The sequence below is a fragment of the Miniopterus schreibersii genome, assembly GCF_964146895.1.
Source record: "Miniopterus schreibersii genome assembly, chromosome: X".
Classification (NCBI taxonomy): Eukaryota; Metazoa; Chordata; class Mammalia; order Chiroptera; family Miniopteridae; genus Miniopterus; species Miniopterus schreibersii.
Genome location: NC_138104.1, coordinates 75741697 through 76014666, shown reverse-complemented (window position 1 = coordinate 76014666; position 272970 = coordinate 75741697). Strand labels below are relative to the sequence as shown.

Genomic DNA, 272970 nt, shown 5'->3' with positions numbered 1-272970 from the left:
CTTTTGATAGCCCAGGAAGTGTTTGGATGATTCTTAGGACCAGGCCCACCTCTGGAAAAAAATATTAAGTGGACTCTGGGGGATAAAATCTCTTGGAACAAATTCTCGGGAACTAGAATTTTCAATCCACCTTGTTCTTCTGGTCAAGGAAGAAAACAGAGACCAACTTATTAATCACTGAATTCCCAGTGCCTAGCACTGTACTCATAAAGTGTTTATTGAACTACTCTGAAATCCCTACCAACTGCCCAGATTTCTCTCAGAGGCATTTGCACTTTTAAGAGAATTCGTTGAAGAAAGCAATGCTTACCTAAAGGGAGTAATAATAGGGTAGAGATGGCATTAGGTAGGAAAGATATTTGGAGTATTTCAGCCTTCCTGGTTCCCCTCCAGGTGAACACTCTGACAAGCCTGCTTAGGACCTTCTCTAAGCAGGAGAATCTCTTGATCTAGATTTTATCTAGTCTTTCCTATTCCTCCAGACTGTCACCCAGCCCCTGCATATACCTTGAAGTTCCATGCAGGTTCCCAATGTAATTGCAAACACTAAAAATCTGGATGGTCACAAAGAAAGCTACACAACAAAGGGAAAACTTGATCTAATTTCTAGAGACTCGTTAAAATCCATGTTTGCTGAAAACTGGCCATATTGATCATGATATTTAATATTACACCATGCTTGAGTCGCCAAAATTCGAAAACAGAACTTCCCTCTATAGCTCTCTATAGTATTCTCCAAAAATGCCCACAACCATATTTCCAATCCCACATGCTCTTGCAGAACCATGCCACTCGCCCATCAATAAGTGGCATCTATGTTCCTACCCCTTGAACTTCAGTGGACCCTTTGATTGCCTCAAAGAATAGAATGTGGTAATGGAGACTGCATAACTTGTGAAGCTAAGTCATAAAATGCAACCTAGTTTCTACCCGGCTCACTCTCATGCTCTTGCTCTCCACTCACTTTGGAACCCTGAGCGTCCATGTAAGAAATCTAGACTATAATGAGATATCACCTCACACCTGTTAGAATGGCTATCATAAACAAGACAAGAGCTAACAAATGTTTATGAGAATGTGGAGAAAAAGGAACCCTTGTGCACTGGTCGTGGGAATGTAAATTGGTACAGCTCTTCATTCTTTACTCTATCTCCAAAAACCAAAATCCCTCCTTACTCAATTTCAAAATATAATCTCAGTTAAGATTCTCTAGAACAAAAGCTTTGTCATTTCTAGGCACTCATAGTTTTGTTTTATGCTTCTCATTATACACATTGAGATTTCTCTAAATGTGAGTCACTTAAGCAAAGCCTTGGGAAATCTCCAGATTCTTTTTTAATTATCTTAAAGTAATATAAAAATATTTAAGCAAATGCTGGAGAGAATGTCCTTATTAGCAAGACGTTTTAAAATCAAAAAGAGCTTATTATGAGCTCAAGATACTCCTTAAAGCTTTTATTAACAATTCAGGTTTGGCCCTTCTCTGTGCCTGCTCCTATCTCACTACATTAAGCAGAGTGTAGGTATTACATGTTTTAGCTCCTTTTGGCATCCTCCAAATTTGGGCTTTCATCCAGGTCTTCCACTGCAGTGCACCACTCTGTGAGTTGATGACAGCTAAGGTCAAAAGGCCCCTGGGGAACCTTTGTGGATGTGTTGACTACCACAGGTATAAATAAATGATCCTTTTCTTAATGCAAGAGGGGCAGAAAGACAAAGGAAGATCCAGGTACTGTTGCCTTCGTGCCTATACAAACCCACAAAGACTTACATGTTTATAATTCAGTAACCATGTTAGGAAGGTGCTGCCTTAGACTCTACTCAAAGGTTAGCCACAATATACCTTAGGAGTCCCTTCTGCAGATATTCTTTCTTTGCATAGCAGCTGTAAACCGCTGCCTCTGACATGTATGAGAAAACCAATCAGTTGTTTATTAGAAATACTTTTGCTATAAGTAGCAGAATACTGGTCTCTCAATGGCTTGAAACAAATAGGAGTTTATCTTGTTCATATAACAAGAGTTCTCCACGTAGGAAGTGTTAGTGCAGGTTCAATGCCTCAAGGATGTAAGGCCTGCATCTCCACGGAGCCAAGTCTTTATGATTGAGAGACAAGTACTGCAGCTCCAACCATCAAATCTAGGTTTAGAGCAGAAAGATGGGAGAAAGGCCCCTGAGACCTCTATCATCCCCCCCTTTTATTACTTTGTTAACACTTTAATTTATAATTGTTTTCTTTTGCCGTCTCCACTTTTACCAAGAAAGCAAAAGCTTTTCTAGACGTAACTCCCTGAGGCCCAGCACACTTCTGCTTGGGTCTCATTGCCTAGAGCTTAAGTGGCCATATCTGGCTGAAGAATGACTGGGAAAACAAGGAACAGGTTTTTATGGTGTTTTCGTGCAGTTGTGAGCCTACTGCTTCAAAAAAAAATCAATGGTCGATTAGCTATGAAGAGGGTACTTATACCAAAATCTTGGTACTTACACCAACCTCTGCCTCGGCAAGACTGTTCAGGAACATTATATCCAATTGTAAGGCACCGATTTTTGCTGGTCTTTGTTTAGAATGTGGCATGGAGAGCTGGTACTGCACTTGCTAAGAGGATTCTCCTCCTGTATTCAGTCACACAAAAAAGGAATAAAGTTCTGTCACAAGCCACTTAAGGATGGGGATATGTTCTCAGAAATGTGTCGTTAGAACAAAATAGGAACAGTATGGATACATGGAAAACACTGACAGCTTTTGGAGGGGAGGAGATTTGGGGGCTATATGAAAGAAGGTGAAGGGATTAAGCAAACACACACACACACACACACACACACATATCACATAGACACAGGTAATAGTATGGTGCTAGCCAGAGGGAAAGAGGGTAGGGACTAGGTGGAGGTTGGCAAAGGATGTGTGTGGGGAGGTGGAATGGGGATAGAAGGAGACTACTTGGGGCAGTGGGCGCATGATGCAGTATGCAGGCGATGTTTTGTTGAGTTGTACACTTATAACCTGTATGATTTTGTGAGCCAATGTCACCCCAATAAATTCAATTTAAAAAAAGAAATGCATGCCCAGCCGTGCATGGCTCAGCGTTTGAGCATCAACTTAGGATCCAGGAGATCTGGGTTCGATTCCCAGTCAGGGCACATGCCCGGGTTGCGGGCTGCAGCTGATCAATGACTCTTTCATCATTGATGTTTCTATCTCTCTCTCTCCCTCTCCCTTCCTCTCTCTGAAATCAATAAAGATTAGAAAGAAAGAAAAAGAAAGAAAGAAAGAAAGAAAGAAAGAAAGAAAGAAAGAAAGAAAGAAAGAAGAAAAAGAAAGAAAGAAAGAAAGAAAGAAAGAAAGAAAGAAAGAAAGAAAGAAAGAAAGAAAGAAAGAAAGAAGAAAGAAAGAGAAAGAAAGAAAGAAAGAAAGAAAGAAAGAAAGAAAGAAAGAAAGAAAGAAAGAAAGAAAGAAAGAAAGAAGAAAAAGAAATGCGCCATGAGGCAACTCCATGGTTGTTCGAACAGCATAGAGTGCACTTACACAAACCTAGATGATATAGCCTATTACACACCTAGGCTATATGGTATAGCCTATTGCTCCTAGACTACAAGCCTGTACAGCATTTTGCTATACAAAATAATATGAGATTAAATCAAGCACAAGAGAAAATGATGCAATCAAGATGTATGAGGCTGCTACCAGGATAACATGTCATACTATTTTACAGCAAACTCTTTTATATAAATAGAAAGAATACACTCTATTTATAAAAGAGTAAAACAATTGTTCAAAGTACAGTATAGTAAATACATAAACCCATAACATAGTCATTATCATTATCAAGCATTATATACTGTGCATAATGATATGTGCTATACTTTTATTCAACTGGCAGCACAGTAGGTTTGTTTACACTAGCATCATCACAAACAAGTGAGTAATGAGTTGCACTATGACATCACAACAGCTATGACATCACTAGGTAATAGGAATTTTTCCACTCTACTGTAATCCTATGGGACCACTGGTGTATATGCAGTCAGTCATTAACTGAAATGTCATTATACAGCTCATGACTGTACTGATGCACGCTACAATGTGGATGAACTTTGTAAACTTTAGCTAAGTGAAAGAAGCCAGACACAAAAATCACCTATTATATGATTCCATTCATATGAATTATGCAGAATAGGTTAAACTGTAGGGACAGAACACAGATTGATGGTTACCAGGGTCTGGGGGAAAGGGACAATTGGGAGCAACTGCTTAATGAATTTGGGGTTTCCTTTTAGGGTGATGAAAATATTTTGGAATTAAATAGAGATGACAGTTGCACAACACTGTAAATGTACTAAATGCCACTGAATTTCTCCCTTTAAAATGGTTAATTTTTCCCTGGCCAATGTGGTTCAGTTGGTTGTAGCATCATCTCGTGCACCAAAGTGTCAAGGGTTTGATTCCCAGTCAGAGCACATAGCTGGGTTTTGGGTTTGATCGCCAGGTGGGACACGTACAATGTTTCTCCCTCTTCCTTCCTCTCCCTAGAATCAATAAAAAATGTATCCTCAAATAAGGATTTTTTTAAAAGGTTCATTTTAATTTTATGTTATGTGAATTTTCCTTGCCTTCTGAAACAATTAAGACCAGCCTTATGCAAATAATTTTGTACAGCATTTATTCTTCAGGTCCTATAAGCCCATCTTGGCAGTAATAGTTTGATAAGTGCCACTTATTTGCAACCGAAGCAGAGATAACTAGTCATCCTTTAATACTGCCTTCTGCTATCTTTTTTTTCTTTAGTAGCTGAAACCTGGTCAATGTACCCAGCTAAAAAGCAAAACCAAAAACTATGCTTCCCAGCCTCCCTTGAAGCAAGGTATAGCCATGGGACTAAGTTCTGTTCAATGAAATGTAAGTGAAAGCATTGAGTGTGTCTTCCCAGTATGATTCTTAACTGTATGACCTTTTGTCTTTCCCCTTTTATTCTTCCTTCCAGCCTGAAGAACAGACTTGATGACCAGCCAACTTGGACCTTGATGTGACCTTGAAGATGGAAGCCATGCACTCAGTACGGTAGGGTGATAAGACAAGAGACTGAGTCCTCATTGACAACCCAAAGATACTATACCATTGGTGACAGCCTATCTCCAGATTTCTTTCAGCTGAGAGAAATAGGAGAGAAAATTCTCTCTTGTTATTTGTTAGGGGGAGGAGGCTGTTGTTTATAACCAAACTTAATTATAACTGATACAGCAGCACAACCACCTTCAGATAATTCTTCATTCTTTAACTTATTTAAGATAATTCAGCCCAGAACACGAGTAACATATTCCACTCCAAAGTAAGAATGGACCTAATACAGGGCTATAACCTGGTCCATAACAGGTGCTTCTTGCCCCTTACCCGGACTGTCTGATGGGTGCACCAAGTGCACATTTCTATCAACAGACCTCAGAAGTCACAGATTGGCCAAACCCATAACATAAGCATGTTTTGTTTGGCCAGCACATTTGTTTATTTTATTATTAATACTGTTGTCATTATTATTTATTATTAATTTATTATACTTGATTACACTTAGGGGGCATGCACTCTCCTTTTCCCATGATCCCCTTACTCTGTATTTTCTCACACTGAATGCTTCAAGTGTGTACAGAATCTACTGGACTCCTGAATGAGAACTACCCCTGGAAGTGATTCTTTCAACTTGGGCCTTCATAAATAAAGCAAGTAGAGAGAATTAGTCCAGAATATCTCAGCTTGCACTATGAAATTATTCACTAACAATGAATCGAAATATGAATGTATTGATAACAGACAATAAACAACATAACCAGTGGCTCAAATGTTAATTTCTAATTTCTCTCCAATAAGACAAAGCCGAAGGATGTGATTAAGGAAGTGTTTCTGTCATAATCCTATTGGACTTCAGTTACAACAGTGTCAGAGTCAGTGTTTTCTTATATCTGGACTTCAAGTGTTTTCAGTTGTCTCTATCAACTGTAGACAGCTCATATATCAACTGTGTCCATATTTCTAAATGCTGTTATTCCTAGTTGTTGCTGAATAGATCATTCATCTCTGAAATATAAGTTGGCCCCACTTGAATGTAAGATCTTTAAGGTCAAAAATCACGTCTGCTTTTCTCACTGTAGTCTCACCAGCACCTAACACACAGGGCCTGGTGCATAACAGTCATCTAGCAGTCATGTCTGGTTATGCAGATGGTTTTCAAGAAAGCATGCAAATAGGATAGCAGGTTAGCCAGGACTAACATCCAGCCCTTCCTGCTCACCAACCCTGCACCCTGATGGGGGCTGCTTCCATTTGGGAAAGGGGGATTTTTTTTCTAATTTGCACAAAGGCCCTCTGGGTTCCTCACGCTGAGTGAGAAGATCTACACCTACCCAGAGGGTGAGCATTTTTGTAATTCACACTGAGGTTCCTTGCAGAGTGACAGCAGCTCTGGGGACTCTCAGAAATAATTATGAAACAAATAAATGCTCTTCTTCTATGAACACTCTCTAATTCTGGCCACAACCTCAGGCTGCCCCAGGAAGAACAGCATTGTGTCCTCTCAGCATTGTGTTTCTGCCCATTCCTATGTATTCTGCTTAATGGTGGGGCAATTTTTAGACATTATGTGGATCTGCAGTTGATAAATTTGTAAGATGAAAAAGAAAACTTTTAAATAACCATGTCCCAACAACAACAACAACAACAATAATAATAATAAATAATAATAATAATAATAAATTTCAATATCAAATAAAAAGCCATGTCCCAAGGGAACTTTCTGGGGTGATAATAATGTTCTGTATTTTGTGCAGAGTTTGGGTTACACAGGTATAAGCATTTGTCAAAACTCAAAAAAAGCACCTCATGGAGTGATCCACTTAAGATTTGTACATCCTTTCTATATAAACATTACCTCAAAGGAAAAAAATTAACCATAAACAATATTAAACTCTATTTAATTTATGTATGCTTATGTATTTAAGAGAAAATGTCACTGATGTATGCAAGTTATGGTGAAATGCATGAAAAATAATATTGACTGATGAAATGGATTAAAAAGATAGATAGATAATGTGATAAATCAAGTGTAATAAAATATTAATTATGGAATCTAGGTGAATATATGGGTGATCACTAAAATTCTTTCAAATTTTCTATGTTTGAAAATTTTTCATAATCAAACACTGGGGAGAAAAAAGCTGTTCCCCATTGTAGCAGATTGGATTATTGTCCCCACTCTTTACTTCCTCCCCTTATTAAAATTATATCTCCACACACTTTGCTATGTGACTTTGAAATACTCACAGTAAAGTAGATAGAGTAGATTTCCTTGCTCCATGGGTTTCAGCCTTGGTCATGAGACTTGCTTTTTGGTCAATGGGACAATAGTGGACATGACATGAGCAGAGGCTCTAAATGTGCTTGCTTGGTTTAGATTGACATCCTGTGCCTCTGCCATTACCATTTAAAGAACATGACCTGTGAAGCTATTGTTATCAGAATTAGAGAGCAGATCTGAATTTGACCTGCAGCCTGAGGCAGAACTGCCTAAACCAACCCTTAGTCCTGTGAGTGAGAAATAAATACTTGTGTAAGCCACTGAACTCTGGGATTGTTTGTTACACAACATTATCACAGCAGAAACCTAATTACCCATTATATCAATTCTGTCACAGAGGTTAATTGTTTTGATTGGAGCAATGGTTGTACTTATAAAGATTCAGTGTCCTAATTCAGTGTCTGAGAGATCTACAGCTGTACTATCATGGCGAGAAACTAGGGGAGAAAATTAAGGCTGATTTGAAGGGTTCTGGCCAGCACTGAGGCAATGGGCACACCTGGAACAGGAGGGCAAACCAGAACAAATTCCTTCAGTATATGTTATCTTGTCTCTTTGGTTACACTTTTGAGACAAACTTAACTTTCAGTGAAACAAGGGTAACCACTCTGAAACTGTGTATGGTGGAGCTAGTTTGAAGAGACCTTAGGGAAGATCTGTATTTACCTAATTTTACAGGCAAGAACACTGAGGGATAAAGGTAATTTACCTATGCTTGCACAGGTAATTGGTGGTAAAGTCAGAATCAGAACCCAGATCTCACTGTGATCCAAGACCCAAACTATTCAAGAAAAGCACTCAGTTAAACAATAGAAACCTCTTAAGAAAACCATAGGTTCTTGCTGAAAACTTGGTTACTGTTTCTTTGCTCACTGCTTGAGCCTGATTTGATATTTTGATCTTTTTATTGGGGGGGGGGGTGGCAAGAGCTTCCTTTTACAAGCCTTATTACTTATTACACACACACTCACCAAGGCAATGAGGACTGGATTCTGAGTGGTGCGGGACAGTCAGAGAAACACAGCTAGCCAGCTTGAGTTTTATCCTCTTACACGCTTGCTATTCAAAGTGTGGTTCAAGGATCAGCAACATTGGTGTCCCCATATAGAATCTTTGCTCCATCCAGACCTGAATCCAAATGTGAATTTCAACAGGAACCCCAGGGGATTCAAATGCACATTAAAGTTTGAGAACCACTGCTCTGTAACAGTCTGCAGTGGTTTTAAAACATGCCCACAAATTATTTTACTTTCTTCCCATTAAGACTTGGGAGGTGCGATGGTCTGAATGTTTTGTTGCCCCAAAGTTTATATGTTGAAACCCTAATCCCCCAAAACAATGGTATTAGGAGGATCTAATGTATAGCATGGTGACTATAGTTAACAATACTGTACCATATACTTAAAAGTTGCTGAGAGAATAGATCTTAAATGTTCTCACCACACACATACAAATGATAATTATGCGAGGTGGTGGAGACAACTAACCGTATTATGGTAACCATTTTGCAATACGTAGATGTATCAAATCATCACATTGTACACTTTAAACTTAAACAATGTTAAATATCACTTTAAACAATGTTAAATATCAATTATAACTCAATAAAGCTGAGGAGAAATGATTCCTAATCAAGATGCTATTATGCAATCCAGTTATTTATTTTTTAAAGGTATTTTTTATTGATTTTTTAGAGAAAGGAAAGGGAGAGAAACATTGATGAGAGAGAATATCAATTGGCTGCCTCCTGCACACCCCTCACTGGGGATGGAGCCCACAACCCAAGCATGTGTCCTGACTGGGAATTGAACCCGTGACCTTTTGGTGCATGGCTCAACCACTGAGCCACACTGACTGTGTGCAATCCAATTATTTTTTTAAAGAAATATACTGCAAACCATCAAAATAAGCTGATTTTCTTAATTTTCCTATTAGCCCACCCTTTAAATGAATAAAGAAAAATGTTTATTCTTTTTGATAAATAAACCTTGTCAGATGGGCCTGTATCAGTTATCTGTTGAGATGAAACAAACCATCCCAAAACAGTGTGGCTTAAAATAATTATTTATTCAACAATAAATACTTGCTGACTTTATGCTATGTGAAATAAACCAGTCACAAAAGACAAACACTATATGATTCCATTTATATGTGGTATCTGGAGTAGTCAAATTCATAGAAACAGAACATAAAATGGCGATTTTGAGATCTGGGTAGGAGGGGGAAAGTGTAGATGCTGTTTAATGGGTACAGAGTTTCAGTTTTGCAAAATGAAAAAGTCCTGGAGATCGTTTCACAACAATTTGAATATACTTAACAATGCTGAACTGTATAGTTTAAGATGCTAAATTGTATGTTCTTGTTTCTTCCCACAATTAAAAATAAAATTATTATTATTTTATTTATTTATTTATTTCTCACAATTCTGTGGATGGCTGGAATCAACTAGGCAGTTCTGCTGGTCTTACTTGTGATCTCTTATGCAACTTTGCTCAGCTGGGACCTTTAATCTCTTAAGGGCAGCTGGGGCTGCAACCTCTAAGATAGTCTCTCAGCCTCCAGGCCTCTAATATATTCAGTAGTCTAGCCTAGACTTATTTATCGCATGGCAGCTCCAAGAGGAAGAAAGCAGAAGCTGCCATTCTCTTTTAAGGCCTTGACTCAAAAATTCCATAATATCACTTTCACTTTAGTCTATGTCACAAGGCCAGTCCAGTTTCAAGGGGTAGGAGAACTGGCAAAGAATTTGTGGTCATCTTTGATATACTGCACTGCCCAACCATAAGATTGTCTGGGTCCTTGAAAAAGTCATTGTTTCATTCCTTAGTTATATGGAAGATATAGACTCCATTCCAAATAATCAAGAATATTGACAGAGGGCTCAACTTTCGACATTCTGAAGCCAGGTGTGGCCATAGAAGCATAAGAGGATGCATTGGGACCAGTTAAGCAAGAGCAATTTCATCAATTTCTAAATCCTAATGCCAGGTCAAGCTTCAGTGCTTATGTCTGCCCAACATCTCAAACCAAGATACTAAAATCCAAGTACTGTCTGGGTCTGAGAAAATTGACTGTCAAATCACAGTAAGGTTTTAGATATCAAAATAATCACTTTATTAATTTGAACTCTTTTGGTTGCAAGTGGCAGAAAATTCAGCTCAAACTAGTTTAGCATAAAATAATAATAATAACAATAATAATGCTTATAACTTGCTAGACACAGAGATGCGCCCCCCCCCCCGCCCCCATTTCTCCCTTAAAGGATTTGCTGGGCAGTTGCAGGGAACACAGTCACCAGATAGTTTCCAGTTGTCAACTCCTTCTAGGACTGCCTGAGGTGCAAAGAGCCACTTTCCCAAAGGTCACACCTTTCTGAGCCTACATCCAATGGCAGAGCAAGACAGAAGTATAAAAGCTCCCCCCCCACACCCCGAGACATGAACTCTGACAGGAAATACTTGTTCCAGAGATCACTGCTAGATTGGCTGAGCCTTTGTCAGACCTGTTTCACTGTCACTCCGCACAATCCTGCCTCCTCCTCCTTTCACAGGTGTTGATCCCTTGTAAACATCTTACATCCCAAACTGCATCTCAGTGTCTGCTTCTGGAGAACCCAACCTGCAACGGTAACTTAACTGACCAGTGGTAGATTTGACTTCAGGCATGGCCACACACAGGAATGCAGAGGCTCAAAGATGTAATCAAACCCTGCTTTCTATCCCTCAGTACAGCTCTGCTCACCTCCATACACGTACCCACTTATAAAAGGCAACCTCATAAATGGAAGATGGCTGCCAGGAACTCCTGGGGTGATATCCTTCCAATTTCACACCCAGCAAAAAGAAGTTATCATCTTTATTTATCCCAGCATTCCCAGAAGTCTTAAAGTTCACACTAACTAGGTCTAGCTGGGTCATGTGCCCAACTCTTAACCAATCGCTATGGCTGGGAGAAGATGATGCTGATTGGTTTAGGCCTAGGTCACGTGCTTCATGAGGGTGGGAGAGGAATAATTTGCCATATGAAAGCCAGGGGATATGACCAGAGATAGAAAAAAAGGATACTTAAATATGTCCCCCACAATCATTCCTTGAGTCACTCTTAATCTTAATTTACATTAAAACTTGGTAAAATCTAAACTTTGGTAAAGATAAAACATATAAGTCTAGATTGAAAGTAGGAATAGCTCAATTGAATTATCTTCACCAAAAGGATTTTGGAGTGCCTACTGTGTGTGGAGAGTAATATAAGGTATTGTTAGAAGACAATCCCTAACCTCAAGATGATTAAAATCTAATTGGACATATACTCAGTCAATGAAAAGAGGCACACCTTTTTTGTTGTTGTTGTTAATTCTCACCTGAGGACATTTTTTCCATTGTTGTTTTGTTGTTGTTGTTGTTGTTTTGTTTGTTTGTTTTTTAGAGAGTGTGGAAGGCAGAGAGGGAGGGAGAGAAACATCAATCTGAGAGAGATACATCCATTGCTTGCCTCCAGCACATGCCCTGACCAAGGCCGGAGATTGAACTTGCAAACCAAGTACACGCCCTTGACCTGGAATCGAACCCCCAACCCTTCGGTTCATGGGCCAACACATTAACCACTGAGCAACACCAGCCAGGACTAATATCAACACCTTTAAGGTAAGAGTAGACTTTCTGGAAATATCTGGAATGGAGCAGGAAAACCAGAATTCTGCTGATAAGCTTGGGTAGCCATCTCAAAGCCCACATATCTGACTCATGATATGAACTGCAGGCTTTCCTAAAGACCGCATTCATCACCTTTACCTACAATTCTAATAATCATGGTAAACTTGTTCCCCAGCTCACAATTTAGAAGTCACTAATTATGGAAGGGAGAAGAGAGTGGGCAGTGTGACCTTAGAGGCAGTGAGAAGGGATGACTAACAGGGGGTAAGAGACTTCAACTAAGTTGAATAAATAAGCTATACATAGAAAAATGTCCCAAGGGCCCTGGCCAGTGTGTTTAGTGGTTAGAGCATCAGCTCACGGTGAGGGAGGCAACCAATGGATGTGTCTCTCTCACATCGATGTTTCTCTCTGCATTTCTTTCTCTCCTGCCTCCCTCCTTTCCACTCTCTCTAAAAATCAATGGAAAAAATATCCTTGGGTGAGGATTAACTACAAAAATTTCCCAAGGAAGTTGAAAAAAAAAAAAAGACTGGAAGAAAACACACCTCAATGTTTCTAGATCTGGAAGAGTAATTTTCTTTCTTTTTTCTATTTTTCAAATTTTCTATAATTAAGAGGTAATACTTTTATATAAGGGAAAAAGCAAATGTTACTTTAAAACCCCAGTTGGCAGAATTATAAAAGCACACTAGTGTGGACCATAGGGCAAACAGTTCTACACATCTTGGTAGCCATGGGACAGCAAGGAAAGGTCAAATTATATTTAAATGCACATTTGAAAGAAAGCAGATAATTCTATAATTTATTTTAAGAAGTTTTCTATTTTTGAAAAATTTGCACTAAAAGGGGAGTAAGTTGAGTTATAAGGGAAATTCTCTTATGCAGAACAGCTCCCTCCCTGGGTAGCCCTTTTACTTGGGTAAAGGAGACATTACTAGAGCACATGGGAAGACCATGGTGAAGGAACAATTCTCATTAGATGCCATCTACCCTTTATCTTGAGACTTAGCATTGGCATGGAATTGGGGCTAACAGAGGCCAGGACATACAGAGGACTCTAAGAAGGACCTAGAAGCACAAAGTGGTGTTAGGGTGGGGTTGGTAATATCTGCAGGCAACAGCTGCAGCCAAACCCACAACAATCAGACCTTCATTTCTGATCTGTCACCTTGCATCCCCAACACATATGCACTCTCAAGCTCTCAAACCCAGGAAAGGCACAGTTCTGAGGGAAAAGGATGAGTCCAGACCTGGCCTGAAAGAGTTGACTACAGTGTCTGAATGAATAGTTTTTTTTTTTTTTAATGTATCTTTATTGATTTCAGAGAGAGGGAAGAAGAGCGAGAGAGAGAGAGAGAGAGAGAGAGAAACATCAATGATGAGAGAGTCATTGATCGAGCCCGCAACCCGGGCATGTGCCCTGACAGGGAATCAAACCCCGATCGCCTGGATCCTAGGTCGATGCTCAACCGCTGAGTCACGCCCAGCCAGGCTGAATGAATAGTCTTATCAGTGATCTAAAAATGGTGGTTGAGATAATAATGCTCAGCAAGCTTGCTCATTGCATTAAAATGTTTGCATCGTTAGCACATTTAAGAGGAGAAAGGGGACTAAGAACGCTTGCAAAGGGAAGTACATTTAAGGAAATACTTGATGATGCACAATAAGGCCTTTGTGCCATAATGGAGTCCTATCTTTATAACAAGAGGAAATATATTGTTCACAGAAATGTTATGTGAACACGCCTATATTCGATACATTTTGCTTTGGCCAGGCCCCTTGATTTAAACAATACCCAAATTTTTTTTGAGGGAGATGAATTTAATTATAACATTAGATGTGAGCCATCAGGAGGGGCATGACCTCGGGCAAGGTGGCTCTGCAACTGAAGCAATCTCTGAGAGGGCTAACAGCTGAAAGCTGCCTACCACTTTGCAACTGGGCGTACTGGTTCTTCCCTAGGGGGAGATCTGGGAAACGCATGACAGTGCCCACCACAGATAGTGACTCATAGACCCCACATTCCTTTAAGAGGGATTTACCCAAGTCAATCTTAAACACAGAGCCTCCAAGCCCAGTATCTTATTGCAGTTCTACTGTGCTCCTTTTATTCATCTCTGGGATTAGAGTTTGTTTTTGTTATTTTTATTCAGTCTAATGTATTGTTTGAAAATCATGATGTAGTTATTCAGCAATAAACATATAGAGCTTAACATATTGTGGCAATTTTATTTATTTGTTTGTTTGTTTGTTTGTTTATTTTAATCCTCACCCGATGATATTTTTTCCATTGCTTTCCAGAGAGAGTGGAAGGGAGGGAGAGAGAGAAACATTGATGTGAGAGTGACACATCAATTGGTTGCCTCCTGCACAGGCCCGGACTGGGGCCAGGGATCAAGCCTGCAACCCAGGTATGTGCCCTTGGCCAAAATCGAACCCGGGACCTTTCAGTCCGGAGGCTGACGTTCTAACCACTGAGCCAAACCAGCTAGGGCTATTGTGGACTTTTTAATTAATACATGTTGTATTAATCAGAATTCTCTACAGAAACAGAACCAATAGGATATTAGATAGATAGATGATAGATGATGATAGATAGATGATGATAAATTAGATAGATAAATAGATGATAGATAGATGATAGATAGATAGATAGATAGATAGATGATAGATAGATGATAGATAGATAGATAGATAGATAGATAGATAGATAGATGATAGATAGATAGATGATAGATAGATAGAAATAGGTAGATAGATGATAGATAGAAATAGGTAGATAGATGATAGATAGATAGATAGATGATAGATAGATAGATAGATAGATAGATAGATAGATAGAGATAGATAGATAGATAGATAGATAGATAGATAGATAGATAGATAGATAGATAGATAGATAGATGATAGATAGATAGATGATAGATAGATAGATGATAGATGATAGATAGATGATAGATAGATGATAGATGATAGATAGATAGATAGATAGGTAGATAGATAGATAGATGATAGATAGATGATAGATGATAGATAAATGATAGATAATAGATGTAAATTTCTTCATATAAATATATAAAGACATTTATTATAAGGAATTGATTCACACAATTCTAAGTCCCACAATTTGCTATCTGCAAGCTAGAAACCCAGGAAAGCCAATGGTGTGATTCAGTCTGACTCCGAAGGCCTGAGAACCAAGAGCATTGAGGGAAAAGAGGGTTGACTTTACAGCTCAATCAGGCAGGACCGGTCTAATTCTTTTTTCCTCCACCCTTTTGTCTTACACAGGCCCTCAAAGGATTAGGTGATGCCTATCCACAGTGGAGAAGGCAAACCACTTTACTGAGTTCACCCACCGATTCAAATGCTAATTTCATAGGGAAACATCCTCACAGACACACCCAGAAATAATGTTTAGCCAAATATCTGCGCACCCCGTGATCCAGTCAAGTTGAAACATAAAATTAACCATCAGTTTCAGTGGGAGGTATGGCCTAGGTCCCCTTTCTTTGAATTAGGTAAGCTTGTGATTGACTTGTAACCAATAGAATGAGGCAAAAGCGATGCTGCTTGTTTCTGAAGCTAGGTTAGGAAAAAGTGATGCAGCTTCTGCCTTGCTCCCTAGGACACTAACCTTAAGGCCCAGGCTCGCCATGCAAAAATACCTACTGTCCTGAGGCCACCATATTGTGAAGCAGCCCAGGCTGCATGGAGAGGCCACATAGCAGAGTTCTGGTCAACACCTTCGGCTGAGTTCCCAGTCAACTGGCATAAACAGGCAGACATGTGAATGAAGGTGCTTCCCTATGATTCCAGCCCCAGCTTTTCAGTCACCCCAGTGATTGAGTCTTCTTAGCTGAAGCCCAAGACATGGTGGAGCAGAGACAAATGACTCCCACTGCGCTGCATCAACAACAGAGGTTTAGTCCGCGATCCTAAACACTGTGTGAATGTTTTGCAATTTAATCTGGTTTGTATTAGGTTTGTGTTTATTTTTGCATCAACCAAATATGAAATACAGGTATACCTCAGAGATATTGTGGGTTTGGTTCCAGATCACTGCAGTAAAGTGAATATTGCAATAAAGCAAGTCTTAATCTTTTTCCTGGTGGAGGGACTTGCCTTCAATTTGTAAAAAAAAAAATTAAAAAATTAAATTTAAATTTAAAAAACACAACAATAACAACATCAACCCTGTAAAGCACTATAAAGCAAAGTACAATAAGACGAGGTATACCTGTGCAAGTTGGTCCAGTTGTGTAGTCATAAAAATATATCAAGTCATCTTAGCTAAACAGTTTTAAAGCTAAGAATTTTCTCTCTGTGTAAGATAGCCTCCTTTAGTTAATGTTTCCAGATAACCTCAAATGAGCAGTGTATATCAGTATTTGAGAAATACAAATGAAAGTTCTTTCCTTTTCATAGCAGCTAAGATAATTTATATTGTTAACAAACAGAAAAGTAATTCCACTTTAGGTTTTAATTAGAATGTGAAAATTCATTCAGTAGAAGGAACTGAAAACCACCGTTACCCACAAGTCAGAATGTATCCAGTATAACAAGCAAAGCCTCTTGAAGTTTCAGAGCCAAATTCTCCTGTTGTTGGATCTGGCTAAAATTCTATGGGCTGGACTAATAAAAATATCTGGTATTACTCAGAATGTCATCTCAGCTATTTTAATCAGATACTTTAGAAAAATTATTGGCAATCAATTACCAGAAACAACCCTCAAGGTTTCCACCAACCTCTGAAAAGCTTTGTGGACCAGCCAACTCCACACTCAGGTCAACTGTTTTTTTTTTCTAAACCCTTGAAGTCATCAAGTTTTACTAAACATGCAACTTATATATTGCAAATACTTCCTTTTCCTACCTGATGATATTGGAGTTCTTCTCAAGAATATTGTGGCAAGAAAATGGAAAGAAGAAAAATCTCAAAGGGGTATTCCCTATCACTTCAATCAGTGGTAGTGTTTCCTCCTGAGGTCACAGGACTGAAAAAAATAGAAAATATGTACCGAAGGCTTAGAGGTGACAGGAACTATTATTATCAGAGAAAAAAGCTAAAGTCAAGAGAGATAAGATCACATAATGAGGTAGGACCAGGTCTAAACTTTGAACACAGGCACCTTTAATTATGAAGTGGTACTGCTGCTTGGAACACAGTTTATGAAAAATGGAGCTAGAAAGCATTTAAATACACAAGACTAGGGTTACCACCTATTGGCATCTGAGGATAAACAGAGGAATCAAGAAGATCATGGGCTTGTTCTCTGCCTCTTTCTCTTCCATCTTTTCCACCTGTTTCCACCCACCAATGCTAGCATTTGTCCCTCTACTCTTAACCCATTCACTCCCTGCTTTTCTACTCACCCTTCATGGAACCCACAGACTTACTTTTAAAAAAAAATGTTTTTATTGATTTCAGAGAGAGGAAGGGAGAGCAAAAGAGAGACATAGAAATAGCAATGATGAGAGTCATTGATTTGCTGCCTCCTGCATGCCCGCTAATGGGAATTGAGCCTGAAACCTAGGCATGGCCCTTGACTGGGAACCGAACCATGACCTCCTGGTTCATGGGTCTGCGCTCAACCACTGAGCCACACCGGTCTGGCACCCAACCACTTACCTTTAACATAGAGACCCACTCCACCCCATACTTGTTGCTGGGAAGATTTGACAAGGTAATGAACATATTTTCACATTACAACTGTGTAAATTACAATGTGCCATTTAAGTGTGAGGTATTATTATATTTATACTAACTTAATGTCACATCCTATACTACCACCATGCCTGGAATGGCCTATGACTCCTTAAAGATCAGAAGAAATGGAACCTTGTTCGCCATCTTAACCATTTTTAAGTGTACAGTAAGGAGTGTACAACCCTTGTTGTGCAACCCATTTCCAGAACTTTATCTTGCAAAACCAAAATGCTCTAACCATTAAACAACTCCCTATTCTCCCTTCCCCCTGCTCGTGGCAACCACCATTCTACTTCTTGTCTCTATGAATTTGACTACTCTAGATACTTTATGTAAGTGGAACCATACAATATTTGTCACTTTGTGACTGGCCTGTTTCACTTAGCGTTATGTTCTTATATTTCGTTGCATGTATATACCACATTTTGTTGATCCATTCATCCATTGATGAACATTTGAGTTGATTCTACATATCTTTAGAGCTTTTAAAATCAGTGCCACCACCAGACACAGAAAAAAAAAAGACCCCTTCCCTTTCTGACCTGCTTCCTATTCTGCACTGTCATCTGTGTATCAGAAGCTGACCCTTCTCTCTCTCTCCTATGCTCTCCTCCTTGCCTTGGGGATGGTTTCACTCCTGTGCACCTTTCTCCTGTTAATCTTGTATATGTCCCTGCTCCCTGTCAAACACCCAAATTTCTGGGCCCTTCATTTTATTATTTTTTAATTTTTAATTTTTGTTGACATATAACTGACATATAACATTGTGTAAGTTTAAGGTATACAATGTATTGATTCAATAAATTTATATATTGCAATATGATTACCACCATGACAGTAGCCACACCTCTATTATGCCACATAATTATTATTTTTTGTGTGGTGAGAAATATTAAGATCTAGTGTCTTAGCAACTTTGAAATTTATAGTACAGTATTATTGGTTATAATCCCTATGTTGTGTGGGCCCCTCATTTTACACACTAGATTATAACCCTAGGGCTTTTGGAAGACCTTGTCACCATTTCCTTCTTTCCTGGAAATACATCATACCCTCTACCAACTCCTCAATAGAAGCTAGTTCTTAGGCCCAAAGATCCATCCAGGGCCTTTCCAATCCAGTAAATTCTCCTGACGTGGTCCCCTGCTGCCCCCTTCTGGCTCTTGTCATCAATGCTTCTATGGGCCCATCTCCTTTTTAAAAAATTGATTTTTATTTTTCAACTGCAGTTGACATACAATATTATATTAGTTTCAGGTTTACAATCCAGCAATCCGACATTTATATAACTTATGAAGTGATCACCCTGAAAAATCTAGTACCCATCTGACACCATACATAACTATTAAAATATTACTGATTATATTCCCTATGCTATACTTTACATCCCCAGGACTATTTTGTAACCACCAATTTGTGCTTCTTAATCCCTTTACCTTTTAACTGAAGCCCCATAATCACCCTTCCCCTCTGGCAACTATCAGTTTGTTCTCTGTATCTATGAGTCTGTTTCTGTTTTGCCTGCTCATTTATTTTGTTCTTTAGATTCCACATATAAGTGAAATCATATGGTATTTTTCTTTGTCTGACTTATTTCACTCAGTACTATACCCTCTATGTTTATCCATGTTGTTGAAAATGGCAAAATTTTATTCTTTTTTATGCCCAAGTAATACTCCATTTATATATACTATGAACCACTTCTTCTCTATCCATTCTTCTAGTGATGGGCACTTTGGTTGCTTCTATATCTTGGCTATTGAAAATAGTGCTGCAATGGACATATGGATGCACATGTCTTTTTGAATTAGTGTTTTGGGTTTTTTCAGATAAATACCCAGGAGTGGAATTGCTGGGTCCTTCTTTGTCTCTTATTAGAACTTTTGTTTTAAAGTCTGTATTGTCTGATATAAGTATTGCTACCTCAGTTTTTTTTTTTTTTTTCATTTTCATGAAATATTTTTCCATTCCTATACTTTCAATGTGTGTGTGCCTTTCAATCTAAGGTGAGTCTCTTGTAGACAACATATGTAAGGGCCTTGCTTTCTTATCCATTCAGCTACCCTATGTCTTTTGATTGGAGCATTTAATCCATTTGCATTTAAGGTTATTATTGATAGATATGTATTTATTGCCATTTTATTATTCATATTGTTTATCTTTTTTCTTCTTCTTCTTGAAGAAGACCCTTTAACATTTCATGTAATACTGGTTTGGTAGTGATGAACTCCTTTAGCTTTTTATTGTCTGGAAAGCTCTTTATCTGTCCTTCAATTCTAAATGATAGCTTTGCTGGGTAGAGCAATCTTGGTTGGAGATCCTTGCTTTTCATCACTTTGAATATTTTGTGCCAAACTCTTCTGGCCTGTGAAGTTTCTGTTGAGACATCAGCTGACAGTCTAATGGGAGTTCCCTTGTAGGTAACTTATTGCTTTTCTCTTGTTGTTTTTAAGATTCTCTCTGTCTTGAATGAAATCTTACCATTTGCAACAGCATGGATGGACCTAGAGGATATTATGTTAAGTGAAATAAGTCAGTTAGAGAAAGACAAATACCATATTGATTTCACTTATATGTGGAATCTAAAGAACAGAGTAAACAAACAAAATTGAAACAGAATCATAGGTAGAGGGAACAGACTGATGGTAGCCATGAAGGGAGGGGGATTGAGGGACTTTGTGAAAAAGGCAAAGGGATTTATAAGTACAAAATGGTAGTTACAAAAGAGTCACAGACAAGTGGGCTGCAGCATTGGGAATATAGTTAATAGTATTGTAGTGGCTACATGTGGTGGCAGGTGGACACTTGAGATATCAGGGGAAACACTTTGTGAGGTGTATGATTATCTAGTCACTGTGATATACGCCTGAAACTAATACAAAATAATATTGAATGTAAACCATGAGTGAAAAAAGTTTTGATTAAAACAAAAGATCTCCTCTTTGTCTTTAACCTTTGACATTTTAATTATGATGTGTCTTGTTTGGGCCTCTCTGGGTTCATCTTGTTTGTGACTCCCTAAGCTTCCTGGACTTGTGTGTTTATTTCTTTCACCAAGTTGGGGAAATTTTCTGTCATTATTTTTTCAAATAGATTTTCAACTCCTTGCTCTCTCTCCTCTCTTTCTGTCACCCCCATGATGCAAATATTGGTACCCTTGATGTTGTCCCAGGGGCCCCTTAAACTATCCTCATTTTTCCTTTCTGCTATTTGATTAGGTGCTTTCTGCTACCTTATCTTCCAAATCACTGATTGGCAATTCTTGTATCCCCAGTGCCAATAAATAATTGTTAGATGTATGAGTGAATGAATGAATCAACAAGAGAGTAAATAAACAAATTTATTCTTGATATGATACAAATAAAACTTCTAAGCATGTGTGGATTGGTGTTGTCCTCTTTTTCCTCAGGGACAGAACTTCAGGTGTTAGCTAATGTTAAGTGGTAATCATTTTGTAATAAATAAGTGTATCAAATTAATACATTTTCCACCTTAAAAATACACAATGTTCTATGTCAACATACCTTGATAAAGCTGGAAAAAGGAAAAGAAAAGAAAGAACAGAGCCTTAGGCATTTGTAAGCTGCACTTATAAAAATGTGGTGAAGTTACCTTAAGATCTTGATTGGATATGATTATAGAGTGTTGAACCTGAATATTTGATTATGTTTTTTTTTTTTTGTTTTGACTTTTTACTTTCAACATAGATGTTATATTTGGGATCTCAGTTGTTTTCCTCTAAAAGGGCCACATAAATCTCTTAATTTTATTTGTAAGGGCTTTGTTTTTAACACATATCATTTATCTGTTGACAATAAATTGTATTGTTGTGATTGGAGAAAGGCATTTTAGTGGGTTTTTTTGTTTGTTTTTTGCAGAGGAAAGGCAATTTTCTGTTTACCATTTCCACTTTAAGCTTCTGCAAAGTTCTTCATTTTTGTTTTTTATGACAAGCATGAACAACTGCTGGTAGTCAAGGAGATGGGATCATTACTGCAGTCTGAGAGCTGAAAACATTCAGATGTGTCACATTATTAATTAATCTGCTGCATTATTTTTCCATCCTCTCTTCATGGGCAGTCCCTTGCTACCCTGGTTATTAACAAGTAGTATAATTTATCCCCCAGGGGCACTCAGAGTGACACAATTGTATTTTCAAAAACAGAATTACAAAACAAGGCAGGAAAATGTCATACTTTATAACACCAGAGCCTACTGATAAAGTTAAATAATCAGGTGTTCTATGACAAGTTAATGGTGACTTACAACCTATTATTAAAAAAAAAAAAAAAAAAACTTATGAGAGAGAAATTATTGAATTCATTTTTTTTACTAAAAGAATCTTAACTTTTCCCCCACTGTACTCATTGTTCCCACTTCCTCTCCCTCCAGTCTCTCTTGAACACTCTCCAGTCAGGCTTTTGTGCCTACTTCTATAGGAAAACTGCTCTTAAGTCCCTAGCAACTTCTGTATAACCAAATCCTGAAGTCACTTCATTCTACATGAAAGAATTTCTCCTTTTGGCCTCTGGACTCTTCTCCCACCTCACTGGTTATTCTTTATTAGTTTTCTTAATTTTTTAAAATTTTGAAATAATTTAGGATTCACAAGAAGTTGGAAAAATACTCCAGAAAGGTCCCCTGTACACTTCACCCCACTTTCCCCAAAGATGGCATCTGACATAACCATAGTATATAATCAAAACCAGGAGACTGACATTGGTATACAATGAAACTACAGGCCTTATTTGGATTTCACCAGTTTTATATGTGCTTATGGGGGGGGGGGGGTATATAGTAGAGATTCATGTAGCCACCACCAAAATCAGACACAGAACTGTTCCATTGCCACAAATAAATTCCCTCCCTCTGGTCATAGTTTATTCCTAGCCCCCGGCAGCCATTAATCTGTTCTCATCACTAAAATTTTGCCATTTCAAGAGTATTATATAAATAAAATCTTTTGAGATTTTTTTTCACTCAACATAATACCCTTATAACATGAGAGAAAGAAAAACAATTCAAGTTTTGTATATCAAGAGTACGCTCCTGCCAAGCCAGTGTGGCTCAGTGGTCGAGCATCGACCCATGCACCAAGAGGTCAGGGCACATGCCTGGGTTGGGGTCTCTATCCAAAGTGGGGGATGTGCAGGAGGCAGCTCATTGATGTTGATGTTTCTCTCTCATATATGCTTCTATCACTCTCTCTTTTCCTCTCTAAAATTAAATACACACATATACATATACATATATATATATATAATAAAAACAACATTGTGAGGGGAAAAAAGAGTGCACTCCTTCTTTTGGCTGAGTAGTATTCCATTGTATGGATGTACTATTTTGTTTATCTATTCACTCATTAAAAGATATTTGGCCTGTTTAGAGCTTTGAGCAATTACAAATAAATCTGCTGTGAACACTACCTATAGGTAATGCATCGTATCTCTCTGGCTGCTTTCAATATTGTTTTTTGTCTTATAGTTTTTAGAAATGTGATTATGATGTGTCTGATTGTGGATTTCTTTGGGTTTCTCCTGTTAGGATTTGCTCTGCATCTTGAATTTTTGAATGTATGTGTTTTAGTAAATGTTGTTATGGTCCTACAAGTCCTCAAGGCTCTGTTCATTATTTTTCAATCTATGTTCTCTCTCTTTTGTTCATATTGGATAATTTCCTTTGAACTGTCTTTCAATTCACTGGTTCATTTCTCTGGCATATCCATTCTATTTTGCCCATCAAGGGAGTTTTTTTTTTTAATTCAGTTATTGTACTTTACAGTTCTAAACTTTCCACTAGGTTCATTTTTATAGTTTTTTTTCTTTGTTGAGACTTTCTATTTTTTTATTTGTTTCAAAGTGTTCATGATTGTTTGTTAGAGTACTTTTATCATAACTGTTTTCAAATGATTCTAACATCTGTATTATCTCAATGTCAGCAACTGTTGATTGTGTTTTCTCATTCAAGTTGAGATTTCTGTAGTTCTTGGTATGATGAGTAATTTTTATTTATTGTATCCTAGACATTTTGAGTATTATATTATGAGATTCTGGTTCCTATTCAAATCTTCTATTGTAGCAAGCAGTAAACTTGTTTAGGTTAAGAACACACATTTGGCCCACTTTTGTGGGCTGTGATACAAATATTCATTTAGTTTCAAAGCCTTTGCAGCACTGTTTTGATCTGCTCATGTGGATGTGTGTGTTACCCAAAGGTTAATCTGAATCCTGGGTGGTATTCCAGATCTGTGTTTAGTTCTGAAACATCTTCTTGTACTGTTTCCATTCGGTTTCATGCATGGTGTTGTGAGCAAGGCACCATTCCCGAAAGGAGCCATTCACACACATTTGTGTCTTTCCACCACAGGGCCAGATTTATTAAGGGAGCCCTCCCCAATAAGCCAATAGAGTTACATGCAGGTTTCACACAGAGAGGGAAGTTTAGGGATAAAAGCGAGCAGAGCAAGTGTCTGGTGCAAAGTCTCGGTCGCCAGCAGTGTAGAGGCGTGGGTCAGTCTCAGGCCAGGAGGCATGTATCCAGTGGTGTGGAAGTCCTATTGGGCTCTGTACAGCCAAGCTCCAGCATCAAATGGTCAGAGCTCTGAGTTCTTATAGCCTGCAATGGGCAGCAGTCCCACTTATATCAGTGTCCAGATGGAGTTCTTATCCAAGTGTCCAGATTTGTGGTTTGAGAGTTTCTGGGCCCCTCCCAAGGGCATTCCATTACACCCCATTACCTCAGTCTTGGTCATATTGCCACTTAACATAACTGTCATGGCTGACGCAGACTCCGTATTGGATTGTCAAACAGTGTCCAAAAGGTCCACTCTGCTCTTGCTCTGTATACATGGACTACTCAGAGGTCTGCCCAGGGTTTTATAATTTTAAAAATCATTTTCTTTAGCTTCCTTCTCTTAGTAATTATCTTTCCATTTTCTAGTTGGGAGGGGATGGGGTGTGGCTTTATTTATGGTATTCACCTGGAATTGAGCAGGTATTACAGTCACCAAAATGTTTCTGTCCTTCTGAGTCATCCCTTTCCTGGTCCTTTGGCAAGAGAGAGGGAGCTTTCTTCAGGGCATTTTTGTCTGTGCCCATTGATATTTCTGGATTTTGGGACTCTCTAGTGCCCAGGCCATGATATATAAAAGACCAAAACAAACAAACAATAAAATACATAGAACACACCACTGGTTGCTCCTTAAGTCTTCAGGTCCTCAACCAGTCCACCTTTTTTTCTCCACCTTCCAGAGTCTTCTAATTGTTGCTTTATCAATTTTGTCCAGAGTTTTTTTTAATTAATAGGTTTCATAGGGTGGAACACGCTTACTCCATCTTGTCTGGAACCGAAAGATCATTACCAGTTTTTATTGCTGGTTCTTCTTCATGTTCCCAAGGCTCCCTCGTCAAATCTTTTCATGTTCCCTCTTCAAATCTCTAGTCTTCTCTGGCTACAATCATGCTTAGCTGATATCATCAAATGCAGTGATTTTAAGTACCATCACAAGTAGCCCTCAATAAATACCTTCAGCCATGAGCACTTTCCTGAACCCCAGACTCACATATTCAGCCACCTTAGATGTCTAACAGACACTTCAAACTAGATACTTCCAGAACCAAATTCATGATTTTTCTGTCTGAACTAGCTCCTTCCTCATCCTTCCCCATCTCAGTAAATGGTAACTTTATTCTATCAGGTGCTTAAGATCACCTTTGATTCCTCTCTTTTTCTCTACCCCAGTCTAATCTATTAGTGCATCTTGTTGGCCTTACCTTCAAAATAAAACCAAAATCCAACTCGTCATTTCCACAGCTATCTTCCTGGTTCAACCCCATACCATCTTTTACCTGGATTATTGGAATAGGCCTCTAAATGGTTGCCCTGCTTCCATTCTTGCCTTCCCTACATTCTGTTCTCCACTTCAAAGTGCCCTTTTTTTACGTGTAAATCAGATCGTGTCAAACTCAGAGTCCTTATCCTATCCCTACCTGACCTGGTGCTGCTTTCTTTCTCCCTAGATTTCCTGTCAATCTCCTTCTTGCTCACCGTGCTCTACTCATACTGGCCTTTGTGCTGTTCTTAGAACATGCCAAGCATTTCCTGCCTTTTGGTGCCAGCATTTGCTGTTTCCTCTGCCTGGAATGCACTTGTCTTAGATAACCAAATGGTCTGATCCGTCACTGCCTTCAGCTTTCTGCTCAAATGACTCCTTATCAGAGTCTTTCCTTGATGACCTTCTCTAACATAATACCCCTGCATCTCCCCTTCTCTTTGCCCTGGTTTATTTTTCTTCTGAGTATTTGACCCAGTAATCTACTGCTATGTAACAAACCATCCCCAAAACATACTGACTTAAAACAACAACCATTTTATTTACTCACAATTCTGAAAGATGGAAATTCAGGTATTCTGGAGTCTCAGCTAGGGTGGATTTAATGGCTGGAGCTGACCTCATATGTACTGGGTCTCACTTCTTACTGTTACCTGTGTTCTTCAGCTCTCCTCCCAGATGGATTTGCCATGTGGCCAGCTTTGGATTTCTCACAGCCAAGTAGTTGGATTCTCAGGGTAGTTGGATTTCTTACATGGTGGCTGGCTTTTCCCTTAGGTGAAGTGGAAATTGTCAGGCTTTTTAAAAGCTAGACTCAGAACTCATGTGGCAACACTTTTGCAACAAACTCTTGGTCAGGGAAAGAACAAGTCTAGCCCAGACAGAAAGAGAGAGAAAATAAATTCCACCACTTGGTGGGAAGAACAGCATGCAGGTACAGGGAGGGAAGGAATGGATGATGGCCACGGCTATCTTTGAAGATAATTTACCACAGCACTTATCACCACCTGACATTCTTATTTGTTTACACCACTAGGCTGTAAGCTCCATGAGATCAAGAGGTTCTCTGTTTAGTTCACTATTATATCTCCAGTGCCTAGAACAGTACTTGGAACATAATAGATACTCAATAATTTTTTTATTAAATTCTGTTCAAAAGCTAAAATTAGATGACTACTTAAAAAATAACCTGAATTACCATCACTATCATTGTTAAGCTCTGTTGATACCTGGTCCAACATTTTACTACCTATCTTTAATTACAAACTCACAACTCAAAAGTAAGTATAGAGATGGAATCCTCAGAAGTCCTTGAAACTGGAAAGAAGCACACTGTTGATCATGCCAAAGCTTTAGGATATTACATGGTTGTTATATAAGCCTTCTCTTCAGCAAAGTCACATCCAGAGTCAATGGGACTTTTCACCCAGCCTAGCAAATAAACCAGTTACAGTCCCTACCTCTTCTTAACCTTTCAAGAGCTCCCAAAATTTCTGACACTTACTTGAAGCCAAGAAAAAAAGATATATATACTATTTGTATGGCAATAGGTAAACAATAATTGAGTCAGCCAGTTCATTGAGTGAGCAGAGGCATGGGATTTTGTATCCATGTGCCAAGTGTACTTGGTCCCACCCACAGCTCCCACACAAGGGGAAGCCTTGGGTATGCACTATTCAGCCCTATGATGTCCCTCTAGTCACAGATATGTAGACTAAAGGTCAGGTATTCATCTGACCCAAAAGCAACAAATCCATATACAAGCCAGCAATCTAGGAATTAGCTTAGATTAGCTCAATCATACTCCACCAGGAAATATCAAAATAATTAGAAAATTAGTGGCCCTTGTGTAATGAGAAATCATGAGAGAACACAAACTATGAATAAAATAAGCTATGAAGCACTGAAAAGATATAGAGTGAGAAGATAAACTGGGAGTCAGAAACAAGCAAACATATGGAGAATAGCTTAAGCATAATAAGAGCAGAGCACTAGGATAAAGGGCTACAAACTCCTGCTGTTCCTCCTACCATCTTAGATTCCTCCCCTCTAACACCCAATAGAAGCCCAAGGCAAATGTTTCAATATTGTGCATGGAAGGAGCTTTTTCTATGTTCGTAAGCAATGCATGAAGGAACTTTTTTGTTATTATGGCTGTAATATTTAATCTAGTGATCTTTTCTGCTGATTGTCTAACCCTATTAAGAAGGGAAGGAAAAAACTTGTCCCCTTGGTACAGTTCCCAGGAATAAGGAAAGGAAGTGCAAATCAGATTGGATCTCCTAAACTTCAAGCCAACAAGGACAAATATGGGATGAAAATAAATTTAGATTATTTTGATTATAAGCAATTGCATATACTTGACTCAGTTCTTCCTCTTTACTGACTCTTACAGTGACAATACCCCCACAGAGCTACAAAGGGAGAAAATACACCCTTTCCCTAGATTTTATGAGTGGAGCTTTCCTGGGCACCTCATGGTAGAACTCTGGCTACCATCATATCTGCTTTGACAACTTCCTAGAGGCCAAGCAGAGTCACTTTTGTGTGATTCACAGAAGAGCTGGCTCTGGGCTGGGTTGTGCTGACTCGGCTCCTCTTCCCTCAAACCTTCCTCCTGCAAGCACTTCAGAGATGTTGGAACAGGCGTGACTATTAATCAGTGATGAATCTTGAGCTGGTCCACCCAAGCCTTCTGGGTCTTGCCACTCTGAATAACAACATATTCTACCCCTTGACAATGTTCAAAATAAATTTACTAAGATTCATATGTTCAATGTCATTTTCAGAGCTCAGTTTAGAAAACTGAGCAGGACAAATTCTGTATTTTGTATCTACTAGAGAGTGCTGCAATAGTGTGAAATAGAAATAGCTAATGGATCAATAACACCAGAAATTTAGGATTCTCTAATCTTGGCAAGGCAGAGGTAGAGACAAGACAGGACTGTCAACAAATACACACACACACACACACACACAGCCTATGAAACCACTGTGGGAGAAAGGCATCTGTGGGGTAATTCAAGTCTATGCTGTTGTCACAGGCCTCCCATTGCCTCCTCCCACCTCTGAGATCTAGGACAGGAAAGAGGGAAGTTGGGAGAAAGGAAGCTTCTGAGGCAACACAGGCGTGGGCTACCCAACTCCAGCGCTCTCTCCCTACTTCTTTTCATACCGCCCCTCAGGAGTGTATGCCATCTGCTTATAGTACCATCATCTATTCTTTTCTCTTGGATATTAGTTTGCTCGAGCTGCCGTAACAGAATACTACACACTGGGTGGCTTAAACTACAGAAATTTATTTTCTCACAGTTCTGGGGACTGGAAGTCCAAGAGCAAGGTTTTGGGTTTCTTCTGAGGTCTCTCTTCTTGGTTTGCAGATTGCAACCTTCTCACTGTGCCCTCACATGGTCTTTCCTCTGTGCAGAACATGTCTGTTTCCTAATCTCCTCTTATTACATGGACACCAGTTATATTGGGTTAGGTCCCACTCATATAACCTCATTTTACCTTAATTACATCTTTAAAAGCTCTATCTTCAAATACAGTCAAATTCTGAGGTACTAGGAGATAGGAGTTTAATATGTGAATTTGGGAGGGGGGAAAATTCAACCCATAACACCTTGCCAGAGAACATATTTTATGTAAGAGGATGTCAGAAACCTCCTGTTACCTCCTTCTTGACTCGAGACCAGCAGCCTCCCAAAATTATGCCATTGTTGAGGTCATACCAGCTGCCAAATACCCTAAGACAAGGGTGTGAGGGACCTCTTTGTGGCTTGTCAAAATTTGAGCCCTATTAATTCTTCTTGGTGTGTGGATTAAGGTCTGCTTTGGCTCCCTGACAATGATGGTTAGAGAATCTTGCCACTCTGGATGTGGGTGACTACAATAAAGAACTACTTGTGGGGGCCCAGCTGGAGTGAAACATTGGTTGAGAGTTGACCCATGAGTCAAGGGGTCCCTGGTTCGATTTCTGGTCAGGGCACATGCCCAGGTTGTGGGCTCAATCCCCAGTAGGAGGTGTGCAGGAGTCTCTCTTTCGTCGATGTTTCTATCTCTCTATCCCTCTCCCTTCGTCTCTCTCTAAAATCAATAAAAACATACTTTAAAAAAAATTTTTTAGCCAGGCCAGGCGTGGCTCAGCGGTTGAGCGTCAACCTAGGATCCAGGCAATTGGGGTTTGATTCCCGCTCAGGGCACATGCCCGGGTTGTGGGCTCGATCCCCAGGAGGCAACCGATCGATGACTCATCACTGATGTTTCTCTCTCTCTCTCCCTCTCCTTTCCTCTCTCTGAAATCAATAAAGATATATATATAATCATTGTCTTTAAAAAAATTTTTTTAAATAACTGCTAGTGGGAAAAGACACCAATAATCCCAAGAAGAAACTCACTAGAAAGAAAGGAGAAATTGGGATGAAACCTGGGCTCCACACTATAGGGTAAGGGTTGGTGAGGTTGAAGCTGGAGACCTCCCAGGAAAAAGCCATCTGACGTGCTGTTCCACTGCACAGTAGAGTTGTTCAGCATGTGAATGTGAACCATAGAGCCATAACCTTTGAGCCTGTTTAAGGAACATTACTGAGGCCATGCCCATCCAAAACATGAGCATCCTTGCAGAGAGGATGAATGTCCACGTGACCAGGCAGGACCAGATTTCAAAAGCCACTCTGGGAGACTTTGGAAACAAGAGCAACATGAAACAGACCTCGCTTTCCAATTCTTTCTGGAGGCATCCTATGTAGTGGTTTAGAGTAAGATCAGAGCCATCCTGCCAGGGTTCAAAGTTCAGCTGAGCCACTTACTATGTAACCTTGGGCAAGTTCTTCTCTGTGCTTCAATGACTTTATCTGCAAAACATGGATAAGAGCCTCTATTCATAGAATCTTGAGGAAGATTTAATAAGTTGGAATTGTGTTTGGCACATTATGAGTTCAATAAATTACAGTTCTTATTATTTCTATACCTAGTTTCAAAGGATTGCTTACCCTTTGGGACAGTGTGAATGGACCTGGAGAGTATTATGCTGAGTGAAATAGGCCAGTCAGAGAGAGACAAACATCACATGATCTCACTTATAAGTGGAATCTAATGAACAAAATAAACTGACAAATAACATATGTCCAGAGACATGGAGGCATGGAACAGACTGACATATCTCAGAGGGAAGGGTGGGGAAAAGGAAAGAGATTAATCAAAGAGCTCATATACATATATGCATAACCAATGGACACAGACAATAGTGTGGTGAAGGCCTGGGGTGGGACAGGGGCTGGGAGGAGGAAGGTTAAGGAGGAGAAAACTGGGGGACATCTGTAATACTGTCAACAATAAAATAAAATAAAACAATTTTTTTAAAAAAATTGTTATTTTACCTAGGTTTTTGCACACAAGACTGATGCACTTTGACCTGAGTAAACCTGAGAATTCTTGAAAGGGTGAGAGCTGGAGTAGGAAGACCTATGGGGGAAGATATTGGATTTCGTGCTTATAAAGACAGAGAAAAGTTTGAGAGAATAGCTGGAAATTCTTTAAAAGGTGTGTTCTTTTTTAAACTTAATTTGGTGAAATAGGTTATATCTATAATATATGCCCATTTTGATTTGGACAATAGAAATAATAAAATAATAATTACTATATTCCCATCATCCACAACCAATTAATATTTTGATATAGTTCCTTGCAAATTTTTCAATGTTTATATAAATTTTACATTGATTTTTTCACATCAATATGCAATTTATGTTCTATTTTTCACCATATCATATATGATGAGTATTATCACATATTTTTAAAATTTTGTCAGCATAATTTTAAATGTCTATATAATATTTCATCAAATGGCTCTGTGCTAATTTCCCAATGATAGCAAGGTAATGAATATTTAGTGTATTCATTTTCAATTATTATTTAAAATATCACAATAAGAATCTCTATTCATAATCTTTATCCTCATTTCTGGTTATTTCCTCAAGTCAGATTCCTATAAATGAAGTTACTAGATTAAAGGGAATAGACATTTTTGTTTATTTTTATTTATTTTATTTTTTGGTGGCCAAGAGACACAAAGGAAAAAATAAGCAAATGAGACTACAGCAAACTAAAAAGCTTCTACACAGCAAAGGAAACCAGCATCAAAATGAAAAGGGAACCCACATATGGGAAGACATATTTGCCAACGATACATCTGAGAAGGGGTTCATTTCCAAAATATATAAAGTACTCATATAACTCAACAAAAGGAAGGAAATCCAATTTAAAAATGGGCAGAAGACCTGAATAGACACTTCTCAAATTTACTATCTTTTAAAAAATGTGTTTTTACTGATTTTAGAGAGAGTGGAAAGAAGAAGGATAGAGATAGAAACATCAATGAGAGAGAGAGAAACATTGATTGGCTACCTCTTGCTCACCCCTTACTGAGGATCAAGCCTGAAACTTGAGCATGTGCCCTAACTGGGAATTGATCAGGTGACCTTTTGGTTCATGGGTTGACCCACAACCACTGAGTCACACCAGCCAGGCCATATAATTTACTATTGATTAGGACTCAGATCTTTTATGAATCTGTAAAGTTAGAGGTCAACTTATAGAAAACTGGTAAAGTGCGATGATTTTCTTTTTTGCCCGGTAGAAAAGGTCCCAAAGCTTATGGTTTTGTTGTCTTTTGGACATTAACCAGTTTTGTATCCATGGTTGCAATCTTATTTCAACATCCCTTTTTCTTTACTGACCTTATAAAGTCTCACTTCTCATATCCTCTTTGAAATAGCTTGTAGACCTTTTGACTTCCTCATTAATGAATTAAATAAATTTTTGATACTGGTTCAGTGTCAATGTGTATATGAATTTTTCTTTTAGTATTTTGAAAATTTTACTTTGGTAGCACCCTTTTGAAGCAAAGATTATCAATTAGGACCTAATAGGGTGAGTAACTACAAAATAGAGTGTTATCATTGTTGAAATAAAAGGCTGGACAAGAAATGTAGGAACTGAGTTTATTTCTGCTAGCAAGGAAGAGCAAACTAATGGGTTCAATAAGAACTTACACTGTCTCAACAGGAAATATAACCATCAGTTTTATAAACAGCTTGAGAAAAAGAAAAATTTGTAGTCATATTAATTCAAAATTGAAATACAGGACCCGGATATAAATTTCAAGATTCTAACTTATCTTTCTCATTGGAACATTTTTAAGAGTTTGACCAAATTTGTACTAGAGTCAATATCTAGATTGTATTTCCTATAGAGTCATATCTAGCAGTTTATTTTTTATTGGTTTTCATCAGCCTGCATCTATGGGTTTCTCTGTTCTCATAGAGGTTTTCCATAAATTGTCGCATATTTGCAACATGGTCAGAAAAATATGGTCTTCTTAGTCCTTTGTCTATATAATGTGCTGTCATGTATACATTCTGAAGCCAATTAGTATATAAAAACATGTAGTATGTGTAAATTTAGATCCTGACTCCCTAAGAAATAATCCCTAATACCTTTGAACAAGCTATAATATAGCTAATGAAACATAAACCATAGGGCCCCTCATTTGCACAGGTCCTGTACACACCCCAGGAGGAGCCCTAACAATTTTGTATTTGTAATTTAGATTATTTTTCTTAAAAAGGAGCCAACGCAAATTGTATTAACTGCAATCCCTACACATCTCATATTTCTCCCTTAGAGTGAATTGTCGATTATTAGATGCCATTCTTAGCACCTTGAGAATTAGTGAATGCAGGAAAGAAGCGCCAAAGAGATGTTTTCCTTTCTGATTCATTTTCTTGTGCACTGTGCATCTGGGTGTTTGTGGTGGGAGGTAAGGAGGTGGAATCAGACAAAATCTAGCAGAGCAGCTCTTAGGGAAGATTTGGTCTAGAATGAGCCCTGACTTTTGTTTACTTTTGTCAGGAATAGGAGGATGGCGAGAGGGAAGAATAGGGAAGAAATCCTACTCTTAAAATTCCCAGGGACTGTCAGGCCTGCCTAGGTGTTTGCCATCTCTATGATATTAACCATTTTTTTGTGTACGATTTAGGAAATGTTATTAAATATCATTTTACTAAAACTTTGGCTTGTGGATCAGTATCTTACCCAAACCTTTCTTCTTTACTATTTTGGAATTTTGTACCATGCAAATGTTGACGAATAACAATAACGCTGGTTGGGATCTGCTCAATGTCAGATTGAGAGCTTATCTGTGGTCTGTATGTATAAAGGAAACTAAGAAATACAATCTCTCATTTAGCTTGGGTGAAATGGGAGTAGCTGTCTTTTATTAATAAACTTTCAAGGATAAAAACAAATTTTATGAACAAACACACTCCAATTAGCTCTGTGGTTTTAATCAGTTTGTCTCATTCCTGAAAAGTCTTGAAATGAATATTTAGAAGGTGGAAATTCCACTAGGAAAATATTTTTTTGTCCAGAGACTAATAGTTTCCATTGGAACTGCTTTACTGTAAAAAAGTTACTAGAATTCCTTTTTAATTTATGCTGCTAAAACCATTCACTTCTGAGAAGCCTTTCCTGACTCTTCTACTCTCTCCACCTCCATCCGAGTTAGAAGTCTGTTTCCCTTGGTACCCCTCTTCTGCAGCAACTTCCAAATATTTTTACTTGGCTTACATTAAGAATTTTACCAACAAAGAGTAAGATATTTTATGCTAAAAGCAGTTGGGAAAATGTACAGTGTTATAACCTGATTACATACAATTTTTGATGCTTTTTAAAATAATTGGAATTGGTCAATAAGATGGTAAAATAAATTTGGTAAGAGCTACTTAAGCTAGAGTATGAGAAAAGATGTTGCCTCAAAAATCTGTTAAAAGAAAAAGTTTATCTGCCTGTATAATGTTTTTAACCTTCCAATCCTTTTCTTCAATATATATGTTAGTGCTATTGGCAGAATTGACTCCTGCTGTGGCAACCAGCCTCTGAGATGACACCCCAAAGTTCTGCGCCTTCCAGTATTCATTTCCTAATTTAGTCCCCTCCCTTAGTGAATCGGGGCCAACCCTTTGTGACCAATGGAATCCAGTGGAAGTGATATTGTGTGACTTCTGAGGCTACATCAGAGGCCTTGCAGCTTCTGACTTGGTCACTTGGAACATTCATTCTTGAAGCCCTCAGCACAATATGTGAAGCCCTACTACCCTAAGACCACCTTGCTGGAGAGATCACATGGAGAGACCTTGAGATTTCATATAGAATGAATTCTGGCCAGTTCCCCAACCATTTGAGACATCCCAGCTGAGGCTCTGGACATAGCATGAAACAGAGTTGTCCCCACTGAGCCCTGCCTAAATTGCAGTTTCATGAGCAAAATGAATAAACATCATTTTAAACCATTAAGTTTTGAGTGGTTTCTTATGCAACAATAGATAATGGAAACGCTCTTCTCCTCCCTTTCCTTCACTTGTAAAGTGCTTCCTTAGGTGAGTGCAGAATGAGCAAGTATGTGTCAGGTCAACTCAAGAATAGGGACTTTTCCACCTGTTGTTGCTGGGCAGTTGACTTATTTATGCTGCGGAGACATGCCTCTTGAAGACTGCTTTCTAAGAGGTAACTATGTCACTTTTGTAGTCAAGACACACAGGGGACCCAGTCCATCTCCGGAGCCTATGGCCAGGTGCAAACCCACAGCAGAACTGTTTAACATACATAAATATTTCTGTTAAGCTGAACATGAAGGGTAGCTTTCTAAAGAAAAAGAAGTCACACCCTAGCTGGTTTGGCTCAGTGGTTAGAGCCTCAGCTGGAGGACTGAAGGGTCCCAGGTTCAATTCCGGCCAAGGGTACATACCTCGGTTGCAGGCTCAATCCCTGGCCGAGGTTGGGGCGCGTGCGGGAGGCAACCAATTGATGTGTCCCTCTCACATGGTTGCTTCTCTCTCTCTCTCTCTCTGCCCCCCCTCCCCCTTCCACTCTCTTTGAAAAAGCAATGGGAAAAATATCCTCTGGTGAAGATAAAAACATATTTTTTAAAAAGTCACAGAAGTATAAGTAGCAAGAGAGGTACAAGCAGAAGGAGTAACCAACTTCTGTCTGGACTCTGCAGAGCTAGAGCTGCCAGTACATGTTCCCTTTTCAGCACCTCTCTATCCGTGTCTGTAATATGAAACTCATCCTGCAGCTGCAGGAGTATATACTTGACTGATAGGTAACCATTCTATTATTGATTAGCCAGTAATTTATCTGGTTATCTCCCTTGAAAATCTGGATTAAGATATAAAGAGATTGTAGCAAGCACTTGGACAGAAAGGCTATAAAAATCAGGGTGACATGGCTATTAGCCAAGTATATGCCAATGAGTAAATAAAGAGAGCTAGTCTGCAAAAAAATAGTGGTGGTGAGAATCCATCAGAGAGAAGGGTGGAGAAAAGAAGGAAAGAGTAAGAAAGAGAGAAAGAAAGAGCATGAGAGATCTCTAGCACTAGCTCTGTTCATTGGCTTTCTAGTTCCCAGTTTTTAATACAGGGTGGCCCAAAAAATGCATACACACAATGTCTATAGATTCTTTTACATTTTGAAAATGAAATGTATTTTAATAAATACTGCTTTTATAATTATTCACAGTGTGTATACATTTTTTGGGACCCCTTGTATTTAGTAACTTAATTTTCCTTTATTTTAGTTTTGGTAAGGCAGGGGTGATGGTAGGATGGCATTTAACACAAAGGAGATTTTTATGTTCACTTTTGTTGAAAGGTCCCTGAAGAGATCACTGTTGGAACCTCCCTTTCCTCCACTGTACTACGTGGTGGTCAAAATTTTTACATTCTGTGGATATAAAATATCTAAGGATCTTAACCAAAACATCCTCACATAGACCTCTCATCTCATTCTGAAGGAGAAAATGTATGCATTGGGTAAAGACCCTATTGCCTAAGATCTGGAACTTAAATTTGCTGTAATTTCTAATACTTGAGCACATGCACTTTTCTTCCTGATTGTGCAATAAAGGACAGGAAGTGAAAAAGGGAACATTCTTAATGCTCAAGTTAAGTCAGAGACTCTTTTAGTATATATACCAGATACAAATAAGTGTGGGAAAGTAAAATGATCACCAAATTTGAACCTGAACTGATCCGTATTAGATGTCCTACCAAGATGTCAAAATATTGTCCTCAGAAAATTAAACCAACAACTCACCTTTTCTATTACATAAACAATACATGTGTATTGTAGTAAATTCGGCCCAAGTGTAACTAATGTTAATATTTAGTGTATATAGATTTAATATCTTCAGACAAACCCTATACCACTCAGAAGAGATCTGACTGTTTATATGGCAGTGCTTATGTCCTCAATTAGGCTATAAACTCCATGAGGAAAACCCCTTTACCATAACTCTACCTCCCCCACTTCAGTCAGTTTCTTTGGGAGGGAATATGGGAAAGGTTATAAATGCTTCCTTCATTAGCATGTATTCATTCATACATTCATTTGACAAACGTTTTATTGCACTCCTAGTATGGAGCTGGGTAAGGCCTAGGGAATTCAAAGGTACATGCCCTTAAGACAGGTCTTTTTCTTCTCAAGAAATTCACAGATCTGATACACGAATAATTATTTTACTAAGTACTTGTGCAATTTTAGAGTGATACGTGGAAGTATTAAGAGAGCACAGAAGAGAGGGCAAAGAGAGTCAGGAGGTTGTTGAGGGAAGTTTCCTGAGGGAGGTGACACTGGTCGGACCGTGCATGGGCAGAGGACAAGGGGAGAAGAGGAGTGAGGAATACGAATTTCAGGGTCCCTTCCTGTGTCAGCAGCAATTTCTGTTCCCTCACCACTCGCATGATAAAACTGAAGTTCAACGTTAGACTAGGGATCCCTCCCGTACCTCAAACTCGGAAACTGAGAACCAAGGGCAAAAAGACTGGGCTAAGGAGCCAAGGCTCCCAGCCCCTAGAGAGCCTCACTGAGTCCTAGGAGGGCGGGGCAGAGCTGGAGGCGGGGCGGACAATGGGTGCACTAGAGCGGGCTGGGCCCCGCCCGCCACTGGGGGCTGGCCCAGGAGTACGGCGTTGGTTGGTTGTGCGCGTGAATCGACCTCTTATGATAGGCCGCGTAGGGCTGATCGCAGGGCTTTGATTGGCTCACTGGGCGCTGAGCGGACATAGCCTGTGGCGGGTCGTCGGGGAGACAGAGAGGAAAAAGAGAGTAGTGGTGTTAGGCCTAGCGGGCGAACTGAGGCTCCTGGCTGCTGGGCGGTGTCCAGAGATCCGCGGGGACCAGGCGCCTGGGGTTCACGCCACACTCCAGGAGGTGCCTGAACGAGCAGGCTGGCCAAGAGTAGCGGCCGGGAGACCCACGGGCCGGGACCATGGGCTGCTTCTTCTCCAAGAGGCGGAATTCTGAAAAAGAGTCGCAGCCCAAGGGCGAGGAGGAGCCACCGAAGCAGTACAGCTGGGACCAGCGCGAGAAGGTAACCAGAGTCCTGTAGCCTCTGGTCTCAGTCCTCCAGAGCCACTCCGCAAGGGGTCCCTTGTGGCCCGGGAGGGATGAGGGGATCGGCCCAACAGCTGGCTCTCTCTCTCCCCCCCTCTCGCCTTCTCTCTCTCCCTCCCTCTCTGCCTCCGTTTCTCCCCCTCTTCCCACTCCCTCCCTCTCGTATTTGAAGTCAAGATGAATGACTTTTGGAGGAACCACGAAATAAAGCGCTAGAGAGGGCGCTACGGAAGCGCTGAAAGGAGGCTTAGACTTTGTACAGGTAGATGCCCAAGTTAAACCCCTGGAGGCTTTGCCGCGGCTCCACACCCTGACCTGCGGTCCCAGGATGGCCTCCAGAGAGGGAAGGAGAGCCGGCAATGCCGGAATCTCAAATCTGCTCATTTCTCCCGCAGCGCTGAGCGGGGTTTTGTCCAGTCCTCGAGTTACACATGGGACTGATTCTCATCTCTTTCGCGGCTTATGTTCTTTCTGGGGCTGTTTTCTCTTTTGTCTACCCTAGCCAGTAAATCTCTTTGGTACCTAATGGTATATTCCACTGCTGAATTTTCTTACACAAGTGGACTGTTCAGCTTACAGCTCTGCTTCCCCCACTCTTCCAGTTATCCTAAAGGAATAATGAAAATATAATCAGTCTTGGAATGTGTGTTAAGACTGAATGGTGAAAATAACCAGCAGAAACCAGGCAGTATTTACTGTTGCTTTAAATGAATGAATAAACTCTAATTTTTACTTTAACATATAGCCAGAAATTAAAAAGATTTGAAAATGTCCACTACGCTTGCACAAAACACACTTAGTCATAAATTTCATAATGCTTCCTATTTCTACATAGTTCTCCATTGGTGTTTAGTAAAATACTTTGAATACATTTATCAATTTTTTTCTTCCAAACAAAATGAGACATTTTTTAAATGGGTATTGTGAAGTTAACTCCTTGGTTAATGTTACATATCTTTTTTTAAATTTTATTTATCTTTATTGTTGAAAGTATTACACATGTCCCCCTTTCCCCCCCCCCATTGACCCCCTCCACCCTATACCCCTCCCCCAGGCCTTCACCGTACTATTGTCTGTGGCCATGAGTTATGCATATATGCATATAAGTTCTTAGGTGAATCTCTCCCCACCCACTCCTGCCTTCCCTCTGAGATTCGTCAGTCTGTTCCATGCTTCTGTATCTCTGGATCTATTTTGTTCATCGGTTTATTTTGTTCATTAGATTCCACATATTAAGATCATGTGCTACTTCTTTCTCTGACTGGCTTATTTCACTTAGCATAATACTCTCCAGGTCCCACCATGTTGTCTCATAGGGTGAGGGATCCTTTTTTACAGCTGCATAGTATTCCATGGCACAAATGTCTGAAAAGATGCTTGATATGATTTCAGTCTTCTTAAACTTTTATAGACTTGTTTTGTGAATGTGATGTATCTTTATCCATGAATGCTTTATGGTACTTTTCTTGTTAATGTTTTGATTTCACAGACCTGCCTGTGTGGTTTCCAATCCCCAGAAGAATTTATTCATGTGAACTTGGTTCTCCAAGTGTCAGATTTAAGAAAGTGGATGCTTTTTGCAGACTGCTCAGCCCCATATTTCTGCCCCTGTTTCTCAGATCATTCCTGGTGTATTTATTCTCTCTTATCCCTACTTGTAGCAGGGTTTATAATGTAGGAATGGAAAGTATTGTGCTTTCTGTCATACAAGAAGATTGTACTTATGGTTTAAAATTACTTGGTGGACACTTTTTAAAAATATATATATATCTTTATTGATTTCAGAGAGAGGAAAGAAGAGGGAGAGAGAGAGACTGAAACATCAATGATGAGAGAGTCATTGATCGGCTGCCTAGCCCGCAACCCGGGCATGTGCCCTGACTGGGAATCGAACCCCAATTGCCTGGATCCCAGGTTGATGCTCAACCGATGAGCCACACCCGGCCGGGCATGGTGGGTACTTTTTAAAAGACTCATTTCCTCAGCCTTAGTATTTCTAACAATGCTGTTTAAGCTTCAACTGTCTGCCATAGAGAAGGCTGTGTATTTATTTTTATTTTAGCTTTTTGTTTTGAAATCATAGGCCAAAACTAAAGTGCTTTTGTTTTTTATTTAGAGTAATCTTGGTTGCCCTCTAAGTCATTACTTTATAATAAATTGTTTTATAATTAATCATAATTAATATGATGTTTGGGTTTCTTGGAATCTCATGTTAGTTAATCTTGCTCCTTTTAGGTAAATGGGTGTGTTCTGTGATTTTTTTTTTTTTCCTTTTGATTTTTGGCTAAGAAAGTAAATTCGTTGAAAAATAGAAGAAGGGACGCCAACATCTAAGCTTTCCCCCCAAATGAGCTTATAGTAAACTTTCAATTGTCGACATTATTTTGAGTTTACAGGGAACATTCTTTGGGAACACTACTAGGTACTTTAGTTGTAGAGATGTAAGAGATGTTCCTGGGTATGTTAAATAAGCTCATGTTTCTGGGTATGTGTATAATAAAAGTTAAAATCTTGATCAACTCAACTAATCAAAATTTTTCTAAATGAGCATTAGATTCTGAAACACAGCCCAATTTTTAAATCTTTTGGACTATTAGAGAAAGAGAATTACCAGCTTACATTTCAAGATAATGGAGACACCACATTTCTCATCATTGCTTTTTCTTTTTGGAGTTTTCTTTCTTTTGGAATTACTAGGAATTCACTCTGGGGTACCTCATTTATGATAACCTGCTACATTTTATATGATTTAAAGATTTTTTTTTCTAGTTTCTTACCTCTCATGAGGCCTATTTGGGCTAGTATGCAAATGTTCTGTATTAGTCTAATTATGCTTTTACCGAGGTTAACATGGTCTTTCTTGCTCTCAGAAGATTGTAACTGTATCTTAAAAGCAATAGAATGCAAATACAGAGCACAAAACATAAATGAGATATGTTGCATATATATTAACAGAATCGTTTGTATTAAAAGGCTTCTATAACATGATCATGGAGTATATAGCATATACAGTTTTAAAATTATATCAGACAATTACTATTCAGCTTGTAAGACTTTAGGTGTAAAAACAAAATGTGTTGCCTGAAAAGTTTCCTCACAACTTGGAAAAATCATGTTTAAATTTTTCCTTAGGTTGTGTAATCAGAGTATCTTTATTGAGAGGCATCCTCTGGGTTTTGGGTTTTGAGCTGTGTAATTGGGTCAGTCTTAGGGGACAGGAGCTAGGAGAAATTGTCTCAATTAGAAAGAATGCTTGGCGACTAAGTGTTGTCATGGTGACTGATACTGTAATCAAGAGTGTAAGTTCATTTTCTGTTGCTGTTGACTTTAAAAAAAGAAAAAAAAATAGCTTACTGTACAATTACTACATTTACATGATGAGAAATATTTTTGGATTGTAAGATCTGTGTTTAAATCATTTAGAAATGCTTTTATCCTTGTTATCTATATGCTGCCTCTCATAGCTAGGCGAATTATTCAATATGTATATGTACTAAAACACCAAGGAAGAATCAAAATGATAAGAATTATCCCTGCCCTTGAAGAGCTGACTGGCTTTTTTTTTAGTTGAAATCTTTAAGTACAGAGGGAAGATGAGTGGAGTGGTACAGAAAAGTAGATTTCATTTTCCTGTTAGTCATACCAGTACTCCTCCTAGATGGTAGAAATAAATGATAGAATAAATATGAAAATTATGATTTTTGAGTATAGACAGCACATCCTGTATCTGTTACATCTGCCTCATATTCTAAAGGAATCATACTAAACAAAAACCTTATACCAGAGATTCAAGTAACTGCATTTTATTCAGTGTCTGTTGTGGAACTTTGGATAAAGCAGCCAATTTGTGCATTTCAGTTTCCTCGGCTATAACATGGGACAGTGCTAAAGATTTCTCCACTGTTTAACAAGGTAAAGGCCTGTCTGAGGAAGAGGGGTTAGATAGTAATGGTCACCTCAGAGGATAGAAATAGACCAGAGGTTAGGAAGGACAGAATTGATCTTAACATAAGACAGGTCATAATTCCCCTAGTTGTTCATCAGTGGAAGTGTGGCTTTGTGAGAAACTGATCTCCATGTGAGTGAAAACGTTCAGAAGTGAAAGAAGTGTCTGCATTGATTGGGGGCTAGATGCTGTTTTAGCCTTTTAAGTACATAAGGTATTCTGGTTATCCATTGCTGCCTACCAAACCACCTCGAAACTTAATGGCTTAGAATAATGGCAAGTACTTATTTTTTTCACAACTCTGCAATTTGTGTAGGGCTTATTAGGTTTGGACCTATGCTATATGTGGCATCAGCTGGGTCAGCTTGACTAGGGGCTGGAGGATCTGCTTTCAATATGACTTAATCACAGAGCTAGCTGGCAAGTTGATTCTGGCTTTCATCTGGGAGATCAGCTGGGGCTGAAGGCCAGAGATCTCTTCAGGTACCCTGGGCTTCTACACAGCATGATGGCTGGGTTTCTTTCTTTTTCTTTTTCTTTTTTTAATATATCTTTTATTGATTTCAGAGAGAGGAAGGGAGAAGGAGAGAGATAGAAACATCAATGATGAAAGAGTCATTGATCGGCTGCCTCCTGCACGCCCCCAACTGGGGGGTATTGAACCCACAGCCTAGGCGTATGCCCTGACCGGGAACCAAACCACAATCTCTGGGATCCTAGGTCCACGCTCAACCGCTGAGCCACGCCCGGCCAGGCTGATAGCTGGGTTTCAAGAGTAAGTGTCCTAAGAGAAACTGATAGAAGCTGCATGGCTTTTTCTAACTAGCCTTTTAAGTGATGTAGCATTAATTCTGCCACATTCTGTTGGTTGAGGCAATCTCAAATGTCCACCCACATCCAAGGGGAGGAGACTTCTTGATCGGAAGAGTGTCAGAGAATTTGTCAACATATTTTAAATCCTTTACATAAAGTTGTTCTTTTAAAGGAAATCGATAATTCTTTGTTTATTCATTTAAAAAATAGTTTTATTGAGAGAGAGAGATAATTCATATACCATACAATTCACTCATTTAAAGTGTACAATTCAATAGTTTTAATAAGTTCACAGGGTTATGTTAGCATCACTATGCTCTAATTTTAGAACATTTTTATCCCCCACCAAAGAAACCCATACCCACTTCCCTTCTCTCCTGCCCCTGAAAACCAGGCTTTTACTTTCTAACTCTATAGCTTTGCCTATTTTGAACATTTATCAATGGAATAATACAATATATGGTCTTTTGTTACTGGCTTTTTTCACTTAGCATGTTTTTTGAGACTCATCATAGTGTAAGCACGTATCAGCACTTTATTCCTTTTCATTGCTGATTATCATTCTATAGAATAGATATTCACTTATCCATTGACCAGTTGATAGGCATTCAGGTTATTTCTACTTTGTTATCATTATTATTATTATTATTATTAATCCTAAGCTGAGGGTATTTTTTCCACTGATTTTTAGAGAGAGAGAGAGGGAGGGAGGGAGGGAGAGAAGGAGGGAGAGAGAAAGAGAGAGAGGGGAGGGAGAGAGAGAGAGAAAGAGAGAGAGACAGAGGCAGGCACACAGACATCATGAGAAAGACACATCAATAGGTTGCCTCCTGCACATGCACTGACTGGGGGCGGGGATTGAACCTACAGCCCAGGTACATGCCCTTGACCTGGAATCAAACACGCAACCCTTGGTGTGAGGGCCAATGCTCTAACTACTGACCCATGCCGGCCAGGGCTGTTTCTACTTTTTAACCATTATAAATAATGCTGCTATGAATATTTGTTTACAAGTTTTTGTGTAGACATGTTTTAATTTCTCTTGGGTATATACCTAAGAGTGGAATTCTTGGGTCATACAGTAACACTATGTTTAACTTTTTGAGGATCTGCCAAACTGTTTTTTTTTTCCTTTTTAAAAAAAGTATTCATTTTAGGGTAGGGGGAGGGAGAGGAGAGAGAAACATCAATTGATTGCTCTCTGTATGTGCCTGACTGGGGATCAAACCTGCAACCTTCGGTGCACAGGATGACACCTATACAACTGAGCTAAATGGGCCTGGCCAAACTGTTTTTCAGAGTGTCTGCACGATTTTGCATTTCCACCAGCAGTGTATGAGGGCTCCAGTTTCTTCACTCATAAAGTTTTGACAAAGGGGAAAAGCACGGGGAGTAGAAAGTGTGTGGGACTAGGTTTTAATTTGTATTCTACACTCCACTACACCTCACTGATAAAGTAATTTAGCTTTTCTAGCCCCCAGTTTCCTAAGATTCCTTCCAGCTCTCATTCTTTGAGCATTTCATGAGGGGAGGTAAGCATTGCTAGAAGCATTCAGGCAAATTTTGGTGGAAAAGGGAATGTGATAAGATGTAAAATTAAATTAAGGTTAGATAAGATGATAGTGGAGAATCCTTTCCAATTCTAAAATTTTATAATTCTATGTGTTTATGTATTTAGTAACATGGTGAGCTAATATAAATATAATACTTCACCTTCTCTCATCATCAGTGTATAAAGGACAAGGTACTGGTATTTATTATTTCTGTAATTACATGGCACTGCCATTTTCATTTGTGAAATAACCTTTTAGCTACATAGCTATGTGACCCTGAAACTGACTTAATGTTTAAATTTTAAATAATTTATTTTAATTAAAGCATAATTTACGTACTGTAAAATTTATCCTTTTAATTGCACAGTTCTTTGAATTTTGATAAATGAATACAGTCAGTAATTACCACCACAATCAAGATATAGAACAGCCTGGCCGGGCATGGCTCAGCGGTTGAGTGTCGACCTAGGATTCAGACAATCAGGGTTCGATTCCCGGTCAGGGCACATGCCCGGGTTGCGGGCTCGATCCCCAGTCGGGGGTGTGCAGGAAGCAGCCTATCAATGACTCTCTCATCATTGATGTTTCTCTCTCTCTCTCTCTCCCTTCCTCTCTCTGAAATCAATAAAGATATATATATATTTTTAAAAAGATATAGAACATTTCCATCATCCCCCCCAGATTTCCTCATGCTCCTTTGTAGTCAACCCTGCCTCCAGCCTTTGATCAGTCTTTTTATCCCTATAAGTTTTGTCTTTTTTAGAATGTCATATAAATGGAATCATATAATATATAACCTTTTCACTTAGCATGATGCTTTTAAGATTCATGCATGTCATGAATCTTACTTTTTTTTCTAAATATGTTTTTATTAATTTCAGAGAGAGGAAGGGAGGAGGAGAGAGAGAGATAGAAACATCAGTGATGAGAGTCATGGATCAGCTGCCTCCTGCATGCCCCCCCCCCAAGGATGGAGCCCACAACCCAGGCATGTGCCCTGACCGGGAATCGAAATGTGATCATCTGAATCATAGATCAACACTCAACTGCTGAGCCACACTAGCTGGGCAGGAGTTCCTTTTTATTGCTGAGTAGTATTCCATTATGTGAATGGTACCACATTTGTTTATCCATCACCAGTTGAAGGACATTTCAGCTATTTCCAATTTTAGTAATTATAAATAAAGTTGCCATAAACCTTTGCATACAGGCTTTTGAGTGAACATAAGTTTTCATTTCACTTGGGTGAATACCTAGAATTGGGATTGCTGAGTCATATGGAAATTGTATATTAAACCTTTATAAGAAACTGCCAAACTATTGTCCAAACTAATGGTGCCATTTTGCATCCCCACCAGCAATGGATGAGAGATTCAGTTGCTCTTTATCCTCATCTGCATTTGGTATGGCCAGTTTTTCAAAAACTTTTAGCCATTCTAATAGGAGTGTAGTTTAATTTGCATTCTGTGGTTTAATTTGCATTTCCCAGTGACTAGTGATTTTGAGCATTTTTTCCATGTACTTATTTTCTATCCATATATTTTCTTTGGTGAAGTGTTTATTAAAATCTTTTACCATTTTTACTGGGTTATTTGTTCTCTTGTTGTTGAGTTTTGAGAGTTCTTGATGTATCCTAGATACAAGTCCCTTGTCATATATGTGTTTTGCAAAAAAAAATATTTTCCAATTAATGACTTGTATTCTCTTAACAGTATCTTTCAAAGAACATAAGTTTTTAATTTTGAAAAAAGCACAATTTTCAATTTTTTCCTTTTTGGATTGTGTTTTTGGTTTCACATCTAGGAAATCTTTGCCTAAGATTACAAAGATTTTTTTCTCCTGTTTTCTTCTAGAAGTTTTACAGTTCTTGGTTTTATATGTATGTCCTGTGATCCATTTTGAGTTCATTGTTCTATATGGTGCAAGGTATGGGAGATACGTTTTAGTTTTTACATATAGATGTTCAATTGTTCCAGCACCATTTGTTGAAAAGATTATCCTTTCTCTATTGAATTGCCTTTGCACCTTTGTCAACTCTCTATTCTGTTCCATTGATTTATGTACCTAGTAAACATTGGTTTCTGTTTGAATATGATTGTGTACTTAGGAGCCAGACTGCCTAGGTCTGAGACTGAGCTCAAACACTTACCCCGTGACCTTGGGCAAGTTATTTAGCCTCTGGGGACCTCAATTTTCTCATCTATAAAACAGAGATAATTATAGTACACAACCCTCATAGGGGTTTTATGAGGACTGAGTGAATAATTATAAAGCATATAGAATGGTGGCTGGAACATATATAGTGCTTCTTATATTCCATCTTATTTTGAACTTCTATCCAGACTGGATTTCCATTGAAATTAACAAATCCCATTATTTCATCTCAGGTTATCATTATGGAAGTTTAACTGTGGAGATGAATTTTTTGTTGTTGCTGTTAATCCTCACCCAAGGATATTTTTTCCATTGCTTTTTAGAGAGAGTGGAAGAGAGGGGGGAGGGAAAGAGAGGGAAGAGAGAAACATCGATGTGAGAGAAACACATTGATTGGTTGCCTCCCGCACACACCCCAGACTGGGGCCAGGGATCGAACCTACAACCCAGGTACTTGCCCTTGACCAGGAATCAAACCCGAATCCCTTCAGTGTGCGGCAGACTGATGCTCTAACCACTGAGCAATGCCATCCAGGGCTGTGGAGATAAATTTTAATGAAAATTTTACATCCCTGCTCAGTAAAAGACTAAGATGTCCACTTTTGTTTTCTGTTAGGAAAATAATGTTTAACTTAGTTTATTAGGTGTATCAGGTGAATTCTAACTTCTGAAACATTTCTTTGATTTTGAAAGTATATCCATCACCTTTTACATGTTGTAGTAAGAAATACAGCCCAAACTAAGCTCACTTCATAAGTGACTCTCATGAAAAAGGTAATTTAAAACGTGACCTTTCCATGTTTATGATTTTAGGCACTTCATTTGAGAACTAGTAACTTATGCAAAATTATTATGGTACGAAGCTTAAGATTGTTTATTATTTTTGTTTTAAAGAACTTTGAGGAATTGTTCAGAAAGTACAGCAACATAAGTCCTAAGTTTCTTCTTTGTAGACCATATTGACAGTCCAGATAATTTTATACTATAGAATTCTTTAGCTATAGGATCTTCAGCTATAGGATTAATTTCTGTCCATGAACTAAGAGAACTGAGGTGTCCAGAGGAAATACTTAGAAGAATAGTAAATTACATTGAACTCCTCAGCATTGGTAGCTGTTACAGACTGACTGTTTGTGCCCCACCCCCAAATTCATATTTAGAAACCCTAACTCCCAATGTGGCTGTATTTGTAGATGAGGAAATAATTAAGGTTAAATGAGGTCCGAAGGGTAGAGTCCTAATCTGACAGGATTAGTATCCTTATAAGAAGAGGAATTAGAAAACTTGCCCTGTACCCACCAAGGAAAGGCCGTGTGAGGATATAGAAGGAAGGCAGTCATCTCCAAGCCAGGAAAAGAGTCCTTACCAGAAACCAACCCTGATGGTACCTTGACCTTGGACTTCCAGCCTCCAAAAATGTGAGAAATAAATTTCTGTCATCTCAACTACCCAGTCTGTGTTATTTTGCTGTGGCAACCAGTCTTAGTCTGCTTGGGCTGCTAAAACAAAATACCATAGACTGGGTGGCTTAAACAACAGAAATTTATTTCTCACAGTTCTAGAGGCTGTGAAGTCCAGGATCAAGATGCCAATAGATCAAGTGTCTGGAGTCAAAGATTAAACACATCCGGACATTAGGTAAAGAGGTGAAAACATTTTATTCAGTAACTACTGACAGTGGGGGAAAGAGCTGAGCTCTGTTCTGATTGGGGCGATTTAAAGGAACAATAATGGGGAGGGGGAAACAGGCTTAGTAGAGTCAGAGAAGTGAAAATTACACGGTTGGTCAGTGTAAGCGCTAGTAGGCCAGCTGCCTGTGTTAACTGGCCACTACCAAAGTTAGGGTTCTACCCTCCCACAGAGACTGGCAGACAGAGGCCCTGTCCTTCCAGATAATGAATTTCAAAGGAATGGCTCTTAGATCCTTGAAAAAGATATTTCTGAGTTGTAAGAGATACATATTCACAATTGTAAGTCCTTTTTAGTAAATGCTCTAAGAAAGGAAGGTCAGGGGCCTATCTTCAGGTGTTGGCTACAACAAATAGTAAATTTTCCTGGCGGAGTTGAGCTTTCTCAGGCAGGCATTTTAATGAGGGGCTGGGGTCATCCTAGGGACATGGTTTTGTGCTGCTAGAAGCTATGCTAGAGTTTGGTCAAGTCTCTTAGTGCAGGGCTTTGTACGGAGTTGCCATGTGCCAAGAGTTCTGCAGTCCTCACTGGTGAAGGCCTACTTCCTGTAGTTAGCCGCCTTCTTGCTGTGTGCTCACTGGCCTTTCCTGGGTGCTTGCCGAGAAAGAGAAAATCTCCTTTCTCCTCATGAGGCCCCCATCCTCATGATCTCATATAAACCTAATTAGCTCCAAAAGACCCCACCTCCAAATACTACCACTGTGGGGTTAAGCCTTCAACATGCGAATTTTGAGAGGACACAAATATTCAGTCCATAACACAGCCCAAGCAGACTAAGACAGCAGCTACAACTACTGATATAGTACTAACTATAATATATTATAATTAATATAGTTGAAATTTCTGTTAAATACTATAAATCTTATAATATTCAAAAATCATTTCCCATGCAAAAAATATTAGCTAAGTTCCTTTAAATAACAGGTTTTAACTGTTTTATTTTTAAATTTTTATCCAAACATTGGTTTGTTACCTAGTTCATTTTCATAAATATGCTTACAAATGTTTGAACTTGTTATCTGTGTCTTAGACAAGGATGATTTGGCCAGAATCTTGAACCCCAAATTAATTTCCCAGGAAAATCCACGCAAAACTTTACCTACAAGTTTTAAGGAGTTTCTGATACAATGAGATAAACCATAAACTGAAGCTTAAAGACTCCTCTTGCCCATGGAGTTTGAGGCCTTGGTAGAAATGGGCCAACTCCTGGACTACTTTTCCTTACACCTATTGGTGGCACTTTTGATCTTCTCACCCCTACTGTGGAAGGTGGATTGATGCCAAGAAAATAAGCTGAAGAAGACCAGAGAATGTTTTTACCTTACTTAAGGCTTAAATCAGGGCTGACTTAAGCCACTTTTGCATGTTCCCTTTTCCCACCTTAAGACCTGGACTAGATAAAAATCCCATTAGCCTGCTCCATGTCCACACTCCCATCCCCTTCAACTGGCTCTTCTATGCCTCACCTTCCTTTTACTATCCAAATGTAAACAGGAAAGACCCAGGATTGGCATTAAAAGGAGTGCCTCTGCTTGGCTTTGTGTATAATTATCTTCTCTTCCTACTCAGAAGTTGGCCAGCTTGAACAGTAAACTAAGTGAATGTCCTGAGGAATCCCATGTTGTTGTTGATTAATATGAGAGTCTTTTTTGGGGAATGGAATGGAAATGGGATGCGAAGAAGTGTGTGATCATCAGACTCAGTTATCTTTCACTTTTGTTTATTCAAGAGACACCTGGAGACCACTTTCCTTAGGTTATACTCTAAAGTAATGAAGATTAAGTCATTAAAATGGATTCAACAAGGATGTGTGGTACCAGGCACTGTTCTAGGTGTGAGGGGGAAACGGGTGAGCAAACCAGATAATCCCTTCCCTCATGGAGCTTATGTTCTAATGGAGGGAAGGGGGATGACAAACAATAAATATAACTCATATATGTATGTTAAAGGAAGCTGTGTTTTGGAGAAAAATAAAGATGGGTGAAAAGGTAGTTTTGGAGGAGGTGTTTCAGTTTTAAATAGATTGGTTACAGGATTCCGGCCCAGGGCTTACATACAATGTAGTAGGGGACATGGGCTGGTATTTAATATAATGTAGGTACTCAGAAAAGGAGAGCAGGCTCCTGGTTGAGGGAACTGGAAAGCTTCACAGAAAAGTTGGACAGGTAGGCAAGTAGAACTAGAAGAGAGCCTTCTGGACAAAAGAGAACCAGAGGGCACAGACAAACCACAGCAAGGGCTTCAGATCTACTGAAGAATCAAGTTTCCATAGGCGGGTGACAGGAGTTAGGACTAAAATGTAATTTGATATTATATAGTGGTGACTTACAATGAAAGATTTTCTAATACTGAATCATTTTCACACATCCTGGGATAAATCCAACTTGGTTGAAGTGCTTTCTCTTTTTATAAGATTGGTTTAATTTGCAATTTTTTTACATCTATAGGCATGCATGAAATGGACCTATACTTTTCTTCTATTGTTATGTCTGATTTTCTTACTAGGGTCTTGCTGGGCAGGTTAGTAATGAGTTAGGACTGTTCCTTCTTTTTCTGTTGTCTTTAAGAGTCTGCATAAAACTGGGATGAACAAAATTGGAATCTGCTTATAAAACCATCAGGGCCTGATGTATTCTTTGTGGAAACACTTTACCCACTACTTCTATTTCTTTAGTAGTAACAGCTTTTTTAAAAAATTCCTCACCCAAGAACATTTTCATTGATTTTTTGAGAGGGGAAAGAGAGGGGGGGGGGAGAGAGAGAGAGAGAGAGAGAGAGAGAGAGAGAGAGATGTGAAAGAGAAACATCAATCGGTTACCTCCAGTCCAACTGAACCCTAAACCTAGGTATGTGCCCTGACCAGGAATCTACCCGAGACCTTACTGCATATGGGAGGATGCTCTAACCAACTGAGCCACACCGGCCAAGGCAGTAGTAATAGCTTTTTATTTAAGCTTTTAACTTCTTGAATTAGTTGTAGTAAGTTGTTTTTAAGAGAGTTCATTTCATGAACAAAATCTTTTTTAAATTGTTGGTATATAGCTGGTGATATTATTCTTTTTAACTTCTACTTTATTCATAGTTATATTAGTCTACTGTTTCTGTTTTCATTCTTTTCTTGATCATTTTTGCCAGAAGTTTGCCTACTTTTTAGTTTTTTTCTCCACAAAAACTATTTTTGGCTTTGCTGATGTTTTCTCTTATATATTCTATTTCTAAACCATTAATCTCTGATTATTTTCATCTTTTTTTCTTCTACTTTTTTTTTTTAATATACCTTTATTGATTTCAGAGAGAGGAAAGGAGAGGGATATAGAGAGAGAAACATCAATGATGAGAGAGTCACTGACCGGCTGCCTCCTGCACACCCCCGACTGGGATCAAACCTGCAACCTGGGCATGTGCCCTGACTGGGAATTGAACCCCGATCGCCTGGATCCTAGGTCCAAGCTCAACCGCTGAGCCACGCCCAGCTGGGTGTTCTCCTTCTACTTTCTCTAGATTTATTCTGTTGTTATTTTTTAATTTCTTAGATTTATTCTGTTGTTATTTTCTAATTTCTTAAGATGGACATTTAACTCATTAATTTTGAGTCTTTATTGTGGCTATTTATGATTATAGATCTCCCTCAAAGCATCATTTTTGCTGCATCCTGTATGTGGTGTCTTAACATTTAATTCTAAATATTTTAAGATTTTGATTCATCCCATCTTGCTCTTCTCTACCACTGCTCTAGTTCCAGCCCTTTCTGGATTACTGCAACGGCCTCTGAGATCCATGGTCCACTTTACCTTATTCTTACCAGAATAATCTTCCTGAAATATAAATGTTGCTTACGTAAATCCTTTTGTGGTACCCTAATGTCCGTGAATAACTTCTAAGATTTATAATATGGACCCTGCCTACCTCTCTAACTTTATCCACTCCCATTCCAGTATCACTGGTAACTCTAAACCACTTTCAGTTTTCCTCATACTGCCTATGAGTTTTATTTTGTTCATTCTTTCACTTTTACCTGGTGTGGAGAAAGGATCCTTTACTCCCACCCCTTTTACCTGGTGAACTCCAGCTTATTCATTCTCTCTTTGTACAGGGAGTCTTACACCCCTACATCCCCTGCCCCAGGTGTCTCTCCTCTGTGTTTCCAGAATATTCTGGGCATTTCTCATTATACAGTCAGGTAGGTTTTTAAAAATCTGTTTAGGTTAGTGTTTACTTCTCTTATGGAAAGAGCTGGTCATATTCATTTTAGTGTCTAAAACAATGTTTGGCGCATATTAGGTGTTCAAATGGTTGAATGACTAAAGATCTAGAAAATTAAAGTGACTTTTTCAAGATCATGTTGCTCATTGGTGACAAAATTGAGACTGGAAAATAAGTAACTCTTTTGTTGCATCATGCTAGAGACCAGTGCTCCTTCTAATGCATTATGTAAAACTGGATAAGTACCATATTTATTGTGCAATATTGAGTAAATCACTTTAAGCTAGTTTGATAATGATTAAGGTGATTAAAGTATTGAATTTTTTACAGACTGTATCTATGGGAACCTGTTTCTGGTACACTAATAGTTTTGCATAAAATTTATATACCCACAAAGAGGTAAAACAGTGCAAGTACATTCAAGTAATTTGGAAAAATCAAAATGGCCTTTTAGTGACTGTATTTTGATAGGTCAAAATTTTTAAATTTACTGTTAAAAAGTAATCTAAAAGATTCCAGGCATACTGTTTACAAAATTATGTGAGCTTCAGGTTAGAATATGTAAGGGTGGAAATGCTGTAATTTAAAAAATTACATAGTAGGGAATAGCTCAATAAATGTTTGACTCAAACTTGTACATGAAAGTTCTGACATACCGTGATTCTTATACCTTCAGGTTCTTCCATTTTCTGGAGCATATTGCAGAACTCAGTCAGGGTTTAGAAACTAAGACCCATTCATCAATTTATGGAAGGATAAATATATTTCAATTTGAGTATATTTCCAATTTCAGAAGTGTTTAAAGAAGCAGAAGTTTTAAAAGTGAAGCATCAGAAAAAGGATCAGAGCTGAAATATTCCTTAATATCATCCAGTATTCTGTGTGTATGTGTGAGAATTTCCCTGTTTCAAAAAAGTGTTTTTACAGTTGGTATGTTGAAATAGGATCCAAACAATGTCCACACAACAATGTTGATATGTCCTTGAGTCTTCCTTTATCTATAACAGTTTCCTCTCCTGTTTTTCCCTCATGCTTTTTACTTATTGGAAAAAAAAATTGTCCTATTCATTTTCTAACTATGCTGCAAAGTCAGAGAGAGTAGGAAGTATTAAGAATTTCAGCACTAAGAATTGTGCCTGGCACCCAATAGACAATTAATATTTGTTGAATAATGTTAATAATACTCAAGGTCTGTCTTTGTCCCTGCAGGTTGATCCAAAAGACTACATGTTCAGTGGACTGAAGAATGAAACAGCGGGTCGCTTACCTGGGAAGGTGGCAGGCCAACAATTTCTCATTCAAGACTGTGAGAACTGTAACATCTATATTTTTGATCACTCTGCTACAATTACTATTGATGACTGTACTAACTGCATCATTTTCCTGGGACCCGTGAAAGGCAGCGTCTTTTTCCGCAACTGCAGAGATTGCAAGTGCGCACTAGCCTGCCAACAGTTTCGTGTGCGAGACTGTAGAAAGCTGGAAGTCTTTTTGTGCTGTGCCACTCAACCCATTATTGAGTCCTCCACAAATATCAAGTTTGGCTGTTTTCAATGGTACTACCCTGAATTAGCTTTCCAGTTCAAAGATGCAGGGCTAAGTATCTTCAATAATAACTGGAGTAATATCCATGACTTTACACCTGTATCAGGAGAACTCAACTGGAGCCTTCTTCCGGAAGATGCTACTATTCAGAGCCATGTTCCTCTGCCTACTACCAAAGAGCTCAGCGCTGTCCGCATTTCCACAGAAGCCAATAGAAGTATCGTTCCCGTAACCCAGGGTCAGAGACAGAAGAACAGTGATGAATCATGCTTAGTGGTATTATTTGCTGGTGATTATACTATTGCAAATGCCATGAAACTAATTGATGAGGTAAGGAGAGAGAGAAGAGAAACAGAAATACACCTGGATAAAAACACTCTGCTTTCCAGAGAACTTTCATTCTTTTCAAATTGGCTATTAGAAATACAGATAATCCTTAAGTTATAGGATTGTCTGTAAACTGGTTGTTTAGGCCTCAAAACACTTTCCCAAAGAAAAATTTTAAAAATATTATTTGATTCAGTAAGCACTTATTACGTGCAAGTTACTCTGCTACTGTATTTCGTTGATTATAGTATGCCCATTTGTTTTTGTACACTTTTGTTACCTGATACACATCTTACAATTGATAGCAATTTAGAGCTGTTGAAATGTAGTATATGCTGGGTTTGGAGATACATTGACAAAATTCTCTGCCCTCAAAGAACTTCCATTCTTTGTAATAAATAATTTCCATGGAAGCTCATGAAAGTGTAGTACTGCATAGTAAAGCATGTCCTTTTATAATTATTTAGTGGGGAAATTTATTTGGTGTTTTAATTGGTTAGGAGACAGGGAAGTCATTTAGGAATGCAACTTTTGGACCCTGTTGTGACCGTGAGAGCAACCTTCACATAACTCTCCTTATTGTCCTTTGCCCTCTTGCAGAAGAATGAGGTGGGAGCTGGGATAGCAGAGGTCATGGGCTCATGAAGAGGGGCTTTGGGTGAGTTTGTGAATAGAGAAAAGTTCTTTGGGTAGCAGCTTCCACTTGAAAAATAACTGGGGGTGTAGAGGTTAGGGGCTCCAGAAGCAGCAGTTCCTGTTTGGTGGGTGCTCCGGTGGGGAGGCAACGGTAGGATATCTGATTATCCATTAATCAGATGTTCTTCAGGAGGAGCCTGTTTGAATTTAAAAAATCAAACTTACAGAAATGGAGAAGTAAATGGAAAACTCAGCAAGTCTCTTTTGAATGGACTTTTAAAGAGTTGTAACAGTTATGTCAAGAGGAACAATCTTAAGGGGGGGGGGGATACTAAAATGACTACCTCTTGTAGATATGCAGACAATGTAGAAAACCCATGTCTGAAATCTGCAAAGTATATCTGAGTTCTAGTTTTCTTTTTCTTTTTTTTAAAAATATATCTTTATTGATTTCAGAGAGAGGAAAGGGGGGAGAGAGAGAGAGAGAGAGAGAGAGAGAGAGAGAGAGAGAGAAACATCAATGATGAGAGAGTCATTGATCGAGCCCGCAACCTGGGCATGTGCCCTGACCAGGAATCGAACCCTGATCGCCTGGATCCCAGGTCAACCGCTGAGCCACGCCCGGCCGGGCCTGAGTTCTAGTTTTCAAAACAGAAGAAGCCAAAATATAATTTTAAGACTGATATTTTATTGTTTTATTATACCAATCTGATGAAAACATGCTATGAATCTGGTAAGATATGGAAAAAAGTGTTTCTAGCCTTTGAGCTAGTAATATGTTAATTTAACACCTGAAAGGAAAATATTTTCATTATATTGTATGGAGATTTAAAAAATGCTTCATACAGTTTTCTAAAGATGTAATTATTCAGGTTAAACTCCTTTTTGGTAGGTAATGAGGAGCAGACATAAAGAATATATAGTATGTTTAAATAAAAAAGCCATTAAAACAAACATTGTCTTCATAAGTCATCAGGTGTTCTTAACCTCTGTATCTGATGTATAAAATGACAGTGTTGTGTGCCCTTGCAAGAAATATGACCAGGAAGAGTAAGGTTGTTTAGATGCCTTTCTGGAATACAAAATAATTAAAACAAACAGAAATCTAATAATAATGATAATAGCTAACATTTATATAGTGTTTACTATATACCAGGCACTGTCGTAAGGAATTTAACTCACTTAATTCAGAATAACCTATGAAATAGGTGTCATTGTTCCTCTTTTTACAGATAAGGGAAATGAGCCACAGGGAGGGTAAGTAACTTGCAAAAGGTCACTCAGCTGGTAAATGCAGAGCCATGACTTAAATTCAGGTAATGTGGCTTTGTAGGCTGCATCTTAACCTATGCTGCCTCAGTGGTAAAGGAAAGTTGCTAAATCCCTGGTGGAGCAGGAATGTGACCAAAAGTGCATGGAGTCAAGACAGATACTGTCATCCAGCCTAGAAGGAAAAGCCCTGGGACTTTTTGGCTAGTTGTCCTACCTAATTCTGAAATCACAAAATTAAGAAATGAAAGGAGAACAAAAAGAAGAAAATGTCAAGTACATGTGAAGAGGGTATCAAAAAGTGCTGAAAACCAGTGACCTAAGAGATTGCTTTTTTTTTTTTTAAGGAAGCTTGAGTTCTTAGGAAAGTATATGTAGAAGCTAGTTAATTCTGAGATGGAAAATAATAAAACTTGAGTCTTTCTTGAATTATAACACAAATATCTTAGAACAATCTTAGACTGGAACTGTGATTACTAACTCTTGTGATACTCTAGGAGTATCACAGAATTTTGTTTAACTTATTTCTACAAATTAAACATATTACAATGTGGGTTTTTTTTGAGATAGGAAGTATAAAACTTGAGAGGGTAGAAAGTCCAGAAAAGCTGGGTAAAGCAAAAAGCACATTCCATACGGAGTCAAGAGAAGTTCCTGGGCCTAGTTACCTAAAAATCAGATTTATTGCTTGATGTTACTTAGATCACAGATATGTACCAGATAAATTAGGAAAAAAGTAGTTTGAATTTTTAGAAGTGTTACATAATTCAAGTTGGGCAGTTACCACTACTTTAAAGTCTTTAAAAGTAGAAGAATTTTCATGAAAAAGAGTCTTTTCAAATATCTACAGTGAAATATCAAAATAAAGTTTCATAGTTCATTATTTGTTTTTAGGTAATGGTATTGTGAATTAGTCATCTTACTTTTGTCAATTTATGTGTCTGACTATAAAATGAGAGGTGACGAGCAGCCTGGAAATTAGAAACAGATGTAGGATTGTTTCTAATATTTTAAGTAACTTTGCAGTCATCATCTGGCAGTGATGTCCCTGTAATTTTCTGCTACTTTTTAATTTGTTTCTTTTTTTCTGAGTTGCATTGAGGGCTGTGAAAAAAAATTTGAGTTTGAATCCAAGTTGATGGAATGGTCTGGAATAATGTAGTCATAGGATGAAATACTATTAACCATTAAAACTGACTTTATAGTAGAATAACTGGAAAATGTTCACAGTTAAGTATGTGAACATTTGTAGATTATATAAGTATCTGATCTTTTTTAAGTAGATAAGTCTGGAAAGTTATATATACTAAAATGTTAACAGTTGTGGTTATTCTTAGGAAGTGACTTAAGAGAAAGGTATTCTTTTTTGTAGTTCTATGGATTTTACAATGAACATGTATTATTTCTATAATGAGTGGAAAAGTAAACTGGGAGGGTAAAAGGAAGTATACCTATATGGCAGTGACACCTTTGAGTGTGCACCTTGGTTGATATTTCTTTTTCTATTTTTTTGTTTTTCAAATGTTCTGTATTGTGCATATTATGTTACTTTCATATTAAAAACCCAGTAGACTTTGCTAAAAAATTAAGTGCTTGAATGACTGCATTTTTAAAAACTAATATTTTAAAAATTAATATGTACTCATTGTAGGAAACTATAGAAATAAAGAAGAGTAGAAATAAGTTTAAAAATCATAATGTACTGTACTTTGAATAATCTTTTTTTTTTTTAATCCTCATCTGAGGATATTTTTTCCATTGCTTTTCAGAGAGAGTGGAAAGGAGGGGGGGGAGAGAGAGAGACATCGATGTGAGAGAGACACATCGACTGGTTGCCTCCCACACGTGCCCCGGCCAGGGCTGGGGAATAAGCCTGCAACCAAGGTACATGCCCGTGGCCAGAATCAAACCTGTGACCCTTCATTCGGCTGGCCGACACTTAGCCACTGAGCCAAACCGGCTAGGGCTGAATGATCTTTTTAGGAATAATTTTTTATTTATTTAGTCTGTAATCAGATTGTATTTTTTTAAATAAATGTTTTTATTATTGACAATACTATAGATGTCTCCCATTCCCGCCCCCTCCCCTTTACCTAACCCCTACACCCCACCCCAGGCCTTCACCACACTATTGTCTGTGTCAATGGGCTATGCATACAAGCATATAAGTTCTTTGGTTAACCTCTCCCCCCACTACCACCCCCGGAGATATGTCAGTCTGTTCCACGCCCCCATGTCTCGGGACTTATTTTGTTGGTCAGTTTTGTTCATTAGATTCCACAAATAAGTGAGATCGTGTGATATTTGTCTTTCTCTGATTGGCTTATTTCACTTTGCATAATAATCTCCAGGCCCATCCATGCTGTTGCAAAGGGTAAGAGATCCTTCTTTTATACAGCTGCGTAGTATTTGATTAATTGGATTTTAATCACAACTCTGTTACTTAATAGTTGTGTAACCTTGGGCAGGTTTCTTAACCACTATGTGCCTTAGTTTTCTTATCTGTAAAATGAGGATAATAATAGTACCTACTTCGTGAGAGGGTTAAGTGTATTATACACCTAAAGTGCATAAAACTGCCTGGTACAAAGTAAGTACTCCATAAATGTAATCTATCATTATTGTGCTATACTCTATAAGTTTGTATCATGCTTTTAAAAATTATCATTGTTACGTAAGCTTTTCTCCATTTTATTATTTATGTTTAATGACAATGTAACATAATTTACTTAACCATTCTCCTTTCATTGGACATTTTGTTGTATCACCAAACTAAGGTTTCCATCTGTTAGTTTCAGTCAAAAAATTTTTAATTATGTTTAAAATTTCGAGGGATCATTAACATTTGTTTGACTCTTTATCTTAGCATAGGCATTGTAGTACTAGTTCTTAACCAGAACCACCCATCTGGAAGAAAGAATGTTATATATGTGAAAACATGTTACAGCAAACACTCTGAATTAGAGTTATAACTAAAACAAAAATCAGTGTGCTGTGTCACATTTTATACAGAAAAATACTAGGAAATATTGTTTTAATCTCAGAAGGTCTTTTAAAAATCTAAGTGAAATTCTATTTTCCACAGATGGTTCGTTCAGGCTTTTTCCTGATTCAGACAAAGGAAGTATCAATGAAAGCTGAGGATGCTCAAAGGGTTTTTCAGGAAAGAGCACCTGAATTCCTTCATCTTCTGAACAAAGGTACCTTCTGGATGACTGGTATATTTCTGTGGTTGTCCTCTTGACGTGCTGATTTGATTTACTCTGGCCTTTAGCTTTTCTCTTACATTGCCTTCTCTTTCTCATTTGTTTTATGTTTTCTTCCTACTACTATTCAGAAATGTTCGAAATCAGACATTACATTTTTTTCCTATTGTCTTTCCTTTATTCTATTGTCTTAGTACTGAAAAGTCACATTTATGCGCTTTATTATTATTATTTTTAATTATTTTATTATTGTTGTATTGTTGTACTATACTGAGTGGCCATTTCATCCTCCCTGCCCAGGATTACAAAGCACTTGATAAGGATTATTTCTGTCTTTGGTGTGCTTTGAACATACATGAAAAGTAAGAACTATAAATAAAATGCTATCATATTTATGTATTTGATATGATTGATTAACTTGCCATGCATAATTAGGATTGTTTTTCCCAGTGGGCAAATGCTACCAATAAATTTCAGATACTGGAAATATGTCTCCAAACAGAGGAACTAGAGTTGGTGTGCCCTTCTGTATTGAAGGTGGACAGAGTACTGCTTTTCTTTGAGTGGGAACATTGTTTGCTTAAGGCCCTTCAGACTTCTTGAGTGGGCTGAGCAAATATGTAGAATAATATGCAATACTGATTGGGTATACCCTATAAAGACAGCACACCTGCATTAATATGTTCTTTATGTATAAATAAGTTTAATAAACTACAAAACCTTGTATGAAAATGTTGGAGGATTGTTAAGATAATTTTAATAACTAATGCTGGGTGTGACTCAGCCCTTAAGTGTTAATACAGTATTTCATATACTTTTGTGGTTACTGTAATAGTATCAAGAACTTGCTCCAAGCCAGAGCATGAATATCTACTAGATTATATGTACGAAATTAAGACCTAGCTCCTTTGATGCAACCCTTTTGACATGGGAGCATTCTGATTGAACCTTGAAAATGAACCTTTAAACTTGCAGCAGCTTTCAGAAATTTAATCAAGTAATAAGTGTAATGGGTTTCCTAAAATGTGAGTATCAGGGATGAATTGAGCATATGAGTAGGTCTACATTAATGATTTATATACTCACGTAAATGTTAGTGAAGTGGTTTCATCAAATTGCCCTAACCCAAATACAATGTCTGCGTTTAAGTAACACAACATTCCAGATGGAAAAACTACAATGTTCTGTACCCGCAAAAGGTAGAACTAGCCCGGCCGGTATGGCTCAGTGGTTGAGCATTGAACTGTGAACCAGGAAGTCATGGTTAGATTCCTGGTCAGGGCACATGCCTGGGTTGCAGGCTCAGTTCCCAGTGAGGGGTGTGCAGGAGGCAGCCAATCAATAACTCTCTCATCATTGATATCTCTATCTCTTTCCCTTCTTCTATCTGAAATCAATGAAAACATTAAAAACAAAGTACAACTAAAACCAGTAGGCAGATGTTATAGGAATTTCAGCAAATAAGTATCCTACAAACAGCTCTTAAAACCAGAGATGCCCATAGGAAGTACTCAAACACTAATGAAGTCATGTCTAAAGGTCATAGGAGCCAGCTTGAAGGAGTTTCCACTGGCCAAATTTGGGACAATTTGAGCATCAGAAAGAATAGTGAAGGGAACTGATTTAACAACAGAAACCCATACATCCATAGTGATAATAAAAAGGGGGGGTTGCCAGTGTGACTCGGTTGAGCGTTGTCCCATGCACCAGGAAGTCGCAGGTTCAATTCTTGGTCAGGGCACACGCCTGGGTGGGTTTTGGGCTCAGTCCCCAATAGGGGCGTGCAGAAGGCAGCTGATTAATGTTTCTCTCTCATGGATGTTTCTATCTCTCTCTCCCTCTCCTTCTGAAATCAATAAAAACATATTTTTTAAAAAGGAGGGAGGGAATACAGGAAAGCTCTTCTGCTCTTTACAGAATACTGTGAGCTAATAAAAGTAGAAGAAATGATAGACTTTGGAAATCACCATTTTCCAACCCCCAGTATAATGATTAATTCAGACAAAGATTATCAGTAGATGTTAAAATTATGGGGGTAAAAGGTGATAAGAAATAGGACATTTATATATTCTAATTCAAAGGGGAAGTATACCTTTACAGCAGAGATTTGGGGATCACCACATTAACCCAGTGATCAAACTTGGCATTACTGATGGTAGGGCAGCCTGACATTGTATTTCTTGTGATGTGACACAGTAAAAAATATATAACATTACCCATGAAGTATTCTTGCCAAAAATATTTAACCTGAATCTTATCGAGCCAAGACTTAACTTACAGTTTATAGGAAAGAAAGGAAATCTAGGGAAATGTTAAATGACACCATGAAGAAACAATGAGACAAATCCAAAATAGAAGACATTCTACAAGACAACTGGCTAGGCCTCTTCAGACAACATCCTGGAAAGCAAACAAAAATAAGAGGTGAATTCTGTAATAAAAGAAATATAACAACCAAATGCAAGGAATGAAACTTGATTGATCTTGGATTGGAGTAGGGTGAGCTGTAAAGCTGTAAAATACATTTTTGGGAAAACTGAGGAAGTTTGAAGATGATATCATGGAATTATTATCAGTATCCTTAAGTATGATAATGGTGGTGTGGTTATATAGGAGATGCATGCTGAAGAGTAAGGTCTGCTGTTTTCCAATGGCTCAGCAAAAGCTAAACGAAGTGTGCATATGCGCACATGTAGCATATGATAAAGCAAATCAGTATATAACCTTGTCCTATGTGTGTCTATTTAAAGCAGGGGTGGGGAACCTTTATTCTGCCAAGGGCCACTTGGATATTTATAACATCATTCAAGGGCCACATAAAATTATCAACTTAAAAATTAGCTGTGAAAAAGCTCCTAGATTTATTGACGTTCAAGTCCCGTCTGCGGTTGCCTTGGCAGGGACAGACCAAATGATTTCGCCAGACGTTCCCCATCCCTGATTGAAAGACACCTTTTTAGTGTATATAATGGATTCATTAACATTGAATTTAGAGCCAGTAGCACTATAATTCAGGCATAAATGAAGCTTACCTAACAGATATTTTCTCGGTAAGGCATATCACAGCCTTCCTAAGCTTAGGAACATTATACAGCACTTCAGCACTACATTTGTGGGCCATTTTAAATGGCAAAATCACTGTGAAAAGGACACTTGTTTACAGAATGAATGCTGAAACAAAAAGGCAGAACATCACTTTGTTCATCTTCACCTGGGAACATGCATGTCAGGCAACTCAGATTTTTTTGCCATTCTGTGTGTGTCCACAAATGACCATGAAAAAACTGCAAGTATCAATTTGAGGGTTACAAGTAAATTTTGCCAAGTAGGCAGATTCGCAAATAAAGAATCCACAAATAATGAGGATCAACTGTATATGTATTTCATGTTAAAATTTTTCCTTTAAGCATCCTGCAAGTTTTGATATGATGCATTTTCATTTAATTCAGGGTTTGGCAAATATGGCCTACTGTATGTTTTATAAATGAAGTTTTATTTGGAGCACAGCCACAATCATTATCGTATCAATTGTTCTGCAGATTTCCTATCTGGCCCTTTACAGAAAACATATGTTGTTGACCCCCCGATGTAGTTCAGAATATTTTTTTAGTTTCCCTTAAGACTTTTCACTTGATCCATGGATTATCTAGAAATATATTGTTTAATTTCCAAACATTTGGAGATTGTCCAGATGTGTTTCTGTAATAGATTTATAGATTAATGCTATTATGGTCCGAAAATATACATTGTATAATTTCTATTTTCTTTATTCAAAGTTTGTTTTGTGGCACAGAATATAGTGTATCTTGGTGAATATTCTATATACATGTAAAAATATATAATCTGGTTTTGTTTGGTATAATGTTCTATAGATGTCCACTAGGTCAATTTGGTTGATAGTTCTATTCAGGTCATCTATATCCTTACTCATTTTCTGCCTACTTGTTCTATGAATTAGAGAGAGAGGAGTGTCAAAATCTCCAACTATAGCCCTGGCCAGTGTAGCTCAGTGGTTGAAGCATTGGCCCATCCACCAAAGGGTCGCAGGTTCAATTCCTGATCAAGGGCACATACCTGGGTTGCCAGTTTGATCCCTGGCCCCGGTAAGGGTGCATGCGGGAGGCAACCAATGGATGTGTCTTTCTCACATCGATGTTTCTCTCTCTCTCTCCGCCTCCCTCCCTGCCTTCCACTTACTCTAAAAAACAACAACAATGGAAACAATAGCCTCAGGTGAGGATTTACAAAATATATATCTAACTATAATTGTGGATTTGTCTGTTTCTCTTTTCAGATCCTATCAGGTTTTGCTTTGTTATTTTGAAACTTGGTTGTTAGATGCATACACATTTAGGATTGTTATGTCTTCTTGGAGAGTCCTTAATGATTATGTAATGTCCTTTTTTGTCTCTCATAATCTTCCTTGTTCTGAAATCTACTTTGTCTGATATATAGCTACTCCAACTTTTGTTTGGTTGTTAGTGTTTCATCATATATCTTTATCTCTTTTCTTTTAACTTATCGAACTCTATATACCTAAAGTGAATTTTTTGTAAACAGCATATAGTTGGTTCTTGCTTTTCAATTCTATCTGCCAATCTCTGTCTTTTAACTGGTGTGTTTAGACCATTCACATTGAAAGGTATTGATATAGTTGGGTCAACATCTACCATCTTGCTAGCTGCTTTCTGTTCCATTTGTTCTTTGTTTCTTGTTGCCTCTTTTTGTTTAGTTGGCTGCTTTTTTAATAATTCCATCTTCTCTATTGACCTTTTATGTGATGGTTGCCTTAGGTCTTACAGTATATATATTTAAATCATTTGAGTCTACCTTATAGTAATATTATACCACTTCATTTATAGTATATAGGGTCCTAATAACATTATATACTCAAATCTTTCCTCTCATTCCTGTCATTATTATATACAGGGTGTCCCAAAAACATGTATACTCACTTTAACAGCTGATAGCTCAGTTGATATTTCTTTCTTTTCAGTCAGACTAAGCTTTGAACAAAGGAAATTCATCCTAAAATGCTACTGGAAGTTTGAAAACACAGTTGAAGTACAAACCCTGCTTTTATAATTATTCAAAGTGTGTATACATTTTTGGGGGGGATGCTTAATTTTCACTCCTTTTCAGGTTTGACTGATTTGAAATAATGGGTGAAGTCAGACTAAGCTTTAAACAAAGAAAATTTATCCACTAGACTTTTTTTAAATGGGGATACATAAAAGATAAAGTTTACTGTACAAAACCAGCAACAGTTGACAAATTGAGGGCACGCAAATACCGAACAAAATGATTCTTGATGTTTGCAATTCCGTTGCTTCACATTATCAGCAGTGCCTGGACCAGAACGGTCATCAGTCTGAAAATGAACTGTATGTTAATTAACATTGACTTCATAATCATTCAAACCGTGTATACATTTTTGGGGGACACCCTATATTTTACTGTTGCATATGCTATAAATATTTAATATGTTGTCAATGTTATTACTTTAAAAATAATAAAAATATAGATAATATTTTACTGGAGGCTTTAGAGCAGAAGAATGTCATGATCCCTTTAAAATGTAACTTTTATCATTCTGGTTGCTCTAAGGGGGAAGCAGAGAACCATCTGGGAGGCTTTTTCTGTAATCTAATTGAGACATGATAGAGGCTTGTTCCAAGGCCATGTTAGATTACACAGAAGAGTTTATTAGATAGGACACTCAGGAATCTTTTTTACTTCAAAGTCTCACAATCTTTTATGACAGTTCAAATATTTAGATTTAAAGCTCCTGCGAACTATTTGATAAGACGTTCACATTAAAACACTAAAAACATGACTAATGATCCTTGTTGACCTCATAGCTCAGTTTGAAATAATCACAGTAATTGTAGTCATTATTATTAGATAGAAAGACAAATAGGTCTGCTTAAAAAGTACAGTCAGCATTGTAGTTTTTTTAATTTAGGATTATCCATACATGTTAATCAAAATTGATGCATGTATCTACCTTTTTTGTTAGTGATTGTTTTTTGGCAAATTATTAGGTCACTTATCAGAAGTTCATAATATTCTATTAAAAAAATATCAACCAAGTTACATACTTGGGTAATTCTACCAAAATTGGATTTCTGAATTCTGAATTCTGTTGTCTTTGTAGAATACAGGAACTTTCAGTAATAAATGTCTAACTTAAAAAAATATGTCTACTGTATATCCTTGTACTGATCCCGACTAAAAGCATACCAAATTCTACCTTAATTCGAATTTTCCACTTTCTGCAAAGCTGGAAACCCTACATTTATTATCAACGTTTTCTTTTTAGTTCAGTATTTATCTGGTTTAAAGTGCTTTTTAAACTCTTTTGCAAATTTCCAAATGTACTATCTCTATTCAAAAGTATAGAGTACAATGACCCCATGTGTATCCATCCCCATTTTATCAACTTTTGCCCTGCTTTAAAAGTTTTGTACTCTCCTTTTGCTGAAATATTTTAATCAAATTTTAACATGTCTTGTCATTTCACCCCTAAATATTACAATGAGTGTCTTCTTAATGAAACAAAATTAAAAATAGATGTTTTAAGTAACCACAATATATTATCACATCTATCATGATTAACAATTCCTTAATCTCATACCCAGTCCATATTCAAATTTCCCTGTCTAAAAACATTCTTTATATATGTTTACAGTTAATTTGATCCAGATCTAAAATTGTCCCACTCATTGTTTTGTATCTTGTATTTCTCTTAACCAGAAACAGGTGTTCCTCTACCCCTTTTTGTTTCATGCCCTTGTCTTGTAAAAAAAAAACAAAAACAAAAAAAAACCTGGTCAGTTGTCCTGTAGTGTGCATGGGTTTGTTTAATTTGTTCCTCTACCTTTCTCGTAAACTACAACTTAGATCAAAGCCTTGTTTACACTCACTCTTAGGGGTTTTTTTGGCAAGAATATTTCACAGGTGGTACTATTTCCTATATCATTACATGAGAGGGCACATAACGTTTGATTATTGCGCTTTTAGTGATACTAAAATTGATTAAGTTCCAATGGTGACAATCTTCTTGTTGAAATTTCCTGTCAGTGTTCCCTGTGGGATGCTAAAAACATTGATGATTGTTGCCTGAGCCAATTATTTTATTGGGAGTTGCAAACTGATCATTTTCTAATGGTGTCACTACCTCTGTATTTATTAATGGATGTTAGAACTTCTTGTGCACCAGAACTGTTTGGCTAATTTGAAATATGCTTCATATCAGAAAAGAAAAATAAATAAAGGGAAATGATTAAGCATCAATTTTCAGAGTAATGATTTGGTGCCCTAGCAACCTACATTGGTATCCAGTGAATTTTGTTTGTTACTCTCTTTTCTAAATACCCTTATGAGCTCATGACTTTTTATATATTCAGTATGTTTTAATAAATTTTAGCTGTCACTATTCTGATCTCATTGAGTCTCATCTTTGGCCATTGGGAGCTCCTTGAAGCTGGCTCCTGTGTCCTTTTGATACAACCCCATTGGCCTTTGGCAGCCTCATTGCTTTTTGTTTCAACAAGGTATTCCACGTTGATCTTACCCATTTCTTGCCTTAGACACAGAATCATTCATTTTTCTGAGAAAAGGTTCCCCAGTTACCTTCTTTTCTTTATTCAGCACCTGTCTTGATTTACACACTGTGATGCTGAAACTCACACTTTATTTTGTTCTCTGTATCTAATTGTATAGTCGACTGTTGATATATCCTATCTTTTCTGTATTTGTTGCCTGTACTAAATCACAGACCCTCAGTTATTTTGGTGCCCAGTGTAGTGTGATCTTTTCTCTCATTCTTGTACCTTGCCCTGTGGCACATGACTACATTCACCTTAGTATTTCATTACTTAGTACTTCATCATTCTCTGTTGTTCTGTATTTGTTTAATGGGTTTATGTCTTTTTTCAAGAAATTTGTAATTTCATGGAGGTCAGGACTTCTCCATTACTGTAGGAGACAAAAAGCAAATCTATTAAGAATACAGTGATAGCTGAATAAATATTAATTGAATTGAAGGGCATATTTTGCCTGGCTGACTTATGTTTGTCACCAATTTGACATTGGTAGTGTCAGTGCTACATTTAAATCCAGAACTTAAAGTGCAGGTGGTTTAAAAGTATACAAATTAATGTATGGGAAAGGAAGCATAAATATTCTATTCAGAGAATGAAAACAAATAAAACATTTGGTCATTGGATCTAGAATATAGTTTTAAGGCACACTCGAGAAAAATACTTCACATAGTCATTACTTTTGGTGCCTGGCCTCAATTCCTACTTGGCTTAGCTTCATTATTGGTAGCCCAGAACTTGGCTGGTAAGTAGGAGAGTTGGAAGTAAGGCTGGCTGCCTGGCAAAATCTACTTATGTTGACTTGAATTGCTTTTGACCTTTTTTATCATTTTGTCAACTGTTTTTTGTAATGCTAAATGGGCGGGCTTTTTATGGTTTTTATAGATGAATGAAAACCAGAAAAGCCAGACTATTTATAACACTTAAAAATGTGATAGTCACCCTGGTTGGTATGGCTCAGTTGGTTGGAGCATTGTCCCATGCACCAAAAGCTTGCAGGTTGGATTCCCAGTCAGGGAACATACCCAGGTTACAGGGTTGATCCCCAGTCGGGGCTCATTCAGAAGGCAACCAATCTATGTGTCTCTCTCATCTCTCTCTCTCTCTCTCCCTCTCCCTCTCCCTCCCTCTCATAGCTGAAATGCTGTGTCCCGTCTATCTACTTCCTTCATCCTTTTCTTTTACTTCCAAAGAGGCTAGAGATTCTTCAGAGAAAAACAAAAAGATTAATTTCAGAATAGATTTGTATTCTTGATAAGACCACTTCTTCGGTTTGCTTATAGGTCCTGTTATTGCCTTGGAGTTTAATGGAGATGGTGTTGTAGAAGAATGTCAAATTGTTGTCAACGAGATATTCAAGAGTACCAAGGTACAAGATTTCATTGACTGTATTTCTTCTTTTTTAGCCCCTTTTTGAACTGAGTTCAGCATGGCTCAGCACTGCTGCTCTCCTGGCCACTGGCCCAGACATTCCTTGAAGACCCCAGGTATTCTCCTGGGACCGCATTCTCCTGGTGAGAGGGCACCCTGCCTGGGCTGCTTGGAGTAGCTCTACTGCAAAGCAGGCCCTGACCTCTCCCCTGACACTCCAACCTGCTGGCAGCCTCTATTCGGGCACTTACATAGGGTCAAGGTCCTGTCCTTTGCTCCCCACAATAACAGGGTTCTCCTTGAAGACTGCCCTGGTTTGAGCCAGCTCCACCTCCCAAACCCCAGCCTGGGCGTGGCACTCTTTAAAAAATGTGCTTTGGTCGAAAACAGACACCCTATCCACAGGTCCCCAGAATCCAGGGCTTCTTTTCGTGACCTAGAAGGAGCACATGTCAGGCAAGGCAGGGACAACTTCGGATAGACTGCTTCAGAGCCAGAGAGAATTTCCAGCATCTCTGGCTACCTTCAAATCAGTCTCCAGGAAATTCAGCCTCATAGACCCCCTAAAGCTCATGTGTGTCATCTCACATCTCCCAATATCATCTCTGAGAAAAGCACCGGGCCCCTGAATAACCCCAAGGTATTCCAAGGATCCCAGACTCTTTCTCAAGGGCTCTCCAAGACCCTCTACCTCTGTGAAAAGCTCCTAGTAGGCTTCTGGAAACATCCCTCTCCCCCATTCCTAGGGGTGAACCCCAAGACTCTAGAACAACTCTCCTTTTAATCTTACAAATCACCCCAAGGACCTAAAGACCTCCCTCAGGAAGTTTCCAGAAAAATAGGGACTTGTACTGTGAACAGTAAGGCTATAAAAATGCCCCCACCTTTGAGCAAATGCCAGGGCTCCCCTCCAACCCATTTTCCAGAGAGATCCCCAAGGTTCCAGAAATATCTGTCTTCCAAACTTCCCAATGATCTGGGGACACCTCATTTCCCAAAGCAAACCCCAGTAATCTAGAGGCCTCTTCACCTCTGAGGAAACCCCAGGGGTCCATAAAAGTCCATGCTCTCAGGGACAACCTCAGAATCCAACCTACTCCTGAGATACCTCCAGGACCCTAGGATCATCATTTTGTAGGACTCCCAGCATCCCCATTAATCTTCCACCTTCCAGAGAGAACCCCCAGAATCCCTTAAGTACCCCAAATCAGCTCCAGACCCTTGCATCCCTCAAAACCCCCACCCCTGAATTCCCCATTTCACAACTGCCTGGAGCTACAGACCAGGCGAGCTGCACGTGACTTCCCCACGTCCTGGGCAGGGTTCTGGGACCAACTAGTATTTATATTTCAATCAAAACTTTTCATTTCCTTTTCCTTACAATCAAATGGTACTTTTTAGCCCTAGTGTTGCATGGAATTTTTTTAAAAAGGCAGATCATGACTTTTAGAACCTACGATAAATAATTGGAAGCTAAGCTTTGTTTTTTCCTCGCCAAACTAAAATATTAATGGCTTACAAATTTATAAAATAAGAATGTACAGTGGTACCTCAGTTTTCAAATGTGATCCGTTCCGGAAGACCGTTTAAGTTCTGAAACGTTCAAAAACCAAAGGATCAACAGCTGACAGCTAGGCCTCAGGATCTTGCCCTCAGCGGAAGCCGTGTGGCATGTTCGACTTCCGAGGCGTGTTGGAAACCGAAGCATTTACTTCCAGGTTTACAACATTTGTAACCCTAAATGTTTGTCAAAGGAGACCTTCAAAAACCGAGGTACCACTGTACTTCTTAAAAACTTTCAATAATACTTAAGTTTCTAAAGTAAAAAGTCTCACCAAATGTTTCGTCAAGTACTTTTTTAAAAATAGTGAATGATATATTAAAAATGTTATATGGATGGTTTGACTTAATGATTTTTCGACTTTAAGTGACAGGCATTCAGTAGGAACCATACTTCTAGCGATATGCTTTACCTTACTCTCTCATAAGCTGGACAGCTGCAGGGAGCCACAGCCCCAGTCAGCCCAGCCATTAAGAGGGTGAACAACCAATACTCTACAGGGTGTATTCACTGTGTTAGGTGATTTTGCCCAACTGTAGGCTAATGTAAGTGTTCTGAGCATGTTTAAGGTAGGCTAGGCTAAGCTATGATGTTCAGTAGGTTAGGTGTATAAAATGCATTTTCAACTTATATTTTTAACTTATGATGGGTTTATCTGTATTTCTAAGATTATATACTTTAGACAGAGGATCCCATTGCCATGTTTGCTTTTATTTGTTTCAGTAATGCTTCCTCAAAAATTGAACTGGAGCTTTATCTATAAATCATTACATATAGGTATTTTCTACATATGTTGATGAGGTTGCATATTTGAGAATTTCAGACTTAATATAACTCAAAAACCAAACATATAAGAAGATTAAATGTGTGTGTGTATGTGTGTGTATATATATATATATATATATGTATATATATATATATATATATATATATGATTTTTCATAAATAAATGAGAGGAAATTTTTGTTTTTTTATAGTCTAATTTGGCTTATGGTTCCTTGAATTTGCATAATTTAAAGTATTTTGTCTTTTATCTCATTTTATCATCACATACTATTAAGGTTGAGGGAAAATATAATCAGATTGAATAGAAAAGGAAACAGAGAGAAAATGGTTATATGTTATGTTTTTAGGTCTGAATGAGTTAAAGATTATCTAATCCATCTTTCTCATTTTACAGATGTGGAAACTGAGCCTAGGAGAGGTTTATTTAATTTTCTGCATCATACAGCTAGTTTATTATAAAGCTAGAATGGAACTCAGATCTCCTCTGTTTCCTATTTGTAAATGCTATTTTTGAATGGTCCTATTGAGTACTGCTTTATTGCTGTTCAGAAAATAGTTCATTTTAAATTAGTAATATATCTTTAGCAGCTTTTTAAAAAGATAATCTCAAGTTTTACTTCTCAGCCTACTGAAATTGTTTCTAGAAAACAGAAGAAACTAAGAGTTTTTTAAATACAACTCTTTATTCAGTAGCTTTCATAATATTGAGTGTTGTATATTTAAAAACAGTAAAATTCCAGGTGTAATAAAATACAAATGAAGTATTATGAAAGCAAAGACCTTAATTAAATCATAAGTAAGTACTTTTAAAGGAGCTCAATTTACATTATACCTATTGAAACTATATTGCATGGATTCTACAGAAAATCTACACATTAAATATTATAAACGATGTATTTGTATTTCTTTTAAATAGCAAGCTTGTGACTTTGTTCTGTGGAGAACTTGGGCTTTGGAATTTGGGGATTACTAGTATTTATTTTTGTTTCTTTTATATTTAAAATAGACATTTGTATCACAAAACAAGGAGACAGCGTCTAAAGATATAGACGGCTTCTACAACTTTGCCGATATACAGATGGGAATATGAAGTGCATCATGGAACCAGGGACTTGGTATTAAAGCCCTTCTCAATTTGTGTATTAGCAATGGCTTTTACTAAGGCTAATATTGTTAAAGCTAATTCTTCAATAAATTCTTAAATATTGCATCATTTACTTGAGAGAAAAAAATAGTCCATTTTAAATTAAGTAGTTTTAATCAGCTTAAAAACTATTTAACCCACTTCGATAAACTTGCATTTTGATTCTCTGCATATGATACTGTTATTAGAAAATAGAAGTGGCTAACAGTTCATGATTTTAATCCTAATTAAATGTTCTTTCAAATGTCTAATAATTTAAACTTTCCTCAGTGCTCCATAATATTTGTTTGAGAATATATTCCATTGCTTATTTTCTTTTTTAACTTAGAGGGATTTGTTACTAGTTGATTAATTGGAATGAACCTATATGCATTCTTTCATGTACACACATCCAATCAAAGAATTGCTTCCTAGTTGCATACTATGGCAAATGAGATTTTGTACACATACTTGACATAATACTTTGTAAATTGAATTTTTAAGTTAATAGGTATTTGATAACTGGTTTTGCAAGTAGCTCTACTAACTGATGTTTGTATAGCTGTTTAAAGACTACTTTTTGAGTAGTATGATTATTTGAATAATTTCTACCCTCTTTAGTTTTTTAATACAACTGCTAGATGACTCTTCTGCTTCCTGGTAAGAAAAAGTATATGTAACACTAAAACTATAGAGGCCCAATCACCAGCAGTTTTCAAAAAGGTGATTACTGTTTTATCAACTCTTGTGGGATACTAGGAGAATCAGAATAAAACCTTGTGATGTTTAGGTAAGAAATACTTAGGCATGATGATAAACTATGCAGATTAAAAAGCTAGATAAATTTTATTTTCATTAGATATGCCATTCATATCAAGTAATTTTCAAGCATGATAAAAATTATTTTGGTTACTTTAAAGCATTATTTTCCAAATCAGCCTACCATAATAATTTACCAGGAGGCAAGGGACAGCTACTTGTTTAAAAGTCCAATAAGGGACCCAGTTCCCAGATGCACCAATTCAGCCTCCAGGGAAAACTCTGTTTTAAGGGGTTTATTGTAATCTGAAGTAATCAGTTCAGAAGACATTGAGAGGCTGAGCTTGTGTAAAGTAACTGTACCTACCATCTACTTCTCATATAGCAGCTAATAGGAAATAAGCTTTTATAGGTCTATTTTTTAAAAGAACCTTAAATTTAATTCTATTTTGATAAAACTAAGACTGAAAATAGCCACTTGTAAAAATTCCTCTTATGATTGTTACTAAAAATGTATTTTCATGTTTAAACTGTTTTTTGGATATTTTCATATTAATTTATAACTACTACACTGAATTGTGTTGATGTCCAGAAGTAATACATTAAAAGACTTTTCGCCTGGCCAGCATGGCTCAGCGGTTGAGCATCGACCTAGGATCCAGAAGATCGAGGTTCGATCCCCAGTCGGGGCACATGCCCAGGTTGCGGGCTCAATCCCCCGAAGGTGGGTTGCAGGAGGTAGTCTATCAATGACTCTCATCATTGATGTTTCTCTCTCTCTCTCTCCCTCTTCCTTCCTCTCTCTGAAATCAATAATTTATAATATATATATAATACATATATATATGTATATATACTTTTCACTTGAAATTAGTAATATTGAGCACTTATCCTGTGCCTGGCCTTATGCTAACCATTAGCATTGCATTATTTCAATCTTTTTTTAAAATTTATCTTTATTGTTGAAAGTACTTACAGATGTCCCTTTTTTCCCTCATTGATCTCCACCCCCCAGGCCTACTGCACTATTGCCTGTGTCCATGGGTTATGCACATATGCATATAAATTCTTTGGTTAATCTCTCCCCACACCCCCTCCCCCTTCCCTCTGAGATTCATCAGTCTGTTCCATGCTTCCATGTCTCTAGATCTGTTTTGTTCATCAGATTATTTTGTTCATTAGGTTCCACATGTAAGTTAGATCATGTGATACTTGCCTCTCTCTGATTGGCTTATTTCACTTAGCATAATGCTCTCCAGATCCATCATCCATGCTGTCTCAAAGGGCAAGAGATCCTTCTGTACCACAGTTTTTTTATCCACTCATCTACTGATGGGCACTTGTTAAGATCTGTTTCCAAATCTTAATTATTGTAAATAGTGCTGCTGTGAACATAGGGGTGCATATATTCTTTCTGATTAGTGTTTCGGGATTCTTAGGATATATTCCTAGAAGTGGGATCACTGGGTCAAATGGCAGTTCCATTTTTAGTTTTTTGAGGAATCTTCATATAGTTTTCCATAGTGGCTGCACCAGTCTTCATTCTCACCAGCAGTGAACTAGGGTTCCCTTTTCTCCGCATCCTCACTAACACTTATTTGATTTGTTGATGGTGGCCATTCTGACAGGTGTGAGGTGATACCCCATTGTCATTTTAATTTGCATCTCTCTGATGATTATTGACTGAGCATTTTTCCATATATCTCTTGGCCATCTGTATGTCCTCTTTGGAGAAGAGTCTATTTTGGTCCTTTGCCCATTTTTTAATTGGATTGTTTGTCTTCCTTTTGTTAAGTTGTATGAGTTCCTTATATATTTTGGATAGTAACCTCTTATCAGATGTATCATTGGCAAATATGATCTCCCATACAATGGGATTCCTTTCCATTTTGTTGATGGTTTCTTTTGTTGTGCCGCAGCTTTTTATTCTGATGTAGTCCCATTTGTTTAATTTTCTCCTTTGTTTCCCTTGCCCTAGGAGATATATTGGCAAACATTGCTATGAGAGATGCCTGAGATTTTGCTGCCTATGGTTTCTTCTAGGATTTTTATGGTTTCATGACTTACATTTAAGTCTTTTATCTATTTTGAATTTATTCTTGTGAATGGTGTAAGTTGGTGGTTTAGTTTCATTTTTTTGCATGTACCTGTCCATTTTCCCAGCACCATTTATTGAAGAGACTGTCTTTACTCCATTGTGTGCTCTTGCCTCCTTTGTCAAATATTAATTGAACGTAAAGGCTTGGGTTGATTTCTGGGTTCTCTGTTCTGTTCCATTGGTCTAAATGCCTGTACTTGTGCCAGTACCAGGCTGTTTTGATTACAGTGGCTTTGTAATATAATTTGATATCCGCAATTGTGATCCCTCCAACTTTGTTCTTCTTTCTCAAGATTGCTGTGGCTATTCGGGGTCTTTTTTGGTTCCATGTACATTTTTGGAGTATTTGTTCTAGATGTGTGAAATACATTATTGGTATTTTAATAAGGGATTGTGTTGAATCTATAGATTGCTTTGGGTAGTACAGACATTTTAATGATGTTAATTCTTCCAATCCATAAACAGTATATTCTTCCACTTGTTTGTATCTTCCTTTATTTCTTTTTTCAACATCCTGTAGTTTTCCAAGTACAGGCCTTTTACCTCTTTGGTTAAGTTTTATTCCAAGGTTTCTTTTGTTGTTGTTGAAATTGTAAATGGGATTGTTTTCGGTTATTTTTAGTTTCTCTTTCTTAGAGTTCTTCATTATTGGTGTATAAAAATGTCATCAATATCTGCATGTTAATTTTGTATCCTGCTACTTTGCTGAATTCATTTTTTAAATCTAGTAGTTTTTTGGTGGGGTCTTTAGGGTTTTCTATATATAATATCATGTTATCTGTGAATAATGACAGTTTCAATTCCTCCTTTCAATCTTCTTTAAGAGCACTCTACATTTACTACATAATCAACCTCTCCTTTAAATCAAAGTGACTTCATAAGATGCAAAAACAAAGGGGCAACAGGTTTAATATAATTTTGATCATAATTTACAAATGAGCTTTGCAGGTAGTGGTCAAAGGGCATTAATTTTTCCCATAGTTAAGCTAAATTAAACACGTTCCTTCTAGTCATGATTACATTATTAAAAACTCAGGAATATAACATATAAGGGAGATGTTAATTTAAAATTTCCACTAAATTTAGTATTTTTAACCAAAGCCCAAATTTTTATCTTCTTCAGTTAGATAAGAGATACTACCCAAGTCTAATTTGTCTTTAAGGACAGTCATTTGGCTTCTGAATGTTTGAAAAGATTTTTAAAAATTAGTATTATGGTCGTTGATTCTATAATTCTAAACTTTGCTAACAATTATGGTATACTACATTTCCTTTCTGAATAGCTTTTGAATTCATGAAAAATTAGTAATTTTTAAGTTATATGTGTGTAAGCATTATATTAGCTTATTTCTCGTGTTGATAGTACTGCTTATGGTTTAGTACTGTTTTTGCTTCTGTATATTTATGTGTAACTTTTATATGTAATTTATCTAGTGTTTTTAAAATGTGATTTGTAATAAATGTTGTTAAAATGAAAATGGCTTAACACTAATTTTTGAAGAGCATTTCTATAACATACATTTACTCATACATGTGCCAAAATTTGATCATGACACAATTTTTTAATGATAAAAGTAAAATAAAATGTTCTAATCTCTGTCTCAATGGAATGAGAAGTGAGCTGTATGCCGTGTGTGTGTGTGTGTGTGTGTGTGTGTACACAAAGCACTTTGGAGAAATGCAAAGTAGAAAACCTGTTTTAATCTAAGGTCTTTTCAATATAAGTCTTCCTTTGTTAAAAGATACATTTTATTATGATTGAATACTTACTAAGATTAGACAACTTTCTCTTTTATATTTAAGAAAATAATGAATTGTTTCTAATATACTTTTTTTTTTTTACGTATTGTGCGTTCACCACCCCAAGTCAAGTCTCCTTCCACCATTTATCCCTTTACCCCCTTCTACCTCCTCTGTGATAAACTTTTTTCGGGTTTATACAAATGGATCTTATTTTTAAATCACTACCAAATTTACCAGCCTATTGTACATACCTTCTTCCTCTCCTAGCCCATAAATCAGAAGTACTGAAACTGCAGATTGGTTAGTTTTAAAATAACATTTCTTATCATTATTTCTGTGTCTAAAGCTTCTACATGTACATTTAGAGCATTTGGGGGAAAAAAAAGTGCACAAGACAATAACTAAAATTACTTTGTATTTATTGGATAATTCTTGCTTTGCTGATTTTAAAATTTGCTATTCTCACTTTAAAGAGGTACATTTAACTTTGTTCGCTATGAGAAGATACTGTAATTAGGGTGTGATTAGTGCTTTGAAGTCCATTCTAGAAAAGACTTTATCCTTTAAAAGTATAATGCTAAATGAGCCAAACTTCATTTGAATTTTAATAATGGAAACATTTTTTTGCGAAAATGGAATCATTCACTGTTGAATTGGTTTTCCTTTTTGGTAAATACAGGCATACCTGGGGGATATTGTGGGACTGGGTTCCAGACCACGATAATAAAGTGAGTATCACAATAAAGTGAGTCATAATCTTTTTGCTGGTGGGGAGTCTTGCCTTCATTTTGTAAAAAACAACACGTGTGGAGCACTATAAAACGAAACACAATAAATGAGGTCTGCCTGAAGAGTGTTGGGGGAGGTGGCAATCAGTCTTAGGTGGGAAGACAAGAAGCCTTTAAATAACTTCATCTCTCTCCTTTGATATTTTGGCTTTTAGTGTCAAATTCCAGCAAGATTTTCAGAAATAACAGTTTCTTCCTCTTCTAGTGTTTTGGTGTTTTCCTGGTGAGGGTGGACTCTCACCTATAAATAGACAGCGAGAGAACAGGAGCACAGGTAGCTGAGAGCCTTGGCCTTCTCACCTCTGCTCTCATCCTCCCTCTGGGGCCTGCCCTCCCCATTTCATTTTAATCTGGTCCATTTGTAATGGGACTAATGAAAAGTCACTTGCAAGTGTTGTGACAAGTAATTAACTGATGTTTGTAAATTGCCTTGAAGATGAAAGGTACTTTATGAATGTTAAGTATTATTGTGAACAGTCAAGTAAGTGTGGTGTTCTTTTGAAGTAATTCAGCTGTGCAGCCATACACCACCTACAAATAGGCAACTGAATAGGAGAAAAGAAGTATAAGTTGTTAAGTGCTGTTTTCTTATTGCTTGGTGTACTTTCATTTGTCAAATGTAGATCAGTTTCTTAGGCTCACTGATAAAATCTATTTCACCCAAACTTCTAAACAAGTCATATGTTTAGTGATTTTAAATTGTATCTCATTAGAGTTCATCTAGTTTTAGGGCTTCGAAGGGTCTGGACCTTTTCAATCCTTCATTTTACAGATGTGAACATTGAGGGTCAGAAAGTATAGATGGGCTGTCCAACTCACACCATAATCACCGCACTACAGTGAGACCTTTTGACTTTCCCCCTGCAGTCACCAGGAGAACAAGACTTATCTCATCCTGCCCCTCATATATAAAGCCTTTTCTAACACTCTCAGGTAGAACGATGCATTCCCTCCTTGGTGCTCACACAGTACTCTGTAGATTTCCAAGTATCTGTAATGCTTTATTCCATTTCTTTATACATGCTGCCCTTTAGACTCAAAGTATGGTCTGTGGACCAGCAGCAGCAGCAGCACCTAGATCTCATTAGAATCTCAGGCCTCACTCCGGATCTGTTAAAAAATCTACATTTTAACAAGGTAGGGGATTCATATGCATATTAAAGTTGTTGAACCTAGACCATTAGTTCCTCAAATGCTAGAATTAAGGTTTAGAAATCTTAATCCTAGAGAGTAGTTTAGGGGCCAGCAATGTGATCTATATTTAAATATTTTTGATTGAATGACACAATTTAGTGCTTCATTCTACTCTAGCTGATTTTGGTCTTTTCTGTAATTCCTTTCTTAATGTACTCTCCTTGATTGGCTTTGGAATAAAACACATTCTACAATATTTACTGCCCACCCCCACCCCATTTTGTGTTGAAATAATAACAGCAGTCTCCACCCACCGAGGCTCTCCTAGGAAGCTTTAAGAACATCAGCAGTATTCAATGAAAACAAATAAGAGCAGGGCAGTTTCCGACTTAAATTTCCTTCTGGTGTGTTTTTGTATTCAAGTATTTTTTTATTCAATTAGGAAACATTGCATAAATCCCAAGTGCTGATTTGTTGATGCTTGGGCTGAGTTAAAGTTCAAGAGCAGTCAGCTACTTGTTTTGGGCTTGTGGGGAAAGTTAGTCACTCTCACATCTGTTAGCCTCCCTCTTTTTAAAAGAAATTATTGAATTTATTGGGGTGACATTGGTTAATAAAATTATATAGGTTTCAGGTGTACAATTCTATAATATGTCATCTGTATATTGTGTTGTGTGTTCACCACCCACAGTCAAGTCTTCTTCCATCAACATTAATCCCCCTTTACCTAAACTCTTCTACTTCTCTCCATCCCCCTTTCCCTGTGGTAATCACCATACTGTTCTCTGTGTCTATGAGAGTTTTTATTTCTTTGCTTATCCACCCTCTTTATAAGGACTCTTGACAACTTCCCACTTCTAATGTTCAGGGGTGAGCTTGGCCGTCATCAATAAAACATGTACAGGATTGTCCAGGGAAGTGTTCAGTGTTGCTCCAAATTTGGGGGGAAATATGGTAACAATGGCTTTTATTTTTTTACTGGAACAAAGACTTAATTGTAAATCTAAAATTTGGAAGAAAAGTAATATCCTAAATGCACACTATACCCTTTATTTATTTTAAATGGTTTTTCTTTTGGTTTCCTCTGTATAAATATATTGATGTCTTCATATGAGACTTCATTGTAATTTCTTATTTAGAAGGTACTTCTTTGCCTTCTAAATAGTAATAATGGTAGCACTAAACCAAGATTCAGGTGGCATATGATCATTCCCTTTCCATTACTATTTTAAAGAAAACATAACAGGAAAAAAGAGAGAGAGAGAGAGAAATGTGCATAAATGCGGTGCTTAGGTTTTAAGAGTAAGACATTTCTGACTTGAACCCGGGCTCGGCTTCTTGAAATTAAAAAAATGCTGACCTCCTTTACAGATCTTCATTCAAGTATATAGCATTGCAGACCCTTTAGTGCTAACACCTACTTGTAAAACAAAGGAAATGACCAAAGGCTATGGCAATAGGGCAGCATTTGAGACCTATAGTGTATTCTTCATCTACCCTGTTAAATTTTAAATGAGTGCATTTTTATGGGAAAATGTTCCATTCCTCCCCCCACACCTCAGAGGAAGTACCTCCCAACTCATCTGAAGTGGCAGAAAGCATTTAAGTGTAGTTGGGCTTGGGTTTTTAAATGCTGTTAAATAGGGCAGCTACTTATTATATGTCAGGCTCTGTGTTAAGCACTTTACATATAAAATCTCATTTAAGCAGCTACTGATATCTCAGGTCTTTGTTAAGCACCTTACATATACAATCTCATTTGATCCTCTCAGCAACCCTAAGAAAAAGTTACTACTACTGTCCCTATTTTTATGATTGAGGAAATTGAAGCTTACAGAGTTTAGCCAATTTGCCTATGGTTAAACAGATGCTGAATGCAGAGTCTGGACCCAAGGCCAGAAAGAGCAGTTTAACTCCAAAATCCATACTCTTAACCACTACACTATACTGCTCAGCAGTAATAACACTAGTAAAAATAATAGCAACTGTTTATTGAGCACGGGCTATAATAGCCAGGCACTTTATTAAATACTTTGCATACTTTAGGCCATTTAACCTTCACATCAAATGTATGAAGATCGTCTCATTGTTCCCATTTTGACAATGAAGAAATTGAAACTTACATCTAGTACCTCATTTGTTTAGGGTTACATGTTTGAGATTGGTAAGTGGGAATCTATCAAAGGATAAGATCAATATGGCTAAGGATGTATTTTGCCAAGGTAGAGCAGAATCTGAGTCCTGCCCAAATTACTTGGTTCCAGGAAGTCTCTGAGGGAAACCTCTATCTGGAGTATAAAATGAAGCAAAGTGACTCTTATATTAGCAGGGGCTTTGGCCCCAAATTCCAGTGTACCACTGCAAGGAGTGGGGCTGGCTCACGGCAATTTTGCTATGCTAGGTAGGCCTGAGGGCCCCAAAGCCCACATTTCTAGTCGTGGCTCTTCACCAATGTGACAAAGCCCCCTACCTAGGGGTGCTAGAGGGAAAGAAATACCATTTGTCTTGATGCCTGGGAGCCTCTGCCCCTAGAACATGGCTGTTGCAAAGGGAGGGTGAGCAAAAAGGCACTAACAAAAGATGGGACTCCTTTTCCAAAGACAGCCTGCAAGAACCACTTACCTCTTTAAAGACTCCTCTGAAAGTGCCACCAACTGTGACTGGTTCAGCCTACTGCCCTGGAATCTTCCCAATCCAGATCAGCACTCCTTTTGAGGGGCTGAGGTGGGAGTGGAGGAGGAAAAGACTAACCCTGAGCTTCCTTTCACCTAAAGACCAGCATTACCATAGCAAGTAAGTGGTAGAGCTTGGGCTTAAACTGGTATCTGTCTTAACCACTATTCCAGAGGGAGGGGCATATCAAAATTCATTATAGGTATTTTTCAAAATACATACAACTCTCCAGGCAATTAGAAAGCCTAAACAAGGTAACTGTACAAAACACTAAAGGTAAGGGGGGGTGGGGCAGAGATCAAATTTGGGCAGAGAAACATTCAAATAGCATGAAGTAGAAACAAAACACCAAAGATCTATGTCTGTGTACTGATAAGGAGAAATGTTACTTTGAGGTTACAAAACCAAGGTCTAGAACAGTGTACCCACTATGTTATCTTATGTATAAAGGACCATTGACAGGACAAATAAGAAACCAATAAAAGCTACTCACAGGAGGCAAGAGGAAATGAGGGGGGTGGGGTCAGAAGTGGGAATGAGACTTCTAAACGTATACCTTTTTACAGTTTTGATTTCTCAACTCTGTAAACATCTGTTTTTAAATAAAAGTTGGTAAAAAAACAGCAGGAAAAAAATGGGGTAAAGAGAGTTTAAAAAAAAAAATGACAAAGAATAAGAACAAGTAGGAAAAAATCATGGGACTCCTTTTCCAGACTCATTGGTGATTTTTTTTTTTCTACTTGGGATGGGATTCAGGGAAAGCAAAAAGTTAATGTGCAGAGATGGCTGGAAAGTCTAGATTGTGGAGGGATTAGAGCCCTCACAATCATGTTTATATTTGTATTCATTCAACCAGTATTTATTTGCTTTAGGCAGTATTTGGTTCCCTGAGACCAAGAGAGGGCAGGTACAAAAGTCCCCATGCAGGAGGCAACCAATTGATGTTTCTCTCTCCCTCCCTTCCACTCTCTCTGAAAAGCAATGGAAAAAATATCCTTGGGTGAGGATTTAAAAAAAGAAGCAGCAGCAGAAGAAAAAGGAACAAGAACAATGCTGGGTCTCATGTAACAAAGTCTTTTTTTCTTTAATCCTCACCCAAGGATATTTTTTCCATTGTTTTTTGCAGAAAGAGAGGGAGGGAGGGAGGGAGGGAGGGAGGGAGGGAGGGAGGGAGGGAGGGAGGGAGGGAGGGAGGGAGGGAGGGAGGGAGGGAGGGAGGGGGGAGAGAGAGAAACATGGATGTGAGAGAGACACATCAATTGGTTGCCTCCTGCATAATCCCCTACCTGGGCCAGGGATCGAGCCTGCAACCATGGTACATGTCCTTGGCCGGAATTGAACTGAACCCTTCAGTCCTCGGGCCGATGCTCTAACCACAGAGCCAAACTGGCCAGGGCTATAACAAAGTCTTGAGGTAGGAAGCTAGGCAACATAGCAACTCCACAATGTCTTTAAGGTCCTATGTTCTTTCCATCTTCCTGATCTGCCATCCTAAACATGTAGCTTTCTCTTTGCACCAGTAAGATGGCTCTCATACCTATAAGTATTATGACTGCATTGTATGTAGAAAGAATGGGGAACATGAATGGCAAAGGGCCAGCTAAGTCCCTTTTTGTCAGGAAAACAATAACTTTCCAGCAGCCTCACTCAGTAGACTTCTACTTATATTTCATTTGCCAGAGTTGTATCACATGGCCATCCTACCTTCTAGTCTAGGGAGATAAGTATTCTTACTGGTCACATTGTCTCCCTGAAAAATTGAGGTTCTAACAGTAAAGATGAAAATAATGGATATTAGGTAAGCAGTGATCAGTATTTGCCACGTGAAGTTTACAATCTGTTTGGTTTAGAATACACCATAAATGGATGGGAAGGGAAAAGTTTAAGAACATATGGAACCCAAAAGTTTCTTCAGAGTGGTAAGATCCTTTGGGTAAAGTCTCCCAGAAAAGTTAAAAATTCCCAAGAAATCTGTGTAGAACATCAGGAACAAAATTGTTGCTATTGTGATTAAAACACGCAAACAACTGGTTCTTGCATCCTATCACATGTGCAGGATTTATGGATGGGCTTGGATAGAGACTTGAAGGCCTGGAACACTTTTCATAGGCTTCTGTCCCACAAGGTCATGGTGCTTCTAACTTCAGAAAGCTGAACACAGAGATTTCTGAGAACTCACTTAGATGACGGTTCCCAAGAGGAACCATTCTCTCCTAAGTCACACATGGTACAGTCTCAGAAAATGGTGATTAGTCTCTAAAGCTGAGCATTCTCTGGACTTAGACACTTTCTTAATGCCTTTTGAAATTTTAGATTTAGAAAAATTTAATGTAGAAAGAATAAAAAGTTCAAGGAAATTTAATTTTTTTCTTAAGTGCATATAGACTCTGGATTTATATATAAAAGTAAGCCTGGCCAGCGTAGCTCAGTGGTTGAGCATCAACCCATGAAACAGGAGGCCGGGGTTCAACTCCTGCTCAGGGCATATGCCCAGGTTGTGGGCTCAATCCCCAGTAGGGGGCGTGCAGGAGGCAGCCGAACAATGACTCTCATCATTGATGTTTCTTTCTATCTCTCTCTCCCTCTCTCTTTCTCTCTCTAAAATCTATCTATCTATCTATCTATCTATCTATCTATCTATCTATCTATCTATCTATCTATCTATCATCTATCTATCTATCATCTATCTATCTATCTATCTAATTTTTAAAAATAATAATAAATAAAAAGTAAAGACAGGGATAGTATTCAGGATTCCACCAGAGAAACAGAATCATTAGGAGATACACATACACACACACACACAGGTGGGCAAATGTAGATTTACCGTTGTAATACAAATAATACAATAATTAATAAATAATAATACAAGAATAAACTCTGTTTTGCATACTCACCACTGTAAACCTACTTTTGCCCACTCCATATATATGAATTTTATTGCAATGAATTGTTTTAGGAGATTGTGGTAGCTGGCTAGACAATTCCAAAATCTGAAATCTATAGAGAGGAGAATCAGGATGGGCAGGCTGGAATTCTTAGACACAAGCTGATGGTGCCATCCACAGGTAGAATTTCTTCTTCAGGGAAGCCTCACTTCTGCTCTTAAGGCCTTCAACTGATTAAACCAGGCCCACCCAGATTATCTAGGATAATCTTTCTTACTTAAAGTCAACTGATTATAGACTTGAATCATATCTACAAAAGACCCCAACTGAAATTAGTGTTTGATTACATAACTGGGGACTATAGCCTAGCCATGCTGACACATAAAACTGATCATTACAGTAATGGTTGGTGTTTTGTTTTGTTTTTAATTTCCATCAGTGAATACTTTGTTCCTTGTGAAAATAAATCACAAGCCCAGACAGGCTTCCAAGAAGAGAGAGAGTCAATATTATCAAACTGTTTCATCAGCATTAATACATACTGGGTGGTACAAAAGTAGACTTACAGTTGTGAGTACAGAAACACAGTGTATTCTTAATTATTATTTTTAATTCTTATATTATTTTTCCACACAAACAACTATAAACCTACTGTCACCCCACCCTGTATTTGATTTATGGTCATTAACCATCTGATAAAAAGAAGTTTCATTGCTTACAACTCATCACTGAGTGTAAGCTATTGCCTGATTCCACTAAATGTTTTGAGTTTATTGGTAAGAAAATTAGTTCTCCAGTTCAATTTTAGTTAACACTTTAAAAGGAAGGAAGCACTTAAAGAAACAGATGTTTATTACTTCATTTGTAAATTATTGCCTTGTGCCACCAATATTTAATGAGTACTGGGCTTGGTTAGTTGGCTATTTGTACTCCCCCTTGGGATAAAAATGGTGGTTACTTTAAATACTGAAACCTACAAAACAAAGAAGAAACCATTTTGTTTTGAAAGCGTACCTACTATCTACCAATGATATGGAGAAAGATATTTTCTCTCTGAGCCTCAGTTTGTTTACTTGTAAAATGGGAATGATTACTATCTTGAGGATTTGGGGGAGGGTTACATGAGAAAATTTAAGTTAAACACTTGGAACACCGCTCTACAAATATTGATTTTCTGTCCCCTTCCATGAATATAGTTTTCATAAGTGAAGTCTTGTGAATTAAAAGTTCTCTCCAATGTGTTCATGGATAGGAAGAACTAACATCATTAAAATGTCCATACTACCCAAAGCAATCTATAGATTCAATGCAATTCCTATTAAAACACCAAAGGTGTATTTCACAGAATTAGTACGAATAATCCAAAAACTTATATGAAACCACAAAAGACCCCAAAAAGCCTCAGCAATCTTGTGAAAGAAGAACAAAGTTGGAGGACTCACACTACCTGATATCAAACTATACTACAAGGCCATAGTAATCATAGCAGCATGGTACAGGCATAAAAACAGACACAGAGATCAACGGAAGAGAATAGAGAGCTTGGAAATAAACCCATGACTATATGGTAAATTAATATTTGATCCAGGAGGCAAGAATATACAATGGGGTAAAGACAAGTATATTCAATAAATGATGCAAAAAATGAAACTGGACCATCTTCTTACACAATATACAAGAATAAACTCAAAATGGATTAAGGACTTAAATGTAAGACTTTAAACTATAAAACTCCTAGAAGAAAACATAGCAGTAAAATCTCTGACATTTCCCTTAGCAATGTTGTTTTCTAATTTATCTTCTTGGATAAGGGAAACAAAAGATAACATAAACAAACTAAATATCAAACTAAAAAGATTTTGCACAGCAAAGGAAACCATCAACAAAATGAAAAGACAACCTACTGAATTCGAGAAGATATTTGCCAATGATACATCTGATAAGGGATTAACCAAAATTTATTTTAAAAAATTCATACTACTGCCCGGCCAGCATGGCTCAGTGGTTGAGCATCGACCTATGATCTAGGATATCGAGGTTCGATTCCTGGTCAGGGCACATGCCCGGGTTGCAGGCTCAATCTCCAGAGGGGGGTGTGCAGGAGGCAGCCGATCAATGACTCAACACTGATGTTTCTCTCTCTCTCTCTCTCTCTCTCTCCCTCTCTGAAATCAATAAAGACATATTTTTTAAAAAATACTACTCAACACACACACAAAATACACCCCAAAAAAAATCCAGTTTAAAAAATGGGCAGAGGAAAGGACACTTCTCCAAAGCAGACATACAGATGGTCAATAGACATATGAAAAGATGCTCAACAGTCACTAATCATCAGAGAAATGCAAATTAAAACCACAATGAGATATCACCTCACACCTGTCAGAATGGCTACCATCAATAAATCCACAAAGGACAAATGTTGGCAAAGGTATGAAGAAGAGGGAACCCTCATGTACTCTTGGTGGGAGTGCAGACTGGTGCAGCCACTATGGAAAACAATATGGAGGTTCCTCAAAAAATTAAAAATGCAGCTGCCTTATGACCCGGCGATTCCACTTCTGGGTATTTATCCAAAGAAATCCAAATCACTAATTCAAAAATATATATACACCCCTATGTTCATTGCAATGCTATTTACAATATCCAAGATATGGAAGCAACCCAAGTGCTCATCAATAGAAGAGTGGATTAAAAAGTGGTGGTACATATATACAATGGAATATTACTCAGCGATTAAAAAGAATGAAAATTTTGCCCTAGCTGGCTTGGCTCGGTGGTTAGAGCTTTGGACTGTGGACTGAAGGGTCCTGGGTTCGATTCCAGCCAAGGGCAAGTACCTCGTTGGTTGCAGGCTCAATCCAGGGCACATGCGGGAGGCAAGCAATTGATGTGTCTCTCTCCCTTCCATTCTCTCTGAAAAGCAATGGAAAAAATATCCTCAGGTGAGGATTAAAAAAAATAAAATAGAATGAAAATTTACTGTTTGCAATAGCATGGATAGACCTAGAACATATTATGCTAAGTGAAATAAGTCAGAGAAAGACAAATAACATACGATTTCATTTATATGTGAAATCTAAAGAACAAAATAAACAAAATTGAAACAGACTCATAGACACAGAGAGCAGACTGGTGGTTACCAGAGTGGAGGGAGGTTGTGGGACTGGATGAAAGAAATGAAGGGATAAAGAAGTACAAATTGGTCTTTACAAAATAGTCATGGGGCCTGGCCGGGTGTGGCTCAGCGGTTGAGCGTCGACCTAGGATCCAGGTGACTGGGGTTTGATTCCCGGTCAGGGCACATGCCCGGGTTGCGGGCTCAACCAATGACTCTCTCATCACTGATGTTTCTCTCTCTCTCTCTCCCTCTCCCTTCCTCTCTCTGAAATCAATAAAGATATATTAAAAAAAAAAAAAAAAGTCATGGGGATGTAAAGTACAGCATAGGGAATATAGTCAATAATACTGCAATAACTATGTATGGTGCCCCATGGGTACTAGAAATATCCGGGGGAAGGGGGAACATTTGATAAAGTATATAACTGTCTAACCACTACGCTGTACACCTGAAATCAATACAAAATAGAGTATAAACTGTAATTAAAAAAATAAAGAAAAGTAATAAATATTTTTAAAATAAAACAGTGAAAATAATTTTTTAGAGTTCTCTGCAGGCTTTTTTTTTTGGCAAATTGTCTCTATTTGATAGCATTATTTTGGATCTAAATATGTAGCAAAGAACCAACTGAGTTTACCAGTGCTCATGAACTTAACTACACTGACTTACTCCCTCACTGTAGTTTCCTTTGTATTTGCTTATGTGCCTTTTTACATGTTATCGTTTCAACTATGAGTGCAGATAAAATTGCCACGTGTTTACAATTGCTCTTTTGTTTGAAAAGTCAGCAATTTTCCAAATTTTATGTGAAAATGTTCCTGTGAGTCAGTGGTGAACAGTTAGGTATCGCCAGATTTCACAAGTTTGAAACAACTTTGATGAAAAAGCGAGCATATCTTAAATTCTCTTCAGCATCAAACTCTCATGGCTTGGCAGATGCACTGGTTGTTTTTCATTATTATTGTTAATTGCACAAATAATACTATGTTATTTCCCCTGAAAAAATTAGAGATAAATCTAAAATCCTCTTTGATCCTTACTCTGCATTGGTAACTACCATTATCAATTTGGTCTGTATTCTTACAGACCATTTGTCTATGGATTTACATATATATTACAGTGCACAGACAGATGAACTTTCGTGGAAAGTAGCTATTTTACTTATCTATGGAAAATGGGGCCCATTATGTTTAATCATGTGAAATTTGATGTGATGAGTGAGAGATTGGAAAGAAAAGAGAAGAAAGAAGGGAGGTCTTGCCAAGAGAGATCACTTGTTTCTCTATATTTCTTTGGCCTTTTCACTTTTGGTCCCCTGAGCCCTTTGCTGCCAAGTTATACCACCGTAGTGTCTGCACAATAGCACAAGCAGTTCAAAGATCTTGCATCCAGTTTCATCAATGGGTGGTTCAACAAATAGAGATACACAGTCCCCAATAATGAGAGATATTGATAAGCTGCCTCCTGCACGCCCCCTACTGGGGTTTGAGCCCGCAACCCGGGCATGTGCCCTGACTGGGAATCAAACCTCAATCTCCTAGATCATAGGTCGATGCTCAACCACTGAGCCACGCCAGCTGGACTATTTCATTAATTTCTTTTAAAATATGAGGTGACTTCAAGTTCCACAAAAGATGGCGTAGACTCATTTCTCCTTGCTCTTTGTTTACTTGCTAAGTAAAACTAAAATCCCTGGAAATAATACCAAAATCTATCATAAAGAGATTCGGGTGGTATAAAGAGGAATGTGGGTGGGCTGGAGCCCTCAGGACTTGAGGAAACATGGCAGTGAACTCCCTGGTTTTTCAATATCCCAGACTGGGTGCTAGAGAAGCCTACAACCTAGAATCTTCAATCAGAGCAGACAAAAAATAATAAAACAAAAGAAAAACCAGTTGTTTCTGGCCAAAGGACCTGGAAGGGAGAAAAGCCCAGTCCAGTAGGAGAGAAACCTTTTGAGGAAACCCACCCTACTGAAACCATGGGTCCTTATTGACTTTGATTAACTTTAGCTTTAAATCCTAGCTCTAGAAATCATCTCTCTCTATGTGTGTGTGTGTAGTATAGTATATAGTATATCCCTCAGAGACCTAGCCTTTCCCCCTGATCATTAGCAACCCCGGAGGCAGCAGAAGACAATAGCCCAGACCTGACTAATGATCATAAGATCTGGACCTCTGGCAAGCTAAAGATAACATCTTGACCTAAGTTATGATTCAGCTCCTGAGCCCTAAGGTGGACTAACCCCCTGGCTACTTTCCCATGAAACCTCATAGAGGGACACAGGAACAGACCTCAGAACAAACAGGAACAGTCCTCAGGACCTGAAGAAATGATTTATTACCCTTACCTTGCCTCCAACCAATCAGCTCCCAACTCAACCCTGAACCCCTAAGCCATGGTGTCTTATGATATTGCCCTATACAATCTGTAACCTACACACCACAGGGGCATCCAGGCTTTTAAGCACTAGCTTCCCATTCTCCTGGGGGGCACTATTCATAACAATAAAATAGTCGACATTTCTCCACTGCAATTCTCAGTGCTTAGTGTCTGGCTCTGCTAGAGTCAGGTGGACAAACTCTTTCTGTTCCATAATACTATCCCTGCCCGTGGTATCAGAAGAGACTGAGCAGGGACTAGATAGTCTTGGGTCCCCCATTCAGTAGCCTCAGGCAGCTGGGGGCCTGCTTTCCTCTGCCTCCTGGAGCACAAGCCAAGATTGAGTGGGAGTTCCAGCAGCACCAGACAGCCTGGGGAAGGATTTTCCTCCCCCGCTGCAGAGAGCTTGCTAAAGCCCAACCACACCAGGCAGCCAGGGGTGGCATGCTCTGCCCCCACTGGCAGAATCAGTGGATACCCAGCACCATACCTAGCACCATGCCCCACCTAGCAGCAGCAGCTACCCAGGGCTAGAACGTTCAGCCTCAGCAGGCCTGGCATCATTCAAACCCCACCTGGTGACACCGGATGGCCCAGGGAGGCACAGGATCTCTTGACCCCCCACCAAGTAGCCGGTGTCGAGGGAGGCACTTTCCTCTCCTGCCAGTGGTGGCAGCTGAGAGCTCCTGTGGGAGTTTAAACATCTGTCACTCTCCTGCCACGGGGCATCAGCAAAGGATCCAAAGAGATGCTCCCCTACCCAGTGTTGCCATGTCAGTGGAGACAGAATGAGGAGCCTGGACTTTCACGCTGGTCTGCCAGTGGCAGCTGGTGCCCCTCACTCTTCCAATTAGAGAGTGAAGGAAGTATCTAAGAGAGGAAGAAGCTAGAGAAAGAGATTGTTGTTGTTTTTTACAGTTTATTTTCTTTTCCTTTTTTTTTTTTTAGATAGAGTGGAAGGGAGAGGGGAGGGGGAGAGAGAGAAAGACACATCAATTGGTTGCCTCCTGCACTCGCCCCGACGGGGCGGGGAGAGCCTGCAGCCCAGGTACGTGCCCTTGACCAGGAATTGAACCTGCGACCCTTTGGTCCATGGGCCAATGCTCTAACCACTGAGCAAAACCGGCCAGGGCACATAGTTTACTTTCAATTATGTTTTGTATTGGTTTCAATTATGTTTTGTATTTGTACAGCATAGTGGTTAGTACACCCCTATGTTCACTGCAGCATTATTTACAATAGCCAAAATATGGAAACAACCCAAATGCCCATCAATAGATGAGTGGATAAAAAAGCTGTGGTACATATATACAATGGAATATTACTCAGCCATAAAAAAGAATGAAATCTTAGCATTTGCAACAGCATGGATAGGCCTAGAGGGTATTATGCGAAGCGAAACAAGTCAGAGAAAGACAAATACCATATGATCTCACTTTTTTGTGGAATCTAAAGAACAAAATAAATGGACAAACAAAACTGAAACAGACTCACAGACATAGAAAGCAGACTGGTGGTTGCGAGAGGGGGGTGGGTTGTGGGACTGGGTGAAAGAGGTGAAGGGATTAAGAAGTACAAATTGTTAGTTACAAAACAGTCATGGGGATATAAAGTACAGCTCAGGGAATATAGTCAATAATATTGCAATAACTATGTATGGTGCTAGGTAGGTACTGGAAATATCTAGGGGAACACTTTGTAAAATATATCAGGAAGTGATTCTTTAAATCTGCATGTGAAGTCCTGGGCAAGACACCTAACTGATCCAAAGGTAAAACTGACTACATCAACATGCCTGAAGGTATGAGAACTGAAGTACAGTGTGGAATACCACCTAAGTTTTCAAGGTGGCTTCAAGTAGAACACAAAGAGCAGAATAGCACCACAAGGGTTCTAAAAACTAAATTGTCATTACAACCACAGACCACAAAAGTAGGCCAGGACCTGTCTGTGCACTAAACCTAAATAACTGTCAGCTAAAACAGAAAAGTGTATGTAGGATCCGGTCTCCTAACATCCAAAATGTCCAGGAGACAATGGAAAAGTGCTCATCATATCCCGAGCTAGTAAGATCACAACTTGAATGCTGACCGGTCACGAGTATACACGTGTTTCTGTGTCGAAACGCTGCTGACCAGTCACGAGTTAACCCGTGTTTCCATTCCCAAATGTCATTGACTGGTCACAAAATAACTTGTGTCTGTACTTCAATGCTCGGCACTTATTTCAGCCATTCCTAGTTTTCCTCTTCATTATGCATGCCAAATAAAGATTTGCCATTCAGATTATAAGGAAAATTAAAAGATCATGTTTTACCAAAAACAGTAACCAGCGGTAAAAAAAAATCCCACTAAAGTATATAAAGTATGTTCTTCTAAGGGAAAGTGTGGTGAAACACAATATGTATGTAAAACTTGTTTAGTACCATTGCATGTAGATACATGTTATACAATATTTCACAGTCAAAAAATATTTTAAAAATAAAATATAAAAAAATAAAATATTTAAAAATATTAAAATGTATGCAATATGTTTAATTTTGACATATGGTAATATAAATGTAAGATATGACAAAATAAAGTACATTTAAATTTATTCAGATGCTTTCGTTTAACATTCAAGTGCGGAAAAGTAGCCTGCCACACAGGCAAGTTCTGACTCAAAATAGTTGGTCAGCAAGATGTTTAACAGACATACCACTGAGATAAGTCACATGTTGGAATTGTCTTACAAGGAATTTAGAGCAGCCATCATAAAAAATGTTTCAATGAGCAATTATAAATTCTACTGAAACAAATGGAGAAAAATATGGAATTTCAGTAAAGAAATAGAAGTTACAAAAAAGGACCAAATGGAAATTGCAGACATGAAAAATGCAATAATCAGAGTTAAACACTAATTGGATGGGCTCAAAAGTATGAAGATGACAGAGGATAGAATCAGTGAACTTGAGGATAGAACAGAATTTCTTCAATCTGAATAAAAGAGAAAATAGATGAGGAAAAACTATCCCAGAGTCTCAGGGACCTGTTTAACAATAACAAGTGCTAATATTCATTCATATCATTGAAGTCCTTAAAGTAAAGGAGAGAATGGGACTGAAAATGAATTCAAGAAATAATGGCTGAAAATGGCCCAAATTTGGCAAAATACATAAACCTACAGATTCAAGAAGCTCAGTGAGACCCAAACAAAAAACCCAAAAATATCCACACCAATACACACTATAAATGACTTATGAAAACTAAAGATAAAGAAAAAAATCCTGAAAGCAGCTAGAGAGAAAAAAATGCATTACACGAAAAGGAACATTTGACTCAGATGATAGCAAATTTCTCATCTGAAATCATAAAGGCTGGAAGGAAATGGTACATTTTTCAAATGATGAAAGAAAAGGATTGCCAACTTTGAATTCCATGTTCAGCAAAAATGTCCTTCAGGAATGACGGGGAAATAAAGACATTCTCAGATGACAGAAAACTTACAAATTTTCACTAGCGGACTTACCATTAATGAATGGCTAAAGGAAGTTCTTCAAACAGAATGGAAATGACAATAGAAGGAATCTTAGAACTTCAGAAAGGAAGGAAAATAATGAAATGTATAAAAATAGGGATAAATATAATAGATTATCCTTTTCTTCATGGATTGTTGAAGCAAAAAGTATAACTCCATATGATATTGGGTTCAATGTATGTAGAGGAAATAGGTAAGAAAATTATATTTTAGAATGGTCTAAGTACATGAATTAAAATACAGAGAGTCACAGATGGCTTTTTTAAATAACCCAACTGTATGCTGTCTACCAGAAACTCACTTCAAATATAACAACATAGGTTGGTAGAAAGTAAAAGGGTGGAAAACAATATACTACTCAAACATTAATTTATAAAAGCAGGAGTGGTTATATTAGTATCAGATATCAAAATTACCAGGGACAAAGAGGGACATTACATAATGATAAAAGGATCAATCCACCACAAGACAGAGCGATCCAAAGTGTGAATACACCAAACAACAGAGCTTCAGAATACATGAAGCAAAATCTGATAGAACTGAAAGGAGAAACAGACACATCCACAGTTATAGTTGGAAACTTCAATACCACCTCTCAGCAACAGAACTGCTAGACATAAAATCAGCAAGATTATACAATTTAACAACATCATAAAGCAACAGGATCTAATTTAAAGGACACTCCACCCAACAATAGCATAACTCACATTCTTTTCAAATACCCATGGAATATTCACCAAGATAGCTCATATTCTGGGTCATAGGACAAACTTCAACAAATGTAAAAGAACTGAAATTATACACAGTATATTCTCTGACCATAATAGAATCAAACTAGAAAATAATACCAAAGTCAACAGGAAAATATCCAAACCTTGGAAGCTAAACAATACATTTCTCATTAATCCATAGTTCAAAAAGGAACTCTCAAGGGAAATTTTAAAAAATATAATGAACTAAATGAAAATACAACATATCAAAATTTGTGGAATGTAGCTAAAGCAGTGCTAACATGGGAATTTAGAATTCTAAATGCCTCCATTAGAAAAGAGGCAAGGTCTCAAGTCAATCATGTAAGCTCTCACCTCAAGAGACTAGAAAAAGAGGAGCAAAGTAAAACTAACTCAGAGTAAGCAGAAGGAAGAAAATAATAAAGAGTAGAAGTCAATGAAATTGAAAATAGAAAAATAATACAGAAAATCAATTAAACAAAAAGCTGCTACTTCAAACAGCTTTTATATTGACTAATATAACAAGAGAGAAGACACAAATCACTAATATCACAAATGATCTTACTACAGATCCTGCAGCCATTGACTGGAAAATAAAATTCTCAACCCAGTACCCACATTCATTGGAATAAAGATGCTATGTGAATGCCTGTTCATAGCAAATATATAGTCAATCCATGAAAAAAATGTTCATAAAAATCTGTCACTATTTGGAAAAGTAACTTGCAAATTATTAAATTTCTTTGATATTAGGAATGCCCCCACCAAAAAAAGAACTACCATATGATTCAGCAATCCTGCTTCTGGGTATATAGCCAAAGGAAACAACTTATTTCAAAAAGCTATCTGGCCCTGACCAGTGCTGCTCACTCAGGTTAGAGTGTCACCTGTGAACCAAAGGGTCATGGGTTCGAGTCCTGGTCAAGGGCATGTACCTGGGTTGCAAGTTTGATCCTCCACCTGGTAGGGGCCCATTCGGGAGGCAACCAACTGATGTGTCTCTCTCACATATCTCTCTCTCTCTCTCTCTCTCCATGCCCCTCTCTCCCTTCCGCTTTCTCTAAAAATCAATAGAACAAATATCCTCAGGTGAAGATTAACAAAAAAAGAGCTATCTGCACTCCCAGGTTTACTGCAGCATTATTCACAATAGCCGAGGTCTGGAAACAGCCTAAGTGTTGTCAACAAATCAAGTAATTGTGAGATATAGATGAACCTGGAGGGCATTATGCTAAGTGAAGCAAGTCAGGAGGAGAAAGACACATACTGCATGGTATCACTTATATGTGGAATCTAAAAAATAAATAAAGTTGAACTCATAGAAACAAAGTAGAATAGTGGTCGCCAGGGGCTGAGAGGTGGGGGAAATAGAGAGGTTGGTGAAAGGGTACAAACTTTTAGCTACAAGATAAATAAGGTCTGAGAATCTAGTGTATATAACATGATGACTATAGTTGATAACACTATACTGTATAATAGAAATTTCCTAAGAGTGTAGAACTTAAATGTTCTCACCAAAAAGGTAAGTGTGTGTAAATACATGAGGTGAAGCATGTGTTTAATAAAATGGAATACTATGAAGATCCCTATACACATAAATTCAACAACTTAGATAAAATGGACCAATTCCTTGAAAACAACACATTACCAAAACTCAACCAATATAGAATTTATAATCTGAATAGATCAATAACTATTTAAAAAATTTGTATTTTTTTCTTTTTTAAAAAAAATGTATCTTTATTGATTTCAGAGAGAGGACGGGAGAGGGAGAGAGAGAGAGAAACATCAATATGAGAGAGTCATTGATCGGCTGCCTCCTGCATGCCCCCTACTGGGGATCAAGCTGGAACCTGGGCACGTGCCCTGACTGGGAATCTAACCGCAATCTCCTGGATCTTAGGTTGATACTCAACCGCTGAGCCACGCCCAGCCCAGTTGGGTGATTTCTAATTTTTTAAAATTTATTTTATTGTTGCGAGTATTACAGATGTCCCCCATTTCTTAAAAAAAGAAAGCACCAGGTCCACATGGTTTCACTGGAGAATTCAACCAAACATTTAAAAAATTAACACCAATTTTACAGTCTTCCAGAATACCAAACAGGAGGGAACATTTCTGTGTCAGGGGTCCCTGGGACCATTCCCAAGCTCAGTGATTCACTAGGAACTCAGCGTACAGTCAGACTCGTGGCTATGATTTATTACAGCAAGAGAATACAGATAAAAATCAGCAAAGGGAAAAGGCAAATGGTTGAAGTCTAGAGAAAGCCAGGTACAATCTTGCAAGAATACTCTCCCAGTGGAGTCACACAGGATGTACTTAAGTCCTCCAGCAAAGAGTTATGACAACACATGTGAAATGTGTTCTATCAGGGAAGCTCATTAGAAACTCAGTTCCCAGGGCATTTATTGGGGGTTGGTCATGTAGGCACCCTCTCCCTAACACTTACCAAAATTCCAGACTCCCAGAAAGAAAGCAGATGCTCAACACAAACCACAGTTTGTACAAACAGCTTAAGCACTGTGAGCCACTCTTATCAGTCCTGGGAATGGTGGGAACTCACCCTAAATCCAAGTTTCCAGATGCCATCCAAGAGCCTGTTATGTTAACTCTTTTCTGCACAACTTCCCAACTCATTTTTTGGAGCTAGTATTATACCAAAACCAAACAAAGACAGTATGAAAGAAAACCCTCAAAAATTATCTCATGAACTTTGACACAAAAATCTGCAACAAAATATTAGTGATATAGAATCTAGAAAGATATAAAAAGAATTATACCATGGCCAAGTGGGGCTTATTCTAACTATGTAAGGTTAGTTCAAAAATCAATATTCAATGAGTGTAATCTACCATATCCACAGGCTAAAGAAGAAAAGTTATATGATCATGTCAATTGATGCAAAAAAAATCATTTGAGAAAATTCAGCATTCATTCATGATAAAAACTCTCAGAAACTAGGAATAGAAGGGTACTTTTTCCAACTTGGTAAAGAGCATCTGAAAAAACCCCAAACAGTATTCTTTCTTTCTTTTTTTTTTTTTTTAATATATCTTTATTGATTTCAGAGAGAGGAAAGGTGAGGGAGAGAGATAGAAACATCAATGATGAGAGAGTCACTGATGGGCTGCCTCCTGCACGCCCCTAACTGGGGATTCAGCCCACAACCCAGGCATATGCCCCAACCGGGAATCGAACCCTGATTGCCTGGATCCTAGGTCAACGCTCAACTGCTGAGCCACGCCCGGCGAGGCAAACAGTTTTCTTAATTGTGAAAAATGGAATGTTTCCCATCTAGAAAGGGAACAGGGAAGGATATCCACTCACACTACTCTTATCTGACATAATACTGAAAGTTCTAGCCCTAGCCGGTTTGGCTAAGTAGTTAGAACATCTTCCCATAAACTGAAGGGTCCTGGGTTAGATTCCGGACAACGGTACATACCTCAGTTGCAGGCTCAATCCCAGGCTCAATCCCCCGCCTCTGGGGTATGTGCGGGAGGCAACCAGTTGATATGTCTCCCTCACATCGATGTTTCTCTCTCTCTCTCTCTCCCCCCTCTCCCTTTCCACTCTCTCTGAAAAGCAATGGAAAAAATATCCTCAGGTCAGGATTAAAAAAAAAAAGTTCTAGCCTGAACAATAAGGCAAGAAAAGGAAATAAAAGGCATACAGATTGAAAAGGAAGAAATAAAACTGTCCATATTCATAGACGACATGACTGTCTATATAGAAAATTCCAAAGAACCTACCACAAAACTCCTAGAAATAATAATTGGGTTCAGCAAAGTCAAAGGATACCAGATCAACACACACAAAAATAATTGCATTTCTATATACTAATAATGAATAATGAATGAGGAAGCTGAAATTTAAAACACAATACTATTTATGATCACTCCAAAGAAAATGAAATATGGTATACACTTAACAAAATATGTACAGGATCTGTATGTTGAAAATTCCAAAATACTGATTAAAGAGATCAAAGAAGATAAAAATAAATGGACAGACACATATGTTGTGTTCATGGATTGGAATGCTCAATATAGTAAAGATGTCAATTTTCCTAAAATTGATTTATAGGTTTAACACAATTCCTATAAAAATCCCAGCAAGGTATCTGTAGATATAGACAAGCTCATTCCAAAATTTATATGGAAAGGCAAAGGACCCTGAATAGCTAAAAACAATTTTAAAGAAGAATGAAGTGGGAGGAATTACTCCACCCAATGTTAAGGTTTACTATATAGCTCTAGAAATCAAGACTGGTATTCACAAAAGGATAGACACATAGAACAACAGAACAAAATAGAAACCCAGAAATAGCCCCATACAAATAGCCAACACAAATATGCCCAATTGATTTTGACAAAGATACAAAAGCAATCAATGGAAGAAAGAGAGTCATTTTTAACAAATTATGTTTAAGTCATCAAACCTTAAGTTCACATTTTATGCAAAAATTAATTCAAAGCAAATCATGGATTTAAATGTAAAATATAAAACTTTTAGAAGAAAATATAAGAGAAAGTTTGCAGGACTTAAGGCTAGGTGACACCAAAGGGATGCTACATAACTGCAGACATTGATAAGTTGGAGTTCACCAAAATTAAAAATTTTGGTTTGCAAAATCTCTTAAGAGGATGAAAAGATCAGCTACAGGCTGGGAAAAATATTTGCAGACCATGTATCTGACAGAGAACTTGTATCTAGAATATATAAAAAATTCTCAAAGTTTAACAGTAAGAAGCAAACAATACAGTTAGAAAATGGGCAAAAGACATGAACAGACATTTCACCAAAAAAGACATACAGATAGCAAATAAGCACATGAAAAAATGTTAAACATCATTAACTATTAGGGAAATGCAATTTAAAACATTTATCATTACACACCTATTAGAATGTCTAAAATAAAAATACAGTGACAATACCTAATGCTAGCAAAAATGTGGAGAAACTGGATGTCTGTCATACATTGCTGGTGGGAATGTAAAGTGGTACAGACAGTCTGGAAAATTTTGGCAGTTTCTTATAACATTAAATTTACACTTACTATCTAATCCAGCCATTAGACTCTTGGGCATTTGTCACAGAGAAATGAAAACATGTGTATACACCAAAAAACTCTACATAAATGTTCATAGCAGTTTTATTCTTAATAGGCAAAAATTGGAAACAACCCAAATGTCCTTCAATGGGTGAATAAACTGTAGTACATCCATACTATGGCAATATTACTGCTAAGCAATAAAAAGGAATGAACTATTATTTACATGTGCAACAACTTGGGTAGATCTCAAGGAAATTCTGCTGAGTGTAGAAAAGCCAATTTCAAAAGGTGTGATTCCATTTACATAATATTCTTGAAATAACAAAATTATAGAAATGAAGAATATGTTAGGGGTTGCCAGGGGGTGGGTTAGAGTAGGGGAAGGAGATGATAGTGACTATAGTGGGTAGCAGGAAGAATCTTTGTTGTGGAGGAACAGTTGATTGTGGTGGTTACCCAAATCTACACGTGGTGAAATTGCATAGCACTATATACACAGACATAGAAACACAGACACAGAAATGAGTGCATGTAAAACTGGTGAAATCTGAATAAGGTCCGTGGATTGTACCAAAGTCAATATCTTGGTTATGTAAGATATTACCATTGGGGGAAACTGGGTAAAGAGTATATGGGACTGCTCTGCAATATTTTTATAAAGCCTGTGAATCTATAATTATTTCAAAGAAAGTATAATAAAATGAGGTAAGTCTGAATGACTATGAAAATTTTAGAACTCACACATTTGCATATTATAAAATAGAACTACATGTTAAATGTGGAAAACATACAAAATATAAAAGAGACTATGTTTGTGTTTAGCCTAGAAATGTAAATGAAAATGACAATATGAGTTCATGGTAATTGCACATGGTACATAGCCAAATCCAGATAGGTAAATCAAAAAGGGTTTTTTGCTTAAGCATCTTTATGAGTCAGGATTCCACCAGAGAAGCAGACTTATAGGACATTTTATCTATATCTACCTATCTATATAATTTATTCATTCATTCATTGGAAGATATTGGCTTACATAACTGTGAGGCTGGCTAAGCAAATCCAAAATCTTTAGGGCACACAGTCAGAAAGGAATGATGGGGCCCATCCAGATTATCTAGGATAATCTCCCTTACTTTAAATCAATTGATCTGGAGCTTTAATTACATCAAAATATCTTCACAGCAACACGTAAATTAATGTTTGATTGAATAACTGGGATGTAGCCTAACCAAGTCGACACATCAAAAAGTCACACAACATCATAAACCATTTGTGCTTGCAAATGAATAAGTGTATTCTGTTAATAGCCACCTTGGCTATATCATTATAGGTAATCCAAGCGCAAACGATTTAAATCAATAGTTGCCAAGTTTTCTACATGAGAGTCCACTTACAGAACTTTGGAGTTGAAAGGGGTCATGAAAAGCTTAGTTTGTTTTTGAACACAGCCAAAGCACCTTCCCATGACCGTCCCAGACACTCTGCGGAACCGAGGCTCCCCGCAGCAGCAGAAGCAGAGGAACCCACCTGGAGCGAGGAGCGGCGAGTGCGGGAGCACGGAGTGGGCGGAGCCTCGAGGCGCGCTGGTGGTGCAGACGGCGCCCAGCCCGCCAGAAGTGCGCGCGGCTGGCGGACGGCGGGGAGTCAGTCGGGTAAGGCGAGCGCGGCCGGCGGTGGGAGTGGGGGGGTGCAGAAGAGGGAGGAAGGAAGGGGAAGAGGCGGAGCGTGGGAGCGCACAGTGTCAGGAATACAATAGTGATCCGCGCTGCTTCAGCCGCCACCGCGCTGCCGCCGCCCAACCGCCTGCCCGGCGCTGAGGCCTGACCGGCCAGGCGGACGAAGGCCGAGGGCGGGAGCTGAGGCGCAGGGGGCGGCCCCAGCGGAACAAGCGGCTGGGCGGGGGGCGGGGGAGGGGAGGAGATTAGGGGCAGGTGCGAGGGAGGGGAGAGAAGAAAGCGAGCAGTTCGGGGGGCGGTTACCACTCCTACTGGACTCGCCCGGCACTCCGCCGGGAATGAGCGTGGAGCCGGTAGGGAACCGCGACTGGCTGCGCGAAGGTAGGCGCCACTGTGGCCAGACGCGGCGCGAGCGGGTTGGGGGGCGGCGCGCCGGGTGGGCACAGGAGGGGCGGCCTCAGGGAGCTGAAGCGGGCGGTGTGGAGCGCAGCGTCCCGGCCCAGCCTCGCGGCGCTCCGGGACGCTCCGGAGTCCCTCGCGCTAGAGGACTGAGAGCGAGTGTTCGCTGAGGTAAAGTGGCCGGCGGTGGCCGGCGCAGGGGGCGGGGGCCGGCGCCTGAGCTCCGCTGCAGCCACATTCGGGCAGGCGTGGAGCGCCATAACTGTTGCGGCGGTTCCCTCCGCTGCCTCCTGCCGACGCCCCCTCGTTCCCTGTCCTCTTGCCTGATCTCTGGGCTCTCGGGGTCAGACCCGCGGCGGGAGGACCTGCTCTGTGGGCTGCCTGGGGCCGGATGCTCCAGGGAGCGAGGGCGCGCCCTGGCTATTTCCATGTTGGGGCGCTGGAAGAACCGAGTGCCCAAAGAGGGGCCGGGTGGTGCGGGGAGCGATGAGGTCCCCGGTGAGCCCCGCCGCTCCGCGGGCTGACTAACTTTCCCTCCCCCTCGCGTTATTGTTCGGGCGATGCAGATCTGGGGCCGCGGGCCACTGAGCGCCGGGCGGTCCAGAGGGTGGGAAAAGCGGGAGGGCTTTGCGAGTCTTCTGGGGAAAATTTCCCACCGCTGGGCTTAGCAAAGTTAACTTTTCTCCAGCAATCGAGTTGGTTTTATTCCCTCGCTGTGGGGCAATCGATTGAAAAGAAAAAAGATAGCCTGTTTTTAATCTTTTTCTCTCGCTTTTCAGTGCCTCTACTTCGAAGAAGTCGGGCTTTAAATTGCAGAAGGCAACCTGCGTTTATTATTTGGGAGGAGGGAAGGGGGGCGGGATCTCAAGTGAGTGACCGAAATGGTGGTATGTGAAGGCATGTTTAAAAGTTGGTATCATTGTGTAGCCCTGGGACATATGTACCTTCTAGGTATTTGGCAAGAAACTTGTTTGGCCACTTCTCTGTCTTTCCGAGTTGCAAGGAAACCCATGGCCTCAGATGTGCGCTAGATTTTTTTATGTGAGTTCCATTTAACTGTAAAGCTGAGGAGGAGATCACGGCGCCCTCCGCCCCCCTTCCGCCGTCTGATTGTATGAGAAATCAAAACCGTGTTGATGGTGATTGCAGTGGCCTGGAGGGTAAGACGACCTCATTGCCTGTATTCAACCTGAAAAAGATAACTGTCTGCTTCTCTCTAAACTCTAAAATAATTTAGGTAAAGATTGGTTGTACAACATCTTGGCTTACTTTAAGCAACCTAGAATCCACTTTCCCGGAGTAGTTCTCCTCTTAAATACCTTCCCTGCAGCCACTTCTTTTGGCCTGGAGGGTAGAGGGGGGTGAGAAAGGAGTAGGCCTGAACAAATCATTGTGTTTTTATTTAATTTAATACTTTCATAACATCTATAAACAATGAGAATGTGGATCTGTATCCTTTGAATAGTGTAGTTCTCATACTTTTAGCGTGTTGTATAATTTCTCTCCAGATAAGTAGAAATAAATGTTTTATTCTTTTTTTGTTTATCCTAGGAGTATTTTACCTTCATAACATTTTTTTTCCCATTTAAAGTGAGGTCTGAGCTTAAATACTTGAACTGTAAAAGGGGTGAAGGGATTACATGAGATCTTTGGGAAGTGCTCAGTTAGTGTGACCTACCATCATTTACCCCTTTTCTTTAACTGTGTTATTCTCTACAGTTTTGTTTGCTAGGAAAAAGCTTTTAACCCAGTATTGTTGCTTTAAAATTCCTCATATTCTTTGTTCAGACAATTCTAGAATACTGTGGAACAGGTTTGGTTCTAGAACCCACACTTTCTGTCTCCCTCTTTTCTGAGCCATCTTGGTACGCAGTGGCCTTCTCACCTTTGGGAGCCTGTGAATCTTGGTTAAAGGTAAGGGAAAGTGGATAAGGGCCTCCCACTCCTTCCTGAAGTATTTGTGATCAACTGGGAGCCAAGAGTAACTTAGAAGCAGCTTAGGGGCACCTGTGACCCACCATATGGCCTGTAGAGGAGGCTCTCAGGAGCAGGACAGGTGATGGTACAGGGCGCTCATCAGAGTTGAGACATGTAGGTTGGGTATAAACCTCATCTTTGATAATGCTTGTCTTTTCCCTCCCTTGTATTCCAACAACCATAGAACGCATTTCTCCCCTAAGCTGCACAAAGCCTTCTTTTTTCCCCCACTGCTTAACCGTCTGGCTAGAAGTAGACAACTGTTTGGGGGGAAGTTGGGGAAGCAGGAGTCATTGGGTGTTCCTGAAGACATGGCATTACAGAGGGCTCTTATAAGCCTTGATCAGGGACAGAGGTTGAACATTATCCTAGGACATAATGCACCTACCTCTTCATGGAGCTTACACAAAACGGGAACTGAGGAAGGTAGAGATCATATACTGGCTTACATATGATCTTTTCTTACCTCACCTTATAGGTGAGGGGTAGGTGTTGGGTGACACCCATCTGGCACTCCTAAAATGGCTAATATGGGGACACTTGAAGGATTTACAAGTTTCTACCTGTTGTTCCAGTTACAGTGGCTGGGAAAGAAGCATTCTGGTTTGTGGGGTGGGGAGGATCTAGGATGAGTGGGTAGAAGTGAAGAATAAAAGAATGCTAGCAAGTCGTCATTACAGACCAAGTAACTACTGCTTTGAGTTCTCTGTTTTCTGGATTATTTGTGACTCCCCCATGGTTATTTTTGCCTCCTCTCTATAGGTTTCTCCATAGACAGTAGCAAAGCTCTCACCATCAGAACTGTCTCTGTGCTTCTCCAAGGGAACAGGGAGAAAGAAGGGTCCTGGGCAGAATGCCTGACCCCATAGCTAAGTCTGGGAAAAGGAAAGTAAGGACTCAGAGGACATTTGACTGAAGAAAGTACAGGGGCTAGTGTGGAGAAATAGTACTGGGGCTTTGACCAATAGGAGGTACCAGTGCATTCATTAATATGCTTCAAGCAGTATATAATTTAATCTCTTGTCACAACCCAGAAGCCATGTCTGAACCCTACTACCCAAGGAGCTCCTTGTCCCTTGATATTGACTTATAGGCAAGGAAACAGAAGCCTAGAGTGTGTTTTTGGAATAGCTGATGAGAGAATGTGGTACCAGCATGACCAGTACACTAGACCTTGTGTGTTGGAATCTCCTGGGAAAGTTAATAATCATTGTTTTAAAAATTTTTAAACCTTTTTATTTTGATATAATATAATTACAAAAAAGTTACAAGAATAGTACAAAGAACTCCTGTATTCTCTTTACCCAAGGTCGCCAGTTATTAACAGTTTGTTCCCACTTACTTTATCATTTGCTCTTTCTGTTTCTTTTTATGAACAATTCAAGGGTAACCATTGAGAGACTGATACTTGTCAAGGGCGTCCTATCATGAAGGATGGCTGATGTGCAGCCACGGGGTACAACAGAACACTGGTAGTGATGTAGGGCCCCAGAGATAGAGTGAAATCTACCTATAGCCATAAAACACGTTTGTAAATCACATGGAATCTCTGGTGCTGGATATAGACATCATTATCAACTGTAAAGTGGTTAAGATAAACTCCTTTTTTGTCATCATTAACGTCAAGTTTGTTCCTAACTATGCCAAACTTTAATATTGTTATGAAAATCCACCCCCCTCAACTTTGCAGCTATATATATTCTCCAACATTTAATTAATTCAGTCAGTAAACATGCATTGAGTGCCTCTTATTTGCTATGGGTACAAGAGAGGAAAGATATTAATCCCCCTTATGAGCTCAACATCCGGTGGAAAGGAAATAAGGAAAACTACCATCACAGTCAGAGAAAGAGTATTTTGCTGAAGGCAGAGGTGTTTGCGGGGGGGCAGGCTGGCAGTGGGTTGGAACACCATTCTGGTTAAGGATCTGAAGAGTAGAAACCTGGGAGTTGCTTGGGATGTATGTGAATGTGAAGATCCATCTTCTCTGAGGCTTGATGCTCTTAGATGACAAGGTTCATGAGTTAGGGAAGCCTTTGGTGCCATGCACCCAGCACAGGCTATGGGGTCAGGCCAATTTGGATTTTAATCTACCACTTGATCTTGGCCTCAGTTTTTTTTATCTGCCAAACCGCATCTCCGAGGTAATAATTAATTGAGGTAGCAATTGCTCTGTAAACACTAATTTCATCTTCCCTTCCAAAAGTGCAGTATGTGGGGAAATAGCATGAAAGGTATTAGGTAGTAAGGTGGGATCCAAGGGAGTGTTTCTATTTTTTCTACAAATAAATAATTACTAATTGTACTAAGTGCTATGATGGAAATTACTGTATGTAATAATAACCGTAACAGCAGCAGTGACTTGTTAACTATTTCCTGTGTGCTGAGCATTGTGCTAAATGCTTAACTTAGGACATCTTTCTGAGGTGTGAGGCTCAGGTGAAGGAAAGGTAACTTGCCCAGCCCTGCCCGCTGTGGCTCAGTGGTTAGAGCATCAGCCTGCACACCAAAGGGTCTCAGGTTCGATTCCCGGTCACGGGCAGGTACCTGGGTTGCAGGATCGATCCCCACCCTAGTTGGGGCACTTGCAGGAGGCAACCAATGGGTATTCCTCTCCCTCTCCCTCTCCCTCTCCCTCTCCCCCTCCCCCTCCCCCTCCCCCTCCCCTCCACCCTCCCTCCTCCCTCCCTTCCACTCGCTCTAAAAATCAATGGGAAAAATATCCTCTGGCGAGGATTAACAGAAAAACAAAAAAGGTAACTTGCCCAAGGTCACACAGCAAGTTAGAGGAAGAATTCTTCTGTGAGGGAGAACAGCAGGGTGCCCTGGGGCCTGAAGGATGAGCAGGAATAAGCAAAGTACAAATCAGAGAAAATGGATTGCCAGGAAGAGGGAACAGCAGGTGTTGTGAGGGCACTGAGGTAGGAGAGAGATGTGGAAAGGATCCTCAGAGGTTTGGCTAGGACCTGGGGAAAGGGAGATGAGGTATGAGGTAGGCAGGGAAAGGTTTACAGGGCCTTATGGGACCTTATTAAGGAGCTTGTGTTTTATTCCAAGGACAATGGGAAGCTGCTGGAAGGTGTTTTTCACTTTTTCTTAAAGTGTGTGTGTGTGTGTGTGTTTTTAATCCAGAAAAGTAGTGAGGCCTAAACAAAAGCGGCTTAAGAAAGTCATTTCCCCTTCAGTGCCCCACTTTGTGATGTTTTTAACCCAATGTATAGATATTAAACAGTTTTTACTGCCCACAATTAACATAGTTTTAAAAAGAGTTGCTGTGTTGTTTGAAGAAGCTAGTCCTGCAGACTTTCTAGAAGGAGGTTTAACTAGTCTCATATATCTGAGGCTTTTTAGGCTACATTAAGGGAGCTCTTTCAGCTTTCACCAAGCCTGTCAAATGGGGGGGAAAAGTAGAATTGGGAGAAAAAGTAATTCCTGGAAACCTGAGTTGTTCAGTGTTAGAAATGGAACTGTTGAGTATAAGACTTTGGTTTAAATATATCATGATAAAGATGCTTCAGTGACTGAATGGAAATTTTTTGTGTTTTTTGTTTTTTTGGTATATGCCATCTGTGATGGCAGACAGCACATTTGTGAGAATCTGGGAAGATTTAGGCATTTTTCAATACTTTATATATTTATTTATTCTAATCCAGGTACTGTAGGTTTTTCTGTTTGAAACTATTTCTTATGTGCAAACTGAACTTCATGGGGAAAACCACTGTGCTGTTCCCCCTTTCCATGTGTATTGGACCATAAACATATTTACTTTAAAATAGCCTGTCAGTTAGATTTGGGTGTGGGTAATCTGGTGATTGGCAGGCTGGTTGGTCTAGGAGGCTACCTAAGCTGGGATGGCTCATCTCCACTCCAAATGGTCTCTCCTCCAGCTCAGTAGTCTGGACTTGTTAACATGGTGGTCTCAAAGACACAAAGAGTAGCAAGCAAAAGCAAACATCAGTGCCCAAGCACTTCTAAAGTGTCTTCTGTGTCACATTTGATATCGTCCCATCAGCCAAAGCACAGGCGTGCTTCTGTGGTCAAGCCCAGAGTCATTGTATCCGGACCATCCAAAGGTACGGATACAAGGAGATGTGAAAAATTGGGGAGGAGGTCATTACTGTAGTAATGCATAATAATTATTAATGAATGTAACCTCTTTTCCTATGATAAATCTTGCTAAACACTCATTTCTAAATATAGTGTGTTCTTGAGACTAAGTTAATATGATTGTGCCACCTTCCTTCTTCTCCTTTACTGAGCATCAAGCTGAGTGATGGTTTTTCTAGGCGGAAATCAGAGGGAGAGAGTGTGGCTCGACATAGATATTCTCGTAAGTGGCTTGACTGCTAACAGATCTTGTGTGGCTATTATCAAAGGACACCCCCACCCCCCGGGTTTCTTTAACCCTCCTGTTCAAGCCTTTTTTTCTTTCAATCTATTTTGTATTGGTTTCAGGTGTACAGTTCAGTGGTTAAGCAATCATATACTTTACATAGTGTTCCCCTCCATATTTCCAGTACCCCAAATGGCACCATGCATAGTTATCACAGTATTATTGACTATATTTCCTATGCTTTTCTTACATCCCCATGACTATTTGGTAACTACCATTTTGTGCTGCTTAATCCCTTCACCTCTTTCACCCAGTCCCCCAACTCTCCTCCCTCTGGCAACCTCTAGTTCATGCTCTGTGTTTATGAGTCTCTGTCAATTTTGTTTGTTCATTTATTTTGTTCTTTAGATTGCACATATAAGTGAAATCATATGGTGTTTGTCTTTCTCTGACTGTTCAAGCTTTATCACAAAAACTGTAGTGTACTAGGTAGGCTATACTAGATTTTGTAGTCAAGAAAAAGACAGTTAATTGGGAATCCATCACTACCTGAAACATGAGAGAAACATTTGCAGCTTTTCCTAATAACCTTTATGTGATTTATAGTTTTTTCTAAAAGAAGAAATTCTTATTTGGGCATTGTAAAAAGGACAGAGGATTCTCTATAGATATGTTTTATTTGGTCAAGATTTTAAAATCTCCCTGTGGTTGCGGGGAAGTATCCAGTATTGTGCTGTGAAGTGAGTGTCTAGTGACCAGCAATTTGAGGCATCAGCCTTTGGCCTTGACTGAAAATTTCAGAAGTAACACCTTTCACATAACTGAAATAGGCTTTACAGCCAGCTTGTGGTCTGAAATGTATTACATGAAAATGCAACTGAATCCTAGGAAGCATGTATAGGAAACTGAGTAGAAGGTTCATGTTGTACATCTTAGAGTGTACATTTTTCAAAAAAATGGCCTGGTGATAAAAATCTCAGCTTCCCTTCTTTTCACCTAGGATAAAAATTTAAAAAACTGAAAAATCCTGGACATTTTAAAGTCAGTGAATTGGAAATATATCAGAATAAAATCAAAATTATAAATGTATGTATCATTTGACCCAGCAAACACTTCTAGGAATTCATTCAACAAATATTTGCATATTACTTGGAGTACTGCTTGTAATAGCAAAAGATTGGGAATATCCTAAGTATCAGTCAAGGCTTGATTGTACATTAGAAATTACAATGATATTGTATGATCTCTAACATTTACAAAATGAAAAGAAGCAAGAAACACAACAGTGTGTATTGTATGCTACCATCTGTGTAAAATAGGTAGTGGGGACAATAATAAATTTTTGCTAACATAAACATAAAATGTTTCCAGAAGGATATTCAAGACACTGATAATTTGGGACTATTCATGGCCGAGGTAGAGGGATGGAGGAAGACTTTTCACTGCATAAATTTTATATATACTTTTTAAATTTTAAGCCATGTGAATACCCTATTTTAAAAATTAAATACATTTACTGTTTTTACATTTAAAAATTAAATACGTTAATGGTGATGGTGATGTGAACTTCCATGGACTCCCACCCAAGTCGACCTGGTCAGAGCTATTCCTGTTAAAAAAATATATATATATATATCCTGTCAGTTTTATTTCCTATAAATGCCTCAGAATAGTGTACAGTACTTCTGAATTTTTAACTATAGTCCTGCCTTTTCCAAAATGTCATATGAGTGTACTCATACAATATGTAATCTTTTTGGTCTGGCTTCTTTTACTTGATTCATCCATATTGTGTGAATTAATAGTCTGTTCCTTTCATCATTGAATAATATTCCATTGTATGGGTGTATCACTATTTGTTCAATTCACCTGTTGAAGGACAACTTGGCTGCTTCTATGTTCTTGGTGATTATGAATAAAACTACAGTACACATCAGTATACAGGTTTTTGTGTGAACATCCGTTTTCAGTTCATTTGGGTAAGTACCTAGGAGTGGGATTGCTGAGTTTTTATAAGAAACTGCCAGACTTCCAACTTGGTTCTACCATTTTGCATTCCCAGCAGCCATGAATGTGAAGTGTGTGTCCAGGTTCATTTTCCTACATATGCTTGTCCAGTAGTTTCAGAATCATTTGTTGAAAAGATTTTTCTTTCTCCATTGAATTGCTTTTTCACTGTGGTCAAAAATGCGACTGCACCTGGTCGACGTGGCTCAGTGGTTGAGCGTCAACCAGGAGATCATGGTTCAATTCCCAGTCAGGGCACATGCCCTGGTTTCGGTCTCAATACCCAGCAGGGGGCGTGCAGGAAGCAGCCAGTCGATGACTCTCTCATCATCAATGTTTTTGTCTCTTTCTCCCTTCCTCTCTCTCTAAAATCAATAAAAATATATATTTTTAAAACTGAGTTTGCTTGCGTGGGTCTATTTCTAGGCTCTCTATTCTGTTGCATTGACCTTTGTGTCTATCATTTTACCATTAGCACAAAGTATTGATTACTATAGCTTTATAGTAAGCCTTGAAATCAGGTAATAGGAATACTCTTTTTTTTTTTTTTTCTTTAACAGAATTGTAGTGGTGGGAAAGAACATGCTTAACTTGTTCCAATCTTGGAAAGCATTCCATCTCTAATTAAGTATGATGTTAGCTGTAGGTTTTTAAAAGTATATACTCTATTGTGCTGAAAAGGCTAAAATCATAGCAGGCCTGAGACTGTTTGCTATCTTTACAAGGCCTGCTTGCAAGATTGTCCCTTGGTTAGTGTCTGGGAAATTGGCTTTTCAAACATTTTGAAAATAAAATATTCAACCTCCATTTATTCTTTTTCTAATGCTCTTCATTTCTTTATGCTAATCTAATCTTAATCATAATTCCCACTTTAACCATAATCTTTCTACCTGAAGAATTTTCCTTTAACATTTGTACCAGGTCTGCTGGCAGTAAAGTTTTGGGTTTTGTTTGTATGAGAAAGCCTCCATTTTTTCCTTCACTTTTGAAGGACATTTTCATGGGATATGGAATTTTGAGTTGATGATTTTTTTCCTCTTTCAACATGTGACTCTACTGTTGCCTTGTTTACAGGGTTTCTGATAAGTCTACTGTAATTCTTATCCTTGTTCCTCTATAGTTAATGTGTCTTTTTTCCTCTGGCTGCCTTTAAGGTCCATCTTTGCCTGGGTGTGGCTTTCTTTTAATTTAAAAAAAATTTTAAAGTAAGTTTTTATTGATTTTTTTTTTTAAATGTCTTTATTGATTTCAGAGAGAGGAAGGGAGAGAGATAGAAACACTGAGAGAAACATCAATCAGTTCCCTTCTGCACACCCCTCACTGGGGATCAAGCCTGAAACCCAAGCATGTGCCCTGACCAAGAATCGAACCAGCTACCTTTTGGTACATGGTACAACACTCAGCCAACTGAGCCACACCGGCCAGGGCTAAGTGTGGCTTTTTAAATTTTTTTATGTTTATCCTGCTTGGTATTCTCTGAGCTTCTTGTATTTATGGCTTATTGTCTGTGACTAATTTTGGAAAGTTCTCAGCCATTATTTCTTCCTATAATTCTTATGCCTCATTTTTTCCCTCCTTCTGGGATTCCAATTACAAATATGTTATGCTGTTTGATATTTTCCCACAGTTCTGATAGGCTGTGTTCTTTTTTTTCTCCCCCACTTTTTGTCTCTTTTTGTTTTAATTTTCATTGCCCTGATCAATAAACTTGATCTTTGTGTTCACTGATTCTTTCCTTGGCTGTGTCAAGTCTGCTCTTTAGCATGTTCTCCCCCGCTGTTTTTTTGTGTGTTTTTTTGAGAGAGAGAAACATTGATTGGTTACCTCCTGTATGTATGCATCCCTACCAGGAATCGAACCTGCAACCTAGGTATGTGCCTGCATTTCCATTTGATTCCTTCTTACAGTTTCTGTCTCTATGAAATTGTCCATCTGGTTTTGCATTTGTCTACTTTTTTCATTAGTCTTTAGCATATTAATCGTAATTTTAAATTTCATTTCTAATAGCCCCAACATCTGTGTCATACTGAGCCTGGATCTGATGATTGCTTTGTCACTTGGAATATTTTCTTGCCTTTTATTCTTCAAAAGCATGTTGAAAGCTGAACATGGGCAAGAAATAGAAGTAAATAATTGATATTTTTGGAGAAGAACACAGGTTTCTGCTAGGCCTTTAGTGTGGGGACTTGAGTTAATCTAGGCAGGAATTGGCTTGTGTTTGATGTTTATTTTTGCTAGGGGCACCAGAGATTTCTGATTCCTCTAGTGATACCTTTTTTATGTCTCTCGCTTGGCTTTGGGTTTTTCCTTTGTGCTGCTTCCCAAGAGTTGTCTCTTACAGCACTCCCAGTTGTATTCCACTGTTACTAACCATGTAGCTGATTTTCCAGGTGGTGGTTGGTGGAAGAGTAAGGAGTTTTCTGATGATTTGATTAAGCCTAAGACTTAGGCAGGTACCAGAACCTGGGTCTTGAGTGTGTCCTCTGTAAGATGTCCTGCCCTTCCTCCAGAGGTGAGCTTTTTCCCCCTCTTTTCTTTTCCCCAGCTGCAATGAGGATACCAGTATCCTCAGACCACGGGTTTTAAGCAATTTCCCCTACAGATTAAGCCTTTTGTTCTGTACTGCAGATAAAGGAAAGGGTCTGTTTTCCTCAGCCAACCAGCATAACAGTGAAAGCTTTCTCTGGGGTTTTCCCCATCCTCCCTGTAAGAACCTGGTGGGGTTCCTGTAGGAAAAACTTATAAGAAGATGGAAGTGCTCTCCCTCTCTGTTGTGAAGCCCAGGATCTTCATACTCTCATAACATCCTATACTTTGGCCTTCAGTAATTTATCAGAATTTCTAGTTTAATCTTCCTACCAATTTACATGTTCAGATCATGTGTGCAAGCACCTGGCTCTTCAGTATGGAGATGGTGGTTTGCCCTGTGACCTCAGTTCCCTAATAGGTCCAAGAAGTTTGTCTAGCTTTTATCTTGGAAGAGTGGGAATGATGGCTTCCCAGTGCTTCACATATCAGAGCTGAAACCTGAGTCCTGAAGTAAGTTTTAACCTACATAAATGTCTAATGCAATGCAAGGCCCATAAAAAGTACAGGTTAGTTTTCCCCCCTATTTTTCTTTTCCCCATCCCCTTGAATGTTATGATATTATGGCTGAAAAGCCAGGAATAATTGATTCTGGTTTGGGTCCTGCCTATTTTAGGCTTTAATAACTTCTACACCACTGGCAGTATGTTATGTTTGCCTTGCTTTCTTCCAAAATTCTGTGTATGCCTTTGTAATTATTTACATTGTTAGAGCTCAGTAATAATTTGCCTCATTCAAAATTAGAGTATGAATTAGTTTTTCTAGATTATAGGTTTTGTTAGTGGCCACGTGTTTGTCATTTTTATTCCTCACATTTCCAGATGCAATTCAGTTTAGAAAATACTTGTTGAATGCTCACTATACTATGTGTGAGGCACTAGGTGTTGAGTAGAATACAGACCTGACCTGGTAATGGAGTAACCAAGAGTTTCCCAAGGGCAATGGAAATTCTGTAGATGTAAGGATATTGCAACTTGGGAAATATCTCCATTTCAACTTAGAAGGATTAAAAAAAATTACTATATTTTTAAATATACAAGAGATACAGGAATGTATTCTAGTAAAAATTGAAAAATCATAGAAAGAACCATGGTTTTCCATGTCACTCTTATGACATCCTCATTCCATCACATTCTTCATCCCAGGATTAATTCTGATTACTTATTTTTGGTTTGCAATGCAAATTGCTATGTCAGATATCATGCCATCTAATAGTTTCCTGAAATAGTTTTATTTTTCAGAGGATAAGCACCCAAATTCATTGAACTTGTAAGGATTATTTGTATATTTATTTATTTTCTCATTAAACTTTGTTTAAATGGGTCTCAAATTTCTGTGACAGATTTATTTATTTATTTATTTATTTATTTATTTATTTTGGCTTAAAACAACAGAAATTTATTTTCTCAAAGTTCTGGAGGCCAGAAGTCCAAGATCAAGGTGTTGTGACAGATTTTTTGGTCAAGTTTTTTCCATTAAAAAGTACTGGTTTTAAAAACTAATAACTTAAAAACTGCTACACACACACACAAAAAGAAATGATCCACAAAACATTCTCCTTTCCTTCTGAAGGTTTTACAATTCATTGTGATCATTAAACAGTCTTTTACTGTTAATCTTAAATGGCCAATTGAGACAAACAGAACAGTTCTGAGATACTTGTTCCACCATTGATTAAGATAGGGTGACGGTATTGGGGGGTAATATTCATTTAGCTTTCTGAGCTTTCTGGGAAGACTTGGTGACTTTGCCAGCTCCAGCTGCCTTCTTGTCCACTGCTTTGATGACACCCACAGCAACTGTCTCATGTCACAAACAGCAAAACAGCCCAAAGGAGAATACTCAGAGAAACTCTAAACACACATGGTCTTACCAGGAACCATATGCCAGGGGTGGGGAACCTTGTTTCTGCTAAGGGCCATTTGGATAAAATTATCAACTTAAAAATTAGCTATGAAAAAAGCTCCTAGATTTATTGAATTTCCAGTCCTGCCTGTAGTTGCCTTGGCAGGGCCAGACCAAATGATTTTGTGGGCTGTATATGGCCCCCACCCCTAGTATAGACAATGGCAATATCACCAGATTCAAAAAACCTCGGGTCTTCTTCCAGCTTTTACCCAGAACGATAATCAGTCACCTTCAGCTGAGCAAGTTTACAAGCTATATGAGCTTTATGACAATCCAGCACAGGTGTATATCCGGCACTTGTTTGGCCTGGATGGTTCAGGATAATTACCCGAGTCATGAAGCCAGCTGCTTCCATTGGTGGATCCTTTTTGCTGTCACCAGCCACATTGCCATGATGACCATCTTTAACAGACACATTTTTGACATTGAAGCCCACATTGTCCCCAGGAAGAGCTTCACTCAAAAGTTCATGGTGCATCTCAACAGACTTTACTTCAGTTGTAACACTGGAGCAAAAACCATGCTGAGTTTGCATCTCTAGGGTAAACTAGACACCAGTCTCCATTCAGCCCACAGGAACAGTACCAATACCACCAGTTTTGTAGATGTCCTGGAGGAGCAGACGCAGGGCTTGTCAGTCAGATGAGTTGGTGGCTGTATGAAATAGAGAGCTTCAAGCAGCATGGTTCCAGTGGCATTGCCATCTTTACAGGTAACTTCCCATCCCTGGCACCAAAACATGTTAGTATTGTCACTATTTCAACCAGAAATTGGCACAAATACTACTATCTCAGGGTTGTAGCCAATTTTTTTAATGTAGGTGCTGACTCTTAACAATTATATCTCTTCTGGCTGTAGGGCGGCTCAGTGGAATCCATTTTGTTAACACCAACAATCAGTTTCACACCCATTGTGTAAGCCAGAAGGGTCTGCTCCATTCTTGGAGACACCTACTTCAAATTTAGCAACACCAGCAGCAACAATCAGGACAGCACAGTTGGCCTGAGATGTTCCTGTAATCATGTAATCATGTTTTTGTATTTAGTCTCTGTGTCCTGGGGGCATCAGTGATGGTCCCACAATACTTGCTGGTCTCCAATTTCCACAGGGAGATATCAGTGGTGATACCATGCTCACATTCAGTTTTAAGTTTATCCAAGACCCAGGCATACTTGAAGGAGCCCTTTCCCATCTCAGCAGCCTCCTCAAATTTTTCAGTGATTCTTTTGTCACTCCTACCACATTTGTAGATCAAATGGCCACTAGTGGTGGACTTGCCCAAATCTGTATGTTCAGTGACCATGATGTTAATATGAGTCTTTTCTTCTCGCATTTGGCTTAGATTTAGTGGTGGTTTTCACAACACCTGTATTCTGGAAGCAAACCTGTTGTGAAAAAGCTAAGGAGTGTTTATTTAAGGAGATAAGTGTCATCGTTGAAATATAGCCTGATAATTACTTTTTGCTTCACATTATAGTGTAACTCTTAATTTTTAAATCTGAAAACTATTGTTAGTAGTAGGTAGAACTGTAAAAGTCTACTGCGAGTAAATGGAAAGTACAGCAATGAATTCTGACTAAAAAGATGAACTATTGCCTCTTTTTAAAATTATTATGCAGTAAAATTGACTTTTGGGGGGGTGTATAGTTCTCTGGATTTTGATACATGTATAGATCAGTGTAACCACCACCACAGTTATGATACAGAGCACTTCCATCACTCCACAAAACTCCTTTGTGCTACCTCTAGTCACACTATCTTCCTACCTCAAACCTTGGCAGTCACTGATCTGTGCTCCATCACTATAGTTTTGTCACTCTGAGGACGTCAGATAAATGGAGTCAGGCTATGTGTAATCTTTTTAGTATTGCTTTTTTTCACTCAGCATAATACTTTTGAGAGTCATCCAAGTTGTGTATATCAATATTTTGTTCCTTTTTTATTGTTGAGTTGTATTCCATTATATGAATGTACCACATTTGGGTTGTTACCAGTTTTTGGTAATTATAAACGGCTGCTATAAAAATTCATGTGTGAGTGTACATAAATTTGCTTCTCTAGGGTAAATACCTGAGACTGAGATTGACAGAATTACACTACCGCTTATGGTAAAACTAGTTAGCTAGAGTTTGAATGCTAGAATGGATAGAGTAGCAGAGATCAAAGTTACTTGAATGCTGCTTTTGCTGCTTATTAGCTGTGCAACCCTGAGTAAGTTTAACCTCTTTGTGCCTCAGTTTCCTCATTTGTAGAATGAAGTTAATACTAACCACTGGGATTGTTGTGTTGAATTAATGGCATATTAAGGATGAAATGCTGAGCAATGTCTGGCATACCAATTATTATTATTATTATTATTATTATTATTATGTCATGTTTAATAGAACCTTTTCTTGTCAGGAACATTCATCTTTGATTAATTAAAATGGAGAAATTAAATAATCCATAAGTGTGATGTGTTCGGTAGGCAGGCCTTCAAAGCATGCTGTGTGGGGGAGAAATTTCAGAAATTGTCCTCGGAGGTGAAAAAGTTTAGGGACATAGATGTATGGGAGTCCTATATAACATCTAAAGGTTGGACCAGATTTCCAATTTTGATGGTTTTACTTGCCCTCCCAACATTAAAGAGTCATGTTCACCAAAAGTTAGTATAGTGCTATATTTCATAAAGAAACTGCAAAAAGTAGCTCAGAAACAACTAACACTTTACCAAGTGCCAGGCTTGGCACTCAAGTATATAAACCTGAGCACCTTTCCACAAAATAAGTAATTTGGATAATCACTAAATGTTGTTTTTATACTTTTTAAAAACTAACTGTTATGGACAATTGATGAGGCATGATTTCTTGGAGCCCCCATGATGTGAACCATCTATGGTTTCTCAGATCCTATCTTAAAACACATCTTTTTACAGGAAACCCCAGTTTTGAGGAGCACATTGAAGAGAGAATTGCAGAAGTTCAGCATGCCAAGTCAAGTCTCTCCCTAGAGTACTATGTCATTAGAAAATGCAACAGAGGTCCCTTTCTTGCATAACTGCTGTATATTATGGTCTGGGTCTGTCTGAGCAAGTATCAAGGGATGCATTTTCTCTTGGAGACCATATCCCTATCCTATGAGGTAATGCACAAAGGGCTACCTCTTTGCCTACTAGACAATGTATGAAACCCTTTATGTGGAAAGAGGAACCTAAATATTCGTTCTTTTCTTGTCTGTTAGTTCAGTTGTTTTATAATGTTTTCACATGACACAGTCCATCACCTGAGGACAATCCTTCACCTGGGATTCCAGGGGAAACTGGATGGAACTAGAATTCATGAGCACACAATATGGGATGTCATCTTTGAACTGTTTTCTTACAGCCTCCTCTCCCCCAGTGCCACCAACAATCCAACACTCAGGTTTACCTGAAGCCTTTTCTCACAATTGGAACATCCTTCTTTTGCCCTGCTAACCCTACCTGATTCAGTTCTTGCAAATTCTAGCTCAGTAAAAGACTCCTCTTCTCCCAAACCCCACTCATTTGGACACCATCTCCTACTCATATTACCTCATTAAGTCCTTTCTTTTCTAGTCAACTTTGGCACCTAATGCTGTACTTCCTCACTCTGTGGCCTATTTTGTATATACATGGCCTGAAGGTTTACAACTAGACTGCCACTCCCTGATTGGTAGGACACCCTTAAATTCTCTCCGTCCTATCTCCCACAAATACCTGAAAGAATTGCTGCCTGATATTTAATTAACAAACTAAACATCAGTTCTCATTTTGTGTTCAAAAATTACATGTAACATGTTCTAATGGCCATATAAGTCCCGTGGAAAGCCATAGTTTATAAAAGAAACGTGCATTTCCAAAAGAAAAGTGGTGCTTTGCCATGCTGCTACTGTGAAAATTGTGGCTATACAGTCTGCCTTGGCAGAGCATGGCTTCACAGTGTAGGTTGCAGTCAAAGCTGCAGGCAGCTTTTCCTTGGCTCCATCATGGTTTCTACCCTTCCCCATGATTCCTCGTCCACTTATAATGTTAAAGAGCACTAGGAATTTTTTTTCAGAAAAATTTTTTTCATAAAAAACTTTGACTATAAAGAGTTGTATCCTACTTGTCTCATGAAACTCACATCTTATACAGGAGAAGGATGTGTGTGTGTATGTGTATGTGTGTATTATGAGCCTAAATTAAGCTCTGTAGGATAACCAATTTAAATCCAGAAGAAACATTTTTTATACTTCTAAGTAAACCTACCTGTAAAAGCTCCAATTATGCCCTTTAGGAGAATCCATGTAGTCACTTGCCTTTAGGGAAACTGTCTCTAGGCTGCTGTCTTGTCATGATCTGTATGTCACTACAAGCCAGGTCCAACTCAAGTTCCTTTCAGACTGCTGTCCATAAAGACACAGGTTCTAAAGGCTTCTTCCCTGTACCACCATCTCCACTCCTGTCACTAGGCCACCACTTACCCCTGGAGCTTACTGCATAGTAGGTGGTATCTGTACTCCTGAGAGCCTAGTAGTTAATGTCCTCCACACCCAATCCTAACCTTTCCCACCATTCTTACCTCTTCTCAAATCCTCTTCTCTGCCCACTCCATCCAAGCATACATTCACTGGAGTCTAAACATACCATAAGTCATCCTGCCACTGTCTGTACTGCCTCTGCTTGAAGTTCTCCACATTCCCCTGCGTTTGTTCCATCTGCACGTTCCTCAGGACCCACTGCTGAAAAAGCTCATTTTTATTTTCACCTCAGTGATTCATTCCATCTCTGAAGGCCCACAGATCTAAATGTGCTCAACACTCATTTTTCAAAATGGGATGGTGTGATAGAGTGCTTAATGGCCACAAAGTTCTTTCATCTCTGTGTGTGCACCCCTTTAACTGTGTGATTTTACAGCTCATCCTGTCAAGAGGTAGAGTCTATTTCTCTATTCCTTTAATTTGGGCTGTACTTATAACTTGCTTTGGCCAATAAAATGCAGCAGGAGTAACTCTGGATGATTTCTGAGCCTAGGTCACAAGAAGTCTTGTAGCTTACCTCTTGTACCCTGGGAACCCTGCACCCATGGGAAGATCCCCAGCTAGCCTGCTGGAAGAAGAGAGATTATGTGGAGAGAGAGTCCAGTCAACAGCCAATCAATCATCAGATATATGAGTGAGGCCATCTTAGAATATTCAGCCCCAGTCACATTGCCAGATGACTTTGTGACCATATGAGGGACTGTAGGAAAGACTAGCAGAAGAACGAGCCAACTGATTCTAGCTCAAATTGCTGACCCACAGAATTGTGAGCAAATAAAATGGTTGTTATTTGTAAATAAATATATATTGATTAATTGACATTTAAAAAGCAGTTATGCTTGGAACTGTTCTGTATCTTGTTTGTGGTGGTAATTACATTTGTACACATCTGTCAAAACTTGAACTATACATTAAAGTAAATATACTGTGTATAAATTTTTAAGGTATAAGTCATCAATTTTGCTGATGAAATTCATTTATTTGACAAATGTGGCTAAATGTATAGTTAGTGTGCTACTGTAAGAAAAGAAATTTGACCCTTTGAAAATAAATTTGCACATAATACATACTCAGTAATGTTAATTTCCTTCTTCCTTAAACAAATGCTTCCTGATCACCTGTCAAGGCTGCTGAAGAAAGAATTCCTGCCCTAGGAGATGGCTGGATCTCAGATGATTTCTAAGATCCTATGATTGGTTTGAAATAAATGACTATTTTGGAATGCTTGCATAAAGTAAAATATATAAGTGCTACCACAGTATTCTAAAGGCTGGCCTCCTAGAACCTTTTACTTCCAAATGCTTAGACTTGGGTATAAATTAACCATTAGCCCTCTTGTTAATAGAAATTATTTAAAACTTTAAAAGAATACAAAAGGATGATCAGAGGTCCTTTCTTTGTCATACTGGAGCATTGACTGAGAGGCCCACCCAAGGATTATTTAGTTCTCTAGGGGATTGCATCTTTGCTTGGCTCATTATTTACTAATGATTAGGGTCCAGACTTCTTGAAGTGACGTGTTAAGTTACATGTCTTTGTCTGGTAAAGTTGTAAAACTTTCTGTTTGGTAGATGAAATAATCCCAAGGACTTAGATTAACTGTCCTATAGGGCATTAACCACTTTTCTATCTAATTTAGCTATCCTCGCATTTTACTTTCAGTTCCTATATATACTGAATCTCTCAAATATTATTTTAATCAGCCTTACATTCTGCTTGTTCCCTCGCTAATAAATTAGTCTCTGCCATGTGTTCATTCTGTATGTGTATGTGAGTCATGATTTAATTTTGGAAATTATGTTTTGACACCCCAAACACTCTACAACATTGCCTATGGATCATGCCCCATCCTACACAAAGTCCCTGAAATTCACTATTGATTGCTGGCTTTAATGCTGTATCAGCACCTTGAAATACCTTTGTGATCATACTGGTACCTAAAGACGTCTTCACAGGAAAAAAACTGGATACTTCTGCGGGTGGGTGGGTGCTCAAGAACACTGCAGAAAGATTTTCTAGAGCTACTCTCACAAAATGAGAAACTGATGTTCCTTCTATCATATTATTGTTCTTTCTATAACGATGACATTCAAAACCCTTTAGGAGATTCACAGCAGACAGACTCACACTGGGCCTGTCTTTTCTGATAAACACTGTTTCTGTAATCTGCTTTTGCTAGTAATGGCTATAAAATTAACTATATTAGAGCAACAAACATTGATAGACTACCAACTGCCTCAGAAATTTAATAGCTTTGGCAAAATATACTGCAGCTCATTGTGATAGAGCCTCCTTTTCCCTAACAGGTTTTATTTTAACACTTTCCTTTGTACACTAGTAAACAGCATAATCAAATCAACAAATTCAGCAAATGGGCAGTGTGTTCCAGGCACTAGGCATTTCTCTGCCCTAACTCCTCACTCCATGCTGCCCCAAGCAGGCTGCCCTAGTACTCATTGTCAATCATTGATTTGCAGTTGTACAGAATGAAAATGGAGAATAGAGCTCAAATGGAGGGTTGCACTCTGCCATGTCAGCCACTGCCCAAAGGATTTAAAATGGATTCAAGCAAAAGAGTGGATCTTTTTTACATTAATAAAAACTTAGTTATCTACAAGACCACTGAGTATTAAATACATACAAATTTGAAACACCCTGAGAAACAGGAAGGACAGGTGAAAACATGGTTCACTAACAACTGGTATATATAAATATTCTGAATCAGCTTGAGAACTTGATTGAAAGAGGTATAAAACAAGTATCTTGCAGTAAAAACTCAAACTCAGAAATAATACAAGCGTGGTGCCCATTCATACCAAAAAAACCCAACAACAACAAAAAAACAACCTAAGTGCCAACATAAAGTGTTTTTGAAAAAATAATCAATTGGACCAGCTTCTGCCCTGGAATGTAGGGAGCTGGAAGGAGCATTTCTCCTATCCTTACAATTTAAAAAAAGCCAGGTTAACTTCAAATCCATGGCTTTTATTGAACCCATCAGAGAAGTATTTTGCTCAGGTATTTGTTGAGAGGAGTATTTAAATATTTTGCTCATTTTTAAATTTGGTAGTTTTCTTACTGTTGAGTTTCAAGTTTAAAAAAATATTCTGGATAGAAATCCTTTGCTGATTATATGATTTGTCAATAAATATTTTCTCTGTGGCTTCGCTTTTCATTCTCTTAACAGTGTCATTCACTAAGCTAGATTTTAATTTTGGTGAAATCTAACATCATTTTTTAAAGGATTCATTTCTAAGGGCTCTTTTATTAAACCCTAGGTCATGAAGATTTTCTCCTATCTTCTAAAAGTTTTGCAATTATAGTTTTACATGTAGGTCTATGCCCATTTCGAGGTGCTCTTTATATATGATGTGAGGTTTAGGTGGAGGCTTTTTTTTTTTCCTGCACATGAATGTCTTAACTGTTCAAGGACCATTTGTCTAAAAGACTCTCCTTCCTCCTTTACATTGCTTTTGCACCCTTGTCAAAAATCAGTTACCTATATTTATGTGGGTCAATATCTGGACTCTCCTTTTGTTCCATTGATCTGTTTTTATCACTTCACCAATACCACTGTCTTGATTACGGTAGCTTTAGAGTAAGCCTTAAAATCAATGAGTGTGATTTCCCCAACTTTATTCTTTTTAAAATTTGTTTTAGCTATTCTAGATCTTTTGCTGTTCTTTATAAATTTTAGAATCAAGCTTGTCTATATTTATAGAACCTGCTGGGATTTTTATTGGAATTAGGTTGAATCTAATGGTGAATTTGATCAATTTAGGGGTAATTGACATCTTTAATATGGTGAATCTTCCACTACATGATTATAGTATAGTTCTCCATTTATTTAGATGTTCTTTAACTTCTTCCCATAAGTGTTTTGTAATTTTCAGCATATGGATTCTGTACATGTTTTGTTAGATTTATACTTAAATATTTCATTTCTTTTGAGCTATTGAAATGATACTGTTTTTAAAACTTAAGTTTCCAATTGTTTATTGCCACCATATAGAAATACAATAAACCCTCAATTTTTTGGACCTCAATTTAATGAACTTTGGATTTAACAGACAGAATTTCCAGTCTGTATGCCATATGTGAAAATTAACACCCTGTTAATTTTAAAATGCTTTTAACCAAAATTTGCTTATAGTTAAACAGGTTATTTTTTTGTTATTAATTCACTGTTATTTTTAACAAATTTTAGCAAATAGGCTCTATGCTGGGGGAAAAACACCAGTAATTTTGCTGACGTAAATAGATATTACATATCTACAACTATAGTCTGCATTTTTAAATCCAAGAGTCACCACTCGTAAACAATGTTCTTCAAATGATTAGCACGTGATCACACCACATCGTGCATGGTAATTGGTTCTGTTGTCCCTTGGCATGACTTTATGCAGCATTAGCAGTTTTAACATGTTCCAGCCCATGTTCTGACATATGCTAAGTCACACCCAGCCTTGTTCATTTGTTTACTCGAGGTGACCAGTGAATGCATGCATTTACTAGACCTATTCCGTATAAATTTAAAATTACAGTAATAAATATAGAAAACTTTTCTGTGAAATTAAACTTTTCATACATAATTTTAATTACACAAACATGTCTACATAAGTAAAAACAGGTAAACTAATTTGTCAGTTTTTTAAAATATGCATTCGGAAAACTTAATTTATTATTTAACGGACTTTAACTGACACCCCCTCGCCCAAATTAGTCCGTCATATAGAGGTTTTACTCTATGATTGGTTTTGTACTGCCCTTATATCCTGTTCCCTTCCTAAATCCCTTAGTTATAGGGATTTAAAAAAAAAAAAAAAGATTCCCTGATATGTTCTAAGCAAACAATCATGTTGTTGACGAATAGGGAGAGTTTAATTTCTTTCTATCTGTATGCCTTTTTTTGGTCCCTTATTGCACAGGCTTAGATTTCTAGTATGATGTTTAATAGGAGTGAGAAAAGACATCTTTTTCTTGTTTAACCTTTGTCTTTCAACTTTAAGTTTTTTATTAAGTTAAGGAAGTTCCTTTCTATTTCTAGTTTGTTGAGAGTTTCTGTTGTGAAAGCATGCTGAATTTTGGCAAATGCTTTTGTTGTTATCAGCTGATATAATCATGTGTTTTTTCTTTTTTACACTTAATATTGTCAATTGCATTGTTTGATTTTGAACGTTGAACCAGCCTTGCATTCCTGGGATAAACCCCACTTGGTTGTAGGGTTTTATTTATTTATTATTTTTTTAATTCTCACCCAAGGATATGTTTTCCATTGCTTTTCAGAGAGAATGGAAGGGAGAGAGAAAGAGAGATGGAAACATCAGTGTGAGAGACACACATTAATTGGTTGCCTCCCTCGTGCACCCCGACCCAGGCCAGGGATTGAGCCTGCAGCGGAGTACGTGCCCTTGACCAGAATCGAACCAGAGACCCTTCAGTCCAAGGGGCAATGCTCTAATAAGTACTGAGCCAAACCGGCCAGGGCAGTTGTAGGATTTTATATATTTCTGTTTGATTTGCTAATATTTTGCTGGGAATGTTTGCTTCTATATTCATGAGGGATATTGGTCTGTAGTTTTCTTTTTGTACTATGTTTGTCTGGGTTTGATATCAGGGCATGATAAAATGAGTTGAGAAGTATTCCCTCTTCTCCTGTTTTCTGGAAGAGATCTTGCAGAATTGGTATTATTTTTTCTTTAAATGTTTGTTGGAATTTGCCAGTAAAACCATCTGGGCCTGGGTATTTCTTTAAAAAAAACAAAACACATGTCTAGCTGTGAATTTAACTTATTTGATAGATATGGCATTATTCAGGTTATCTATTTCATCTCCACTGAGTTTTGCTAGTTTGTGGTTTTTGAACAATCTCTCCATTTAAGTTGTCTAATTAATGTGTGTAGAGTTATTCATAGTATCGCCTTATCCTTTTACTGTCTGAGGAGTCTAGAGTGATAATCCCCTTTCATTCCTGGTATTGGTAATTTGAGTGTTCTTTTTTTTTTTTCCTACTCAGTTGTGCTACAGGTTTATCCATTTTATTGATGTTTTCAAAGAGCCAGCTTTTGTTTTCATTGATTTTCTCTTCTTTTTCTGTTTCTCTGCTGTTTTTCAGCTTTATCTTGATTATTTCTTTCTTCTGCTTGCTTTGGATTTATTTTGCTTTTTTCTTCAGTCCATTTAGGTGGAGTATAGATTATTTATTTGAGGCCCTTTTTTCCCCCTACAAGAGCATTTAATGCTATAAATTTCCCTGTAAGCACTGCTTCAGCTGCAGCCCACAAATTGGGTTAGGCTGTATTTTCATTTTTCTTTAATTCAAAATATTTTCTAATTTCCCTTAGAAGTTTGTCTTTGATTTATGGATTATTTAGATGTATGCCACATTATATTAAAGTGTTTGGAGCTTTGCCTTTTATCTCTCTGCTGTTGATTCCTATTTTAATTTCTTTATGGTCAGGGAGCATATTCTTTATTATTTCAGTTCCTTTATATTTGAGGTTTGTTTTTGACCCAGGATATTGTCTGTCTTGCTACTGTCAGGTATAGTGTTCTGTTCATGTCAGCTAATTCTACAAAGTTGATAATGGTGTTCAGTTCTTATATATTGCTGATTTTCTGTCTACTAGTTCTATACATTAATTACAGAGGAGTGTTAAAGCCTCCAGCTATAATTGTGGATTTTTCTATGTCTAAGTTTAGGTCTGACAGTATTTTCTTCACAGATTTTGAAGCGCTTTTAGGTGTTTACACATTTAGGATTTTAAGTCTTTTGAGTGAGCTAATAAACCATTTAGCATTATGTCATATTCCTCTATATCCCACTTTATTCTTATGATTTTCTTTGCTCTGAATTCTTTCTTTTGATCATTGTTTGTATCACATCTTTTTTTATCCTTTCACTTTTCACCTACCAATATTATATTTGGAGTTATTTTCTTTCTATTTTTTAAAAAAAAAATTTTAATGTTTTTATTGATTTCAGAGAGAGAAAGAGAGAGACAGATCAGTGATGAGAGAGAGTCATTGATTGGCTCCCTCCTGCACAGCCCCTACTTTGGATTGATCCAGCAACCCAGGCATGTGCCCTGACCAGAAATCAAACCATGACCTCCTGGTTCATAGGTCAACACTCAACCACTGAGCCGTGCTGGCCAGGCTGAAGTCATTTTCTTATAGATAGTGTGTAGTTGGGTCATGTTTTTAAAATCTGTTCTGACAATTTAGACCACTACACTTAATGTAATTAATGATATGCTCAGTTTAGACCTACTATTTTATGATTTCTTTTCTTTGTGTTACCACTGTTATTATTGCCTCTTTTTTTTTCTTCACTTTCCTGCCTTCTTTTGGGTCAGTTGAACTTTATTTATAGTGTTCCATTTAATTCATCTGCTGTGATTTTATTTTATTTTTTAGTTTATATCTGCATATTTTTTGTGGTTGCTATAGGGATTTTAATATATATATTTAGTTTTGCACAGTCTACTTAGAACCAGTACTTTACCACTTCAAGAGGAATGCAGAAACCTTACCACCCTATAGGTCCCTTTACCCTCCCCTCTTTATGTTATAGCTGTCTTTTATATATATTACATGTACACCTATTGTAAATCCCTTCACACATTGTTATCATATTTGTTGTCAGCTGTCAAATATATTTTAAAAAACTCAAGAGAAGTAGAGTCTATTATATTTACCCAAATATTTACCATTTATGTTGCTGTTTCTTCATTCCTGTGTTCTAATTTTCTTTCTGCTATAATTTCCCAGCTATCTAAAGAACTTCCGGTAGCAATTCTTTTTGAGCAGGTTGTTGGCTATAAATTCTCATCCTCAAAGGATATTTTTGCTGGGTATAAAATTATGTGTTGACAGTTCTTTTTCTCCACACACATACTTCAATTATGTTGTTCCATCTCCTTCTGACTTCCATGGTTTCCAATGAAAAAGCCACAATAATTCAAATTGTTGTACCCCTATGAGGTAATGTGTTGTTTTTCTGTTGGTGCTTTCATGATTTTTTTTCTTTGTGTTTATGTTCAGCAGTTTGATATGTATATACCTGAACATGGAATCTTCGGATTTGCTCTGTTTGGGAATTTTCTTTGCTCAGGCTATTCAAAGTATCATAAGTAGGCTTTAGATTTCAGAATAGGCTGATATAATAATGATAAAAGACTTCTTTTGAAAGTCTCTTTGTTTCATAGGGACCTGCACACAGTAGAAATAGAAATGTTTGCTATATATCCTAGACAGAATTTAACAGTAGTAGTCAATTTTAGTTGTAACTCTGCTCCCTTTCAGTGATCTAGAAGATTATTGCAAATGGACTAGAATGGAGGGAATTGCACCCTAGAGAGAATGAGTGTTTTGCAGCTTTACACACCTAGTAAGTTGCAGGTCTATAAGTTAGTTTTCAAGTGCTGATTTCACTATAATATTGTTGCTATGGACTTATAGAATTTTCCCCTCTCCCCATGCTGAAACTTTTAATATAAGTTTATGGTGAGATGCTGATTTGAAATGTCTACTTTTTTTTATCAGGAAAAGTCTGAAATTTTAATTCTTTCAGGGAAACATCAAGTCTTGGTTTGAGCAGAAATTGGTACACTACAGCCTGCCAGCCAAACCTGGCCCACTACCTGTTTTTGTACAGCCCACAAGCTAAGAATGGACTTTTTGTTTTTAAATGGTTGGAAAAAGTCAAAAGGAGAATAATATATTTCATGGCATGTGAAAATTATATGAAATTCAAATTTAAGTGTCTATGAATGAAATTTTATTGGATCACAGCCATGTCCACTTGTTTACATATTATCTGTGATTTCTTTTATGCTGCTGTGCCAGAGTTGAATAGTTAACACAGAGACCAAGTGGCCTGCAAAGCAAAAAATATTTACTGTCTGTCTAGCCCTTTACAGAAAAAGTTTGCTAACTCCTGGTTTAGAATAATATTCAGTGAATTGAGTTAGAATGCCAATGGTCTGAACTGTGTGAAAAGTGTAGCTAGAATTCAAATTTTGCTCTTAGGTATAAGAGAAGTAGAGATAAGAATTATTAACTGATTACAGTACTAGTCTATTAACATGTTTAAATATTTTAAGTTCTGCAACAATATTCCATATTGTCTCTACTTTTAAAATTAGCCCTTCAAGATATCCTGCCTTTTGTGACAACATGGGTGAACCTGGAGGGCATTATGCTAAATTAAATAAACCAGACAGAGAAAGATAAATACTGCATGGTATCACTTATATGCAGAATCTTTAAAAAAATAAGTCAAACTCATAGAAACAGTATAGAATTGTGGTTATCAGGGACTAGAAGATGAGGAAATAGGGGGAGGTTGGTAAAAGGGTACAAACTTTCAGTTATTAGATGAATAAGTTCTGGGGATCTAATGTATAGCATGGAGACTATAGTTAACAATACTGTATTGTATACTTGAACGTTGCAAAGAGAATAGATCTTAAGTGTTCCCACCACAAAAAGAAAAAGAAGAATGTGAGGTGATGGGATGGATGTGTTATTAACTCAGTGGTGGGAATCCTTTCACAATGTATATGTATATCAAATTCTCACATTGTACACTTTTAAATATATTAAAATTGTATTTGTCAATTATACCTCAATAAAGCTGAGGAAAAATTAAATGAATAAAGGGAAATAAATAAAATTAGCCCTTCAGATCAGGAGAAATTGAGTGGATGAAAAGCCAGAACTGTTACCTAGTTATTTGAAGAAGATTGTTAATTGGGAGCACTTGAAGCCCAAGTGTCAGGAGCTTAGGGAAGTTTTCTTGGCTAGAAGAGATAAAGGCCATCATTTAAATTTTGTTTTCCTGCTTCTGAGTTGGGCTTTTTTATAAGGCTAACTACCTAATTGACTTTCTATCAATAAACTTCTTTTGTGAGTCTGTTTTTCTGTGACTAGTGAGAGGAAATAGTTGGTCACTTTTAAATGAGGAAAGCTCAACTCTGACCAGGAACTGAACCTGCCATTGCCCTAATCCCTAACCCTATAGTGGGCCTTTCCTTGCCCACTAGCATCAGAAATCCATTGAGATGTCCATGAACTCTTTCTCCCAACCTCTTCCCTTCATCTCAAGGACCAAATGAACCACATCTATACTATTCATGCATTTAAGGATGTTTTAAGCCCTAAGTTAATTTCTGTTACTCATTGAAACTTAAGCTTCTTAGATGGGTCACCTATCATAGAGTTCCTAGAAACAACTAATTTTAAATGCACAATACACATTAATTTTTAGGGTAAAAAAAATATTCGCTTGATTTGGAAACTTCCTTTTATATGGCAGGAAAACAAATCTTTTTACTATATATGGATCTGTTACCACCATGAAACACAACTGTCCTAAATGCTCTGGGAAGGAAGGTTAAGTAAGGCCTCCAATAAGAAGTGATGGCTTAGCATAATTGAAAGGTTTCTTTTAATGTTTAAAAGAAATCATAAAGATTAGAAAGGGAAAAAAAAAAAGTGATGGCTGTACTGAGTTTTACATGACTAATAGAGGTTGACCAGGTAAAAGGGAGCACAGAAAGAAAATTTTTGAACATTTTTGAATTTTGAATTTTTGTTTCCTCGTATTTAAAGAGAGATGGGCACCCCGGCCAGGCGTGGCTCAGCCTAGGTTGAGCATCAACCTAGGATCCAGGCGATCGGGGTTCGATTCCCGGTCAGGGCACATGCCTGGGTTGCGGGCTTGATCCCCAGTTGGGGGCGTGCAGGAGGTGGCCGATCAATGACTCTCTCATCATTGATGTTTCTCTCTCTCTCTCCCTCTCCTTTTCTCTCTCTGAAATCGATAAAGGTATATTTTAAATAAATAAATAAGTAAGTAAGTAAATAAATAAAATAAAGAGAGATGGGCAATCCAGTCAAGAAACACCCCCCCCCCCCCAAGCCCAGACACACATATTTAATATTGTTTAATCTAGATGTCTTCAGGCCTTGGTATCCTGTGGGTCTATTTATACCCATATTTCATGGTTCCAAGTTTCACTGGCTCCTGCTAGACTTTCATCCTCCAATAAAATGTTCATGGTTAGGTCTTTAAGTCATCATGGGGTATGTCACATGTATTTATAAATCAGTATCAATTATAGTCACCTTTCTTCTGTGCAAATCATTTATAAAGTAGGTGCTTAGGGTAGGCAGTAGGGAAGGGTGGCGAAAGGGTTCAAAAGACTGTTAAATGTATACTTGATTTTTGTCACATTTCTAATTCCTATATTTACCCTAATGGTGTCTTTTGCATGTGGTAAATTTTATAGTATTTGTTTCCCTCTTCTTCAAACCACGTTTGTATTTATTGATAAGGATAAAATAATTTTTGTAAAGTTTTTTAACCACTTTAATCATTCCTACTCCTTTTTTGAGAATTACTTTTCCACTGTGTACAATTTTTCTAATAATTGAATGAACACATGGTGGTATAGAATACAGGAACTACTGGGTAACCTCCTCATGGTATTCACCAGTGGCCATGCCTTTTAGAAAAGAGTGTCTTGCTTGGGAAAACATGGAGGATGATAAAAAGTTGGAAAGCAAGACTTCAGAATAGCAAGTAAAGAATTATGATCACTAAGTCTGCAAAAGAGAAGATTAAGAAGGGGCACCTTCAGCATATGGGCAATTTTAAACAAAATTTGGTAATGGCCAGTTATAATTATGAGTACTAAAAATAATATAAGGACTTCATTGCTATGAGGGGTTCAGGAAAAGAAGGAAGTACAGTGGTACCTCGGTTTTCAAACATCTCCGTTGATGAACATTTTGGTTTATAAACGCCATAAACCCGGAAGTAAATGCTTCAGTTTCCAACACACCTCGGAAGTCGAACATGCCACATGGCTTCTGCTCAGTGCAAGATCCTGAGGCCTAGCTGTTGGCTGTTGATCCCTTGGTTTTCTAATGTAATCCATTCTTGAAGACCTTTGGAGTTCTGAAACTTTTGAAAACTGAGGTACAGTGTATTTCTAATAACTGTTGAAATGTTGAAGTGGACCCCAAAGGGATATAATAGAATTTTCTAGCTGAGCCTGAAGAAAAAAAGTGTTGTAGTCTTCCTTTTGGGGTTTAGGTAAATGTAAAGGACTTAAGGGGCAGTGAGCAGAATTAGGAAGGAGACGTTCTTATATCATCACCCATGGAAGTAGCATGATGTAGTGGGGGAATATGGCTTCGTGAATCAATCCATGGGTTCAAGACTCAGCTCTCTGATCTCTCATTGAAGCTCTTGTAAAAATGGATAACATTATGTAATAGGTATGATTAAATGAATTAAAATATGTGTAGCATCTATGACAGCAAAGGGTGTCCCATGAGTATAGTCCTCCATACCCCTCTTTACAGTTTTCCCTTGGCTTGGCTCCCCAAACTCACTGCTTATCAGTCTTTCATACCACTCTATAGTCTAATCATACAGAATTACGTACAGGGATTTTATGTCTGTCTGTTTTAAGTATGTTGTTTCTTTTCATGCTGTCATGTTTGTTATGCCCTTCACTTTGGTCCAGGGCTGGCCTTACACTTGGTGGACACTGAAACCCAATCTTGTTCATACTGAGGATGAACCCCTACTTAAAGATGGACTTCAGGTCACCTAGTTTTTGAGATCTGGTTTGTATAAGCCAAGATGGCAATTTTTGATATGTAGTGAAAATTCAACCTGATTGCATTTTCGTGGGATTTAGCCACCTCACACCAGATTGCAAGAGCTGATTGTGCACACGACTTCCAAACTCCACGGTGACTGATACCACCTTAATAGCTTAAAACTGACCATGAACAGAGTCTCTACATCACAGAAATGTGAAAACTGCAAGTCAGAGCTCCCCTTCTACCAAGAGCCTGATGTTAAATATTTATCAGCACACCATTGATACTCTTTCTGTCTCTTTGGGTGAGTTGTGTGGGAGGCCAAGCCATCTTCACAAAATTATATCACATGTGTGGACTTGGATCAGGGACTTTAGTGATATGATTCTCACATTTGATGTTATCAGCATAAGAGCTCCTCTTGGTCCTTTTCTGAAACAGTGGTATTCCTGTCCTTCAGCTAATGTTTGTTTTTACCAAATTGTAGTAATATTCCAATCCTGCTTCCCTGAAATGAGGTCAGACTCACTTTTTTTTGCAACCATGCCACTCCCAGGTTATATATACAGGGTGACCCCCCCAAAAAATGTATATACACTTTAATAGCTGATAGCTCAGTTTTGAAAATAAAATATATTTTAATAAACATTGCCTTTAAAATGTGTGTATACATTCTTGGGACACCCTATATATGCATGTGTGTATATATATAATTAATAAATAATAATACAGCAATAAACTCTGTTTTGTGTACTCATAATTGTAAGCCTACTTTTGCTTCACCCTGTATTTTTTTGTGTCTGGCTTGTTTTTGGTTTATTTTGCTCAACATAATGATTTTAAGATTCATCCATGATGTTGTATGTATCAATAGTCCATCCTCTTTTATTGCTGAGTATTTCATTGTATGACTGTACCAAAATTCATTTATCTGTTCTCCTGTTGATGGACATTTTGGGTGTTTTTTAGAATTCTTATTGTGGTTTTAATTTGTATTTTTCTAGTAACTAAAACTGTTGAACATCTTTTCATAATTTATTGCCATTTGAATACCCCCTTGTGAAGAGCCTGTTCAAGACTTTTGCCATTTTTCTGAAAGAAAAGAAAAGAAAAGAAAAGAAAAGAAAAGAAAAAAAGAAAAAGAAAGAAAGAAAGAAAGAAAGAAAAAAAGAAAGAAAGAAAGAAAGAAAGAAAGAAGAGAAGAGAGGAAGAGAGGAAAAGAGGAAAAGAGGGGAGGGGAGGGAAGGGAAGGGAAGGGAAGGAAAAGGAAAAGGAAGAGGGGAGGGGAGGGGAGGGGAGGGGAGGGGAGGGGAGGGGAGGGGAGGGGAGGGGAGGGGAGGGGAGGGGAGGGGAGGGGAGGGGAGGGGTGGGAAGGGGTGGGAAGGGAAGGGAAGGGGAGGGAAGGGGAGGGAAGGGGAGAGAAGAAAAGATAAGATGTTCGGGAAGCACAGAGAGTCCCAAACAAGATGAACCCAAAGAGGCTCACACCAAGACACATCATAATTAAAATGCCAAAGGTTAAAGAGAAAGAGAGAATCTTAAAAGCAGCATGAGAGAAACAGTTACCTACAAGGGAGCTCCCATGAGACTCTCGACTAATTTCTCTACAGAAATGTTGCAGGCCAGAAGTGATTGGTACAAAATTTTCTAAGTGATGAAAAGCAAGACCTACAACCAACATTACCCTACCCATCAAGGCTGTCATTTAAAAATCGAAGGATAAAGAGCTTCCCAGAGAAGAAAAAGCTAAAGGAGTTCATCACCATCTAACCAGTTAACAAGAAATGTGAAAAGGACTTTAAGAAGAAAAAGAAAAAAAGATCAAAAGTGTGAATAATAAAATGGCAGTAACTACATACCTATCAATAATTACTTTAAATGTAAGTGAAATAAATGCTAATCAAAAGACACAGGGTGGCTGAATGGCTATAACCAGACAAAGGAGGGCCCAGAAATTCCACTTCTGGGTATATATCTATAGAAACCCAAAACACTAATTTGAAAAGACCTATACTTCCCTGTGTTCATTACAGCATTATTTACAATAGCCAAAATATGGAAGCAACCTGTGTCCATCAGTGGATAAATGGATAAAAAAGAAGGATATAGCCCTGGCTGGAATGGCTCAGTTGTTTGGAGCATCATCTATACACTAAAAGGTGTCAGTTTGATTCCCAGTCAGGGCACACATCCAACTTGTGAGTTTGATCCCCATTCGGGGCACGTGTGGGAGGTAACTGATCAATGTCTGTCTGTCTGTGTGTTTCTCTCTCTTCCTCTCTTCCTCTCTCTAACAGTTGATTTTCAAAAGTACATATATACAATGGAATATTACTCAGCCATAAAAAAGAATGAAATCTTGCCATTTGCAACAACATGGATGGACCTAGAGAGTATTATGGTAAGTGAAATAAGTCAGACAAAGACAACTACTGTGTGATTTCACTTATATGTGGAATCTTAAAAACACAAAATAAATAAGACAAAAGCAAACTCATGGGTACAGAGAACAAATTGATGTTTGCCAGATAGAAGAGTGGTCGGAGGGATGGGTGAAAAAGGGAAAGTGATTTATGATGTACAAAATGCCAGTTATAAACAGTCACAGGTATATAAAGTATAGCATAGGGAATATAGTCAGTAATATTGGATAACTATGTATGGTGTCAGATGGGTATTAGACTTATCAGGGTGATCACTTCATAAGTTATATAAATGTCTAGTCATTATGTTGTACACCTGAAACTAATAATATTGTATGTCAACTATAATTGAAAAATTAAAAATATTTTTTAAAAGGTTTTGTCATTTTTCTATTGAGTTGTCTTTCTTATTAACTTATTAGTGTTCTTTATATAGCTTGGATATAAGTTTATTCTAGTCTGAGAGTCCATTTTCACTCCTAAGTGTATCCTTTCATACAAAAACCTGTTCACTAATGTTCATAGCAGCTTTATTTTTTTAAATATTAATTTATTTATTTCAGAGAGAAGGAAGGGAGAGGGGAGAGAAAGATAGAAATATCAATAATGAGAGTCAATGATCGGCTGCTTCCTGCATGCCCCCTACTGGGTATTGAGCCAGCAGCCCAGGCATGTGCCCTGACCAGGAATCGAACCTCGATCTCCTGGATCATATAGGTCAATGCTCAACCTCTGAGCCACGCCAGCCAGGCAGCAGCTTTATTTTTATTTACTTATTTATCTATTTATTTATTTTAAATGTACCTTTATTGGTTCAGGGAGAGGAAGGAAGAGGGAGAGAGAGTTGAAACATCAATGATGAGAGAGTCATCATTGATAGGCTGCCTCCTGCACGCCGCCGACTGGGGAATCGAGCCCGCCGCAACCCAGGCATGTGCCCTGACCAGGTATCGAACCATGATCTCCTGGATCCTAGGTCAATGCTCAACTGGTGAGCCACACCCGGCCGGGCAGCAGCTTTATTTTTAGTAACCATAAGTTAGAAATAGCCCAAATGTCCTCCAGTGGATGAATGGTTAAACTGTGGTACATCCGTATAATAGAATAAAAGCAATGAATTATTTATACATGTAACAACTTGGGTGGATCTTAGGAGCATTATGCTGAATGAAAAAAGGCCAATCTCAAAACTTTATATACTGTATTATTTCATTTATATAACATTCTGAATATGACAACTTTATTGAGGTATAATTTATATACCACAAAGTTCACATTTAAATATACAATTCAGTGCTTTTTAGTAAATTTACCAAGTTATGTAACCATCTCCATAATCCAGTTTTAGAGTATTTCCATCACTCCAATAAAATTCCTTGTGCCCATTTGCTGTCATTCCATCCTCCTCTCCCAGCCCTTGGCAACCACTAATCTACTTTGTGTCTCTATAGATTTGTATTTTGTGGACATTTCATATAAATAGAATCATACATTATATGGTCTTTTGAGGCTCATTTATGGTTGTGCCACATATCAGTAATTCATTTCTTAGTATCACATTATATGTATATACCACATTATGATTATCTGTTTGCTATGGATGAACATTTGGAGTGTTTCAAGTTTTTGGTTCTCATAAATAATGCTGTGAACATTCAAGTATATGTCCTTGTGTAGACTTATGTTTTTATTTCTCTTGGATAGATTCCTAGGAGTAGAATTGCTGGGTTATATGGTAAATTTATGCTTAACTTTTTTTAATAAATTTTTTTATAGATTTCAGAGAGAGGAAAAGAGAGGGAGAGAGAGATTGAAACATCAATGATGAGAGTCATTGATCAGCTACCTCCTGCATGCCCCCTACTGGAGAATCGAGCCTGAAACCCAGGCATGTGCCCTGACCAGGAATTGAACTGGGATCTCCTGGCTCATGGGTCAATGCTCAACCACCAAACCATGCCGGCTGGGCAAAGAAACTGTCCATCGGTTTTCCAAGGTGGCTGAACCATTTTATAGTCCCACCAGCAATTCCTGGAGACTGATCTATATGTACTTGAACAGCATGTGTATGTTGCTAATCTTGTGAGAAATGTTTTATAAATGCCAGCTCGGTCAATTTTGGGGGTGGTGCTTTATAGGTTTTCTATATTCTTGCTGATTTTCTTTCTAGATGTTCCATCTATTGTAAATAGTGGGATGTTGAACTCTTAGTGTTTCTTTGTCTTTAATTTTCAGTGGTTTGATTATGATATGTCTGGATGTGGATTTCTTTGTATTTATTATTTTTGGTGTTCTCAGCTTCTTGACAGTTCTCAGCTATTTTTTTCTTCAAATATTTTTTAGCATTACATTCTTTTTCTTCTCTGTATTGCATTCCAGTTACACAAATATTAGCTTCTTTATTGTTACCCTGCAGGTCCCTGAGGCTTTGTTCTTTTTTCCCCCAACTTTTTTCTTTCTGTTATTTAGATGGGCTAGTTTGCTTATCTGTTTTCAAGTTTACTGCCTCCTCCATTGTGCTATTGCATTCTTTCAGTGGATTTTTAATTTTGGTTATTTTTTATTTTCCAATTCTGAAGTTTCAGTTTGATTATCCTTTATATCTTCTCTTTACTTTGTCAATACTTACTATTTTAACTTACTTTCAAGGGTGTTCAAGTTTGGTGATTGCTCTTTTGAGCATTTTTATAATAGCTTTTTAAACATACTTATTAGATAATTAAAACATTTGTGTTATCTCATTGTTGGTATCTGTTGATTGTCTTTTCCCATGTGAGTTGGCATTTTTGTGCTGCTTTATATACTGAGTAATTTTGGATTTTATCCTGGACATTTTAAATATTATGTTATTAGACTCTGAATCTTGTTTCAATTTAATGGAGAATGTTGATATACAGGGTGTCCCCAAAAAAATGTATACGCACTTTAACAGCTGATAGCTTAATTTTGAAAATGAAATGTATTTTAATAAACACCGCCTTAGCAAGAACATCATTGGTCATGTGTTTCTTACGCTCAGTGATGAGTTTATGGTTGTTCATTTTATGTCCTTTTATGTCTTATATATACACATATTATATGTATATATGAATCTATATGATTGAAATATTTTGTAAAAAAATAAGCACTGCCTTTATGATTATTCAGAGTGTTTGTATACATTTTTTTGGCATACCCGGTATTTGTTTTAACATTCAATTGACCTGGTTAGGTTCAGACTGCAAGTTCCAATTCACTTTCTGTGGGCTATAGTTGCAATGTCAGTTCAGTGTTCAATGCCTTTGCAGTGCTATTCAGATCTGCCCCATGTGACACCCATTGGTCAGTCTGGGACCTGAGAGTCTGTTAGCTCAGTTCTCAAAGTATTTGACATGCTAATTAGGATCAAATCCACACATGCACAGGTGGGGGGGGGTGATCCGAGTTGTTCTTAATCAGCTTCATGAGTTTGCTTTCCTGAGCTCTTCCCTCTTTGTTATTTTCATGGTACTTTCTGGTTTCCTAGAGCTTTCCTTTTCGGTCCTCTAGTCAAAAACCACGCACTTTCATGATGCACTACCTCTGGAGCACAAGGGGCAGGCAGACAGATAGAGAAAGTAAAAAACAAACAAATAATGGGATTTGGCTTTGTCCTTTTGGAGCTATAGCTCCACCGAATAGAATGGAAGGTTCCTCTCCCTCCAGAGTTTTAACTTCTGTAATCTCCCTCTGTCTGTCAATTTCATCGCTCCTGCCACAGCCTCAATCATGGGATTTTCTGGGCATAAGAGAAGAGAGAAAAAGGAGAGAAAAACCCAGGGGATTTCCCCCCCCCCCAATTTCTTTGAGTTTTAGTGGTTCCCGTTTCCAAAAACAGCACCTTGAGCCAGAACATGTGCTCTAACCACAGTGCTCACTTTCAGGTTTTGTTGTGTTGAGTTCAGGCCAGAAAATACAAGAGGAAAAAAAGTAGTGAAGTCACCACCAGTTCAGTCGTACTGGGCCTTTTGGTATTCTTCCCTGACCCGCCTGCTGATAGATACTTTAAACAGTTTTCTAGTAGCTGCTCATACATTTTGTACAGATTTTATAGTTGCATGTGGTGGACAGAAAGGTTGGTGTGTTAGTTGGTGTTTTAGTTCCATCTTACCTGGAACCAGAAGTCTTAACTGATATTTTAAGTGATGTTTTGGATTTTCCCCCTACCCAAAGTTTTTATATCTTGGAAATAATAGTTTCAAAGATGCACTGTTTGGCATAGTTAAGTGGACATAAGTTTCTAAGAGTAAGCAGAGGAGCTACATTATTGGCAGAATACATAATGACCGCCTGAAAAACAAAGCCACTTTTCTGAAGGCCTGGGTGGTAATCCGGTCTGGAAGCACAGCTCTTTGTCCTCATGCAGCATATCATTGACCTTGTTGTTTTCCTTGGCCCTGTCTCTTACTTCTCTTACTTCTATCCTGCTGTCACATTTTCTTCTATCCTGCTGTTTTCCAGTAACCTTTGCCCTCCAGGACTTCATTCATCAACCCTTTTCTCCTCCTCCCTTCTCTGTCTCTGGTTTCCTCTACACGCTCTCCTTCCTAACATTACAGTCTTGAATTTTATCACCAGACTGTCTTCCAAGGATAAATACACTGCCCTGTGACCTCTTAGGATGTAGATGCTTGCTTGCAGTTAGGCTGGAGAGGTGGGGGCGAGTAATCAGCTTTTGCTCATAGATTAGGGCCAGGCCTGAGCCTCTGCAAGGCATTGTGGTGGTCTAGCTGGTTGCTTTTCCAGGATATTAGAGCTTTTTCTCTCTTACAGTATTTCTGGTGATTGTGGGGCCAGGCCACATGAAGCTCCAGCACAGCCAGGAATATGGGTCTAGAAAGAAAGAAAGTATTCAAGCCACATTAACCTCATTAACTTGGGGATATATCAGAGCCTTCTAAGCTGTTTTTTGGTTTGGTTTTATTGTTAATCTTGAAATTTAATTGGAGGAAACTACTAAATAACAGTTGCTTTTATGCAAATATTTCCTATTGTTAGTTACGTGGTGCAGAATCACTGCCGGAAGGAAGTCCTAAATGGGCAAAAACACCTGGGCAAAGCACATGTTTTTATGTTGCAGCGTGCTTTCACTATTTTTATGGTGGAAACATACATTCCTTAAAACCCACAGTGGGTTTCCCAGGGTGTCTGTTGAGATACATCAGGTTTCAGGTACATAAAGGCTGCTCAACTCATAATTGTCTGGGCATATAACTATGTACAGATAAAAACTTGTTGGTACAAAAGATATGGTACCTTGGGAAAGAAAAACCTCAGGTACAGCATGTTGTCTCATTTACTACCACTAAAATCTGTTATCTTCTTGGCTGGAGCATGGCAGCAGCAAGGAGCTGCTTGAGTTCTGACCCTACTGTTTCTATGCCAGACTGGCCCTCCTTGCACAAGGACAGGTTAATGATATTCATTTTCCACTGCTAAGACTTTTATTTTTTCTTTTGGCAGTAGCAAAGTGACTAGTTAAAAAGAAAACACACTCATTATTCTTACTCTTTATTTTACAAAGTAATCTTCATTTCAGTGGAATGTTTCTGTGGAGATCTCTTTAGCTATGGGAGCAATTTGACTTTGGTATCAGGAGAATAACTTAACAAGTCACAGAAATAGTGATTAAATTGGCAACAGTTTTACAAATAATACTGATTTAATTATGCGCATAAGGTTGACCAACGCCTGAGGATTAAAGCAACTTTATTCAAGGCCAGTATAATGCTTGTAACCCTCTGACTATAATAATTTTCAGACCCAATTAAATGAATTGTTCCTTACTGTGAAATATTCCCAGGTAACACCACTAAAGGCTGTATTGAATTCATATTTTTGCATTATTTTTTAAAATTTGTCCTGAGATAACTTGCATTTCTCAGAACCTGTGAGCTCTAAACTTAGAGGTTCTAGTCCAGTGTTGATGGAACCTGAGAATTGGACCTTGGAGATCACAAAATTCAGGTACCTTCCCAGTGCCGGAATCCTCATCACAGTATTTTGTCAGACTCTTGTTGTCAGATTCTTGACCACTTTTCCCCCCAAAGAATTTTTTTTCCTCCACACATTTTTAAGGCTGCTCACTTTCCATGCCGAGATCTGCCTTCCTGGAACTCTCACCATTGTTCCCAGCTCTCCCCTCCATAGTCTCACATAGCAAGTCTCCTTTGTCCCAAGTAGTTAAAGCTATCTGTTTTTGTACTTTCCATTCCCTGTTCTCCCACCTGTAGTCTTCTCAAGCTAAAAAATCTCTATTTTTTTCAACAGCTTCTTCTTTCAGTGATTTTAATAGAGTGGAAAAATTCAAAGAATAATATAATGAATACTCAGATTCTTCACTAGCCAGGATTATCAACAATTAAGATTTTGTCATATTTTTCTTAAATAAAGGAATTAAAACTTTACAGAAATAGTTATTCCCCCTTGATCACCTCTTCTAGTGTCATCTTCCTTCCTCCTCAGTTTTATGCTTTATAGGTATGTATAAACAACATATAAATTTGTTTTGGATCTCTGCTTTAATTTACATAAATGATGGTATTATAAATATGTGTATGTGTTTTGTCCACACAGCAAAATGTCTTAGATCTTTGCATATGTTTCATATTAATCTTTCTATACTATATATTGTGTTAGTCATGACATATAACTAATGTTGTTGGCTGTTTGCTGTCTGGGTCTATGGTTGGATTGTACCTAGTCGTTTCCCCTTTTGAAGTTAGGTGTGGCCATGTGACTTGCTTTGGTCAATGAAATGTCAGCAAAAGTAATGAGTGTACTTCCAATGGAAGGTGTTTGTTTGTTTTTTAATCCTTACCCGAGGACATTCTTAGAGGAAGGCAGAGAAAGAGAGAAACATCAAAGTGAGAGAAACATCTATTGGTTGCCTGCCATACATGCCCCAACCAGGGATTGAGCCCAAAACCCAGGTATGTGCCCTGACCAGGAATCGAACCAGTAACCTTTCGGTGCACAAGAAAACTGGGCCACTCCAGCCAGGCCAAATGGAAGTTTTAAGAGCCAGTCTGAGATTTACCTCATTTCATTCCCCTAGCAAATAGAGATGGGGCCTTTGTCAGCCTGGGTCTAAGAATAGGTACATTGAGCTTTTGTGCCAACTCGCTTTAAATATGTAACATAAGGAATAAATAGACTTTGGTTGCATTAAGCCACTCAGATTTTAGGTTCCTTTTGTTACTTTGGCAAACTTAACCCATCCTGATTGATAAGTAGGCCTACAACATTGTTTTTAGCTGCTGCAAAGTATCCCAGAGTGTGAATAGATCTTATTCTGCCTTGCCATTCTCCTATTTACAGAAGCCTAAATACTTCCTGAATTTTTATTTTATAAACAATTCTTTTTTGGTAATTATGTAAATTTGTGAGAATTTCTCCAGAATATCTAGAAATAGAATTGCTGGGTCACAGGATATGGTTATTTTCAGTTTTATAGGATTCTGTCTTTATTATCCAAAGTGGCTCTACGAGTTTACATTCCCACCCTTTCAACTGTCATTTGTGTGAAATGATTCCCAAACCTTTTTCTAATCTTGGTTCCCCTTCCCGAATTCCCTTTTGTTTCTCAGTGATACTCCGAATGGAACTTAGTTTTCCAGTAGTTATCCAACTGAGGTACATATGTTTCCAAATTCAGCCCAGGTTGAGTAGCTATATCATGCTGTGGTGTTTGCTGGCATCAAAAACTGAACTGCTATCATCCTTTATTTAGGAAACAGGGTTTTGAAAATTGCAGTGGCTTTACATATGTTCTAGTTAAATTTCCTCCTGTTTTTGCTTATCATATTAACTTTTGAATTCTCCCCCTTTCCTCTGATGAATGTTATTCCTAGGTAATAACCCTAAGTTTATGTTATTCATCAAAGTTTTGATCAGCACAGGGCCAAGGGCATAGAGCTCCATGTCCCACCACAAGACACCTTTCAGGTTTACCTTTCTGAAGCCTGAATTCTTCATCTTATCAACTGGAAAATCCTGATAGCCTTTGTCATCTGCCTCCACATATACTGTACCTATAAAGAATTATCTCAATAAATGATTCAAATGACTATAACAGAAAGGAGTCTAGGATAAGTTGGGTGTGATTTTAGAGAGCCTGTACTGGCTGCTGGTGACTATTTTTTTTCTTTTTCTTTTATTTATTGTTGACAGTATTACAGATGTTCCTCATTTCCCCCTCCCTTTGCTCCCCTCCACCCAGTCGCCACCCCACCCCAGGCTTTCCCCACATTATTGTCTGTGTACATGGGTTATGCATATATGCATATATGTTCTTTGGTTAATCTCTTTTTTTCTTTTTCGAGTACTTATCCGACCAATGCTTTATTAATCTGGTCTACAATTTAGTTTGGAGTGAGAGCCAAGCTTTTTATTTGTAATGATTTTAATTCGCTCCTTTGAAAATAAGGGAGATTTTTGCCTCTTTCCAGTCTTATGGGGAGGTCTAGTTTCTATGAGTTTTCATAGATGAGACATAGTGATTCTGCTGTCATAGATGCAGATAGTCTTTTAGTCCTGAGGAGAGGAACAGGATGGTTTTTAGAATTATGACCAGCCATGACGCCTGTGCTCTCCTCCCCAACCAGGGTATCTTTTCTCATTGCACCGTACCAAACCTGTTCATACTTTCAGGAACTGTAAGGACTCCCTAGGCCAGGATCTCGAGTCATTACAAGTTAGGCTTGCTGGTGGTCTTTCTCTTGTTCTTTGAGACCAACTACATGTCTAATTTTAGTTACTATTTTTGTATTTGGATTCTTAATTACATGTGTCAGAATTCCAACTCAAATTATCCTGAAAAACAAAAAGAAAGTTTACTGGTAAATCAGTATCCCATGGACTGCTACCTTTAGGAATGGCTGCATCCTCACATACATTGCAGCCCTAAATCTCCTCTCATCTCTGCTTTCCTTTGAGTTAGTTTCGTTCTCAGTTGGGATATATGCAGCAGATGCAATGCCTCTTTTTCAATACTTCTGTCAAAATCCTTGGATGACTTGTTGATCTAGCCTGGGTCATGTGCCTTAGAGCCAGGAGGTGTGTAAGTGTTGGGGAGGCAGAGATTGCCCTCACCCAGACCACATGGACTGAGAGTGAGCCCTCATTCATTCCTCTTCTATATATTTGCTGAGTGCTTGCTATGTGATAGGTACCGTGTTAGGCTCATGGGCTATCTCGTGAACAGGCATAGTTGCTGCCTTCTTAAAATGTATAAGTTTGAAAAAATGGACTTGAAGGTGCTCACAGTGATAAAGGAGAAGTTACGGATGCTGAAAAGCAAATGACAGGGGTTCTGACCTACTCTGGGGCAGATGAGGGAAGGCTACCCTGAGGAGGTATTGTTTGGATTGAAATCTGACGTAAGTAGTTAGCTATGTGAAGTAGGAAGAGTGATGATGAGCAATCGGGAGCCAGGGTGGGGTTGGAATAATACATACAGAGCCTTGGAGGTAGGTAGAGAGGAGCATATTCCAGGCACTGAAAGGAGACCAGGATGGTTGGATCACAGAGACTGAAGGGGCAGAGAGGCACAGGTGGGGATGGAGAAGTAGATTGGCACCACCTCTAGCAAGGCCACATGGTTTGTCAGAGGCTTGGGAGCCACACAAAGTTTAAGCAGGAAATCAAAGTGATGAACAGCCCTGGTCCATGTGGGTAACTCATTTCCTGAGATACAGCTTAGTCTAGTTAATTATGTAGCCAAAACCACCCACCTAGTTGGAATTTAAATCTAGGCACCACAATATCTGTCATGTGTCCAGACCTGGCTCAGGCATTGCCTCTCTCCCAAGAAACAGGCTTCATTGCCCCTTTCTTCCTGCCACTGGGAGGGGGTCGGGGGGTTTCCTCCATTCCTGCTCCCTTACTACCCTGCTCAGAGAATGCTCATGGTTTTGTTTACCCCATCCAGGTCTGGGCAGGACTTGTTGGTGCCTAGCCAAGCTAATGATTGGCATCTGTGCAAAAAAGTGTTATCATAGCAGGCCTGACTTTGCAAGGTCTGCTTACAAGGTTGTCCCTTGGCTGGAATCTGGGAACTTGGTTTTCAGGAGGGTTCCCACCATTCCAAGAACTGATAAGGGTAGCTCACTGTGCCTGAACTGTTTATACAAACAGTATGGTTTCTGCTAAACACCTGCTTTCCTTCTTGGAGTCTGGAATTTTGGTATTTGCTAATCAGAAGGTACCTATGTGACCAGCCTCTAATTGAAAACCTTGTGCACTGAGTCCCTAATAAGCTTCCCTAATAGATCACATTCACATTTGTTGTCGAAACTCGTTGCTAGGGAAATTAAGTGCATCCTGTATAACTCCACTGGGAGAGGTCTCTTGGAAGCTTGTGCCTGGTCTCCCTATATTTCACCCCATGCGCCTTTTCCCTTCGCTCATTTTGCTTTGTATGTTTTGACTGTAATAAATCGTAGCCATGAGTATGATTATATGCTGAGTTATGTGAGTCACAGTGAATCACAGAACTTGGGGTGGTCTTGGGGACCTCTGACACAGCACCTTTGCATAACCATTGTTAAATATTTGTACAACACTTATTCAAAGGAGAGTGTGAACCTGGTGAGGGACCAGAGCAGAGAAAGGGACTCTGGTGTTGGCACTGACTCTCCTTTTGAGCAGTCAGCTTTGGTCCTAAACTGTATTCTTCACTCGACTAAACTACAGTCCTGCAGGGACCCACAAGGGACTCTGTAAGCACTGAGGAGCAATGGAAGGATTTTACACTAAGGAGTATCACAATCAGGAAAATTTGTGGGCAGAGTTTGCTTTACGAGATTAAAACTTACTACAAAGCTACTATAATAAAAATAGTGTGGTAACAGACGAGAAATTTGTTAACACAGATTTTCCAAATTTCAGTCCAAGTTCCTTCATCAAACCTTTATTTAGTTTTTTCATGGGTCCTGTAAGAGTGAACATGTGAGACTCAGTTCCTCCTCAGCTTTACTTCTGAGACAGGCCATGCAAAAACACAGGTCACTTACACCATCTGCAGTAGAAGCCTCTGAATTTTTTGTTGTTGTTAATCCTCACCCGAGGACATTTTTTCCATTGATTTTTAGAGAGTAGAAGGGGGGAGGGGGAGAGAGGGAAACATCAATATGAGAGAGACACATCAATCAGTTGCCTCCCGTTGCCTCCCACACATGCCCCACCAGGGCCAGGGATCGAACTCGCAACCCTGGTATGTGCCCTTGACTGCAAATCAAACCCAAGACCTTTAGTGCATGGGCTGATGCACTAATCACTGAGCACACCAGCCAGGGCAGGATATTTTTTTCCATTGATTTTCAGAGAGACTGAAAGGGAGAAAGGGAGGGAGGGAGAGAGAGAAAAACAACAACATTGATGTGAGAGAGACACATCAGTTGGTTACCTCCTGAATGTGCCTCTACTGGTGCAGTGATTGAACCTCCAAGCCAGGTATGTGCCCTTGACCAGGGATCAAACCCAGCACACTTTGTCTGTGGTCTGACGTTCCAACCACTGAGCCAGACCATCCAGGCCCCCTCTGAATTTTTTTACATGGTTATGATGTTGTCAACTGTCAAAGTAGGAATGTGGGGTTCTGAATTCAGAACCCAGGAAAAACAGTAAATAGAACTTTTTAACCAGTCTACTGTGGATTGCTGGTATTTTAAATCACTGCATATTAATAGCTTAGGGGTAATTCTGACACTTAATTTTTATAGTTTTTCATTTGGTAAAAATGAAATATTCCTGTTTCCACAATTTGCTACCATTGTTTTGTCTTTCTTTGTATGTCAGGGTGATGTTTCCTAAGGGAAAACTTAATTAGACCATTCAGTAGTCTTCTTGGGGAAAAGAAAAAATCAGTTATTTAAAACACACTGGATGATCCCTAGCCAGTTTGGCTCAATGGTTAAAGCGTTGGCCTGTGTACTGAAGGGTCTCTGGATCTATTCCAGTCAAGGGCACATAACTCCGTTGTAGATTCAACCCCCAGCCCCAGTCAGGGTGCGTGTGGGAGGCAACCAATTGATGTGTCCCTCTCACATCAATGTTTCTCTCTCTGTCTCTCCTTCCACTCTCTCTGAAAAACAGTGGAAAAAATGTTTTCGAGTGGATTAAATAAATAAATAAATCACACTGGATGAAAGATCTTATTTTAAAAACCTTTGAAAGAGGAAAGCATCCTGTACTGAGGGAACAGAGGTGGGATGATAGGGCTTTGCTGTTGCTGTTTTGCATTTCTAACAGTAAACTTGAAAGCACAGGATCTTCTGACCATTGAAGCTGAAATTATGTATTCAGTGTTTCTCATGAAATAACATTTACCATAAAAAAGATTACATTTATACTTGTCTTGGGTAATTCTAAAAAATTTTATGCAGAAAATTCTAAAAATTGTAATGAGGAAAACTCACCAGTTCAAGACCCACACAGGCACACAAAAGCATTACATTGATTACATGTCTGTATATTGGCCGATCCCTGAAATGGTGTCTCTGGAGGATTAAAATTGATCCTCTGTTCCGAGCACATGGTATTGACTGTGGCCTGGGAGTGTGCCAGTTAGCCGCAGCACCTGCACCTCCTCATAGGGTCTTGTTGGTGTGACCCAGGAAGACAGAGGGAAACTGCCTCACCACTCCAGCCACACATACAGGGCTAGAAATCCTGCCTATGGGGTTTCTCCTGCTCTGACCAACAAGAGACCCAGAGATGATAGTCTAGCCAGTTGGCTGCAACTCTGGAGCAAGAAAAGTAGAGGAAGTGAGAATAAAATCAAGCACACACACCCCCAAGCCAAGCCCATGCTGATAATAATTTCAGACACCTTTTTGTCAACAACTTCCTCTTGCATTAAACAACATTCAGGAATCCTGAGTGTGATGGCCTATTTGCAGTGTGCAAATGGAACATGGGCAGAAGGTGCTCAGATCTGACCTAGAAATTTGAGATGTAGGTGGAGAGATCTAATACCCCATTGGGGAATCAGAGGACAATTACCTTGAGTTTAGTGAGTAGAATACAACTCCTAAAGGAAGCTAGGTGTTTTGAACTAAGAAATAATGTATATAGAAGCAAGGCTTCATGTCTTTCTTTGTTTATTCTAAGTCCTCAAAAGTGTATAGGAATTAAGGTTCTCCAGAGTGTGTGAGGGCTTTGGAGACAAAGGGAAAGAAGCAAAGTATTTTGTTTGTCAGCAAAATCCTGCAGTATTAGGTTGAACTATATGAAATTGCTGAAGCTCTGATATCTTGAACTACAACAATGGCAATTTCATATGGTTTAACCTAATATAAATTATTTACCATACAAATACTTTGAAAATATTCTCAGTTTATTATTATATTGGGTTTAACTTTATCAGAGGGGGAAGGATATCATTAATTCTTAGAAAGTCTTTATTTTTATAATAATTTATGATAGCCCTGCTGGGCGTGGCTCAGAGGTTGAGCGTCGACCTAGGATCCAGGCGATCGGGGTTCAATTCCCGGTCAGGTCACATGTCCAGGTTGTGGGCTTGATCCCCAGTCGGGGGTGTGCAGGAGGCAGCCAATCAATGACTCTCTCATCATTGATGTTTCTATCTCTCTCCCTCTCTCTTCCTCTCTCTGAAATCAATAAAGATATATTTTAAAAATAATAATAATTTATGATATATCCATCACTTATCAAACTAATGTATTCTTATCACCTTGAGGTATAATTGGTATACAAAAACATATGCATATATCTGTAAAACCATCACCACAATCAAGGTAATAGACATATCCATCACTTCCAAGTTTCCTTGTGCCTCTTTTTTTTTTTTTTATAAGAACACTTAACATGAGATCTACCCTCTTATGTTTTTAAGTGCACAATACAGTATCATTAATAGGCAGGATGTTATACAGCAATTCTCTAGAACTTATTCATCTTGCATAACTGAAATTTTATACTTATTGAATGACAGTTGCCTGTTTCCCTCTCTTTCCAGCCAAGGGCATGTACCTCAGTTGCAGGTTCAATCCCTGCCCTGGTTGGGGTGCATGCGGGAGTAACCTATTGATGTGTCTCTCTCACATCCATGTTCCCCTCTCCCTCTCCCTCCCCCTCACGGGAGGATATTTTTTCCATTGATTTTTTAGAGAGAGAGGGAGAGGAAGAGGGGAGGGGAAGAGAGAGAGAAACATCAATGTGAGAGAGACACATTGATTGGTTGCCTCCTGCACCACCCCATGGAACCTGCCCTTGACTAGGAATTCAACCCGAGATTCTTTGGTACATGGGTTGACACTCTAACCATTGAGCAACACTGGCCAGGGCAACTAGTTAACTTCTGATTGCAGGTGCCACTCACCTCTTGTGTGAGAAGGTACCTACAGCTATGTTCTCATCAGGTAGGATGAGAAACTTGCAGAGGGAGTGACATTTGCTATCTGTATGGCTGCTGGTTACAGTTTTCTTCTTTGGGATCAGGTGTTTGACCCCTCTGTAATCTTGGTTTTAGCTAGAGTGCCCTCTCAGTGGAGCCCAGCAGTAGTGCCTGCTTTGGAGAATAATGCAATCTCTAAAGTGATTCAGTGTAGTAGGACTGCGGTGTGTGATGAAATTTCCATTCTATAGTTAAAAACTGCCTTCTAAATTCTGTCAGTTAACTATTGCTGTATACCTAGCCACTTCAAAAGTTAGTGGCACCTCGTATAAGCGAGATGATGTGATGTTTGTCTTTCTTTGCCTGGCTTATTTCACTTAGCATAATTTTCTCCAGGTCCATCCATACTGTCCCAAAGGGTACGAGCTGCTTCTTTTTTACCGCTGTGTAGTATTCCACGGTGTATATGTCCCACAGCTTTTTTATCCACTCATCTACTGATGAGCACTTGGGCTGTTTCCAGATCGAATCTAAAGAACTTAGTAAACTGATAAACAGAATAGATTCAATGACATGGAAGCATAGATGAGACTAACGAATGTCAGAGGGATGGAGGAGGGCAGGTGGGTGGAGGGGGAGAGAGTAACCAAAGAATTTATATGCATATATGCACAACCCAAGGACATGGACAATGGTGGGGAGAGGGACTGGGAAGGGGGGTAGGACAGGGTGGAACGGGTCATTGGAGAGAAAAGGGGACATCTGTAATGTTTTAAACAAAAATTAAAATTTAAAATTTAAAAAAATAAATAAAATAAAGTTAGTGGCTCAAAATAGTAATTATTTAGTTAGTTAGTTCATTATTCTGCAAGTTGACCATTTGGGCTAGGTTCAGCTGAGTGGTTCTGCTCTTCAGTCTCCCTTATGCCTGTGGTCATCTATACGTCATCAGGGAGCTCTGCTTTGGAAGATAGCTGGCTGTCACCTGGGGCACGGGTAGTGGGTTGGAGCACCAGGCTATACATCTCTTATCCTGCAGCAGGCTAGCCCAGGCTTGTTTTCATGGTAGCTGAATAGGTTTCTAAGACTGAGTAGAAGCAGCAAGGTCTCTTGAGGCCTAGGCCCAGAAGTGTGTGAATGAATACACAATCACCTCTGCTACTTTCTGTTGCCCTAAGCAATTCACAAAGCCAGTACAGATTCAAGGAGTGGGAAGAAGCTTTCAAAGTCACCTTGAAAGGGCATTAAGTAAGGGTAGAGAATTAGGGCCATTTTTACTGTCTATCACACAAATATGGATTACTCTTCTTAAAGGCTTCAGTTACTCCTTTAACATATAAAAACTCATGTGTTTTTTATGTTCAGAGTTAGACTGATCAGAAACAAATAGGAAAGTATTAAAATTGTTCACAACTCAGGGCCTTGATGGCAGTCCTTTTGTGAAACTCAATTTTTCTGGAACTTGGATACTCTGATACTGAATGTGCCTCACATTTTAAGTCAGTCATTAATTCTGGATCCTTGCTACTAGGTGATATGAAGAACATAAATGGAGGTTTAAAATGTAGCTGCAGATTCTTTTACACTACTCTCATCAGGAGGTAGGGCCTATGTCTCCTTCCACTTAAATGTGAGTGGGCTTGTAACTACTTCAATATTGACATCTGAGGCTAAGTCATAAAACACAATGCAGCTTCTGCCTTGTTTGTTAGAACATTCATGCTGGGGCCCCTGAGCTGCCATGTAGGAAGTCTGACTACCCTGAAGCCGCTTGTGCTGAAGAGGCCTCATGTGTGCATTCCAGAGATAGTCTCTGCTAAGCCCAGTCATCTCTGTCAAAGGTGCCAGATAAATGAAGAAGCCTCCAGATAATTCCAGCTGTTCTTCCCAGCTGTGGCCCCAGACATCTTGAAGTAGAAAAAATCCATCCTATCTGAATTCTTGACCCAAAGAATTTGTGAGATGATAAAATGGTGATTGCTTTATGCCACTATGTTTTACAGTGGTTTGTTACACAGCAGTTGATATCTGGAACAGCATGAATGAATAGGCATGGCTATATTCTAATAAAACTGTGGACACTGAAATAAGATTTTTATATATCACAAAATATTATTTTGCTTTTTTTCAACCATTTAAAAATGTAAAAGCCATTTGTAGTTCATGGACTATACCAAAACAAGCAGTGAGCTAGATTTGGCTTAGGGGCCATAGTTAGCTGACCCCTGATCTAAAAGATTATATAGAACTTGTAAAATTTATACCTGTTCTGGTCAAGATGGCTCTGATTTCATACTTTAAACTTATATCTCCTTTCTAAACAAAGTGATAATTGATGAAATTAAAAATTAGACATATCTGTGATCAAGAAGATAAATTTCTGGACCTGAAACAGATCAAACAGTAAAGTGGAGATTTTTAGTCATGGGCTCCTAGTTACTGGCATGCTGGAATCGAGATCCAGAAAAGGGTAGGGATGGCTGGGAATTATATTTCTGTAGATAATGAGGATCAAAACACTCAGTAAATGGAAGAAATGATCCCTGACTGTGTGAAATCAAGGATTGCCCATGGACAGAGACAGAAAAAGATACTACTCCTATTCAGAGTGGCAAACAGGAGAGCAGAGAAGAGAGGCTCAGGGCCAGAGGCAAATGTATTATTGGCTTACTGCCTAAATCTGAACTTTTCTCCCTGTTGGTGGGATGGGACTGAGAATCCTGGGAGGAAGCAACTCTCAATGGAAAGAGGGTGAATGGAGAAGGAAGAAAATGAATTTTCTCCAAGGTTAGTCTGCAAACAAAAATTTCAAAGTCATGACAGTTGTCCAAATTAACAACCAGCAATTTAGAAGATAAATTCACCCCCAATGAGAACCATTTTAGAATGACTTTAAAGCTTAAGATTTCAAACTGATAAAGGAAGAATAGCATCCATTATAAATCCTTTAAAAATCTAGCCCATATCTGGTAGGAACTCATATTTGAGTTAGAGAGTTTTTAATATCAGTGGTTACAAAATAGTTTAAGTTAGTGATGATGCTATACACACGTCACTCTGAGAGCATACTGCTGTTGGGATTGTCAAGTTGTGTCTGAATCAGAAAAGGCAGGCTTTCTAGAAGAGGTGATATGTTTTCTAAGCCTTATAAGAATAAATGTATATGTTTTTGAAGTGAGAAAGTAAGAGGGCCTTCCAGGCAGAAGAGGTGGTATGATTTTGTAAAGCATGGGGGTTGAAACTACAGAGGTTCAGCATTGTTAGATGTTAGAGCATAAAAGCTGGCAGAGTGTGGTGAAGGATAAAATTGCAGAAGTAGGTGCAGCTCCATTGTAGAGAACCTTGTTGACCTTGATGAAGACCTTAATAAAGACCCAGGAGCAAAGGGAAGCCATCAAAGTCTCTCAGCAGTGAAGAGACATGGTCCAGTATGTGTTTCAGATAAGTCTCTTGCAGTTAGGTGGAGGATGAATTTGAGGGCAACAAGACCAAGAGTACTAAGACCAGTTAGGAAGCTGCTGTTGTAATCTCTGTTTCAGGAAATTATTAGGTTCTAGACTAGGAAAATGAAGGCTAAAATGGGATAAGAATTAGAAGATAATTTCAGATGTTACCTTGGCAGGATTTCATGACTGATTGGATGTTCCAGGGTGAGAGAAAGACAAGAGTTAAGAGGTTTTTCTAGATTTCGTGACTGCATAGAGGAGGGTGCCAACTGAGACCAGTAGAAGGGAAGAAGAGCCAGTGGAGGAGAGAAGATAGTGGCCTGGGTGTTGATCATCCTCCAGGTTGATGTATCTGGTTGGTGGGTTTAGATTTTTTTTCTTTTATTTTCTCTCATTCCCCCCACCTCTTCTGGGAGCTATAAATGTGTGTAATACAGTCGGGCACTTTGGGAATACACATCACTTACAAGATGGTTAGAGGAAGAAAAGGATATTAGGGAGCAACACAGGAAACCCAGAAAAAAACTTTGGAAACCCAGGTGGTTTTTTGAAGAGGAACAGTGGAGGGAGTGATCAGCATGTCAAATGCAGCATACAGGTACTTAGAGATGAGGGTTGGAAAATATGCACAGACTGGAGACTTTTCCCACAGTTCTGGTGTAGTTGAAGCCAGTTGAGGAGTGAGTGAGAGCAAGAAAGAGAAGACAGACCATAGACTTTTTTTTAAAATATATCTTTTGATTTCAGAGAGAGGAAGGAGAAAGAGAGAGGAGGGGGGTCAGCTGCCTCCTGCATGCCCCCAACTGGGGATCAAGTCTGCAGCCCAGGCATGTGCCCTGACCGGGAATCTAACCTCGATCTCCTGGATCCTAGGTATATGCTCAACCGCTGAGCCATGCCTGGCCGAGCCACAGACTATTTTTTGAGGAGTTTGCAAGAGAAGAGAAAGAAAGAAATTAAGTTTTAAATAGAGAAAAATAATGTAAGGTCAAGAGATAGTTTGTGGATAAAGGTAGGAAGAGTTTTGAACCTGTTAACAGGTACAAATCTAGTATAGAGGTAGAATCAGGAAGTCAAAAGGCAGATTTTTTTTTTCTGTTCATAGAAAATTATTTCTTCAAACCCAAAACACTCATTTGAAAGAGTGTATGCACCCCTACATTCATTGCAGTATTATTTACAATAGCCAAGCTATGGAAGCAACCCAAGTGCCCATCAATAGATGAGTCGATAAACAGGCTGAGGTACATATATACAATGGAATACTACTCAGTCATAAAAAAAGAACGAAATTTTACCATTTGCTATAGCATGAATGAACCTAGCGGGTATTATGCTAAGTGAAATAAAGCAGTCAGAGACAGACAAATGCCATATGATTTCACTTACATGTGGAATCTAAAGAACAATATAAACGAACAAACAAAACAGAAACAGATGCATAGATACAGAGAACAAACTGATGGTTGCCAGAGGGGAGTGCGGTTCGGGGACTGGGTTCAAAAGGTAAAGGGATTGAGAAGTACAGATTGGTACTTACAAAATAGGCAGGGGGATATAAAGCACAGCATAGGCAATATAGTCAATAATACTATAACTATCTATGGTGCCAGTTGGGTACTGGAAATATCGGAGGGAACACCTTGTAAAGTATTTGATTGTCCAACCAATATGCTCTACACCTGAAACTAATACAAAATAATAGTGAATGTGAACTAATTGAAAAATGTTTTTTAATTTTAAAAAAATGAGTTAGAGTGAGAAAATGTATGTCAATTTTAAAAAAGGAAGAAAGAGCCCTGGCCAGTGTGGCTTAGTTGGTTGGAGCATTGTCCTCTACACCAAAAAGGTGTCAGGTTCAAGTCCCAGTCAGGGCACATACCCAGGTTTCTGGTTCAATCCCCAGTTAGGGCAAGTGTCGGAGGCAACTGATCTCTCTTTCTCCCTCTCCCCCTCTTCCTCTTTCTAATATCAATACAAAAAATGTTAAAGGAAGAAAAAGAAAGGCACAAAAAGTATTTTAAAAAAGAAATTATTTCTTCATTTAGAGCTGTCTAAAAATTGGAACGGGTTGCCTTGTTAGATAATGAGCTCCCTGTCACTGTCAGGTAGAGTTTAGATGTCTTCTAGTCAATTGTGTAGAAAGATACTTTAGTGAGTGTCTTTGGGTGTTTTAGTCCCTTGTTCAATTCTCAACAGTTTGCCCACAGTTTTAAGTATTACAGATGAATGAGTTATTCTGTGGACCTGATCTGCTTTGCCTGACAGCTCTCCATAGATTCATCAAGTCATTGGGCCAAGTGAATTTATGTGCCTTTGATCGCGAAGGCTGAATTTAAGCTGCAGGTTCTCAGATAAGAAAATATTGAGGCTTAGTATCCAGGGAAGTTTCATTGCTCTGACAGTCAACTGTGGTCTGCGCTCACAGGTATTTTTTACAAGGTAGTCACTTTCCACACAAAGCAACAATGAGTCTTTAATTCAAATTTTTGAGAGTTTTATTTTTATCCATCATTTTTGTAAAACTCTATTTCTTGGAATAATTAAAATAGCAGTGAGATGATAGGAGAAATGGATAGAGAAGAAAAATCTGTTTCCTTTACTCTGTGATTCATATTCCTGTAGGGATGCTTTTAGTTTACGTAGAAGTATGGTTTCCTTATACCAATAGGAGATAATTAGTTTCCATCTGTGCTCTCTAGTCCTCATCTTAGATCTTCTAGTGATCCCTTCAGTTAGCATTTAAAACAATTCAGCTGTAACCTTTTGCTGTTTTGTCTTAAATGACTACTTGTGTGTATCCAAACTTGGCTTCCCTGGGGTACTGAAGTGTGAACAGTGTAAGTGACTGAGCTCAACTAATTCTCAGAAAGCCACGTTTTAGTCAGTACTTTCCAAATTTCTCACGATCATTTCTTTTGCAGAACTGACAAGTGGTATAACTAATTAGTTTTATTCTTTCTCAAGTTACACGTTTTAAATTCTCTCTGTTAACCTTTTGAAAATGCCAATGTGTAGTTAAATAACTAAAATTCAGACAGGGAAACTAGAAAATACAAGTATACTGGAAAAACAGCTCCTTACCCTCAAAGAAAAAGCAGGAGCACCAGGTATGATAATATTTTTCTTCTAAGGAAAAATAGATACATCCTTGTTACCAACTGACTTTCCTTCTAACAGCCCACAGATAGGTGGTCAGCCTTCCAATTACCCCCAGGCCTGTAAGTTTTACCTATTTCTTAGCCTGTTTGTTTCCTTGATCTAGTAGAGTGCAGCAAGTGAGCATCTGAAGTCCACAGGTTGATCCTTTTCCTTTCTCAATTTAATACTTCCCATATATGTTAGGAACATTAATTAAGTGCCCTTTATATCATATGCTTTTTAACAGTAAATTATTTTTGAGATAATTTTTGTTTTAAAATAAGAGATTTTGAGATGTATAAATGTAGAGAGGATTGCAGAAATAGTACAGAGAGCAAACTTCCTGTTCCAGATAAGATGGAGTAGACACATTTCACTCTATACCAATTAAATGTAATGATATAGGTAGCTTAAAAGTAAATGGGGGGGGGCCAGGGTCCTCCGCTGAAGCCAGGAGCGGATCAAAGTGGTGGGACTCCCGTGGCCTCAGAGACGTGAAGGCCCTCCGCACGCCTCCTCCCATCCAGTTGGTGCTCGCCCTTGCTGCCCTCTGGTCCCCATGGAGAAAACGGAGCTGATCCAGACGGTGAAGCTGGCGAAGTAGGCTGAGCGCTACAACAACATGGCCACCTGCATGACGGCCCTGACGGAGCAGGGCACTGAGCTCTCCAACAAGGACCACAACCTGCTCTTGGTGGTCTACAAGAACATGGTCGGGGACCCGCAGGTCCGCCTGGAGGGTCATCTCCAGCATCGAGCAGAAGACCGACACCTCCAACAAGAAGTTGCAGCTGATCAAGGACTACCGGGAGAAGGTGGAATCGAAGCTGAGATCCATCTGCACCACAGTCCTGGAGTTGTTGGATAAGTATTTAATAGCCAACACAACTAATCCGGAGAGTAAGGTCTTCTATCTGAAAATGAAGGGAGATTACTTCTGGTACCTTGCTGAAGTCGCATGTGGTGATGATCGAAAACGAACAATAGATAATTCCCAAGGCGCTTACCAGGAGGCTTTTGAGAAAGAGATGCAGCCCACACACCTAATTCGTCTGGGACTGGCTCTTAACTTTTCTGTATTTTACTATGAGATCCTTAATAACCCCAAACTTGCCCGCACACTGGCTAAAACAGCTTTTGACAAGGCAGTTGCAGAGTGCAATACACTGAAGACTCGTACAAAGACAGCACCCTCATCATGCAGCTGCTTAGGGACAACCTCACATGGACATCAGACAGTGCAGAGGAAGAATGCAACGTGGTGGAGGGGGCTGAGAACTAATGCAGACGGCGCCACCCCCTTCCCTCCAGAAACCTTTGTACATACCTCCATTCCCCACTCCGTCTGGATTTCCTAGAGCAAAGCTATCATTCATGTGTATGGAATCAGCTGTTTATAGTCTGTTCACACTGCAGCTGTGGGAAAGCTCCAGTCCCTGATTTGTCTTGCCTCCTGGTGTGCAGTTACTGCTGTAGAAAAGTATTAATAGCTTCATTTCACGTAAACAAGTAACTTCCAACACATAGAGGACTAAAAATGTGCCTGGTATTTAAATAATCTGAACCAGTTCTCTGAGTGACTGTGTTTTGTATTACTGTGAAGATATGAAAATGTAGTTCATTACAATTTAAAGAGTGTTTTACCTAACTTTTTAATTTCTACATTCCCTCCCTTACTTTTCTTTGGGGATTTCCTTTTGGTTAGCAAGGTTCCATGTTCTTAATGTGTTCCTTTGTGGTGGGAATCCGGAGTATTACATTGAGTGGGAAAGCATTTGATAATTCTGGGCTGCAGGTCACAAATTGAAATGCCTCCTGGGTCACCTGGTAGGGGTCTTGTGTGTCTGTGACAACAGGGAGTTTCCTATTCACTCTTCATTTGCTGCTGTTTCATTTGACAACTTCCCTTCCTAATAAAAATTCACTTATACCCCCTGCAAAAAAAAAAAAAAAGTAAATGGGTGGGAAAAGATATACTATGCAAATATCAAAAGAATACTGTTGCTAAATTAGACATCACAGCAAAGAAAATTACCAGGGACAAAGACTAGCACTACATAACTATTCAAAGGGTCAGCCCATGCAGAAGACACAGCAATCTTAAAGGTGTATGCACCAAATAACAGAGCTTCAAAGCACATGAAGTAAAACGCAACATGACTGAATTGAGAAATAGACAAATCCACAATTATAGTTGTGAACTTTAATGCCCCTCTTTCAGTAATTGATAGAACCAGTAGACAAAATCAGCAAGGATATTAAAAAAGTACCACCAATCAACCGATCTAATTGACATAGAAAGCTTCTCTTAACAACATCATAATATATTTACTTTTCAAGTACACATGTAACATTAACCAAGATAGACTATATCCCAGGTCTTAAAACAAACCTCAACAAATATGAAAGAATTGAAATCAAAGTATGTTCTCTGATCATAATGAAATCAAATTAGCGATAAAAAAAGACTACAGTAAAGTCTCCAAACGCTTGGAAACTAAACAACACACTTCTCGTTAATCCATGGATCAAGGAGGAAGTCTCGAGGAAGGAAATAAAGAAGTTAATGTAACTGAAAACAAAAACAATAGAGAAAAACAATGAATCTGAAAGCTGGTCTTTGAACAGAGATTCTGACTAAATTGGTAATGGGTGCAGGTTGAGCATTGGGATTTTTACAAGCTCCCTAGATGAGTCCAATGTGTAATGGGGATTGAAAACCTCTGCTGAGGATACTAGATATATTTTCTTGGGGGTTAACTTGTATTGGCATCTATGGCCCTGCCCCTTTCATTTTTCCTGAGGAAAATTTGTAGCCATTTTATTTTCTCTCACTTTCTGTTGTCCTCAAAGTCAGTCCTGACTATTTCCCTTTGTATGTTAGCTTCCGTGTCTGACTGGAAGTGAGCATTTAACAGCAACGCCCCTCCACTTCACATCCACACCACCTTGATTGATTTTGGGATTAACTCTGAAACCCCCCTCTCTTGGTTTGCAACACATCATTGGTTACCAGTTTTACGCTGTGATCACCCAAGCCATAGTGACGACGTGTCTAGTGCACCTGGTCCTGTGGCCCTAGCTCTGTGGGAGGGAGCCAAAGGAAGACTTGATTTCTCAGCTCTGGTGGCCAGTGTAGTGCCTGCCCTCTGTTAGCACAGTATTAACAGTTGGTGTGCGGTGGATTTGAACTTGCTCAGTAAGTTTGGGATTGTTTCTGTTTGTTTGACCTTATATGTGAGGCTTACATGCCTGTTGTTGTTACTAAAACCTGGGATAAAGGTTATTTTTTCTCCTAATAAATTCTCATGATCATTTTAAATCAGGTAGACATGTGAGTAAATAGTTCACTATAGAAGCAATGCACAGCAGCAGATAAATTTATTTCCATTGGAGAAAGATTTATGTGTTCTATAGTAAAAGCTATTCTTGTTGATTTACTTTATTCTTAAGAGGTCTTAATTTGCAAATATTTTATCTTAAAAGGATTTATGTTTTGTAAAATCTCTCTTTTTATTCTTAACGTGCCAAACCTACTTATTTATCTGGACAGTTGAAATTGTTGAATATATGTACATAAACTAAAAAGAATGTACTGCTAATTTTTAATGCTTTTTTAGTTTCAATATATGTACCTTATTTTTTTATTTTTCAATTACAGTTTACTTTCAATACTGTTTTGTATTGGTTTCAGGTGTACAGCATAGTAGTTAGACAATCACATACTTCACAGTGTTCCCCCCGATATTTTCAGTACCCACCTGACACCTACATAGTTATTATAATATTATTGACTATATTCTCTTTGCTGTACTTTTACATCTGGGTGATTATTTTGTAACTATCAATTTGTACTTCTTATTCCCTTTACCTCTTTCACCCAGTTCCCCAACCCCATCCCCTCTGGCAACCACCAGTCTGTTCTCTGTGTCTATGAGTCTGTTTCAGTTTTGTTTGTTCATTTATTTTGTTCTTTAGATTCCACATGTAAGTGAAATCATATGGTACTTGTCTTTCTCTGACTGACTTATTTCACTTATATACTGCTAATGTTTTAAAAGTTATTGGAACTAGGGCCTTTTTCCTTAAAAGACATAGAACAGATTTAATTTAGTAGGGGCTAGGACCATTAAAATCTGTCAAGATAACGTCACAGCCTGGCCAGTGTTGCTCAATGGTTGAGCGTCAACCCATGAACCAGGAAGTCACGGTTCAATTCCTGGTCAGGGCACATCCCCCAGCTCGATCCCCAATAGGGGTCATGCAGGAGGCAGCCAATCAGTGATTCTCTCTCATCACTGATGTTTCTATCCCTCTCTCCCTCTCCTTTCCTGTCTCTGAAATCAATTAAAAAATTATTTTTTAAAAAAGATAACGTCACAGAATAGGCCATCCAGGCTAAAGCCTTCCAGTGAGGTTTGTATGGACCAAACAGTGGGCTGAGAGATTGGGAAGGAAGGGGTGGTATCAGGAGAGTGGTAATTCAATTGTATGCTTCCAATTTGCAATATTATTTTGTTAAAAGAAAGGTTTCTTGCCCTGGCCGGTGTGTCTCAGTGGTTAGAGCATCAGCCTGCAACACGAAAGGGCTTAGGGTTAAATTCCCGGTCAAGGACGTGTACCTGGGTCACAGGTTTGCTTCCCATCCCCTGGAGGCAACCAATTGACGTGTGTCTCTCTCACATTGACGTTTCTATCTCCTTCCCTCCCTCCTTCCCCTCCACTCTCTATGAAAAACAATGAAAAAAATATCCTCAGGTGAGGATTAACAAAACAAAACCAAAAAAAAGGTTTCTTACAGTTTAGACCAGAGGTTGACAAGCTATGGCCTGTGAGCCAAATCTAGCCTGCCATCTCTGTATGGCCTTCAAGCTAAGAATGGTTTTTACATTTTAAAATGGTCAATATATGAAGAGTAATATTTCATGACATGTAAAAAATTATATGAAATTCAAATTTCAATACAATAAAGTTTTATTGGAACAGAGCCATGCTCATTTGTTTATGTACTGTTTATGGCTGTTTTCATGCTACAACAGCAGATTTGAGTAATTGCAACAGAGACCGTATGGCCCAGAAAGCCAAAAATATTTGGTATCTGGTCTGTTACAGAAAAAGTTTGCCAGACCCTGATTTTAATTCACTTCCTATGCTGGCCTTCTCATGTAAGATGATTTCTCCTCAGGGGGTTTGAATTTCCCAAATAATTTGTTAACAAGTCTGTATATTAAAGGGGTAAGCCTGCTTCCTGGCAACAGGCATCTGTGGTTGACATAGAAATACTTGTCTCAGTGGCAGGAACCTACCTAGGTAAATTCTTATTTTCTTCCTTTTTCTTAAATGCTCCTTGAGGACTTTTGGAGAAGAATTGACCTCCATACTCATCTCGTCACAGGGGACTGATGAGTCATATAACATGTCTTAATTTTTTAAAAAACAAAACTTTAAGATGACTGAGATGAAGGTATTTTAGAAAGTACAGAAAAGTGTATCTACTCCAACTTCTGGTATCTCTTTTTTAAAGACAAATATTGGTTAGGGGTGAGGAAAAGCAGTAAAATATGTATGATATGTTCTTTTTCTTCTGATTATTTTTTGTTTACTCAGTCCCTAGGTAGATATTTATGGCTTTAGTCACTGGACTATTGAAATGTGGTAGAGATGAAAGATAGTCGAGGCCAACAGGCTTGAAGAGAAGTTTTGTTTCTATAATATTGAAGCAGATTGAATTGTTTTGTAGAGAGGGGTGAATTCTGAATTAAAGCATAGGCCATGGACTAAAATGGCCTCAGCTTGGAGAGGGTTAGTATTGTTTACCCCAAAGCAGAGGTAATCAGCTCAAGAAACACATTTATAGTATTTATGATTTCTGGGAGGGTTTTTTTCCCCACATGGCAAGAATTGACCCTAAAGGATATAAGTTTGCTGCTCTGGTCTGACCAGTGGACAACATCTGTCTCTGTTAATGGCTCTGAAGTAAATTTTCCTGAAAGCCTAAGGGAGCTAGACTTTAAGATACTTCTTTACTTAAGGATTACTTCCAGATACCATCCTGGAATTATCCTCCCTGATTTTATCTTAGTCCTTCTTGACCTTGTTTACATTTTCATTCTGTTCCACTTCCTGAGCTGATGAGTTCTCTAAGTTCCCTAAGCATTGCTCAAAGTCCTGCCTTCTTTTTGATAAAATTGCCTTTAGGTTTTAGAGAGTGCCCCTTTGTTACTTTAACTCTGATTGGGTGAATAAACTCAAGTCAGTCATTTTTTGCTTCATTTTTTTAAAGCAAGATTTCTCAACCTCGGCAGCATTAATATTTTGGGCCAAATAAGCCTGTGCGTAGTAAGGGACTGTCCTTTGCCTTGTAGGATGTTTACCAGCCTCCCTGGTCTCTACCTCCTAGATGCTAGTAATACCTCCCTTCCCAGTCGTGAGAACCAAAAATGTCTTCAGATATTGCAATGTGTCTCCTGGGGGACAAAGTTGCCTTCAATTGGGAACCACTGCTTTAGGTATTTGTCTTTTCCAAACTGCAAATTTTGTGCTTTTTGGACTATCTTTATAATATGGAGGCTTCTCTAATTGATTGTATTGTGCTTTTCTGGATTTTTTTTAAGCTCTGGTGAATGCCCATCTTGAATGACAGTGACACCTACTTTTACAGTTTCAGTTTTTCAGGTCAACTGCATCATTTGTGGGTACTGAGAAGAACAGGTACCTCAAAATCTTAGAAGTATTTTTTCTAATTATAAATGCTCTATATGTGTACTGTAAAAATGTGGAGGATGGAAAAAATTGGAGAATGTTTTTATCCCCCAGAAATCCACTACTTCAGCATTACTAATGTAACTGATGTTAGTAAATTGGTTTATGGCCTTCATCTATTTTCTGCATATTTTATTTCATAGATGCAATGTCACTATAAAATCATTTTTATGCTGTTTTACCCACTTAACATTTTAACATAAATGTGTCCGTGTATACCCATGATTAAATGATTGAGTGAAATGCTATAATATTAATATACTTTATTCCTCTTTTGTTTGATAGCTAGGTTTCATTTATTATTTTTATTATGGAGGTCTAATGCACATTTTTGTTCACAAATTATTGTCTGTGTTTTGTATTTATTTTCAAAGATGAATGTTGGAAGTACAATTCCTGGGTCAAAGGGTATAACTATGTTTAAAGTAGAGCCTTAAATTATTTTTAAGCTGCTGCATGGTCCCATAGAGAGCAGTGAATAGGGACTCTTGAATGGCCGTGAGTTTCAGAAGTATGTCTCATGGGGCATAGACAAGGAAAGGAAAGGGCTGTGTTGGAGTTAATCACTTTTCCTTGCCTGCCTACTCTTCTGTAGGAATATTAATGGAGAGTCAAGTAGCCACAAAAAACAGACTTAGATTCCAGTCCCAAATAACCCCATTGGGTTGAATTCCAGACAATGCTCCTTTAAAAGGGAGTTTCACCCAAGAAAGGCATCTACTTTATACATTTGTATTTTGCCTGGCTTGCAGTCACTGTTAAAATTAATCAGCCTGCTGTTAATCATTTTGATTGAGATTATAGTAAGAATAAGATCTGAAAACTGCTATCAAATTACTGTCCCCAAGGGTGCAAAGTGAGGGCCAATGCACATTTTATTTCTGCCAAAACTCATTGTGGGAGGTAAGGAAGAAAAGAAAGCCTTCATAAAGTCTGTACCCTGAATAGAGAACTAGAAAATAAACAGCTGAATAATATTGTATATCCAAATGTAAGACATCATGGCACATCATGAAGTTACTCCAAGATCACACTGTACTTATTTATAATTTTACATAACAAAAGATGTTATTCTACTTTTTAAAATGTACCACTTAATGATGATTAACATGTTTTCTTAAGTAGGGGTGCCTAGAAGCAGAACCTGAAACAGTATTTGAACCTACTTGATATAGTGGGGGAGTGCTCTCAGGTGAAACCTATAAGGGAATGAGGACAACAGGGTAGGGAAGAGGAAGGAGCTAAAGTAAGGATATGGTCTTAGGAAAGTCTAGCCTTAGCCTCTTTGGTTTGAGGGAGTGTAGAACAATTATTGGGTGCTGGATGCTCCTGGGAAGAAGACAGGGAGAGTAAAATCTCCCTGGCAGGACTCCAGCGCTTAGGGAGAGGGACAGCTGTGAGCCATTAGCAGCCAACAGGTAGTAGCTGGGAGATGGATATGCTAGCTAGGTAGAGGGGACTTAGGTGGGGCACCACAGTGTCTATTACTCTTTTGCATGTTTACTCTATGCAGGACACTGTGCTAAGACCTGGAGGTAAGAGATGAACATGGCATAGTCCCTGCTTTCAAGAAGTTTCTGGTCTAGTGGCAGGGCTGACCATGTAAAGAATATTTACAGTGCATGTCAAGTGCTTTTTACACGGTCAGAGACTTTGGTAGAAAGCAAAAGAGTGAATGATTGTGTGAGAGGGGCATCTAGGGAGCTTCACTGAGGAAATCCCACAAATTGGTAGGACCGGGTTAGGGGGGAATGGGCTGGCCAGGATAAACATGGAGGGAACTGTAGACAGAGGGAAGAGCCCCATGCCAAGGCTGGCAGGTATGAAACAAGATGATGTGTTCAGGAATCACATAGGGCAGAGCATGTGCAGGAGGCAGGGGAGCAGTAACTGATGAGGCATGACAGATTGGAGCCAGAGTACTGTGGGCCTGGAAGGTCATGCAGAGGAGTCTGGGCTTAGAAGAGGCAACTTTCCTGCTGTCATCCCGCCAGTGTACCTCAGGGCTCAGGGCCATCTTGGAGTGCCCATTCCCAATATACCTGCCAGCTCTGCCCTCTGGTGGCCATGTGACTCTAAGCATGCCACTTGAACATTTCTGAGCCCCAATTTCCTCTTTTTTTAAATTAAATTTATTGGGGTGACAATAGCTAATATGAACATATGGGTTTCAGGTGTGGGTTTCTATGTTGCAAGGTCTGTATATTATACTGTGTGCCCACCATCCAAAGACATTTCTTCTTCTGTCACCATATATTAGGACCCCCTTCACCCCCTACCCCCTTTCATCTGGCAACCACTACACTGCTGTTTGTGTCCATGAGTTTTAGTTTTATATCCCACATATGAGTGAAATCATATGGTTCTTAGCTTTTTCTAACTGACCTATTTCAGTTGGCATAATATTCTCAAGGTCTATCCACGTTGTTGCAAATGGCAGTATTTCCTCCTTTCTTATGGCTGAGTAGTATTCCATTGTGTACATGCACCACATCTCCTTTATCCAGTCCTCTATCGCAGGACACTTTGGTGGTTTCCATGTCTTGGCGACCATAAATAATGCTGCAATGGACATAGGGGCACATATATCTTTGCAAATACATGTTTTCAAGTGTTTCAGGTGTATACCCAGTAGAGGGATCGCTGGGTCATATGGTAGCTCTATTCTTAATTTTTTGAGAAACTGCCAGACTGCTTTCCATAGTGGTTGTACCAGTCTACATTCCCACCAGCAGTGAATGAGGGTTTCCTTTTCTCCACAAGCTCTCCAACATTTATTGTTGTCTTGTTGATAATAGCCACTCAGACAGGTGTGAGGTAGTATCTCATTGTAGTTTTGACTTGCATTTCCCTAATTGCTAGTGAGGTTGACCATCTTTTCATGTATCTATTGGTTGTTCATATATATAATGCAGTAAAGATAGTCTCTTCAATAAATGGTGCTGGGAAAACTGGAAAGCTACATATAAAAGAATGAAACTGGCCCGGCCAGGCGTGGCTCAGCGGTTGAGCATCGACCTAGGATCCTGGTGATCGGGGTTCGATTCCCAGTCAGGGCACATGCCCAGGTTGCAGACTCTATCAGTGACTCTCTCATCATTGATGTTTCTATCTCTGTCTCTCCCTCTCCCTTCCTCTCTCTGAAATCAATAAAGATATTTAAAAAAAAAAAAAAAAAAAGAATGAAACTGGATTACAGTTTTTCCCCATGTATAAAAATTAACTCAAAATGGATCAAAGACCTAAATATGAGACCCGAAACAATAAGTTACATAGAAGAAAACAGGTACCAAACTTACGGACCTTGGTCATAGAGAACATTTTATGAACTTGACCCCAAAGGCAAGGGAAGTAAAGGCAAAAATAAATGAATGGGACTATATCAAAGTAAAAAGCTTCTGCACAGCAAAAGAAACTGACAACAAAACAAAGAGCCAGCCAACCAGGTAGGAGATGGTATTTGCAAACAGTAATTTTGACAAAGGTTTAATTTCCAAAATATATAAAGAACTCATAAAACTCAACACCAAACAAACAACCCAATCAAAAAGTAGACAGAGGACCAGAACAGACACCTCTCCCAAGAAGACATACGAACAGCCAATAGATATATGAAAAGATGTTCCTCGTTTTTAAAATGACTGGTGATGACATTTATAGGACTGTTGTGGTGATTAAAAATAATAAAGACAGATCTAAAGACTTACCATCATACAGTAATTCTGTTGATATTTACTGTCCTTTGTCTTTTTCTTACAGTAAATAAAATGGCAGTGCTGTCACAGAAATGGGCAGAGAGATCAATGTACTCTAACAGCCCAGACCCAAAAATGTGCTTGCTTTGTTTTCTTTGCTAAAAATCATTAGCAGTCCAGTTCCTTATTTTCCAAAGCTGGTGTTACTGGTGTTATATAATCTGTTTCCTTGGCTCTTTACTGATAATACAATATTTCTCGTTGCCATCTATAATTAGGAAATGATTGTTACTATAATAGTTTTAAAAACACCAAATTTTGCAGATTCTTAAAAATCTACACCTCCCTCAGTTGTGAACAGTTTGGTAACTCACTTAAAGATCAGAATATTATAGAAAATGGAGACACTGTTCTGGCCAAAGTTCATAAGACCAGAACTTCAGGTGAGAAGGACTATATATCTCACCAGAAGTCTTGGGTCTCCTCAAACTTTTCAGAGAACTGAGAAGAGAGGGTCCATGCTCAGTTGACTTTCTTTTACTGAGTGTTTTTGGAGAATAAAAATATTTCCTCTATGGCATTTGCTGCCTTTGATCCCAGCTTGAGTTATCCATATGGAGGTTATGTTCAATAGACACAATTTTTCTGTTGCTACTCTTTTTTAATATATCTCTGTTGATTTCAGAGAGAGGAAGGGAGAGGGAGAGAGAGAATTAAAACATCAACGATTACAGAGTGATCATTGATCGGGTGCCTCCGGCACGCCCCCCACCGGAGATCAAGCCTGCAACCTGGGCATGTGCCCTGACCTGGAATCAAACTGCGATCTCCTGGATCCTAGGTCGATGCTCAGCCGCTGAGCCACGCCCAGCAGGGTACTACTCTTCTTAACTTTACCTTAAAATTTCTCATTAGTAAAATGTTACAATAATTTAAAGTGTTTTTAAGCTTTATTGAAATATAATGTACATACTATAAAATTCATTTTGAGTATACAGTTCATTAAATTTTACTATATTTGACAGGGTTTTGCACCCATCACTACTGTCCAATTTTAGAACATTTCTGTCACCCCAGAAGAAGCTTTGTGCCCATTTGCAATCAGTTCACATTCCCACTTCCACCCTAGGCAACCACTAATCTACTTCTTCTCTGTAGATATGAGGACTGTGGACATTTCATATAAATGGAATCATTTTAAAAAAGTGATTTTGTATTTATGACTTCTTTAACAAAGTATAATGTTTTTGCTAAGTTTTTTTACATGTTTTATTTTTGTTTTACATGTTATAGCCTGTATCAGTACTTTGTTCCTTTTTATTGCTGAGTGGCATTCCATGGTATGGATATACCACAGATGGTTTAGTTATTTACCTGTTGAAAGACATCTGGGTTGTTTCCAGTTTTTGGCTATTATGAATAAAGCTGCTATAAACATTTATGTACAGGTTTTTGTGTGAACATAAATTTTTATTTCTCTAGGATAAATGCCCAGGAGTGCAGTTGTAGTTGCCTGTTTGAATTTTATAGAAATAACGAAAATGTTTTCTACAGTAGCTGTTCCATTTTATATGTATAAGTGATATAGTTTCTTCACATCTTCTCAAAAACCATTTGAATTTTCACTATTACTTTAGCCATTGTGCTTTTAATTTGCATTTTCCTAATGGCTAATGATATCAAACATCTTTTCGTGTGTTCATTTGCCATTGGTATTGCTTTTCTTTTCTTTTATCCTCACCCAAGGATATGTTTATTGATTTTTAGAAAGGGGCGGGGGGAGAGAGAGAGAGAGAGAGAGACATTGATGTGAGAAATATCGATTGGTTGCCTCCTGTATGCACCCTGACCAGGAATTGAACCCATAACCTTTTGGTGCACGGGAAGACACTCCAACCAACTGAGCCACCCAGCCAGGGTTGGTATTGCTTTTTGATGAAATGTCTGTTCAAATCTTTTACCTATTTTTTAAAATATATTTTTATTGATTTCAGAGAGAGGAAGGGAGAGGGAGAAAGAGAAACATCAATGATGAGAGGGAGACCAATATACACTCCTCCGTAGTTTCTCCTCTGGTCATCTTCTGTTATCAATTCATCTGTTCTTGACCACATCACCTCTTCTCCTTTCCCATGGTGACTGTCCACTGTCTCATTCATTGTGACTTTAAATTATACATTACTTTTTGATAAAACGTATTTTGTTGTTTGCATTTCAGAAGAGTGTTTGAATGTCTTAAGTTTTGCGCCAAGGAGCCAAGTGTAGCACGAAAACTTTATGTGATGGGAAGTTAACGTTTTATTTAAAGAAATATTCTTCATTTTGCAACATATACAATTTTTTTTCAATTTGTTTCCTCTGACAGGATTCAAGACAGACACCTGGTTTTCTTGAGTTTTAAAAGGATATTTCCTTTGCTCCACTTGAATGACCAGTAAAAACATAGGTCCAACTGGCAAAGTGAAAAGGGGATATACAAATATTGAATCATGTTGTACACCTGAAACTAATATAGTGTCATATGTGAATTACATCTCAATTTCTTTTTCCTGTTTCAATTCTTTTTTTTCCTTTTTTTATTAAATTTACTGGGGTGACATTGATTAATAAAATTATATAGGTTTCAAGTGTACGATTCTGTAATGCATCATCTGTATATTGTAGTGTGCGTTTACCACCCATCAAATCTCCTTCCATCACCATATTTTTGACCTCCTTTACCCAATATTCAATTGACTTTAACACTAGGACAGATGGACCTTTGATTAATGATTTTGATACTTGTGCTAATCCTATTAGTTTTTCTTTTTTAAATTTTATTTATTTAAATTTGTCTTTATTGTTGAAAGTCTTATGTCCCCTTTTTTCCCCATAGCATTATTGAGATATAATGTACATACCATACATTTCACCCATTTAAAGCACACAATTCCATGATTCTTAGTATATTCACTATGTACAAACATTACTACAAGAGTACTTTGAATGTCTTAATCTCATTGCCTTCTGACTTCCATTGTTTCTGATGGGTAGTTAGCTGTTAATCTTACTGGGGTTCTGTTATAAGTAACGAGTCATTTTTCCCTTGCTGCTTTCAAGATTTTCCCCTGTCTGGCTTTCAGTAATTTTACCATAATATATCAGTGAATCTCTTTGCATGGGGGGGGGGGGGGGGGGCGTGTAGTAGTAGTAGTATAAACTACTTGGAGTTTGTCAAGTTTCCTGGATGTGCAAATTAATGTTTTCCAGTAAATTTGGGAATCTTTCAGCCATTATTTTTTCTGCTGCTTTTTCTCCTTTCCTTCCAGTACTCCCATTACATATATGTTGGTACACTTAATAGTGTCCCACATTTCTGTGAAGCTTTGTTCATTTTCTTCATCTTTTTCTTTGTTCTTTTGCTTGCATAATCTATATTGATCTACTTCAAGTTCACTAATTCTTTCTTCCACCAGTTCAAATCTACTGTTGAACTCCTTTAGTGAATTTTTTATTTTAGTTATTTTACTTTTCAATGCCAGAGTTACCATTTGGTTCTTTTTAATGCTTTCTATCTCTTTATTGATATTCTTACCTTCCTTAACTTCTATAATCATAGTTTTCTTTAGATCTCTGAACATATTTATATGGCTAATTTGAAGTCTGCCTATTAAATCTGGCATCTAATTGCTCTCATAAGCAGTTTCTGTCACTTGCTCTTTGGCTAGTGTATCAGTCATACTTTGCTATTTGCATGTCTCATATTTTTTTTTGTTGGAAACTGGACATTTTAGATAATGTAGCAGCTCTGAGTATTGGCACCCCCACCATGGGTTCTTTATTGTTATTTCCTTCTTTACTTTAGTGTCTGTCTGGATTGTTTTATTGAAGTCTATTTACTCCCCCCTTTTGCTCTGCAGTGTGAAGTGTTGATGTTGCTTCTTAGGGGTGCAGTCTTTGGTATGCCCGCAGTCATCCTAGGGTGATAGTAGTTTTGGCAGGGCTCTTTTTGTCTCTTTCTCTGACCACACCCAGCTATTAAGTTTCCACTAATTGCTGGCTGATTGCTCTGTTGTTTTTAATAATGTCCTGGGGCATAAATTGCTCCACAAACTGATCCACTCAAATTAGAGCTCCTTTGAAGGGATAGTTCCCACGATCCAATCCATATTTGAGATTTCTTCAGAACCCAGAATGGTTCCTTCCAGCTGTCTTATTTCCTTGATTCTCTCCAGCATGCTAGCCAACCTAGACCTCAACTTTTCCACACTGTTGCAAATGAAGTGGAGAGATTTGGAGCCCTCTATTCTATGGCCTTATTCTGTGGCCTGCTTCTCCCACAAGGCAAAATCTCTCAGCCACAGCTCTAGTACAGTGGGTGGGGACAATGATGTACTTCCCTCTGAGTGGCATCCCCAAGCCTCCTAGGTTTGCCTGTGCTAATGTAGAACCCCCATTCCACGAGCTGGGGCCAGGGCATTTGGGGCTTCAGTGTTCTTGGTGGCACCATACCCAAGGCATAGCCTCCATCCCTGGAAGGGGGCCACCTGGAAGAAGGGAGCCCTCACCTCTCAGCCATACTTTTCTGGAACTTAGCCTCAGCAACAGGTAGCTGGGGACAGGGTGAGAAATGCTGATGTCCCGTCCCTCACAGCAGGAAAGCCTAGCAGCTGGGAGCTGGGGCAGAAGGAGCTCTGTGTTCTTGGCTGTACCAGTCTGGTGTGAGTGACATCTGTGCTGGGACAGGATGAAGGGAGTGTGTCTAGGCCCAAATACTATAGATACTTACTGAGTTTTAGTAGGTTTCCTTTAATAAATGCTTCTTCATTTGCTGTATGATCTTAAGACATTTCCAGAGATTTTAAATAAGTGCTTTTTTGTTTCTTTTTTTAAAATTTTCACCCTCAGTTTCACTGAGGAGTAGGTTCATGTTGCTCTTCACATTGTCATGCCAGGAGTGGAACTCTTAGCTTTTTAACATGCAGTTTTGTTTCTGTTACTCCTAATTGCTCACAGTGGCCTTGTTAGCAGTCTATCTCCATAGTAGATTGTGAGTGGCTAGAAGGCAGTAGCCATGACCGTTATCCCTTGTGGAATCATGGTTGGCCCTAGTAGCATTTTGTATACTGTGGCACATACAGAATATCAGTTACTGACTATATCACTTTCTTTTGTGACTTGAAGTATCTAACTGTGCCCTCCTTTTTCCCTACACTCTAGTGCTGGAGTATTCCCAGAAAGGCGGGGCCTCTTTTTTATCTGCCATTGGTTACACACACACACAAGGAAGGACACTTGACCCATTTGAAGTTTTAGTCAAAAGCATTGTGTATATTGACAATATAGGAGATCTTTCTATAATATTCCTTGCAGTGTATATATAGATATAATTTTGAATTTGGCTAGTTGTTTTGGGGATGGGGACAGAGATAAAGTGAGAAAGAGGGAGAAAGCAGGCTGAAAAGCAATGTGGTTGTACTCTTCAAGGTGGGACATGCCTCACTTCTTTCTTCAGCCAACCATGTCTCATGCCTTTCAACCTTGGTTCTTGACAGTTGTGCCTTTGCTACTGTTTTTTCCTTTCCTGCTCCTCCCTGGCTGGTGAGGGCCCCATGCCTACCCCCTTTGTTTGGGTGGACATTGGTAATATGGCCACATCTGAAACTCCAGCCAATCGTGTACTGTTCATCCTCGGCTGAGTGGACTTCCTCCTAAGGCTAATATGTGGCCTTACCCAGTCTTTGACACGCTCTGTATTGGAAAATTTAGTGGTATTCTTCTTTCATCACTCTAGATCATTTGAGAATATTCTTGACATAAATCATTTGATTTGTATGATTGGCCTGCTGCTGCTGCTTGGGATCTGTAGGAAAGTGTTGACCGCCCTCTGGGATGGGTGTCTGTGTGTGTGTGTGTGTGTGTGTGTGTGTTGACTGTTTCATTCAGTGTTGTTCTCTTTCCCAGGATGCTCCAAAATGAAACGTCATAGAACTTTCAGCACCAGTGACAGTTCAGATGAGAGTGAGTAGAACCAGCCAACAGCTGGTAACCTCTGTATCTATACTCCTTAAGGATTTCTTCTTTGACTTGAGGACAGGTTATTTCATGCTTCCTTCAATGATTAAAAAATAATGATTTTAGGAAAGAAAGCTTGGGATATCATTTTTCTTATTCATTTAAATTTCATTAGAAATTGGTAAGATAGGTGGGGAAATTGGGTTTCTATAGCATATAGCACTTGTTTTTCACTTTTCACTTATGTAAACAACAAATGCCAAATCTAATGATTTAATAGTGCTTTTCTAGAAAGGAAGACAAGTATGAGGGCATAAACCATAGGTCCTATAATTCTAATTGTAGCTCAGGTACTAAATGTTTGAAATGTTCTTAAACTCCATTATGAGGCTTTCTTGGTTATAATTTCACTTTCTTCAGTGTTATATATGAGATCGCTGTGTTCTTCTCCATCATGTCTTTCATATTCTCTTGGATGACATTTAGTTATATGACATTTAGTTATATTAGCAGGTAATAAGTCTCAGTATTTTTTTTCTAATTATCTTTTGCAGGTGCTTCCACTTCTCTTACTGGCTCAATGTATAGGAGCAAGTCAAAAATTCCAAATGAACACAAGAAATCTGCTGAGGTGAGATCAGATATTCAATTTTTAGACTGAAAAAAATAGACAGCTGCCTTCTGCCTACATATCTGCAATATCCAGATTTTGGAGATGCAAGGGAGTAAACTATGTGCCAATGGATAGGCTTGTTTCTGATGAGTTTTTATTTTGTTTTTCAAGAAAGATTGCACTTTCTTTTCCCTTTGGGAAAACAGTAACCTTCACAATGTGATTTCATTTTGGCAATTACACTTAAATGCCTGGCTTTAGAATATAAAGCCGCCCTTTAGCCAAGAAGTCAAAGGGAGCTAGACTTGGGGGATTGGGAAGGACCCAAAGATCTGGCCTATGATTGTAAAAAGCTAAGTTGGTTAGGTGGGAGGCAGTGCAGGAAAGGGTGGATGAGGAGGTTGTGGATGGAGAAGGGAAGGACCAGGTTCGAGATCTGGGCTGTGGTGGGTCCTCACAGCCTTCAGAACACTGACAGCCCAAGAAGAATGTGTCATTCCTGATGAGACTGGTCATATTCTGCCCTAATGGCAGCAAAGTGCCAGAGTGGCACTTGGTAATGGTTTAGTGGATCCTGTAGACTTTTTTCCTGTGATAATTAAATAAGGAGAAATTGACCTGTATGTGTTCACTTCTACTATGAGTAGACTTTCTTGGCTACAAAGGAAAAGAGTTTATTAGTTAACTATTGCTGCATTACAAATTATCACAAAACTAGTTGCTTAAAGTAGTACACATGTATTCTCTCAGTTTCTGTGGGTCAGGAGTCTAGCCACATTGTGACTAGGTTCTCTTCTCCAGGTCTTTCAAAGCTACAATCAGTGTGCTAGCTGGGCTGTGTTCTTATCTGGAGGTTTCATTAGGGAAGAATTGGCTTCCGTCAGGTTGTCAGCAGAATTAATCTCCTTGCAGCTGGAGGACTGAGGTCCCTCTTTTTTTTGCTGGGTTTTGGAGGAGGACCACCCTCCACTCCTAAGGGCTGTTTATAGTTCCTTGCCATGTGGCCTTCTCCATATATCCCCTCAAAACATGGCAGCTTACTTTTTCAAAGTCAGTAAGGGGAAAGTGTTTTACTCCAGTCTAAGACTTAGTCTTATATTAACATAGCATAATCATGGAAGTGACGTCCCATCACATTTTTATACAGACTTCTGTTAGAAGCATGTCACAGGTTCTACCTGCCCCCACAAGGGGGGAATGGAGCATTACTTTAGGGTGTCAGCCAGAGTGAGCATCTCTCTTTCTCAGAGGTCACTTTTCATTCCCATCTTTTGCTGGGAATCTTTCTGGGCTAGGTAGAATATCAGAGTATATTTATGTGTCTGTGTCAAGAAAAACTTGTGGAATAAAATGCACATAAACAGGAGAACAAATTTCCTATCTATGCGAAGGAGGCCTTCACTACAGAATGGTGAGAAAGAAACCTTGCCACTTTCCTATTCAGGACAGCTAGTCCTAGAATATAGTGACTCAAGAGCTTTGGTTCTTAAGACCTGTTGCCTCTAGGTCAGTGAGAGTAGCAGTCTTTCGTTGCAAAGCGTAAGGAGAACTGAGCACCTGGCAGCAAATTTTTTCACTTATATTTTACATGATGTTATAAAAGAGAGAACCTGATATTATACAACAATATAGAAACCTTACCACCATTTAGGTTTGTTTACACCCCCACCCGCCTTTATTATATAATTGTCCTAAGTATTTTCTGTACATACATTGAGAACTACATTAGACAATGTTAGAATATTTGCTTCCAACCATCAAACATCACTTCTAAAACTCCAGAGGAAGATAGGCTATTATTTTATTCCTGATGTTCCAACTTTCCTTTTGTTCATTTATCTTCTGCTTGAAGAACTTCCTTTAGCCATTCTTTTAGGGTAAGTCTTCTGGTGATGAATTCTTTTAGTCTTCCTTTATTTGAGAATGTCTTGGTTTCACCTCCATTCCTGAAGGATATTTTTACTTGATAGAATTCTGCTTTGACAACACTTTTCTTTCAGTACTTGAGAAATCTGCTGTCATTCAAATAGTTGCTCCCTTGTGGGTAATTAGTCATGTCTTTTCCAGTTGCTTTCAAGATTTGTCTTTGTCTTTTGTTTTCCAAAGTTAGATTGTGATGTTCCTGGGCATGAATTTCTTTTGGTTTATCCTTTTTGGGGTTTGATCAGCTCCTTAAATCTAGATTTATATCTTATATAAAGTTTAGGAAATTTTCAGCTATTATTTCTTCAACTATTTTTTCAGCTCCACCTTCTTTCTCTTCCTCTTCTTGGAACTTCAATTTCATGAATGTTAGCTCTTTTGTTATTTTCCCACAGGTCCCTCAGATGCTTCTCTTTTTTTCAATGTATATTCTTTCTGTTGATCAGATTAAGAAATTTTCCATGGTTCCCTTATTTTTTATTCTGTTAATTCCATTTTTCTATTGAGCCTATCCTCTGAGTTTATTTCAGTTATTGTATTATTCCATTTCAATATTTTTACTTGGTTATTCTTTATATCATCCATATCTTTGCTGAAACTTTCAATTTACTCATTTCACAAAAGTATAATTTCTTGCTGAAGCATTTTTGTGACGGATGGTTTAAAATTCTTGACAGAATTTAAAATTCTAACATCTGTGTCATCTTGGTGTTAGTGTCTACTGTCTCTTCTCATTCCCAGTTCTTAGTATGATGATTTTCCATTGTATCCTGGACTTTTTTGGTATTATGTCATCCAACACTAAGTCTTGTTTAAATCTGTTTTATCAGGCCTCCATAGTAACCAGGCTAGTGGGGAAGAGGGTGCTGGCTCTTGACCACCAGTTGCAGGATTCCTAGACTGTTATCCTAGTTCTGTTATCTCTCCAGGAAAATAGTTCTGTTATCTCTCTAAGAAGGGGAGGAGTTACTCTTTACTCTCCTTACTACTTGATGCTGGTGGAAATCCCCACCCTGTTGCCTCCCTGATAGCAGGGGAAGTGATGGTGGTAAGGGGTACCACATTACTGATGGGCTGTAGTGACAATTCAGGCTCTCTCCCCAGTCTCTGCTGATACCACATTGAGGAGGAGGCACACCTTGTTATTACTGGGTAGAAGTGGATGTCTCTCAGGTAATGTCCACTGAAACAATCTCCTTTTTAAATAAAACATTTTAAACATCTTTTTTGAAATATAATTCTCACACCATACAATTTATCCATTTAAAGTGTATAATTCAGTGGGTTTTAGTACATTCACAGAGTCACATAACCATTACCACAATCTAAATTTAGAACCTTTTCATCACCATAGAAAGAAAACCTCTTACCCATTAGCAGTTATACTCCAATCCCCCTATTCCCAGCCCCTACCACCCATTAATCTAATTTCTGTCTCTTTGTATTTGCCTATTCTGGATATTTCATATAAATGGAATCATAATATACAGCCTTTAGTGTCTGGCTTCTTTCACATAGCATAACATTTTTGGGTTCATCCATGTTTTAGCATCTATCAGTACTTCATCTTTTTATGACTAAATCATATTCCATTGTATGGATATATCACATTTTGTTTATCCATTCATTAGTTGATGAACAATTGGGTTGTCTCCATTTTTAGAGTATTATAAATAATGCTGTTATGAACATTCATGAAAGGTTAAGGTCAGTGGTGCGCGGGCAGGCTAAATAGCCATTTCAGACAGTGAATAAAGAAAAATTGAATTTATTTAAGGAAAGAGGGTAGGGGATGGGGGATATCTAGAGGGCAGGGCTACACAGCACTGAGCCAAAGGGTATTAGGTCCATGATGGCAGCAAAAGTATACCTGGGACAGTGAAACAAGGAAGAGCATAGAAGAGGCAACAAGAGAACCTAGGTTGGGCTGCTTCAGCTCACTGAGAAAGAAGTCAGAGAGAGAAGGGGACCTTGGAGACAGGTTCAGGGGGCAAACCTGGGACAAGCTGCCACTGCCTATTGCTCCCCTGGTTGCTCCCCTAGTGGGGGGCGTGCACTAGGTCCTTTGTCCTAAGCGCATTTATCTCTTATAGGTGGAAATCTTAGGGGAGATTCTCAATAGAATATTCATCAGCTTTCCAGATGTGCTCTTTCAGGGTTGTGGTCTCCACTGATTGGTCGGTGCCAGGGCAGGGGGTTATAAATCAATGTAGGTGGTTCTGAGGCAGCCACTATGGCGCCACTTGTCTGGTTTTGCTGCTTTTCTGAGCCTGGAGCTGAAATACAACTGAGGTTTAGATACTATCTTTAGGGAGGAAATGCTCAGGGGTCTAAACCGCATGACCAGCGATACGCTGGGGGAGGATAGGTTATTCAGAGGACAAGTTTCCTGTTTTCCCAATTTTGCCCCTTGCTAGGTAGGCATCTGGGGCTTTCTACCCTGGTAAGCTTCTGTACCCGAGTTTTCTGTACCTGGGTTTCTGTACCTGGCACATTAACAATTCATGTACAAGTTTTTATGTGGACATTATGTTTTCAGTTGTCTTGAGTAACACCTAGGTGTGGAATATGGTAACTGGGTCATATGGTAACTCTATTTAACCATATGAGAGAATTCCAGATTTTTTTCCAAAGTGGCTTCATCAGTTTACATTCCCATTAGCAACGTATGAAGGTGTTTGAAATTTGTTATTGCTATGGGTACCAGAGACGATTCCTCTAGTGACCTTGACTTAGGTCCCTTTGTGCTTGTCCTCAGAGAGATTGTCTTTTGCAGTTCTCCCAGCTGTAAACCACTGTTGTTATCACTGGACGCATTAGCATGGTGATGTAGGGCATGGGGGAGGGATGGTGGTATTTGATCTTCTGATTACATCTTAGTCTTTGGGTGGCATAGTGGTCCTGAGTCTGGTGGTGGAATAGGGGAGGTGGACTTAAGGGATAGGGCTTTTTCTCCCCTGCCCCATTTTCCCCTGTCTACCTGTAGCAGGTATCCTCTGGTATTCTCAGTCTATGTCCTTGAGGTTCTTCCTTCTGTAGATTAATACTTTCTTCTCCTTTAGATAAAGCAGGGAGGCTGAGGCTGGGTACTTTTCCTTCCCCCCAGCACTAATGAAATTATACCAGTACCCTCACTTGATATCCTTTCCCTGAAGATGAAGCCTTTTGTTCAGTAATGGAGCCAGGACACTGAACACCAGGGCCCCAGGCAGCACTACTAGAGGAGCTTTTCTCCAGGTTTCCCCCATCTTCCCTATGAGCTGAGTTGTGTGTCTAGAGAAGCTTACAAGAGGGTGGAAACCCCCTGTAAGTACAATCCCCAGGAACTCCATACTCATAGTAGTCCCCATTTGGCCCCAGCAGTTCATCAAAATTTCTAGTTTAATGTTCCTACTGTGGTTTCTGCCCTAGGTAAACAAATGTTCCTGTCCTGTGTCTCCCTGCAGGCATACCTGTCTCTCTTTGAGTGGGCCATTTGTCCTGTGACTCATCTCTCTAATGGGTTCACCAAAAAAATTAATTTGCTGCCTGCTCTGCCTTTTTCTTCTTGTAAGGATAGGAGTTTCTTCTTTTTGACCCTCTTCAGGTCCAAGATAAAACCTTATCTGTTTACTGGGAGTTAGTTATTGAAATGCAATATAAATAATCAATTTTGCTGGGCCTTAATTGACTGCATTAATAGATACATATTTTCTTTGATGATTAGTGCTTTGGTGAGATTCCTATACATGCCTCTGCCTGATTTATCCTCTAGAGAAGAGTTTCCTAGGGGTGTGTGAATCCCATGTAGGGTCCAGGAGCTTCAGTACCTTCTAAAAATTGTATGCAGACTTTTAAGGGTATGTTTTTATCTGTTGTGTTTTTTTTGAGCTAGTAGTCTTCATCTGATTCTCAAAAGGGCCCATGCTCTTAAAGATGTTTTTAAAAAGTCAATTGCCCTAAAAAAACACACATAGTACTAGATGACCAATTTGAATTTATTAAGAAGTCTTCCATTCTTTCTCAGAAGCTAGGATATTTTAACTTATTAGTCTGACTGGTCTATAAAACATATCAACCTATCTTAAAGGATTGACTGCATATCATCTGTAGGCCCAGAGTGTCATTTATTATGTCCCAGACTTTCATAACAACAGAGTGAAAGCTCATATATTTTAACTCGGCAGAGAACACTGCAATACCCTCAAATAGAGCCTGTTTACATCTCTTTATCTGTTTTTCTAACAAGCTTGATTATTTTGTTTTCTGGCCCACAGCAGATAAAAAGCACCAAGCTTGCAAACATACACTTATTGCACAAAAAGGGACATTGAGGGATGGGAGAAAAACTTGCAAAGAAAACCTCATGTGTCATCTCTTGTGTGAAAACTGCCCAGATCTCCAAGTCAGACTCAATTGCTCCCTCTCCTCCATTACCAGGATGCATATTACCTCTGTTTGGTACAGGGTAAGAGGAATAATCTAACCTACCTACGCAGCCCCAAAGTATATTGCTTTATGGCAACTGATGTTCCAGTTAATGTCAGCCCATAGCCATCAAAAATGTCCCATTTATATTTCATAAGAGACTTGAGAATTATTTCAAACTGTTTGAAAACTATTTCCATGATTTGTAAAGGGGTTTTGGGGGGCCAGGGTGTGTTTTGTTTTTTTGTTAATCCTCACCTGAGGACATTTTTTTTCTATTGATTTTTAGAGAGAGTGGAAGGGAGGCAGGGGAGGGGGGAAAGAGAGAGAGAAGAAATATTGATGTGAGACACCTGGATTGGTTGCCTCCCACACACGCTCCATGACCGAGGCTGGGGATCAAACCTGCAACCCGGTACATGCCCTTGACTGGGAATTGAACCCTCGGCCCTTCATTTCGAGGGCCAACTCTGTAACCACTGAGCAACACCAGCCAGGGTGACTTTTAAAGTTTTAAAGATAGAAATTGCATAAGCTTTGCTTCATTGGAAAAATAAGTGTGCGGTATAATGTCTTGACAATACTGGGTACCTTTGTTATCATATAAGAACAAGCTTGTATTCTTTTCTAGGTTTTCTCTGCTCTAAGTGGTTGATCCTTCTAGATAACCCAAAAATCTTTTTTTGCCTTAAGATTATATAATTCTAAGAAAATCACTTACAGTTAACTCTCTTTAGTTAACTATAGTAACTGTGTCTGCAGCTATTTGTGTGCGTGTGTGTGCGTGTGCGTGTGTGTGCGCACACATGCACGCTTTTGGGGTGACACACCTGTTTGTGGTCAGTTATGTATAGTTTCAGATTTAAGTTTCAGACTGTGAACCAAAACTGATCAATCTCTTTCTCCTTCGTTCACATGGACCAGACAGTGTTCCCCTTTGTGTCATACAGGAAGTAAATGTTTGGCTTTTTCTCTAAAAAATGTCACAGAAATGTTCAGACTAGCTGTGCTTTAAGAAACTGCCCACTGAAAGATGTTAATGAAAGCAGTAAAAGGGCATTTTCATTTTGTAGCTCTAGCAGGTTAAGCATTGATATTCTAATTGAATTCATAGTGAGGCCTCCTTTGTTTCTGCAAGCATCTGAAAGGCCAAGATGTGCATGCACTGTTAGACTTGGCACAGTTTCTGGGCTGTATGTTAGACTGTGAATCCCCTCTTTGACCATAAATAAGCAGATATCTGATAAGTATAAAGTCTTTTTGTTTCTGGAACTTTGGGGGAAACCACCAGTGCATATAAAATAGGCACACAATTAAGAATGTGTAAAACTTCTCAACTTCATTACCTAGGTCAATGTCAATATCCAGGTCCCTTATTCATAATCTTTAATTTAGTAGCAGATGGTCATGTTTTATTTTGTGAAGTTTCTGCATTACTTGATGGAGTTCTTGCTTGGGAACCCTGTCTTTGAGAGCCAAACCATGCTCTTTTTGGGGTGTTGTGTGTGTGTTTTTTTGTTAATCCTTACCCAAGGATATTTTATTTCCCATTGATTTTTAGAGAGAGTAGAAGAGAGGGAGGGAGAGAGAGAGAAACATCGATGTGAGAGAGACACATCGATTGGTTGCCACCTGCACGAGGCTGGAGATCGAACCTGCAACCCAGGTATGTGCCCTAGACTGGAAATTGAACCCACAACCCTTCATTGTGCAGACCAACACTCTAACCACTGTGCCACACTGACAAGGGCATGCATGTTTTAGTTGAGCCATGAACTCACATCTCCTTTACCCCATCAACATGTACTTTATGGACTAGGTAGGAGAACTCTGCTGTATACATTTTTTTCTGCTTTTAGAAGTAAAGCTGAGACTATAACGATAATAAAATAACTGCAGCTAGAATTTATTTAGCAATTAGCATGAACTCAGTACCATGCTAAGCCATTTATATAAATTCACTCATTTAATCCTTAATAATAACCCCTCTGAGGTGTGATTATTATCCCCATTTTACAGATGAGTAACAGACAGAATTTAGATAACTTTCCCCAAACTATTAAATGGTGAAACCAGTAGATGAATCCAGGTAGTCTGTCCTGGGACCCGTTTTCATTTTTTTTTTTTTTTAAATATATCTTTATTGATTTCAGAGAGAGGAAAGGAGAGGGAGAGGGAGGGATAGAAACATCAATGATGAGAGGGTCATTGATCGAGCCCACAACCGGGCATGTTCCCTGACCGGGAATCTAACCCCGATTGCCTGGATCCTAGGTCGACGCTCAACCGCTGAGCCAAGCCCGGCCGAGCCCGTTTTCATTTTTTTAAAGAATTTTTTTTAATCCTCACCCAAGGATATGTTCTTATTGATTTTAGAGAAAAAGGAAGGGGGAGAGAGAGGGAAACATCAATCACTTTGCCCCCCGTATGTACCCTGACCAGGGGTTCAAACCCAAAACCTAGGTATGTGCCCTGACTGGGAATCAAACCTACAACTTTTTGGTGTATGGGACAATGCTCCAACTAGAGTTAACTTTTTTTTTTAAGTTTTAAGTTTATCCTTTTGTAATTTCCTTATGAAAATAAACGTGTGTGTGTGTGTGTGTGCGCGCCACTGTATGTATAAAACACTGCTACCCAGGATACACTATAGCTATTTTATTTGTCTGTATTCATTTTCAAAACCTAAAATATGCCTTTTCTTATCAGAAGCAGATTCATGAGACCAGTCTGGTAAATACAAGGTGGAGCAAAAGTAGTTTACAGTTGTGAGTACACAAAACATAGCTTATTCTTGTATTATTATTTATTGTATTATTTTCCATGCAAACAACTGTAAACCTACTTTTGCCCCACCCTGTATATTTCATATCACTTTCCAGATATCTGCCTGAGTACTGAGCTTACATTCCTATCCTCTCTTTAACATTTTATGTTCTGCATCATGCTTGAGATATTTGACTTCTATAGCAAGATAAGGCAGACTTGCACTCTGCCTTGAGTAAAAATGCTTCTCTAGAAACCTTGGATCTGATGCTGTTTAATCTGGCTAGCTTATAGAATTGAAATTAGGCTTATAAATCTGCTTTATTTCTCTAAAGGCAGGAGGGAAAATTATAATAGTCATTGGATTTAGTCTTCATTTGCTTAAGAGAAATAGGTATGAGTTGATTGGTGTTCTTATAGTCTGAGGTTTCCCAGACTTGACAGAGTGCCTGTTCCTGGAGATTTGGTATTTCTGGAGCCAGGGACAAGGGCCAGATTTCATTGGCCTCTGCTTTTCTATCTCTTTGTCTAGAGTCTTTAAGTTATTCTTCTGTTTGGTAAATATGTGTATGAGTTTCCTAGGGCTGCTGTAACAAATTACCACATACTGGGAGCCTTAAAACAACAAGAAATTATTTTTCACAATTCCGGAGGCCAGAAATCCAAAATCTGCCAGGCTGCACTCCCTCTAGAGATTTTTGGAAAAATTCTCTTTTTTGCCTCTTCCAGGTTCTGGTGACTGCCAGCATTTATTGACTTGTAGAGCAATGAGTCACTCTAATCTCTGCTCCATGATTACACTGCTTCCTCCTCTTCTGCCTCAGATCTCCCTTTTCCTTTCTCTTGTAGCCCCCCCCTCCCCTGCCAATATTCCAGGATGATCTCATCATCTCAGAAATCTTCATATTTACATCTGCAAAGATCTCTTTTCCAAATAAGGTGACATACACAGGTTCCAGAAATTAGAACATAGACATATCTTTGGGGGGGGGGGGGCACCATTCAACCCAGTACAATATATTTCCAGGTTACCTAGGAAACTATATGGGACAGATTTTCATAAAGCAGTTATATCAAATATGAAGACATGGCTTGTGCTATGTGATCAGATACTGTGGCATTATTAAGCCCAAGACATGATTTTGCAATCGATTTATATTGTGAAGTATGTCATATAGAAAATAATGAAATATTTTAGGAGGTTGAGAAATACTTGACTCTAGTATTCTTTACAGATCTAAGGTAGGATTTCCCACACCACTGTCTTTTCCAAAGACAGTAGTTTAACACAGTTGTAATTTAACCACTGACTCATTACAGGCACTTTAGTAATTTATAGAAATAGATCAGAGTGTTCAGCAAAATGGTGATTCTCTTTCTCCCACTAGCCACCCAGAGCACTGAGCTCTGTGCTAAACGTTAAATGGATATGTCTGTGATCCTCTCTTACCCCCTTATATAAAACATTACACAATAAACCATCAGTTTTTATTTCCTGTAGACTTAGTTTCTTCCCTGCACAGCACCTTAATTGGCTAGGATTCTTGGTAGGAAGGTCATTGTTGCCACCTGGCCACGAGCATGTTTAAGGTTGGTGTCCTCCTCTACTTTGCTCAGGTCACGTTATCAATTCTAAATCTTCCCTAAGTGAAACCAACAAGCATTCCCAGAGTTGTCCCTGGAAAGTAGCAAATGGAATGAGTCCTTATTTAAATGGCATCATTTGGTTATGTGATAATTCAGTCCTATACTCTGTGAAATGTTGGCAGTTTAAACAGAACTGCACCAACTGAGAATTAATTGCTTTATTGGATAATGCTCTGTGCCTCTACTTTCATGTTACACATAATCTGCACAGTGTTTCTCCTCCAAGAACCTTTATTAGCATTAAAGACTAAAATGTTGCTTGATAGCATCTCTTCCTTTGATCTTCCAGAAATGTGGGGCACATTTATCTTCACCCTGCAGGTAGTTATTTGATTTTTTTTTCAGAATTAGAAATTAGTAGGTGAGGTGTAGACCAGTGTATGCATGCTTTATGTGAAAGTGTATTTCCTTGTTGCTTAGATGTTAAATGGAACTCATTAGTGAAATTGTTGCCAGGATTCATGGCATACTTAAGAACGCATGCCATACTTTTTTTTCTGTTGTTGAAAAGGCAAAATCACAAAGCTTAGGCTTCCACAGCCACTGAAGTCATGTTTCCAGGCTGGTGAGCACATTTCTGTGCCCCTTAGTCACCCAGGGGCCCTTTCAACCAAAGAATAATAGTATATCAAAGTTTAGATGGATCCCCATTCCCATATTGTCAGTACCTAATCGTGCTTAGGGTCCAGAAAATGAACTGTAGGGAATCTCTTTGTTTCTACAAGTCCAGGTTATAATTGTACCCATATTATCATCCCCTACCTCTGACCTTTGAACTTTCCACCGAACTTGGGGTCCCTTGACAGGGGAAGGGTTAAGGCTAGCACTAGGAGCCTCTTGGCTGCCACAGTGGACATATATTCTTATCCTTCTCACTCGTGAGGAGTTCACGGAAAGTGATAAAAACTAATAAGCCAGATAGTAAAAGGTTAAAAAAGAAAATGAGGCTAAGGATATTTTTTAAAGATCTAAGTACAGAGATAACTACAATATAACTGCAAACTTTCTTAAATACAAAAAGTTATAGTTAAAAAAGCAAAGAATATGCATCTGGTAGAGAAAGAAGCACAGGAAATATACACATAATTATTAAATATGAGAGTGGAGACTAAATATATGAGTCATGCCAATAAATATGAATGGGCTTAATATCTGTTAAATAAAAATATTTTTTGGCTCACAAAGTAAGACCCAACTATATGCTGCATATAAGAGTATACCTAAAGCACCTATTCAGAAAGGATAAAAATAAAGATACTGACAAAGGTATACCAGGAAAACGGAAACAAAAACAGCAGGAGTAGCAATCCTGATATCAGAAAAAGTAAAAATCAAGCCCCCCAAACAAAGAAGACTTTTTAATGCTGAAAGGTACAGTTCACCATGAAGATACAATACTTGTGAATAGTTATACACTGAATAACACAGCAGTCACCTTTATGGAGCAAAAACTCTAGGAGATGCAAGGAGACATAGATAGAAACATACTAATCATAAGAGACTTTCAAATACTGTTCTCAGTATCATACAGGCTAAGTGAACAGAAAAATAAGTGAGGAGATAGAAGATCTAAATAGCATAAGCAGTAAGGTACATCTTGATGAATATATATCAAATTCTACACCTTGATATTAGAGATAATAGAGAATACACCATCTCAACTGTCTGTGGTACATACACAAAATATGATCAAGTATTAAGTCATAAATAAAACGTCAGTAGTTTCAGTTAAGTAGAAATATTATAAACAACCCCCTGATCACAATGCAGTAAACTCTGGAATTACTAACAAAAACGGAAAGGCTCTTCCCTGTGGAAATTTTAAACCCATTAAATAACTCTTGGGTGAAAAGGGGAAATACAAACTGATGAAATTATAGTTTCTTTAAAAATAATGATAATGGAAACATTCCATTTCAGATTCTTTCTCCATAATGAGAAAAAGGTGGCAAGCATTGTTTCACCTACTCCTGATAAGCTTTTCTACAAAAAAAGAAAGCTTAACATTTCTAATGTTCAATTAACAATATACTAAAAATATTACAGTAGTTCTGTTTTTCATTTCTCTATACATTTATAGCCAATAGTAAGAGATTTTCTAATATTTTAACCAAAATATTTAAAGATATAGAAAAATTGTAATTTTCTCATTAATTATTAAGATAACGTTTCAGTTTCTGAGCTCACTGTCATTTTTATGATCCCACACTGCTGGAGAAAGTGAAACTGCCTATACTTTGCAAGCGTCTGTAGAAATAAATTTGAAAACCTGGATAAGATAGATAACTTCCTGTGGAAATACAAATTACCAAAATTGACTCCATTAGATGTAGAAAGCTTAAAGAGGTAAATTTCAAAAAAAAGAAATTATTAAGGAACTGCCCCACAAAAGCACCAAGTCCAGATGGTTTCATAGGGACCAGATAGTCCCAATAATTCTGATTATTCTAGAGCATTATAACAGAAAGAAAATGTCCTAATTTTTTATGAAGCATGCATAACACTGATACCTAAACCTTAAATACAATACAAAAAAAACAGTAACTGCAGATAAATATCACTCCATGGGTAATTTAACTCCACGTTAAATAAAATACTAGAAAACAGCATATAATACCATATTAAGAAAATAATATATCACTACCAAATGACATTCATTCTAGAAATGAAAGTTTCAGTATTAAAGAATCCAATATTATCATATAGCATATTAATATCTCTAAGGAAAAATTATATAATTATTTCCATATATACTGAAGAAGCCTTTAACAAAATTCAATACCCAGTCAGTATAAAACATGCAAAAAATAGGAACTGTAAGATACTTTGTTAACATTATGAAATATATATATACCATAGTCTTCAACCTAGTATTTTATTTAATGAGGAAACACTAGAGACATTTTCACTAATTTCAGGAAGACAAATACGCCCTATCCCCATTACTATTCCAAATATTAATATAAGTATTAGCCAATGCAATTAAACAAGAGAAACCAATTAGAAACATAAGACTAGGTAAAGAAGATGTAAAACTTTCTCTATTTGCAGATGATATGATAGTATATCTGGGAAACGGTAGGAAAATCAATGATAAAACTAACTCAGGCAATGAAAAAATTTAGTAAGATAGCAGAATATGAAGTTAACATATAAAAGTAATAGATTTTTTTTTTAAATTATCTTTATTCTTGAAAGTATGAGATATCCCCCTTTTTCCCCCCCTATTGATCCCCTCCACCCCATGTCCACCCCTCCCCCTCCAGGTCTTCACCACCCTATTGTCTGTGACCATGGGTTATGTATATATGCATATAAGTTTTTTGATTAATCTCTCCCCACCTACTCCCCCACCCCTGCCTTTCCACTGAGATTCATCAGTCTGTTCCATGCTTCTATGTCTCTGGATCTGTTTTGTTCCTCAGTCTGTTTTGTTTCTTAGATTCCTCATATGAGTGAAATCATGTAAAACTGAATCAGGAAGCCTCAGAAAGCCTGAAGAGGCTAATAACTGATGAAATTGAAGCAGTAATAAAAAAAAACTCCCAGCAAGCAAAAGCCCTGGTCCTGACAGCTTCACAGGGGAGCTTTCTAATTCTTTAAGTTGTAGGGTTAGTTTACTAAACATTTTTCTTGCTTTTTGAGGTAGGCCTGTAGTGCTGTGAACTTCCCTCTCAGGACTGCTTTCACTGTGTCCCATAGATTTGGGGTTGTTGTGTGTTCATTTTTACTTGTTTCCAGGAAGTTTTTGATTTCTTTCTTGATCTTATTGGTAACCCATTCATTTTATAATAACATGTTATTTAGCCCCCATGTGTTTGAATGTTTTTGAGTGTTTTTACTGTAGTTGACTTCTAATTTCATGTCCTTGTGATCTGAGATGCTTGATATGATTTCAATCTTGAAGTTGTAGAGACTTGTTTTGTTTTCTAAAGTGTTGATCTTTGAGCGTGACCCCTGTGCACTTGAGAGGAATGTATATTCTGCAGCTTTGGAGTGAAATGTTCTGTAAATATTGATAAAATCCATCTGATCTAGTGTGGCATTTAGAGTCACTGTTTCTGTGTTGACTTTTTGTCTGGAAGATCTATCCAGTGAAGTCAGTGGGGTGTTAAAGTCCACAACTATGACTGAATTACTCTTAATCTCTCCCTTAAAGTCCTTAAGGTTATATAGGTCCTTATTTATTGCCATTTTAATTCTTTATGCCTGTGTTTCTCTCTGTATTTCTTCTTATTATTACAGCAGTCCGTTTGACATTTCCTGCAATGCTGGTTTGGTGGAGATAAACTCCTTTTAGCTTTTTTTTGTCTGGGAAGCTCTTTCTTTCACCATCTATTTTGAATGATAGCCTTGCTGGGTAGAGTAGCCTTGGTTTCAGATCCTTGTTTTGCATTACCTTGAGTATTTCATGCCATTTCCTTCTGGCTTGTAGAGTTTCTGATGAGAAGTCAGCCGATAACCTTATGGGAGCTCCTTTGTAGGTAACAGATTGCTTTTCTCTTGCTGCCTTTAAGATTTTTTGACATTTTAGTTATGATGTGTCTGATCATGTGCCTCTTTGGATTCTTGCTTGGGACTCTCTGTGCCTCCTGAACTTGTGTGACTTTTTTCCTTTACCAGGTTAGGGGTTTTCTGCCATTATTTCTTCAAACAGGTTCTCTAACTCCTGCTTACTTTCGACCTCTTCTGGCACTCCTATGATGTGACTATTGTTACGTTTCATGTTGTCCCACAGCTCCCTTATACTGTCCTGTTTTTAATTGTTTTTTCTTTTTGGATCTCTGATTGAGTCATTTTTCTACACTGTCTTTTAATTCACTGATCCTGTCCTCAGCTTCCTTTAATGTGCTGTTTATTCCTTCCAGTGTATTCTTTATTTCTGCTATGTCATTCTTAATTTCCTTCGTAGTTTCCATATCTTTTTTCATGCTGTTGAGCATCCTTACAATCATCATTCTGAACTCTATATCTGATAGATTGCTTATCTCTATTTCATTTAGCTCTTTTTCTGGAGACTTCTGTTCTTTCATTTGGGGCTTGTTTTTTGGTCTCCCCATTTTGACTGCCTGTAGGGTTTGTTTCAATGTATTAGGTGGATCTGCTAGGACTCTGTCTTTTTGGAGGGTCTCTGGTGCAGGCCAGTGTCAGACACAGTTTGTGACTGGCCCTGAGCACCCTGTTTGGAGCTGTCAACAACCCATGACTTGAAGTCTCCTCTGCTGGGGCTGGGTGCATTTGGGCAGGACCAGGATGCACACCAAAGTCTGCTTTTTCAAGGCCCAGGTCCAGAAGCAGATCAGGCAGAGACTCAAAGCACTCTGACGCCAGCCTTTGCCTGCAGGGTGGGGTGGCTGATTGTTATCAGTCTCTTAATGAGCCTCAGGCTGCAGAAACTCCACTAGGTAAGGGGAGAGGTTTTCTAGCAGGGTGGGGCAATTGCTTCCTACCCTCCCCCCAGGCAAAAGCAGCAAAATGTCTGCCTGAGAGAGATGTCCTCTGCAGTATGGGCAAATGACTCAGCACAGGAATCCAAATGGGTGCCTTGTGATCTCTGTCACCAGAGCCCACAACCCTAGATTCTCTTCACACAGCTCCAGTCCAGTCTGCCCTCCCTTTCATAGAGCCCAAGGTGAGTGGCTGCACACAAAACTTTGTGTGTTGGCCCTTTAAGGGGATTGCCTGCATTTCCAGCTGTCTTGTCTCTTCCTAGCAGAGAGAAACCCTGCTGCTTTTCACAGCCACACGTTATGTGGGTACCTTTCTCCGTTCTGGTGCTCTAGGCTGGGAAGCCCCACCTGAGGTTTAGGCCCCTGAGTCCTCAGTGGAAACCCCCCACAGCTGAGATATCCCTCTGGACCTTCAGCTGCTGCCTGTGGGAACCCAGCCAGCCCTCTCGTGCCTCTACACTTCCTACCAGCCTCTGTGTGGTCTCCACTTTTCCTCCTTGATTATGAGGGTGCTCTCGAGATCATCTTCAGTTGCAGTTGATTTTTCAGGATGGTTTTTCTATATTTTAGTTGTTATTCCAGTTTGGTCTGTGTAGCTTCCACTCAGTCTGCTGCCATCTTTAATCTCTCAAGTAATAGCTTTTATAACCAGGTAGAGGATATAAACATTCCTGGGACATAATGGGAATATAGGAAATACTCCCAAATTAATGGGATATATTGAGAGCCAATCTGAAAGTGCTCCCCATTACCAAAGGTGGAACTATTTCAGCAACAAAATAAATAACAATAACATACTGAATTATAACCCAAAGAATAAAATAGATATCTATGAGTCTATAATTATATAAATAAAAAGATAAATGGGGAGAAAGGACAGTGGATACTAAAATTAGCCAATGACAGTTTGAGAAAAAACAGGATTTTTGTTTTGTTTATTGTTGACAGTATTCCAGATGTCCTCCATTTTCCCCTCCTTTGCCCCCCTCCACCCAGCCCCCACCCCACCCCAGGCCTTCACCACCCTATTGTCTGTGTCCATGGCGCTGTGCATCTATGTTTTTGATTAATCTCTTCCAGTCCCCTCCACCCCCTCCCCTGTGAGATCTGTCAGTCTGTTCCATGTATCCATGCTTCTGGTCCTGATCTGGAAACAGGATATTTTTATAATCTCAAAGTATCTCCTCTAAGATATTTATTAATTACAAAGGGAAATGCAGTAATCTTAACAGTGGAAGTAACCAGCAAGATCTACCTTAACCCAGTGATCATGGCATCACATATCCCTAATATAATGTAATGAGAAGGGCACAGCGTCATTTCTGTGTATTTTGCCAAAAAATAAGTAACCTCAGTCTAATCATAAGAAAACATCACACAAACTGAAATTGTAGGGACAGTCTATCAGATACATGAACAGAAATCTTCAGTAGTGTCAAGGTCTGGAAAGACTGAAAAACTGTCACAAATTGGAGGATACTAAAGAGGCATAACAACTAATTGCAATGTGGGGTCCTGGATTGAATTCTGGAACAGAAGGACACTAGGGGGGAAACTAGTAAAATTTGAATAAGGTATGTAAATTAATTAATAGTATTGTAACAATGTTAATTTTCTGGTTTAGGTAATTGTATACTGGTTATATACAATGTTAACATTAAAGGAAACTATGTGAAAAGTGTATGGGAGCTCTGTACTATTTTTATAACATTTTGTAAGTCTAAAATTATTTCTGCATAAATAATCAAAAATAAGGTGATGGCTAGATAAACAATTATAAGTTTATCAGGGGATACTTGTTGCTTAATTTTAGAGAGTTAAGGCTTGCTTATTTTATACAAACTGTTTTAGAGTTACCTGTATTGTTAATTTAAATTCAAGGAACACAAGAAAATAATTCAGTAAGAACCCCTTTACTCTTTATTAAATCCAGAACTAGCTGGCTTCCCTGTCAACACTTCAAACCCTTTCCAAATAAGAGTTGATCTGGCCATATAAGAAGTTAGAGATGTCTCTCTTGTTGAAGTATAGATTTGGTGGGGATGATCTTTTTAAAATAACATTAAATGGTTTTAGTTCCTTTGTGATGTGTGCAATGTCTTCCCAGGTATTCCGAAAGGATCTCATCAGTGCCATGAAACTTTCAGATTCTCACCACATTAATCCTGACAGCTATTACCTCTTTACGGATACATGGAAAGAAGAATGGGAAAAGGGAGTCCAGGTACCAGCCAATCCAGACACTCTTCCACAGCCTTCCCTCAGGTATTTGCATGCTTGCATCTTTGACTTAGGGAATGAATGTTCGTATGGTTATCTGTGTGCTGCTTGGGGAGAGACTTTCAGTGGCTAATTACACATTTATAATACAAAATCATATGCCACATTCACCAGTTCACTCAGACCAGTGGCAGAGTATACCAGGCTAGGATAGGTTAGTAATGAAAGCCAAGCTCATTTATTTAGGGAAAAAAATATGTGTCTATTTATAGGATAAAACTGTTTGAGGTCCAACCTGAAATGTGATAAGATTATGGAGACCAGGATTTCCAGATCTGACTCAATAATCAATAGCATTTATTAGTCTTTGAGGAAAAACAGAGCATTAATTATATAACCCCATAATAACCCTATTAATACATAACCCCATGAGAAGTCGTTTCCTTATAATTGGGACCTTATAGTGATAGCATCTATTAATAGAAGGCCAAAACATTTAGAGTTTGCAAAATGCATAAACACAAATGGAAGGGGATAACTGTAATAATTGAGTTGACTACAAGCACATAACCTTCAGTTGCAAAGACTTGAGAAGAAAGTTTAAGTAGAAGAGGATTTGGGTTTTGTGGAAAGGGGAGAGGACTTTTCTGCCAGAGGAAGTAGTAAGTTCATCTCAAGAGTAATGACTGGTTTTGGAAGCCATTTTTTGTTACTGATCTTTGTGTTTCCAGTGCTTCTCACAAAGGCTGGCATGAAATAAAATGCTTAGTATGTGAGTGAGTGAGTGAGTGAGTGAGTGAGTGAGTGAGTGAGTGAGTGAGTGACGTAAGAGAGGGGAGGGCAGAGGAAGGGAAGCGAAGGGAAGGGATAGGATAGCAACAGATAAAGGGGCTGGTGGGACAGCTTACTATGAGAAATTATACATCTCATTGTACATCTATTTCTAGTACATATTAGGTTCATAAAGGGCAGAGGTCACATCCTTGAATTCTCTTTCCCTAGCACCAGGTTCTTAGGTCCTGGTCATGGTCCAGAAAAAATGCTTGTTGAATCACTTCTAGAAACCCAAGCCTAGGCTGTCCCACCGACAGAGAGACTGTCTCTGTTAAGGAAAACTCCAGTCTTTCCCAACACACATCCTGAGCCTTACTAGCTCATCATCATCTACACCATTTCCTGCCTCCTAAAAATTAGAACAGCATCATGAATGAATACAAGAGTCAGGCATTTTTATGTCCTGTTGTCAGTATTTTTATATACCATAGTAGTAACAGTGGGGAGCCTAGACTTCCACCTCAACCTGGCAGTGATGATGCATCCCTCTCCTTCCCATCTAGGGTAGCATTAGAGGAGACTTAATAGAAAGTCAGGACTTTCACCACTTCCCAGTTTTAATGAAAGCACCTCCTCCTCCCTTGATGTCAATGGAGGAGGCCACATATGGAGCAGGAGTAAGGTGCTTTTTCCAATTCCAGTGAGAGAGGTATCAGTGGAAGCTTAATGGAGAACCAGAACTCCCAGCCTCACCCAGCCGTAACAGAGAGTCCCTGCCCCTTGGATGTCAACAGAGGCCAAATGGTGAATCAGAACTTCTGTAACCACCTAGTAGTAATGAGGTGATATCCCCCCCTAACCTGATCTCCAGCCAGAGCAGTGTCAGAGGAAGCCAGTCACAGCAGAAGCTTTAAAGATCCAGAGTCTCATAGCATAAGACCCAAAATGTGCAAGTTTCAGTAAAAAAACATTCATATAAGGAACCAGATAATCTGAAATTAATATAGTCACTCCTTCATTTTTTGGAATAATGTTTGCATTATATATCTTTCTCCTTTATTTTACTTTCTACTTACTTATATGCTTATAGTTTAAGTGTGATTTTGTAGACAGCATATATTTAGGTCATGTTTTTTTTGTTTTTTTTTTTAGATATATCTTTATTGATTTCAGAGAGAGGAAAGGAGAGGGAGAGAGAGAGATAGAAACATCAATGATGAGAGAGTCATTGATCGGCTGCAGCCCGCAACCTGGGCATGTGCCCTGACCGGGAATCGAACCCCAATCGCCTGGATCCTAGGTCGACGCTCAACCGCTGAGCCACACCCGGCCGGGCTAGGTCATGTTTTTTAATCCACTCTGCCTATCTCTGTCTCTTAAGGGGTTTAGACCATTAACACTTATTGTAATTATTGACTAGGGCTTAAGTCTGCCATTTTATTTATTTATTTTAAATATATCTTTATTGACTTTAGAGAGAGGAAAGGAGAGGGAGAGAGAGAGATAGAAACATCAGTGATAAGAGAGTCATTGATTGGCTGCCTTCTGCACACCCTCGACTGGGGATCGACCCCACAACCCGGGCATGTGCCCTGACTGGGAATCGAACCCTGACCGCCTGAATCCTAGGTCAACTTCTGAGCCACGCCCGGCCAGTCTATTTTATTTTTATTTTATTTTATTGTGTGTTTATTCTGTATTTTATTTCTCTGTTATCTTTTTTCTGCCATCCTGAGGGTTACCTGAGCAAATTACCACAACTGACCCACTCTGAAATAGATCATTTGAATAGTCTATAACTATTAATGAAATTGAATTTTTTTTTTAATATATCTTTATTGGTTTCAGAGAGAGGAAAGGAGAGGGAGAGAGAGAGATAGCGACATCAATGATGAGAGAGTCATTGATCGAGCCCGCAACCCGGGCATGTGCCCTGACCGGGAATCGAACCCTGATCGCCTGGATCCCAGGTCGACGCTCAACCACTGAGCCACGCCCGACTGGGCTGAAATTGAATTTTTAATTAACAACTCTCCCTAAAAATACCTCCAGGCCCAGAGGATTTCCCTGGAGAGTTCCAATAAACAGTTAAAGAAATAAAAAGTGACAACACTGGAAGAGAAATTTGAATTAAATGAAATGTAGTTATAGAATAAATAGCTGACTGTGGGAATGTGGATACACTGTTGTTGAGAGGCTCTAGATATGCAGCCAAAGGAATTAGTGAAGGTGAACTTATGGACATAAATAAAGTGATTGTGGTGAAAAGAATAAAGATATCCCAGAGAAAATGGTGCCAGCAAAAACTGCACATTAAAAGAACTCTGAGAAATATTTTACAACGTTGAAAGCACAAAGGACCAAATGTTAGAAACTGATCTAAATTTAGAAGGGAGTGTGACAATTTGTCAAGGCATAAAAAAGGCTCTTGCTCTGTATCATAAGTTATGCAATGAAAAGAAGTCAAACACTCTACTCTTTTTTAAAACAATATATCTTTATTGATTTCAGAGAGGAAAGGAGAGGGAGAGAGAGAGAACCATCAATGATGAGAGAATCGTCATTGATCCGCTGCCTCCTGCACGCCCCCGACTGGGGATCAAGCCCAGGCATGTGCCCTGACTCAGAATCGAACCCTGATCGCCTGGATCGTAGGTCGACGCTCAACCGCTGAGTCACTCCCGGCTGGGCTAAACACGCTACTCTTGTTAAGTTTTTATAAAGAAGACTTTAAATTCTCAATGTTTCAAATTATAGTCTATTAATACACATTTGTTTTACTGTTTTTTATTTCCCTATATATTTATAGCCAACAATAAGTTTTTAATGTTTGGACAAAAATTTTAAGGGTCACTGAACAATCATAATTTTCCCCATTGATTATTAAGATTGTTTTTCACGGTTTCTGCTTGCACATTTTTACAGTACCATACCACTGTGCAAAAGCAAGGGACTACCTGTAATCTGTAATGACAGCAGATCAGTAGTTTTTTGGAAGGGAACAGTTAAGCAGGAGGGCACAAAGAAACTTGGAGGTGATGGATATATTCATTATCTTGGTTGTAATGTTGGTTGCACAGATGTATATATATGTGTGCCAGAACTTATTAATTTGTACATTTAAAAGATATACAGTTTCATATATATCACTTATACCCCAATAATGTTAATAAAAAATCATATACATATATATACACTCACACACTCATTTTATATATATATGTATGTGTATATGTATATGTACTGTAATTACAAATAGAGGAGTATATAGATGGGTAAGAAAGTGTGGTAGTGGGCACATAAAGAGAGGCATAATGGTGTGTGATTAGAAGAGAAAAGGAAGAAAGATAAGATGTGACTACAGGGTACCTAACAGCAGAACCCCTACTGTCAAATACAGTAGTGGTACCTCAGTTTTCAAACGTCTCCATTAATGAACATCTTGGGTTACAAATGCTATAAACCCAGAAGTAAATGCTTCGATTTCCAACATCCCTCGGAAGTTGAACGTGCCACATGGCTTCTGCTGAGGGCAAGATCCTGAGGCCTAGCTGTCGGCTGTTGATCCCTCAGTTTTCGAATGTTTCAGAACTCGAACGGTCTTCCAGAACAGATTACATTAGAAAACCGAGGTACCACTGTAGTAGGTTTTCAAGACACATTTATTATTATAAGGAGAGTAAGACAAAGAAAGCAAAGAGGAAATGGGTGGATGTTAGGAAAGAAAATTAGTGAAGAACCAAAAGATATTATGGTAAGAAAAACAAAGATGGCCCGGCTGGGTGTGGCTCAGCAGTTGAGCATCGACCTAGGATCCAGGAGATTGGGGTTCTATTCCCGGTCAGGGCACATACCCAGGTTGGGGGCTCGATCCCCAGTTGGGGGCATGCAGGAGGGCATGCATGATCAATTATGACTCTCTCATCATTGATGTTTCTATATCTCTCTCTTCCTCTCTCTGAAATCAATAAAGATATATTTTTAAAGAAAAACAAAGATGAAGATAGGAAGGGAAGGACATAAAAACAAGTAAGATTAAGGAATAATAGCAAATAAGAAGGGCTGAACCTTCCATTTTAACCACCTGCCATTCCTATACTAAATGTAAGTAGATTTTTTCACTTTCTCAAGCACTTGATTGAAAAGTTTAGTGTAAGTAAGCATGCATTACAACTAATGAGTAACATTGTAAATCAAAATAGAAAAGTAGGAGCTAGGAGGATTTCACTAAGTTCCTCAATCAGGTCAAGTTCCAAGTTTGTCATATGACCACCATGGGCTTTTATAAATGTGCTGCTTGCTTTTTTTTTTTTTTTAAGATTTTTCAAAATTGAGATATAATTTATATATTTTTTTATCGAGATAGGATTCACATACCATAAAATTTACCCTTTTAAGTTGTATGATGGTTTTTAGTGTATTTACAGAGTTATGAAACTATCACCATTATGTAATTCCAGTTTGAAGGCAGGAAGTCCAAGATCAAGTTGCCTTCAGGGTTGGTGTCCAGTGAAGCCTCTCATCCTGCTTGTATACAGCTGCCTTCTCTCTGTATCCTCACATGGCCTTTCCTCTGTGTTCACACACACAGAGAGAGAGAGAGAGAGAGAAAGAGAGAGAAGGATATCTGGTATCTCTTCCTCTTCTTTTTTTTCTTCCTCCTCTTATAAGGACAACCCTGTCAGATTAGGTCCCCACCCTTGTGACCTCACTTAACCCTTATCTCCATATAGGCCCCATCTCCAAATTCAGTCACACTGGGAGTTAGGGCTTCAACATATGAATTTGGGGAGGACACAATTCAGTCCATAAAAACCACTAATCTACTTTCTGTCTCTACAGATTTGCCTATTCTGGACATCTCATATAAGTGGAATCATTCAGTCTGTGGCCTTTTAGTCTGACTTCTTTTACTCAGCGTAATATTTTCTTTTTTTAAATACATTTTTATTGCCCAGTCGGGCTTGGCTCAGCGCTTGAGTGTCAACCTAGGATCCAGGCGATCGGGGTTCGATTCCTTGTCAGGGCACATGCCTAGGTTGTGGGCTCAATCCCCAGTCGTGGGCGTGCAGGAGGCAGCCGATCAATGACTCTCTCATCATTGATGTTTCTGTCTCTCTCTCCCTCTCTTCCTTCCTCTCTCTGAAATCAATAAAGATATATTTTAAATATATATATTACTTTTTATTGATTTCAGAGGGAGAGAGAGAAAGAACCATCAGTGATATGAGAGAATCAATGATCGGCTGCCTCCTGCATGCCCACTGCTGGGGATCAAGCCTGCAACCCGGGCATGTGCCCTGACCAGGAATCGAACCTCCATGCTCAACTAATGAGCCACGCCAGCTGGGCACTCAGCATAATATTTTCAAGGTTCATCCATGTTGTAATGCATGTCAGTATTTTGTTACTTTCTATGGCCAAATAATATTTCATTATATGGATATATCACATTTTGTTAATCTGTTAATCAATTGTTAGATGTTTGGGTTGTTTCCATGTTTTGGCTATTATGAATAATGCTGCTATGAACATTCTTATACAAGTTTTTGAGTGGACATAGGTTTTCATTCCTCTTGGGTATATACCTACGATTAGAATCACTAGATTATGTGGTAACCAGATCCTTACCACTTTGAGGAACCATCAAACTGTTTTCCACAGCATCTGCAACATTTTACATTCGTACCAGCCATGTATGAGGGTTCCATTTTCTCCATGTCCTCACCAATACTTGTTATTGTCTATCTTTATTTGCCTGATGGCTAAGGATATTGAGCATCAATTCTTCATATGTTTATTAGCCAGTTGTATATTCTTTTTGGAAGAGAGCTTTTCTACTTTATTACAAAAAGAAGAAGCCTTTATGTAGTCCAAAAATACAAGATTGATCTTTTTTTCTCTTCCTGAAAAAATGCTGCTGTTTAAACAACCAAAGTGAATCCTCAGTTCTCTTCATGTTCCATCCCATTCGCTTTGGAATTGATGCCCTTGGCTACTAAAAATCTGACCCTTTAGTGAACAGGGAGACAAAGTCCCCAGATCAGCAGTTCCAGAATGTCTCATTTTTATATAGTGCATCCCTGCATAGTTCCTATATACAGGGTGGGGCAAATAATACAAGTATAAACTCTGTGTTTTGTGTGCTCACAACTGTAAACCTACTTTTTCCCCTCCCTGTATATCTTCGGAGAAATTATTCAGATCTTTTCCCCATTTTAAAATTGGAGTATTTGTCTTTTTATTGTTGAGTTGTAAAATTTATTTACATATTCTAGAAACAAGTCTTTTATTTGCAAATATTTTCTTCCATTCTATGGGTTGTCTTCAGTTTCTTGGTGGTGTCCTCTAAGGCAAAGTTTTTAATTTTGATGTTCAGTTTATCTATTTTTCCCTTTGGTTACTTGTCTTTTTGGTGTCAGATCTAAGAAATCATTGCCTAAACCAAGATCATGAAATTTTATACCAATTTTTTTAAGATTTTTATAGTTGTGTCTCTTACATTTGGATCTTTGATCCATTTGAGTTAATTTCTGTATGTGGTGTGAGGTGTTCAGGGTTCAACTTCATTCTTTTGCATGTGGATATCCAGGTGTCCCAGCTTCATTTGTTGAGCAGCTTACTTTTTTAAAGTGATAGACATTGTATACCTCAACCCCACTCACCATTTGGTTCCATGAGTTCCTTATAATCCAGGCTACTGTGGAAGAAAACAGTTCTTGAATCACCAAGAAATCCCCATTCTATTTTTTTTAATCTCCTCTTTCTATCTAGGTGACTTTTTAAACTTTTTTCTACCTTGAACTGAGATGCTAATTTTTCTACTTTATGCTTTGCTCTGTCCAAATATGTCACTTTTTTCTCACACTATATTAAATAAACACCATTTATGTTCTTATAACTTTTTATGTTACTGTTTCTTTCTGTATGTGTTTGTTGTTGTTTTTTTCATAGGTTGCAAAACTCCTAGAAGTTAAGAAGGTGTCTGGTAACTGGTTATTTATACTATTGAGAGAGTACTTAAACATTTTTTGAAATTAAAAGATAGACATTTTAAAATTATATGCTTTGGGAGCATTTGAGATCTTTCTCCCCAGCATACATCATCAGGTTGGCTCAAAAACTCTTATTAAAAAAAAGAGATACCTTTATTCTCAAAGCCACATATTAAAGTGTTTTCTTCTAACATAACTGCCAAATCTAAACTAATGTAAATGTTTCATAATAAACCCTTATGGTGATTGCTTTTAGATTTAAAACCAATATCTTCAGTGATCGTGTATTACTTTCATATAAAGAAGAAATGTTAATAATTATTCAATTTAAAAAGACTTCCTGCCTTCCAAGCTCTAAAAATTGTGAATCAGTGTGTATTGAAAGTGTGATGACATTTCTTATTTCTGTGCTAAAGATTTTTAATACAGAACATTATCACAGTTTACAATACCATATGAAAAGTGTAAAAACAAAATATTTTAATCAATTATTTTGAGTTTACTCCTCCATGTTAGTTTGTTAAAATTAAAACATTATTGGTTAGTTATTTTATTTTCTACTGATGGAAATCTCACTTCTTTGGAGCAAGTATTCTTAGTATAAATCTGTTAGAGAAATTTAAGAATGAATCTAATGTAATACAATAGTTAAGTTAAAATATATCTAAAAATATTGGGAAACAATTCTCTACCATTATGTATTAGTCAACATAGGCCACTTGCTATGACAAGCATCCCCAAAAGTCTCACCATCTTAACACAATGAAGGTTTTATTTCTTGTACATCTCCATTCAATGTGGGTTTGTGATGTGAGTCACCTCTACCACATGTAGTCATTCAGGGACTCAGACTTTTTGTTATGAGTGGCTCCTCTATCTGCCAGGTTCTTTCCCCCTCCCTTCTCTACCCCCAAATTTCTAAATCCAGTCTGCAGGAAAAGAAAAGACAGTGTGGAGGGTTATGCAGGTAGATTTGGGCTTTAAAGTGGCTTATCCACCCATATGCCATAAGCCAGAACTCACTCACATAGCCCACCTAATTGCAAAGTTGGCTGGGGAATGCAGTCTTGCTGTGTGCCTAGATCAGGGGTGGGGAACGTACGGCCAACAAAATCACTTGGTCTGGCCCTGCTAAGGCAACTGCAGGTGGGACTCAAAATTCAATAAATCTAGGAGCTATTTTCATAGCTAATTTTTAGGTTGATGATTTTGTATGGCCCACAAATGATGTTATAAATATCCAAATTGCCCCTGGCAGAAAAAAGGTTCCCCACCCCGGCCTAGATGAAAAAGGAAACAATATTTGATGATCACATAGCATTTCTCTGCTACTCGTTGATAGTGGCATTACAAACTCAAAGCTATGTGGGCACAGGTGCCTTGTTGATTTTATTTAGCACTGTAACGCTGATGGTAGTTGATGCTATGATCTGCACTGCCCAGATCCCATATGGTCTTAGGACCTCTTCACATGTCTCTCAGCAGGTTAGTCTCACTTCTTACATGGCAGCTCTGGGCTCCAAGAGTGAGGTATTCCAAGAGATAAGTGGAAGCTACTAGTGTCAAGGCCTGGGCTCAGGAACTGACGCAGCATCCCACAATATTTTATTAGGGCAGTTGCAGAGAGCCCAGACTGAACAAGAGGGAGATAGACCCTACCTCTCAACAGAAGGACTGTCAAAGGATATGTGATCATCTTTAATCCATCACAATAGTAATATTTTTAATGTTTGTATTTGAGTTACTTGTCTTACTGCCTACAGACATTAATCAACTAAAGAAACTTAAATACTAATAAAACTAAACACTTGCTTTTTATTTATTACCTAATCTACAAGATTGTCAAAATACTTCAGAATTTTCTTTCCTTGCCCGGCCGGGCGTGGCTCAGCGGTTGAGCATCGACCTAGGATCCAGGCGATCAGGGTTCGATTCCCGGTCAGGGCACATGTCCGGTTGCGGGCTTGATCAATGACTCTCTCATCATTGATGTTTCTATCTCTCTCCCCCTCTCCTTTCCTCTCTCTGAAATCAATAAAGATATATTAAAAAAAAAAAAAGAAATACCAATTTAAAAATTAAAAAATAAAAAAAGAATTTTATTTCCTAATGGGCTTACAAAAGAAACTTTGGACATATGTAAATTCATAAACCTTATCCTTGGGTTCTAGAATTACTCTATTGCTGCTAAAATGACTGAAAAGGTGGGAAGGTGAAAGATGCGATAGAGCAGGTGGAACAGATCCTTTCAGAATCTTTGTTCTGGCTTTCGGACTAGGTTTTTTCCTCTTTGCCATTGTTGTTTCTGCAGTTTTCTTGTCTCACAGTGTAGTGTAGTGTGTATATGTGGTGATTGAGGGCATGAGGGAGTACAGAGAATTATGGAGCCAGCTTGCCCTGTAAGTTACAGCTGCTTAGATAAGTCTGTTCACTACCATGAGGAATTTTTTGAAAGTAAGTTCAACAAATAAAGAAGGTATTGACCCCCATTACATGTTTTTAGATAGGCTGGATGATTTTGATGCTAGTTATTAACAAACAAGCTGAAGATAGGTTTTTTTTGGCGGGGGGGGGGGGGCGGTTAGTTTTCATTTGTATGTTTAAATTAGTTTCTATTGCAGTAAGGTTCTAATGGAAGGAAAACAATGTTTCATATTTGGTTGAAAGGATGCATGCATTATAAGTTGTATGACACACAAGTGGCTAATGATGTATTTACCATGTATGTGTTTGCATGTTTTTAAAATTATAGAGTTATTGATTTATTGTAAAAAGAAAAATAATCAGAATACAAAATATTAACTGTATAGTATATATACTTATACACTCATACATACATATATGTAAATAAATGGCAACGTTCTTGATTTTTTTTTAATTTTTTATTGATTTTTTTTTTTTTTTTTTAAGAGAGAAAGGGACAGGGAGAGAGAGATAGAAACATCAACATCAACATCGATTGGCTACCTCCTACACTCCCCCTGCTAGGGATCAAGCTCGCAACCTAGGCATGTGCCCTGACCGGGAATCAAACCGGAACCTCCTGGTGTATAGGTTGACACTCAGCTGCTGAGCCACACCAGCTGGGCTTGATTTTTTTCACTTAACAATGTATCATCATATACCTCTGAGTCTTTAATGATACTGAAAAAGGGAATGATTTGACTTTCAGACAGGCCCTTATTTCTTCTTGGAGTGTAAAAGTTGTACTAACTGAGCTATGGACAGCAATACTTTTTTCACTAAACTCAGCTATATAACCACCAGTTCAACATTTCCATTTCCATGTCCAGTAGACATCTCAGACTTAAAATGTCCCAAACTGAACTGCTGATCTTCCCAAACTAGTCCTGTAGTTTTACACATTTAACTGATGGTACATCCATCCTTTAAGAAAGACTGCGTTTTCAGTCTTTCAGGCCAAAATTCTTACAGTCATCTTTGATTCTTCATTGCCTGATAACCCATATTCAATACTAAAGGCGATCATCTTAGTTTTACTTTCAAAAGATAATTTGCGTTTCATATAGTAAGTCAAAGGAAGAACAGCTCCTAGTGAAAAAAGGAGCACAAGCCTGCCTGCCTCCCACTACACTACTGTATTTTGTCATCATTCCCCCCCTTCCCCTACTTTCCTTGCCCCACTCTTCACACAGCTCCTTTCTCATTCCATTTTAGGCAGCAGCAGTCTGCCATTCTTGCTTTCCATTATGAGAAGCAGTACAGTGTACAGAGCACTTTCATACACACATTTATCTTATTTAAAGTTTAAAACTATGCTTTGACAGTTTTTCCAGTACTATTGCTGTATAACTTATTTTTCCGGTTACTGTTGCCCCCAAACTTAGTAGCATCAAGCAACTATGTTACCATACTCATGGATTCTGTGGGTTGGGAATGCAGACAGGGCACAGTGGGGATGGTTTGTCTCTGTTCTACAACATTTATGACCTCATCTTAGGAAGACTTGAAGTTTGAGGGTGACTCAGCAGCTGGGGACTGGAATCATCTGCAGGCTTATTCACTAACATGTCTGTCACCTGGGCTGGAATAATGGAAAGTTTGCATGTGGCTTCTCCATATGATTTTGGCTTCCTCACAGCATGACAACCTCAGCATAGGCAGACTTTTTACAGGCCTCAGGCACAGGGCTCCACATACATGTGTTTCAGCAAACAAGGTGAAAGCTGTCTGTATTCACTTTAACACCCAGCCTTGCAATTCTCATAGCATCACTTCTGCCATATTCTGTTGGTGAAAACAGTCACAAGCCCTCCCAGATTCAAAAGTGGGAGGAAGTAGAGTTAACCACTTGATGCGGGAGTGGCAAAATCACATTGTAGGAGAGCATGTGGGATTTTGAAAATATGATCTGTCACAGAGGTTGTAATTGTCCTGTTTCATAGATGAGGCATGAAGTCTGATAAGAAGCAGTCAGCCCAGAGTGGCAAGATTAACAAGGGGCATCTTGGGAAACTACTACTGGAGATATTACTGCAAGGATTTGGTTAGCTTTTAAAACTTTTATTTCCAGGCTTCAAAAAAAACATGGTATTATGGTATTTGTGCAATATCTGTGCTATTCACAAATGATTCTAATTCGCTCATTAGGAAATGAAGCATAGTCTCTAAATACAAAATACTTAGATCAACTGAAACCACAATGAGGACTCATTGTGCATAAGACACCAGAAGAGACCATAGGTCAGGTTAGAGTGATTGCAGCTTCCTTTTGCCTCCTCAGTGGCATAGCAGTGTTCACATGGGCCAAAGGTAGCAGCCAAAGGTAGGCCAGCTATCCCTGAGGAACAGCAGGTGGATAGGCCTTCATCTTATGGGGCTAAGCAGGTGTGGTTGTGGATCTTTTCACCAAAGGTCAGTCATCAAGAGGGTTACTAAAATATTCCTTTACACTCAAGCATCCAAATTGAAAACTGCACTTACTACATCATTCTAACAAAATTACTCAGACTTCTAGTCTTAAGAGCATTTGCTGATTTGGTCAGTGGTTTGGTGACCATTCAAAGAGTATCTCTACATTGGTATGGGGAAGGAGTGGGGGTGGAGTGGATGCAGGTGGAGGGGATCAATGGGAGAGAGAAAAGAGGACACCTGTAATACTTTCAACAATAAAGATAAATTTTCTTAAAAAACAATGTCTCTAGTACCTAGTGTATAGTGGCCAGAGAAGAAAATCACCCAGGTTATAATCCTGAGATTTCTTCCAGCTACAGCAATGTTACATGTACTTGATATTAAAGTTCCATTTTTAAAATTCCAAAGTAATATTTTTTTCACTAATTCTCACAGGCCTTCTCTATCATTATAAATACAAGAATTTCTCCTTGTGAGCGTGTATTAACTTTACATTTTACTCATGGGTTTCCTTGCCTTTGGTTTTACTGGTTTGGTCTATAATCTTTTTATTGTCATATACTCAATCCTTAGATTCAGACCTTTTTAGTTACATATGAAAAGACAAATGAGATAACATCATTTGTTATCATTATTATAAATTTTACACTGAAGTATAATATATACACAGAAAAGTAACCAAAGTATAACTGTATAACTCAATGAATTTTCATTAATTAAATACACTCATTTAACTGCCACCCAGATCAAGAAATAGAACATCACCGCCCAGCCGACATGGCTCAGCGGTTGAGCATTGACCTATGATCCAGGAGATCATGGTTCGATTCCTAGTCAGGGCACATGCCCCCAGGGTTGCGGGCTCGATTCCTGTTAGGGGGCATGCAGGAGGCAGCCAATCATTGATTCTATCATCATTGATGTTTCTCTCTCCCCCTCTCCCTTCCTCTCTCTGAAATCAATAAAGATATATTTTTTTAAAAAATAGAACATTACCAACACCCTAGAAGCCCTCCTTCTGTTCCTGCTCACTAACTGACCTCCATCACCATAGGTGATCGTTTTGCCACTTTTGAACTTCATATTGTTCATCATAGTGAGTGTGAGATTAATCCATGCTATTGCATGTAATAGATCATTAAGTTTCACTTCTGTGTCATATTCCATTGTGTGAATATACCACATTTTATTTATCCATTCTGCTCCTGATAGATATTGGGTTGCTTCCAGTTTTCACTTATGAAAAATGCCAATATGGACATTTTTCTTCATCTTTTGGTAGACATATGTGTACTTTTTTGTTTGTTAAGTATATTCTTAGGAATGAGTTTGCAAGGTCATAGGGTATGTATATGTTCAGCTATAATATCAGCTGCCAAATAGTTTACCAAAGTGATTGTCCCAATTCACACTCCCACCAGCAGTGCATGAGAGGTCTGTTTGCTCAGATTCCTTGTGAACACTTAGTATTGTCAATTTTTGGTCAGTCTTCAAGTGTAACCATTCTGGTAGGTAATAGTGATTGATTTCAATTTGTATTTTTGTGATAACTAATGAGGTTGAGAACCTTTTAAAAGTTTTCTTGCCATCTGGATAGCTTTATTTGTCAAGTATCTATTCAAGTTTTTTGCCCAGTTTTTAATGCAGCTGTCTTTTTCTAGTTGTTTTGTAGGAGTTTGTTACATACAGGGTGGGGCAATAGTTGTGAGTATGCAAAACAGAGTTTATTCTTGTATTATTATTATTATTTATTTATTATTGTATTTTCATACAAACAACTTTTGCCCCACTCTGTATAGTTGATAAACAGAAGTTTTTCAGTCTCTTCCTTTATGGTTAATGGCTTTTGTCTTATTTAAAGTATCTTTGCCCTGTCCCAAGGTTATAAAGATATTCTCCTTTATTTTCTTCCAGAAGCTTAATAAATGTTAAATTTTAAAACACTTATAGTGCCCGGCCAGGCGTGGCTCAGCAGTTGAGCATCGACCTAGGATCCAGGTGTTTGGGGTTTGATTCCTGGTCAGGGCACATGCCTGGGTTGCGGGCTCGATCCCCAATGACTCATCATTGATGTTTCTGTCTCTCTCTCTCTCTCTTTCTCTTTCTCTCTCTCTCCTTTCCTCTCTCTGAAATCAGTAACGGTATATTTTAAAAAAACAAAACACTTCTAGTCTACTTTGTTCCACATAAAATGTGAGTAGTTATCAAATATTCTTCCTCTTAGAAAAAGATGAATCTTAAAAAAATTAGATATTCTATAATTTCTTTGTATGCCATGCACCAAAAAAGCACAGCATATTTAATCTCATAGTCTCTGGAGAATTCATATGCTTATCTTGCCCTTTTCAGTTGGGTTGATTTCAGTTGGAAGCAGGCCTTTGACAGCAGTTCCCAAGTTTTTAGCTTCAATTAATATTTTAGGGTTCTGCTCTTTTCCTCAAATATTTGTTCCCTTTGGCTTTAATACCTCCACATGGTAGAAAAATGAACATGTGCAAATGTGTATAGTTAGTAACTTTATTCATCACATATTATTTGGAATCATAAGCTTTTGGAAGAATGCTTAGGAGGAGATATTTACTCTGTATTTACAGAGTGGACTTGGCCTATATATTTATATGTATTCATATGAATACATTTGTTTTTATGAATCCTTCTACATATATAGTAACTCTAGAGTAAAGAAACTGGCTCCAGAAGCCTTCCAGAGAAACAATTTTCATTATTTTATGATGCCATATATATCTCTTTCTTTCTCTCTTTTTTTAGATGGCCTACCCTGTTCTTTAAAATTGCCAGGGAATAATAATCCAGATTTCCTCTTGGTTATATTTTCTGATGCTTCACACAGTACCTAAAACATCAGTTGTAGAATAGGTCATTGGTATGAGAAACTTCAATTTCTTCCCTGGCTTGATTTCCTTGCCTTGTGCTTTTAAGTGTCAGAAAGGGTGAGGGGAAATATGGATTTGCTCCAGCCTACTGGAGAAGTTGATGGAAGAATGGGACTCTTTACTCCCATCATGTAGCCCTGGCTCAGACTTATGATCACTATCACTTATGGTTGGGAAATGCGTTAAGTTTGTGTAAATCCGTGCCTCTTGGCTTTAACTCATCTACATAAATAGTGAAGATACTAAATATAACAGCAATAACAATGGCATTTTTATTGAATTTATTGGGGTGACATTGGTTAATAAAATTATATAGGTTTCAGGTGTACAATTCTATAATACAGCATCTGGAGAGCATTATGCTAATGGAAATAAGCCAGTCAGAAAAAGACAAGTACCATGTGATTTCACTCATATGTGGAATCTAATTAACAAAATAAACTAACAAATAAAATAGACTCATAGATAAAGAACAGACTGACAGCTGTCAGAGGGGAGGGGGGTTAAAAGACTGGGTGAAAAAGGTGAAAGAATTAAGTAAATTTTAAAAATTCGTAGACACAACAGAACGGTGATTACCAGAAGTGAAGGGGGGTGGGGCATGGTAGAAGAGGGTATGGGGGGGATAAATGATGATGGAAGGAGACTTGACTTGGGGTGGTGGACACTGACATTGAACATTTATTTTTTACTGTATACTAAGCACTTTATATTATTTCATATAAGTTTGATACTTTTTTATTATAATTTATTATCACCCTTATTTTTTAGCTAAGAAAACTGAATCATATAGAAATTAAGTAATTGCCCAAGATTACCATATAAGCGAGTGGCAGAAAAAAACAGGCTTGTGTGAATCTGTAGGCTGCACTCTTTACCACCATCCAGTATTGCCTCCATGGCAGAAAAGCATGAGCTGAACTATATCTTTGGTATGGAACCTGGCTGTGCCTTTGTGCAGATATCACCCATTCCTTGGTTTCCCCTTCTAAATAAACTTGGTGGCCATTGCACCAAGAACACAGAATGCAACATTTTATTAGAACAAATGGTTTTAGGGAACTGGGAGCCGTGAGGGTAAATGAAGCATTTCACTAGCAGTCAGTGTTCAGAGATGACAAAACTGATTCTGTAGAACCATTTGCTTTCTAGAACGCAATCTATCATATCTCCCAGTTGGCAGAGCAGGAGATTTCTACAGGGTAGAAAGGGAGAGCATTCAACTCCACTGTATGGCCTGAGTGCTGTTGGGCCCATCCAGTCAGGGCCTGCAATCTGTCATTTGTTGATTGTTATTAGTGTCTTTCTTTTGCTTTTCTAGGATTGTAGCTGATAAGGTAAAGGATGTTCTGTTTACCCGCCCCCGGAAGTACATCCAGTGCTCCGACCCAGGGACCTCAGAGCCTGGCTATGTCAACATCAAGGAGCAGGCGGCATCTGTATGCCGCTATGACCTAGACGACATGGACATCTTCTGGCTCCAGTCACTCAATGAAGATCTTGCAGAAATGGGTAAGTTGTTTTCTCACAAGTAAGCTATTCCTTGACTCGGCATGTGAATTTTTTTTTTAAGTTGTCCGGACCGTTTCATTTGCTTTCATCTTGTGGCTTCCTTCCTTTTCTGGCCTTTTTCTTTATTTTTCTCTTTGATTTTATCTTAATGAGGCATATCTTGAAATGCATAAACATATTGAAATAGAGCATTAACATTTAAATCGGGCCTTTTCTTCCCTTATTCATGGTGAATAGCACAGATCAGGGATGGCATGTAGGTTTCATGAGGCTGTTTCCCAATTCTGAGTGATTGAGGCTGATTGGACTTCTGGTTTGAGAAGGATTCTGAGACTGGTTCCTCACTCAGCCCTGCAAAGCACTCAGATCAGTGAAGGAGGCTAGGGGTAGTGGCCCCTCTACCATCTCCTCCTGATGGAGAGAAGCTCCAACTTTAGCATTAGCATCACTACAGTTGACAGTTTGATGTGACTAGGACACCTTAATATAAGACTTACAATTTTGCTGCTCAGAATAAGAATGACAGTCCTAGGGCAAAACATCCCCAGAGCAGTCATTAGCTACCTCCAGTGAGTTCTACAGTTGTCACGAAATTCTCAAAAATAAAATGAAGCAAAAAAAAAAAAAAAACACAAAAAAACTTAGAAGTAAACATAAAAATAATTTTAAAGAGAATGTATGCCATACAGTACCGTATCAGCAATTCTGGGAAATCCTAGGCTGAGAGGAAACTCACTTCATACTTAACACACAGCTCTTTTTGACCTGCCTTCAATCTGAGCAGTGCTTAGGTCCAACTGGTCCTGTGGAACTGTGGGTGGTTTTTAATTCTCCATATGAGATACAGTGAAGGATACATTTGATTGCATTTTTGTTTGAATCACATTTGTTCATTGTTAGTATAACAAGGATCAGTGGTTTTCCTTTTCTTCCCTCCCTCCCTCCCTCCCTCCCTCTCTCTCTCTCTCTCTCTCTTTCTTTCTCTCTCTCTCTCTCTCTCTCTCTTTCTTTCTTTCTTTCTTTCTTTCGAGATTGATATCTAAATGCATATGAAAAAAAATTAAAATTGTATTAAACCCAGTTTGCCGTAATGGTGTTACTTATTCTTCCAGTAACCAATACTTACTACTTGCTTCTTAAAACTTTTCGTTATATGTCTTCAAGATCTTACTCTGTCTTCTAAGAGAAGGGGAGGTTAATTTAGGGTGGAAACCACAAAGAAAAGAGAATAAAAGACTGACAGGGAAAATCAGAGTGTGGGGGCATAATCAAGTGGATTGATGGCTCAATGGGCGATGTTTATGAACCATATAACATCCATATACATTACAGTCATTACAGCGCTGCCTTTGACATGACATCACCTTATAACAAGGTCCCTTTGGTAATTTTCAGTTAATTCCCTTTGGATGAGTTTTTTAAATAAACTTTTTTACTTAGGAATAGTTTTAAATTTACAGAAAAGTTGCACATTTAATACAGTTACTGTATACCCCTCACACAGTTTCCATTTCCCCTAATGTTTAAGTCTCACTTTACCATGGTACATTTGTCAAAGCTAAGAAACTAACACAGGTACATTACTGTTAACTAAATTCCAGGCTTTGTTGGAATTCCATCATTTTTTAAATTTTTTTTACTAATGACCTTTTTCTGTTCCAGGATCCCATCCAGGATACCACATTACATTTAGGCTTGGATGTGTTTTAAAAGAGGATTGCCTTATCTCAAGCATTCTTTTAGGGTGAATGATATTATACTGAGGCTTCTAAGAGCTTAAAATAAAAGCAACATTAAATTAAGCATTTTTTTACTCAGATTAAGGAATTTTAAAAATTGAGTGCTTACTACATTACCAGGCACTATAGTGAGCAGTGTATGACTATTACCTCATCTCCGCCTCACAAGAGATCAGTGAGTTTGGCATTATCTTTATTCTACAGATAAGAAAACTAAGCCCTAAAGAGGATAAATAACTTGTCAAAGTTTACATAACCAATATGAGGTCAAGTTGGAATGTAAATTCAAGTGCTCTTATAACCAGACGCTATAACTCCTTCACTCTGAGGGAGAAAAAAAAATGTATAATTTGTCTTGACTGAAAAAAATGAAACACATTATCTGGGTAGTTTTTTTATTTTATAAGTGGCTACAACATTAAAAGGTAGTTTATGTGGAATTTTCAAAAGTTTCATAGGATATTTTATACTACAAATGAAGTACAATACTTGGGTAAATTTGTTTTGGATCATTTTGAAAATTATTTCTAGTTTATAAGCTGTTAAATACAAAGGTGTTCTCACAAAATCATTAGTTCCTCCCCTAGCAGAAAAATATTTTGTTTTTATCAGTATCCACCCCACGAATCTTTTATATTGGGTTATTTATTAAGTATGGAAGACTAAGAAAAATTAGAAGTACAGAAGGAAATGGAATCAGGAGGCAAAAAAATAACATCAGAATGTGCAGTTAGATCTTTGTAAATGCTAATAGGTTTATTTCATATTGGAGTTTGCCATTGGAAAATACTGGATTTTTTTAAAGTCAGGTTTGAAAAACAAAATATTTCATATGTATAATCACATACACAGTACCTAGAATTTTCTTTTATGACTTAATACCTTTTTGTATGAAAATGTCCTTGCTTAACCATTAGATGTTCTCATTGGGACTAATTTGCTAATACTGAATTATTTATATCCAAATAGTTACGTGATTCTAATTATTTTGTTATGCTATGAGTTCAAAATTACAAAGTATTCAAAATTACTAAGCTCAGTGTAAGTCCTCCCTCACTAGAAATAAAACAGATTTAGGAAGAGACTGGCTAGGATTTAAACAGAAAATTGAAAGGGTCAGTAATATATCTTACAAGGAATATGGTGAAATATATTTCTCCTTCATGTGTCAAACACTAATATGCGATGATAGGTAAATATTATGAGTAGCTCTAGTAAATGTTTCTTTGAAATCTCCTCACTCCTGCACCGGGCTCACAGGAGGTGATTTGGGAATGACAGCTGACTGATGGGTTAATTGTTTGTATTTCTGTGCAGGCTGTGAGCCAATTGATGAGAATCTTATGGAAAAGACAGTAGAAGTCCTGGAACGCCAATGCCATGAAAATATGAACCATGCTATTGCGACAGAGGAAGGGCTAGGCATAGAGTATGATGAAGATGTGATCTGTGATGTGTGCCGGTCTCCAGACAGTGAAGAAGGGAATGATATGGTATTCTGTGATAAGTGTAACATCTGTGTGCATCAGGTTAGTGAGAGTGGAGACTGCCACCTCCCCACGGTCAGCCTTGCTGAAGGTCAGTGATGGTCTCCAGCATCTATATCTGGGTAACAGCTTGCATTTAAAGGGGAAAATAAAGATTTGGCCTGGCTGTTCATTAATTCCTTTAGAAACAATACTTATTAAGATCCCAAGGTGACTTACTGAATTTACCCCAGGGGTAAAACCCAGGTCATTATTATGTTGCTTCATGCCCATGCCATTGAGATTGCCTTGTTCGATACTTTTACAGTCCCATGGGGAGTCAGTCTTCTTGCTGCCTGCCTTGGAGCCTCTCCTCTACCTTCAGATCCCTACTACATCATCAGGTTACACTCATGGTCAGTAATTTTGGGAACTTATACTTCCTGGAGTTAGAAATCCAGACTCCTTATCTTAGAACCCAGACCTCTCCCCAAATATACCACTCCCAGGAAGCTAGGTCCACTCCACTTTTAAAAACCATAGAATCTGCCCTAGCCGGTTTGGCTCAGTGGTTAGAGCCGACCCACTGACTGACCGGTCCCGGGTTCAATTCTGAACAGAGGCACGTACCTTGATTGCAGGCTCGATCCTGGCCCTTGTCAGAGCTCATGAGGGAGGCAACCAATCAATGTGTCTCTCACATTGATGTTTCTCTTTTCTCTCCCTTCTACTATCTCTGAAAAGCAATGGAAAAAATATCCTCAAGTGAGGATTAAAAAGAAACATAGAATCTGAGGACTACAAAAGACTGTCCCACCTGGCCGGGTGTGGCTCAGAGGTTGAGCATCAACCCAGGATCCAGGCGATCAGGGTTCGATTCCTGGTCAGGGCACATGCCCGGGTTGTGGGCTCGATCAGTGACTCTTTCATCATTGATGTTTCTATCTCTCTCTCTCCCTCTCCTTTCCTCTCTCTGAAATCAATAAAGATATATTAAAGAGGAAAAAAAAGACTGTCCCACACCTCAGTTTTACAGGTAATACCAGGAGATGGAAGTGACTTTACCCAAGTTCCTATAGCTAGTTATTTGTCATTCTTTCTACTACATTGCCTTTTTAATTAATTATGATGATAATATTATTTTCAGCTTTTTCCTTTTCTTCCCCCATGAGCCCTGTGCTCCATTGAAATAAGGTGACTCAATGGAGCACCTTATTCCTGACACTGTCCTGTCTTCCTGTTTCAACCACACCCCAATTTAAAATGCCTTCTCCCACTTCCAGCTGTCAGAAAGATCTACATATCTTCCAAGATCCAGTTCAAATTCTTTCTTGAACTCTACCTAGTGATTTTTCACTCTACTGAACCTGTTGTGTGTTTCATTAACTTATCTAGCAAATAGGAACATAGCACCATCCGTGTACCAGAACTGTGCTGCATATTGAAGACATAGTCAGTGATGTAGAGGCAGACATGGTCTTTGCCCCCAGGGAGATCAGAGTCTGGTGTAGGGACTATAAGGAAACTGCCTCTTTAGCATAGTATGCCAAGTGTTTTTGTAGCTAGAAGTCTATGCTGCTGTGGAAGTGCATGAGAAGGATGGGAGTCAGGGACGGCTTCCAGGTGGTAGCATCCAAGCTGAATCTTATTGGTCAAAAGGAGATGCCAAATAAAACAGCAGCATGTGTTCAGGCAGAGAGGAGACATGTCCAGACAGGGTAGTAAGAGTGGGCAAAGCATGTTGGAGGCAACTCTGAGCAGTTCAGAACTGCGTAGAGTGGTAGGTGGAGCAGGAAAGGCATGGAGAGTGAGGGTAGAGAGGGATATAAAGGACACATATAAAGGGCCTTATCTCACAAATTAAGCAGCCTCAGTTTTGTCCCATCAACGCTGAAGGATAAGATTTGTATTTTAGATCATTCTGGCTACAAAATGACTAAAATGATTATATAACAGGTGATAGAAACCAGGGCTTAAGACTGATTACCTGGGTCACCTCACCTAACAGTGTTCTGTGTTAGAAGGTACTCAAGATTATTTTGTGACCAATTGGGTCTTTTTCTTCATTTTACTTGTGTCCTTTGAAAGATTTAATTTCAAAAATTTGTGGCCCCTGGTGTAATGGTTAGCACTCTGGACTTTGAATTTCAAAAATTTATCTTTACCGGTTATTGTTATTTATATTACACTCTTAGAAAATCTTTACCATATAAGTATGAACTTAAGTATCTCACCATACAGTTCCACAGTCCCTTCTCTGCAATTCCAAAATTTTAAAGCTCTGAAAACTGAATTTTTGCTTGAGTTTGGCACCAAAACTGATTTAGGGGCAATACTAGAAGTCACTCAGTATGAGGCTATTTATAGTCTTTAAACCATTTTTTGTAGCCATATATTTTTAGAGAAATGCTAATGTATTTGGCTATGTGGTACTATCCCTCATCCCATTGGGGAGTTAGGTAATATACCATATATTACTTTATTACTATATTACTTTCCTAAGATCTGAGCAATCCTGAATTTCCTAATGTTTCTCACCTTAGGGTTTTCAGATAAATGATTGTGGATCTGTAGAAAGCTTAAAAGGAATAGTACAAAGGTCATCTGTATGTATTTTCTGTATTTGTCCTTGACAGTTGGGACAAAATATTAAGGAATTATTTTCAGGTTCTTTGACTAGCAATGAAATGTAGCATCATAATTCTCCTCAAGAGTATTTTGTTTGTTTTGAAAACATATTCTGTAATGACTGTAAGTGATGCCCTTTTATCACGTAGAAAAAGATGACTATAACACCTCACCAGGCCTTGCAGAATGTAGGCTGGTATGTATTGACACTGGATGTTGTGCCACATAAAGTTTCATATAAAAAAGATCCTCCAAAGTGAGGATAAAGAGCTACTTAGGTTAGAGCTCCCTCTGTTGACTGAAAAGTGACTTAAAATTATTTGGAAGATTTGGTTTACTCCTTAACAGAATCCGGAACATGTTGACATCTGTATTAAGATAGCATGATTTTGCTTCTTTACTGCCACCATATTAGGTCAAATGTTTTTTCTTCTCTACCTATAATATACTTATAGTCAGTTCTTTAGAAGAGAGTTTTACATCAATAGACTTCAGATTTTAACAGTGAACTTAAAATTTTTCATTTAAAAATATGAAAATTGGGCCCTGGCCAGTTTGGCTCTGTGGTTAGAACATCAGCCTGAGGACTGAAGGGCCCCAGGTTCAATTCCAGCCAAGGGCACATACCTCGGTTGCAGGCTCAATCCCCAGCCCTGGTTGGGGTGCATGCTGGAGGCAACCAATCAATGTGTCTCTCTTACATCAGTGTTTCTCTCTCTCCCTCCCCCCCTCCCTTTCTCCCTTCCACTCTCTGAAAAGCAATGAAAAAATATCCATTTAAAAAAAAATTTTTTTTTAATCTCACTGAGGAGATGAAACATAACAGCCAAAGTGGAGAAAACTACATGATGCGGACTACGTACCTGGTGAGGGAAACTACACTGAGTACAGGGTGGGGATCAAGAAGTAAAGCAGACATGAGGGGCTGCAGTTACCTGAGAAGTGAGGTGAAGAGCAGCAGACTTTAGAGCAGGGGCCAGCAAACGTTTTCTTTGAAGGACCAAATAGTAAATATTTTAGACTTTGAGGGCCACATATAGTCCCTGTTGCATATTTTCAACATCCCTTTTAAAATATGAAAGCTATTCTCAGCTTGTTGGTCTTACAAAACAGGTCTTGAGTAGTCTGCCAACTCCTGGTTTAGATGGGAGTGGGGGTAAGAGCAGAGGAATTTCTAGAGGGTTTATTTCTGTGCCATGGTATGAAATCATTGTTTTAATAAGAATATGGCAGACAAACAGAGGAAGGATTGAAGGTGTGAAGTGGGAGGAAGAGAATTCAGAAATAAATCAATCTAGGCATACATGATATGATGAGGACTTGGATGGAGCAATTGTGGTGGGGATGGGAAGGAGAGTCAGACTCTAGAGGTCACTCTGTAGGGAGGCCTAGCAAACCCCAGGGACAATAGATGAAGGAAAGTGGATAATATTAGTCCAGGAATTTGGATCTGGAAGCTGGGAAACATGATGGTGATATGGATAGAGAGTCCAGAAAGGGGGCCATTTTGAGGGGAGGGTGACATGATGGTAACTGTTGTGACTTGAATCTGAGCTGTGGGTGAACCTCCTGGGTCAGGCACAGATTTTGAAGCTGCCATGGTGAATCAGTCAGTGGTAAAGGTTGTGCTAGACCACATGGGAAGCCAAGTGGCCCCCAGATTTCATCTCTAATGATGAGACTAGAACAGTAAGTAGGGAAGGGTGGGCAAAATTAGAGGTAGTAAAAGGGAAACCTGGAATTTGCAAACTAATCTCCCTCTTCTCCCCAGTAATTCATCTGTTTGTCCAACTTCATTTCATAAAGGATTTGAAGCAGCTTCCAGAACTCTATGGAATATTGTGATTAGTCTAATGTTATATTCAATTCAGGATTTATTCACAAGACCCTTTTTCTTCAACCCGAGCAAGTAATTGCTACAATTTGCTGAGTGTTTTTTTATGTACCAGGCACTGTTAGGCTCTTTAAACATCAGCACATTTGCTCCTCAGAACTTTCATTATATTTATTTTTAATACTTTTTTCTTGATCATAACACTGCATGACATTTAGAAGTTATTCTGTAAGTGTATGACTGACTAATTATAATAATCATTGAAGAAGCTTTAGAAAACTGAGGCAAAAAAGAAAAAAATACATAATTCCCAAACTCAGATAACAGTTAGGCTAGCCTTTGCATGTATTTCCTTCTAGTCTTATTCTCTTATATTTAAAGTCAGTTCTTATAGACAAACATGCTGATCTTAGAACAGTTGTTAGAAGTTGCCTTTTCTATTTTAAAATTGCTAAATCCTGGATATGAGCTTGTTTGGCCTTATTGCCTCTTTTTCCTAAAGGTGGGAAGGTACTTGGTGTCTGTACCAGAGATAGACATAGACCCTGGTGAGAAGATGCTAACCATTCTCTTCTCTCCTCTTCCTGTCTTCAGGCCTGCTATGGCATCCTCAAGGTCCCAGAAGGCAGCTGGCTTTGTCGCTCCTGTGTCCTGGGCATTCATCCTCAATGCCTGTTATGTCCAAAGAAAGGTGGAGCCATGAAGACCACCAAGACAGGAACTAAATGGGCTCATGTCAGCTGTGCCCTGTGGATTCCAGAGGTAAGAACTCATCCAGGCCTGTGAGGTCATTTGCTCCAGAGTGTCCCCATTTCCCACAACATTCAGACTGATTCAGGCTTCATGGAGATGCTTCATGCCTGTCCATGTTTCTGATGTGATAATGCTTTCACTTGAGCTCCCTCATATCCTTCTTGGATGCAAGTGAGCAAGTAAGCCCATGATGATTAATTTGTAGGTAATACTACCAGTGGTATTGGATAAATTTGTATGAGAGAAGCGTAAAAGACCAGGGTATAAGAAGCAGATTTCCTTTTAATATATCTTTATTGATTTCAGAGAGAGGAAGGGAGAGAGAGAGAGATAGAAACATCAATGATGAGAAAGTCGTCATTGATCAGCTGCCTCCTGCACGCCCCTGACTGGGGATTGAGCCAGCAACCCAGGCATGTGCCCTGACCGGGAATCAAACCGTGGCCTCCTGGATCCTAGGTCGACACTCAACTGCTGAGCCACGCCCAGCTGGGCAAGCAGCAGATTTTTTAAAGTAAAACTTACCTTAAAATATGAAATCTTAAGTGCAGGGTTTCATGAATTTGTACATGTGTGCATCTGTAACCATAACCCAGACCAAGATATGGAACATCCCAGAGAGATCCATCATACCCACTTTCCAGGCCTTCTCTCAGTTCCTGTTACCCAAGATTGATTTTTATCACTATATTAGTTTTGTCTGTTTCCAAACTTCATATAAATACAATCATACAGTATGCTCTTTTTTCTGTCTGGCTAGCACTCTGTGTTGTAGTGTGTATCAACATTCATTCCTTTCTATTACTAAGTAGTATTCCATTGTCTGGCTATACCATGATTTATTTATCCATTCTCCTTTGATGGACACTAGTTGTTTCTAGTTTTAAGCTATTACAAATAAAGTGAGCAACAGCTCTTTTTACCATTGTGATGGGTGCCCTTTGATTTTTGAAGCTCTTTTCAGAACTTGGACTTAACATTTAAGACCTTCTTTATTCAAAACTTCATCCCTCATTTAATCTGGTTTTTCAGTTTCTGATATTTCCTGATGGGTTATGTGCACACTAAGTTGATTAAAAGGGGCTTCCAGGCATAACTGTTCCTTCTTATGGCTGCCCTTTTCATTAACCTGTTTGGGCATCCCACTCACATCCTCTTTCCCTAACCCCTATTCAAGCCAGCAAATTTACCAGGCAGTTTAACTGAAGGACTAGATAGACTGCAGAATTCAGTTCATGGGGGAGCTGATGATACTGTATCAGTGATTCATTCGCCTTTAAAACTTTTCTGCCTTTATTCTTGTTAATGTCAGTTCCAGGGGGAGTTATTCAACAATCGAGCTCAGAGTTAAACTGAAAGTTCTAGGTATATTAATATTCTTATGAATATAGAAGTCAGTATTTTCCAAAATATTTGAGTAGTGGTTTCTTTTTCTTACTAAGAACATCCAACTTATAGACATGTGAAATGAACTCTCAGGTTTCTGGTTGAGAGTGACTATTTTTCAGCAGCAAATCCCCCAGCTAATAGAGCAGGCTCAGCATATAAAAGTCTGGAACATGACTCAGGAAGAGTTCTTTAAAAGTAAAAGAAGCCATCCTAGCCTGTTTGCTCAGTGGTTAGAGCATCAGCCCATGGACTGAAGGGTCCTGGGTTCAATTCCGGCCAAGGGCAGGTACCTCAGTTGCAGGCTTGATCCTGTCCCTGTCCCAGGTGCATGCGGGAGGCAACCCGTCGATGTGTCTCCCTCCCTCCCTCTATTGAAAAGCAATAGAAAAGTAAAAGGTGAGGATCCAAAAAAAAAGGTAAAAGAACCCTCACCTATTGATATTTTCTTATGGTTTCTAGTACCCAGTGTCTAGTACCTTTTGGGCTATCTTCCTACTGTTGATTTCTTGATGTGGGCAGAATTTGTACTAGTTTAACTATCCTTATTCAATAGTCTTTCACTTTTTAAAGTTGTTTCTTTCTTAGACACTTAAAAAGAAGAAAACACTTTTTACTAGAAGTTGCTTGATCCGTTATTTTCATATAAAAAAAATTTCCATCCTTTTAAAAACATTCTTCTCCTGTTAGCACTCTCCCAAAGACCAATTTCCCTTTGAAGCTACTCTGGCTGAGAGAGTAAAGTAAGCTAATGATAGATATGTGATTATAAAGACTGTAGTTCACAAATGTTATTATCCCCATCCTTTCCACTTATGTGCTGCAATCTCTTCATTATACAGATTGCTGCTACTTTCCAACAATGTCATGCTTCTTTGTAAATTGAACTGAAAGGCTTGTCGCTGCCTCTGTTTTTCATCCTTAGTTGATTAAATGAAAAAACAAAACATGTGACACCATCTCTAAGATGAAAGGTGCTATATTTTGTGAATTTTAATTTCTTTCTTTAGTAACTTTCTTTGGTTCCTAAGTAAAGTGTAGATATATTTGATTTATTAAGGTAACCCTGCCTAGTCTTCACTCCTGCCCTTTCATCCTATATATGAATCATTTACATTACTGGAAATGATTGAAGGTCTGAGCAGTGGCTAGAGACAAGTTTTATTTATTCTTGATTCCATAGTAACCTTAAGAGACATGGTTCACCTCATTGTTTTGATATTCTGAGCTTCATGTTACATCCTTTACTGTTTGTGAAAAGCACTTTGGGAATGCCTTGGTGTCTCTGCCTTATGATGGTATTTTATTTGTAGGTCAGCATTGGTTGTCCTGAAAGGATGGAACCAATCACGAAGATCTCCCACATCCCGCCCAGTCGATGGGCCTTAGTCTGCTACCTGTGCAAGGTGAAGACAGGGGCTTGCATTCAGGTAAGTCCCCATGAGAAGTGGTGGAGTGGGCTAACACTATATCAGCCAGACTTGCCTTCCCAGTAAGAGCATCCTGTCAACTGAAAGGTTACTCAGGAGATCACTCACTCACTCCCAGGGCTGTGCCATTGTACAGACCATTTCTGAAACTTTTTTTTTTTTTTTTTTTTGATACAGCCTCTGAATCCTTCAGCTTATTCTTTTCAGTGTCCATAGTGGTAATTAATTTTCATCCTTTGCTGTCAGCTTTGATTAATTAGGTGAGTTCTGAAGCAAAATGACACCACTCTGAGTGGAAACAAGCCATCACTCTGAGACAACCAATCCCATGTTCTTGTTTAGCTCACCCATTGACTATGCATAGACTCAGCTTCCCTGTTGCCGGGCTAAGTGCAACTCACTTTGGTAGGGAAAGATGCCTCTGATTGGATAAATTCCGGTGGATAGATTTGAAAGTCATTCTCATAGTCACACTTGTTGCATATGGTAGTGCAGGTAAAGTTTTCTGAGACATCTGGGTCACAGGAATTCAGCTGCTTGAAGTAGAAGTAGTAGTTTGTGCACCCAATAGCAGTATTTAGGGGTGGTAGATGGGACTGGGAGAGGCAAAGGCTGGAGATTGACCCTTCCACTCCACAGACTTCCTGCATAGAAGCTACAGGCTAATTGGAGTTAGATTTGCCTGTTGACCTTCTCCACAGAAAAGGAGCCATCTGATATAGCTTAGGGACAGTGGCTCTAGGTGTTTCATGAAGGTTCCTTGCTGTCTGGATCATCTTGTAGATTTCTTGCGCCAGATCTGGGATCAGCCACTCCTCCAAATAATGCTGGTTCTTTTACTGGAAAATAGTATAATAGTATTTAACAAACACAATCTGAACCCCAAAGGCCCTTTTAAATTTTTTAATGCATTTTTACATCTGACAGAATTAGATATTCCATCTTGCTTTTTAAAAACTTTTTCCTACTAATATAATTTATTTTAACTACAACACATTAGCAGTTATAAAGGAAAAAATTTTAAAGGAAAACTATTTTCACAGGGTCTACTACTTTAACACATTGCCTGTTTATGTTTTTCTAAGTTCTTTCCTGGATGCTCCCCATATGTAAGCCCCTTCAGGGCCAAGGTTGTATATTATTCTTTGTTTTTTGTTTGTTTGTTTGTTTGTTTTATTTTTAAGTTTTAAGTTTACTAATTTTTTTAATTATAAGAGCAAAACAGCTAGATATAATAATAAAAATACAATGCATGAAGGAAAAAAATGAATCACTTATCCCCACCATTCTCCAGTTTCTTCTCCCTGGGTTAACCAAAACTAACCTGTCTATATTTATATTTTCTCACTTTTCTCTCTACTTATACAAATGTGTTTACATACATATGTATGGTTATAAGTATATGCTTATCTCTCCGTAACATTGCATGTGTTTCTCGATACTGCACTGTACATACAATTCCAAGCTAATGTGTCCATGAAAGAGGTTATGGAAATGCAAACTGCAACATCTCTTTTTTCTGTGTGTTTGGTGTGTGTGTGTTTTTCCCTCTTTTTGTTATTGTTCAAAATATTACAGATGTCCCCTTTTTTCCCTATTGACCCCTTCCACCACACACCCACTCCCAAACCCAAGCCTCCACCACAATATTGTCTGTGTCCATGGGTTATGCATATATGCATGTAAATTCTTTGGTTAATCTCTCCCCACCCACTCACCCACCAATCCCTACCTTCCCTCTGAGATTCATCAATCTGTTCCATGTTTCTATGTCACTGAATCTATTTTGTTCACCAGATTATTGTGTTTAAATTCCACATATAAGTGCGATCATGTGATATTTGTCTTTCTCTGCCTGGCTTATTTCACTTAGCATAATATTCTCCAGGTCCATCCATACTGTCCCAAAGGGTACAAGAGCCTTCTTCTTTAGAGCTGCATAGTATTCCATGGTGTAAATGTCCCACAGCTTTTTTATACACTCATCTACTGATGGGCACTTGAACTGTTTCCAGATCTTAGCTATTGTAAATTGTGCTGCTGTGAACATAGGAGTGTGTATATTCTTTCTGATTAGCATTTCAGGATCCTTAGGATATATTCCTAGAAGTGAGATCACTGGGTCAAGAGGGAGTTCCATTTTTAATTTTTGAGGAAACTCCATACTGTTTTCCATAATGGCTGTACCAGTCTGCATTCCCATCAGCGGTGTACCAGGGTTCCCCTTTCTCCACATCCTCGCCAGCACATATCATTAGTTGATTTGTTAATGGTAGCCATTCTTACAGGTGTGAAGTGATACCTCATTGTGGTTTCAATTTGCGTCTCTCTAACAATTAGCAATGTTGAGCATTTTTTCATATGTCTCTGGGTCATCTGTATGTCCTCTTTGGAGAAGTGTCTATTCAGGTCCTTTGCCCATTTTTTAATTGAATTGTTTGTCTTCCTCTTGTTGAGTATATGAGTTCTGTGTACACTTTGGAAATTAGCCCCTTATCAGATGCATCCTTAGCAAATATATTCTCCCATACCATGGGGTTCATTTGTATTTTGAGACTGATTTCTTTTGCTGTGTAGAAACTTTTTAGTTTGATGTAGTCCTATTTGTCTATTTTTTACTTTGTTTCTCTTGCCCTAGGAGATGTATCAGTGAAAATTCCACTATATGGGAAGTGACAGTGTCTGTATCTATGTTAGATATATTTGCTGTCTCCCAGTCTTGTGGGGTGGGATTTTGTAGTGTATGTCCAGTGGGACCCAGAGGTGTGTTTTCCTTATGCTTCTGTGCTATATGCTCTAGGGATGTCCCTTTCGTGGGTGTCCCTTTTGTGGGTTCTTTGGGCTCTCCGGTTGTGATTATGTCTAGATTGTTGTTGACCCATTCATGGGAGTAACTATGAGGCTTAGCCACCTCCACATAGTGTGAGTTGTTGTACAGGTGCTAAAAGGGCAAACCAAAACACAGCCAAACTGCCAGGCAATAAACAAGAACTTACAAAATATCCTGACAATCACAATGAAAATATCCCAAGAGAAAGTAGAATTGGGAAACCAAAGAGAGAACACAAATACTCAAGCAAAAAAGAGAGAAAAGGATATTATTGCTACTAGTAAAAAATAAAATAAAATAAAATTTTTAAAAGTAGAGAAGCTACTGAGAGATAAAAGGGGCAGAGAAAAGATTCTGAAAGGAAAGAAGGGTGAGCAAAAAAATAAGGGTCTAGAATAGAAAAGGAAAATAGTTGAAAAAGAAAAAGACAAACAAACAAGACAGGAAGACAGAGACTAAAAGGGGAGAAAAAGGAAAAAAAAGTTATACCAATGGAACAAGAAGAGACAGAGAGGTAAAGGAAGGGCAGGGAAGGAGGCCAATAAGAGATATGGGGAAAACAACATAGAAAAGCAGTAAACTTATTGGTTATAATAATATCCCAGCAGTAAAGCAGAGAATGTCAAGAAAATCTTGATAACAGAACAAAAAACAAAACCAAAAAAAATAGTAATAATAAGCAAAGCAAGACAAAACAAATCCTTAAAAAAGTTAATTAAAATCAATTTAAAATTTTTTAATTTTTTTCTTTTTCTAAAAACGAATAAAAATTAAAAATTTTTAAAAAGTTAACCAGATGGGTTTCATCTGGGCAGCTTATGTTGTCTGAGGCTCACTGTTTTGTGTGCTGATTTCGGGTCTTTTGGGAGGTACTTGTGTGTCAGCCAATGTCACAAGCTGTCTGGGTTTAGTTCTGGTGTCCTTATGTAGCTGATTGGTCTGAGGCTCTCTGTGGACCACCTCCTCTTGTCAGCTGTTTTGCCTCCCCCTTGTGGTTGCCTGGGCTTTCTCCAGAGTCTTCTGAAGAGAGTCTAGGGTGCAGGCTAGCTAGTGTAGCTCGGGCTATTGCTTCTCTTACTTAGAGATATCACTGTCAGGCACTCACTGTGGGGAAGTTAGTCTCTACTTCAAAGCCAACTCCTCTCTTTCTACCAAATCGTCCAATTCTAGTTCCCCATACAATGGCCTGCTGCAGATTTAGATTGAATTCAGTCTGTTGCCTTTCTATATGGGCAGTTTCAGCAGCCTGGGATCAGTGGGTTTTATCAAAAGAGACTCTGATGATTACGTTGCCTCCCTAGCCCCCAGAAGGGGTTTTAAGCTTTCCCTCCAGTTCCCAAACAATAGTCCCTGAGAGTCTTATTCTTGTATTGTTGTCCTGTGAGCTCTTCTCCCTTCCCCCTCAGGACTGTACCCTGTGGAGAATATCTTGGGCTTCAATGAGCTGAACCAGCCCCTTTCCCGTTGGGGGTGGTGCTCCTAGCCTGCGGGAGAGGTTGGCATGCTCTGCCTCTCCTTTCCCAGATCTGGTTGGCTGATCTCACGGGACGCTCAGTTCAAACTCTCCACAATGCAGGCACAAACCCCAGCTTTCACTGGTCTGTCTCCCCAGTGCAAGCCAGGAAGGTGAACATCTGTTCAGCAATTAAAAACGCACAAAGCTACAAACAGGCAGAGAACCCCCCCTGCTAGGTCCTGGCCCCCCTGCACCTCGGATACAAGTGGGAGGTGATACAAAGTCAGCCCCATGCAGGTCTCCTGCACAGCTGATCTCAGTAAAGCTGGGGAAGTTCATGCAGACTATCTCGGCTCTCTTCAGAGCAGGTCAAAAATCCCCGATTCGCTGCATGGGCAGTTCTAGTCCCTCTCTCTGGCAGCAGGAGTCCCACTGGCTGCTCCGGTGGCTAGAGACCCTATCCACCCTGCTGGCAGCTCTAATCTGTCTCTGGCGGCAGGAGGACTCTCTTCCCCTTCCCCAGGCCACACAATTCAAATGCTTTCTGGGGTTCTACACAGTGCCTTACAGGAAAGCAGAGGGTCCCTTTACTTCGCTGCTAAGTACAGCCCTCTGGCCCCTTTCTATTCGGAAGCCACACCCTGTGGGACAGCCTATCCTGAGGTCAGCACCTGGGTGAAAGTCTCCTGCCCCATCTGCCGCCATTAGGCATGGTGTTTCACTGGGAAGGCACAGTCCCCTCTTCACAGGCACACTGTTCCCCTGGCTCCCTCTGCCCACCATGCATGGGCTCTCCTTCCCTTCTCCTCTGCCCCAGGTTTGAAACCCCAGATTTTGGGTGCCAGTCCACATTCCCAAGAGGAGGGAGCTTTGCAACCTCTAACCCTCGGGACTTGCAGCCAAGCACTCACTTAAGGGGGGACTCCCCTTTTTATGCCCCCCCTTACCAGACTCTATGATGTTTCTTCAGTGCTCCTTACTCGAAATAGGTCCAATCAGGTATATTTCCCTTGTTTTTCCAAGCTGGTTATGCAGTATTTTAGCTGTAAATCCAGTCCATGGCTGGGAGCAAAGGCACACCGCTTCTTGTCAGAGTACCGCCGTCTTCCCTGTCTCTGTACATTATTCTTTGAATTTCCCCTAGCACAGAAGAGAGTGCCTGCCCATTGTCAGTGCTCAATTGATGTTTACTGAATAAATATATTGTATCATAGATTAGTTTGTAACATGCATTCTCCCCACTGAAAAATAAAATATTTTTCATGTTTTCATAATTATTAGTCATTTTGTAATAGCACATTGAATTTATATCCATTTGTTAACTTACTTTTCTTATTGCAATACCTGCATTTTCCCTTTATTTTTGCTGTTTCAAAGGATGATTTTACAACAATTAGTAATTGGCAGCATAACTATGGTAAGAGAAAATACTGCCCTTGACCTTAGCAGACCTGAGTTTGCATTACAACCCCACATTACCATATTCTACCCACTATTACAGTAGTTTATCTGCGAGTTTTATCTTCCATAGGAGATTGTAGGCTCAGACTGTTTCGTTCTTAGATCCTCCATACCCATGACAAGGCAAACAGACAATAAAAATTAGATTGATGGATGGATGACAGGCAGATAAATACATGGATAGATGAAACATCCTGGAGTAAGTTTTTCATTTGTAGAACAGTGGTTCTTATTTTTATTACGTAGAGTTTAGATTCTGCATTTTTTAAAGATCTTACCAAATTAAGACTTAAAATTTTGATTATAAAGAATTAAATTTATTCAACAAATATTCGAGTGCCTAATTGTATGCCAGGCACTGTTCTAGGCACTGGATTTATCAATGAACCAACAAAGAACCTTGTACCATGGAACTTACATTTTAGTTGGGAGAAATAGATACTATGCAATGGATATTAAACAGCACATTAGCAAATGATAAGTGCTATGGAGAGGAAATATACGGAGTATTGTAAGCAGATGGGAAGTGTGGACAGGGAGCATGTGTTGCCAATTAAGAGTGATCAGAGTAGGACCCATTGTAGAGGTGACATCTGAAGAAAGACTTGAAGGTGAGAGAAAATGAGGCAGATATTTGGGCTAAAAATGCTCCAGGTAGAGAGACCAGCCAATAAAAAAAGCCCCTGAGATAGGAGTGTGTCTGGCCTGTTTGAGCACCAGGAAAGAAGCCACTAAGGCTGGAATGGAGTATGCAGGAAGAGATTACCAGAGAAATTACATGGGGACTTGATTGGTTGGGGCAGGAGTTGGCATTTTTTTCTATAAATGGCCAGATAGTAAATATTTTAGGCTTTGCAGGTCATACAGTCTCTGTCACAACTACTCAACTCTTCCATGAAAGCAGCCATAGACAATACTTAAGCAAATGAACATGGCTGTGATCCAATAAAACTTTATTTGTAGACTGTAAAATTTCATATTATTTCATGTCATGAAATATTTTTATTTTTTCCACCATTTAAAAATGTGAAAACCACCCTTAGCTCCCATCCTTAGCTCTTGGGCCACACAAAACAAGCAGCTGACTTCATTTGGTCTCTGGGCCATAGTTTGCAAGCCCCTAATGTAGGACTTTCAGGGCCTATATGAGATCTTTTGGGTTTACTCTGAGTTTAACGGGGATGGGGGGGGGCAGGTACATTGGCAAGTTTTGAGTTGCCAAGTGACGTGCTTGACTTATGTTTTTAAGGGATTATTATGTGGAATGACTTGATGTCTAAGATTTTCTTCAAAATAATCTGGAGGACGGGGTAGTATGGGGTTAAAAATAAAACAAGATTGGTCATACACTAATAATTATTGAAGCTGGATGATGGTTACATGGGATTTATTATAGTATTCTCTATGCTATTATATAGGTTTATAAATTTCTATAGTAAAAGGTTAAAACAAAAATGAGTACTCTGGCTGCTGTATTTAGAATAGATGATAAGAACTTGGCTGGTGTGGCTCAGTGCTTGAGTGTCGACCTATGAACCAGGAGATCACTGTTCAGTTCCCGGTCAGGGCACATACCTGGGTTTGGGGTTCGATCCCCAGTATGTGGCGTGCAGGAGGCAGCCAATCAATGATTCTCACATCATTGATGTTTCTCTCTCTCCCTCTCCCTTCTTCTCTTTGAAATCAATAATAAAAAAAATAATTGAGCAGACTGTGAGGAAAGAAGGTTAGAAACAGGAAAAGTAATTAGGAGGCTAGTAAAATAATCCATGAGAGATAGTCGTGACTTTGACTGTAGTGATATAGTCCGGGAGGTGGTAGCAAGTGGTTGGATTCTGGATGGCTGTTGAAGGTAAAGCCAACAGAATTGAGTATGGATCAGATATGAGCTGAGAGAAAGGTAAGAGTTGGGGATGCCTCCAGGCTTTTTGACCCAAACAGTGGTAAAGGTGAAGGTGCCATAAATCTGCAGATTTAGAACAGATTTTGGGAAAAAGATAATGAGTTCCTTTTTAGACATTTAAGTTTGAGGTGTCTATCACATATCCTAATAGAATTGTTGAACTGGCAGTTGTCTATGTGAGTTTGGAGTTTGGGGGGATGTTTTGGACTGAAGACATAAATGTGGGAGTCATTGGCATATAGATAACTTTAGCCTGGGGGGAGGGAGTGTAGCTAGAACAGTACCCAGCACTGGGTCTTGAAGTATTCCAGTGTTAAGAAGTCAAGGAGAGTAGGAAGAACTAGCAGAAGAGACTGGGAAGAGCTGCCAGGGAGACAAAAGGAAAACCAAGAGCCTATAGCATCCTAGAAATCAAGGGAAGAAAACATTTCAAGGAGAAAGAAAAGTTCAGTGGTGTAAAAAGGCTGCTGAAGTAAGAAGAGGACTACATATTGACCCCTGAATTTAGCAGTGTGATTATTGGTAATCTGTATGAGCGGTTTAGGTGGAGTAGTAAGAGCAAAAGCTACATTGCTGTGGGTTAGGGCAAAGAAATGGGGTAGGAACTGTCCAAAAAAGTGAGGGAAAGAGGTTTTTTTCTTTAAGATGGAAGAAATAAGAAATATATGTGCATACTTATTAACATAAAACATAGCAGTATGCATGCAAATGAAGTGATCCAGTAGAGAGGAAAAACTACTGGAGTGAGGTTTTTCAGTAGTTGAGAGACAGATGAAGCGTGCCTTGGAGGGGTGGCTTTAGGCAAGAGCAGATAGTCCTTCCCAGGTAACAGGCTTGAAGGCAGTGTGTGTAGGTGCAGTATTAGGTAGATGTGCTGGTGGAAGTCTTCAGAAGTGCTCTTGATTGTTTTGTTTTGTTTTATATGTCTTTATTGATTTCAGAGAGGAAGGGAGAGAGAGAGAGAGAAACATCAATGATGAGTCATTGATCCGCCGCCTCCTGCATGCCCCCCACTGGGGATCGAGCCCGCAACCCAGGCATGTGCCATGACTGGGAATTGAACTGTGATCTCCTGGATCATAAGGCGATGTTCAACCACTGAGTCGTGCCAGCCGGGCTCTTGATTTTCATTTCCTCAGTGAGGCAGGAAGCAGGATCATCAGGTGAGATTGAGGGTGTGGGTGGGTCTAGAGGTGTGAGAAGAAAAGAAGTGTGAAATAGTTTTATGGTTTGGGGAAGTGCAGTGTCAGTGCCAGACTTCATTAAAGATCCTGCCCTGGTGAAGGAGCGTGAACTTCAGGTGACCTTAAGTGTGGTTGTACTTTTCTCCACCTACATTCTACTTATACTAATGAGTGTTCTTTGCTTTTCATGATTCACACCTAGTGTTCCTGTGGGAAAACAGACCAAAACCATTTTTTCCTTTTAAACCACCACTAAGTAAATTTAATTCCAAACCCATTAGTAATTTAGCATCTTGCTCTCTGTATGGAAATGAAAAGATAGTAAACAAATACAGGTGCCCCTTGAACCATGCAGAAGTTAGGGGCGCCAACTTCCTGCACAGTCAGAAATGCACATATAACTACAGTCAGCTCTCCACATCCATGGATTCCCAACCTCAGAGTTGACCCTTAAACAGTGAAGGTTTGAACTGCATGAATCAATCAGAAAATCCACATATAAGTGGACCTGTGCAGTTCAGACCCATTGTTGTTCAAGGGTAAAGTGTACAATAATTCACTAAGGGTCGAGTTTTATTAGCATCATTGTTCTTCAGAGGTTTATTTAATAGTCTTTGTGATTAGTGAAATATTTGGGATATTTTTCTTTATAAACTCTCTATGGAAATTTCTTAACTGTCTGTGAATTGTGTTTATTCTTCCTATCTCCCGACAGTGGGAATACCTGCATCTCTCTTCTTTTGATTTCAGAATATTCACTGGTCAGGGATAGAATCTAACTCTGCTGGGTTTGGGGTCTAGACTAGCCAATATCTATACCTTCTGTATCTGGGAGCTAAAACCTTTCTCCTGAGCATGAAGGCCTCTGATAATCCTGGAACAGATACTAAAGACTGGGTTCAAATCAGATGCTCAGACATCTCTGGGTTTTGCCTAGACCTTGGACACAGTCTCTCTGCCAGCTTTTCAGAATTCCTGTAGGGCCCTTATATGTCTTATGTGTAAGCCCCATTCAATCTAGATCCAGATGCTTTAGGCACTTCCTGAGAAGAAAGAAAGAACAGTGATTAAGAATATGACCTTTCGACCTAGGATCCAGGTGATCAGGGTTCGATTCCCGATCAGGGCACATGCCCGGGTTGCGGGCTGCAGCCGATCAATGACTCTCTCATCGTTGATGTTTCTCTCTCTCTCTCCCCCTCTCCTTTCCTTTCTCTGAAGTCAATAAAGATATTTAAAAAAAAAAAAAAAAAAAGAATATGACCTTTGGCAGTTCAATTTTTAATTTTTTGAGGAAACTCCATATTGTTTTCCATAGTGGCTGCACCAGTCTGCATTCCCACCAGCAGTGTACTAGGGTTCCCTTTTCTCCACATCCTCGCCAGCATTTGTCATTAGTTGATTTGTTGATGGTGGCCATTCTGACAGGTGTGAGGTGATACCACATTGTGGTTTTAATTTGCATCTCTCTGATGATTAGTGACTTTGAGCATTTTCTCATGTCTCTTGGCCATCTTATGTCCTCTTTGGAGAAGTGCCTGTTTAGGTCCTTTGCCCATTTTTAAATTGGATTGTTTGTCTTCCTTTTGTTAAGTTTTATGAGTTCCTTATATATTTTGGATATTAACCCTTTATCAGATGTGTCAATGGCAAATATGTCCTCCCATACACTGGGCCCCCTTTTTGTTTTGTTGATGGTTTCTTTTGCTGTGCAGAAGCCTAAGAAACCCGAAACACGAATCAGAAAGACTTATGCACCCCTGTGTTCATAGCAGCGCAGTTTACAATAGCTAAGATCTGGAAACAGCCCAAATGCCTGTCAGAAGATGAATGCATAAAAAAGCTGTGGTACATTTACACCCTGGAATACTATGCAGCTGTAAAAAAGAAGGATCTTTTATCCTTTGGGACAGTATGGAGGGAACTAGACAGTATTATGCTAAGTGAAATAAGCCAATCAGAGAAAGACAAGTACCACATGATCTCACTCATATGTGGAATCTAATAAACAAAATAAACTGATGAACAAAATAGATCCAAAGACATAGAAGCATGGAACAGACTGAGGGATCTCAGAGGGAAGGCAGGGGTGGGGGAGAGATTAATCAAAGAACTTATATGCTTATATGCATAATCTATGGACACAGACATTGGTATGGGGAAGGCCTGGGGGTGGGGTGGGTACAGGGTGGAGGGGATCAATGGAGGGGAAAGGGGGACATCTGTAATACTTTCAACACTAAAGATAAATTTTAAAATATATATATAACCTTTGGAGCCAGACTCCTGGAGTTCAAATCCTGATTCCACCTCTTGCTTGTTATGTAGTCTTCAGGAAGTTATCTACCATATCTGTGCCTCAGTTTCCACATCTATAAATGGAGATGATAATAGTACCTACTTATAAGGTGGTAAAGAACTTAGCACGGTGCTTAACAGATAGTAAATACTCAGTAAATGTTAGTGGTACTAGTAGTTGTACTTATTATTATTAATATTATTATTCCCTGGAGTCTACCTGTATTTGCTGATGGAAAGCCCTAGCATTCATCCAGTCAAACTGAATAGAATTATCAAACATTTAATGCTAATGTAGGTGCCCCTTTTGACAGTAGAGGGATATGAGCAGATGTGAAATCACATGCAAGTATATTGAAGTCAGAATAAATCAGTGAGCCACCAGGAGTTTACCATTAAGCTACTATGAAGGAAGTGACCTTCTCTTAAAAAACAAATGAAAATCTTCAACAAGTGAGTAAATGCAAGTACATCTACTCAACGACTATTAAAGGTGGTATTAGTAGAGAAGGAAATTAAATGTTGAGGTTAAAGGGCACCAAATAAAGAGGAAAAGCACTTTAATTTTTTTATATATTCCAAATTTTGTTTGTCGGTGTAAATTGTTTTGTTCTAAGACATTTCTAGTCCCTGCCTTCAGAAGTTTATGATCTATTAAGAGAGGCCAGATATGAACATGGGAAAAATTAAATAATAGTGAAGTAACATCTCTCCTCAGACCTCAAAGACCCTTAGGGATGAGAGATTAAAAGAACTGGTAGCTGCTGGTGGTGCTAGAGTTTAAGTACACAGTGGCTGAAACAGGTTTCATAGGCTGGCTCGGGCTGTTTATGACATTGTTTCAGTGACCAGGTTTTGAGAAAATTGCTCTGATACCACCCATTTGTCTGTTCGTGGATTATTGGGGATTAAGGAGAAGGATTTCTGAGGACATATGCACCAGGCCCTTGGTGTTCCAGGCAGGTATCATCTGTTTTTCAGGAAGACACACTATTTTCTTTTTGGGGATGACAAAATATTTCTTGAAAGAGGCAAGAAGCACCTTAACTCCTAAATCAATCTTTAGTATTCTGTTTTCAAGATTTTTATTCCAGCCACCCTATCTGATCCAATTCTCATCTCACAGAAACTCCCCTTACATGTCCCCCTCTAATGAAAGTATTTTATTTTTTTTAATATATCTTTATTGATTTCAGAGGGAGAGGAAGAGAGAGAGAGAAACATCAATGATGAGATAGTCATTGATCGGCTGCCTCCTGCATGCCCCACACTGGGAATCAAGCCCACAACCCAGGGAATTAAACCATGATCTCCTGGATCATAGGTCGATGCTCAACTGCTGAACCACACCCAACCGGGCTAATGAAAGTATTTTAAAAACTTGTTCCTCTTCTATAATTTCTGAAGACTATGTAGAAAATTATTTCTTTCCCCTCTTTAAAAGTAAATAAACCACATCGAGATACCACTTCACACTCACTAGGGTTGTGATACTCAAAAAGTCAGACAATAACAATTATTCGCAAGAATATGGAGAAGCCTGGCCAGCGTGGCTCAGTGGTTGAGCATTGACCTGTGATCCAGGATATCGAGGTTTGATTCCCAGTCAGGGCACACGCCCGGGTTGCAGGCTTGATTCCCAGTGGGGGGCGTGCAGGAGGCAAATAGTCGATAACTCTCATCATTGATGTTTCTCTCCCTTCCTCTCTCTGAAATCAATAAAGACATATTTTTTAAAAAATAAGAAAAAGTGGAAAATTGGAACCCTCGTGCATTGCTGATAGGAATGTAAAATGTGCAGCTACTGTGGAACAGAGCCTGAAAGTTCCTTAAAAGGTTAGACATAGAGTTACCCTATGGCCCAGCAGTTCTACTTTTAAGTATACACCTTTAGTTCAAGAGGTTCCAAGACTACCCTCAGGTTCACTAATTCACTAGAACTCAGAAGAGCCATTATATTCATGGTTACAGTCTATTAGAGTGAAAGGATACAAATTAAAATCAAAGGGAAGAGGCACATAGAGCAGGGTGCAGGAGAGACCAGGCATGGACCTTCCAGTTGTCCTCTCCAAGTAGAATCTTGTGGACAGTGCTTATTTCTCCTAGCAATGATGTGCAATAATACACCCAGAGTATATTGACAACCAGGGAAGCTCACCCAAGCTTTGGTGTTCAGAGATTAGCAGTTGGCCGAGTAGACATGACTGACCATCCACATGGTCCCTCCAGAGGTCAGGCTGATACCATGTAGCCCAATGCCACCACCAGAGATTCTGTTGTTAGCTTAGACTATCTGACATGGCTCAAAGCCCCTAGGTAAATAAAGGCACTCTTATCAGGCAAGACACTCCAAGGTCTTAGACATTACCTCTCAGGAGCTGGGGGCAAGGGATCAAATCTTTGGGCAAGGTTAATTCTTTACTGCACATTGCCAGAGAGAAATGAAAAAGTATGCTCACACAAAAACTTGTACACAAATGTTCATAGCAGCATTATTTCAAGATAGCCAAAAAGTGCAAACAACCCAAATGACCATCAACTGATGAATGAATAAACAAATGTGCTATATCCCTACAATGGAATATTATTTGGTCATAGTTTAAAAAGAATGAAATTCTGATACATGCTACAACGTGGATAAACCTTGAAAACATGCTAAGTGAAAGAAGCCAGACACAAATGGCCACATAGCATACAATTCCACTTATAAGAAATTCCAGAATAGACTTACCTATAGAAACTCAAAGTAGATTAGTGGTCGTGTTGGGCTGGGGTTGGGAACAGGAAGTGACTGCATATAGGCACAAGATTTATTTTGGAGAGTTTTTAAATGTACTGGAATTACATAGTGGCAATGATTGCACAACTCTGTAAATATACTACAAACCGTTGAAAGGTATGCTTAAAACTGGAGAGTTTTATGATATGTAAATTATATCTCAATAAAGCTGTTTTTTAAATGGACATAATATCTCCCCTATCATTCAGAGTGGTTACAGTAGAAATAAATGAGATATCTGCAAAGGAACTTTGTTTAATAGAATGTGTCAAATACATGTTTTTGGGAAAAAGTTAAGTAGGTTTTTGACTGGCATCAAAACTTGATTGTCATTTCTCATTTGCCAGCACAATATATAGACCTCCAGCTATAAATATCATAAAATGACCTTTTTTTTTAATTAGATGGATTTTATGGTAGAGTTTCTTAAAGACATTTTGTTTTTTATTTTTAATCCTCACCCAAGGATATGTTTATTGGTTTGTTTTTTTTAGAGAGAGAGAGAGAGAGAGAGATGGCAAGAGAGCAAGAGAGAGAAATATTGATGTGAGAGAGAAACATTGATGGGTTGCCTCCCACACACACTCCAACCAGGGATTGAACCTGGAACCTAGGTATGTGCCCTGACTGGAAATCCCACTGGCAACCTTCCGGTGCCTAGGACAATGCTCATCCAACTGCGCTACACTGACCGTGCCTACGCCTTGTTTTTTAAATGACTAACTAGTTTCTTAGCCAAGTAATGACAAAAGGTACCCAGAAAAACATACATTTACGCTTTCATCATCCTCATTTTCATGTGACTTTTCAAATACATAAAAATTTTAAGGGTACAGATTTCAAGGTAATGTAACAGACTTTTCCAACAGAGCTGTCCAACACTGGGTGGGTTGTCTTGGAAATGAAGTAAGTGGCTAGATTACTACTTAACTGAAAAGCGGGAGAAGTTTGGAGGGGGGCAGTGGGGGTAGAAAGCATGTACTGTAAAGAAACTACAAGCAGTAATAAATGTGACGCTGGACGAGATGATCTTAGAATTGTATTCCCTCCCTGGGATTCTTTATCCTATGAAATTAGTTTAAATGGAATCTTCCCCATTAAAGCTTTGATAGTTGCCAGAATTCTCTTAGGTGTTGAATTTCTCAGTCTACTAAAGCAGAGGAGTGCAGCAATCATGGGCCAGATTCTCCCCCCTCTGCCTCCTTATGAATCTTCAGTGTGTGCTATACAGCGACACTTAACAAATGTGTTGCATCTGTGAATGGCAAAATATTATAAACAGAATTTCAGATTGTCTGTAACCATACTGTCCAATAGAACTTTCTGCAGTGATGGGAATCTGTGCTGCCCAGTATGATTGCAATGTGGCTAGCATGACTAAGGAATTGAATTTTTAATTGCGTGTAATTTTAATTAAATTCAAATAGCTATTTTTGGCTAGTTGGATGCCACGTTGGGCAGCACAGCTCTACAAGAACAATTTCAGAAAGTTAGGTTACTTAGATATTGGAGTCCCTGTGGCCTTTTTAGAACTAGTAGATGCTCTGACAATAATACTGACTTTTGTGTGTGTTTTTCTTTCATTTGTTCAGAAGCATTTTTTTTTTTTTTAATCCTCACCTGAGGATATTTTTTCCATTGCTTTTCAAAGAGAGAGAGAAGGAAACATCAATGTGGGAGAGAAACATCGATTGGTTGCCTCCCACACATGCCCTGACCAGGGCCAAGGAATGAGCCTGCAACTGAGGTACATGCTCTTGACTGGAATCGAACACGGGACCCTTCAGTCCAAGGGCTGATGCTCTTAACTACTGAGCCAAATCAGCTAGGGCCAGCATGACTCTTTACAGGGGCCAAGGAAGACTTCTCAAATTTAATGCTTGAGTTAAAACCTTAAAGAAGAGTTCAAAATTTGGGGGGGGTTGGTTTTTTGCCTCTGTTTTGCTGTTTTCTATAACAGCAGATTTCCTGGGTTAATTATAAAGCCTCTGTCATGATCAATTTAGTACCAACTTTATCCCTGTCTTGTCTTTGCTTCCTATGAGCTCCCAATTTAGGCCCAGGGATATAGGGCTTCCCCCTTCCTCCCCAGCCCTGCTGCCCTAACACATCTTTTCTTCCTGCAGTGCTCAGTGAAAAGTTGCACCACTGCCTTCCATGTCACCTGTGCCTTTGAGCACAGCCTAGAGATGAAGACCATCCTAGATGATGGGGATGAAGTGAAGTTTAAGTCTTTCTGCCTCAAGCACAGCCATAACAGGCAGAAACTCGGGGAGACCGAGTACCCCCTATACTGGGCTGCAGAGCAGAGCCAGGCCAAAAGTGAGAAGACCAGCCTGCGAACGCAGAAACTTCTGGAGCTGGAGGAGGAGTTCTATACCCTGGTCAGTGTGGAAGATGTGGCCACAGAGCTGGGGCTGCCCAAACCAACTGTGGACTTTATATATAACTACTGGAAACTGAAGCGGAAAAGCAACTTCAATAAGCCATTATTTCCTCCGAAGGAGGATGAAGAAAAAGGCTTAGTGCAGCCAAAAGTGGAAAATATTCACACTCGCATGAGAATGTTTATGCATCTACGGCAAGACCTAGAGCGGGTAAGGTGACCAGCTGTGACTAATGTGTAGGTCTCAGTCTGCATAGAAATGGAAGTCCCACTTCCATTTTTTTTTTTTTTTTTTTTTAAGGTCAGCTCACTTATAGTGTGGGCTTCTGTGTCCTTATATTCTGATTTCGTTGTGGCCCCAGACATTGAACTCTGTTTAAATTTTGGCAGGCACATTCAGGGAATTGGAGAGCCCTCACTTATATCCTTTATGAACTTAAATCTGAAATAAATTCTCATTTGGTTCACTTTTTTTTCACCATTGAGTCTAAATTGGCTCGGTTATATTTTACTGACACACTTAAGAAGACTGCAGGCTGAAGAAAGAATGAATTTTGGTCAGGAAAGCACTAAATCAGAGTTTCTCCAACTCAGCCCTGTTGACATTTGTGCTGGATAATTCTTTGTTCCAGGGGACTGTCCTTTGTTGTAGGAGACACTGTAAGATGCATAGCAGCATCCCTGCTCTCTACCCACTAGATGCTAGTAGCAAACGCGCGCATACACACACACACACACACCCGCATACCCAGTTGTGACAACCAAAAATGTTTCCAGAATACCAAATGCCCCCTACGGGTCAAAATCATCCTTGGTTGAGAGCCTCTGCACCGGATAATTCCATTTAACTCATGACATATATATATCAGGTATCTACTAAATTGGATTCAAACATAAGTTAGGCTCTGTGTTTACCCTGGAGAATTTTATAATCAAATATAATTATAGAGATGGCTTGGTTTTTTTCTCTGCTACCAGAATTTGGGAGGAAACTAAGTTGGCTCACTTAAATTTTAAGTCACATATATAGCACTTATTATGCAGCAGCACTGTTCTAAGAATTTTATAAATATTAAGTCATTTAATCCTAACATGTCTATGAAGAAAGTGTTATTATTATCCCTACTTACGGATGAACAAGTTGGGGTGCAGAAAGGTTGAGTAATTTGTTCAGTTGGGAGCATGAGAGAATGAGGATTTCACCCTTGTAGCTGTGGAGACTTGACTGAGCTGAAAGAGTAAACAAAAATGTCACTTCCAGTCTCCCAGCAGACCTTTATCCTGCTGGTCCATCACTCATTAGAAAATTGTACTGGATCCAGCATTGCCATTGTTTACTCAGGGATCTAAAAGGAAGGCTGAAATGTTAAATCATCATTCAGTCTTCCCAGCTTGGTGTACAGATAAATATCGAGCTCAGGACACTGCAGTGTGGCTTTGGAAAATTTTGCTTGTGCTGCTGATTGACATGGGAACCATGACCCCATGACTAACCATGCTGTTTGAATTGCTGTGGAGTGGTTCTCATGCAGGTTTTGGGTTTCGTCTTCTCTCCTCACCGCCCCCCCCTGCTGCCAGCCCACCTGGCTTTAGTTTTCTAAATTTTAGCTAAACAATTTTAATTATCAGATTTGCATAACATGACAAAAATCTCTATTTGCTGGGGGTTGGGCTTTCAGGTCCGAAACCTGTGCTACATGATAAGCAGGCGAGAGAAGCTGAAGCTGTCATACAACAAAGTTCAGGAACAGATCTTCGGTTTGCAAGTCCAGCTTCTTAACCAGGAAATGGCTGAAGGTAACCTATAAATCAAAGATATTCTAGAAAATACACAGATTCTGGCTACATCCCACTTTAACAATTTAAACTGTATGTCAATTGTTCCACTTAAAAAATCTTTTAAAATTCTTGTCCAGTATCTCATTTGTTCCAGTCCAACCCTGATATAACATTCCCATTTAACTGCCAACTCATGAGACAAAAAATCCCAGGGTGTGGTTGGAGGAGTTGCGGATCTAAGGCAGGTAATCTAGGTCCCAGACAGATATTAGACGCCATTAGATGGAGCCATGAAATTATTTTGTAATCATCAGATTTATTTAGAAATCAAGAGGGCAATATCTAATCCTAGTTTCCAGAAAACATTTCATTCTAGGCTTAGCCATCATAACAATAATCTGTTAAATCCTTAGCCAGAAGTCAGGAGATCTGGGTCTCTATCTCTTTATTTATTTACTAATACAGGGGTAGGCAAAAGTAGGTTAATAATAAATAATACAATAATTAAGCCCAGCTCGTGTCACTCAGTGGTTGAGCATCAACCCATGAGGTCACAGTATGATTCCCAGTCAGGGCACCTGTCCTGGTTGTGGGCTCAACCCCCAGTAGGGGGCGTGCAGGAGGCAGCTAATCAATGACTCATCATTGATTTTTCTCTCTCCCCCCCCTTCCCTCTCTTGGAAATCAATAAAAACATTTTAAAAGTAATAATAATAATAATAGATATAATAATTAATTAATAATACAAGAATAAAATCTGTTTTGCATACTCACAACTGTAAACCTACTTTTGCCAACCCCTGTATTTGTTGAGCACCTACTGTGGACTAAGAACTGAGCTAGAAGAGAGTAATCAGTAAGACAGAATACCTGCCTGCAAGGTATGCTGCCCATTAGTGAGAGAGGCAGTTGAGCATAATTACAAGGCCCTACACATGGGGGGCTTGGCTGGAATGATGAGTCATGTTCAGTGACATTTGTAACCTCCCCGAGCCTCATTTACCACAGAAGTTGGTGGCAGAGCTTGGACAATCAGGGGTCACTAAGCAGAGTGTGCAACATCCAGCTCCTGCCAAGGGCCAGCCGTAGAGCAAGAGAGACACCCAGAAATGAGGTGTCAGGGAGGCATCAAAGACTGGGGTGTTTTTGAGTATCATGGGTCACAACAGAATGGTGTAGCAGGAGGCAGCAGGGCTGCTTAGCCACAAGAGCACCATGACAGACAAGAAGAACCAAAAGACAGCAGGGAGGAACCCCTGCATGCTGTTGGCCCTCAGACCATATGGCTTCTGATTGGTGGGAACCAGCCCCATAACTGCTTGTGGCATCAGCAGGTGGCAGCCCCTAGTAGAGAAGGGGGCTGTGAGTGTTCAACATGGACCCTTAGGAGACAAATTCTGCCCATTGGGGCACCTAATAGCTGTCCTCTCTGTCATTTTTGGGAGGCTACATTAAGATCGTAATAGGCAAAGGTCAAATCCATACACAAGGAGGAATTGTTTGGTAGTGTTCTTTTAATTTCAGAATACTCAAAATTACAGAGAGAGGAGTACCTATTCTAAATATGTCTGTAGATTGACATAACCAGGTAACCTATTGCCAGTACTCCCCAGGCTAAGCTTATTCCAGGCCATTGGCAGGAATGTCATGATTCTTTTCTGCCAGCCTTGCTACTATAAAACCTGACCCATACCTCCATGATGGTTATTCATAGTGAGGAAATCTTTTTAAGTTAAGGACATAAAATACGTAGGAACTACCCACTACTACTTCTATTAATGCCAGGTTAAAACCTATACTCACATACGCTTCACCCACCAAAGCCTGTGCTAAGTTCCTGAGGGTTTATATTTGACTTGCTTCAGGATGGCTAGGAGTGACTGAAGGATGGGGTCTGAAATGTCTATGTTTAAAGTACATCCTAAGTTCTGTGCAGTACCTGTACACATGCACACACTTACAGATACATGAATAGGGGGACCCTGTTTGTGTGTCATTGCTAGTGACATTCTTTCAGAAATGGAAGGGGCAGAGATAGAGCAGCACACTAGTCTTTGTGATCATTTTACAGACTGGAAGAGCAGAGGTGAAAAGGTCGAGAGTCACACAGCAAACAGTGGCATTGCTGAGTTTTCCCCTGCCCCAACCTCTAGTTCAGTTCACTCCATGCTATACTGCGATATGTATACATATCAAAAACAGGTGCTTGTTCGACATTTAGAAGAGTGGATATGTGAACTCACTCTGCCGTCATCTCTACACCGTTATTTAAATCAGTTGTTAAAATGAATCTTTCTTTTTGATCTCAGGACTTCCTTTGACAAGTGCACTAGAAAACTCATTGTTTTACCCACCACCAAGAATTACCTTAAAGTTAAAAATGCCCAGATCAGCCCCGGAAGACTGCAGAAACAGCTCCACAGAGCCTGATCATGGACCCCTCTCTCCTGACAGCAACTCCCCTGTTCACAGTATGGGGAGCACGCAAGTGCCTCAGGAATCATTAGAAATGAGAATGAAATCGTACCCGAGGCATCCATTAGAAAGCAAGAATAACCGTTTCCTGACCAGTCTGGGCCTTTCTAGGAGTGAATCAAAGGATCCCAGTCCTGCTTGGACAACTCCATCTCCGGAGTTCTATCATGGGCAGTCACTGGGAAAACCTCTGGTCCTCCAGGCTGCCCTGCATGGACAGTCCTTAATTGGGAATGGGAAAAGTCAGCCTAACTCCAAGTTTGCCAAATCCAATGGCCTGGAGGGCAGCTGGTCTGGGGATATCACCCCAAAAGACAGCTCGAGTGAGATGTTATGTGGCCAGGATTCCATGCTCAGCTCCCACTTGGCCAGTCAGGGCAGCTTTAGAAAACCTGTGGAACACTTCAGCAGGTCCTTTAAGGAGTCCACCAACAGGTGGGTGAGGACCACAGAGGGCCTCCAGTGCTATGGGAAGCCAACTAAGAATGCTAAGCCCAGGGAACAGCTCTGGGGCAAGCAGCTGGTCAGGCGTTCTGCAGGGAAAGCTCCATATCAGGAAAATGATGGGTATTGCCCAGATTTGGAGCTGAGTGATTCAGAAGCAGAAAGTGATGGGAATAAAGAGAAAGTCAGGGTAAAGAGAGAGAGCTCAGACAGGGAGAATCCTCCCCATGACTCTAGACGGGATTGCCATGGTAAAAGCAAGACATATCCTTTCTCCCACAGTTCAATGCAGAGGTGATTAACAACTTCCATGAATAACTCGGTCTTTGCCTTTGCCTCATGTGTTGTGGAAAACCCATACACCAAAAGGATTCTGGCATGTGTTGGGGAGGAATTTTGGTGAAAAGAATAAAATGTTGTTCTTTTAAACTGCAGTTAATTGACTTGCAGTTTCTGAAATGGTTTCAAGTCTAGTTTTCATAAGCACATTATAAGAATTGCTGATTGTCCAAAAGTTTTTCTTGCCAGAGACTATTGAGAACAGCTGGGCCCAGAGTATTTATTCAGTAAATACTTTAGGGCAGCTTCCCAGTTATATTAACACATTGATGCACGTATGTATTAAGAATTTTTGCATTGTTAATGAGTTTGCAAGATACCATGATTATCAGACACTAAAACTACTTTTGAAGCTACAGCATGTGACTCCTAGAGCTCCTGTCTGTAGGAAGTTTCTAACTCCACTGGTATCTGGAAACCCTCCTCAGGGAAAGACCAGGGACCAACATCTCAGATACTGTCAAACTCAGTACCCTCTTCCTTTGCTCTGCACAAGGTTGAGTTCCTTTCAGAGGATCTTAATTTACCAATTCAATACTACTAATACTTCTAAGTGTCCAGTGCCTGTTCCTAGACATGCTTGTTGGGGACACACTTGTAACTCTTTCACCCAGCTAACAAGCATAAAAGGCTAACTTGTGGATAGTGTTTACAAAAGTACTACTTCCAAGGAAAATGCTCTGATTCTTTCAGTGTAGGCATTTGTGAAGGATCCCAGAGCCTTTCCCAAAGTGAGACCATTTCTGGGGGATTTGTACCAGGTCAGGGTTTTTGTGTTACTGTTTTCAAATAAGTTTGACTTAAATAAGTTTGGCTGACAGTTTTTGTATACCTGCTTTAATGTTTATAAAATTTTATTGAGGTATAATTAAAATATAATAAAATGCACAGAGGTTAAGTATTCTTACCTGCTTTAATTTTGAGACAGATTTTTATTGTCAAACAGAATTTGAAAGCATGTGTTTAACACATGGATATAATTTAGCTTTGTACCAACTTTGAATCCGAAGCAATTTTCCAAACAAAAGGGCTGGAGCCATTTTTCAGAAGTTGCTTATACCCGGTTCCCAAACTATCAGCCTTGATTAATTTCTGGGAGAAGGAGAATGATTACATTTGGGGGGGGGGGGTGATAAACAGGTCTGCTTCCCATTTAAAGAAAGGGAAACATTACAATTTTTAAAATGTGAAACCAACTATAATTCTCTGCTCTCTTTTCTTCTTAGCCTTAAGTTAATATTCTCTTCTAGTTTGGCAAAGTATAATGGGGATTTTCAGACAAAAGAGGCCATTTAGAGTTTTAAAGTTGCTTGCTGGTAAAACAGCCCAGCTGTAGTAGGTAAAGGCAGGGATCCCTCAATGTGGGAAACTCAGCAATTTCCTCTCCTCTCTTTTGTTCTTGTAGCCTTGTTCATGGATTTCTTTGCTTTTGTTTTTGCCTCATTTTCTGAAAACTTCTATATTTTGCCTATCCATTGGCCATACCTTCAACATGTTTCTTTTATGCCTGTGTACATGTGTGAACATGCCCTAGCATGTATGAGAGGTGTCCTGTATTTTGTTTGAATGGAAAAAGCTATGAATTATCCAAAGGAGGAATAGAATTTCTCCTATTTATGCACTAGGTTTCTGTGCTTTTTTTTTTTTTTTTTTTTTTTAAGTTCTCCTGGGGTGGATATGAATTTGACACTTTCAGGGCAATGAAATGATAATGGAGCTGTGTTATAAACTCCTGTTAGAGGCCGGTACAGCAGCCTATATCCCATCATGCCTTTTCATTATGAGTGAGTGGGAGGAAAAGCAAACATTGAAAAAGTGCTTCAGCCAAAATTCCATGTGTAATGCCATTGGGAGAGTATTGACTAAAATCATTTCAGTCAGGGAAATATAGTTGTAATATTTTTACAGGATTTTCCTAAGCAAATGAAGGAGCCTTCAGTTGTGTAAATTTCCATTGCCCCAAAATGTATTTGCTACATTTCACTGTTGTTTGAAGTATTACCTCTTAACCTTCTTTGTTAATTTTTTTCATTTTGTCTTATGTAGTCCAGTTTTCCAAGATAAACTCAGTCTTTTTTCAGATGTCACCTTTTTACCAATACTTTTTCATTAAATTATGAAAACTGCTAACTACTGTCTGTGTGGTAATTTTTTATGTTGGCGTATGGGTTTTAGAAAATCTTACATATGTGCTTTTTATATTTAAAAAATCTTACTCATTAAACAAAACAAATGGTAGGGGGAATGGAAAGAGGAGGAATTTAATATTTCGAAGCACAAATTCATGGTTAATGTCAATATCAGGGACCAAAGAGAATTCTGGGAACTTGAACTCTACCAGAAATCATGGGTTCACTAGGCTGATAAGACAAAACCTTAGGATCATCATTTAAAAATCACCAGGGAACGGGTGGAGGTGGAAGAGGGCATAGAGGGGATAAATGGTGATGGAAAAAATAAATGTTTTTAATAAAATTAATTTAAATAAAAATAAATAAATAATCACCAGGGAAGTGGATCCTATCTACAGTCACAAAGTGCAGAAGGCTTAAATCAGGCATTACTTAAATATACATCTTTATAATATTCATTCTATTTGAAGTCATGTGAGTATATTAATGTTATAGGGGTTATGTAGTATCATGGGGGGATTTTGAGGCCATTATAAACATTTTCATTATGCTTAAAAAATGTATTTGCTAAAGGTCATTTGACAAATAACTAGTGAAGAGAATACAAAGGTGTTTCTCTCCCCTTTTCTCCTCCACTCCCTCCCCCTCCCATTAATGGATAACCTTTTTTTAAAAAAAATATACCTTTATTGATTTCAGAGAGAGGAAGGGAGAGAGAGAGAGAGAAACATCAATGATGAGTCATCATTGATTGGCTGCCTCCTGCACGACCCCTACTGGGGATCGAGCCCGAAACCCAGGCATATGCCCTGACTGTAAGTCGAACCTCCATCTCCTGCATCCTAAGTCAACACTCAACCACTGAGCTATGCCCAGCCAGGCTGGATAACTTTTGATTGAATGCAGGTGGCTTCTAGAAACTGAAGTTGTTTAAACTGGCTGGCTTAAACAACAGAAATTTATTTCTCACAATCTGGAATCTGGGAAGTTCAAAATCAAGATGCTGGCAGATTCCATATCTGTTAAGGGTCCACTTCTTGTCTAAGTAGAGAGCCACCTTCTTGTGTGCTCACATGGCCTTTTCTAGGTGTGTACTCATGGAGAGAGAGAGATCTTTTCCTCTTATAAGGGCACTAATCCCATTGTGAAGGTCCCACCTTCATGGCCTAATTGAAACCTGACTACCTCCCAAAGGACCCCCCTCCAAATGCCATCGTATGGGGGGCTATGGTTTCAACATATGAATTTTGGGAAGGACACAAACATTCACTCCATAACAACCAAGTGAGATTTATCCCAGAAATGCATGGTTGATTTAACATTCAAAAACAATCAGTGTAATTCCACCGTATCTCAATAGATACATAAAAAGCATTTGACAAAATTCAATATACATTCCTGATAACAACGCTCAGCAAACTTAGAAGAGAACTTCCTGAACTCAGTAAAGGACATCTATGGAAAACCTGCAGCTAACTAACATTATATTTAATGGTGAAAAATAATGCTTTCCCCCTAAGATCAGGAATAAGGCAAGAATGTCCCCACTTACTACTTCTCTTCAGCATTGTACTGGAATTTCTAGCCAGTCTGATAGGCAAGAAGAAAAAATGAAATGCATCCTGATTAGAAAAGAAGAAATAAACTTAATTTATTCTCAAATGACATGATTGTCAATGTAGAAAACCAGATGGAATCCACACAGAAAAGCTACCAAAACTAATAAATGAGTCTAGCAAGGCTGCAGGATAAAAGGTCAATTTCCAAAAGTCTGTTGTATTTTTATACTGGAAAGTAGCAATCAAATTGAAAATTTTTTAAATAATACTATTTATCATATTACCAAAACATGAAATTCTTAGGAGAGGTGTGAAAGGCCTGTACAGTGACATCTTTAAAACATTACTGAGATAAATAGAAGACCTAAGTGAATGGGAAAATATACCATGTCCATGGGTCAGAAGACTCAATATTATTAAGAAGTCATTTATCCCCACATTGGTCTATATAAATTCAATGCAATTTCAGTCACACCGGGTTTATGGGGGGTGGGGGGGTAGAGGATTGATTGGCAAACCGATTTTAAAATTCATATGAAAGTGCAACGGCCCTAAAATAGGCAAAACTGCTTAGAATGAGGAGAATGAATTCAAGACATTATAAAGCTACAATCAGTAATCAAAACAGTGTAGAATTTGCCTGGCCGGTGTGGCTCAGCCGTTGAGCATCGATCTAGGATCCAGGAGGTCAAGGTCTGACTCCTGGTCAGGGCATATGCCCTGGTTGCATGCTCCATCCCCAGTAGGGGGCGTGCAGGAGGCAGCCGATCAATGACTCATCATTGATGTTTCTATCTCCCCCTCTCCCTCTCTCTGAAATCAATAAAGATATATTTTTTAAAAAATATTTTTTAAAAAAACTAGAATTGGTGTAAAGACACACAGATCAATGGAACAGAATGAATTCAGAAGTAGGTTCATGCATAAATGGGCAACTGATTTTCAACAAAAGTGCAATTTAGTGAAAAGAAGACTGTCTCCCAAAAAGTGTGGTGGAACAATTGGATACCCATGTGTAAAAAAATAAAACCAATTCATACCTCACACCATATATAAAATTAATGAAAAATGGATCAAAGACCTAAATTTAAAACCTAAAACTATAAAGATTCTAGACAAAAGCAAAGAAGAAAGCATTTAGGACGTTGGTTAGGTAAAGATTTCTTAGATATGACACAAAAGCCCTTTCCATAAAAGCACACATTGATAAACAGGACTTCATCAAAATTAAAAACTGCTACTTTTTGGAAGACTGCTAATGGTATGAAAAGTCACAGAATGGGAGAAAAGATTTGCAAGTAGTTTATCTGATAAAAGACTGGTATCCAGATATGTCAAAACTCACAACTTTATAACAAGAAAGTAACTTTAAAAATGAGCAAACAATTTCAGTAGGCATGTTGGTGAAGACATGAATGGCACATACATGAAAAGATGCTCAATATCATTAGGGAAATGCATATTAAAACCACAGTGAGACACCACTACACACCTATTAGAATAGCTAAAATTAAAAGACCATACCATAACTTGTTTATCACATCCAAGTGTTGGACATTTCAGTTGTTTCAGTTTCTGCAATCACAAAGCTATTATGAATATTCATGTGCTAGTCTTTATATGAACATTTGCTTCCAAGTTGTGGTATTTACATACAAGTGGAATACCTCTTAGTAATAAAAAGAAATAAACTACACACAGCAACATAAATGAATCTCAAAATAATTATGCTGAGTGAAAGCCAGACAAAATAATACATGCTGTATAATTCCATGTATATAAAAATCTAGGAAATGAAAATAGTCTGGAGTGACAGACTCCCTCCTGAGAGTGAGCATGGAGGGGCTAAAAGGGATAAAAGGGCAGGAGGAAACTGGGGACTGATGGATATATTCATTATCTTGAAGGTGGTAATGGTTTCAGGCATGTGTGCATATGTCAAAACTATTACATTGTTGTTCTGTGTATGTCAGTTTATTTCATGTCTATTATGAGTCAATAAAGCTATTAAAATAAAACCTTAAAATGACTTCAGTTATGTCGTCGTGTCCCTAAGAACTTTGTTTCATCAGCCCGGAATCAGGAGATTTTATGCAGCCTCTGATAGGTAATGGTTGGCCTTCAGCCAGGCTCTAGAGACAAGATTGCACAAGCACCATGGAAGCTCTCACAGGGTTTACTGAATCTAAAATTGCAACTCTCCTCTACGAAACACCTACTTCCTTTGTATTTTCCTGCTCTCGTGTTCTCTACCTGGCATAGTTTCTCTAGGGTCAACTTGAAATTACCATGGCCACATTGGAGAATTTTTGACATGAATGAAATTGTTAATTTAAGAGGTACCTTAGAACTAAAAGGGAAGAAACCCTCATGAGGAGATTGTTTTTGTATAAAGTATAAAGTCCTTTTTTTTAAACATAGGAGACTATGTTAGCTTCGTTTCCATATTTCAAGGATTAATGACTGATATCTTTAAAATTATTTAGATTGGTAAATTGTCAGTGGCCTGAATTGCTGTCTATACCAGCTAGACTCTCAATATCTATCTTTCACCTATTTCTCTCTACCTTTCTCGTGTTTGTCAAAATGGGTTTTCTATAGCTATACATTGTTCCCTTTCCAACTAGCCTCTTACAATGATAATTTCCTCTTTGTCTGAAGCTGGCTCCCTGTTAATTTGTTTGTTCCTCTCTCTTTTACCCCCTTGGGAAACTTTAAAGATTAACCAATCACAAAAATATTCCATTGTTATATGCACATAGGAATATCTAGTCCAGATAAACTGTCAAAAATGTGTTAAAGAAAAAAAATGTTATTAAATGTTTCTTTTTGACAACACTGAAAAGTATATTTACATAATAGCTTTTGTTTTTCCAGTTATAAGAAAAGAATAAAAGAACTTAATTCCAAGATAAAGAGCTTTTGATATGACTGAGAGTCTTTAAAAATTAGTTTACCATTTAAAAATAATGCCAACACGATATTTTGGTTTATACAAAACCAGGGTGAAATTACTTAAACTCTGAATTTCCCACACTGGTTTTGAGTTAAGTCACCATTGTTTCCTTAACTTCGCGCGCACGTGTGTGTGTGTGCGCGCATGAATATATACAAACAACTAAATGGAATGATAACAGACGCCTTTTTTATTTATTTATTTTTTTAAATATATCTTTATTGATTTCAGAGAGAGAAAAGGAGAGGGAGAGAGAGAGATAGAAACATCAATGATGAGAGAGTCATTGATCGAGCCCACAACCCGGGCATGTGCCCTGACCGGGAATCGAACCCTGATCGCCTGGATCCTAGGTCGACGCTCAACCGCTGAGCCACGGCCGGCCGGGCAGACACCTTTTTTAAAGTTTAATTTTATGAAATCTTAAAATTGCTACAAATCACAAGGGTTTAACATGGTAGCTAAAATTGAAATTTCCAGATCCTAATGGTAAACTAATTTTTAAAGACTCTCAGTCTTGTCAAAAACTCTTTATCTTGGATTTAAGCTCTTCTTTTCTCATAACTAGAATAACTGTAAGACCTTATGTAAATGATTAAGTCAATTAATAAGTAATATTTAGATGCCTGGACAGTTTCTAAGTAAGAGAGAAGATGCAAAACACTGTCACTGAACATAGTTTTTTATTTTTAGTTCTTAGAATGGTACCATCCTTGTCATCCATAAATTCAGGAAAGTGCAGAAAACTAATGGAACCAAAATTATCAAAGCTCTCAAAAGCCCCTTCAACATCCATGGCCTTAAGTATTTTCCTTGATGGCAACAAGATCTGTCCCGTCTAAGATCCACAAGTTATCTCCTTGTGAGTGAATACTGGGTTACCTGACACATTTGGAAAGCACTTCCAATCCTAGACGCTACCCTATTACAAGCTAATATTACTAATTGCCACAGGGAACTCATACAATACCTCCAGCTTTATCACCAACAGGTACAAGGTGCATTTTTAAAACACTGACCTAAGCTGCCTCTGTATGATCTCAAACCATGGAGAAGACATCAGGTACTGTTAGCAACTGACACAGCAATGAAACTCCAAGGTACCGCCCCAGCCAGCATGGCTCAGCAGCTGAGCATCAACCTAGGATCCAGGAGATCGTGGTTTGATTCCCGGTCAGGGCACATGCCCGGGTTGCGGGCTTGATCCCCAGTCGGGTGTGCAGGAGGCAGCCGATCAATGACTCTCATCATCGATGTTTCTATCTCTCTCTCCCTCTCCCTTCCCCTCTGAAATCAATAAAAATATATTTAAAACAAAAAAACCCTCTAAGGTACTGATATTCAAGTTCATGTTTCCCAACTCAAAAGATATATATCACCTTATCCTGACTCCTGGACAGCCATTCCATTGGGACACTAAACAGGATTCTTAGGAACCCTTCAGAAACTGCTGACTACAGAAGTGGACAGCTTCTGCCCAAGGTTAATTTTCTGATTCTTCTGCAGCCTTTTCCTGTCTCTACTCTGCCACTCATCTTGCCTATATATTGTACTTTACATTCTCCAGTAACCCACTAAAAGACTACTTAATACATCCTGTGACCATTGGCTCCCTCTGAGCTTCTCCCACTTAAGAGAAAACAAAATCTGATAGATTTGTCTGAGATCATAGCTACCACTCTGAATTTAACTGATGGTAAAAGTCATTTTTCCTTTAAACACTTTAGAACAGCAATTTTCAACGTTTTCCATCTCATGGTGCACATAAACTACTAACTTTCTGCGGCACACCAAAAAGTATTTTTTGCTGATCTGACAAAAAATAGGTATAATTTTGATTCCTTCACACTGGATGGCTATTGCTGTGTTGGCTATTGTCATTTTTTTATTTGACAATCTACGGGAAAAGGGGTCAGTGCCCCTGACTAAATAGGTAGTGCATGTTCTAAAACTTCCCGCGGCTCACCGGTTGAAAATCCCTGCTTTAGAAGGAACTGTTCCATTGATAGGCCCCTTCTGGTTCTTAAGTTTCCCTCACATTACTAACCCCAAACTTTGGTTGTTTAGAAATTGACCTCACATCAAGAAAATGCTGCTACTGAGGTCATACAACCCTTTCAGCAAAACATAGTCCATAAAGAATGAAAACTAATATTGGAGCTATGCCCGGCTACAATTGTTTGTTTCCCCAGAGACACACTGCATTGGAACTGTTGAACTCCACTCATGGTATCTGCCAATTTTGAGGGACATATAATTAGCTCATGCAAAATATTTATACACCTAATGGAGTCTGTGCCCCATTAAGATACAATTTCTCGTGTGGACATCAGACTTATATCCACTCGCCACACACTAACTTTTCCAGTATATTTGGGGTAATTGTTAGGGACTTTCAGATATTTAAAACTATCGCCCCTCCTGTGAAACATGTTTTCCCAAAAGGAAGAGGCAAACACAGATGAATTTTAGTAACTCCCAGGAAAGAATACTGATTCTTCATTCATACTCTGTGAGCAGCAGTTTCCACAGTGGTGAAAAAAAAGTCCAAAATCTGTTTCTGACTTTCAGAGATCGCAGCCCCACTTTTTGTCCCACCCAAGAAAGTGTCCTTAAGTTCTTATTTTTCTACTAATGGTCTGGGTTATTTACCAAATTTTTCCCAGCTGGATGTGTGGCTTTGGGAATCTCTTCACTTCATAGATTTTTGTTTTCCCATATGTAAAGAGGGACATGGGAGAGTGGTTGTCTTCAGTACCTCCCAGGGTGAAGGGCAAATACTTGAGGCCTTAAGTGCCAGTCTAAGTTACTAACCTAAACTTGGAGCTGAGATTGCTCCAACCATCCTCTGCCTGCCTAAAGCCTTGTGCCTTTGGATATTGGTTTCTGGCCCTTCCTCCTTGGTGAATTAAAGGGAATTAGAATGCCATAATGATTGTGATTTGAGTGTACTAAGGGGCTTTAGGGTTCTGCAGATGGCAAGGAATGGGACATTAGATTGAAAGATACAAGTAATGAGGAATACTGACCTTGGATTCAATGCATTCCATAAAACGCACAAATCTCAAGCGCGTCACTGGATGATGCTTGGCAGGACACACCCCTATGGAACTCAAAGCTCGGTCAGGATCCAGAACAGCTCCATCAGCCCAGAAAATTCCCTTAACTCCCCTTCACAGTTAATGCCTGGCTCCCATTTCCCACGGGCAACCACCATTCTGTTTACCTCCTTCTCTGAATTTTTTAAATGTTTTCAGCTTGTGGGTTATTTAGAGAAAGTGTGGATGGTGAGGTGGCAGGACCAGGACTACATTGAAAGTCTCCATGAAGAATGGGAAGCTGAGGGCTGCTTAGGATAGTTTATTCTGTAAGATTTTTAAATTAAATCAAGCCTTTCCTCTCCCTCCACCAAAAAACGTTTTGCAAGAGCTGGCCTCCAGCCATCAGCGTCTCCAATAGGAAGAGAGGATTGTGTGACCGCTTTGTTCTGTCCTTGTTAACCTGTTAGCTTGCGCTGACCCTCCACCCAATCTGTTAGGCATTTGAACAACTTTTTGCCTAAGAGAGAAACTTGAGCTATCCGTCCAAATTCCAAAGCTTAGGTTCACTAGGCTCCAAGCCTCCACCCCCCCCCCACCACCCCCCGCCCTGGTGGCTCTGCAGGATTCTTCCTGCGGAGATGGAGGAGGGCGGCGTTGGGGCTTGAAGGTCCCATCCCCCCACTCAACCTTCCGAGTCTCGGCCCCCCATGGCCCCTCCCGCTCCACTGCCTGACCTTTGAGCCACCTAGAAGTCACCAGCCCGACCTCCCCGCCCCCTTGCCGGAGAAGAAAGGTCTGGCGACAACCGAGCTCAACCCACTTAGTCTGGTCTTCAGACCAGGGCGGCGCGAAGGACACCGACTGCCCTCTGACTAGCCCGAGACCTGCACAGCCGGACCCCAGGTGAGCTCGACCTTCAGCCTTTCAGGGCCTCACTGTCACCTGAGGCCGCAGCAGTGCTACCACAGAGCTCGGTGGCCCCTCGCCTGCGCAGGTACCCTCGTGTAACAGGAGCCGCTTCCCTCCTCCCCGCCCAGCCACCCCCACCCGTTTTCAGTCACAACCCCCTCCTTGGGCCGTGCTCTCAGGAGCCCTGGCAGAAAGGGGACATTTGCCAGCCGTTGGCTTGCACGAGGAGTGTGCGGTTAAAAGCTGCTCTTGCGAAAACCTGTGTCTGATCTTGGGTTTTTATCGCCTACTGATAGCAAGAAGGCCTTTGGAGCCTGTGCCAGTTTTTAACAATGAAAACTGCAAATGCTGAGACGCTGGCAGTTGGTATGAGGCTGATTTGAGCTGTGTGTTTCCTTTAAAAAAGAATGCAGTTTACTGAAGAAAATATTAAAACAAAGATAATCTCTCCCCCCCCCCCCATCATTAATTTGCCCATTGTGTATGTGAGACCACTTACTTCAAGCAGGTAGATACCAGGGTAAAGGATGGAGACTCAGGAGATTTGCGTCATCATCAGGGCAGAGTTCTGGAGAGAGAGAAGGCTCTTGAAAGTTGCCTGTTTTCCCTCTCCCACATGGGTTTCTTAGGCAATGTTTTTACTTTTCTGATAATATGTCTTTTTCTTCTCCCTGATTGTTGATCAGTCTCTGGCCTAAAGTTCCGGCATAGAATGTTCCTGCCCGCCGAGTTCAAGACTTCCTGCCAAACTGGCACTGTACCTGCCTAGGCAGCAAGAAAGCTGAGCGGCTCTCAGTTCCCACAAGGGTGCCCAGATGGTGGCCTTTTTCCCGCCCCTTCCATTGTCTGAATTTGAAAACGGATGTTAGTTCTAATTCAGTGTATTATCACTGATGAACATATATTTTAAAGTGCAGCTCAGAAAAAAAAAATGTAAAGTGGGAAGGCTTTGGCCTTTGAAGGATCAGGGGAGTGAATCAACATCAGCGGGTGGGGAGGGCAGCAGGAGAACGTGACCTGCACACTCGCAGAGGAGCACCCACGAGGGAGCCGCCGCCCTGATCCACCCTGGGGGCTGGGGGGCTGGGCTGGGGGCTGGCATAAAGAGCAGCCTTGCCTCCTCTGAGCAGCTGGCTCTCTGAGGGTCACTAGCAGCAAGGTGTGAATGTTGGAGTGTTTTTCTCTCTCTCTCTTTTTTTTTTTTTAAATGTCTTTATTGATTTCAGAGAGAGGAAGGGAGAGAGAGAGAGAAACACCACTGATGAAAAAGTCATTGCTCAGCTGCCTCCTGCACGCTCCCCACTGGGGATCAAGCCCGCAACCCGGGCATGTGTCCTGACCAGGAAGCGAACCTTGATCTCCTGGATCCTAGGTTGATGCTCAGCCGCTGAGCCACACCACCCGGGGTTGCTCGCTCTCTCTCGCTCTCTGTCTCCCTCAAAGATAGCTTGAAAAAAAGCCCTGGTTGGTAGGTTTGGTTGAAGATGTCTCATGCTATCGCTTCTCAGCTCTTCATTCTTTTTCAGACACATCTCCTCCTGCCACATTGCATATTTTGTTCTGATTTGGGAAAAGTGTGCCCAGCCTTTCTAGTTCTAATAAAAACAACTCAATCTGTACTGGGAGCTTAGCAGGGTCTCAAGCCAGATGTTGCACTGAATTTGCTCCATGAGATTACATTTCATTTTGTCTCTGTCACCTTCAGTAGATCTCCTCCATGACAATGTCTTCCATTAAGATTGAGTGTGTCCTGCCTGAGAACTGCCGGTGCGGTGAGTCTCCGCTGTGGGAGGAAGAGTCCAATTCTCTGCTCTTCGTAGATATTCCTGCAAAAAAGGTTTGCCGGTGGGATTCACTCAGCAAACAAATTCATCGAGTGACCGTGGGTAAGGATGAAGGCTCAGATACACGCAGCCAGCCATCTTTTCCTTGGGGGGGGCGGTCACCGGGAGTGTCACTCCCCAGGCCCTTGTTAAAGCGTGCTGAATATGCTGTAAAACGTTCAGATTGGCATGCTGTCTGCGTCCTCCCACTTTGACCCAGAAGTAAATTCTGGATGGACAATACTTTCCCTCTGTGGGTGAGGGGCAGCATTCCCCATTTTGTTCTGATAATGAGGCCCTGTAGGATCTTTCCTTAGCACCTTCAGGTAACAGCATTGAAAGCTGGAGACTGCTGTCTACCTTGGGTCAGACCAAGGGCTTAATTGAAAAAATAAATAAGAGTATATCCCTTCTTTGAATGTGAAAAGAAGAGCTTTTGGACTTATAAAGCATCAACCAGAACTACCTGTTAACTCTGCAAAATAGGATTCACAACAGAATTCCCAGTCCCTTCGAGTGTGATTCTGTTTACGGCTGGGTGATTTCCAGAGGAGGAGTTTATGGCATTCTATGGTCCAATAGGATGGGCTTGACTGATTAGCCATAGAGAAAGAAGTTTCTTGTTTTCATTATTGCGTTTGAGGGAAGAAATACCAGGTATTTATGTAGCATTTGGGACACTCTCTGTCAACCCAGAACTGGGGACCTCAAACTTTTTTTTTTTAATGAGAGGAAACAGTTTTTTAGTTCACCCTGGGATATGACTATGGCAAGAGGCAAAGTGACTGTGACTGCTGAGGTGGAGTGGTGGGAGGGACCCACGCCTTCCCTGGTCTCTCTTTCCAAGCATGCACATATTATCAGCACATTCCTACCCTAATCTGCAAACCCCATCCCAAACCATGGAAAGGGCTTGTGGTGTCAGCAGTAGCTTAGAAAGCTAACAAGTCTCTTCCAAAGGCTGGGATCTCTGATGAGAATGTGCCCCTCCTAATAGTGTCTGCATGTTCCCTGGGACCCTCAGTGGCTCAAATCAACTTCTGAGCAGGGCTTTTAGCTTAGAGCTGCTCCCTGAGCACCCAGTACTTTGCACTGAGTAGGATTTGTTTCCCATGACTGCTCACTATGGTAATCAATGTCTCCACTTTAAAAAACATTTCCTTACACAAGGAAAAATATTAAACTCAGAAAACCTAAAATTTAAGAATACAAAATACAGTAATATAATGAAAACAGGTGACTGTTTTATCACTGCATCCACATTTCTGTTTATTACTTTTATCCTGCCTACTTCCAAAAAGGATTTAAGAAACAATTTTTAATTAAACAAATTTTAACTAAACTTAAATTACATTCCAACAAAATATTTTAATCAAATTAACTTTATTTAATTAAGTGATTAAATTAAAGTAGTATTTAATTTAAATAAATTTTAATTTAATTTTTAATTAAATAGGGCCCCTTTAAAAAGACAGTGCTGTATTGGAAGGAGAGAAGGAAGCCACAAAACCCAGTTGCTGGAGCTGAATAGAGTTTGTCTCTGAGTTTCCTGGAGATCAAGCAAGTTGAGCATTTCTTGTTCTGTGACAACTGCTCTGGTGCCTCCCCCCCATTAGGAACCCCTCCTCTGAACTTGATGTGGTGCCTGCCCCAATGTGTGGTGGCTGCTGTGGTTCTAACTTCTCTGCTAGACTGGGGACTTCCAATAGAGTTGGATTTTACTCACTTTTCTGTCCCTGCTGTCCAGAACAGCGCATGGAGTTTATCAACAACAAATATACTCCGTTATGTAGCCTTCACTACTTAACAGAACGAAGAGCGCACACCCATTGTCAAAAGAGCTGCAATGATTCTCTTAGAGACTCCAGGTGGCGTAATAGCCTCAGCGTGCTGCTCAACCCCTGGGCTGCTTGCTGCATCCTGACTGTTGCTTTTGCCTCTGCAGATGCCCCAGTCAGCTCTGTGGCCCTTCGCCAGTCCGGAGGCTATATCGCCACAATTGGAACAAAGTTTTGTGCTTTGAACTGGGAAGATCAGTCAGCCATTGTCCTGGCCACAGTAGATAAAGACAAGAAAAACAATCGATTCAATGATGGGAAGGTGGATCCCGCTGGCAGATACTTTGCTGGTATGGTTTATCTTTAGCACCTATTTACTGAGCTTGGGAGAAAATGTTATCACTTATAAAAGTCCCACTGCTTTAGTGGTAAAAGTGTTATGCAAAATGGGTCTTGAGTTCTTTTGTTATTACTTGAGTAAAAACTTCATAGATATTCCTTTCAGTATCTGTCTCTAACAGAGACTAAAATTTATATGGTACTTTTATAGTTTAAATAAGTTTTAAATACAGAAGTTTTGTTGATGATGTTTAAATTAGAGATAATTTCAAATTTACAGAAAAAAGTAAGACTTACCCGGCCAGTGTTGTTCAGTGGTTGAGTGTTGACCCATGAACCAAGAGATCATGGGTTCAATTCTCAGTCAGCGCACATGCCCAGGTTTCAGGCTCGATCCCCAGGAGGGGGTGTGCAGAAGGCAGCTGATCAATGATTCTCATCGTTGATGTTTCTATCCCTCTCTCTCCTTTCCTCTCTCTGGAATCAATAAAAAATAAAAATTATTTTAAAAGTACAACTGGTACTTTTCTGTGTACCCTTTACCTGAATTCACCTATTGTCAACTTTTTGTTTCATTTACTCTCTCTACATATATAAATTTTTCTCCAGAATCATTTGAAAATAAGTTGCATATGTCATGTGCCTTTATTACTAAAATATTTTAGTGTGAATTTTCCAAGAAACATGGCATATTCTTACATGACCACAGCACAGTTATTAACTTAAAGAAGTTTAACATTGCCCAGCCAGCATGGCTCAGCGGTTGAGCATCAACCTAGGATGCAGGAGATTGTGGTTCAATTCCCACCCTGGGCACATGTCCCGGTTACCGGCTCAATCCCCAGCAGGGGGCGTGCAGGAGACATCCGATCAATGACTCTCTCATCATTGATGTTTCTGTCTCTCTCTCTTTCCCTTCCTCTCTCTGAAATCAATAAAGATGTATTTTTAAAATAAATTTAAAAGTTAACATTAATACAATATTTTATCTGATGTACTTACTATCTATATTCCAATTTTGTCAATTGACCATTTGGTTAATTTTTAATGTCCTTTATAGCATTTTTCCCTCTAGTACAGGTTCCAGACTAGCACCATGTATTGCATTTAGTTGTCATGTTTCTTTAATCTGCAATGGAATATAGCCTTTCTTTGTTTTTTATGACATTGCCATTTTTAAAGAACACAGTCCCAACCCAACTTCCCCCTCTTTCAATAGAACATCCCTCATTTTTTGTGTTTGTCTAATATTTTCTTGTAGTTGGATAGATGCTATACATTCATGGTTAGAATACTGCTTAGGTGATGTTCTGCCTTTCTTGGGGTATCCCATCTGGATACCATCTGTCCTTAATTGGTAATGTTAGCTTTGATCATCCAATCAAGATCTCAGATTTCTCTACTTCACAGTTAATTTTTTTTTAATATGTCTTTATCGATTTCAAAAAGAGGAAGGGAGAGGGAGAGGGAGAGATAGAAACATCAATGATGAAAGTCATTGATAGGCTGTCTCCTGCATGCTCCCTGCTGGGGATCGAGCCCACAGCCTGGGCATGTGCCCTGATAGGGAATCAAATCATGATCTCCTGGATCATAGGACAATGCTCAACCACTGAGCCATGCCCAGCCAGGCTTCACAGTTATTTTTTAATTGCAATTTATAAGCATTTTGTAAGATTTGTTAGTTATCTGTTGCTGTGTAACAAATTACCCTGAAATATAATGGCCTGAAATAATAAACATTTATTATCTCACACCCTTTCTGAAGGTCAAGAGTCTGGGTGTGGCTTAGTTGAATGGTTCTAGTTCAAGGTTATGTCATGAAATTGCAGTCAAGCTGTCAGTTGAGGCTATAGCCTCAGAAGGGACTGGAGTCTCTGAAGGAGCCTGGAGGATCTGCTTGTAAGCTCATTCATGTGGAGGGTTGGCAGGAGGTTTCTGTCCCTTACTAAGTGGGTCTTCCCATAGGGCTGCTTGGGACATGGCTTTCCCCACAGCTGGTGATGTGAGAGAGAGGAGAGAGAGAGAGAGAGAGAGAGAGAGAGAGAGAGAGAGAGAGAGAGAGAGCCTGCCCAAGATGGAAGCTAGCCTTACTATAATCAGTCTCAGAAGTGACATAGCATCACTTCTACCATGTGCTATCACACAGGCAATGATGAAGAAGGCTGTACAAGGGTGTGAAATGGGAGGCAGGGATCATTAGGGGCCACCTTGGTGCTGTCTACAAAATGAGGAGATACTTAAAGCCCAAACAAATATCCTGGTCCTCATCAGAATTTCTCACTTAGGTTTTATATTCTTTGATGATTCTCACTTGAACCAATCTTTACTGTGATGGTTGCAGAGTGACTGCTCTTTCTCCCCCTCTCTCCCTCTCTCTCTCTCACTGCCAGCTTTAAATGAATTTTAACTACAGTTTGAACTTAAATAATGCATTTCATAACTATTCTTCATTTGCCTCCCATTATAACTACCCTATAAGTTAGTCAAAGTTGATTCTAAATCCTTGATGTTTTTACGTCCCCACACTGCCCCCTCCCATTATCAGCCATGCTGTCCTGGCTCCATTCACTTTCAACATGGAAAGGTGGGTAAGATCTGAACAGCTGGCTGTGGGTTGCTCCCCACCTTCTTGAACTTGACACAACCACAGATCTAGTCCAGGACAGGGTGACAGATTAAAATGAGAATCCGTTGGAAACCCTTCTGTGGGTAATTTCTGCAAGATAAAGAAATATGATTGGATACTTTACCTCCTGTTGAAAATGATTTTCTCACTCCATTATGGCTAGAAGTTTACAGTTCTGTGGCACTTTGCGAGACAAAATAAAGATGTCCTCTGAGGCCTGAGTTCTTAGCCTGGGACCCCCAGTTCTTAATCTGTGTCCTCAGGAGAACCCTTACAATTATAAGCAGCATTGTGAGATACATACTAGTTGAAGCATCTGACAACCTTTTTCTAGAGAGAGTTCATATCTTTCAGCAGGTGCTAAGAGGTGCCCCTGGACCAGAAAAGGGTGGGGTCATCTGATAGTCTAGATGGGGTCTCAGGATAGTAGGTAGTACCCTGGAGGTGTCACCACACCCAAGGTCTGACCTGTCTGTGCTTACTGCTGGTTACCGATGCGTAAACCAAGGCCTCAGGTTGTTCTTTCCCACTAAGGAAGAGCCCTTCTGAGCAGTGGGAGGTTCACATTCATGTTCCAGGCATCTCTTTCTGTAAGGCAGATAATGGGGAGGAATGTTAATAAAACAAACCCACCTGCCCTATAGCAAGACACTGCCATGTGAGCATCCTTCTCTCCAGCAGGGAGAATTTACCGTGTCTCGCTTGCTATTCAGGCTTCCCAGGTTTAGTCCCCTTTCCTCACTCTTCTTTCAGATGGAGCTTGGTAAAGTAAATGAGCTTTCCATTTTCTTCCTTAGAGTCAAATTCTGCTCTGTCCCTTGAGACCACACTCAAATCTATTCCATGTGCACTTGAGAAGAATGTGTATTCTGCTATTGTTGAGTGGAGTGTTCTATAAATGTCCTTAGAGCCAAATGGTTGATGCTGTTCAGTTCTTCTGTTTCTTTGCTGATTCTCTGTCTACTTGTATCTATTACTGAGAGAGGGATGCTGACATCAACCATTATTGTGGATTTGTCTATTTTTCCTTTCAGTTCTGACTTCTGTTTTGTGTATTTGAAGCTCTGTTGTTAAGCACATACACATTTAGAATCACTATGTCTCCTTAGTGAATTTTCAATATGTAGTACTCCTATTTATCTCTGGTAAATTTTCTTTGCTGTAAGTATATTTTGGCTGATGTTAACATAGGCTTTTTGATATTAATATAGCCTCTCCAGTTTTCTTTCGATTAGTATTTGCATGGTATATCTTTTTTCATTCTTTTACCTTTAAGCTACCTATATCATTATATTTGAAGTGAGTTTCTTGTAGACAACTTATAGTTGGATTTTTTAAAACATTCTTTTTGATAGTCTCTACTTAATTGATGTATTTATATTATTTACATTTAATGTAATTATTGATATGCTGTGACTTCAATCTACCCTTTTATTATGTTTTCTTTTTTCGCCCCTCCGTATTTTTGTTGTTCTTCTTCTTCTGCTTCCCCCTTTCCTGCCTCCTTTTGGGTTATTTGAATACTTTTTAGAATTCAATTTTAATTTATTTCTTGTGATTTTTTAAAATATATTTTTAAATATATCTTTATTGATTTCAGAGAGAGGAAAGGAAAGGGAGAGAGAGGAATAGAAACATCAATGATGAGAGAGTCATTGATCGGCTGCCTCCTGCATGCCCCCTGCTGGTGATCGGGTCCGCAACCCGGGCATGTGCCCTGACTGGGAATCGAACCCCGATCGCCTGGATCCTAGGTTGATGCTCAACCGCTGAGCCACACCCGGCCGGGTGTGATTTTTTACTATATCTCTTTGCTTAGTTTTTTTAAGGGTTGCAAAATATATAGTTAGCTTTTTAGTCTATCTAGAACCAATATTTTACCACTTCAATTGGCACTTACCTCTTTATGCTATAGTTGTCTTTATACACATACATTGAAAATCCCATCAGAAAATGTAGTTTTTGGGGAAACAAAATGTAGTTTTTGCTTTCACCAATCAGAAATATTTTTAAAGAACTAAAAAGAAGAATAGTCTATTATATTTACTCATATAATTACTATTTCTATTGCTCTTCTTTCACTTATGTTTCATACTTCCTTTTGGTATAATTTCCTTTCTGTCTAAAGAACTTCCTTTAGCAATTCTTTTAGAGGAGGTCTACTGGCTATGAATTCTTTTAGTTTTACTTTATATGAGAATGTCTTTATTTCACCCTCACTCTTGAAGGGTATTTTCACTGAATATAGAATTTTATGTTGACACTTTTTTTTCTTTCAGCAAATTAAAAATGTGTCACTTCCTTCTGACCTCCATGGTTTCTCAAGAAAAATTTATGGTCATTGAAATCATTATTCCCCTATACTTAATATGTCATTTTCCTTTCATTGATCTCAAGGATTTATATTTGACTTCAGTTTTCAGAAATTTAATTATGATGTATCTGGGTATAGGTTTCTTTGGCCTTATCCTGTTTTGGGTTTGCTCAGCTTCTTGGATCTATAGTTTTGTGCTTTTCACCAGACTTGAGGAGTTTTGAGCCATTACTTCTTCAAATATTTTTGGACCTGTATTCTTTCTCCTTTTCTCTAGGAATCCAGTGACATATGTTAGCCCTTTTGCTGTTGTCTCACAGGTCTCTAAAGCTCTGTTCACTTTTTTCAATCTTTATTATTTCTGTTGTTCAGACTTGACAGTTTCTATTGGTCTGCCATAAGGTACACTGACTCTTTCCTCTGTCATCTCTTTTCTGCTATTGAGTCCATCCAGTGAGATTTCTTTTTTTATTTTATTATTGTTTGAAATATTACAGATGTCCCTTTTTCTCCCCAATAATCCGTTCCACCCCGTTCCTTCCCCCTCCCAGTCCCTCTCCCCACCTTTGTCCATGTCCGTGGGTTGTGTATATATGCACATAAATTCTTTTTTTTTTTTTTTTAATATATCTTTATTGATTTCAGAGGGAGGAAAGGAGAGGAGAGAGAGAGATAGAAACACCAATGATGAGAGAGTCATTGATCGGCTGCAGCCCACAACCTGGGCATGTGCCCTGACCAGGAATCGAACCCCGATCGCCTGGATCCCAGGTCGACGCTCAACCACGCCCGGCCGGGCTGTGCACATAAATTCTTTGGTTACTCTCTCCCCCTCCACCCACCCGCCCTCCTCCATCCCTCTGATATTCGTCAGTCTTATCTATGCTTCCATGTCATTGAATCTATTCTGTTCATCTGTTTATTAAGTTCTTTAGATTTCACGTATAAGCGAAATCATGTGATGTTTGTCTTTCTCTGCCTGGCTTATTTCACTTAGCATAATATTCTTCAGGTCCATCCATACTGTCCCAAAGGGTACGAGATTCTTCTTCTTTACAGCTGCGTAGTATTCCATGGTGTAAATGTCCCACAGCTTTTTTATCCACTCATCTACTGATGGGCACTTGGGCTGCTTCCAGATCTTAGCTATTGTAAACTGTGCTGCTATGAACATCGGGATACATATATCCTTTCTGATGAATGTTTCAGGATTCTTAGGATACATTCCTAGGAGTGGAATCACTGGGTCAAACGGCAGCTCCATTTTTAATTTTTTGAGGAAGCTCCATACTGTTTTCCATAGTGGTTGCACCAGTCTGCATTCCCACCAGCAGTGTACTAGGGTTCCCCTTTCTCCACACCCTCGCCAGCACATGTCATTTGTTGATTTGTTGATGGCAGCCATTCTGGCAGGTGTGAAGTGATACCTCGTTGTGGTTTTAATTTGCATCTCTCTGATGATTATCGACGTCAAGCATTTTCTCATGTGTCTCTTGGCCATCCGTATGTCCTCTTTGGAGAACTGTCTATTTAAGTCCTTTGCCCATTTCTTAATTGGGTTGTTTGTCTTTCTCTTGCTGAGTGCTATGAGTTCTTTGTACACTTTGGAAATTAGCCCCTTATCAGATTCATCCTTGGCAAATATGTTTTCCCAGACCGTGGGGTTCCTTTGTATTTTGAAGCTGTTTTCTTTTGCTGTGCAGAAGCTTTTTAGTTTGATGTAGTCCCATGTGTTTATTTTTTCTTTTGTTTCTCTTGCCCTAGGAGATGTATCAGTGAAAAGTCCACTACATGGGATGTCTGTGACTTTACTGCCTATGTTTTCTTTTTTTTTTCTTTTTTTTTAACATATCTTTATTGATTTCAGACAGAGGAAGGGAGAGGGAGAGAGAGAGATAGAAACATCAATGATGAGAGAGTCACTGATCGGCTGCAGCCCACAACCCGGGCATGTGCCCTGACCGGGAATCGAACCCTGATCGCCTGGATCCTAGGTCAACGCTCAACCGCTGAGCCATGCCCGGCTGGGCTGCCTATGTTTTCTTCCAGGATTTTTATGGTTTCGTGACTTACATTTAAGTCTTTTATCCATTTTGAGTTTATTTTTGTGTATGGTGAAAGTTGGTGGTCTAGTTTCATTCTTTTGCATGTATCTGTCCAATTTTCCCAGCACCACTTATTGAAGAGACTGTCCTTACTCCATTGGATACTCTTGCCTCCTTTGTCAAATATTAACTCACCATAATGGCATGGGTCTATTTCTGGGGTCTCTGTTCTGTTCTGTTCCATTGACCTATATGCCTGTTGTTGTACCAATACCAGGCCGTTTTTATTACAGTGGCTTTGTAATATAGTTTGAAGTCTGGTAATGTGATCCCTCCCACTCTGTTTTTTTGTGTTGTTTTTTCTCAAGATGGCTGCAGCTATTTAGGGTCTTTTCTGGTTCCATATAAATTTTCGAAATGTTTGTTCTAGGTCTGTGAAATATGCTGTTGGTATTTTCATAGAAATTGCATTAAATTCATAAATTGCTTTGGGTAGTATAGATATTTTAATGATATTAATTATTCCAATCCATAAGCATGGTATGTTCTTCCACTTGTTTAAATCTTCCTCTATTTCTTTTTTCAGTGTCACGTAGTTTTCCGAGTACAGGTCTTTTACATCCTTGGTTAAGTTTATTCCTAGGTATCTTATTTTGTTAGTTGCAATGGTAAATGGTATTGCTTTTTTAGTTTCTCTCTCTGAAAGTTCATTATTGGTGTATAAGAATGCCATTGATTTCCAGATGTTGATTTTGTATCCAACTACCTTGCCAAATTCGTTTATCAAATCTAGTAGTACTTTGATGGAGTCTTTAGGGTTTTCTATGTACAATATCATGTCATCTGCAAATAATGACAGTTTTCCTTCCTCCTTTCCAATTTGGATACCTTTGATGTTTTCTTCCTGTCTGATGGCTATGGCGAGGACTTCCAGTACCATGTTGAATAAGAGTGGTGAAAGTGGACATCCCTGTCTTGTTCCAGTTTTTAAGGGAAATGGTTTTAGTTTTTGCCCATTGAGTATGATGTTGGCTGTAGGTCTGTCATATATGGCCTTTGTTATGTTGAGGTATGATCCCTCTAGTCCCACTTTGCTGAGAGTTTTTATCAGAAATGGGTGCTGGATTTTGTCAAATGCTTTTTCTGCGTCTATTGATATGATCATATGATTTTTGTCCTTCATTTTGTTTATGTGATGTATCACATTTATTGATTTGTGGATGTTGTACCAGCCTTGCATCCCTGGAATAAATCCCATTTGGTCATGATGTATGATCTTTTTAATGTATTGCTGGATCCGGTTTGCTACTATTTTAGTGAGGATTTTAGCATCTATGTTCATCAGGAATATTGGCCTGTAATTTTCTTTCTTTGTAGTGTCTTTATCTGGTTTTGGGATTAGGATGATGCTGGCCTCATAAAAAGAGTTTGGGAGTTTTCCCTCTTCTTGAATTTTCTGGAATAGTTTGAATAGAATAGGTGTTAATTCTTCTTTGAATGTTTGGTAAAACTCGCCTGTAAATCCATCTGGTCCAGGACTTTTGTTTGCTGGGAGTTTTTTGATTACTGCTTCAATTTCATTAGTTGTTATCAGCCTATTCAGGTTTTCTGCCTCTTCTTGATTCAGCTTTGGAAGGTTGCATGCTTCTAGGAATTTGTCCATTTCCCCTATGTTGTCCAATTTGTTGGCATATAGTTGCTCATAATATTTTCTTACAATCCTTTGTATTTCTGTTGGATCAGTTGTTATATCGCCTCTTTCATTTCTGATTTTATTTATTTGGGTTCTCTCTATCCAGTGAGATTTTTTAGTTCAGTTATTTTCTTTTTCAGTTCTAAAATTTTCATTTGGTTATCCTTTATATCTTCTATTTCTTTGGTGATATTTTCTATTTTGAGTTTTGTTTCAAGGCTGTTTACAAATTACTCATAAGAGCTGTTTTACTCTTTGTCAAATAATTCCAACATCTGTGCCATTTTTTTAAATCTGTTGCTTCTTTTTTTATACAACTTGAGATTTTCATGCTTCTTTGTGTTGCCAAGTCATTTTAGACAGTATCCTGGACATTTTGACTATTATATTATGAGACCCTGAGTCTTGTTTAAATCCTATGGAGCATATTTATATATTTGTTTTATTAAGCAATCTGTATATTTAGGATCAGAACTCAGACCACAATTCCAATCTGCTTTCTCTTAGTTCCATTAGGATTTGTCCCACATGCATTCCACTCAATGGTCAGTCGGAGACTTAGAAGGAATTCTATCCACAGCACCACTCTCAGTGTTTGGTAAGGAATTCTATCCACAGCACCACTCTCAGTGTTTGGTATGCTAATTAGAATCAGATCCATGCATGTACAAGTAGAAGATGAGTCCAGAAGATCATAGACAGTTTTGTGGGGTTGCATTCCTGTGCAACATCCTTCTTCACTATCTCCAGGTAGATTCCAGTTTGCTAGAGCTCCCCTTTCATTTCTCTAGCCAGAAACAGCCCATCTCTATGATTGCGCTCTCTCCAAGGTCAAGTGGCAGGAAGACAGAGAGAGAGAACATAAAAGCAACAATGTTTGGCTCTAACTTTTTGAAGCTGAATCTTCACCAAATAGAGCAGAATGTCCCCTTCCCTCAGAGATTCAATTCCTGTAGTTTCCTGTTGCTGGACACACTCTGTTGTTGCAACCTTTGCTGCAGAATTGCCTGGGAACCAATGCATGAAAGAATGGAGAAAATGGAGTGGAAATTGCCAGAGAGAGGGGGACAAGGGGAGATAGAAGAAGGGAAATGGAGGATAATTGGTGATGGAAGGAGACTTGACTTGGTATGGTGGGCACACAATGCAATATACGGCTGATGTATTGTAGAGTTGTATACCTGAAACCTGCATGATTTTATTAACCAATGTCACCCCAATAAATTCAATTTTAAAAGCCAGGGGATTTCTTCTACTCTCTCTGAACCTCGGGAGTTTCCTTTTCTGCTCCTTGAGCCAGATCTAGAGGGTTTCTCTTGGATCTCTGTCTGTCTGCGCCATAGTACTCACTTCCAAGTTTCAGGCTGTGCTAAATTCAGGCTGGGGCATACTGGAGGCTAAAATGGAGAACTCACCACCAACTAGAACTCACCACAAATTCTATTGTTCTTCCCTGAGCTTCATGATACTTACTTTTCAGAGTTCTCAAACAGCTATGCCACACACTTTGTCCAGGTTGTATAGTTGTGCTCAGTGGGAGAAAATGAAGTTGGTGCAGATGTACTCCTTCTTATCTGAAACTAGAACCTGTGTAGTTTTGATTTGCCTTACAAGAAAGCAGTTGTCATTTTTTAAAAATATTAGACCAAGCCTGGCCAGGTGTGGCTCAAAGGCTGAGCATTGACCTAGGATCCAGGAGATCACGATTCGATTCCTGGTCAGGGCACATGCCCAGGTTGCGGGCTCAATCCCCAGTTGGGGATGTGCAGGAGGCAGCCAATCAATGACTCATCATTGATGTTTCTCTCTCTCTCTCTCCCTCTCCCTTCCTCTGAAATCAATGAAGATATATTTCTAAAAAAAGAAAATCAGACCCAGATTGAGATTGTATAAATTCCTTGATTTAATCATGGGAAGGAACCCTGGTAAGAAAAGATGGTGTCACCATAGGCAAGATGCAGTGGGGGCTGAGCTCAGTGGTCTTTGGTTTTCGCAGGCACCATGGCTGAGGAAACAGCCCCAGGAGTTCTGGAGCGGCACCAAGGGTCCCTGTTCTCCCTCTTTCCTGACCACCATGTGGAAAAGTATTTTGACCAGGTGGACATCTCCAATGGTTTGGATTGGTCACTGGACCACAAAATCTTCTATTACATTGACAGCTTGTCCTACTCCGTGGATGCCTTCGACTATGACTTGCAGACAGGAAAGATCTGTATGTACTTTTTTATTATTTTTCTTCATACTGCTCATATTTTTTCATATGTATGTCATTAGTAAGCTGCCTGTCCCTCCACCCATGTGAAAGGGTCCATATTTCACCAAATAGTGAGCTGCCCAATGTTATTATCCCAGTATGGTAATGATTATACAGACTTGACTATGATCCAGTCAAGCCATGGCTCTTAACACAACTGAATGTCGCCCTACTTGGCATAATATAGATAGATCTTTAATCCTCTTTCTTGCCACCATCACTAGAAAGAGGCTCATTGTAAAATGTATCCTGTTCTACCAGGAGGTTCCTAAAGGCAAATAATATATGGTAGAATGGGGTAAAAGAACAGAAAACTAGTTTGGGGATGATATTTCTTTTTTTACATATTTCTTATTTGTACTTTAGTTAACTATAGGCAAGTGCTCAGAGAGCACCTTTCAAAATGGAAAAGTAGCCCTGTCCGGCTGGCTCAGTTGGTTGGAGTGTCATCCAGTACACCAGAAATTTGTGGGTTTGATTCCTGGTCAGGGCACATACCTAGTTTGCCGGTTTGATCTCCGATCCCCCATCAGGGAGTGGAGGGGAGGTAACTGATCAATGTGTGTTTCTCACATCAATGTTTCTCTCCCTGCCCCCCACCACTTCCCCTTTCTCTAAAAATCAATAAATATATATATATCCTCTGGTGAGGGTTTTTAAAAATGGAAAAGTAAAAAAACAAAAAGTAGTTACAGATTGTTTAAGTCCATCACTGGGCTCTAAATGAGCCATAGTTGGAAACTGAGAGGGAAGGAATTATTGAGAAATATTTAAAAGGGAGTACTTGAAACTGTTTTATGCAAGGTGCCAAACCACTAAGCAAAACCAATAATTAAAATGACTTGAAAATATCACAAGACTCTTGTATAGATTTAATCAGAGGTAAAACATTCCAATATAAATATTTTGTTTTCAAATATGTAGTGCTCTTTTTATGATTGTTTTTACCCATCTTAGTTATACATGATTTTAACATTTTTTTCCATTGTACCTCAATTTTATTACTATAATGACCTGCGTTTTGTAGTGTAAAGTCCCTCTGGATTTTGATGTTTGTTTTTTGTATGCTCTGATTCCTTTAAGGCCAGATAGTTGATTTCATAATACCCCTCCTTTCAGAAAGAAACTTGTCTAATATTTAGTTTTGATAAGATGATTATGAATCATTCAGTTGGGCAGAAACAGAACTCATACATTGTTTTAGTTTTTATGAATGAATTGGTCACATGTCACCAGTAAGTTGCCTTCTCGATCTTGGAGGTAATCAACATAGGCATTTTTGTAAGTATGCAAAGGTCTAACCACAGGCTGAAGTACAGGGTGTCCCCAAAAATGTATACACAGCTGATGGCTCAATTTTGAAAATGAAATGTATTTTAATAAACATTGCCTTTATAATTATTCAAAGTGTGTATACATTTTGGGGGACACCCTATATATCTGAGGTGGGCGTGCAGGTCTTCAGGTCAACCTCAAAAAGATCTATTGGTATTTTATTAATTAAGAATTCTGTTTTTGCCCAGCTGGCATGGCTCAGCGGTTGAGCATCGACCTATGATCAAGGAGGTCATGGTTCGATTCCCAGTCAGGGCACATGCCCAGGTTGTGGGCTCTATCCCCAGCGGGGGGCGTGCAGGAGGCAGCTGATCAATGACTCTCATCATTGATGTTTCTGCCTCTCCCTCTCCTTTCCTCTCTATCTGAAATCAATAAAACTATACTTTAAAAAAAAAAGAATTCTGCTTTCTTTTTTCTCTCCTCCTCTGAAAGCTTAAACAGACATCTCTGTACCCAAACTAAAGGGAATGGATCCACCCCAAATCATGTGGTAAAAATTCTTCGTTGAGGGGTGCCCACTCATGTTTCTGGTCATTGTTTGGGGTTGGGAATCCTTCTGAAAAATCCCACCTGTGGTGCCCATACACCAGACCCTGGATAAGCAGAAGTGATCAGTATTTATAATCAGCTTGATTGCTTTGTTTGATGCTCAGTATTGAGTGGCCTGTTGTTTTGGGGTGCGTGTGCATGTGTGTGTGTGTGCTTTTTTTAAACCATAGCCAACCGCAGAAGTGTTTACAAGCTGGAGAAAGAAGAACAAATCCCAGATGGAATGTGTATCGATGCCGAGGGGAAGCTTTGGGTGGCCTGTTACAATGGAGGAAGAGTGATTCGTTTAGATCCTGAGACAGGTAGGCCCACAGCACAATGGAAAATCCCCGTCATGTCTAGAAAACACCAGACACTAGGGACTAGAGAAACTTCATTACTAATAAAGTTAGACAACAATATATAGGGTGTCCCAAGAAAATGTGTAACACTGTAACAGCTGATAGCTCAGTTTTGAAAATGAAATGTATTTTAATAAACCCAGCCTTTATAATTATTCAAAGTGTATGTATCCATTTTTGGGGGACACCTTATATTCAAAGGTCTCAATTGGATGATTTTAGAAATAAAGGCCAAAGATATAGCCCCAAATTTATAGTCAGAACTTCTTTTCCTGTGCAGGCAAGTCTTTTTGCTCAAAGTAAATAAATTGTCAGGGAAAGTAGGTTAAATACATGGTTGAAGTCTGACCTCCACCATCTTTAAACTTCTTTATTACTCTGCAAGGGGTCTGGAAAGCTTTCACAGGTTAGAAATTTGCTAGAAGTAGACTTTAAATAAAATATTTGGTGCTCTAGGGAAAAGACTCCAAACTGTGAAGTTGCCTGTTGATAAAACAACCTCATGCTGCTTCGGAGGGAAGGATTACTCTGAAATGTATGTGACCTGTGCCCGGGATGGAATAGACCCTGAGGGTCTTTTGCGGCAACCTGAAGCTGGTGGGATTTTCAAGGTGATCTGGCTATTTTTTGTCTTTAAGGGTGAGGTGGGAGATCCTCAGTTAAATAATAGAGTGATCAGTGCTTTTTCATAGTTCCAAAACATAATTCCACTTAGCATTTTAAGCTCATCATGCTAGACTTAAAAACATTTTATTTAGATTTTCTAGACTGAAAGTTATCTGAAGTCCAAGACAATATTTTTGGACTCCTTTGTACAGTTCTTAAAAATATTTTTTTACCTCAGTAATGTTTGCTGAAATTCTATAAATCAGTAGAATGGGCTTGGAAAACCAGTATTTCAAAACATGTTTATAAGATTAGTTGATTGTTTTGATGTCACAAGAATACTTTCAGGTTTTTAAATTTTTTTTTTGCAACAAAATGAACATTGGTAAGAATTATAGACCTTTTGAGCTGAAAAGAAATGTAGAGATCATTTGGTTCAAATCCCTTTCTTAACAGCTGGGAAAATGATAGAAATAAATTCAGTTTTAAATCCAAGTTAGTTTTAAATGGTTGCTAGTTAGAAAATTATCTGTGCAAACAATTGGGTTAGATCATAAATACCTAATCAAGTAATTCCTTTTTATGATAGGAAATAAAACAAAAATAATAAGTGGCTAAATATATAATATGAATCATAAAAATGCTTTTGAAGAATACTTGTGAAATACTTTTTAATCATAGTTTCTCTCTTTTCTTTTCTTTTAACAGATAACTGGCCTGGGGGTCAAAGGAATTCCTCCCTATCCTTATGTAGGATAAGTGGCAGGGAGGAAACTTTGAAGACAACTAGAAAATTCTGGAGCTGAAATTTCAATCTAGTTACCAAAAATAAAAATAAAAAATGAGGCAATGATGTTATAACAGAATTAAATTTTTATTTACTATTTTTAAAATGTAGAGATTTTTAACAAAAAGTGGCAGGTGGATCTGATTACATACTATAAGGTCTTCTGCAAAGGTAGTATAAAAATGTCAAGAATTGCTCAGCTGTCAACCAGCCTCTTGATTCTTTGCAAATTGCTGGTAGACAAGGGGAGAGGGAAGAGACTGTACATGTTCTTTATTCTGCATTCCATACTTACTATGCCTAAAGCTTCAAACAAACTAATAAATAGTAATCTGTTAAAGACTTATTACAATTATGTTCCTTTTTATTTTCATCATAATCTTATAAAATGTGCTGCAAGGGTAACCTACCTTCATATTACTCTTCCTATATATTATTTTACTAGACTAAAATATTGCTAAAGGATATGAATTAAACACTTTGACAAAATCTATGGTTCCAAATGCCACCTAATAAATGTAAAAGTAATATATTACTTTGGAAAGAATATTTTTAAATAGCTTTGAGTTATAATTGACCTACACATATTTAAAGTATATAATTTGATAAGTTTGACATATATCTATTAAGAAACCAACACCACAAGCAAGATAATGAATCTATCCACTGCCTCAAGACTTTCCCTGTATCCCTTTGTAATCCTTTACTTTGGTCCCTCTGTATGCCTGTCCTCATCCCCAGAAAATCACTGATCTGATTTCCATCACTATAAATTAGCCTTAAAAATGGGTAGTGTGATTTCTTTTATTTGTTCTTTTTCAAAATTGTTTTAGCTATTTTAGTTCTTTTAGCATTCCATATAAATTTTAGAATCAGCTTGACTATATCTATAAAAAATCCTGCTGCAATTTTAATTGCAATTGCTTTAAATCTGTAGAATAATTTGGAGAGAATCGGCATTTTTACTATTTTGAGCCTTCTAATCCATGAACATGGCATGTATTTCCAATTATTTAGTCTTCTTTGATTTCTTTATTTTTTAGTTATAGTTGACATACATTCTTCAGTTTCTTTGATCGGCGTTTTGTAAGTTTCGGCATGCATATCGTAGGCATGTTTTGTTAGATTTACATCCAAGTGTTTCATTATTTGGAGCTATTGTAGATATTATTATTTTAAAATTGTTTGTTCCCAATTGTTCATTGCTCATTTATAAAAGTATGATTGGTGCCCGGCCGGAGTGGCTTAGCAGTTGAACATTCAGGAGATCAAGGTTCGATTCCCAGTCAGGGCACATGCCCGGGTCGCAAGCTCGATCCCCAGTAGGGGGCATGCAGGAGGAAGCAGACCAATGATGACTCTCTCATCATTGATGTTTCTATCTCTCTCCCTCTCCCTTCCTCTCTCTGAAATCAATAAAGACTTTTTTTTTTTAGAAAAAAAGCATGATTGGTGTTTGTAGATTAACCTGGTATCTGATGACTGCTAAACTCACTTATTAGTTCTAAGAGTATTTCTACAGCTTCTCTGAAATTCTTTGGATATATAATTATGTCTTCTGTGAATAAAAAGTTGTATTTCTTCCTTTCCAATATTTATATTTTTAGTTATTTTTCTTGCCTTATTGCGCTAAGACTGTCAGTACTATGTTGAATAGGAATAGTAAAAGTGGATATCCTTGCCTTGTTACCAACCTTAGGAGAAAAGCATGCAGTCTTTCTTCATTAAATATGATGTTAGCTGTAAGTTTGTTTGCAGATGCCCTTTCTCAGGTTGAGAAAGTTCTCCTCTAGTTTGCTGAGAGTTTTTTATTATTATTACTTTGGATGTATTTTAAATGCTTTTCCTGTATTTATTGATATGACCATGTGGTTTTTCTTCTTTAAATGTTACTATGATAGATTTTTGCTTTCCTGGGATGAACTCCCCTTTGGTGGTGGTGTATTGCTCTTTTTATATTTTGCTGGATTGAAACTTCTAACATTTTGTTGAGGATTTTTTGCATCTATGTTTATCAGAGATGTCAGCGTCTAGTTTTCTTTATTTCTACTGTCTTTGTCTGGTGTTGATATCAGGGCAATATGAGTTAGAAAGTATTCCCTCCTCTTCTGTTCTCTGGAAAAGATCGTGTGTATTTATTGTTATTTATTCTTTAAATAGTTGATGAAATTCACCAGTGAAACCATTTGGACCTGGAGATTTCTTTTTCAGAAAGTTTTAAAACTTTCTTTAGTAATTATAGGGCTACTCAGGTTATATTTTTACTCTAAAGTCTAGTTTGTCCACTTTCTTTTTGGTTCATGTTTGCATGGTATATCTTTTTTTTTTTTTAAGCCTCACCCAAAGATATTTATTTTTTCTATTGCTTTTCAGAGAGAGAGAGAGAGAGACATCGATGTGAGAGAGACACATCAATTGGCTGCCTCCCACATGCGCCCTGACCCCAACAGGGGCTGGAGATTGAGCTTGCAACCAAGGTACGTGCCCTTGGCCGGAATTGAACCTGGGACCCTTGAATCTGCGGGCTGATGTTCTAACCACTGAGCCAAACCAGCTAGAGCTGCATGGTATATCTTTTTCCACCCCCTTACTTAATTATATTTGAAATGAGTTTCTATTTTAAAAATCCAGTCTGCTTTTTTTAAAGTCCCACATCTCAGGGAACCCCCAAACCTGGATGATGGTCATCTTATACACCCTGCATATGTGATCTCATGAATATTTTTCCACCCATCCCCCACCCCCCTTTTGCAATCAAAGGAGTTCAGAGAGCAACAGGTATGTAATGGGAGGCTCCCAGGGCTCCAAGGAAGGTGTAGACAAGGAATGCTCTGAAGCACAAAACAGGGCAACTCCCCCTGACACTCTCACCACTACAGCTGTCTAGTCTCCTAACCCACTCACTTCCCAGTAGTGAGAGTGGTGGGATGGCTGAGGAGTTCCAGGGACCAAGGTGGCGCTGTCTAAGGACTTTGAGGATGGAATCGCCTGGAATTTCAGGTGATCCCAATTTCCCAGAGTGGCTCATCTGCTTTCTCTAGTACCCCTGGACCCAGGAACTCAATCTAGTAGGACCCAGGTTCTAGCCCCCTTCCCTTTCAGTGGGAGCCTCCCCCATGACAAACATTAAACCCCCTGCACTATCTGAGTCTTTCCTGGCCAATTTCCCAAATGGCCATTTAGTCAACCAAACTTCTAAAAAGACATCTACTTGATAGTGAATCGACATCTAGTCAACCTGTGAACCTAGACTTAAGGTCAACCCCCAAATCAAAACATCTTGTCAAACCACAAAACTGGCCATCTGTCAACCTTACTTACCAAAAGGCACTCTGTCATCATCTCTGAGGGTCCCTGCACATTTTTTGCTCAGCATGCCAAAAATGCAAGGCCCTGACCACTCTTCACACAGGCCATTTTTCAGAGTTGTGTTTAACAAGCTCCCTTGAGAAATGAGGTAGCATTTCCTTCCAGAAAAGAAGTAGATTTGTTACTGTTCATTATAAGAGCAATTAATCCTCCACATTTAGTGTTCTTCTCCTATAACACAACCCACTATGTTCACAGACATGCATGTAGGCCCAACTGTATTACCCCGTTAGAGAACCAGCTCAAACGTTATGCTGACACTCTGGCTACTGCTTTTGCTGTGAATAGTAAAGTCTTTTATCTCTGACCCAGGAGTCTCATGTCTTCTGCTTACACCCTAGAAATAAGATAGCTTCTTAGCTTGCAAATAGGGTAAAATCTCAGACCCTTTACAGTTCTGGACATTGGCCTGCACCCATCATACACCAGACTTCTCATACCAGGCACTAAGTACTGTTCTTCCTGCCATATACCAACTCCTAACCTATGCTGCCAACTACTAGCTCCCCAATGTGCCGTCTAGAGACTAACTCCATACTAATAGACCTAGAAAATACCTCCTACTTTTTTTTTTCTAATCCTCACCCCAGGATATTTTTTCCATTGCATTTCAGAGAGTGGAAGGGAGAGAGAAAGAGAAAGGAATATCGATGTGAGAGAGACATCAATTGGTTGCCCCCCGCACGTGTCCCTACCAGGGCCGGGGATCAAACCTGCAACTGAGGTACATGCCCTTGGACGGAATCAAACCCAGGACCCTTCAGTCCACAGGCCGACGCTCCAACCACTGAGACAAACCAGCTAGGGCCCTACCTCTTACTCTTTGCTTCAGAGATTAAGTTCAAACCTCTCCCTCTAGAGACTGGGTCTTGTCCTCTGCTGTCAGAAACCAAGTCAGTACCTCTGCTTCCAAAGGATAAGTCCCAACCTGTGCCACGAGCAACTAAGTTCCCCAATTTCCCCTCCAGAGACCAACTCACAATTTCAGCTGCAGAGTTCAAGTCCTCATTTTTAGTCCTAAGATGAAGTCTTCAATTTTCACTGCAGATGCTAAGTCTCAATTTTCATAAGTGGTCACCAAAGCTATCTAACCACCTGACCTCAACAGAGTATTCCATGATACCGTCTCTCATGCAGATGAGAAAGGAGTGGGGAGAGACTGACAAAGATAGACCCTGGAGTCTTCCACAGAGGGTACAGAGCCCTTTTAGAACTGATACTAGGGTAACCAGGAACAATAAGCAACCCTGAGCAAGGCCTTCCTAGCCTCTGTAGCTGGTTAGTCTTTCAATAATGACCCAGGCACCTGGAAGGCCCATTTCTTGA

At 38.9% G+C, this 272970-nt stretch overlaps 3 protein-coding genes, 1 long non-coding RNA gene and 2 pseudogenes across 15 annotated transcripts; 4 read left to right on the top strand and 2 right to left on the bottom strand.

The window, feature by feature from the left end:
• The first annotated feature begins 37655 nt into the window (after positions 1-37655).
• Positions 37656-76237, top strand: RP2 (RP2 activator of ARL3 GTPase). 3 transcript variants are annotated; one of them, XM_081125863.1, is made up of 5 exons: positions 37656-37969; positions 53560-54225; positions 59213-59327; positions 68221-68306; positions 71662-76237. In XM_081125863.1, exons 1-5 carry the CDS (start codon positions 37868-37870, stop codon positions 71743-71745), a joined length of 1053 nt encoding a protein of 350 aa, XP_080981989.1. In that variant the 5' UTR covers positions 37656-37867; the 3' UTR covers positions 71746-76237. The 3 variants fall into 3 exon arrangements, with proteins under 3 accessions (XP_080981989.1, XP_080981991.1, XP_080981990.1); XM_081125864.1 differs by having other exon boundaries at positions 37662-37969; positions 53560-54171; XM_081125865.1 differs by lacking the exon at positions 68221-68306.
• Positions 76238-100260: 24023 nt separating this feature from the next.
• Positions 100261-241264, top strand: JADE3 (jade family PHD finger 3). 6 transcript variants are annotated; one of them, XM_081124853.1, is made up of 11 exons: positions 100261-100322; positions 170486-170542; positions 171091-171167; positions 189450-189607; positions 206422-206612; positions 209669-209880; positions 214874-215041; positions 217732-217848; positions 233886-234356; positions 235825-235942; positions 238234-241264. In XM_081124853.1, exons 2-11 carry the CDS (start codon positions 170497-170499, stop codon positions 239139-239141), a joined length of 2466 nt encoding a protein of 821 aa, XP_080980979.1. In that variant the 5' UTR covers positions 100261-100322; positions 170486-170496; the 3' UTR covers positions 239142-241264. The 6 variants fall into 6 exon arrangements, with proteins under 6 accessions (XP_080980979.1, XP_080980981.1, XP_080980978.1 ...); XM_081124852.1 differs by lacking the exon at positions 100261-100322 and adding an exon at positions 100633-100727 and having other exon boundaries at positions 209669-209844; XM_081124851.1 differs by lacking the exon at positions 100261-100322 and adding an exon at positions 100633-100727.
• Positions 113356-114889, bottom strand: LOC308551519 (elongation factor 1-alpha 1-like; annotated as a pseudogene). The gene is made up of 2 exons: positions 113714-114889; positions 113356-113537 (listed from the first exon to the last, which is right to left on the bottom strand). The product of its transcript is annotated as an elongation factor 1-alpha 1-like (transcript).
• LOC308551805 (14-3-3 protein theta pseudogene) lies at positions 154645-155367 on the top strand (annotated as a pseudogene). The gene has a single exon. The product of its transcript is annotated as a 14-3-3 protein theta pseudogene (transcript).
• LOC308550720 lies at positions 217563-250556 on the bottom strand. Its single transcript, XR_013997956.1, has 3 exons — positions 250279-250556; positions 223082-223274; positions 217563-218687 (listed from the first exon to the last, which is right to left on the bottom strand). It is a non-coding gene; the product is annotated as an uncharacterized lncRNA (long non-coding RNA).
• RGN (regucalcin) lies at positions 249278-268621 on the top strand. 3 transcript variants are annotated; one of them, XM_081124857.1, is made up of 7 exons: positions 249278-249773; positions 251485-251665; positions 253548-253730; positions 264397-264612; positions 266712-266843; positions 267339-267493; positions 268197-268621. In XM_081124857.1, exons 2-7 carry the CDS (start codon positions 251497-251499, stop codon positions 268245-268247), a joined length of 906 nt encoding a protein of 301 aa, XP_080980983.1. In that variant the 5' UTR covers positions 249278-249773; positions 251485-251496; the 3' UTR covers positions 268248-268621. The 3 variants fall into 3 exon arrangements, with proteins under 3 accessions (XP_080980983.1, XP_080980985.1, XP_080980984.1); XM_081124858.1 differs by having other exon boundaries at positions 249371-249773; positions 251488-251665; XM_081124859.1 differs by lacking the exon at positions 266712-266843 and having other exon boundaries at positions 249367-249773.
• Positions 268622-272970: the final 4349 nt, after the last annotated feature.

Bases quoted from the DNA above. Each gene is read 5' to 3' on its own strand.
- RP2 (XM_081125863.1), top strand. From the start codon at position 37,868: ATGGGCTGCTTCTTCTCCAAGAGGCGGAATTCTGAAAAAGAGTCGCAG. The intron at 59,328-68,220 runs GTACCTTCTGGA...GTTTGCTTATAG, and splicing joins CCTTCATCTTCTGAACAAAG to GTCCTGTTATTGCCTTGGAG. The intron at 68,307-71,661 runs GTACAAGATTTC...TATTTAAAATAG, and splicing joins AGATATTCAAGAGTACCAAG to ACATTTGTATCACAAAACAA.
- RGN (XM_081124857.1), top strand. From the start codon at position 251,497: ATGACAATGTCTTCCATTAAGATTGAGTGTGTCCTGCCTGAGAACTGC. The intron at 253,731-264,396 runs GTATGGTTTATC...TGGTTTTCGCAG, and splicing joins CGCTGGCAGATACTTTGCTG to GCACCATGGCTGAGGAAACA. The intron at 266,844-267,338 runs GTAGGCCCACAG...TTGGTGCTCTAG, and splicing joins TCGTTTAGATCCTGAGACAG to GGAAAAGACTCCAAACTGTG.
- JADE3 (XM_081124851.1), top strand. From the start codon at position 100,685: ATGAGCGTGGAGCCGGTAGGGAACCGCGACTGGCTGCGCGAAG. The intron at 217,849-233,885 runs GTAAGTCCCCAT...TTCTTCCTGCAG, and splicing joins AGACAGGGGCTTGCATTCAG to TGCTCAGTGAAAAGTTGCAC. The intron at 234,357-235,824 runs GTAAGGTGACCA...TTGGGCTTTCAG, and splicing joins TACGGCAAGACCTAGAGCGG to GTCCGAAACCTGTGCTACAT.